This window comes from Paroedura picta, chromosome 3, assembly GCF_049243985.1.
Source record: "Paroedura picta isolate Pp20150507F chromosome 3, Ppicta_v3.0, whole genome shotgun sequence".
NCBI classification, from domain to species: Eukaryota; Metazoa; Chordata; class Lepidosauria; order Squamata; family Gekkonidae; genus Paroedura; species Paroedura picta.
In genome coordinates, this window is record NC_135371.1 from 44,451,465 (window position 1) to 44,669,747 (window position 218,283).

At 40.8% G+C, this 218,283-nt stretch overlaps 2 protein-coding genes and 2 long non-coding RNA genes across 12 annotated transcripts; 3 read left to right on the top strand and 1 right to left on the bottom strand.

Annotated features, from left to right (window-relative positions):
* The first annotated feature begins 2,443 nt into the window (after positions 1-2,443).
* Positions 2,444-7,724, top strand: LOC143831920 (uncharacterized). Its single transcript, XR_013229013.1, has 2 exons — positions 2,444-2,855; positions 3,096-7,724. It is a non-coding gene; the product is annotated as an uncharacterized LOC143831920 (long non-coding RNA).
* A 10,146-nt stretch (positions 7,725-17,870) lies between these two features.
* On the top strand, positions 17,871-151,267 carry ARHGEF3 (Rho guanine nucleotide exchange factor 3). Of its 6 annotated transcripts, none has more exons than XM_077325504.1 (13): positions 17,871-18,109; positions 30,512-30,605; positions 53,994-54,060; positions 74,658-74,720; positions 128,910-129,017; positions 134,072-134,242; positions 139,544-139,606; positions 139,737-139,833; positions 141,232-141,308; positions 142,111-142,368; positions 144,682-144,852; positions 145,788-145,974; positions 148,824-151,267. In XM_077325504.1, exons 1-13 carry the CDS (start codon positions 18,064-18,066, stop codon positions 149,171-149,173), a joined length of 1,752 nt encoding a protein of 583 aa, XP_077181619.1. In that variant the 5' UTR covers positions 17,871-18,063; the 3' UTR covers positions 149,174-151,267. The 6 variants fall into 6 exon arrangements, with proteins under 6 accessions (XP_077181619.1, XP_077181620.1, XP_077181622.1 ...); XM_077325505.1 differs by lacking the exon at positions 17,871-18,109 and adding an exon at positions 18,551-18,619; XM_077325507.1 differs by lacking the exons at positions 17,871-18,109; positions 30,512-30,605 and adding an exon at positions 110,414-110,550 and having other exon boundaries at positions 54,025-54,060.
* LOC143831930 (uncharacterized) lies at positions 132,611-162,336 on the bottom strand. Its single transcript, XR_013229018.1, has 3 exons — positions 162,274-162,336; positions 159,808-159,882; positions 132,611-132,964 (listed from the first exon to the last, which is right to left on the bottom strand). It is a non-coding gene; the product is annotated as an uncharacterized LOC143831930 (long non-coding RNA).
* A 123-nt stretch (positions 162,337-162,459) lies between these two features.
* Positions 162,460-217,193, top strand: TASOR (transcription activation suppressor). 4 transcript variants are annotated; one of them, XM_077325495.1, is made up of 24 exons: positions 162,460-163,009; positions 170,242-170,387; positions 172,797-172,889; positions 175,037-175,109; positions 177,068-177,159; positions 179,556-179,714; positions 180,364-180,485; positions 186,697-186,725; positions 190,699-190,804; positions 191,185-191,288; positions 191,381-191,484; positions 193,184-193,256; positions 193,351-193,425; positions 194,445-195,128; positions 198,516-198,910; positions 201,355-201,502; positions 203,065-203,121; positions 210,887-211,836; positions 212,701-212,823; positions 213,033-213,192; positions 214,068-214,176; positions 215,413-215,597; positions 215,686-215,844; positions 216,442-217,193. In XM_077325495.1, the coding sequence occupies exons 1-24, from the start codon at positions 162,625-162,627 to the stop codon at positions 216,999-217,001; spliced, it is 5,091 nt and encodes a 1,696-aa protein (XP_077181610.1). In that variant the 5' UTR covers positions 162,460-162,624; the 3' UTR covers positions 217,002-217,193. The 4 variants fall into 4 exon arrangements, with proteins under 4 accessions (XP_077181610.1, XP_077181613.1, XP_077181612.1 ...); XM_077325498.1 differs by having other exon boundaries at positions 216,420-216,595; XM_077325497.1 differs by having other exon boundaries at positions 216,165-216,472.
* Positions 217,194-218,283: the final 1,090 nt, after the last annotated feature.

The following is a 218,283-nucleotide window of genomic DNA, read 5'->3' on the forward strand; positions in this document are numbered from 1 at the left end:
ATACTATTTGCCACAGTTCTACAAGACCCATTCTGGATCAGTCCAAAAAGGATTTTAAAGTCTAGTAAACACCTAGTTCTTAGAATACTCCTCTTGGTCAAAATCATTTCATTAGGCCTGATTTATAGTGACTGTCAAACTGGCAACAATATTTTGCTGTCCATACTTGCAGTTTTGTTGGGCAGATGATAATGGCTAAAACAAATTTCTTAAATTACTGGAAAAGAGTGCCAAGACTGTTTTTAATATAAAACTGCATTTCTGCTTGGATGTGATTTGCAAAATATTTGATCTTCACAGACATTATAGAACCTTCTATAACATGAAGAGTTCCATAAGCAGTACAAACATTTTATACTGTGACAGAAAACAGAACCTATCCCGGGCTATATTAAACAATTCCACAATAAATACAAATAAACGTTTCTTATCTCTTCTTGTAAATTTATGTGTATAAGCACAACCAGAACGGCCTCTAGATTAAACCGTTTTCAATTTTGTTTTCCTCAGTGGTTATCCTTCTAAAATACAAAAGCATACAATTAATACAGGCTTATCAACCATTTTTACAAAACAGAAGAGAACATATTTAACTGAACATAGTCATTATTCTAGTCTACAATAGTACATACCTCCTATAATTTTTATAAACATACAGTCATTGTTACTTTAATATATATATAAATCAAAAGCCAGCTTTTTGGCTATTATCGTAAAACTTATAAAAATTATAAAGATTATACTAAAGGGCCAAATCTTACCTTTAAATTATATTATATATATGTGGCCTTTGGCTCTTAGGTTTGGGGAGGTCTGTTCAAAAGACTCATCCCACTGGGTTGTAGACTGCCTCTGGTAATTATACTCTAGCTGAGAAACTTACTCCATGCCACACCTATACCAATTAAAGCTGCAGTCTCATCTAAAAGCAAAGAGTTCCAAACATATGTAAAAAATATATTTTAAGGGCTCTAAATTCTCCCAATTGGCCATGAAGCCTATCAGTTAGGATTTAAATTATAATAAACTTTCTTCCAAGGTACCCCTATAGAGGCTATTGATCTTAAGTTTAAGAAATTACAGCATCATTTTGCAGTCCTTGTGTTTGCAGGTGCTACCTCACAGGAAGCAAGAAAGTTCCAAATTTGTGTTTAAGCCTTTAGGGCTCATGGTTTCCAGTGAGTAAATGTAAAAACTTTCACGTTGTCTCAAGATCTTATTGATGTCCATCTTGTGGTGTCCAACAGTTGAGATTTGTTCAAGTCCAAAGAATAGTAAATCTTCTGGTTTGTGTCCTTTTTCCATGAAGTGAGTCACCATCGGAGCATCTGTTATCTGGTGTCTAAGTCTGGACTGGTGTTCCTGGATCCGGACCCTAATTGGACGGCTGGTGATACCAATGTACAATTGCGCACATGGACATATAATACAGTATACCAAGTTTTTACTTGAACAGTTAATAAAACGATTGATCCTCACATAGAAGCCATTACCTGTTGCTCTGTATTCCTTGATAGGTAACAAATACTTACAAACCCCACATGTACCACATTTGTAATTGCCTTTAGGAAAGTTACTTGCTGATGTTTCAGTATTACATTGTTTTTTATTAATTAGTTCACCTATAGTGTGGTTGCGCCTCCATGCTAATCTTAACCCATTTTCACATCCAGGTAAGTCCCTGATTAAATGCCAATGTTTAAATAATATTTTTCTGATATTTGTGGCAAAATATGAATAATCAAAAGCACAGGTCAATTTCTGATCTTTTACTCTCTTATTGTACTGTAATAAATCATGTCTCTCCTTGGCATCTACCCTAGTTTTAGCCTGCTTGATAATAGATGGTGGGTAGCCACGATGTTCAAGGGCTTTACCTAATTCCTTACTGGCATTTTCATAAGAAGAGGAGTAATAGTTAATACGTTTATGTCTCAAAAATTGCCCATAGGGTAAATTTCTTATAAGGTGGGGAGGATGAAAGCTATTGAAATGAAGGAGTGTGTTACGATCTGTTGGTTTTTTGTATGATGTGGTGGTCAATCTACCATCTGGTTTTAAAGTGACCAAAGTGTCTAAAAATGGTACGTATTTGTTACCTATCAAGGAATACAGAGCAACAGGTAATGGCTTCTATGTGAGGATCAATCGTTTTATTAACTGTTCAAGTAAAAACTTGGTATACTGTATTATATGTCCATGTGCGCAATTGTACATTGGTATCACCAGCCGTCCAATTAGGGTCCGGATCCAGGAACACCAGTCCAGACTTAGACACCAGATAACAGATGCTCCGATGGTGACTCACTTCATGGAAAAAGGACACAAACCAGAAGAGTTACTATTCTTTGGACTTGAACAAATCTCAACTGTTGGACACCACAAGATGGACATCAATAAGATCTTGAGACAACGTGAAATTTTTTACATTTACTCACTGGAAACCATGAGCCCTAAAGGCTTAAACACAAATTTGGAACTTTCTTGCTTCCTGTGAGGTAGCACCTGCAAACACAAGGACTGCAAAATGATGCTGTAATTTCTTAAACTTAAGATCAATAGCCTCTATAGGGGTACCTTGGAAGAAAGTTTATTATAATTTAAATCCTAACTGATAGGCTTCATGGCCAATTGGGAGAATTTAGAGCCCTTAAAATATATTTTTTACATATGTTTGGAACTCTTTGCTTTTAGATGAGACTGCAGCTTTAATTGGTATAGGTGTGGCATGGAGTAAGTTTCTCAGCTAGAGTATAATTACCAGAGGCAGTCTACAACCCAGTGGGATGAGTCTTTTGAACAGACCTCCCCAAACCTAAGAGCCAAAGGCCACATATATATAATATAATTTAAAGGTAAGATTTAGCCCTTTAGTATAATCTTTATAATTTTTATAAGTTTTACGATAATAGCCAAAAAGCTGGCTTTTGATTTATATATATATTAAAGTAACAATGACTGTATGTTTATAAAAATTATAGGAGGTATGTACTATTGTAGACTAGAATAATGACTATATTCAGTTAAATATGTTCTCTTCTGTTTTGTAAAAATGGTTGATAAGCCTGTATTAATTGTATGCTTTTGTATTTTAGAAGGACAACCACTGAGGAAAACAAAATTGAAAACGGTTTAATCTAGAGGCCGTTCTGGTTGTGCTTATACACATAAATTTACAAGAAGAGATAAGAAACGTTTATTTGTATTTATTGTGGAATTGTTTAATATAGCCCGGGATAGGTTCTGTTTTCTGTCACAATAATTTTGAACCGTCCCTTTCTTTTCGTGGCAAACATTTTATACTGGCATTATCAAAACATATGCTCGATAAATGTATCTGATTGGACCATAGGTAGTGCACTGAACAGCATTGAGAAGACATATTTCCTCTCTTCTTAATAGCTTGAACCACCTACTAAACTTATATGATGGCAATCACTTGTCTTGAATCAAAGGGTCTACCATCAGAAAAATAAATAATCTGGACACTGCATTTTTATAGGTAGTGGATAGTATTGTTATGTTCAATGACTTTATTTTTGTCTATCTCCCATTGTTTTTACTATATCTTTTATTTCCATTTCTCCAGTGTCACTGACATTAATTCCCTTTTTCTCATGTAATGGATATTTATCACACTGCCCACCACTAGCTTTATTGACTATCAATATCTTGTATTCTTGAAGGAATGGTATTGCTTTCCTTTTAATATTGTGTGTGACTACACAATTACAAAACTACATAATGCTTCCTTTGCCTGATAAGATGATAATCATATTTGTTTCAGCCATCATTCTGAATTCATTTTGGTTACACACAAGAAGATTGCCACTGCTCTTTTTCAGCTCAAACATCTGGGAAAAGGCATCAGCTGTAAGAGGAACCTGGCAGCACTTTTTAGTTAATGACGTATCTCACCATGGAGTCTTACTTAATGTACAGAGTTTTTTTGTCAAGTTCAAGTTTTGTTGTGAGTATTTAATAAATACAGAGTTCTGTAGTAGAATACATTCAAAGTCCACTAGTGACTTAATTCATGTATTTAAAGTATCTTGAGAAACATTGGATGAGTACATATTATTTCAAGAATAATATTAAAATGACATGTTAAGTGCAAGTAGAAACTTCACAGAGGCTTTGTGGTAGTATTAATGTAACATTCTTTATACATTACCTGTATACCAATATTTAGTTCCATAACTAACAATTGTGTCTTATGTGATCAATCTATTATGTTATCAATCTATTAGATTGCTATCTAAATGCTCATTGGAAAGAGTGCCAATTGGTCAATCAAGCCTCCCTGAGCAGATAAGATTTGTTCATTTTGACAAGAAACCTGTTTTAATTTTGGGCCCTTTCCCATGTGAAATTTGTAAAAGTACAGGCCCTATGTGAGATCTATCCTACCTCATTACACATGCTTACTTAGCTACTTCAGTTGAGCTTTATTCCAAGTATAAGTTTTTAGTTTTCTTGCAGATTTGACCTGCAGCATGTCTGGTGAAATTACAGGAGTTGTATGTAGGGTCATTCATAGGTGCCTTCCCCCACAAATTGTTGAGGATTGAGAAATGATGGTAAAGCAGTATAGTAATATGCTAGCAAAAGCAGTAAGTATTGTTCTCACCCTTTTCTTTAACCTGTTCCTTGAGTTTGCCAAGTTCCACCCACCTAGTCATATCTTGGTACTAAGTTGATTAAATAAAAATTTAGCAATGTTCCTGGTAATCGTGAATGAGACTGCTACAGCAACAGCATAGGAAAAACACTGGAGATATATACAAGATCCTATATGTAAAGTTTATGAGATAGTAGCCATGATACAAAGGCTTTTAAGAGTTCTCAAAATGATTCTCAAAATGGCCTCTGCTTAATGACCATGTGCACCACCAAAGTGGAGAGAGTTGGTAAATGTTAGTAAAACTTCTGAAAATGAATGTATATTTCCTTGGGTAGTTTAAAAGGGGAGAAACTGAATAATTGCAGTAAATTGTGATACTTCCACATGTACTAAATGTGCTAATTATTTTTAAATTTCCTGTTGACTTCCTTGGGTGTATTCTGCTGATCACCTGGAACTTTAGTCTGAGTATCCTAGCTCATAGATCATAGTACTTCCCTTGTGTGATGCAGTTTGGTCTATTTTGGCACCCTTTGTCTCATTTAAAAGAATCAAATTTGCCATGTAAATGTTCAAAAAGTTAAAAGCTGTTACCAAAAAACACGAAGCTATATCCAAAAATTGTGCTTGTGCTGCCATAGTGGCAGTAGTACTGGTGAAATGACATTTTTTGTGGTAGTGGTAGATGGTGATTTCATCAATTTCCTCATTCCCATTGCAGATAAATACTGGGAAAAGTGAATAAATTCACAGTGCATATAGCCACTGTTCTTTCTGTCAACTCCAGAAGTCTTATCTGCTAATGCTATCCAAACTAAATAATTTCTCCAAGAGAAGCGGGTGATTACATAGCCATTGTCATTCTTTTTGTTTTGTGTTGGCTTTTGTATATGATGAGTTGCTAATTGTATCCCATAATCTGAGGTACATGTCATATTTTTATTCAGCCTTTCCCATGGTACACATGTTTCACAACCTACCATCTTCCACTTTAGCTTCACACAACCATGAGGGAGGTTAGCCTGAGAGAGCGTGACCAGGCCAAGATCACTTAGTAATGTGATCAGAGTGGGGGTTTAAACCTGGGTATCCCAGCTGTTGTTAGATACTCTTCAATGACTGCACCACATTGGCTCTTACCTAAAGGCAATCACAAAGTATGAAAGCTAGTAGAAACTTTACATGATAGGAAACAGATCGCACAGTGCAACTACAGTAGCACTTAAAACGTCCCCTGCAGGCTGTCGGCCTAGATGATGACAAAGTGCATTATTTCTTATAGTACTTTAAAGGGTGAGAGTATTTAACTTTTTCCTCACCAACTGCTCCTCTCTCAACACATTTTTCTTCCTGTACTGTTCTAGTTCCACATTTATTAGGATAAAAATACCACTGGAACCCCCTTCCCCAAGCAACTTTTTCTGTAACAAAGGCAACCATTGTAAAAGTTGTTTGGGTGTTCATTGCAAGCATTTGCATGTAATATTCAACTCCTTGAAGTCTAGGATTGGCCCATTTTAACTAATGGTTCATAATATGCAAAATCATCCCCTTGGTTTGCCCTGAACAAGAATAACAAAATGCATGCCAAATTTGTACATTGTCTACTGATTCAGTGTAGCATGTATCTTAATTTGGGTATGCCTCAAGAATTTGCAAGGTGGAAAAGTAAACTAAGAATGACAAAGTAGCTATTTTTAATATATTGTGCTCAGCATTAACTGTTCTGCAGTTCCTGCACTTGCAATGGCCCTTGCCTTATTTGTGTCATATAATGCCAAGAATTCAGGAACTGCTGGTAAACCAGAATTTACTTGTGCATGGGCAGTAAGCTATTTTCTCACTTATCATGAGTAAACATACTTGAAGCAAACTAAGTACAATTGCTGATTGATACACTGGTCATATGAAACAATTGCAATTCAGAAGAATTTGATGGCATACTACCACAGGCTCCAAATCGGCACATTACTTCGCTGCTTAATAGGATATTTTCCTGACAATACTTTGAAGCAGATTTGTGCAAGGTTAAGGGCACTGAAGTAAGGTGGCAAATGGCAGGTGTAGTAATCCAAAACAGCCATGTGTGTTGTGGATGCCTACTCATCTTATTTTTCTTTATATGTTGACTTTTACACATGGGAGATGTTCTGAGTGGTTGAATGATTCTGTACATTGATCTTTCCTAGCAAGTAGCTTTTACACAGACTGTGTATATAATTTACCCTTAAACAAATAGTAAAAGTTCCATTTGTTTTCAGCAAGCAAAAGCTACATCTTCACTTGTTAATGATATTTTTTAAACGATAGATTATGAAAACATTCTACAAAGAGCCAGTTCTATGGGATTGGTGGTATAAAAGTCAAATAAATTAAAGCATTGTTCCATACTTTTAGATTACTCAAACATGTGTACATGCGCATGCTCTGGTGCAAACGTCTGGGAAGGAGACAACAAATTCTGGTTGACTTGGGTGAACTTTTGACATAGTATGTAATCTACCAGCAGTATGGAAAGACTGTTGAAATGTGTGTCCCTAGACAAATCCCATGTAGTTCCAGGGAGGCCTTTACTGGAAATACCCATGGTAAATATTGATAGTTAAACACACAACAGTGATATAGTATGCTAAAATTATTAAAAGTCCCACTAATTTTAGTGGAAGAGATCACAAGTTAAACTTAGTGGATCTTTAGTGTTTAACTTTGGTTTGACTGGGGTACAAGTTTATATTTGGGTTACAAAATTTTGAAGCATTTGCTTTTCCTTCGCCCATCCCAAGACAAACAACCTAGTGTATGAAAGCCAAAAAAATATGTTCATATACATTTTTAGGGTTTAATTACTATTACTTCAGTAGTATTAATGGAACATACTTTGAAATGGTAATGTAGTTGTGTCACTGTTATGCTACACAAATGAGGAAATCCAGTAACTTTTACCATGTTTAAAGCTGTTTATGGCTAAATGGCATTTTCTATGTTTATGTAAATTATATTAACTTGTGACAATAGCGAATATTTGGAAAAAAATAGTTTTTACTGTTGCCATAATCTAGAAATTAACATCAGAATAAAAGATCATAACATTTCATCTTAATTTTGGTTTCAATTTTTTTTTTGAATTCTTGGTAAATTATTCTTAAAATATTACAGATAAATTCTTTTTTAGCAGCACAACACAAGCTACTTACAGAAGTGTATGATAACAGAAGAAAGAACCTACCCTAGGCTATAATAAACAATTTAACAATAAATATAAATAGAAATGTCTTATGTCTTCTTTTAATTGTCATAGAAAAACCAAAACGACCTCCAGATTTAAACCGTTTTCAAAGGTATTTTCATCAGTGGTTGTTATCAGTGGTTGTTTTTCCAGCCTAGTATTTGCTGGTGAAGTCCTTCACTAGGATCTATTCTTCACAGAATTTAAACAATGTATATATTGGCCTTTGGCTCACAGGTATGGAGACGTTTTAGTACAAAGACTGTTCAAAACTTACAGAAATATATGCAAAATAAACTCTACATTCTTTTCATACTATTTAATGGCAAGTCTTTTCAAATACAACTTCTGTAATAGGTGGTGTCAAAATATGGACTTGTCCCAAAAATGGGTTAAAACATTAAACATTCCATATCTTCAAGGCTGGTCAGGTTCATGCTGGCAATCACTGCTAAGCCTGGTTCAATTTACTTCAGACTGCAAATTAAAAAGCAAGCGTATTTCAGGTAAATGGAGATGGCATCTGAATTGCAGCAGATCTCTGCATAGAAGGTGTCTGGTGGCCCAGACATGTTTTGTAAAACATTTTCAGAGAGAATTCAAGGTCAAATCATGAAATCCAATTACTTGACTGCCTGTGTAAAGATAGATCTGGGTTCAGGAACCTAGATTACTACTGAAGTGCTGCATAGTGTAGTATAATTGAAATGCTACTAAGAGGCAACCGCTACAATCCTTATGCAATGAGGGGAGAAAAGTTGCTTGCCATTATTATCCCCTCTGATAAATTAATGTTACTATCCTTAATATAATTCATTGATCTATCAAGCACATAGTTAATATCTGTCCATAATAAATCAGTCACTAAATCAATAATGACTTTCCTTAAGTTATGTTACTTTAAAAAATCACTACAGAACAATATGACAAATTATTGCCTACTCCTTTATCTGCCCTTATTGGGCAAGATGAATTAGAGTAGAGATCATGATGCCTGCGGTTGCTGTGATGCCTGGGCCTGACAAATATTTTTAGAAAGCAGAAGGGATTGAGTAGGGGTTTTGCCCAGCAGCATTTCTGATTGGGTATTAGAGATCTGACTGGCTGTGCACACTTTTAGAAATGTTGCTTTGGCAACACATAACAGCACAAAGATCATTACTGTGATTGAATATCAGCATTGCATATGTTTTGTGTTTCTTGTATTGTTTCCACTGGATCATTTTACCGTTGGGTTGTTGGGTGCAGTCATATTGAATAGGAGACATATGCGGTTTGTTTTAAATTGTGTTATATATGTACTGTTGTGATTGCTTTTAAGACTGTGTATTGAATTGTATTTCACTTTGATGTAAGCTACCCCAACAGAATGGTCAACAGAATGATTGGGTATGAATTTGATAAATACATTGAAAGAAACTTACTCCCCAAAATAAATTGGACCTTTTAAAAACAAAATATTGTATATCAAACTCATGAACTAGCTAGGAATCTCATTCTTTAAATCTTGCCTTACCTATAAAGGTCTTTGGTAAGCTAGTGTTCTCTAAGCCTTTCCTGCCCTCCCTCCCCATATCTACTTTATTAGGATTACAATGGTGACCTCTTAAACATGTTCTAAGCATTATAAAAATAACAGGAAGCTGTTTGAAATCTCTAAAGCTAGGATACCCAACCAGGGGTCTATAGACCCCCGGGGACCGAGGGAGTTCCAGAGTTTGTGGACTGAGCTGCAAGCTAGGGAGTCAGCTGCTTCCATGGCTCTCTTTCCACTGCTCCCAAGCGTGAATTAATTCTGTTGTGATTTCTGTGCCTGGGGGGGGGGGGTGGCACCTCCATGCCTGATCCCACTTTAAACTACTTCCTGTCTCCCCCCTCAGTCCTCCTTGAGCCTGCCTGTTAATGTGAGTGGTGATGTCACTTCTGGTGACATGTCACTTGGGGAATGCAGCAGGAGGCGTGGCCAGCTGACATAATTTCCAGGGCTTGAAGCCTGAAAAATTATTTCAGGGGCTCCTCTATAATCAAAAGGTTGAAAAAAGTTGATCTAAAGAGCTCCATAAAAGGGTATTCAGAACTAGCTTTGCTGTGAATTCTTCCTTGGTCATTTGTTTATTTAAACATTTATATCTCATCTTTCCCTTTGGTTCAAGAGGACATAATAATACATGACATAATTACAGGGGTGCTGCAATTTTAAGCATGCTTACCTGGAAAAGTATTCTACTGAAGTTAGTGGGAGTTACCTAGGATTGTCAACCTCCAGGTGGCACTGGGAGATCTTCTGCTATTACAATTGATCTCCAGATGACCAAGAGCAGTTCCCCTGGAGAACATGAATGCTTTGGAGTGTGGATTCTATGGCATTATACCCTACTGAGTTCTCTTCCTTCTCCAAACACAATCCTCCTCAGGCTCCGCTCCCAAAATCTTCAGATATTGCTCAACCCAGATCTGGCAGCCCTACCTTCATATAAAGAGAGACAAGATTTTAAATAGGATAGTTCCTTTGCCTCACATTGGCTTGGCTTGAGGATAGATGACTATGAAATCTTTTTAGCTACACACATACTTCGTTCCTACTACGGATATTTTGTGTTTATTTTTACTTTTTCTGTTACACTGTGGGTAAACGTACTGTAAGCATTTGGTACAGTGTTAACAAGATAGCCCTCTGCATATTTACTGAAATTACTGACATTTCTGAGGCAAGATGTGTGAGATCGTGATGTATGTTAGAAGCCAGTAGCCAAAACCTGTATGGTTAGAGTAATTAATAACATTTCGGCCACCCCATACACTGTCTTGATTTCCAGGTCTATCCTTAAACTCAATACTAAAAGTTTTTTTTAATCCTTGCTTACCTCTGTTCTTCTGGGGTCTTGTTCCTTGCCACTTAAACATATCTTCTACTTCCGTTGAAGAATCTGGACTCCTTCATTAATTGGATTATACTCTGACTAGCATAAAAACCTGTTATATAAAAAATACAACAGGCTTTAGCCTCCAACCCCCAACCACCCACCCACCCTGGCAGCTCCAGCAAGGGCTTGTCAGGGCGTGGTGAGGGTAGCTGGGGTAGAGCCAAGGTCTGGTGGGCATTCTCCACCTCTCCACCCACCGAGGCAGCCCCGCTGAGGCCTTGTCAGGCTGTGGCGAGGCTGGTCAGGGTGAGGGCGAGCTTGGGTGGGCGCTCCTTGCCTCCCTCCCCACCTACCCAGGCAGCCCCTTGCCTCCCTCCCAACCAAGGCCTGGCGAGGCTGCGGCAGGAAAGCTCAGGCTGGGGCTGCCTTGCCTGACAACCACCTCTTTGTGCAGCGGGAAGGCAGAGGGGGGGGGGCAGTTGGGGATGGCATTTCCCCTACCTGGGGTGGGGGGTGAGTGCCCTTCCCGAGGGCCAATCAGGGAGGTGGAGGCAGTTAGGGGCAGGCTATCCCCTGCCTGATGGGTGCTCTGGTGTGAGTGACTCCCCAGGGGCCCAATCAAGTTGGTGATGTCCCAGATCCTCCCACCATTCATATCCAGCTGTATTTATGGTTCAGATTTTTCTCTCTGTGGAGAACTAAAGTGGCTTCGAACATCATTCTCCTCTCCTCCTACTAATGCTAATGCATTTATATTATATACTTAAAATATTCATAAACATTCCAGCCTATTACAGGCAATAGAAGGGATGAAGGGTGTTCATAGCTCTTTTTCAGCTTGCTTCATTCCAGAGTTTATTTTGACAGATATAAATGCACCTAATGTTGCATCTGACCTGTCACTTCAGCTTTATAATTATACTCTAGGACATTTAAATCATTCAGATGGGAAAAAAGTAAGGAAATTGGATAGCCTTACATTATGGAATTTAAAGTGAATTTAAATCATCAGATAACTGGGGGAAAAGAAGTGTTGTGGCACTTTAAGGACTAGCAGATTTATTGTAGCATAAGCTTTCCTGGTGGACTAGAGCCATTTATCAGATGCTTAAAACAGCATATAGATACAAACACACACATAAATTACAAAAGTTAAAACACTGTAAAATGCAAGATGTACATTTTTTGACAGTGACTATTTTGCATTTGATAAGGATGAGCTCTTTCTCTGGAAGCAGCCAGAAACACTTGTTGAATCTCAGAAGCATCCACTGTAACAGCTTGAGATAGTCAGAAGAAGAAGAAGAAAAAGAGTTGGTTCTTATATGCCACTTTTCCCTACCCGAAGGAGGCTCAAAGCGGCTTACAGTTGCCTTCCCATTCCTCTCCCCACAACAGACACCCTGTGGGGTGGGTGAGGCTGAGAGGGCCCTGATATCGCTGCAGTTTTATCAGTGCCGTGGCGAGCCCAAGGTCACCCAGCTGGTTGCATGTGGGGGAGCGCAGAATCGAACCTGACATGCCAGATTAGAAGTCAGAACGTCTGATCGATTCTTTCTATTTCCATTTGTAATTTAGATCAAAGGCTGTGCAACTGTTTGCCAGGCATACATTAGGGAGTATTTTCCAAATTATTATCATGCAAATGTCTGATGTGGCAGAGCTAAAATGTACAGTAGAATAAAACCATTATACAGCTGCTTTTAGAAAAAGACAAGGGGGAACCTGCAAGGACTTCTGGGAGGCATCTCATTTCCTCTCCCCCACCATTTCTGCTTCCTCTTTCCTGAAAGCCTCATAGCTTCTCTTTTCCTTCTAGTATTGCCAACCTACAGTTGGGTCCTGGAGAGCTTCTAGAATTACAACAGATCTCCCGGCTAGAGAGATCAGTTCCCATTTAGGGTTTCAGCTCCAGGTTGTAAAGTTCCTGCAGACTCAGAAAAGTGAGGACTGGGAGGAAAGCAATTTCAGCAGGGTATACATAATGCCATACAGTCAATCTAACCTCCAAAACAGCCATTTTATCCAGGGGGAGTTATCTCTGTCATCTGGAGAGCAGATGTAATTCTGAGGGATCTCCAGTCTCTACCTGGAGGTTTGAACCCTAGTTCCCCTGGAGGAAATTGTTGTTTTGGAGGGTAGAATCTATGGCTTTATAATCCTTTGAGGTCCCTCTCTTCCTCAAACCCTACCATCCCAGGCTCCACTCCCCAAATCACTAGGAATCTCCTAACCCTTTTTATCTACACAACAGCCATGTGGTAGTTCTTTATACTGTAGGTGATTAGAATTTGGAATTCGCTGCCAGAGCATGTAGTGATTGCCAGAGGAATAAACAGCTTTAAAAGGGGATTAGGAAGATTCAAAGAGGACAGATCTATCAGTGCCTACTAGCCAAGGTGATTATGGGGAACCTCTGACAATTTCCACACGTGCAAAATGTAGCTGGATAGTTTCCGAATGTTGGTCACATATTCATGCCCCTCAACATGACGTTGCCTACATCCAGAGGCTGCCCAGCAGCCGCCTTGCGATTTAACTATTTTTAATGCGGTAAATCCAGGATAGTGGATTTACCACCATAAAATGTCCAAGCCACTGGTGAGCAACCAGCAAGCAATCAGGGAAAAGAACATCAAAAGGAGGAAAGATGTGATAGCCTCAGCTTGTCCTGCCCCCTCCATTTCCTGCATAGTGAGGGAGGCAGATTCCCACCTCAGTTCAACCTCCATTAAGTCTCTCTGGAGTGGTTTTTTACTAAGTGCCTCCTTCCCTTCCTCCTCTCAGTTATCAGACCCCCGCCCCTTCTTCTCTTCCCCCCCCACCCCACTGGTACACCCACCTGCCACTCAGCCATCCCCTTCCACAATTGCCGAGGACTCCTGCCTTCCCTCTCCCTCCCTGAGCACTTCTGAAGTGGGGCTCTGCCTCCACACTGCCTGTGCTGCCATCTGTGCTGCCTCCAATGGAGAGGAATGGGAAGGCGACTGTAAGCCGCTTTGAGCCTCCTTCGGGTAGGGAAAAGCGGCATATAAGAACCAACTCTTCTTCTTCTTCTTCTTCTTCATCATCATCATGCCACTGCCATGCTGCATGAGCTGCCGCCACTGTGGCACCACTGCTGCCACCCAAGAAGGAAGGGAAGGATGCACTTAGTTAAAAAAAAAACACTACAGAGAGACTTAATGGGAGTTGAACTGATGGGGGGGAGGAACTGCCTCACCATGCCTTCCACTGGCCGGCTGTGTTTGGTTTTTTTGGGGGGGGGGCTTTACCTTCCATGGCAACGTGTATGCATGGCAACGAATATGCATTATCATGTGTAAGTTTCAATTAAAAAAAAGTTAGACCAACAAGCCTCTGATTGGTTGCCTCCATTGATTAACAGGTCAAGGAGCGGTGAGTGAATGAGTGTGTTGCTCTCTCTCTCTTGCTTTTTGCACAGGATTTCAGGAGGGGAAAAGGGCAGACATGGTGGCGTGAAGGCTTTAAAGTGTGGAGGGAAGAAATAGCGTGATTTACTATCCCAGGGGCTTTCCGCACCGGGATCCTTGTAGCAAATTGTTTGCTGAACGTAAAATCGCCATTTAAAATAGTGCAATTCGTCATTATGCATACCTGACTTTGTAGTGGAATCCAGTTGCGTTTCTATCGTTTCCCACAAGCTTCCGGTCTCAGCAAAAATCGCTAGAAAGGAAGCGCTATTGCCGAGCTCGTCCCACCCCTGGCCGTCAAGCAGCCAATGGGCAGCCGTTAGCATGCTCCCAAACAGCCCCTTTCCCTTTAAGAAAGGTTTTTTTTTTAAAAAAAACACCCATTGCAACGAATATGTGTTGATTCGTTGCAACGGAGAGACCCATCAGCTGGCAGGTGTGTTTGAGCTGTCGTTTCATCGTTGCCACGCTCCCCCCAAGTGAAAAAAAAATCCCCCCCCCTCACGGGCCTGATTTTCGGCCGAAAACAGTGTAAAAAATAAAGGGAAAATACATCAGCAAACGGGCTTCTCTGTTGTTTGTGCTTAGTGACTAAACAGCTCTGGGGAGGGACTGAAGCCGGGGAAGCCTCTAAACAGGCTTGCTGGTGGGTTGAACTCCGCTCGCTCGGGGGGGGAAAAATGGCGATCGCTTCGCCGGAAGATCAGAGGAGAGAGCCAGGGGGAGGGACTTTGTAGAAACCACAACAATGGTAACGCACAGAACTTTCCCGCTAGTGTTGCAGATTGGTTGCAGGAGTGTAGCGCTTTCCGGAGGGTGAATCCACTTTTGGGGATTTCCCTGAAAGCGCTACAAGGAAGCGCTTTTTGCGGATCGGTTTCAGGTGTGTGGCAGATTGTCAACGACGTTGTGCATAATGGCAAATCAGTAGCGTTTTCAATTGGCAACCATTGTGCGATTTTGAAGGCGTGCGAAAAGCCCCCCACTATTGTGGGTAGGAGTCATTGCGTGATTTGATCCTCTGTGAGGTGATGGCCTCTATGTTCAAAGGCACTAAAGCTCTAAATTGCAGTGCCAGGAGGCAACATCAGGGGAAGGTCTCAACCTCTATGTCCTGCTGTTGGCCCTCCAGATACACCGGTTGGCCATTGTGTGAGACAGGATGCTGCACTAGATGAACAATTGATCTAATCCAGCAGGTCTCTTCTTATATTCAGATGAGGTAAATTATGCTGATAGTATGTAACTTGCCCAAAATCACCGCGTGATCCTCCACAGGAAGATGGGGATTTTAACCTGGGTTTTCCAGACCGTATTCTGAAGCTGTAATTGGCTTTTGTAGAGTGGCTGCAATTGAACAGGACCAAACAGCTAGGCCTAGTTGAATCATAGAAGTTGGGTGGTATCAAGTCAACTACAGGTTGCTTCTGGGCCGACGATTGTCAACCAACTAGGTGGGACCTGAAGATGTCCCAGAATTACAACTGAACTCCAAAGGACAAAGATCTGTCCCCCTGGAAAGAATAACTGATTTGGAGTGTAAACTCTGTGGCATTATATTCAGGGAGGCCTCCCCCCTCCCCAAACCTGCCCTGAAACTGGCAGCTCTAGGCAGGTCTGGCCCCCATGAAAAGAAAGGCTTCCTTAAACAGCTTTCAATATGCATGCCATTAGATTTACAGCATACAGGCAGAGGCATAACCAAGAGTGACCATATATAAGGAGAGGTGGGGGAAAGACCAGCTAATGCCTTTATCTGATAACCAGTGGAATAAGCTCCATAAAAGTATGAGGAATCTTTTAGCAAATGTAGGAATAAGAGGAAATTTAAACTTAATTTAAAAGTTTGGTGGTATTTGACATTAGACAGGTTAACAAAAATAATATCTTCCACATCCAATATATGTTGGAGAGATAAGAGACATATTGGCTCATTAATTCAAATTAGGGTCGAATAACTGAAGTTCTGGGAATAAATAATTTAGATGCAAGTGGGTAGCCATGTTGGTCTGAAGCAACATAACAAATTTAGAGTCCAATGGGACCTTTAAGATCAACAAAGTTTTATTAAAGTTATGAGCTTTCTGAGGAAGTGTGCATACACACGAAAGTTCATATACCTTGAATAAAATTTTGTTGGTGTTAAAGGTGCCACTGGACTTTAAATTTGTTCTGGTATTTGTTCTGGTGAGAGAAATTCTGTATATATAAATACAAAAATATTCTGTATATATAAATACAAAAATATTCTGGTGTACCTCTTTTAAACATTATGCCCATTATGCCCAAGGGATTTCAGTTAACAAGATGTGGGTAATAGGAGGATCACCACAGCCAGAATATGAATAGCTGCGACAGGGGAGCGGGAAAAAAAGATACGGAAAAATGGCTAAGGAAAGTTGTTGTTGTTATGTGCGAAGTTGTGTCTGACCCATCGTGACCCCATGGACAATGATCCTCCAGGCCTTCCTGTCCTCTACCATTCCCCGGAGTCCATTTAAGTTTGCACCTACTGCTTCAGTGACTCCATCCAGCCACCTCATTCTCTGTCGTCCCCTTCTTCTTTTGCCCTCGATCGCTCCCAGCATTAGGCTCTTCTCCAGGGAGTCCTTCCTTCTCATGAGGTGGCCAAAGTATTTGAGTTTCATCTTCAGGATCTGGCCTTCTAAAGAGCAGTCAGGGCTGATCTCCTCTAGGACTGACCGGTTTGTTCGCCTTGCAGTCCAAGGGATTCGCAAGAGTCTTCTCCAGCACCAGAGTTCAAAAGCCTCAATTCTTTGATGCTCGGCCTTTTTTATGGTCCAACTTTCACAGCCATACATTGTAACTGGGAAGACCATAGCCTTGACTAAATGCACTTTTGTTGGCAGGGTGATGTCTCTGCTTTTTAGGATGCTGTCTAGATTTGCCATAGCTTTCCTCCCCAGGAGCAAGCGTCTTTTAATTTCTTTTTTTGCAGTCCCCATCTGCAGTGATCTTGGAGTCCAGGAAAATAAAATATCTCACTATCTCAATTTCTTCCCCATCTATTTGCCAGGAAGGAAAGTATACCATGTTAACATGGAAAATATTTGCATGCAGGTAACTGGGATGGAAACAGATACAGGCAGAGTGAATTTGTACTAGTCTGGCCTCCCATCATAACGCTTTGTTTAGATTGTGATTGTCAAATCTTACCTCAAGGGTATAGTATTACACACTATATATATTATGTAGTCTCATATTAAATATGATGAAATTAAAAATTATCTCTTTATTTCATCATATTTAATATGAGACTACAGAATATATAATATTTTTAAAATGCCACCAGTCTTTTGTAGTTGCTTCTGCTACAGTCTACTAGGACTTCCCACTCTGGAGTTTTTCATGAGTTGGTTTCTTTCGTTTTGAAGATGATTTTTTAAAAGACGCGTGGATGTCAAAAAGGAACAATACCGAAGAAAGAGGCCCTGCCGAGCAGCTTTGACGAAGGAGGCCATTCGTTGCGGGTGGGCCGGCTCCCATAGCATAGAGCGCTTCTACGTGACGGGGCGCGCCTGGAACTCTCCCCGGGGCTAGCGCCTTACCGGCGGCCCCTGTCCCTGCGCTTTCAAAAGTGAGGCGGGCGTTGGGAGACGAGCGAAGCCAAGGGGCGGGCTTTGTTCTGGAGCCGAGGAAGCAACGCTGGATGAGGCAGAAGTGCTCCCCCCCCCCACACACACACACACGGGTTTTGTTTTTTTTTGTTCTCCTGCGGGGCGCCTCTTTGCTCCGCATCGAAGAGGTGCAGGCAGCGGCGGGACTTTTGCTACTATTCAGCTCCCCGGATTTCTCCTTCCTTTCTGGGCTGGTGCAGCAGCTGCCGTCCACACCAGCTCCGAGGCGCTCTGCGGGGAGAGAAAGGGCGAGTCGCTTGGCCTCGTCCCGCTTCATATGCAGCTTGCGCGCCGGGGCCCGAGAAGGAGCCGGGCAGCCCCAGGTAAGGCGTCCGCGCTGCGGGATGTCACGACGCTGGCATCGATCTTGCGGCGGTCTGACCGGAGGGGAAAGGCTTTGCTCGAGGCTGGGGCGGGGCCGAGGCTGCCTGCCTGCCTGTCAAGCGAAAACGAAGACGGGGACTGGCTTTTCTCTCCCGAGTCCGAGGAGGGAAGTTTTACAGCGATTGGAAAGCGGCTGTTTTCGAAGAAAGGCAAACGCTTCCCGAAACTGGCCAACTGCTGCCCACAGAGGCTGCCATTGTGCTCTCCGGAAAGCCCCCCCAATCATGTGCTGGCCCGAGGAAAGTTTGAAAGATTCACACCAGCTCTCTCCGCCCGGGCTGCGAGGAAGGGAGGGAGGGAGGGAGGGAGGGGTGTTCGCTTTGCCTTTTGTTGTGTACGTAGAAAACGTCTGCCAGGCTTCCCCCGGGAGGGCTCTGCTTACTGACTAGCTGCTGAGGCGGAAAGGGCACCTGCCTCACGAAGGGCTGCGGTTCAGAGCACCGGCCAAGGTAACCCAGCGCCAGTCTTCCAAAAGAGCAACCGCAGCGCGGTGAAGAAGGGCCCTTTTCCTCCTGTGGGCAGAGAAAGCCGCATCAATGCATTAGGGTTGTCTTCTAGGATGCAGAGGCCCTCCTTGTGGGTTTGTCTCGTCCCTGCAGCCGGCTTTTGGACGGGAGGAAAGGAAAGGAAAGGCCACTGGGGTGTCTTAAGGCAGAGGTAGTCAACCTGTGGTCCTCCAGATGTTCATGGACTACAATTCCCATGAGCCCCTGCCAGCAACCGCTGCCAGCTCATGGGAATTGTAGTCCATGAACATCTGGAGGACCATAGGTTGACTACCCCTCTCTTAAGGGACCCCCTGACTAGTAGAACCACAGCAGTGCTAAGCATCATTACCCCGGAATAAGCTCGACTGAGCTTGATGGAATTGGCTTCCAATAATGTTTCAGTTTTAAAAGTTTCAGTTTACCTTAGAGTTTAGGAAGCCTGATTACCACAGGGGATTTTTTGTTTTGTTTTTGGTATCCTGTCCTCAGTGGGTGGGTAGCATCTGAACAAAAACAATACATTAGTCTTTTGTTTGGATAATATTGGCTGTATCTGGCTAATTTATTGTTGTGTGTGTGTGTGTGTGTGGGGGGTTTAATGGCCCTTTGTGCAGTTCTCCAGGAACCTGTTGGTGGTAGTACAGGTTTCCAAGTAGCTGTCAACAAAAAATGATTTGAGATTTTAAAATTAGAATGTGTAGTATTGTTTGACAATTCTACCAGTTCTGTATGGTGGTTGTAGAATATTTTTCCTGTGTTTCTTTTACTTTTTATGGGCTCTTTTGTGATCTGAAATTGTGTTTTTAATTTATTGTGATTTCAATGTTTGTTTGATAGCTACTTTGTAAGGGGAAAGGTGAAATTAAAGTGTTTTAATTGGAAAGTTGTATTCATACAGCCCAATTGTATTATGAGGATGATAGCATGTCTCATAATTATGGGCCTTCAGTTACATTCTTAAATATAGCAGCAGTTGAGTTGCATCCTTAGTTCTTCATATCTGGCACAGAACCAGTGAGATGTAGTGGTTATACTGTCAGACTAGGATCCTGAAGGCCCATATTCAAATCCTCGCTCTGGAAGCATGCTGTGTGAGTGTGGGGGTGGTTGTGCACACTCAGCCTATCCTATTTTACAAGGTTGTTTTGAGAAGAAAATGGAGGTGATGTAAGCTGCTTAAAGCAAAGCAACTCATTTGTTACAAGGACCAGATCTGACATAAATGTCACTTTGTTGGGCCAGGCCATGCGTGTCATAATATGGAGATATAAACTTTATGAAGGACAGCAGTTGGTAAGAACTAAGTTGGTGTGTCCTCACCATGATACTCTAGGGGCTAGAGATAAACCCACATGGGTGGACAGGAGACCCAGTGGTGCAGTGCTGGACAGATGCCCTCACATTGCCTAGTGAGGGAACCCATTCCCCAGCCCACTCCTGTTAGTGCTGTGAACCCAGGCTCCCCCCTCCCCGCCCAAACCACCAGAGAAAGGGACAGGAAAGATGAGCTGAACTATCACCCCTGCCCACAGAAGAGGTGGCTGAACAGGCATAAGGCTGCATGCATGGCATAACCCAGGCCAAGGAAAGCCCAATCAACTGGAGATTTCTGTGTGGCAGCTGCCACCTCTGGTCAAGGCTGCAAGCAATCAAAGGGGGCCCATGCTGGGGGTTCAAGCTAGACGTTGCTGGCAGGCTGACCACCCCCACATGGCAGCAGCTGCCCCAGGCCAAAGGCCACTGGATTGTTCAATGGGGAGGCAGGCACAGTGCATACAAGGCTGCACTTGTGGTGGAGGCCCCAGTCTGCTCAGTAACCAGTGTATCCAGAGATTGCTGGCACCTTTCCATATGGTGGCAGTCACCTATGCCAGAAGAAAGGATTGGCTTCCAGTAGGCAGAAGAAACTGCTGAAGAATGCACCTCCATGGACCGAAACACAGTCACTGGATGGGAGGAGGCATGATCACAGCATTGGTGCAATTTGTCAGCAGATTCTGGCAGAGGATTGTCTGCCCCCTCCCACGGATGCAAACACCAATCCCCGTGGCTACCTGGGACAGCACCCTCAGAGCTGCAGGCTGAGTGGAGAGCATGCTACCTTGCCTTAGGACTCTGAGCCAGCATGAATGTAGCTGCACTGCCCCCAACATACCAATGAGGCTGCCACTGAAGTGAAGGGGCTCTGGTTAACTCCTGTAAATGAGATTGTTCCACCACACAAAAGCCAGGGTTGGAGTTGCTCAGTTTGTTCATCCCCCCTCATACCAGTTGCTTGTGGGCTGGATAAGAACCTTAGGCCTGAGGTTCCAGCCCGTGGGCCACATGTTTGACACCCATGGCTTAAAGGGTCCAGGTTGGGGGGAGAGCTAGGGTATAAATGAAGTAAAAAAAATTATTAATGTCAGCAGCTTTGCCTCCCATGATGCACACAAAGGTGTGTGTGCTGTTCACACAGCATGAATGCTGCAAGATCCTTGTTGGCCTTGGGGCACCCTTAAAATAAGATATGAGGAATCCTCAAATAGGTATATAAAGTAATTAAATATGAGTGTTGGATGGATTATTTCCAAGGAAACTAGTATAATTAAACTTTGTATTTGTTTTAAAGTCTCTGGAGTGTGAACGTTAAGGCATTGTGAAAGCTTTGTTTTGTTTTACCTAAAGTAATTTACTTACAACATTAGTTTGTACTGGCACATAATTCCACTTGGAAACAGGTTTAAAATTTACATCCATGCCCACGATAATTCTGTCATCTATTTTTGATAATGCAACTTGTTCTGACTAATAGTAGGTGTGCCAGGTATACTATTTCAGTGATATTAGTTGGAGGAGAGCTTTGTAACCTGATCAAGTAGGTCTGTAATGGCATGTGGAGTATTTTCTAACTGAAGTGACAAGTGTATGTTTTGGAGGACATAACTTAGTTGCCAGGATTCTTATTTGCTGCTGCTGTTATATGTACATATCCAAGAGAGAGTTTTAAATTTACAAGTATAGGTATACTCTAAGATTTGATGAAACAACATATGTTGTACAACCTTTTCAGCCCTTCTACCAATTACTTCAGGTCATATTATTGCTTTTCTAACAAAATAATTTGCAAGCTTGAATCTGTGACACATGGGTTTGTTAATTCTAAATTATAATGTTTTCAATTTATGTGTAAAATGTAGTAGCAATATTATTCTGGCATCCCTCTATTATACAATTCTAGTACACAAATCAGGAAGCCTAGAACAAGTGTATAAAAACAGATGACAATACTGCCATCAATATAGTAGTTTATTTCCAGTGATCACTTCTGGGAGATTTAGGGACACTCATGAGAAGATGATTTATGACCTAACTATAAACTCATGGCTGATATTTTACTCTTGGTTGAACTTGTTTAGTTCTTTCACATGCACCAGCACAATCAAGTGGCAGGTTCTTTCAAAGATTAACATGTGGTGGCTTCTTGTATGCTGTGAATTCTTATGAGTAGTACTGAAAGGTTACTTTTATGGTACCGGAAGCTTGAATGCTCTCCTTCTCTGTTGGTGGTAGCCAATAAGAAAAAAGGTCCTTGTAACATAAGGGGTGTTTTGTAAGAATTTGTTTGCCTGTACAATTTGCCATACTGAAAATGACTAGCAGGGGAAAAGATATGTAGACAGGTACACATATACACACATTCTTTATCTCTTTTGCATACTAGGTCTTAAAGGAAGCAAAACACAAATACATTGGCACCATTATACTCCTCTGCTGTGCAAAGCGGAGAGACCTTCTTTATAGGTAGTTTTAACCTAGTAGTTGGGGAACAATTGGGGCCTGACTTATTTGCAACATCTTTCTCAAAATAGATTCCAGGTGGATTATGAAGATATTTAAAACTGTTAAATAGCAATAAAGGATAGATTAAAACAGCACTAAAACCAACATGCTAGTTTATTATTATTAATGATTTTATACTGCCTCTCTCCCATAATGGGTTCAAGGCAGTTTACATGGTGAATAAAAAATATATAGCAGTTTAATTTATTTAATTAAATCAAAACTGTAAAATAATTAAAATTCACCATCAGCTCACTAAATTATTAACTGACTATCTTAACTACCTTCCTATCCCAGCCACCATTAATCTGTCTCCACACCTGTCTGTTGGCTATGACAGGTTATCTCTATTAGTAGGGGGGAAAAAAGTAAAATCTGACAGGTGTGGAGGGAGGTCCATTTTAGTAAATTGCTCTTGCTTCAACCATGAGCCTGGTGAAAGAGCAATCATCTTACAGGCCCTATGGAATTGTGATGGCCCCATCAGGGCCCTGGTTTCAGTTGGCAGCTCATTCCACTGGGCCAGAGCCAGGGACTACCAACAGATTTGCTCAAGATGAACAAAGTCCTCACGGGGGGACATATTGGGAGAGGTAGTCCCTCATGTCCATGGGGCCCAGACTACATAGGGCTCTAACAATCAATACCTTGAACCTGATCTGGAACTTTACTGGGAGCCAGTGCAGCTGCAGGAGGTCTGATCAAATATGTGCCCTCCGTGAGGTCCTTGTAAGCAGTGGTCACCAACCTTTTTCAGGCTGGGGACTGGTGGCAGCAGGGAGGGCGATTGCCTGGCTGTGCATTCCGAATGCGTGGCTGGGCCGCACATGTGTGCATGTGCCATGCACGGCCGAAATGATGCATGTGCGGCACTTTTGCGCATGTGCGGTCCGGCCGCGCATACACAATGCACGTGTGCGGCCCTGCTTCCCTCTCCTCCCCTTCCCATAGTAAGAAGCTTGCTGGGAGGACTCTCAAGGTTCCTTACTCAGATGAGTGGAGCTGGTGCAGAGGAGCAGAATTTGAGAGGTTATCCTGCTGATATGTGGGTCCAAGGCCTTGGAGAGTTCTATCAGTAATAGTTAGCACCTTGAATTAAAAAAGATACAATGAAGTGATCGTAACTCTTTTGTAACAATCACTTTCCCTTGCTATATGGTATAGTGGTTACAGTGTTGGACTAGGCCCTGAGAGACCCAGATTCAAATCCCTTTTCTTCTATGCTTGATGAATTACTTTGGACCAGTCACATAGTTGCAGCTTAACCTACCCGACAGGGTTATTGTGAGGGTCAAATGGTGGAGAGAATGATGTAAGCTTTTTTGGGTCTCCATCGGGGAGAAAGGCAGGATATACATGAAATAAATAAACAATCTGTGGTATTGTGTATTAGCTGAAGCTTCTGACATGTCTTCAAGGACACTACAATACTGTGTTACAATAGTTTCAAGGTTGGTATAACATGGATCATATCTGCGTAGCCAGATTGGTTGAGTCGAGTTAGGGTGCCGATAAAAATGGAAGGTATTCTTCATAGCTTAATTCACCTGTTTCTGCATTAGCTGTTCTGGTTTGGGTAAAATCCCAGACACAGCAAGATACCCCTTCAGATGTGGAGAGCACAGTCCCTTCTAGGATCTCAATGTTACCTATAAGCATCAACTCCTATCTTGCCGGGATTAAATTCCAGCATATTCATTTTTTGCAGCCTTACTATAACAACCAAATCAAGACAGGCATGTCAACATGGCTTAAACAAGGAAATAAGTAGCTGAGCGTTTTTGGTGCACAAAAATAATGACATCTTCATGGGTCTTACATATACATTTTTTAAAAACCACGGGTGACCAAACTGAACCATTTGGAACCCCATTAATAGTTCTTAATGGGACTCGTGCGCTGCCTTGGTCTGTCTAGCCCAGTGGTGCCCAACCTTTTTATCACTGGGGACCGGTCAACACTTGACAATTTTACTGAGGCCCGGGGGGGTAGTCTTTTGCTGAGGGACGTTGCCACTCCCTGAGCCAGCAGCCGGGGAGGAGGATGAGGAGGAACCACGGCCCGGTACCGACTGATCAACGGATCAGTTCCGGTCCCCGGACCGGGGGTTGGGGACAGCTGGTCTAGGCAGTCTTAGTAGTTAAGCAAGGCTTAGTTAGTATTTGGACCACAAAGGAATATCAGGGTCACGGTGCAGAGACAAGCAGAGGCAAACCACCTCTGAATGTCCCTTGACTTGAAAACCCCATGGGATAGCCATTACTCAGCTGTGACTTGATGTTTAAAAAGGCCTTCTAGTTATTTTACGCTCTGGGGACCGGTTCCGGACCATGGATCAGTCGGTACCGGGCCGCGGCTCCTCCTCGTCCTCCTCCCCAGCTGCTGCCTCGGGGGCTGCCCTGCCACTCTGCTGCCAGTTCACCTTTGGTGCTCTCCAGCGGCCAGTATGGCTGGGGCTCCCCCTCGACATGGCACTGCGCAGTTGCTGCTGGTAGTGCCCCCCAGCGGGCAGCAGGAAGTTAGGAGCGCCGGGGGGAAAACAAGTGGAGCAGGGACTCAGGTGGCAATGACATCCCTCACAAAAGACTACCCCCCTGGGCCTCAGTAAAATTGTCAAGCGTTGACTGGTCCCTGGTGATAGAAAGGTTGGGGACCACTGCTCTAAGGCATGAAAAGCCTACTTATCTGTAGAAAACTGGCTTAAATAACATATGCCTTGTGGAGTTCCTGTTTGGATCTATTTTGTACTCTTAGCCGTGGTAGAATCACAAATGAGTAAATTGTAGCCAATTGAGAGTTGGTTTTGTGGTGGTGTGGGGCAATAAAATTAAACCAAATTCACTTGTGTGAATCAACATGTAGATTAATTTAGGGGGAAAATATTTTGCTGTTTTGGTGTGTTACATTTGGGTGATTTTAGATGTCAGGTTCATAACAGGTTCTCAGGTGTATGACTGCAGATGAAGAAGTTCCAGTGGTAATTCTACTTAAAATGTTAAAATTTTACTTAATTGTTATGTCAATTGCTTTTCATAAATAACTTACTACTTTTCTTCGCGCTCCACTCCATGCACTTTCAAATAGGTTTGGGGTACTCTGAGCCTCCAACACATAACTGAACTGCTTAGGCAAGGATTTTGGAACAACAGACATATTAACAAGAAAAGAAAGTGCATGTGTCAGGGCCAAGCAGGTCAGGAAACAGCTGGTCCAATGTAAATAGTGGAAACTGTTAGTATCAGAGGCAGTGGCTTATCAATGAAATACTTGTTTGAAAAATAGCTGTGTCTAACCATTTTGTGGAAAATCCAGACAATGACTTCCCTCGTGTACTAAGCCTATCCATTTCAAGAGACTTATGCTTACGATTGCCTTTCAGTAGCCTGAAGACGCTGGTCTGATATGTTTAGGGTTGCTAACCTCCTTTTTTCGTGGTTCCACTCTTATGTCCGAAGTTCCCTTTCTTTCAGTTCTTCACTCTGTTGGGATTCTGTTCTTGGCTCTTTTTCATCTGCTTCCTTTGGCTCCTTTAGTAGACCTTTAATGTCAAGTATTATTTTCAGCTGATAGCTCATACTAGTGTCTTTTATTCCTCTCGTTTTGTGGCTGTCTGCACTACCTGCCTCTGCCTGTCTTACACCTGCCTGTTCTTTGATGTTTTCTCAGTTTTTGAAACGGAATTTATCGAAAATTGAACTTTTAGGAAGGCCACATAAAAAGCTATCACAACAATCAACCACAAACAGCTTCTTCACAGTATTAGCTGGAATAATGGCAGAAATATTTAAGAACTAGTAATTAAGCCTGCTGTAAAATGAATACAGTGGGCGCTAGCTATTCTCAAGTGCCCTGGCAGCACTGCCCAGGTGGCTGGGAAGGGCCCCTGTCCCACAGGCTGAAGCTGTTCCCAGGTGGCTGGGAGAGCGATTCCCGGCCCCTGGGAAGGGCTTTAGGCTAGGTGGGGCGGAGAAAGGCCTTCCCAGGGGCCGGGAAGAGCTTTAGGCTGGGTGGGGCGGAGAAAGGCGTTCCCAGGGGCCAGGAAGAGCTTTAGGCTGGGTGGGGCAGAGAAAGGCCTTCCCAGGGGCTGGGAAGAGCATTCTCTGGCCCCTGGGAAGGGCTTGAGGCTGGGGGGGGGTGGAGAAAGGTCTTCCCAGGGGCTGCGAAGAGCTTTAGGCTGGGTGGGGTGGAGAAAGGCCTTCCCAGGAGCCAGGAAGAGCTTTAGGCTGAGGGGGGGGGGCAGAGAAAGGCCTTCCCAGGGGCTGGGAAGAGCGCTCCCCGGCCCCTGGGGAGGGCTTTAGGCGGGGGGGGGGGCAGAGAATGGCCTTCCCAGGGGCTGGGAAGAGCGCTCCCCGGCCCCTGGGAAGGGTTTTAGGCGGGGGGGGGCAGAGAAAGGCCTTCCCAGGGGCTGGGAAGAGCACTCCCCAGCCCCTGGGAAGGGCTCTAGGATGGGGGGCGGAGAAGGGCTTCTCAGCGGGCCTACTTTCCCTCTCGGCGGCCAACATAGGAATGGCCACCATGGGGTGAAGGTTTGGCCACGTGGGGGGGTTGGGGGGGTTGGGAACCGCTCCCAACTGGTCTGTGCTGGGGCAAGGAGCCAATCAGCAGCTGCGCTTTGCGCGGCTGCTGATTGGTGATTTGGGGCTGGATTGACAAGTGGAGGGCCCAATTGGGATCCGCCCAATTGGGCCCTCCGCTTGTCAGTCCGGGGAAGGGACTAATCCTCATCCCGGACAGGGCCCACCCTGAAGGCCCTTAGTCTTTTATTTCTATCGGTCCCGCGGAGCGGTTTAAAGATTAGAAATGACAAAATTTAGCTGCAGCAGAAAATTTTTTAAAAAGATGAAACTTGTTAAGTTTGGTGGGGGGAAAATAAATAGCTTAAATAGATAGAAGAAAATAGGATATCAAAATGATTATCTTCAGCTATTTTCTATTCTGTTAAATTCTGCTACTTTGGGGGGTGGGGTGTTTTATTATTGTTTTTTTTGTCTTTGTTTTGTACAATATTGTCCATCTACATTTCAATTTAAACTTTTTTTGGGGGGGGTTAGTGTTTAAATATTTTCATGCTCTGGCTTCTTGATAAGTCCTGTCCTCTTATCCCTTTTTACTTTCATTCTAGTGGTATTAAACTTCTTGTTATATCTAAAATCTAATCTGTATGGTGTCTTCTTTTTCATGTCTGAAATGCCCCATCTTTTGATATAAGGATATTTCTGTCAATGTCCAGCAGTGTTTGAAGGCACAGTTGTTTTTCTTTTCACTGTTGCAGTGTTTCTTCTCTGTCTTTCTTCTTTGATTTATTTTCACAGTGCTTCAGGTACTGATGATAATGTCTGCATTTCAGGCTGGTGCTTGCTGTGCAAGGTAATGTTGTATAAAGCAGTGGTCCCCAACCTGCGGGCCGTGGCCCGGCGCCGGGCCGCAAAGGCCATGGCGCCGGGCCGCGGCTCCCTCTCCCCGCCCCCCCCCCCGCAGTAAAAAACTTCCCAGGCCGCAAGCTTGCGGCCCGGGAAGCTACTTACTGCGGGAGGGCGGGAAGAGGGAATCAGGGCCGGGCTGCGCCCGTGCAGGCCGTGCCCGCGCGGCCCGATCCGCGGGCGCGGCCCGATCCGCGGGCGCGGCCCGAAATGTGGGCGTGGCCCGCGCGGGCGTGGCCCGGCCCGATGCCCTGCCGGTCCCCAGCCTAATAAAGGTTGGGGACCACTGGTATAAAGAACTGGCATCCCTGCAGTGCAGTCCTGTGCACAGCTGCACCCTTCTAAGCCTCCCAGCTTCAAAAGCTTTATGCTTAGCATTGCACTTCTGTTTGCTTTACTACTGTTTCTAGTTGCATGCTTATTCTTAATAGTATATTAGAAAACAATTTCCAATTAATGTTGTGTTATGTATATTTAAGGCTGCAGAGGGTTTTGTTTTTTATTTACTGGGGGTGCCTGAGTTGAGACCAGGCTTTACTAACACAAACAATAATCACCTCCTTGATGCTTTGGCATTACAGCTTGGCAGCAATTATATCCAATAATGGTGTCTTATAAATTTCCACCTTATTTAAAAGCCTTGTATTATGGTAGTTTGCCTTTGCATTGTTAAAACTTAATGATCAAAGCCCTCTCTATTGCAGAATATAATGCTTGCCAATGTTAACTCATTGCTAAAACATTATCTCTGAATGCTGCTTTTCAGCACTGGTGCTTGTACTTAGCATAGCCTTGGGCGTAATACTGCTGCTAACACCAACTGTCCTGGCAGGCATTCAAGAGATATAAACAAAAGGTAAATTGTGTTGGTGCTGTACCAGGGGAAGGGACTAATTGACAAGAGAAAGTCTAAAATGTTGTTCAGTTTACTTAATCATCAATATAAAAACCTTGTTTCTCATTTTCTTTCTTTCAGTTCAGATACTCCATGGAAATATACTTCCGTCCAACTATTTCAATTGTGAGAAAAATCAGTGTGCATGTAGATTCAGTTTGGATGTTTTAAAAAGTTGTCTTTCACTAGGATCATTGTTTTATGTACTGAGTCAGTTTTTTCCTATGCATAGCTGATAGGCTTCTGCTGGGTTGAAATTAGGAAGGCTAGAGCAATATCACAGTACATTTGACAAAACTTATAATGGCTAAGCCTCTGCACTTTTGTTGTGACTTGTTAAAAGCAAATAGCACTTAGATTTGTAACATGCCTGCACCCAGGCAGGCTTCAGGGTCTGCAGAAAATACTTTAAGTGACCTAATATATGCCAAACTGCTGGAGAATGAAGGAGAAAGGTGTGTGTGTGTCAGTTTTGCTTTATATCAGTGGTCCCCAACCCTTGGCGCCGGGCCGCGGCTCCTTCTTCCCTCCCCCCCCGAAGCGAGAAGCTTGCCAGGCCGCGAGCAAATCGGCTGCCAAAGCGGCCGATTAGCTTGCGGCCCGGCAAGCTTCTCGCTTCGGGGGAGGGGGGGAATGAAGTTTGCCGAGCCACAAGCTAATCGGCCGCTTTAGCAGCCGATTGGCTGGCAGCCCGGAGGGGGACCCGCAGCCTCCAGCATGGTGGCGGCGCAAACGCGCTTGTGCGGACTGCCGCAAACGCGCGTTTGCGCCCCTGCCGGGCGCAAACGCGCGTGCACAGCAGTCCGCACATGCGCGCTTGCGCTGGGGCTGCCGTGCAGGCCCCCGGCCCGCCCTCTCCCCAGACTCTGAAGCAGCGGTCCGCAGCGGGCGCAAGCTTGCGGACCGCTGCTATATATGACACATAAATGTGGATCTCTTGACAGCGAAACAATTTTTCTTTTTTGCATAGAAGAGGGTAATATGAATTACTTGGCAATGCATTAACATTTGTAGAAGTGTAGAAATGTTTGTTGTTGTTATCCGTTCAGTCGTGTCCAACCCTCGGCGATTCTATAGGAAAGTCTCCGCCATGTGCCCCTGTCTCTGACTGCTTCTTTTAGTTGGTTCATGGTCATCCCTGTGTCAGCTTTGATCGTATCAAGCCAGTGGAACCTTTGGCGAACACATTTCCTTTTGTCGCTGACCATGCTGAGCATTAATGTTTTTTCTAGCGAGTTTGATCACATGATGTGTCCAAAGTAAGTGGGCCTTGGCCGTAATATCTTCCCTTCTAATGACATAGTTGGTTTGCTCCTCTCTAAAACTGTCTTGTTGATAACTTTGGCTGTCCATGGTATTCGCAGAATTCGTCTCCACCATAATTCAAAAGCATCTATTCTCCTCCTGTCTTCCTTCTTCAGGGTCCAGCTTTTGCATCCATAGATTGTTATGTGGAAGACAACAGCGTTGACTAGCCAGCACTTTTTATTACGGCTGATATCCTTACTCTTTCATATTCATTTCATGCCTAATATTGCGTTCCGGCCCAGTGTTATTCGCTGTTTGATTTCATGGCTGCATCCCACTTGAATTGATCACAGAGCCAAGAAAGATGAAATCATCAATACATTCAATGTTCTCATTGTTCTCATTTTTTTTAAAGAAATGTTTATATCTTTAAAAAAACAACTTACCACAAGTTTTTATTTTCTTTAGGAGAAATGAACACTAGCAGCCCAGGAATCCTCATAAACAACTCTACAGTGATAACCAGTTGTGCTGAAAGAGAGATGGAGGAGAACATAACATGGTAAGGCAGTTTCTCTAGTACATGTTACAAGCTTCATGAGAGAAATCATTACGAATGCGATAAATGGAAATTGTAGCTTTTGTATGAACAAAGCATGTTGAAGCTGAAAAATAATGGTAAAAAAACTTGATTTGAATCCAGTAGCACCTTTAAGACCAGCAAGTTTTCCAGGGTATTTTTGAGCTTTGATTTTTGAAACCATACCATGAAAATCTTGCTAAGCTTTAAGGACTCACATCTTGTTCTTCTACTACAGTGTGACCATTGATGCCTCACTAACATTCGAGGCACAGGTCAAACAAGTAGCTGGCCAGACATTTTTCCATCTTTCCATCCAGGCTCGGCTACTAGCATCCTATCTTTCCTCCGAACACTCAGCCGCAGTGATCCATGCGATGGTCACCTCCAGATTAGATTTCTGTAACTCGCTCTACACTGGCCTGCCTCTGGGCTTGATCCGGAAACTGCAACTGGCCCAAAATGCGGCTGCTAGGGTCCTCACAGCTACACCTTGCAGGGCACATATCCAGCCAGTGCTGAGGCAGCTGCATTGGCTACCGGTTATCTTCTGGATCAGGTTCAAGGTTTTGGTTCTGACTTTCAAGGCCATCCTTGGTCTGGACCCAGTGTACATGAGGGACCGCCTATCGCCCTATGCCCCCTTAAGCTCTGCGGGGGGCTAACCTATTGGTCATTCCCAGTCCCAAGGAAGCTTGCCTGGCCTTGACCAGGGTCAGGGCCTTTTTGGTCCTGGCCCCAACATGGTGGAATGAGCTCCCGGAAGAGCTGCGGGCCCTGCGGGAATTGTCATCATTCTGCAGGGCCTGCAAGATGGAGCTCTTCCGCCAGGCTTTTGGTTGAGGCCGGGCAGCAAGAAGATCTAGCCCCCCTCACAAATGTGACGGTTGTGTCTGTCATCTGCCCCCTCCCTTTCCCTTCTTAGAGGGGTTGTGGAATTGGGTTAGTTATATTGAATCTTGCCGCCATTCTTGTCTTAACTTTTATAATTAATTGTATTACGTTTTATTGTGCTTTTATTGTTTATGGGGATTGGTTTTATGTGACCCGCCTCGAGCCTCCGGGGGGAGGCGGGATATAAATTAAATAATGATGATGATGATGATGATGATGATAATACAGACCAGCACAGCTACCTGCCTGAAACTATATTCCTTGTAAAAGCCATACAACTTCAATTGATGTTGTTAAAATTATAAGTTGCTTTAGGATGCTTAGGGCTAATCCTGCGTTGAGCAGGGGGTTGGACTAGATGGCCTGTATGGCCCCTTCCAGCTCTATGATTCTATGATTCTATGATTCTATGTGTGAAAATTAACTCATTAATTAATTTTAGCTCTGCCAACCTTTATTTGAGTAAATTGTATTCTTTTGTTGATTAAATGTGTAGAAATAGGTCTCAAACAGGCAGTTCGTCATCTAGCTAGCACCAGAGTGCAGCTTTGAAACACTCAGGGAATGGAGATGCAATGTCTTATGTGCTTCAGAGTGGAGCCCTGTCCTGTGTGCTTTTTCCTCTAAGCTCCCCCAGTAAGTGGAGAAGAATGTCCTGCATGCTTTCTGCTGCAAGCCTAGGCTACCTCCACCTGTTTTCTTATCACAGATTTGGCCACAAGGACAAACAGGGGAATATAGAATAGAATGCGCCTCCCCTTCCTTGCGTCCTTAAGGGTCTACTGCCCTTGCCTTATTACTGTTTAGCTATATGATTTGTCTCTTAGGATATTTTATAATATCCTTACAAATATGAAATGTCTACAGTCCTATATCCCACAGGTGGGTCTTGTCTCATTGTTTAAAAATATGTATTATGTACTAATAATTTTTAAACTTTTGTACCTGCCGGAACTAAAACAATTCTGCAGGCCTGCAAAAAGGAGCTCTTCCACCAGACTTTCAGTCGAGACAAGTGAACCAACCACCAATCATACCCCAGTGGCCTTTCCTACCACCAACTGCACCTGCAAAAAAAGAACCGAACCCCACAGTGCAGTAAAAATATGATTTCCATTGTCGAACATTAAATTGTAAGCTATTCCTATTGTCATATATTCAAATCAGGTTGTTATCATATTGTACTGTACTATGAAAATTCCAGGGTAAACTGCCCTGAGCCGTAAGGAAGGGTTGTATATAAGTATAAACAAACAAACAAATATATTATGTCCTGCCAATTACTCTGTGAAAGAACTTGGGTTCCACTCTGATTGAAAGTCCACTTTTTCAGGGAAGGATATTTATGTTTATAGGTGTTCTGTTGTTGGTACTAGTAAAATGACATGGATGATTTGTGGCATGTACTTCTGGAAGGAGATGACACATTGTTTTTGCTGGTGGATGTATAGTGATCTCATTAATCTAATCTAAAGAGTCCAAGTAAGGCCTGGAAACCTGACAACTGTCTGGCTTCCAAGTCTGCTGGTTGGGAGCAGACCATATAACTTCCAATTACAAGCTATCAAAAGTACTCCGGAAAAAAACTCTGCTTGGAGCCTTGGAAGTCTTTGCAAGGTTATGCTGTATACTCAGTAAGACTGTTTATTGTACAAGGCTTTTTTGCACACTGATTTCTAGTCCGTTGTGTTATATCCATATATTGTGCTACCCCATTTTTGGTTCCTTGCTGTCAGAATTGAAAAGATGCTTGCAGGTTCAAGGTGGTTAGGGACACCTGATTTATTGCATATTGTTGAGTGAAAAGAGACCAAACAATTTTAGCTCCACACTGTAAAGGTCAGTATATTCCAGGCATCTTGGAAGAATAGCATGGTAATTCCATGCTGCATTAATTTTGCTCATTCTTGGCTGATTTCAAAAATGGCGTTGAGGCTCCTGATTGGCCCTGTGGCATCTGTGCTGTGTCATCCCTCATTATCTGTCATTATGTTTAATATGTACATGAAACTGCTGGGAGAAATTGTTAGGGAATTTTGAGTGAGGTGTCACCAATATGTTGATGCCACCATACTTTTCCTTAAGCGCTGAGTGAGATGGATCAGTGGAATTTCTGAACAGGTGCCTGGAGAAGGTAATGAGATGGATGAGGCCAATAAACTGAAGCTCACTCTAGAAGCAGACTGGGGGTGGTATTGATCAATGACAACACTGATTGAGGTCTGAGGACAATAAAATCAGAGTCCAGTAGCACCTTTAAGACCAACAAAGATGTATTCAAGGCATGAGCTTTCAAGTGCAAGCACTCTTCTTGAATAAATCTTTGTTGGTCTTAAAGGTGCTATTGGACTCTGATTTTATTGTGCTACTTCAGACCAACACGGCTACTCATTTGAGGTCTGAGGAGTTGGCTTGTCTTGGAAGCACCTGGAATCCCCTGGAAAGATTAGGTTCATTCTGGGGGATGTTGCTGGATATTGGCTTCTGTTGGAGGTTCAGATCTCAGTGACACATAGCACATTTTATCAGCTTTGGCTAAAAGGCCAGCTGCACAACAGTGTGATCTGGACACCATGATCTGTGTTGTTATTACATCCATCTTAGATTACTGGAATGTCCTCTTTGGAAAACTTATCATTTTAACTGTTTTTACTGTCTGCTTGCTGGAGATCTGTTTATAAATATTTTAATGCTGTTTGTAATGGCTTGTTTTATTTTTATACTTAATGTTTTTTTTTTTAAAAAAAACGTCTAAGCTGTCCTGGAGTAGGATGCTAGAAGGTGATATAAACATTTTTTGAATGGATGAAATATAAAAATAGTTGCTAAATCTAATAGGACTAATTAAGAAGCATTATTTCTGTCAATTTGAAGGCAGATGTTGTCCAGCAAAACAACTGATGGTGTCTTTGTGCCATAGCCAGGCAGAAGCCAGATGGAAAAGCATCAAGGGCAGATGAGTCATCCAAAAGACCCTGGAGTTGCTCTGCTACCACATGTTTAGTTACTTTCCTTGTAAAAGAAAGATTAGAAACAAACCAGTGACTGATCAGAGTCCTTTTATCCACTAAAAGTTTCTTTGTACAAATCACTGCCTCTTTTTATGAGATTCCTCCATCAAAAAAATCCTTATAATCTTACTCTACCACAATGCAAGACTGAAGTCTTACCAACAATTTCATAGTCCAGGAAAAAGCAATTCTTACCCCAAACACATACAATTTCCCTAGGGATGTTGGAGGAGGGAGTAGAATGGGAGAGGAGAAAACCTTGATCTTGTATAGATTATCAGATTTAACTGCTCTCTCTTTTTGTTATTTCTTCTGACTTTGTTTCTTGATAGCCATTGGCTGGCACATCCGCATGATAGACCATTTGTCCATCAAGGTTAGTATTGTCTAATCAGACCTGCTGTGGCTCTTCAGAGTCTCAGATTGAGGTTTTTCATATACTGCCTGATGGAGATGTTGAGAATTGAACCCGGGATCTTCTGCATGACAAGCAGATGATCTACCTCAGAGTCTTCCTGCACAGGCTAAAACCAAAGGTCAAGAGCTCTTGGGCTTGTGTCCCAAGTAACCCTTCCCTGTGGAAATTGTAGCTGGAAAAGATGCAGACAGGATGATTGATGAAAAAATCTGCTTGGCTCAGATGCTTTCAGCTTCTCCAGGCAAGCTGTGTCTTTAGTATCAGTTGTTTTCCTGAAGGTCAAACTACATTGGATGTTCATGGGATGTTCCTATTGTTTAAATATAAGTACACACTGGAGTGAGGGCAAGTTAAGATCAAGGCTGAAAGAGATTTAGTTTTTCTGTTATGATATTGGAGCAAGTCAAGAAGACAAGAAGGAGCAATTTGGAGGCTGGAGAAATGATTTGATCCACAGAGCTACTCTGGAGCTTGTGGCTGCCATTACTGAATCTCTAATACTGTTTAGGCTCTCCTAATGTCTAGTTTTGTCCTAGATATACTCTGAGACTAACACCAAGTGAGAAGACAGATAAGCAGAATGTAGCCCTCCCCAATAATGTCACTTGATTTAGTAATGACACAATTTTTGGTTTTCCATATTCTTCCATACTGAGAGCCAGTGTGGTGCAGGAGGAGCCAACTTGGTGTAGTGGTTAAGAGTGGTGACCTCTAATATGGAGAAGCAGGTTTGATTCTCCACTCCTCCATATGCAGCCAGCTGGGTGACCTTGGGCCAGTCACCATTCTCTCAGAGCTCTCTTAGCCTCACCTACCTACCTTCACACAGGGAAGGGAAGACAATTGTAAATTGCTTTGAGATTCCTTTGGGTAGTAAAAAGCAGGGTACAATAAACCAGCTCTTCAGCTTCTGAGAAATTGCCATAAATGTCCAATGAGAGTTAAAGTTAAAGAAAACCAGTGTTGTATAGTGGTTAAGGTGCTGGATTAGGCTCTGAAAAACCTGGGTTCCATCTGTCTCACTCTACATGAAGCTTTCTGGGTTGACTACAGTTCCATTGTCTACTACGGTTCCATATTACTGTTTTACTGATATCTATTGTTTGCTATTACTCTTATTCATAGCCACAGTTTTTCTGTATTGTTCCTGTTCTGGTAAGTTCTATGTAAACCACCCTGAGCCTCAGGGGAGGGTGGTATATAAATGTTAAATAAATAAATAATCAAGATGAAATAGGAAAAGAAGTATAATGTATGTCAACCTGAGGCCCTTGATGGAGGATGGGGTAAAGATGTGATAGATGACAACAATCCCAGCAGTAGGCTTTCTTAAACATGGAGTACTCAACACAAAGATTCTGTTTCCAGCAGTCCCCTATTGGCATATGCAGTGTTTTCACCAGTTTTTAGTGCTGATAATGTCTTGGTGCTGAATTGAGCATACAGAGACATCAGTGAACATATAAGAACCTCTCATTTATATAAAATGTGATATGGTGCCTGAGAGGTTCTTATATGCTCACTGATCAAGGGTTACATTTAAAACACTGCATTCATTCACCACTCCTGTAATTTGTAAGTCTTTTTGCAGTGTTTTACTGTGCGGCTTTTTGGATGGTGTTTAGTCATAAAATGTTCTGATCAGTTATATTCCAGTTCAGTTGCACCTTAGAGGCCATCAAGATTTTCAGGGTATGAGTTTTCTGGAGTCATTGCTTCTTTGTCAAGGCAAAAATTTCATTAAGTTAACATGCCACAGGTATATAAAGATTTGTAAATCATTACTTTCTGTCACAGGTTATTTGAACATCACTGAATTATAAGTTAACAATTAAAAACTGCTGCTCTTGATGATATAGGACCCATATGCTTGAAGGACCATCTAACCCCATATGTATCTACCTCACCACTCATCAGATAAGGTCGACCCGGTGGTTTCTTTTGAATGTGCCTTCTGCTCAGCAGGATTTTCTTGAGGGCTAGTCTCCCACTTTTTTTTAAAAAAAAGCTTTCATAAGATCATAGAATAATAGAGTTGGAAGGGACCATATGGGTCATCTAGTCCAATGCCCTTCACTATGCAGGACATTCACATCCCTATCACTCATCTACTGTAACCTGCCATCCCTTTGCCTTCACAGAATCAGTCTCTCCGTCAGATGGCTATCTAGCCTCTGTTTAAAAATTTCCAAAGATGGAGAACCCACCACCTCCCGAGGAAGCCTGTTCCACTGAGAAACCGCTCTAACTGTCAGGAACTTCTTCCAGATGTTTAGATAGAATTTCTTTTAGATGTTTAGATGGAATTTTGGTTTGGTACTTTTTAACATATTTATTAATGATCTAGATGAGGGGGTGGAGGGATTGCTCATTAAGTTTGCTGATGACATCAAATTGGAAGGACTGGCAAATACTCCAGAAGATAGAGACAGAGTTCAACGAGATCTGAACACAATGGAAAAATGGGCAAATGAGAACAAGATGCAATTTAATAAAGATAAGTGTAAAGTTCTACATCTGGGTCAGAAAAACGAAAAGCATGCCTACTGGATGGGGGATACGCTTCTAAGTAACACTGTGTGTGAACGAGACCTTGGGGTACTTGTGAATTGTAAGCTAAACATGAGCAGGCAGTGTGATGCAGTGGTAAAAAAGGTGAATGCCATTTTGGGCTGTAACAGGGACATCACATCAAAATCACAAGATGTCATAGTCCCATTGTATACGGCACTGGTCAGACCACACCTGGAGTACTGTGTGCAGTTCTGGAGGCCTCACTTCAAGAAGGACGTGAATAAAATTGAAAGGGTACAGAGGAAAGCGACGAGAATGATCTGGGGCCAAGGGACCAAGCCCTATGAAGATAGGTTGAGGGACTTGGGAATGTTCAGCCTGGAGAAATGGAGGTTGAGAGGGGACATGATAGCCCTCTTTAAGTATTTGAAAGGTTGTCACTTAGAGGAGAGCAGGATGCTGTTTCCGTTGGCTGCAGAGGAAAGGACGCACAGTAATAGGTTTAAACCACAAGTACAATGATATAGGCTAGATATCAGGAAAATATTTTTCACAGTCAGAGTAGTTCAGTAGTGGAATAGGCTGCCTAAGGAGGTGGTGAGCTCTCCCTCACTGGCAGTCTTCAAGCAAAGGTTGGATACACACTTTTCTTGGATGCTTTAGGATGTTTTGGGCTGATCCTGCGTTGAGCAGGGGGTTGGACTAGATGGCCTGTATGGCCCCTTCCAACTAAATGAATCTATGATTCTATTATTCTAATTAATTTCATCCCTCTGGTCTGTCCCTCTGGAGGAAGAGAGAACAATTCCTTAAGAAGCATAAAAGGTAAAGGTATCCCCTGTGCAAGCACCAAGTCATGTCTGACCCTTGGGGTGACGCCCTCTAGCGTTTTCATGGCAGACTCAATACGTGGTGGTTTGCCAGTGCCTTCTCCAGTCATTACCGTTTACCCCCTCCCCCCCCCGCAGCAAACTGGGTACTCATTTTACCGACCTCGGAAGGATGGAAGGCTGAGTCCACCTTGAGCCGGCTGCTGGGATTGAACTCCCAGCTTCATGGGCAGAGGATCAGACAGTATGTCTGCTGCTTTACCACTCTGCGCCACAAGAGGCTCTTTAAGAAGCATACTAAACTTCTTTTTGATTACATTCTGCAAACAATGTAAAGCTAGTATAGACTTTCAGGTACCATAAATATTGTGATGGTTTAAAGTTCTCTTTGGGCACATTCCACATTATAATAATGAGGTTTTGTTGTACCAAATGAAATGATCCATCTCTCCCCCCTCCTCCAGGCTTCTCCTCATTTTCACAAGAATGTCCCTGGCTTGTTTTATTTTCAAGATTTATATCTTGCCTTTGGGCCCAATCAAGGCTACCCCTTGTCTGTACACTTGAAGGTGATTCTTACATGCTACAATTGGTCAAGTGAATGGAAATTTAATGGCCTGATCCCCATGGTTTTAATTTTTGCATATCATACCTGCACACTGTAGTAATAAATAGTCTAGTTGTGGAAGTTTTTAGGTGAACTCATGTTAACTGTGCAGTTCAACAGCAACAGTAGTAAGATTAACAGACAATGTATGTAAATGAGAGAGAGTGAAATGTGCAGCTGCAGTTGTTAACCTAGCACAGATTGTTGTTCAGCCAAAGGAGGTTGGAAAACCTTGAAAACTTGAGATATACTGGTTTGGCAGCTATCAGTGTTTTTAAGTTCAGAGGGAAACTAATCTCTTGGCATTTCAGTGGCATGGGAGCTCTTTGAATTAATTTACATAGAATGAAGCAACTCGGAGGATGTGCCCAGACAGCTGAGAGAATTTAGTTGATGATAGTGCATGCCAAGTACTATTGCTTTTATTTTGGGTGGGTAGAATTTTTACCTTTCAGTTAATTGACTTTTGCCAAATGAATTGAACTTTTGAACTCTGATTAGTTTCATCTAGTGTGTCAATAGCAGTAAACCAAATAAATAGTCAGCATAAGAGTAGGAAGATCCTAGAAAAGATGCAAATAAAATAAGAACATGGATGAAACCAAAAATGAGTAGCATGTGATGTATAACTACCTTGTTGTGGGGAGAGGAATGGGAAGGCGACTGTAAGCCGCTTTGAGCCTCCTTCAGGTAGGGAAAAGCGGCATATAAGAACCAACTCTTCTTCTTCTTCTTCTTCTACCTGAGAACGGGTCTCCTACCACTTCTCTTGAGCAGAGTTTGAAGACTTTCTTCAGTAGAAGAGGTACTTGATTTGGAGGGAGATCCTTATGGTGGTGGGAGTGCCTCCAGTAGAAGGCAGGATATGTTTGTTTTAATAGCTCTTCGTTTTAATAGCTTTCCGCTTCTCTTTCCTTAGTACAGGTTGCTGTTGATCTTGTGAGTGGGCATGCTCATAACCAGGGATGCTTATCAACTGCTGTGATCTGAGTGATTTGTTTGTTTATATTAATGTTATGTTCGTCTTTCTCACTAAGGTTAAAGGTGGATCACCTCACATAATTCAGATACAGGCAACAGGATGGGGCATCCCGCAGTTTTTCTGCATTCACATTTTCCTCACATGAACATTCTGTTGCTTTGGTTAAAAAAAAAAATAGTATCAAAACCTGTTTTAAAAACAGGCTCTAGAAAGTGGCAGTGGCCGGGAGGGCTCCTGTACAGCGGGGCATCCCACAAAGCGAGCTGGGCCACCTGGGCCAGCGTGATGCCACAGAGTGCAGCGACTATCCTCCCTTGCTCTCCAGAGGGTGGGAGGGTTCCCACAGAGCGGGGCGATGCAGCCAGTGAACCGGGCTATCAGGGTGGTGCAGTGGAGTGTGGCTGGCTGTCCTCCCCCACTCTTCAGCAGGCAGGAGGCTTGGGAACACAGCGGGCCAGCCACAAGAGCTGGGCTGCCAGAGCTGCTGCTGTGCCCATGGTGGAGCATGGCCAGCCAGCTGGCCAGCCAGCCTCCTCACTCTCTTTCTGTTGGCCCTTCCCTCTCCCTGCCAAGTGCCTGGAAGGAGGATGAGGATGGGGGTGGGGAAGACCCACAATTGGCCCTCCATATGAGAGCTTCTTGTGGCGCAGAGTTGTAAGGCAGCAGACATGCAGTCAGAAAGCTCTGCCCATGAGGCTGGGAGTACAATCCCAGCAGCTGGCTCAAGGTTGACTCAGCCTTCCATCCTTCTGAGGTCGGTAAAATGAGTACCCAGCTTGCTGGGGGGTAAACGGTAATGACTGGGGAAGGCACTGGCAAACCACCACGTATTGAGTCTGCCAAGAAAACACTAGAGGGCGTCACCCCAAGGGTCAGACATGACCCGGTGCTTGCACAGGGGATACCTTTACCTTTATGGGAGTGCCCTCTTCCTACTGAGTGTATGTTTCCCCCTGTGACCAATTGGGGCGGGTTTTATCTGGTGTGGCATCTGTAGAGCTACAGATCTACAGGGACATAAATTGGTGTTATATCAAACTGGCCACTAGAGCGAGCCAAACAAGTATAGAACAGACTCTCTTCACAAAGCAATGGAGAAAATGGAAGAAAATGAAATGCAGAAAAGCCCCAGGAAACAATGCAATAGGATTTTAATTGCAGAAATCTGAAACAGAACTGAAACAAACTGATAATGAAGTTTTATTACTTAAACATATTAAACAATGCAGAAATTATATACCCTGGGAGCAAACTTAAAGTTCATAGTAGAACAGTCCACATTTCCTATCCTGTTATAATTTAATTTTCTGTACCATATTACATTACAGCTTCATTATAGTATCTGTGCAGCAAAGCTCTCCTGAACAACTTGCAGAAAGCCCAGAAGAATGGGAGCCTTCCTAACATCTCCAGGCAGTCCATACCATAAGGTGAAGGTCACAGTAGATAATGGAAGTAATACACATGCACCTCCTAGCTCCTAATATTAACTGCAGTGTTCAGTACCAGCTAGCGTCTTCCAACTAATGATGAGGGAAGACAATTTTTGCAGTCTGGGCTGCATGTTACTGTGACATGGATCCAGGTGGCCAGATTTGCTGTGTCAGGGTAGGGCCCGTCCTGCAGGTAGACTGAATTGAAAGTAAGCTGTTTTGCAGCTGCTCCAGCTTCTCCAGCACAATGTTGGATTCATTATAATCTCAAGGCTTTTAATGAAGCAAAGGCCAGCTGAGCTCCATCATAATTGTGAAATAGCTTTCAAGATGCCTGCCTCCCAAACAGCAACAGTTCTGTGTTGTATAGGTCCTGTTTCAACTTATTTGTTTTCAGCAATTTGACGACAGCAGTCAGGCAGTAGCACATGACCTCTACCACTTTCCCAGGAGATTTTGATAGACAGATGTAAAGCTAGGTACCATTTACATATTGATGACATCAGATTCTGAAGCTGTAAATAATTTGCTGTAGTGAGTTTACATTGAGATTGGATAACATGAAAGATATAAAATTGTGCCCTCTAGAACCTCACAGGACAGGTCCTACACTGAAGATAGCTCATTTGTATTGGCAACCCTATACATCCAGTACATGAGGAATGATTTAAACCAGTCCAAGAATATCCTCTGATATCTGCTTCTGCCTCCAAACTGTATCAAAGGCTGCATATGGATCCAGTAGGAGCAGCACAGAAGTATGGCCTTTATCTACACTCAGGCAAGGTCAACTGCTAAAGCCACCAGACAGTCTGGCCTGGAACCAGCATTAAAAGGTCCAGAGTGCATGTTATCGAACAAGACCTGAAGTTGGTTTGCTTTTGCACTCTCAGTTGCTTTGCCTAGAAAGAACAGAGTAGAGCCTGGGTGAAAACTGGCTGTAGGAGGAAAGCAGGGCTGGTGTGCAGTTTGGGAGAACCCTGTCTGTCTGTCTCTCCCTCCATTGCAGCAGGGGCAGCTCCCTCTGTGTGTCTCTCCCTCCGTGGCAGCAGGAGCCATAGCAGGTAATTGGGGCTCGTGCTTAGGAGGGAAGGAGGGCTGGTCAGCAGCTTGGGGCAGCTCTCACTGTGTCTCTCTCTGTCTCCCTCACAGCAGGAGTGATAGCAAAGAATGAGGAGTCGTGTTCAGTCTGGCAGGGCTCTGTGTGTCTCTATCTTTGGTGCGTCTGAGAGGAACGTGGCTAGCATCCAGAGAGGGATGGTGGGAGCTGTAGGGGCAGGGCCAAAGGGTGCAGCCAGCAATGATTGGCCCTATTCCAACCTGGACAGCCGGACCCATTCCACCCCCCAGGCTTTTTCACAAATATATAGAGGAACCATGGATAAGGATAGGCCAAGTCTGTGCATGGACCATTTTTACCTGGTTGATATTGACAGGATTCTTGAATCTGTGGAGACTACTACTCCCTTGTCAGTCCTGGCTGCTAAAATTACATAGTACAAATTGATAAGCCCTTAATCAGTCGTTAACTAACTTCCCTTGATCACTCCAGAAGCAGAAGATGACTGCATTCATCAGTCATCATCCCCAGACATCAGAACAGAGCGGGTAGAAGGCAACATAACCTGGTAGAGTTAGGTGGGACAAATGCACCATGTTATTTTCTTCCAGCTATGTCTCAGTTATGCAAGCCAGGGCAGTTTCCTTGTTCTGTAGTATCTCAGTTATGCATGCAGTTTTGGGCTTTACCAATCTGAAAGACATGGAAGGAACCATGGCCCTTATATCATCAACTCCTGGGATGTAATATCATCAACTTCTGGGATGTAATATCATCAACTCCTGGTTGTGGGGGGGAACGGGGAGAAGGACGTGTGGCCCCCGCTGCCTGCTGCTGAGGCTTTTGCGGCCAGCCCGGGGGTGGATGACCCCCAGTTTATAGCACAAACTTTATTTAAACAACTTTCCTTAACATTTTTTTTGAATCAGCATTTTACTATGGAGGCAGCATGGAATGACTTTCTGAATTTGATCAGAGTCCAGTAGCACCTTTAAGACCAACAAAGATTTAATCAAAGCGTGAGCTTTCAAGTGCAAGCACCCTTCGTCAGACTATGATCTTCTTACATGACAGGGAATATATAGCAAAAATCAGTTCACTATTATATTCCCTGTCATGTAAGATCATAGTCTGACGAAGGGTGCTTGCACTCGAAAGCTCACGCCTTGAATAAAATCTTTGTTGGTCTTAAAGGTGCTACCGGACATTGATTTTATTGTGCTACTTCAGACCAACACGGCTACTTACAGTATTTGAATCTTTCTAAATTTGGTTTGGGTTATAGAAATTTGGACCCAGAAATAGAATAGATAATAGGATAGAAAACTATCCTACAAATGTTTTTTATGAAGTAGTGATTTAGATAATGGTTCAAACGATTATATATTAGTATTGAAAACTGTATATCATATTAGATAGTTCAGTGTTTGTTTTATAAAACTCAAGCAGTTTTCTGGGGAGGCAACATGTACATTATCTAAATTAATACTATTTTAAAAAATCTTGTTTCTTTGGTATTAGAATTGTGGAGAAACTCAGTGCATGAAATGAGCTTCCTATTAGCATTTCAGATTCTGAGCAATTAATGCCTTTGTCAAATGTGTGTACTGTTAATTATTTACTCACTATTGAAAAGGCGTAACAAAACCACCTCTATCTTTCTTCCTCAAGTCCTCTTACTATAACAGACTACTTGAAAACAAAACAGCCCCACTCTTCTAAAATCTGGTTTCAAAGGTACTTTACTTGAATTTCAAAATAATTTCAGATTGCCACTTAAGTAGTTGAAGGATCCAGTGTTAAATTATTCCACCAAGGAAGGCTGGGGCTGCTATCCAGAGGAAGGCAATGGCAAACAACTTCTGTTCATCTCTTTCCTTAAACACTATGTGAATGGGGTCACTTTGAGTTGCTAGGAACTCAACAGCATGTTCTTCTGTGATTCTTGGGGCTTATAATGCTAACATACTGACTACATTGTCTTTGCGACTTCTGGATGCTAGGATGGGGCAGCAAACTGATATATTTCACAAATCTCCAAAAGATTAACCTCAAGCTTTCTGTTCTTAACACTTTAATGATGTAATTTAAACATATACCTAGCTCAGCACATCTGTAAAACAAATAGATTTCAGTTGTTACAAAGATGTCAGCTGCATGAGGACTGACATCCCAAGAATTAGTCACTTAAAGGAAATAGGAAAAAATTCCACAAAGCTGAGGTTACGTATGGAGAAGATGAGTCACATAGCATAGCAGTTGTAGTGCATGCCCAGAAATGAATATTATGCTTCCAGTGGTGGCAGTCAAAAAAGTGATCACAGTCTCCTGTATATCAGAAAAAAATGAGCTTTTAACAATAGAACAGAGCTCCAGGAGGCAAATATACATGGAAAGAACTTGTTTAATGTTCAGTGACTGCTCAGTCTTGCATGGAAAAAGAGTTGTTGCTGGAAGACAAGGTTTGTAGAAATAATTGCATTTGCTTTTTATGGTGTCGAATGCCACCATAATTTCACCAGTTTGTGCTGGTCTGGTACATTATCATCATCAGTATACAGGTGGAGGCTATTGTTGGTACTCATACCAATTGCTTCCTTGGTGTTCAGAAATCATAATTTTTAAATCATTTTGAGCAGTTTAGAGGGGTGGGGAGTACTGAGGTTTAGCTTCCTGCAAACCACTTCTTTAAAGGCCGATGTAACTACCTGAGAATGGTTTTTGTGGATAAGCTTGCATGCTGGAAACTATGGCACAGCATGCCTTGGATCCGAAGAACCATGCAATTAGTTCCATGTGCACAATGGCAGCATTCCACATCATAAGGCAGACTCCTATTAAAACTGAGTTGAGTTTTAAAAGCAGTGTGTCACATGGCATGAAGGCCTGGTGTTGAAAGAAGGGAAGAAACCAATGCATCCCAGTAGGCATATCCAGACCTTTGACAATGCATAACGTATCTTCTTGTCTCCTGGCTCGTACCATGGTCTTCCTACTGCCTCTTTCCTGCTTAGCCATTATGCAACGGTAAAGGAAGTACAATTCTTACTAGGTCATCAAATCAGTACAATGCATTCAGATAGTACATGTAGCTGTGATTAAGATAAAATGTACACAAACTCACCTTGTCAGACTTGTGTGTATCCTCTCTCTTCCCTTCCTGCACTAAGATTTATGGTTGAACATTAATCCCGATTATCCATGATTTACAAAAGCAGATGCTTGAATTAATGTGTGAACTCCCACTCCCCAAGATTTAATCTAAGATTGTATTTCCTCCCACTGGCAACAGATGAGGTGGTGGACAATAGGAACCAAGGACAAGACTAGAGTGATTAATCTCATTCAGTTTTTGTATGGTGTAGTCTCTGATGCCATCTAGTGCACTGTAATATTGTTGTCATCATGAGGATTTAACACCACTGAACAGAAGGGGGCTGTATTTGCTAAGATTTGTTGTTGCTATGTTGCTTTTCTTCCTAATTTGTAAACTACAACCCCAAAGGTACAACAATGCATCATAAATACTTATGTTTTTGATTTTTTTAAAAATATGCTGGAAATATTTTTGTTGATTTATTGTTTTCATCAATTATTTGTTCCATTGTGGATGTTAAAGTTTTTCTGTAAATTTGTGAAGAATATTTGTTCTTGGATTCTCACTCTGTAAGTTATACATTGTCCTAACATGTTCAAAGTACTATGAAAATGGCATTTTAAAAACTAGGAAAGTAGATATGTTTTTTGGTTGTATGACTGAATGTGCCTATTGTCAAAATTGGGTGTGTTAGAACTTAATGCTAATGAGCCCCTCAATAAATCTTATACAATCCCTCATCTGTAACAGCAGGCTCGCTGTTATATAATAAAACACGCTAAGGGCTAAGTGGGTGGAGGTTGGGCATGGCCTGTCAGAGGCAGGGCCCAATCGGGACGCCAAAGTTCTGACAGGGCCCGCCCACCCAGCTCAGTCAGGGGCAATCTGGAGACGTCACTACCAGTCTGCCCCTGACCACCGCAGGGAGAGGATGTTGGTAGGGCTGCTGAGGGGGATGAGAACAGAGGCTTGGACAGGGTGCGCCAGCCCTTTTCACCCCAAGGCTGTCCTGTCACATCCAACTGTAACTAGCCTCACTTTGCCTCAGAACAATGACAGAGCGGCAGGAGGCGGGTGAGTGCTCTCCCTACCCCCTCCCTTCAGGCCTGCTGTGAAGAAGCCTCTGACAGCCCCTGACTGAGGGGAGGGAGGTATTTCTGAGAGCAACGCTGGGGAGTCTGAGGGCATTCCTTTTGAGGGTGGGGAGCTTTCCCCTTCTGACAAACAGTTGGCTGACAGGGAGGCCACAGAAAACCCCCTTCTCACTTAAAATACTGCTCTGGCTGGCCTAGCTGTTAGAGGTTAGACATAGCTAAGGCATGTTTATTTCTTCTTCGCAACTCTGCAGATTTGATGAAACTGGATGTTGTTGCGGAGGTTCTTTTGTCCCCTGTTTAATCTGCACCACAACCCTGTCCAAAGTAGCCCTTTCTGCCTGGGGAGCTGATCTTTATACTCTGCAGGTGAGCGTAATTCTAGGAGCTCCCCAGGCTCCACCTGGAGGTTACCTACCCCTGGGTTGGAAATATTCCTGGAGGTTTCGAGGTGGAACTTCAAAATCGTATAATGCCTCAGAGTGGTGCGGGTGTGTCCCTCCTGGGTTATGGGCTATGACCAACAATTGTTTGTATTCTGGGGCACAGACAGACAGACCAGCATCAGTCCTGTGAGTCTGGAAAGTGCAGGAAGATCTAAATAAAAAAATATTTACAGCCTGAAACTAAATAGTAAACAAGTAAATGGCTGGAGAGACATGGGAATTGAAGTGACTTTTTTCAAGCTTGGCCTGGCAAATAAAAAAACAGTATAAAAAACCTTACTAAGGTCATGATTGCTGTGCACAGAGAGACCGCTTCTTAGGGTTGCCAGCTTCCATGTGAGGCTCTCTACCCCACCTCCCTCACAGGGAGTCTGCTATGGGGCGAGGAAGGGAAGACGACTGAAAATTGCTTTGAGACACCTGAGGCCTGCTGGGTGACTGCAGCCCATTCCCAGTTCTCTCAGACCTCTCACAGCCCCACATCCATTACAGGTTGTCTATTGTGGGGAGACGAAGGGAAAAGGTGTTTGTAAACTGCTTTGAGACTCCTTTGGGTTGTAAACAACAAGGTACAAAAATCCAGTTCTTTTTCTTTTAAGGAGCAACCATGAAAGAAGTATTGGAACCATTGCCACATTTATCCTCAAGTTTACAACTAGCTATTACAACTGATTTAACCAAGTGGCAGAGATTAGATCACCTGGAGAAAATTCTTCCTTTATTTGTTTATTTTATTTATATATTCGGCCTTGTTAGGACTCCCCCCCCTCCCACAAATATCCAGGTATTTCCAAATGCAGAGCTGGCAGCCCTATTTACAACACACGGAGTGTGCTGTGTTTCATGTTCCAGTGGCTGAAAAGGACAATTAATGACTCAAAATCCCTTCCATCTTCACTTGTTTAGATGAACTTATCATTGTCATTTTGCAGGATGATATAGAATCCCAACTTAAAATTAAATTACCATAACAAGTTACTTGAGATATCTTGGTCATCTGTCAATGAAGCTTGCCTCCTGTGTTTAAAAACGCACTCTTAGTAGACTTGCCTATTAGTGGCTCATTTCATATAACTAAAAGTATAGTGGGTAAATTATACTGGAGAAGTTTAAGCCTTTTATTAGCATGGTTGAAAAATTCCACAAAGCTTTCTATGGCTGCAGATTTACAAGAAAAATATAGAAGTTTCATTGTAGTCTGTGTTTCCAAGATAAGCAGAATCAAAAGAGCTTCTTAATATGTATGCCAACATGTGTTTCTGTCACTTTGATAATAGTAGCTAAAATGAAATGAATGTGAAATCACGTAGAGGGAGTTTATATTTGGTTCTTTGTTTTTTTTTATCCATCTACCTCCACATTGATATTCCATGTTTATTTTACTTGTAATTCATAACTCAGATTAAGAAGTCAAACCATTGTCCTTCTTAGTATATTTTTTTCTGAAACTAGGAGAACTTCTCATAAACAAGACCACATGACTTGAGCACTCTGCCCCTAAGCCAAAATCCTTTTAAAATTTAGGATTTTGGAAAATAAATTATATTTAAAAAGCAAACAATTATCCAGTTTCCTCCTTAGTCTTGATTTTATATATGTAGTATCAGCTTTAAAGTATCAATAAGTTCAGATAACTCTTCTGTGCTCATACCCTGCCACAAATTTTGTTAGTCTTTAAAGTGCATCTGGACTCTAAGTTATAAATGATGTACCTTACATTGGTAAATCAATAGAAATAGTATTAATGCATAGTGTCATGAACCCCAATTTCAATTAAGTGTTATATATATTTCATTTCCCTCCAAAATCTCCCCCTCAGGGGGAACCTCCCCATTATTTTGTGGTTTCAGAGTTTCTGGAAATTTTACATCTCTAGGCATAGCTTGAGTGATTGTTGGGCAGCAGCTACCAAGTTCTTGAATTGTGTGTGTACTTCCATTTGGTGTACTTGCATTAGAGTTAACTGAGTTGGTAAGTGATTGCCTTCTGTGTGAGCCCACCTGTATCCCTTTTCAGAGGCTATTTCTCCGGCTATGAAAAGCCCTCTTCTAACATAACACGTGGTGTCTGTCTTGATGGCAAAATGGCGCTCTTCCACCAGACATTTGAATTAGATCCAGCATTGTACCTCCAACATCTATATGGACCCCTTGCTAGCCCACACTTCCTAACCCAGATTGCTTGCCCCCATTCTGAGCAAGGTCATACAGAAGAACATCACAAACGGTGTGCCTGGTTAATTAAGATATGCTTCCAGGACAAAGTGATTATATATAGTAGTAATAATAGAAGAAGAAGAGTTGGTTCTTATATGCCACTTCTCTCTCAAGGAGTCTTAGTGGCTTACAATTGTCTTCCTTTTTCTCTCCCTACAAAAGACACCCTGTGAGGTGGGTGAGGCTGAGAGAGCCCTGATATCACTGCTCGATCAGCTTTATCAGTGCTGTGGCAAGCCCAAGGTCACCCAGCTGGCTGCATGTGGGGGAGCAGGGAATCAAACCTGGATTGCCAGATCAGAAGTTGGCGCTCCTAACCACTACACCAAGCTGTATCAGGAAATGATATAATACATTTTAGTATGAAATTCTGTTTTATATGAGTCTGAATTTGATCTGTTTTATTCATTGTCATAAGCCACCCCAGAACCACTCCGGAGAGGGGTGGCCTAAAAAAATAATAATCACACTAATAAATAAATAATACATTTCAATGCTAGTAAAAATTGTTGTTTTATTTCCCCAAGCTTTTGCTAGTGTTAAAATCTGATGGATTTTATTGCTTTGAAGCTATTAACTGAATTATTTTGAATTACCTGAATTAACTTTTTGGTGTGACCCTCCCACCCAATGTGACCTCTTTCAAACACAGAGGTACAGATAGGTTGCAGTCGCTGGTCTACCATCCATCTTGTCACTGTTTCTTGTTCCAAATATCTGGACCCTTTTAAACCCCAGAGCTCCACTCACCTTCCCAGAAAGACTGCCAGACAGTTACAGATTGAGAGGAAATAATTACAATCTCCATCTACAAGTTTTCATTTCTTGGCAGACTTTCCTCAGACAGCTCTCAAAAGCTAATCTTGTACTTTTATAAGATACAGTTGACCTGGAGTGACTGTCTAGATTTTATTCACAGTACAAAATCTTATTATCTTACAGAGAGGTTAATTTGTCATTTCACAATCCCAAATGCACCCGATTGTTCTCCAGAAAACACTTTTGAAAGCCAAGATTATTCATATTTCAGGTAATCATGTTATAGAAATGCAAGTTTGTGCTTGTTTTTAAACAAGTAGTTTGTTTTTTATGAATAATGCCAGGATTATTTAGGGAAGTCTAATATTTGAATTAGCTAGACTTTATTTATATCAAAGTTATTGCAAAATGTCAGGAATGTAATAGATGAATAGGAGCCTGGATAAATTAGCAATGGGTTTGGTTCAAACTGCCACCGTCAAGAGTACATATGGGGACGATTTCAGCTATGCAAGCAGCTCCAAGTGACTGTAAAGGGAATCTGAAAAAGACACCCTGGTTGTTTTTTGCAAGTAGAACTGTTACCTGCATTGTTATCTGCCTGAATTGTTATCTGCATTATATTTTATTATCTATAAATTTTATTAGGAAATATGTTCAAGTGTACAATCATTATCATACACATATGTTATGGAAGTTCCTATTAAAATTTTAAAAATCTTTCTCTTTTACTAATTTCTCTTTTTCTCATTTTAAATGAGAAACATGTGGGATAGTTTTTCCCCAAAAAATTAAAAAAAGAATTTTCAGATCATGAATATGAGGCTTTGAGGCATGGTAACTTGTAATATAAATATAAAAGGAGTAGGAAATGAGAGTGGTATTATTGTGGGGTCTGCTATAGACCACCAAGCCAGTCAGAGGAATTGAATGAGATACTGCTAGACCAAATTACACAGTTTTCAAAAAGGGGGGAAACAGTGGTCATGGGTGACTAAAATTACCCAGTTATCTGTTGGAGGACCAACTCTGCTAAAAATACAAACTCTGTTAAATTCTTAATTCGTCTTGCCGACAGCTTCATTTCCCAGAATGTATAAGTTCTATTATGAATTTTTTAAAAGTTAAATTACAAGAAACAAAGAGGAGGTGTTAATGGACAGTTCTCACACTGGAGGGAAATAAGCAGTGGGGTCCCACAAGGAGCCTGCATTATTTTAATTTATTCATCAATGTTCTGGAATTAGGGTTGAGTAGTGTAGTGCCCAAGTTTGCAGATGACATCAAATTATTCAGGATGATGATGGTGATGATGATGATGATGAAAAGGTGGACTGTGAAGAGCTCCAAGATGCAAACTGGGCAAGTGGGCAAATGAAGTTCAGTGTTGATAAGTGTAAAGTAATGCACATTTGGCCAAAAAAATCCCAACTTCAGGTATTGGCTAATGGGGCATGAACTTGCTGAGCTGGAGAAAGTACAGAGGAGGGCAACCTAAATGATTAGGGAGTTGGAGCACCTTCCCTTTGAAGAGACAACTAAGCAGGGACTGATAGAGGTTTATACAGTTATGCATCGGATGGAGAGAGTTAACACAGAGAAATGTTTCTCCCTCTCTCAAAATACTAGAACTTGAAGGCATCCAATGAAACTGATGGGGAGCTGGTTCAGGATGGACAAAAGGAAATACTGCCAGAGGATGTAGGGATGGCCACATGAATAAACAGCTTTAAAAGAGGATTAGATAGATTCATGGAAGATATGTCTATTCATGGCTACTACCCATGATGACTGAGAGCAACCTCCATATTCAGAGACACTAATCATCTGATCCCAGAGCCAGGAGGCAATATCAGGGAAGGTATTGGGAGGTGGGCTGATATGGTCATATTATATATATAAAAACTCCCACCCATTTGGGAAACCGTTTAAGGGCAGTCAGGAAACCCCAAGGTTTCATGAAACCCTGGTTGAGAGAGCCTGTACTGTTGGCAGCAGTACAAATAATTTTGCTTCTTGAAATACCCTTGCTGCATGATAACCTGGTGTGTAGGTGTTTTAATTACATCAATTACCTTTAAATTGGTTTGTACTTTTGGATACCTACATGCAATTTTAATGAGTTGTGGTTAAAATGTCCTTCCTCAAAGTCTGAGGTAGTTCTTGATTAACCTACAGTTTTTTCTATGTGAGTATAATATATGAATACCCTAGGATAATGGTTCTTAAGGCAAGAAGATTAGATTAGATTAGAAGAACTATAATGAGTAATAGTAATATGCTGTAGTAAACTGGTTTAATGTTAAAGCATGCTCCTCCTCCTAGGCTGCACAGCCTTAAGAATATTCACCTTAAATCTAAAGAAACGTGTCTCCTACTGTCATGGCAGTTTTCTTAATCTGTTAAAGTTTTCCTGTGAGTGCTATGTACCGGCAAGATCAACAACTGCCCATATACATGCTCTTCACCTTGTGCAATGGCTTGTCTGAAGAGGTCAAGAAGGCACCCATGCTTCTGTCCTACCACAAACTATGTAAAACAGAATTGTTCAGGAGGCCATTTCTATAAGGGTAATAGGGTATACTATAGCAGACTGATTCAGGAAGGAGCTTTGTTGCCTATAGGATACATTATCTGTTTTATTCATGTGTTATTGCATTATTTTCTACTGATATAATACTTTTTCTGCATTGGATCTGCATTCTATAATGTGTTTAATATTTCTGTAATCATAGTCCTAGTGCATTGCTTATTAGATGTCTCATCCTATTGGTCACATCAATTTATCCTGTATAATCCACCTTGAGCATCAATGATAAAATGAGACTATAAATACAATAATACTGGGCAATCCCTTGCCAGAAGACACTGTATTTGTACAAAATTAAAGCATAACTTGCTAATGATTTTTCATATTGGTAATTTTAATTACTGTAGAACAGTGGTCCCCAACCCACGGGCTGCGGCCCGATGCCGGGCCGCGAAGGCCTTGGCGCCAGGCCGCGGCTCCTTCTTCCCTCCCCCCCCGAAGCGAGAAGCTCACCAGGCCGCGAGCAAATTGGCCGCCAAAGCGGCCGATTAGCTTGCGGCCTGGCGAGCTTCTTGTTTCAGGAGGGGGGGGAAGAGAAGCTTGTCGAGCTGCAAGCTAATCGGCCGCTTTGGCCGCTTTGGCGGCTGATTTGCTCGCGGCCGGGAGGGGGAGCCGCGGCCACCGACATGGCGGCGGCACAAACGCGCGTGCGTGGCTGTCCACGCATGCGGGTTTGCGCTGGGGCTGCTGCGTGCGCGGGCCCCCGGGCTGCCCTCTCCCCCCACTCCGGAGCAGCGGTCCACAGTAGCCGAAAGGTTGCGGACCGCTGCTGTAGAAGACTTCCCAAGGTTTTTTTTTTGTTCTTCAGAGTCTTGCTAGGCTAACTTACGCAAGCATCTCAGCAGCACCATCTAGAGTCTGTTTTGAAAGCTTTTGGTGGCCACCAGTTCAGAAAACAAGGGGTGATGGCTTTTCTGTTCTGACTTTCAATTGAAGCTAAATTTTATCATAGTGGATAGAAAATTTGTTCAGGAGTCTTTATTTTAAAATGTATTACATTTATATACTGCCCTCCCCTAAGGCTCAAGGTGGTTCACATAAAAGGTAAACAAGAAGAGTACATTAAACTCAGTGATTATAATGAATGAAAGGCAACAATGACAATAATAACAATAAACAGAGAAGATAACATTCTAACAATCTAACAGACCCATGGCTGGTCAGTTCAGTCATATGGGTTCAAGGGAGGGAGGTTCGGGGTTCCAGTAGATGCTGTTTCTCTTCGATTGTCCTCAACCAAATGCCTGGTGGAGGAGCTCCCTTTTGCAAGCCCTGCAGAACTGTTTTTGTAGACAAGAAATGTAAGATGTTTTGTGTAAGCATAAGCACATGCTCGTGAGCACTCCTCTATTTTTCCAACATTGATAAGGAAAATCTGACTAAAGAACAATTAAAAAGTGCTCTTGTTTTATCTTTCAGGTCTCAGCAGCCTCAACAAAACAACTTTTCCCTGTTTCCTTCCACCAAAGGCTGGAATTTCAAAGGGGTAAGGTTTTTGCTTTTTTCCCTAGGGGATTTGTGTGAGGATTTTTCTTCTAGTGCACACACTCTTATTTCCACCTACTTCAGTGAAATTTTCAATTATAACTAACGTAATGTTCTGAAGTCATATTTTAGAAACTCATACCTTTCTCTTTCTAAAGATGCAACTTTAGAAACAATTGTTCAATTACGAAAGCTAAGTAATCATTAATCAATGTGTTCAGGGATTTGCCTTGTTGAACTGTGTTGCCCAAAGATGATTAAAACTGAAATGTTAATGCTAAGTAGCCTTTTACTTATTTTATATCTTCCATTTAAGTGGCTAATTATTTTTTACTATTTGCTAATTACACAAGCATCATTTCCTTTTCTAGTTTAAGATGGATAGAGAGTAAATCAAGAATCTCTCAGAACAAGAACTGTGATGTTAGCTTCTTGAGAACAGCAGAACAATTGTTAGAAATTAAATATTTGTGAAGCTTTGCTAAAAGCCCGTGCATGGTTTTTAAATTGCAGATTGTAGTCACATCATTGTATATCGCACCATTGAGCTATAACAATAATGCACAACTGGATTGGTTGTCCTTACAAGAGAAGCCAATTGTGACTGATGGCTACAATGTGATGAAAGCAGAATATCCAGTGATATGTTTGGCCCTAGCCTGGTGGAGCGCTCTTCTTGGAGAGATCAGGGCGGGTGGCGGGTGGGTGGCGGAATGTGTGGGTGGGTTTTTGTGTGTCGGGAAGCGGTGGTGGGTCGGGAAGGGGTCTGGGGAGGGTTTGGGGGGTTAGCAGGTGGCGGCTGGGCGTGGCAGTGTGTGCATGGGGGGTCTTTGTGTCATCGGCAGCCACAGCGGGGCGGGAATGGGGCTGGGGATGGAGGGGGGGGTAGGAGGACTTACCCGTTAGGGTGGTGTTGGGGGGTGGTCTTCGACGCGGCGTCCCTGCTCCTTTCCCGAGGGTGATGGGAAGGAGTTCCCCGGCAGTCAAGGCCGTGCCAAGCGGCCGATGGGGAGGCCCGCTTTGGCCAAGAGTGGCACTCGTTAGAGACTTTTTATCACGGACAGAGCCCGCCCTAACTCCTCCCCAATAAAGCGGGCTTTATTTAATCCGCTCTCAGGAGCGGTTAAAGATTTCTTTGTATAGCAAACTGGAAGTCTCACAATTTTTTCTTTTCTTTATCTTTTTTAATTTGTTTTTCTTCTCTCTTTTCTTGTTCTTTCTTTTTTTCCTTTCTTTCCCCCCTCTTTTTCCTCTTTTCTTTTGTCTAATAAGAATTTTATATTTACCTGTGATTGTCACAACTGTTCTTTTGAATATAAATAAACCATTGTTGCAAAAATATTTATTTACATGCTTTGGTGAGATAGAATGTTTATTAAAAATTATGGACAGTCTTACTTTTAAGGTAGCATTTATATAAGCCTTATAGTGCCACAGATATGTAATTTCAGTGATGTTTTCATTTGTGACCCATAAACACAGGGCTAATAATGACTGTAATTAAGGAAGCATCAAGTGGATTTTGCTTTCACAATAAAGTACTTTGCAGTTCTAGAAGATAATTGAGTGTCCACTTTATGTTAGTCTATAGTTTCTCTGATGTGGTACCTGAATACGAAATTTCCTATCCACACCCATTCATTTGGCATATTTATTGTTGAACTTCAAATGCCAGGTACAGATGGTTTCATTTACTTAGGCTTTCAGTGGTACCTAAAAAGCGTTTCTATCTTTATTATTTTAATTAAAGTTTGCTTGGTCTGTTTTGTTTTTGCTTAGTTTTGTGGATCAGTCATATATATAATCATTGTAATTTATTTTATTATCGTTGAGGCTGCAATTTAAAAAATTGTAAGCAAACTCAAGTATCTTGTGGAATATAAATATTTTAAGCAAATAACAATAGGGTGACATCTTACACCTAATGAGTTTAGCTGTTAAGGGGATATGAGCTGTTTGTTGACACAATTCACCTTCGGGAGGTTGTTAAATCCCCTAGAGTAAAGGTAAAGGTAAAGGTATCCCCTGTGCAAGCACTGAGTCATGTCTGACCCTTGGGGTGACGCCCTCTAGCGTTTTCATGGCAGACTCAGAACGGGGTGGTTTGCCAGTGCCTTCCCCAGTCGTTTACCCCCCAGCAAGCTGGGTACTCATTTTACCCCTAGAGTACCCCTAGAGTAGCGGTCCCCAAACCTTTTTAAGGTTGAGGACCGTCTCCGGGGGTGTTGAAGAGCCGGCGGCCCGGGCGCTGCGCATGCACATTAGCGCCCCCTGGTGGTGAAAACGCGCACGCGTGGCAGCACCTGCGTCTTTTACCCGAGCTTTCACAGCAGAAAATTAGCCATGCCGCGAATGAAGCAGATAAGTGGTCCCGCAGATAAGTGGAACCTAGACTGCTGTCCTTTAAAATTGTCCTTTTTATCCTCAAAAGCAGTCAAATCTGAATAGGCTGTGTTTTTAATGACTGAATGTGCACCTTTTGCACAAGTCCCCATAGTCCATAGTCTTTTGTTGTTTTCCTTTTTCACTGCACAGAAGTCTGCTTAGTGGATGAAGTCTGCATTAGCATTGTTTCTAAAGGGGTTTCCTGTCTGTTCTACCTTCTAACAAACTAGGAGCAGAAAACATGGCAATCGCAAACATGATCTTTTAATGGTTTGCAGAGCGTAATCAAACACTAGCTCACTAGCAACTTATTATATGAACTTCAATTATAAGTGTTGATTAAATAGTTCTCCAATGCTGAGAAATTAGAATCATAGAATCATATAGTTGGAAGGAGCCATAAAGGTCATCTAGTCCAACCCCCTGCTCAATGCAGGATCAGCTCAAAGCATCCTAAAGCATCCAAGAAAAGTGTGCATCCAACCTTTGCTTGAAGACTGCCAATGAGGGGGAGCTCACCACCTCCTTAGGCAGCCTAGTCCACTGCTGAACTACTCTGACTGTGAAATTTTTTTTCCTGATATCTAGCCTATATCATTGTACTTGTAGTTTAAACCCATTACTGCGCGTCTTTTCCTCTGCAGCCAATGGGAACAGCATCCTGCCCTCCTCCAAGTGACAACCTTTCAGAAATTAAAGAGGACTATCATGTCCCCTCTCAACCTCCTTTTCTCCAGGCTGAACATTCCTAAGTCCCTCAACCTATCTTCATAGGGCTTGGTCCCTTGGCCCTAGATCATCCTCATCGCTCTCCTCTGTACCCTTTAAATTTTATCTACGTCCTTCTTGAAGTGTGGCCTCCAGAACTGCACTCAGTACTCCATGTGTGGTCTGACCAGTGCTGTATACAGTGGGACTATGACATCTTGTGATTTTGATGTGATGCCCCTGTTGATACAGCCCAAAATAGCTTTTGCCTTTTTTACTGCTGCATCACACTGCCTGCTCATGTTTAGCTTACAATCCACAAGTACCCCAAGGTCTCATTCACACACAGTGTTACCCAGAAGCGTATCCCCCATCCAGCAGACATGCTTTTCATTTTTCTGACCCAGATGCAGAACTTTACACTTATCTTTATTAAATTGCATCTTGTTCTCATTTTCCCATTTTCCCATTGTGTTCAGATCTCGTTGAACTCTGTCTCTATCTTCTGGAGTATTTACCAGTCCTCCCAATTTGGTGTCATCAGCAAACTTGATGAGTAGTCCCTCCACCCCCGCATCTAGATCATTAATAAATATGTTAAAAAGTACCGAACCAAGCACCGAACCCTAAGGTACCCCGCTACTCACCTCCCTCCAGTCTAATGAAACACCATTGACAATAACTCTTTGAGTGCAGTTCTCTAACCAATTCCCTATCCATCCAACTATCTGAAAATCCAGATTGCAGTCCTTCAATTTATCCATCAGAACATCATGGGGAACCTTATCAAAAGCTTTACTAAAATCCAAGTAAACGACATAAAGTTGCATAATGCAAATGACAATTTTCTCTTTGTGTATATTTATATTTATATTTATATTTATATTTATATTTATATTTATATTTATATTTATATTTATATTTATATTTATATTTATATTTATATTTATATTTATATTTATATTTATATTTATATTTATATTTATATTTATATTTATATTTGGATTTGGATTTGGATTTGGATTTATGGATAAAATAACTTAACTTTAATATGGTTATTTGAATTTAGTGTAGTGACAGTATGAGTTCTGAGCAGAATCTCATTGAAGCTTTGTAGTTAATAAGTAGCTTTAGTCAGACCATTATCTCTGTCTCTCAATTTGCCAGTCTGGGCCTTTATATAAGAAAGTCCACAGAAACAACTGGTATGGACAACTGAGGACATATATGTGAAACACTCTGATCACTTACATGCTATACAAATGCTAAACAATATTTTCAGTTTATTTCAGTATGAAGAAACCTGCCTTTATGAAAGATAAGGAGAGTTCTGAATTGTTTAGGCTCAGGGTAAATCATGAAGTTATTCTAGTAGTTTAAAGATAAACTTTAACAACAAGGCATCCAGTTCCATGGTATAATAGCATTCTTGATTTTTCTTAAACAAGGCAGGTTAAAAGTCAAGTAAGTCTTTCTAGCATGCTCCTAACCAACTCTCCTAATGTTCTTTGCATGCAGCTAAAACTTCTTCTGTGAGACGGCTATGTCATTATAGGTGTGGTGGTTAAAAGTAAAAATATTCCAGCATCTGTTGTAGAACTGTCACTTCCTTGCTATTCGGCATGCAAAAAATAATTAAAAATTTAACAGCAGCATACAAAAGATAAATTAAGCTGTTACCCACTCTCTGGAACAAAGTGCCATGCTGTTAACATTACAAATTTCCCATTGTTAATTATAGTCTGGGACAGGGTGTTGCTCTGTGGTTCTGCTGCCAGTTCTTTGTTCAGCAACAGATGAACTTGACCTCTCTTCATTTTCACTCACACTGAAATGGAATGAAGGTTGGTCTATGCCTTCTTTCCTTGTTTACAGTTTCAGGGGTTCTGGATGTTCATAACATTCTGTGGTTTAGGGTTATGCCCCACACAAATGTTAGCTAGGAAGAATTTTGTGTGAATTGTTTTGTCCCATGGAGCAGCATGAGCCTACTTAGGTTTTAATTAAAAGGTTTCCACATTAATGCCAATAAAAGTGTTAGAATTTAGTCTGTGCTTTCTCCCCAGAAAATGTGTGATTGGATGTGTGTGTTTTCATATGCAGTATTGGGGCTAGAGCATTTGAGGGTAATTGAATTTCCCCCCACCTCTATAAGTTCATCTTGATCATGTTAGTAAATTTGAATTCCTCTAGGTAACTTGAAGCTATTCTTCTGCATTCTGCACAAACTAAAGCTCATTTGGAGCTTTCCTGATAAGTTTCCTGATAGGTTTCAGTACTTAGAAAGTTCTGTGCTGGTAAATTTAGACTTGACATTGATCCTCTAAAAGCCTTCTATGCAAAACAGCCCTAAGACAGTACAGTACAGATACACAGGAAGTAATATGTTGCTTATCTGTCCCTCTTAATAAAACAGTAAGGGGTGTTGGGGTGGGCTGAGTCTGGGATCAAAACTCCCAGATTGGCCCCTTGGCCCTGGACTGACAATCGTAGTCAGTCCAGGGCCAAGGGGCCAACCCAGGACAGACCAGAGTTCCATTCACCCAGCCCAGCCAGGGGCAATCTGGAAACATCACTGCCAGTCTGCTCCTGACCAGCGCAGGGAGAGGAGGTCAGTAGGGCTGCCAAGGGAGATGAGAACAGAGGCTTGGACAGGCTGTGCCAGCTCTTTTCGCCCCAAGGCTGTCCTAATTGTCATGTCCAACTGTAAATTGCCTCAGAATCCTGACAGAGCTGGCAGGAAGCTGCAGAGTGCACTCCCTCCTCCCCCTCCCTTCAGGCCTGCTGCGAAGGAGCCTCTGACAGGCCCTGACTAAGGGGAGGAAGGCATTTCCAAGAGCAACGCAGGGGAGCCTGAGGGCCTTCCTTTTGAGCGTGGGGAACTTTCCCCTTCTGCCAAACAGCTGGCTGATAGGGAGGCTACAGAAAAGCCCCTTCTCATTTAAAATACTGCTCTGGCCGGGGGTTAAACACAGCCAAGCCATGAATCTTTCCTCTTTGCAACTCTCTGCAGATTTGAGGCTACTGCACAGCATTATTCTGAAGACGAAACTGGTTCTTTTGTCTCCTGTTTCATCTGGACAACAACCCTGTGCAGTAGGCCTCAAGTCTTTCAATTCAACAACAACCTGTGTGGTAGGCCTTAAACATTTCTTCTCTATCACAACCCTGTCCAAAGTAGCTCTCCAGGCCCCACCTGGAGGTTGGCTACCCCTGGGTTGGAAATATTCCTGGAGGTTTCAAGGTGGGACTTCAAAATCATATAATGCCTCAGAGTCCAGCCTTCAAAGGAGCCATTTTTGCATGCAGAGCTGATCATTATAATCAAGAGATGAGCAGCGATTTAGATAATATGGTAGAGGCTTGCAGACTGCAGTTGGGAGGGAGTGGTGCGGGTGTGTCCCTCCTAGGCTATGGGCTATGGCCAGCAACTGTTTGTATTCTGGAGCACAGCCAGGCAGACCACCATCAGTCCTGTGAGTCTGGAAAGTGCAGGAAGTTCTAAATAAATATTTATAGCCTGAAACTGTAAATAGTGAATAAGTAAATGGCTGGAGAGGATGGGAACTGAAATGACTTGGCCTGGCAAATAAAAAATCAGTATAAAAAAACCTTACTAAGATCAAGACTGCTGTGCCCAGAGAGTCTTCCTCTTAGGGCTGCCAGCTTCCCTGTGAGGCTCTCTACCCCACCTCCCTCATGGGGAGTCTGCTATAGGGAAAGGAAGGGAAGACGATTGGAAAATGCTTTGAGACACCTGAGGCCTGCTGGGTCACTGCGGCCCATTTCCAGTTCTCTCAGAACTCTCACAGCCCCACATACCTCACAGGTTGACTATTGTGGGGAGACGAATGGAAAAGGTGTTTGTAAACCGCTTTAAGAATCCTTTGGGTAGTAAACAACAGGGTACAAAAATCCGTTCTTCTTCTAAGGAGCAACCATGAAAGAAGCATGTGGGCACGTAACATTTTATCAACAGTGAAAAAATGCAGAAGAAGGAACAGGGTGGACACCTGTGTACTGTGACTACCCCATGTGTATTAGGGCAGAGGGGCATTTCGGGGTCTGTGGCCTAATTCACACAAGCAGGGAAATGATGCAGAACTGGGAGGAATTGGTTGCCATGTAATCTTCCACTAAGAAGAGTCTCCAGTCTGATTTTCCCTTCACATATCTGAAGACATGCCTCTGGAAAGCTCATCTGTAACCATTATGCCACAATTCCCAAAGATCAGTCCTCTCCCACAATCAACGAACGTTCCACACCACAGGTTCTTGACACCCATATCTCCACACCCACGGCCTCATTTGCCACCACACCACCACAATTTCCCACACAACACACACATTCAACTCCATGCCCTTACAGACTGGACAACTTCTCCCCTTCCTCTTCCTACTGCCAAGCTCTAGCACCCGTTGCATTCTTGGATATAATGGGCTTTGCCCCTAGTTCATTATAAATTATAGTAATTCCCACCCTTGCATTTGGTGCTTTCAGAGTATTTGCTAGTGTTTTTATTGTTGACTCACCCATTTGCTTGGCTGGTACTGCTTTTTTGTCATTATGTACCTGTATGTATTGTCAAACATTTTAGTTCCATATTTGCTATGATTCTGAATATACATGAAACAGCCTTACACAGAACCACACTACTAGTCTACCAAGGGCAGATTTGCCTGATGAGACTGGCAGCAAGTCCCAGGTAGAGGTCTTTTGCGTCAAGTACTACTGGATCATTTTTACAGAAAATATAGAAGATTCAACCTGGAACCTTATGCATGAGAAGCAGATGTTATGTTGAGACATAACCTGTCTCCAGTTTTTGGGAACCATCATTAAGGCCAGTTTCAGTGAAGGGATGGACAAAGTCTTTTTCAAATAAATAATATCAGTTTTCAAATAAATAATATCAATTTTGTACTGTAAGCTCAAACAAGTGGCAGTCCATTTCTTGTCTGAATTGCTTTTCTTAATTGCTAGGAGACAGCACTTGTCCATATGGTTGTAACCAGGTAAGATATTACTTCCTCTGCATGAGTATGTCTACAGGGAAAATTTGTTTCTTGGAGGTTATTAGAATATTAGACCTCAAAAGAAATTTAATTTTTTGTTTTCAAAGGGAAAAAGCAAGAAAATAGAATTTAAAACATCTTATAACTTTCTCAGCAGCAGTAAAGTTATCTGACATATACTGTTTTATCAAGAGTCAGTTGAAGTTAGGCTATTATTTTTCTCTTTCGGTTATCTGCTTTAGGAAAGCTTGAATGCAGGTGCAATTTATCAGTCCTGTTTGTTAAAAAAGCAGCATGTAATGTTATGATAAATTACTGCTGTTTTTCATGAGAAATAGATAATATACTATTAGCTACATGCAGTCTCGATCTGCTGATATCTAAATCTTTGGATTTGGGGACACATGGATGTTGAAGAGATTTTTTTCTGCAAACGTTTGCAGAAAAATCTTTTAAAAACTCTGTATGTGGGGATTATTCCCCCAAAATTAAAGCACTTACTTCCAGTGTTTTCTAGTAGGACAGGAAAGCCTTGCTGGGTCCAGTGGCCACACAGCTTGGGAGCCCTGCTGGACGTTGTGAGTCTGGCTGGGCCTGGCATTGGCCATGTAGATTGGGAGATCTGATGGGCCTGGCAGTGGTGGCTGCTCAGCCCAGCAAAGTCCTGAGTTGTGCAGGGCCTGGAAAGAATTCCCCTCAAGTACTGTGGGCTGACACTTGAACAGGAAGACAATAATGCAGGGGGGGAAGTGTCAGTGATCTACCCAGAGTAGCTCCAGCTGTGCTGCAGAGAAGAGGGGAGAGTTGAAGGAAGCCTTGGCAGGCACCATCACACTTGTTTCACTTGTGAGAAAGTTAATTGCTGTTGCAAAACTGGGATATTTCCTCCTATGTGTTTGAAATTTGGCAAGTAGGAGGATGTCTTCGTTTAAGGAAGGATTACAATTCCTGATAATTTCATTCTAATTGAATGAAGAGACAGCATTTTGCAGCTAGAAATGCAGCTGTCAGAAAAAGCACTAGTAATCGATGGGATTGTTTTCAATAGTCTGTTTTAATTTGTTTATTCTACTGGCTTGACTTGTTTTACTGACTTTTTATATTGATTTAATTAGTTTTGTTTTATTGTTTCAGCTAAAGGGCCTCCTCAAGCAGATTTGGAGAAGTGGCATACAAATGTCCTAATTAAAAAGATAAATAATAGAATAAAGAACATAATCATGTATTACAACGGTCCCCAACCTTTTTCAGGCTGGGGGCCGGGGGGGGGGAGGGAAGACTGGGGACTGAGGGAGAGAGGGAGGCATGGGCGCTGGCATGCCAGAGCCCGCAAACCAGCAGGCATGCCTCCCCCCCCCACGGCGTGGTGCTTGCTGCATCAGGAGCTGCACTGCATAGGGGGGAGGTGCGGGCACCAGCATGCTAGTGGGCGTGAACACGCAGGCATGGATGCGGTGGCACCCACAAACGCCCGCTGGCCTCCGCACCCATGTCTCCCTCCTGCAGTGCGGTGCTTGCTGCACCGGGAGGCAGCCAATTACTCCCAGCGCAGTGAGCGCCGCGGGAGTGGGCAGGGAGGCGCACCTGCTGGCGTGCCAGTGCCCGCGCTTCCCTCCCCCCCTGCTGCGGCCCGGTACCAAGGCCCGGTGGTTGGGGAGCACCGATGTATAAGATGTATAATGAGGAAAAGGGATTTTAAAATTTTATAAACTAAAACAATTTGGTGGGCATTTCTAGCTACAACTTTATCAGCTCTGACAGACCCCCATACTCTTCCCACTCAGAATCTCTTATCCTGTGTAGTTTTCTTATAAAGATAAGTTCATTTCATCTTTAACATACGCTTTCCCATTCTGTTTCACAAGTCTGAAAGTTTGGCTTACTTTTAGAAAATAATAAGAATTATCACAGTTCTTTGGAAGGCGATTGAGGCCCTGTTTCACTTATGTCTTAGACATTTTTCTGATACAGTGTTAAACAGCTTTGAACCTTTTCTTAGTGCACAGAGGGAACGGTTCATAATATTCTGTTGAGCTCACTTGAAGAGAAGTGACAATAACTGGTGGTAAACTTCTCTGCCAAGAACATAGTGTCTTGCTAGCCTTCTCCGGATTTTTGGGCTGGTGGATAGATGCATAATGGGTTGGTGTGCTATACTAGATGAGAAAATCACAAGGTACAGATAACCGTGAATCTCTCACTTCTGATAGATGGCTTTTTGCCACTTCCTGTCATGCACTATGCCTAAGCAGGGAGGAGTTCTTGCAGAAAGAAACTGAAGGGGAAATGTAGGGCCTCGGTATGATTTACAGATCGTTGTAAAATTTTCACTTGAGTTATGTACTCTTGATACCTGAGGGCAGTGCACTCATAAAGCAGTACCTCATGGGGTGGTGCTGCTTTTTTGTGCATCAGGTAAGTGTTTTTTTTGTGACTAATTTGTGTAGTGGCTTTTGCTGTGTAGAATTTTTAAACAGGTCTTTTCTGATCACAAATGTAAGCTCCAGAATGGTCGAGATACAGGACAGTCCTCCCAGCCAAGAGAGGTGACTTTAGTGGATTTAGAATGGGGTAACCCTCCATAGGACTGCACGTTTAAATTCTTTGGTTTCTACAGACCTCACAGAAATACTAATGTGCTTTCAGATTAATGTTACTTTCTGCATCTTTATCAAAACGATTCATTTTTGTAGCCATTGTGCCATAAGGGCCATATAGTGCAGTCCCTCACAGTATTCCTAGTCATTAATTATTCTTGGTTGTGAGTACTGTCTGTGTTTGTGTAATTGTGCTACTAAGCACCACATCTTCACAGTAAGATCTGATATGTTTTTTCAGTCACTGTCTTCAGACAATTATTGAAAACTTTCTGCGAAGCCTTTTCTGGCTGTGACTCTGGTTGATTGCTATTGGTGACTGCAGTTCTGCATATTAGCAACTATATTACTCTTGCTGAGGTTTGGAATATGTGTTATTTCATATGTATACCTTTTATTTTTCACACTATTATTGTAAACTGCTTTGAGACAATTAAGGTTAGAAGTGGGCTAAAATCTCAGTAAGACTTTAAATTGAAGTCCTGTGGGAAAAGAAGCTTAATTTATTCTAGTTCTCAAGATCCCTGCATGCTACCTGACGCCGTACAAAGAGATTCTATTCAAATTCCTCAAGTCTCTGAATAAATTTTATATAAACAAGTTTCCTGGTATTTTATAACAGCTTCATTGTAGTAAAAGTGTCCTAGACTTCTCTGTGCGTGCATCTCTGCAGTTGGTTGTTTTTCATTTAAGATAGGTTTCTAAAGTGGTGCATCCTGGGAATAACATATTTAAATGACTAAAATACTAGAGTTGGATCTTGGCATGATGGAGGGATTTCTGACTGTCTCTTGACTTCTCTTGGGCTGCATTGATAACTGTTGAAAGCTGTAGTGGGAGGGGGCTTCTAGAAGTAAAGAAGCTTAGGTTTTGTGGTCTTATCAATGTTGACCAGTTGTGTAGTTTAGCAATCCCCAACCTGTGGGCTGTGGACCACATGTGGTCCTTTGACTAATTGGAGGTGGGCCCCGAAGGACGCCTTCTCCCCCCCCCCGGCCTTTACTTTATCCCCCCCAGCCCTTTACAACACACTTCATTGTTGTGGCGTGTCTGTATCTTATTTTGAAGGGATGTTTAAACATTACCATAGTGATCAGAGAGCGCTAGGGCAGTGGTTGAGAATAGAGGAGTAAACTACCCCCCCCCACCGGGCCTCAGTAAAAGGCGTTGAGTGGTCCCCGGTGAGTGGTCCCCGGCGTTGAGTGGTCCCCAGTGATAAAAAGGTTGGGGACCAGTTCTGTAGCTAGCCCAATGGATATAGCGGACAATAATGGATGGAAGAGTGGATCTGGTAGTATCCACAATATTTAAAAAGTCAAAAAGTAACAATGTATAGACAACATCATCATCATTATTACTATCAAATTTATTACCTGCCACTCCTGAACCGGCTTGTGGTGGGCTACAGACATCCAGTTTAAAACCCATTAAAACTCCTTCAAAAATGGACACAAAAATACATTAGATACAATAACCAGACAACCTGGTGGAACACCCCCACCTCCCCACCCAACCCTACCTCTAGAGGGAAGAGGGAGGAGGGACATTCTGTTCTATTTGAATGAATACTTTAATGCCAAAATGCAATGTTCAGCTAATATAACTGTGTAGTGTATCACTTCACTAAAAAGTAAACAGAAATTGTTTAGAAATTAACGATTTATAAGAATTAGTTCACAGACTGCAAGTAAATTGCTGTCCAGGTGAAAAGTGATAGAAAAAGTGGATATACTCACAGTTTCTTGGTCATTTTTGCTGTTTCCATATGCCTTTAAAGTTTATGCTTGTTGTCCTTGTAGATCTCATAATAAAATTAAAAAATGGGCATGTTTTTTTTAAATAAATCATAATACAGGATTATTATTCAGTAATGGGGAAAAAGAAAATAACCCCCCTCATGAATTCTGTCTGAAGAGTCTATTAGAAATCAGGAAACAGGTTTAACAGCTGTATCCATCTGCTATAGACCAGTACCTGTGATTTTTCTTGCCTACCAGAAAAAGGGAAGGAAGAAGGTTAAATAAAGAATCCCAGTTCTCAAACAAACTTCTCTGGGCATCCCATATGAGTACACCCATTTCCTGTTAAGATTAGATGCATTTAAGTCATCTGTTTTTCATTGTTTTAATCCAGTGTGACAAAAATTCATGTTAATTTCAAAAATGTTGTGTTCAAATCATCAAGACAAAACAGTCTATTGTTTATAGTTTGTATTAGTCTAACTAATTTAAATATTTTTGTATGACAAATAAAGTTGAATTCTTTTCCATATTCAGTTGGAAACTAAAATATTAATTAGTGTGGTTAGGGGAGTGGGTTATATATTTATTATCCGCCACCATGATATTGTGTTTTAAATACGTTTTAATGGGTTTTTATGGGATTTTATTGTTTTTATGAATTCTGTAAATTGCCATGAGATATTTGAGAGCAGCAGTATATAAATATAAAAATAAATAAAAAATAAATAAAATTTAATGCTAATTCGGTTGATAAGTTATTCCACTCCCCTATGCTTCTAGTAAATAGCCTGACTTTTAAAAAATTACTGCATTATATTTATTAGTTGTTTATTTGTTATTTTGTGCATGAATATAATTTTGCTAATTTTAGCTACTTGGTAGTTTTTAAAATTATCTTATTGTACTAACTCTTGAGTAGTACACCAGGATACACGGCATGTTAACAAGGTATCTGTTGATGTTGGTGGACTCTCTCGATTGATACCAGTTACCCAAGGGCTGCCCAGTACTGAGAGTTCTCTATCATGTAATTCATGCAATGCTGTCGTTCTGCACCGACAGATACAACTCACGTTTTTTTTGGTTCTCCGAAATTGATGCCGCTGAGCACACTCACCACTGAGCTTCACTGCTGAGCTTCAGTGCTGGGGGTCATGGCCATGTTTCAGTGCTGCCAAGCATCAGTGCCAACAGTTGTTGCCAGGCGGCACCACTGAGCATCACTGCCCAGTGTCGCCTCCAAGCATGGGGAAATTCAAGGGTTAGGCAGTTGTGTGCGCCCCTCACCCCCAGCATAGAGTTTCAGCTCTAGAAGTAAGTTTTGGCTGTATTTCCAATACCCATGCTCCGGAGCTTTATACATGCCATTGCCTGCTGCAGTCATGAGTGAATCTTTGTTGCAGTTGCTGGCAGAGTATCTGAGACTCTATCAGAACTGATTATTATAATGGCAAAGGCTCTAGATCTGTGTTAGGCTTTTGCAGAGCTTAAGAGTAGTGTCCCAATTATGGATGTTTTAATATACCTCAAATGAGTACTATAGTCTTCTTATTATAAAGGCTGTAACTAAAATTGCATCCACACCTGCATTGGCAGAAAATGGGATACATAGGCTCAGCAGGGTTATTTTAGATTATATTAAATTAAGCATCCTAGAGCCAACTCCATTATTTTGGCTGTACAACCAGCAATGGTTAGATCTGTTTGTCACACACCCCCTTGAAATGGAGGGAAGCAAAATACATTTGACCATTTAAAGCCATAAGACCTACTGATTAGGTGTCATGGACTTTCAAACTGTGAACTCACCTAGTTAGTTTTCTGGGCATAAATGGAAACATTTGTAGACTGGGACTAGGGAGTACCAGATTGGTCCCATTTTCTGTGGCAGCCAAGAAATGTTGAAATACCTTCAACTGTTGAAGAGCACTGCTTTAGCAACTCACCCACTAAAGTGGATGTTTTCCCTGCTTAACATATTCATGTTAGAGGCTTATCTGTCTTTGCTTCTCATGAGGCCAAGTAATTCTGAAAGTATTTGTGGCCTCCTGTTATAAACTGATTATTCAGTGGAATGTTTCTTTCCTTCAGTATATGTTAGTGCATATACTGTTTGAACCAGGGCAGTTCATACTTATCTTTATCTTTCATCCAGTAAATCCATTTTAATGGCCATTAATTTGGACTGAAGTGTGGGGAAAACTTCTACCTTATCCTATGGTCCTCTTTTTCTAAAAGTTCATCAGAATGGGGTGGTGTTAAAACCAAGCATGTGTTTTCTTCCCCATGTGGTGGCTAAGTAACTCATAGGTCAACACGTCTCCCTTCCAACGTCCCCCCCCCATAGCTCAGAAGCAGAGACGAGTTTGGACACAGGAGATCTTCTCAGGGACCTACCCTGAGTGGACTGGAGTGAGCTGATCTAGGCAATATAGGAATCTCTTAATTGCTTTACTGACGCGTGAAAAGGTAGAAGGGCCTCAATGCAGACATTATCATGTGGGATGGTTTTGTCCATTAAACTGGCTTAATCTCTGTCTCCCCCTTCAAGGATCGCTGCCTTGTTGTGGCAAGGGGGCTTGCGTAGTTCAGTGAAGCTATGAGCTATACCGTGCAGGGTCACCCAAGACTGACAGGTCATAGCTGAGAGCTCTGACAAAAGGTGATCCACTGGAGAAGGAAATGGCAAACCACTCCAGTATCTTTGCCATGAAAACTCTATGGACAGTTCCAATAGGCATAACGATATGACGCCGGAAGATGAGCCCCTCAGGTCGGAAGGTGTCCAATATGCTACTGGGGATGAGCAGACGGCTAGTACGAGTAGCGCCAGAATGAATGAAGCGACTGGGCCAAAGCCGAAAGGACGCTCAGTTGTGGAAGTAACTGGTGGCGAAAAGACAGTCCGATGCTGTAAAGATTTTTATTCCATAGGAACTTGGAATGTCAGATCCATGAATCAAGGCAAGCTGGACGTGGAAAAACAAGAAATGACAAGACTGAACATCGACATTTTAGGAATCAGTGAACTAAAATGGACAGGAATTGGTGAATTTAATTCAGATGACCATCAGGTATACTACTGTGGACAAGAATCTCGCAGAAGAAATGGAGTAGCCTTCATAATCAATAAGAGAGTAGGAAAAGCAGTCTTGGGATACAATCCCCAAAATGACAGAATGATCTCAGTTCGAATCCAAGGCAAACCATTCAACATCAGAGTGATTCAGGTCTATGCCCCAACCACTGCTGCTGAAGAGGATGAAGTTGATCAGTTCTATGAAGCCCTACAACACCTTCTAGAAGCAACGCCAAAAAAATGATGTGCTTATCATCATGGGGGATTGGAATGCTAAAGTAGGAAGCCAAAAGATAACCGGGATAACAGGCAAGTTTGGCCTTGGAGTACAAAATGAAGCAGCACACAGGCTGGTAGAATTTTGTCAAGAGAATACAATGGTCATAGCAAACACTCTTTCCCAACAACCCAAGAGACGACTCTACACATGGACATCACCAGACGGTCAACACAGAAATCAGATTGACTATGTGCTCTGCAGCCAAAGATGGAAAAGTTCTATCCAGTCAATAAAAACAAGACCAGGAGCTGATTGTGGTTCAGATCATGAGCTTCTTGTTGCAAAATTTAGGCTTAAATTGAAGAAAGTAGGGAAAAGCACTAGGCCACTCAGGTATGAACTAAATCATATCCCCGACAAATACACAGTAGAGGTGACAAATAGATTTAAGGAATTAGATCGGTTCGCAACATTGTACAAGAGGTAGCAACTAAAACCATCCCAAAGAAAAAGAAATGCAAGAAATCAAAATGGCTGTCTGAGGAAGCTTTACAAATAGCTAAGGAGAGAAGGGAAATGAAAGGCAAGGGAGAAAGAGAAAGATACACCCAATTGAATGCAGAATTCCAGAGAAAAGCTAGAAGAGATAAGAATGCCTTCTTAAATGAACAGTGCAAACAAATAGAAGAAAACAATAGAATGGGGAGGACCAGAGATCTTTTCAAGAAAATTGGAGATATGAAGAGAACGTTTCATGCAAAGTTGGGTATGATAAGGGACCAAAATGGTAGGGACCTCACAGAAGCAGAAGAGATTAAACAAAGGTGGCAAAATTATACAGAACAACTATACAAGAGCGAGCTTAACATCCCTGATGACCACAGTGGGGTAGTTACTGACCTGGAGCCAGACATCCTGGAATGTGAAGTCAAATGGGCCTTAGGAAGTCTGAGCAACAATAAAGCTAGTGGTGGTGACAGCATTCCAGTTGAACTATTCAAAATCTTAAAGGACGATGCAGTAAAAGTGCTACACTCAATATGCCAGCAAATTTGGAAAACTCAACAATGGCCACAGGATTGGAAAAGGTCAGTTTACATTCCAATCCCAAAGAAGGGCAATGCCAAAGAATGTTCAAAGTACCGCACCATTGCACTAATTTCTCATGCTAGCAAAGTTATGCTCAAAATCCTACAAGCTAGGCTCCAGCAATATGTGGACCGAGAACTTCCAGAAGTACAGGCAGGATTTCGAAGAGGCAGAGGAACTAGAGATCAAATTGCCAACATACGCTGGATCATGGAGAAAGCTAGGGAGTACCAGAAGAACGTCTACTTCTGCTTCAATGACTATGCTAAAGCCTTTGATTGTGTGGAGCACAACAAATTGTGGCAAGTTCTTAAAGAGATGGGAATACCAGAGCATCTTATTTGTCTCTTGAGAAATGTATATGCAGGTCAAGAAGCAACAGTGAGAACTGAACATGGAATCACTGACTGGTTCACAATTGAGAAAGGAGTTCGGCAAGGCTGTATACTGTCGCCTTGCCTATTTAACTTGTATGCAGAGCACATCATGAGAAATGCGGGATTAGAGGAGTCACAAATTGGGATCAAGATTGCAGGGAGAAATATCAACAACCTCAGATATGCAGATGATACCACTCTAATGGCAGAAAGCGAAGAGGAACTAAAGAGCCTGTTGATGTGGGTGAAGGAGGAGAGTGCAAAAGTTGGCTTGAAACTCAACATCAAGAAAACAAAGATCATGGCATCCGGCCATCTCAATTCCTGGCAAATAGATGGGGAAGAAATGGAGATAGTGACAGATTTTATTTTCCTGGGCTCCAAGATCACTGCAGATGGGGACTGCAGCAAAGAAATTAAAAGACGCTTGTTCCTGGGGAGGAAAGCTATGGCACATCTAGACAGCATCCTAAAAAGCAGAGACATCACCCTGCCAACAAAAGTGCGTTTAGTCAAGGCTATGGTCTTCCCAGTTGCAATGTATGGCTGCGAAAGTTGGACCATAAGGAAGGCCGAGCGTCAAAGAATTGAGGCTTTTGAACTCTGGTGCTGGAGAAGACTCTTGCGAGTCCCTTGGACTGCAAGGTGAACAAACCGGTCAGTCCTAGAGGAGATCAACCCTGACTGCTCTTTAGAAGGCCAGATCCTGAAGATGAAACTCAAATACTTTGGCCACCTCATGAGAAGGAAGGACTCCCTGGAGAAGAGCCTAATGCTGGGAGCGATCGAGGGCAAAAGAAGAAGGGGACGACAGAGAATGAGGTGGCTGGATGGAGTCACTGAAGCAGTAGGTGCAAACTTAAATGGACTCCGGGGAATGGTAGAGGACAGGAAGGCCTGGAGGATCATTGTCCATGGGGTCGCGATGGGTCGGACATGACTTCGCACATAACAACAACAATCTCTGTCTAAGGTATATCTGTATAACACATGTGCTCAGAGTTTTTTCTGCACCCTTCACAGCTGAATTGCTTCTGATTGACATCACCAATGGAGCGACCTGTTCAAATGAGCCATGTTGCTCTATTACTGTGCCATATATGTCAACTCCTGGAGAGAAATTGTTGTAGGTAGAGTGGTACTTCAGTCTATTTTTCCACTGTATAAGCCATTGTGAGTGGCCTTGTTATTCTCCCATGTAGGACCACACAGAATCCATGTAGATGAAAACAAGGTTGCACTTGTTATGGATAACTGTTGTTCATCAAACAGTCTTATGTGCAGGCACACATCCCTCCCTCCTTTCCTCACCTTGGGCTTATGCATATGGTTTGATACTTACCTTCCCATGGCAGTGGATAGAGAACAAATGGAGGAGGGCTTGCCCCTTCCACATTATGTGACTTTTGGGTGGGAAAGTGAACTTCCTCTGTGAGGAGAGGGGGAGGACTCCTGGGATCTAAAAATGTCATTTTAAAGCTTGCTAGCTCTTCTCCATGGCAGGTTTACAAAAGCACAATCCCATGTATGCCTGCACAGAAGACCACTTGAATAACAATTTCAGTTAAGTACAACCTTGTTTTTCTGGCTCTGGAGGCTTTATATATTTTGGGGATTCAATTTCTGTGCAGCACATGCTCCCTCCCTGAACTGAATTATTTTGGTCAAATGTGTTGTAATTACTCAGGCTTATTATTTGGTGGACTTTTAGCACACTTTTTAAGATTGGTACTTCTGAGCAAGTTTGTGATTTGGTTTAGGACTTTGACAAAAGTGAAAGCACAAGAAAACAACAGGGGTATCTGCTTGTGTTTCTGGTTGCACAAGATCTTCTGCAACTGAAAACTATATAAAGGGAGGAAATTGCTAACTGTTGCACAGGATTTGTACAAGTGCAACTGTATTCAGTCTGTTCCTGCTTGCACATGACTGTATCCAAGGAAGTTCCTTGAAATGGGAAAATCATATAAACACAGAGAGAACAGAGTATCTGGTGGGGGGTTGGAGGAATGGGTAGCTGAATCACTTTAGCCAAAGAATGGCCAGAGTCAACCTGCTAGTCCTTAGTTCAACAAAAACCCTGAAAACAACAGTTTTCAAAGTCAGTGGAAAGACCTTTCAAAGTCAGAAATGTATGACGCAGAAGCAAAATTAATATGGTAGAGTAGCAAAGCTAGCTAACTGGAGTAAGAAACAATTCTAAATGCAGACTTGTTCTGAATGTCTGTTGATTTTTGCTGCCATTGCATTTGCCAAAAACCATCCAGTAGGACTGGTGAGTTCAGTTTAGAACCCCAGTTGAGGTGAGAAATTAGACTCCAGTTTGCCTACTTCACAACACATTTGAGCTTGATTCTAACACCTGTTGTAAAATAATTTTCTGTCACACTCTGCTTGAGTGGAGAAGAGGAAGTGTACATTTGCACCTGTCATGGGAAAAAAGGTTTGTCACAATGTCTGAATATGACCTTTCTCTCTTAGCTTCTGCTTTGGAGGATGATTATTGAAGAAGTGGTCACTTTGAGCCCTCAGTTGTCTATAATCCTGCTAGTCTGTCTTCCAACCTAAGCATAGAACTATGTATGTATTGTTGCATACAGAGGTAAAAAATGTCAGAAGCATTCTGGTAGATTTGGGGTTGTTGGAGTCTAGGAGAGAATTCTTGGGTGTGTGAAAACACTCCCTGAAAACTGCACAGTACTGTAGCTGTGAAAAGGGCCTTTATCATGTTGAATGTTCTTCTTCAATGCAAAACAAATTTTAACATAATTCTTGTAAAAAAAACTGTAACCTTTCCATTTGTGCTAGATTTGCTTGGGTAGCTATAAAAATAAGGCAGAGCTGGACCAACCCTGTTCCCTAGTGCTTTTATATTGGATCCATATACAACTGTTCTTATTTCTTAGTTTTTACCCATTTATAACTGATGTTATATTTGTAATTTTATGTTTTTTACTGGCTGGTCTATGACCGTAAATAAAAAAAAAATTGAGGGTATTTAAATATTCTTCTAACTTTGCTAAAATATAATGGTTTGTGCTTCACTGTAAAGGAATGAGAAAAAGCATTTTGAAGATAGATGGTTGTTTGTCCGTGCCCATTTGGAATACTGTGTAGTTAGTTCTAAAACTACAGTTTTTTTCCAAAGGAGACTCTGTTATAACTAATAGCTTAGACTAAGCTTTCAGAATCTGAAAATCTTGGTTTCCATTCTTTTTTTTAATATACACCCTTTGTCATAAAATAAATCTAAAACTTGTCTATAAATGGGTTACAGAGCACATAGGGTTGTTTCCTTACTAGATGATGAAGAAAATAAACTGTACAGCTTTATTATTTTATTTTACTGTCTTCATCTAAATTGTTTTGTTTTCTGTGATTACAGAAAAAACGCAAGCAAAATGCCCAGGATGAAGATTCAATCAGTGTCTGCAGCTTTGACTCAAGTGTGAGTAATCATGCCATTGTTTAAACAGAATGCATAACCTGTTGTGTGGCTAAAATTGAAAGTGCTGAGGATTTCAATGTCAAACTGCTTATGCCTGGCATAAAATACCTTGTGTTTTTTGTGTTGAAATATTGCTGACATATTGACTGAAAATGCTCTACTTGTAAAGCATATTTTATGTAAAGAAAGGTGGTGTGAACAGAATAGAACCATTATTATGAGCTTCTGTTGACAGATATATATATCTCAGACCTAAAACTCTGCATGAACTCCCAAGGCATTAAGCAATGCAGAAACCATTTCCTGGGCAAGAGTTAGACTGGTGCTGTTGAATGCTTTAGGTAAAAAAGGTAAAGGTATCCCCTGTACAAGCACCGGGTCATGTCTGACCCTTGGGGTGACGCCCTCTAGCGTTTTCATGGCAGACTCAATACGGGGTGGTTTGTCAGTGCCTTCCCCAGTCTTTACCGTTTCCCCCCCAGCAAGCTGGGTACTCATTTTACCGACCTCGGAAGGATGGAAGGCTGAGTCGACCTTGAGCCGGCTGCTGGGATTGAACTCCCAACCTCATGGGCAGAGCTTTCAGACTGCATGTCTGCTGCCTTACCACTCTGCGCCACAAGAAGCTCTTGTTGAATGCTTTAGTTTGCCCTAATTCAGCATGAGTTTGGTAGAGCTGTGTTAGAGTTTCTGCTCTAGTGGATAAAGAACAGGTACTTTACTTCTTTCAAGTAGATGTTTCTAAATCTTTCACCATGTAACTAAAGGAAAATAATTTAATTCCAGAAGATAAAAAGGTATACAGTAGTTATAATGGACCCTCTTTTTATTTTGAAGAGTTGATTGATTCTCATTGAGTTTGGCAGTGATAATGCTAGATAAGACTTGCATTAAGCAAAGGTGAGGGGAGCTCTGACTCAGTGGAAGAGCCTCTGCTTGGGAAGGAAAAGGTCACGTCCAATCCCTGGCATTCCCAGTTCAAAGCACCAGTCAGTATTTGATGTGAGAATTTAGAGAACTGCTGCCAGTCTCACAAGTGGACACAGGTGAAGGTTACCTTCACATCGTGCTTGAGAAAGTGTGGCTGTACTTTGTAAAACATGGGTGGTGGAAAGTGCTATCACGTCACAGCCAATATATGATGACTGTAGTAGGTTTTCAAGGCAAGAGATGTTTAGAGGTGGTTTGTAATTGCCTACCTCTGCATAGCAGCCTTGGATGCCCTTAGTGGTCTTCAGTCCAAGAACTGACTAGATCACCTCAGCTTAGTTTTCAAGATCTGATGAGATTGGGCTAGCCTGGGCCATCCAGGTCAGAAAAATTAATTCGTATAAGTATTTTGTTTATTCCTGGGATTTGTATTCCACCCTATTTTTGTGATCTCAGGGTAGATTACATCTTATAGTAAACATACAATCCTTATAAAAGTTTTAAAATAATTTCTATAGTAAACATTTGCATTAAAATCATCTACATTAAAATAATAAATTAACCAAAAATATTGAATATTACAATTTCTCTATGGGGAGGGGGGAATCATTCAGAAACTGAAATGCAGAGTCTCAGCTTTGCAGTGGTCAGGCAGAGAGGGAGTGTGAAGGAGTGCCCAGTAGAAACCCTCCAGCTTGCCTTCTGTATCCTATGAAGTGTCTCCAATAAAGCTTTGCTAGCCCAAGGGTGCGCAGCCATCACTTCCGAGTTCTGACTCTTCTGTATGGAGTGTGCCTGAGGGACCTCATTGCCATGGGGTGTCATCCAGGCATCACGGTATATTCAGAAATCTTTCCTGTAAGAACCAATGAGGGTATAATATTCAATCTTGTGCATAGGAAAGCTCTCCAGTATCATGGGATAGTACGATAGTACATATAAGGGGGTAAAGATAGGGGGATCACTTTCAAGCTGAAGGCTTGCACAACTCTGGGAATATACTTCCTCTCCCCCCATTATGGCAAAATTATTACTTTTATTTAAAAAAATAATAATAGTAGCAGGACACCCAACATGAGTTTTTCATCTAGTTCCAAGCTGAATTATAAAGCCTGGATTAGAACTGTCCTAGAGTACTAGAAAGCGTAGTGTGTGTTGCTAAAACTTTGAAGTTGGTAATCTGTGTTTGCATTTTGTTCAAGAAGTATTTCAGCTTTAAAACTATTGTATAAAAGTATTGTAGCTAATAAGGCTGTAGACTGTTTGGTTATTAGCAGCTGTCATTTTACTTTGTCTCTTCGTCTAGTGGCATTTAAACATTAAAATTTCTTTTGTTTGACTAGTTCACCCCAAAATTTGCTTGCATATATAAGGCCATTGGCTACATCAAAGTACTTAGTGTCAGAAAGAAAGGATACTGGCTAGTCTTTTTCCCTGGTAAACAAGTCACTTTTAATGATGAAAGTTGAGGGTTTATTAATTTCTTTAAAGCTTTCTTTGTGCAGTGATGATTCCGTGTTGCAGATGGGTGGATCCATTTCCAGGTAGCATATATATCTGTCCACACTTCATGTATAAAAATAGAATTGTCACATATAATGCATTGTAGCAGTGCCAGACAGTCTAGTTTTCATAACAGTCTGTCATGAAGAGAGAGTTTCCTGTCAGTCTTCTACAGGATGCATTCAAGTGTTGTTCACGGCCCTTCTAGTTCTGAGCAATAAAGATAGTATTAAGACATCAGCATTATTTTTAAAACCATTTTTCTTAGGGTGTTTTGTACAGAGAGAATCAGAACTATTAACATGTTGGGTAAATCTTTTTGGAAATCATAGAAATGGGATATGTTTTGCAAATGGTGATTCCAAGTTTGAATATCATGGTGTCGATAATCTTGGAAGATGAACAAAATATAACATGCTATCTCTTTTTCTGATAGTGCTGATAATTCAAAACCATGATATTGATCAGATATCTTGTCATAGTCCAGTGGGTCTCAACGTCGGGGTTTTGACACCTCGAGGGGTCGTTCGGCCCTTTCCTGGGGGCCATGGTAGTACCATAGCGTTGACCTCCTGTGGCCCGCCTCAGAGCTCACGGAGGATGCGTGGAGGAGGCCAGCGCAACTGAGAGTGGCAGCAGTCATGGAACGTGTGCATGCGTGCATGCACACTCACAAATATGTGTGCATGCTGCTGCCGCCGCCCCTGCTATAGGGGTCGTAGCATTAGGGCAGTTGAAAACCGCAGTCATAGTCTCTAAAATGTTATGAAGGATATAAATACAAAGGTTATTTGTTTGTCAGTCATATTTATAGACCGCCCCTCTCAGCTGCCACTCTCAGCCCTGCCATCTTGGGGCGGTTCATAACATATACATTATAAATTTTCTATGTCCCCCACATGAAACTATCACTTCCCAGAGTATTCTAGGTCATGTTCTCCAAGGCCCATTATGCACGGAGGAGAAGGTCTGCATTCGGGGTGGAATGGCATTACCTAAAATCACCAATAATGCACGGCGCCGGCTGCAACCAGCCACAGATTCGGTGCGTGCTGCCGAAAAAGCCGCGTTAGCGAAATGCGGAGGAAAGCGGAGCTTCCGGGCGACCAGGGTGCAACCAGAAGCGGTGCAGGGGTCACCGCGTGCATAATTGATTACTCTGGGTTTTGCCGCTGTTGCGTTCCATCCTGTGCATAAGTGGTTTGCTTCGCGTCTTCCCCCTCCATGTTTTCCATGTGACCCGGAATCGCGGCCATGCATAATGGGCCCAAGGTATGCAGGATACTTAATTTTTGATTAGAACAGTAAATCTTGGTAGGTATTAAATTCAGCAAATGCCATTTCATGATGAGACAGAAAAGTCACTCTGATAAATGGTTGGACTTTTCTGTGGCTCATGGGATCCAGACAAAAATAAAACACTGGTGATTGTGGGACATTTGGTTGCATTCCATTCCCATCAGTAGTGTCCCTTGCACTACAAACTGGTCCACTAACTTCAAATAGCTAAAATAATCTACCTCATCAGCATCCCACATGAAGTAATCCATGTACTCTGAAAACCTGGTTCCCTCCCTCAACATATAAATGTTGAATATAAAATTACCCTCTTCAGTTTTATTTTCTGTTCTGGACTTTTCTACTTTGATTTAAGACACAGTTCCACTATCCTTCCACTAATTGCTCTACTCCATTGCAACTTTGCATCAAGATTCTTCCTGAACAGCTTTTCTATCTGCACAATCCCAGACTGTGCTTACACAGGTACTATAACTATCATCTTCAGTCCTCTGATATTCTCCCTGGTCTCTCACAGTTTTTTCTCTCCCTCTCTGTCTCCCTACCTCATCCTCAGTCCCAGACTGGTTCCCACACTTTCTTGTTTGTTGCTCTCCTACTTATTATCCTCTGTTCAGTCAAGTTCCCACTGGCAACCTACTGCCTTCCTATTTCTCTTTTTCTCCAGGGTTTCTTGATGCATTTCTTCCTCTTGGTAACCTGGCTAAACTTTAAGCCAAATTCTGTATCTTTGAGAGCCAGTTTGGTATAGTGGTTAAGAGTGGCTGCCTCTAATCTGAAGAGTTGGGTTTGATCCCTCACTCCACATGTAGCCAGCTGAGTGACCTTGGACCAATCATGGTTCTCTCAAGAGTTCTCTCAATGTCACCTATCTCACAGGGTGTCTGTTGTGGAGAGAGGAAGGGCAGACAATTGTGTATCGTTTTGAGACTTCTTCAGTTACTAAAAAAGCAGGGTACAAAAACCAGTTTTTCTTTCTGTGTTTCCTCTTTTTCCCAACTAAAACATACCCCCTAATACCCACAGCACCCATTTTCTCTCTCCTCAGTTTCTTTTGCTCAGGAATATCACACATACTCCTATGGGTTGGCTCCTCTTGGATTGGCTGTGGATGGACACATTAATGTGAATGCTTCAAATTTTAAAAAGTGATTGTATTCCCTAACTTGTGTGATTTAGTTGTTTTCTATTGCATTCCATGTATTATCTTCTGTCTTCTTTTCTTTTTTTATAATTCATGTTTTATTTGTATTCAGTAAAGGTCTAATTTAATTGAACTGGAAATTTCTAGTCTTTCATTTCCTTCCAAACATCTCTACAAGATTGTGCGTGTGTATAAACAAAGTGTCATGTACTCATAGCCTGGGTACATGCCTTCAGTCGAGGGGGCTCATGAGGGGTCTAGCTTTTCCAGGGGGCCTCCTAGCCTCCTTTCCCCCACTCCCTTGTTCCTTCCACCCTCTGATGTCGCACCTATTACCTTTTATGTTTGGCACTGTTTAATGTTGAAAGGAATGCAGACAACCTTGCCTGGCTCGTCGCACCTGGATGCAAAGATATTTGAAGAAAGGTTTCACTTTGTAGTTTCAATAAAGCAGCCTTTCTGTGGGAATATCTTTTGGCATGCAAATATCATGGAAGAGGGGCTGAGGACTGAGGGTATATCTGTTCTTTGTGAGTCATCTTCAGCAAGATTCCTCTGTAAGGGCAAGTCCCTGCAGTTGCTCCCCTAGAATCCCAGTAAAGCTACTTTTGAACTCCTTACTACAAAGAGCCTGTGTCTGCTTTGGTGCCTTCATGAGTGAGCATGACATGAAGGATCCCATGCTAGGGCCAGGACATGTACATGGGAAGGCCATGGATCTTTCCCACCCGTGGTTGCTCACTTCCCCAGTAACAAAAACATCAGGTTGATATTATAGCTGATAAACTTTATTTCCTGATCATGTTTCTGGTGCCACAAATTTCCGGATTGGATCATGAATAACATATTATAGCAAATTCTAAACATCAAGCATCAAGCACTCCTAATATTTTGTTACTATCTGTTGAAAAATGTTGCTGCTACTAGACATGCTAATTTTCATAATATGAATTCTGATTATGAATTATATGAATTCTGCATCTGTGATTCCATTAGCCAAAAATAGTGATCTACTAGTTCCATATATAGCTGCCATCCCTCCTTTTTCAAATCAGATTTCTCAGTTTTGCCATATGAAGCCATATTTGCACCTTTGTTGCCAATTTTGTCATCTTGGGCTGGAGGAGTGGAATAAATCTATATACTCACAGGAGCTGCAGAACACAACTTCCTTATTGTAACCCAACTCCAAATATCAGATGAACTGTAAGGGAAGGGGGAAAAAATTCAGGGAGTGGAGTTACCCTCCAGTCCTAATCAGGTTTCATTTAACTCTTTGCTATCCATTTTACTATAACGGACTGCATGAATTCATATGTATTTCACACATACTGGTTCAGTGCTTAGATTCTGAATGGCTTTTGGTAGCTGCTTCAATTTGACCATTTACTCACTGGAGGTTTCATGCCAGGCTGCAGGCTGGAGGTTTAGTTGTGGCAGGTTGACCCACCTCTTCCTGCACCCACATGGGGGAGCATTTGGCCTGGGGCACATCATCCACCCTCAATTTGTGCTCCTGCATGGGAGCTGGGGCAGTGAAGTTCTCAGTGCGTAAACGGTCTTTGAAATTATGGTGGTGTATGTGTGTACATGAGTCAATACCAGTGTAAGTATCTGAGATCAAAGAAAGGTGATCCCTAAATTCTGGTAAATTTATTATGGAAAGATGAGATGGGATTATGTGCAATTGTGTTGATTGAATTGGAGATTAAAATACATGGTTACTGTTCTTATTTGATCCAAAGGCATGGGTATGAACTTTGTGGAATCTACACTATATTTCCAAACCATGCAAGAATCTAATACTTATAATGTATTGGGGCAAGGTTTGTCTGGATCCAGAGTTTGTTACAAAGACAACATACCTAATTTATCTTATGAACAACCACATACTGCTTTTATATTATTAGTTGTGGTTTTGCTTTTATTATTAGCTGATACGCTTTTAAGAGTGAACCTAAATGTTTCCTGGGCCCAACACAGCAGCTGCAGGGAACAGCTTCTAAAAACAAACAGCCGAGAACTCAAAGGCACCAGGAGTGGCACTGTGTGGAGGAAGGGCTCTCTTCGCTCTGGACCCAACTTGTACCCCCCCCCAATCCACACAGCAGCAACAGGGAATGACTTCTTTAATAAAAATAAAGAGAGAGAGGATGAGGCCGAACAGGCTCCTGCCTCCTCCCCTAGCCATTTCCCCCCACAAAAACCAAACTGAAGGGAGTTATTTCTCTAATGTTGCTCCAGTAGAACATCTGTGAATGTAAAACAGCAAAACTGGGAAGATGACTCCCCTCCTGTTGCCGTATCCACACTGGCAGAAGCTCTTCCTCTCACTTTGGTGATGTTCTGAGCCTGTTTGGGTTTTTTTCTTTAGATGCCATTCTCTGAAACTGTGCTGTGACTTCAGGGAGCACACACTGGGTCCAGAAGGTTAAGGATGCATATTAGCACAATTAAAAAAATAGTGCAAAAAGAGGGACAAACAAATGTATGTTTTTGAGCTGTGAGTTTAATTCAAATTAAGCAAAAGCAGGGCTATGCTGGTCTCATTCACTTCTTTTCAACCATAAATAAATAGAAAATCAGCAGCATTTCAGAGTCAGAACCATTTGTACAGGTATGAAGTTGTTGTACAGGTAAATAGCATTTAGTATACAGTCAATAGTAATAGTACCTAATTAACCACAGTAATAAAGGCTTCTAATTTTAAGAACCACAGGGTAAATTCTACATAAGGTTAAGTAGTCCATCACTTTTCTTTCTCTTTTACTAATTCTTCAGTTTCAATCTTGTGTGCTTCTTTGATGTACCTATTTATTATCTGAGCCGGTGTGGTAATAAATATTTCTTTTTATCCATCCTGAATCGACCACACATTAACTTCATTAGATCCCATCAGGTTCTTGTCATTAAGGATAGGGAGGGGGGGGAGTTTGTTAACTCTCTCCACCCTTTGCATAATTTGTGAACATCTATCATGTCTCTCCCCTTAGTTGTCTCTTTTCTAAATTGAAAAGTCCTTTTTCTCATAGGAAAGGGACTCCAATCCTCTAATCATCTTGGTTTCTGTCTTCTGTACTTTCTAACATATGGAGTCCAGAACTGGTTGTGGTTTGCAGCTGAGGCAGCACCATAGATATGTAGGGGGTGTTAAAAGATTTGTTGGTTTATTCTCAATCCATTTCCTAATAATCTCGAGCACACAAATTGCCCTTTTCAACCGTGTGACATGCTGTGAATAGAGCTATCTACTCAATGAGCTATCTGCTATGACTGCAGTCTCAGCAACTTTAGACTCCATCAACATATACTTCTTTCCTCCTGCATTGAACTTCATTCACTTCTCTGTTGCCTGCCTAATCAATTTGTGGCAATTCTCCTGAAAGTCTTTACAATCAGCCATGGTTTTAACATCCTGAATAGTTTTGTGGCATCTGCATACTTGGCAGCTATAATGCCCCTCCCCCCATTCCAGATTATTTATGAACAAGCTAAATAGCACTGCCCCCTGTATCTGTCCTTTAGGGACCCTACTGTTTATTTCCCTCCATTGTAAGAACTGCCCATTTATTTCTGCTCTCTGCTTCCTGTTGTTCTACCAATTTCTATTCATAAGATGTGCTGTCCTCTTTTCCCATGTCTACTCTTTGCTTTTGAAATTTATACATAGATTTCTATCATTTCTATCATATCTACAATCTCTAGAAAATTGCATGTGCCAGATCTAAATACAGTTTGCATGGCAGCTACCTAAGCTGTTCTGGTTAATTTAAATGTAACTTACAGTCCTGATAAATAAAGAAAACAAAAGGGTTCTGGGAGTTTTTCAGTTGTTTGACATAATATTATTGTAACCAATGATTTTAAAATAAAAATGTCATGTCATTTACACCAAATGCAGTCAACCTCTTGATGACCTAGACTGTGCCATCAGTTGGCTGGGCTCCTTGCTTACAGGAGGTATAGCACAGTAATAACATCAAGATAACATGCCAGGTAAATATGTGGCTAGGATCTTGCTTCTTAGGTTACTAAATCAAGTTCAGCACTTTACTTTGATTTTCCAGAGTTTTTTCAAGAAAGTATGTTATTTTCAATAGCAAAATAATGGTATCCTCATTTGAGGATGCTGGAATCATGACATCATGGGAAGAAGTGGTACAAAAGGTAATTTTATTTATTTAGGATATTTCAATGCAGCCCCTTTAGAGTCCTGCTCAAGGTGGTTTACAATTAAAGCCACATCATGATATTAAAAATAAGTTACTAAAAACAAACCCACTGTATATAAGGAGCATAAGAACTATTCATAAAACAGATAAGATACCCCCCCACACACAAACAATCTTATAAGCCTGGGTAAAAATATATGCTTTGGCTTGACACCTAAAGAGAAAGTAAAGCAGGCACTATGCGAGCCTCAGAGGGGAAGGCATTCTAAAGATGAGGTTCACAGAAAACACTCTGTCTCTAGTTGTTACCTACCTCACTTCTGAAGGCAGAGAATAGGGCTTGAGAGGCAGATCTTAACTTGCAGGTTGGACTATATGGGGCTCAGCTTCAATTTGGAGGAAGAAGAAGAAGAAGAAGAAGAAGAAGAAGAGTTGGTTCTTATATGTCACTTTTCTCTACCTGAAGGAGACTCAAAGCGGCTTACAGTCACCTTCCCTTTCCTCTCCCCACAACAGACACCCTGTGAGGTGGGTGAGGCTGAGAGAGCCCTGATATCACTGCTTGGTCAGAACAGTTTTTATCAGTGCCAGGGCAAGCCCAAGGTCACCCAGCATGCCAGATTAGAAGTCCGCACTCCTAACCACTACCCTAAACTGGCTTTATTGGCCTTCATCAATCCCCTCATACCCATGATGTCCACAGAGTCACACAGCTTACCTGTTAAGGAGAAATAGAGCAGGGCATTATCCACGTAATAGTGACACCTCACTCCAGAATCCTGGATGACCTCTCCCAAAAGTTTCATGTAAATGTTAATTGGCATGAGGCACAAAATAGAACTCTGCATGGACCCTTTAGCATGAATGCCCCTTAGCTTAAAGGCTGAGCAGCAGTTCTTCAACACCCATTTCCGAAATTAGTTGATCAAGTAAGAACAGAAACACTGAAGCATGGTGCTACCCAGCCTAGGAAGTCATTCCAGAAGGTTACTGGGGCTGATGGGATTGAAAGCCACTATCATATACAGGAAAATCTACAGGGATGCCTTTCCTGGTCACGCTCCCAGCAAAGCTGATCAGTCAGGGTAAATAGGTCCATTCGAACAAAGTCAGGCCAGGTTGAAATGGGTGTAGATAACCTAGGTCTAACAAGACTATTTGAAGCTATAAAGCTATCTAACTTATGCACCTTGGCTTCAGGGATGTCTTCTTGAGGATGGGTATTAAAGACTGCCTCTTTCAAATTGATTGGGACTACACCTTCCTGCTGAGAGACATTTATTAATGTCCTGGACTAGTCAACCAATCATAATACTTTTAGTCATGAGGTGCAAGGGCAAGATGGAACATGATAGGCTGCACACTAATGGTGACATTAGATTAAAACGTACTGACACACTATGTATGAAATGTAACAGCTAATTATACATGTATGATATAAAAATAAAAGATGTTATTGACACCTTATACCTGTTTTACATGTAGGAACGTAGCCCATTAACTTTATGCGAACCCAGAAATGTGAGGTTTAGGGAGGGAATTGATAGCATTGTTATATTCATTTGTCAGTGTGATGCATACTGTTGTGTACCACTGTAAATCTTCCCAAAATAGGCAAACTCAGAGCTTTGGTAAAAACTCAGTAGTTTATTTCAGAAGAGAACTAACAGTATCACAGCCTTATTATTTTGGTGGACATTGAAACATTCAGGCTAAATTCTTTTGCAAGATAATGAGTTTTGAATATTCGTACTTGTAGTAAAAGGTCATTAGTACTTATGAAATGCAGAGGCAAATAAAACTCTCCAAGTATACTTTAGGACTTCAAGTATAAATGTTTTATAAATGGCAGATATTAATTTGAGGTAGCATCTAATTGAACACTAGGAGTTAACTTAGGGTTGCCAGGTCCCTCCTGGCAACCTGTGGGAGATAAGGAGGCCTAAGCAGGCATTGTAGTAACGTAAGAAAAAATGCTTACTAATATGATTAATTATAGGCTTAATTATTAAATTGATGCGATTGCCATAAAATATAAATAGCACATTGAAATATTATTATTATCATTATTATCATTATTATTATCATTATTATTATTATTAGATTTGTTACTCGCCTCTCCCTGGAGGCTCGAGGCGAGTTACAGCAATAAAAACCCCAATAAAAACCTTATACATTAAAATTACAACAACAATAAACATAATTAAACACAATAAACCAGGATGCGGCAGAAAACACATAAACCTAAACTAATCCACCCCCAATACCAATCCTGGGGGGGGGGGAAGATGAGAGTGCAGGTTGGTCTTAGCTACTGCTGCTATAGCTGCTACGGGGGGGGGGGGGAGATCAACCTTGCGGCCCAGCCTCACCCAATGACCAGGCGGAAGAGCTCCATTTTACAGGTACTGAAAGCTCCCGCAGGGCCCGCAGCTCCTCCGGTAGTTCATTCCACCAGGTTGGGACCAGGACCGAAAAAGCCTAGTTACTGGTTAAGGCCAGGTGCGCTTCTCTGAGGCCAGGAACGACCAATAGAATCATACACGCAGAGTGTAAAGCTTATAGAATGACAGGCGGTCCCTCAAATACGCTGGGTCCAGACCACGTAAGGACTTGAAGGTCAAAACTAAAATCTTGAAACGGATCCGGAAAATAACCGGTAACTAGTTCAGCTGCCTCAGCACAGGCTGGATATGGGCCCTCCAATATGATATATACAAAAGCATATTTAACAGAGACCAAAATTTTCTGTTTCATCTGTAAAAGACATGTACTTGATCTTGGGATGTATCTGAAAGCTTATCCTGCTAGTATGCAAATTCTACTAATTATAAATATATAATGTAAATATTAATTGGAATGCTTCCAGTATATATTTATAGTTTATTTGTCTATCTCTTGATTTCCTCTCCTGATACTTCTTTCTTGAAGACAGTAAATGTCAGTTTAATAATTATCTCAAAGATAACAGTTCTGTTGTATTTTTGGAAATAAAAACAAACAGCTAAGGTTAATTTCCAGTCTTAGACTGTTGGTTTCTAATATCGTTAGAGATCCACACCCTCTTCATAAAGCCAGATGTGTCAGATCTTATAGAGAAGCTTCACATAAACTTGGGAGCCAAACACAGTTCTTTTCAGTAGGCACAAAAATACATCTTGGCTTATTGGTTACTGATATAGCTAGCAGGGCCATACCCTCTTTCAAAACCTAAGTAGGTCAGATCTCACTGGGAGGTTTTGCAGAGTTAGTAGCCAAGCATACACATAAAAATATATTTATTACAAAAGCATCTTAAAGCATATAACTGCAGCCTCTGACCTGTACTCGTTTCCTTAGTGATGGTGAGAAATATTGAAATTAAAAACATATTGGAAAGGTTCCAAGACTGTTTTGTATGCATAGAGCAGTTTTGAATCCATTATTTGTGTAGTGATGAAAGAGCTGAAATAAATTCAGAAAACCAGATTTTGTTGATAAAGTATATGGAAATAAAGCATTCTCAAAGTAAAAACGTTTAATCCAATACTCTCATTAAGATCTTATTAGTTTACAGGGGTCAATGCTAAATTAATTTTTAAGTATTATCTATAAATCCAGAGCCTCTTGTGGCGCAGAGTGGTAAGGCAGCCGTCTGAAAGCTTTGCCCATAAGGCTGGGAGTTCAATCCCAGCAGCCGGCTCAAGGTTGACTCAGCCTTCCATCCTTCCGAGGTCGGTAAAATGAGTACCCAGCTTGCTGGGGGGTAAACGGTCATGACTGGGGAAGGCACTGGCAAACCACCCCGTATTGAGTCTGCCATGAAAACGCTAGAGGGCGTCACCCCAAGGGTCAGACATGACTCGGTGCTTGCACAGGGGATACCTTTACCTTTACATAAATCCAGAACTGCAAGTCATATAAATCTTTGCAATTAAGCTTGTGATTCAACTGGCCTTTGTTATGTGAACACATTTTTCAGTAAATTGATATTTTTACCATCTTCAGGCTAACAGTGATGTTTATTATGTAACTGAACGTTGAACTTCATGAAGAATTGAATTAGCGGGTCTCTGAAAAAATATATTCCTATGATATAAAAACTGCCACTCTGAATAACATATCTTAGTTTACCAAGTATTTTATGCTGCCACTGCTGGTGAAGTTTGTTATTAGCAGGTGTTTTAACTTTAATTTAAGGTTTTATTGTGTCAGGGTTTTTAATTTGTAACCTGCCATGAGCTGCTACTTCCAACAGTGGGAAATAAATCCAATAAATGAATAAAAATAAATTTTAATGGTTCTCAAAAGGTTCAAATGTAACCAAACTGATAGCCAGGTGGCCTAATCAGGGTTCAGAACAAATTTAGAGTCCAGTGGCCCCTTTAAGACCAACAAAGTTTTAATGAATAAAACTTAAAGGGGCCACTGGACTCTAAATTTGTCCTGCTGCTTCAGACCAACATGGCTATGCACTTGAATCTAACCAGGGTTCAGTCCACCATGCCATCAAAATGAAGGTGTAAAGGAAGGACTTTGAAGCTGTTTAGTCAGATGATGTAAAGAGCGAGATAAGGGTTCTACTTAGCTATCATTGAAATGATGTCAGTGAAGGTGAATCTTCAAAAACAAAACAAAACTCTGAGAAGGATTATAGATAAGCACAGTTACACCATATTCATTTCAGAGTTAGCCTGAAGGGCTTAATCAACAGCTAAGGTTGTTTGAAACACCATACCGCTTCAGTCAACTTGTGAACCTTTCTTTTAACAATGTGCCTTGAGAAACCTGATCAGATATTATCCATTTATTCTGCCACTTTGTATATTAAACTTCAGTGGAAAATATGTTCTAATTGGCTTTTTAGCTATTTGTTGATTTTTATTTGTTTTATTCTTGTTTTCCTTTTCTGTACTTCTTTAGGCATGCTTTGTTGTACAGTGCTTTAGGAATATTAGTTTTTGTTGTTTGTTTTTATTTTTAGTACCTTCTGAGCTGAAAATGTATAGTGGAGGAGGGAAATGTGACAGACTATAGAAAGCATTTGTTTCTGACCAGGAAGATAAGTAGGAAACTGGTGAGCAGGCAGTAATAACGAATAACAGGTCAGCTGATAATATGCTGTAAATTCCTTCAGCATGGACTGGATTGTCTCTTGTTATACAAAGAACAAGGACTGTAAAATCTTAATAGAACAGTTAGTCAGTGGTGGTTTATCCCTGCTGTCCTACAGCTAAGTTTTTAATACTACAAAATGCAACCTCCTTGGGTGTATTATTTTTTATGCTTGGATTAGGTATCGATATTTCATCTTCTGGTATGTGAATCAGGTCCATAGCCTGGTAGAGGGGCATTTTTTTTTGTAAGGGTGGAGAACGGTGGGGAACAGCCTATTAGTATGGTGGAGAACAGCCTATTACGTATCTGTACAGAACTGCCACGCTTATACTTCTAAATAATTAAGTCGTATAACACACAAGAAAATATAGAAGTTATCTAACCGTTGCCCAATGAGAACCTAATATGTAAGCCAGAGTTACACCTTAAAAAAATACTTTTCACAGATTGAATACAGAAGGGTGAATGGGTGGAAATGACTCCCCCCCCCCGAAACAGAAGCAATAGAACAAATTTGGAGTTCAGTCTGGCACCTTTAAGACCAACATCACTACCCACACTAACTTTGCAGTAAGCACCATTGATTGTACAGGCAAACATGCAAACATTGCATTCTTTAACATAACAAACATTGCATCTTTAACACAGAACCATGTGGCGGAACAAGCTAGGTCAAAGAAACATAAAATGAACAAAAAGGCTTGAGTCCAGTGGCACTCTAAGACCAACAAAGTTTTATTCAAGGTAGAAGCTTTAGTGTGCATGCACACTTCCTCAGATATGGGGGGAAATTGTTCACTTTGAAATTTGCAAGCAAAAAGTCATTTCTCCAGGAGCCAAATAATTTAAAACCCTTTTCAGCACAAGAGAGGTACTTTTAAATAGAGCTAAATCATCCCATTCCTTCTTTTGCTGATTCAGAAGGAAATGAATGACAAAGGCACACTTTATTCTTCAATTCTTCAATACAAACACTTGAGCATACCACTTCAGCCCCTAGATGCAATGTAGCCTTTGGTACTTACTGCTGGAATAGAGAGCAGAGAACTATGAAGGAAGTGAGATGAGACAGCAATACCTGAAGGAAGATGCTTGCTTACAAGGAGACTTCCAGACTGCTTGCTTCTGCAGCCAGAACAGAGACTGCTGGCAGCGAGGAAAGTGAGTGGAAGTCATGTGGCACTGGTATTCAAGCAGCCAACTTGGGGGCACTTATTATTACTCTCCAGGACAGTATGAATAATAAATGTGCGTGCAGGCATACTGCACTCTCTCCAAAGCAGACAGGAGCTGGGAACTGGGAAGGTGAAGGATGTAGATTGGAGGAATGAAGGCTGGTGCCATTCTGAAATCTCCTGTGCACAGTAACAATGAGGCTGAGAATCTCCCCTCCCCAGCTACCACAATCAGTCAGAACCTGAAGGTATAAGGCGGGGCAAACTGTCTTTTTGTATTGTTCCCTATCAGTCACTGTAGAAATTCGGGATTTGTAGGGATCTGATTGAAGAGAGGACAGGACATATAGGGGGAGGAGCACTAGCCAGTGCCAGCCCCCCCATGCCTCTGGTGGCATTTGGGTGGCATTCAACAAAACTACATTAAAACATAAATAAAATGTACAATATGCAATGGGAAAGGTATGAACAAACCTAAGAGATATAGTATTATGTTTGTTTTATACATGGTTTTAAGCATACATAACAGAGATATTTCATTCCCATAATGAAACTCATGCTCATACTCTAGAATGGAAAGTCACAGAAAAAAGGACATAATCAACACAACACAATGAACTTTACTGCCAAATTATAAAGTTGACTTCTAGTGATTTATATGAAGGATAGCGAACAAATTTTGATATAATGTAATGTTTTATATGTAAATTTTATGAAGTATTAAATTGGGTATTCCTGTTGTTTTAACCTGCCCTGAGACCCTAGGAAAGGGTGGGATAAAAATCTGAATATGGATAATTGCTCTGCCATTGGTCATTAGCCATAATGGCGAAGTGAAAGAAGATATGTATTCATAAACCCCTGAATAGCATTTGCTCTGGAGAGAGATGTGACGGACTGCACTTTTGAAAAGCTTAGAAGTGCTGTGTAAACAGACAAAGGACTGTGAAAGGTTATCTTCACAAAGACAGAGAGCCTTGAGTGCCACAAAGTTCCAACAGATCTGATTGGTTAAGATCAGCTGAGCAGAAAAAACACTTCTGGATGCTGAGGAGAAGTCAGTATGATTTCACCCTTTTCTGAGAAGAGTCAAGTACTGACAGTTTCAGAATTCAGCCCTGAGTGATAGCAGTTTAACACAGGAGAACTTGGGAAAGTTGGCAAAAAGACGTGGGTAGATAGGTGGAGGCTCCAATTTTAGCCAAGGAAAGGATCTTCTAAAGAGGGAAGAAAATTCCCTATACAGGCTGAACCATCTTTATATCCCACTCACAAAAGTAAGGTTTTCAGAAAAAGGCAGGAGAAAAATGTTTGAATGTGTTAGCTGTATTTTATCTTGTCTTTCCTTTCTTCAAGAACTCTTTCCCCTAACCCTTTGAATTAAGTAAGGTTGACAGTGACTAGCCAGTGAGCTTCATGGCTGAGTGTCTTTCCAGTTCCAGCTGCATAGACACTACACTGAATTTTTGGCTTATTTCAAGACCAGAAGGGAGCTTTAATAAGTGTGATAGTGACAAGACTAGCACTTGGAATGTCAAAACAAGCTATTTTCAGTCACAAGATTATGGATGAACAACATTTGCACATTGGTCAGGGTTGGTTCGGAGATTCTTCCCTTCAGTTCTCCAACATAGCTGTAGTTCATTACAGCCTTTTGATTCTGTGTATCATTTATTCTTCTTCCTGACCAACAGCAAAGGTCTCTGTATGTGAAAAAGCGTCAGTTTATCCTATAGGTTAACCATGATTACATAGGTTGGGTTTTTCATCTGTTGCTCTAGTTCAAAGGTGATATGCAAACATTAATACAATTTTTGTACGTTCTGAACAAAGTATATCTTGGCTCATACAGAAGTATAACTCCTAAAATATGAAAGCAATATAAACACAACTTTGAACACCCACGTTCTTTTCTTTATATGATCATAGGAATTTGTAAATGAATCTGGATTGCTTCATCATTCAATGCCCCAGATCACTCAACACTGAAAGTTTGTGTGCAGTATTTAGTTCAATGCTAAAGTGATTTTTTAATCTTTCAGTGTGGAGATTTTGGAAACACTGATATATACAAAATCCAATAATAAAGAACCTATAAAAACTAAACCAGAAATAAGGAACTTGGTCAAAATAAAGGAAAACATACACATGTGAGCCTTCATTGGAGGTCCATATCAAGTTCACACTAAAGCGATACAAATTCAGTGGGTTAAGTTAAACTTCTAAGAAACATTGTAGAAGCCAATGAAAGCCAGTTTAGAGCCAATGAAAGCCAGTTAAAATAAACACATTGCCAAGTACTTAGGGAATTTTAAAAACCAGATTGTACATGTTGGAAGAAAAAGAAGGAAACGTTTCTTTCTGTGCTTTCATATCCAGAGGTTCTTGTTTCTGATATCCAGTCTGAGAAGCCAAATGGGGCATTTTTGGTACCTTCCAGGCACCTGTAGGATGGAGAGGAGCCGGGCCTGCTCTTCCCTGTCCACATGGGCCTGCCACTGGACAGGTTCCCTTGGTCCCCACTTTGAAAAAGGGAATGTGGATTCATCTGCCTGTGTTCAAGCGGACAAATGAGGGCCCGATCCGCGGCAGGCTTGAGAAGGGGCCGGGCCGGCATTGTTCTCAGATCCCTGGATGGAATAGACCAGTGGTTCAGAAACACCCCCCCCCCCACACACACAGTTTTCAAAACTCATCCTCAGTGCCTATAAAAAGTATTCAGAATAGTGATTTGTATGACCCTCTAAGAAGTTAATAACAATAACCATAACATTTGCACATTTATTCAAAACCAAATTAAAATGTTTAGTTTAATGTATTCAACACTGTATTCAATGTATTCAAAACTGATGAACTTGATCCAGTGATACCAGCTTTTAAAAATTTGATAGTCATTTAACAAGCATCTTAGATATAACATTTAGTAACTGTTTAAAGGTAAAGGTAAAGGTATCCCCTGTGCAAGCACCGAGTCATGTCTGACCCTTGGGGTGACGCCCTCTAGCGTTTTCATGGCAGACTCAATACAGGGTGGTTTGCCAGTGCCTTCCCCAGTCATTACCGTTTACCCCCCAGCATGCTGGGTACTCATTTTACCGACCTCGGAAGGATGGAAGGCTGAGTCAACCTTGAGCCGGCTGCTGGGATTGAACTCCCAGCCTCATGGGCAAAGCTTTCAGACGGCTGCCTTACCACTCTGTGCCACAAGAGGCTCATAGTAACTGTTTAACAGTTCATTAAATTTGTAATGTGTTGAATGGGCTTGATGAAATGATATCAGTTTCCCAATTTCTGGTTTAAATCCACCCAGCAGGAGTCTTAAGCCACCATGTTCAATGATCTGGTGTTAATTTCTTTGCTTGGAGAGAAATTGGGTGACCACACTAAATCCATGCTTCACCACATGTGGTGTTGGAAATGCAACAAGAAGCTTCTATACCACTATCCATAATGCTGGATAGTGATCAGAAATTTATTTCTGTAACCAAAATTCTGTGTATAATTTTTTAAACATTGGCTTTAGCTCAATATCCTTTTCAGCTCAATTAGTTCTTCCTCCACTACCCGAACTTCCTCAGCATATGAAAACAGATTTACCACTCAAGCTGAAATTTCCATCAAAAGAAAATTCTCAAATTGCTCAGATGTTTCTTCATGCAGTGATCACAAAAAACTTGCAGATAAATCATCTTGTATCCTACCTTTCCCTTCTAACTCCGTCTCAGAAATTAGCCTATATTGCATTTGAATAAAGTTTTGAAACATTGTGGTTGAATAGAGTTAGCTTTGAAATCTAGAGATGATAGATCTAGCCTTAATAAGTTTGAGCTATTTCCTTCTAACTGGGAATTCATTTATTTGAACTTTGCAAATAGTTCTGATGAATAAACAGTGTCATGCCTCATCTTGTTGAGTTCATAACAGAGCAAAGTATTTCTCTTCAGAAAACTCCACAACAGTGTTAAAAAAGTCACAAAAGTGCCTCTTGATAGCCAATGAACTTCACTATGGAGCAGCAAACATTCAGAATGCTTAGTCATTCTCAACACAGAGCTTCTAAAATCATCAATCATTGAGAGTATGGACTTTAATTTCATTCACTGCAGTAATGACGGAATGTAATGACTTGTACAGGCAATCACTGAGGTTTTTTTTGCAACCAGATATTGGGCAATGAAAGGCACTATGAATGGTGAAGACATTTGGCACTGCTTTTTTAAAGGGGCGTGCTCACAATCGCAAACAGTTATTGATGGTACTCCATCCATTGCACAAGCATGTTAGTAAACATAATTCTCTAGTTTTTGATGAACCATTCAATGACACAAAATATCAATTCCTCTTTAGCATCTTTGTTTAGGTACCTTTTAAATAAGAACTCCTGAGCCAAACTAGTGTCACATTAGAAAGAAATGACCAATGAAATTCTTCAGGTCTTCTTGCCTGGTTTGAAACCAGTGTGTAACATTTGAAAAGTTTTCACCCAAAAACCATTAGTCATGAAAAAAAAAAAAGATTGCCAAGTTTATACACCTTTTACATGTAACTCAAAGTAATAAAAAAGCAAATATAACCTAAGTATAACCTAAGGGATCAGTAAGGCTAAATACTTCAACAACATAATCCATAACATATTCATATAGGACACAAAACTTCCTCTTTAACATTTTCTTCTGGTTTAAATGCATTCCAATATGTAACAAGTGGCTGCCAAATCTTAATGAAGTTATCTTGTGCATTCCTCTTCCCATCCCATATCTCCCTAATTGCATTTCTCTTATTCATCATCAAGACAAGATAAATGAAGCTTTGCACACCCAGACTATAGCCTGGAGAAATATGTCTTTTCCCCAATTTTGTGCCAAGTCCATTCATGCCACTACTGATAAGTTCTTAACTAAATTTCTTGTTCCTGGTTCTAACTGTCTAGGCAGATGTCCTGAAGTTTCTACTGATAGTTTTTCTTTTATAATGTCCTTTAATAGTTTCAATACATTCAGACAATATTCTTTTGCTACAGGACCTTGTCACTACACATGAAAAGGGAAGTGGTTTTACTGTTGTATGTCCAGCATCCCTTAGAGCAGTGGTCCCCAACCTTTTTATCACCGGGGAACGGTCAACGCTTGACAATTTTACTGAGGCCCGGGGGGGGTAGCCTTTGCTGAGGGACGTTGCCGCCGCCTGAGCCCCTGCTTCACTTGCTTTCCCACCGGCGCCCCTGATGTCCTGCCACCCGCTGGGGGGTGCTGACAGCAGCAGCTGCACAGTGCCATGCCGAGGGGGAGCCCCACCAATGGCGGCCACTGGAAAGCACCAAAGGCGAGCCAGAGGCAGAGTGGCAGGGTAGCCCCCGAGGCAGCAGCCAGGGAGGAGGACGAGGAGGAACCACGGCCCAGTACTGACTGATTTCCGGATCGGTACTGGTCCCCGGACCGGGGGTTGGGGACCGCTGCCTTAGAGGTATTATTTCCTATTTTGCATTTTTGCCTGGTGTTAAATACCATTAGTCATTTTTGAAAGGATTGCTTAAAGTTATATAAGCACCATGCTGAATCCTTGAACACTGATATCATTTGCAGATTAGTAAGTATAGCAAAAACTAAAGCACTTCAATAAGTATGTAAATATGATTCGCTATTAGTGTATGACTTTCACATATTTATTTCAATAACAACAGAAAATATATTCATGATTTACAGATGCAGATACCGTGATTTCCATGGCATCCATGCAATTAAAAACAAATACTTCAGATTTCTGCAATAAGTCAGGTCAGAATTGTCAAAAGAACCATGGAGTGAAATAACACAAAATATATAACATAGTAAAAGGTAAAGGTGAAGGTATCCCCTGTGCCAGCACTGGGTCATGTCTGACCCTTGGGGTGACGCCCTCCAGCGTTTTCATGGCAGACTCAATACGGGGTGGTTTGCCAGTGATTTCCCCAGTCATTACCGTTTACCCCCCAGCAAGCTGGGTACTCATTTTACCGACCTCGGAAGGATGGAAAGCTGAGTCGACCTTGAGCCGGTTGCTGGGATCGAACTCCCAACCTCATGGGCAGACAGCTTCAGACAGCATTTCTGCTGCCTTACCACTCTGCGCCACAAGAGGCTCTTGTATATAACATAGTACAACTATTCAGAAACAGAACATCCTATATGCAACATCATTTTAAGACGGTATCATAAGGCTGAGTATCATAAGAACTAGTTTTCCTCCAAAGGAACTCCTAAGTCGGAATGCAGTATGAAGTTACTGTTCATTAACAACTTTTCACCCCTCTGTCTTAACAGGGATTTAGGATTCCTCATTTGATATAAGTGCAATATATTTCACATTCCACTACTTAACAGTTTCAATTAGTTCAGCTTCTCATTATACCTGTTTTTTGTCCATCAGATTCTATGTCTATCAAAAGCTGGGAGCAGTTCTCGCCTACTCTGTGAGCTGACTAGTCTTGTTTTAAACTGGTCTCTCAACTAACATCTTCCTGCCCTGACACTTTCTGTTCTGAATATAAAATATGTACTACCTAATGTATGTACACTTCTATGCCTCTGACCAAGTAAACTCTGACTCATAAAAGCTAATGTTGGAATACATTTTGATAGACTTCAAGGTGCCTTTGAACTCCTATTTATTTTTAAGTCAGTGTAAATACTTATAGATTAACTGAAAGCACAGCTTGTAAATTCTGAAATCACAAGATTTTAAAAATGCATACAATATTAAATACATCTTATTTTTAAAATATGCATGCTGATAGCTTCAGCCCAAATAAATGTCTCATTGCTTTCGTGGAAGAGGTAATGGCTCAGGTATAAATACATAGTAATTTTTGCAATTAAATACTACCTGTGTATCTGTCTATCTGTCACATTTTTATTCCGCCCTTTATTCAAGGAGCTCAGGATGGTGCTTGTGGCTTTCCCCCTCTTCCATTCCATCCTCATAAAAACCTGTGAGAAAAGATTAGACTGTGGTAGAGTGACTGGCTGAGTGAGCTTTACTGCATAATGGGTGTGTCACCCTCAGTTTCCCCCACCCTGTCTCAACCACTATACCACACTGGCCTCTGAATTCTTAATTTTGTCCATGTCTTTTTTGAAGTTAGGCCTCCAGAACTGCACACAGTACTCCAGGTGGGATCTGACCAATGCAGTATACAGTTGGACAGTGACATCTTGTGATTTTGATGTGAAGCATCCGTTGATACAGTCCAGGACTGCATTTGCTTTCTTTACTGCTGCCTCACACTGTCTGCTCATATTTAGTTTAAAGTCCACAAGTACATCAAGATCACACATTTGCACACATTGCTACCCAGAAGTATATCCCCATCCAGCATACCTGCTTCTCATTTTTGTGACAGAAGCACTGTAGGAGAACATGAAAACACTATAGCAAAGCAAAAGAAACAATGAATCGTGTGGCCAACTATCTCTTAGGAACGCAATGAAGAAAGGGTGAAAATAAAGTCTCTTTATTATGTTTCCTTTGAACAAATATGAAATAGTAACGATCTAATGCACAGATGCACTACAGGTTGCAGTACCTCAGTCTGATCACTCAGTAAGTATTGGTAACATACAAAATAGTTATTTTGGTTAATCTCTACTCATATTATTTCCCTCCATTTTTAATTAGAGCAAGAAAAGCTATAAAAGCCACTTTGAGCTTGGTTTCTTCTTAGAGCTGTTTTCTATGCTGTATAGGGTAATCATTGATTAATCATTGATTAATTGTCCCTTCTTGGAAATTATTACTTGGGAGTTACATTTTGTATTGTTTATATTTATTAGCTTATTTCTCATTTTTAGCTTTTACTGCTGATGAAATACAATTGAAACAAGGATATACTGGAAACTTGTTCATAATTGGTCAAAAGAAACACAATAAACTTTATTGTCACCCTTTCTTCATTGAGCTCCTAAGATATAGTTGGCCACATGATTCGTTGTCTCTTTTGCTTTGCTCTCATTTTTGTGATCCAGATGTAGAACTCTTAACTTCTTATTATTGAATTGTATCTTGTTCTCATTTTTGCCCACTTTTCCAGTGTGTTCAGATTTCCTTGAATTCTTCTTTCTAACTTCTGCTACGCCTAACAATTTGATTTCTAGCTTCCTAATTCACCCTTGTCACAATCAGGAGCTCATGCCTTTCCTGGATTTCCATGCTCATGTAGAATCTAGCACAAAATATAGCAACCTGATAATTAGTGTTTTAAATAAATTAATATTTTTCATAATCAAATTCATTGTCAAAATGTATATCCTGCTTTTCAGTGAGAAGTATGAAGGCATGGGTTTTTTCATTTTGTAAAACCAAAAAAGGAACAAAACCCAACCTTAACAGGTATGAACTCAAAAGTTGAGCTGAACAATAAAAATAATGTAAAACTTGTCAATTATTTATTATGGTGCACAATTAAAAACAGAATAAAAACTTCTTAAAAACTATACCGATCTAACAGCACATAGAACCAAGGACCCAACGCGTTTTGACCCTTCCGGGTCTTCCTCAGTGGTCAAGATTATGATAGTACACTCTATATATAAATATACCTATATAGAACTCTCTATAATGTGTAGCTAAATGGTTCAGTAGGATCCTGAAAGATCAATAAATATTGGAAAATATCAGAATGAGCATAATTAAAAGAAGAGTCTAATATGTAAATCATTCAAAAATAAGTGGTGACTTACTGTAATGTGTAAATTTTATCCTTTTTGGAGACCAAAAATAATTTTTTCTTTCAAAAGAAGTCTCTTATTTTTACAGAGTGGTGACTTTAGGGAGATAACATAGGAATAGAGTGTACTATCATAAACTTGACCACTGAAGACCCAGAAGGGTCAAAACGCGTTTGGTCCTTGGTTCTATGTGCTGTTAGTTCGGTATAGTTTTAAAGAAGTTTTTATTCTATTTTTTCATTTTGCAGCCATGCAGACAAAATCTTGAAAATATGTGCGAAAATACACAGTGGAATCTCAAAAGCCAGAAGCAGAGGACAGAACAAGATTTGTGAGTGATCATGAGGCTAGGCTTTGTTATCCTTTCGTTTCTTGTTCTTTTCCTCATGATGATTATTTTCTGCAAAATACATACATTTTCTTCCCTCTGTTCTTGCTGTGAAAATTCCAAACACTTTGAAAATCTGTTATTGGGCTCAATATCTTTGTAAAATGCTCTGTATAGAGAAACTACAGGAATGCGAGCACATGGAGGAAATAACATCTGAGCTGGCACATTAACAGATAACAGCTGCTACTTCCTGGCAGCAGTTTATAATTTGTGGGGGATGGGCACTAGAATCTGCTGTGGTTGTGCTCTGAATCTCAGGGCATCCAGCTGCCAAAAGCATCAATGCAGGAGGACTGAAGAAAGGAAGTTAAAACAAGCCTTTGTGTGTGACAGAAGATAAGCCTGGAAATGAGCCATACACCTGGCCTAAGTTGGTACCAGGCATTGTAGGTATGATCACAAGTATGGCTGTGATTAAAACTGAGCAGGAAAAAGAAAAGGATGTGGTTTCTTGACTACATTGATTGACCGAACTTTCATCTAAGGATTGTGCCACCAAGGCAGAAAGGTTCTCTGTTTGCCACATGAGAGGCATTTGAAACTCAGCCTTATGATACCGTCTTGAATTGATGTTGTGTATAGGATGTTCTGTTTCTGAATAGGAGTTGTACTATGTTATATATTTTACGTTATTTCATCCATGGTTCTTTTGACAATTCTGACCTGACAGTAGTAGCCTTTTCCCCAAATAAATTGAACCAAGATGCTTTGTTCATCGCCTGCCTTCTGAGATTTTTCTAGATAAGCAGACATTATTACTCTAACTCTGAATGTGGAGATCTGATGGTGTTTGCTTATATTTTAACAAATGCCAGACCCATTGCATGTAGTTTAACAGGACGCGGCCCTTCTTTAAGATGATAAGCAAGTTTCAGCTTGTGATAGAACAGATTGATTCTGATTCTTTTTTGCTGAACAAAGGGAATGAATTAATTACTTAGGCCAGTGAACAGCCATGCTAGCATGACAATTATTAAGATCAGCTTTAATGATCTCTGTATAGGCAAAAAACTCATAGGTTGAATCCCATTACTTGTAGATATAAGGATTATGGATCTTTCCCAGATTTTTCTCCCCACAGTAGCAATTTTTCCTGGTTGAGGAAGTTTTATTTCTGCTGTTCTGGGACCTGAATTTTCTAATAGTCACGCTGGTAGGGAGGCTGCAGTGGAGAATGGAAAAGGGTTTAAATCACCCTTTCTGCCTCTTCTATCAGTATGGCTTCCCTGACAGGAAGAGAGGGGAGAACTGATAGTCAACCTTCTGGGATTGGATAGGATTGCTCCAGGGAGGGAAACGTGGGAAAGGTTTGTGGCTGTGGGTCACAGGATTCAACAACTACTTAGGTATGGTAATTTATAAATCATAGTTATGTGGAGCAATAGCTGGCATATTTCCAGTACTGTTGGGATTCAGCCGAGATCCATTGCGTATTAATTGCAACATATATGCACATGTTTTGTAAAGGTGTTTCCTGTCAGAGAGGTCAGGATAGCTGATATCAGTCCTACCTTCTGCACTCTCGGGCCTACCTTGAGCGATCAAAAATGTGAGATTGTATTAGTGCATTGGGATCTGACAGTAAACTGGGCAGCGCTAATGAACAGTAGTAGCTGTAGCAACCTTACAGGATCAGGCTCTGATGGAAAAGAGCTCTTGATTATAGTTTTCATACACTAGTGATAAATGAATTAATGCTGGTCCTTAAACACACTGTCCAAATCACCTTCCAGGAAATAGAATCTCAAAAATAACTTATATGCCTAGAAATGGTTGCTCTTAAAGATCAAAAAAGAGTGGGTATAGGGAGGGTGAGAAGACAGACATCTGCGGAGACTGGGATCATAGACATGTTCTTATATGCCATTTCTAGCTGTATCTGAAGAGGTGATCAGCAACTCATGAAAGCTTATATGAAAGAGCAGCTCAGACACTCTTGGACTATGCAATCCTTTGGAAAATTCATGGCATTCTTCAGAAATGATGAATACTATGTATATGTGTAGGAGTCTGTACATATGACACATCTGTATAATCTCTACCATTCTTTGAAGTATTGTTTTTTGATAGAGTAAGTGGATGAAACAGATCAAAATGACAGAAGCTATCTTTGCGGCTTTCTAAGAGGTTCCATAAATTGATCTCAGGAGTAGTTTTAGTTATTGAGTGATGAAGAGATATGATGTTACCAGAAAAACTGGTCAAATAATCACCCTCTGATCTTTCCTGGTACTAAGTGTGATGCTTACATCATTTCTGTGTGGTATTGAGTTCAAAGGGTTCTGTATCTGACTTGACTAAAAGTTTGTTTCAGGCTTTTCATTTTTGCTGTCAACCTCATGCTGACCTATGGCAGCCTCATAGGGTTTTCAAGGCAAGAGATGTTCAGAGGTGGGAACTGAAGATGGCGCCATAAAGAAAGCTGGACTTCTGTTCAGCTCTTAAGCCATGCCGAGGGTCAGGGGCTTCTGCACCTGGCTGACCTGAACAGATACGCAAATCTGCTCACCGGTCGCCCCAGGAACCGGGAACGGCATCCTGAGGGTCCTACAGATCCGTGGGGAGATAGGAAGACCTCCCTGGATTAATAGCGGCTTGTGCTCAAGGTCATGATGGCGTCTTTGTCGCAAACAACTTTACAAGCTTGAAACGACCAGCCGACCTTACATTCTTCCCAGACCATCATTTACCAGATCGACAGGAGTAGAAGCTGATAGAAGCTGGAATCTGCAACAGTAAGAATTGAAAGCTTTCTGGCTTTTCTCTCTCTTCTCCCACAAGCTCTTCCCTCCCCCCCCCCTCAACCAATTCACAAGAAAGAATTCCTTCTTTCGCCGAGTGAGAGACTCCCAGCTAATTATACCCATTAACCAAACAAAGAGAGTGCTTTGAAGATTTATGGGTGAAAGTTCAGTGGGGGAATTTGACTTGATACGGAGATCGACAAACTGATAATTTGGGATCGCTCGTGCTCCCGCGAGACCTCACGAGACTTTCTGTTTATAGTTTGTGACTGCCTAGAACTACGGAAGAATTAACTAAGGCACAGCTTTTCCATTTGTTATGCAAAGGAAACTCAGAGATACTGAAAGCAGTCAATAAGCTGGAAAAGGAAATTCATGGGACTAAGGGGGAGCTTTTGGATGGAGCCCAAGGTCCGGAGAGACCAGCTGATGACGTAGCTCAGCTAACAGTAAATCAAGTGAAACTTCAATGTCTGGAAGTTAATCAACTGGAGGGAGAGAGTGCCAGAGATGTAAAAACCCAAAGTATCTTTAAAGAACCTGGGAAAACAGATTCACGGAAGGAAAGTACCAAAAACCTGGAAGTCTATTCAGAGCAGGAAATGACTTGGATCAGCAAAATAAAAAGAGTCTATTCAAAAGCGACAGCAACTAGGAAGCTATCAGGAGATATTTCTGTGCGACCAGAGGAAGAGATCCAGATTGACAAAGGATTCAGAGCCCCCTCAAAGGCGATTACAAGCAAGAATCAAGTAAGAGATTTCTTTGGCCCTGACAGAAGGACAATCAGAAACACTCTACTATGGAAAAAAACACAATTTCATTTTCTGCGACCACCTGAAAGATGAGCTGAACAATGGAGTATTCTCCTGGCTTCCTGTGAGAAAAATAGCAGTAGCAACCTTTAGGACAGGTCCAATATATGAAGGGAACTGACTTTATATCATTTAAGACAATAATAGAATATATCCTTATAAAAGATTATACCCTCCTATGTATCAACAACTACTTTGTTAAGAAAGATGGTAATAACTCCTAGATCAGGATTAATATGCAATGGGAATTGAATATGTATGTTAATTTGTATGCCAAAAGAGGATGACAAATCATATTTTATAGGCATTAACAAGACGACAGTAGTAATTCTTGGGTCAGGGCCAATTTATGAAGGAGACTGACCTAATATCATTTAAGATAATAACAGAATGTATTCCTATAACAGATCATACTCTCATATGTATTAACAATCACTTGGCTAAGAAAAATGGTAAAAACTTCTAGACTAGGAATAATATGTGATGGGAACTAAATATCTATGTTAAAAGAGATGGCAAACCATATCAACTGGTCGCTTTTTCTTTACAACTTCTCTGTAAATGCTTTATATAATAATAAACAATAAAATTATTATAAAAAAAAGAGATGTTCAGAGGTGGTTTGCTAGAGCCTGCCTCCATGTCACAACCCTGATATTCCTTGGAGGTCTCCCATCCAAATACTAGCCAAGGCTGACCTTGCTATGCTTCTGATGAGATTGGACTAGTCTGGTCCATTCAGGTCTGGGTGTTTTACCTTTAGATTTGTCTAAAGGTGTTACTTGCTTGGAAATATGATCCTAAACATGTTTCTGTGTAAAAAAGTCACACTGAGCTGGAGGAGAAAGTGGGTCATGGAGGGAAGGATGTAGATTTGATAGGCAGCATGGAATTCTCTGGGACAAGTTAATCTTGGAGAGAGAAAGAGGGAGCAAAGCAGGAAAATAAGAGAGGCTATGGGATCTACCAGGGAAAGGAAAAGGAAATAGTGGAGATGAGCTAAAAGTCCCATAAAGTCGTGGGTTCCCTTCTTGTGTGTGTGGGGGTGTAAAGAGGTTTGAAACTAACCATCAGACAAAAGTTTCTGGGGGTTGGAGAGTCAGTCTCTCTGGTCTTGGATGATTCATGAGGTAAATGCTCAAGGTAATATTGTTGGTAGAGCTTAAATGTAGGCCATGTAAATGATGGCCATATAAAGAGGCCAAAGGGTCACAGAGAATGAGGATACTAGTAGGTTGGAACTCCAGCACTTGGTGCTAAATGACAGCACAGATATAGTGGGTGTTTTAGAAACCTGATCAAATTAGTAAGAGCAGAAGATAGTGCTTAACACTAATAGAAATGCTAGAGACAATACAGGAAAGAATGTTGGGGATGTTACTCTTAATATTCATGAAGACATTCATGAAGACATAAGTTAGAAAACATAAGTGAAAAATTCCCTTACAGAATTGCTAAGGGTAGATAAACTGGATTCTAATGTTAACAAAGATGGGGGTGCACTGTTGTCCACCTGTCCAAACCTGTGAGGATGATGGGATCACACAACAGAGAACCAAATAAGGGAGAAAATGTTGTAATCAGTGATCTCAACTATCCTTGTATTGGCTGGGTAAATGTGTGTTCAAGTTATGTCATAGAGGGGAGGTTTCTGAACATAAGTCACTGTGCACTGGGACAGTTCATCACGGAATCAACTAGAGTGGTTCTGAACAAAGTTCAGGAGAAAAAGAGGTAGTTGCAGTGACTATAAAAGTGGTCACAGTTCAGTATTTATGTCAATGGAAATTTGCCCCAATACCTAAAATGATCAGATCAGATTTTAAAATAAGTCTTTACAAAAATGAGAAGATTATTTGGAAGGAAGACACAAATCAAGACTGTCAAATCCCTGGATCCTGTTTAAAACCATATTCATGTAAGCCCAGAAAGAAAGAAAGCCTCATGTCTGGAAAGGTACCACCAAGTAACAATGTAAACTGCTATAAAGCACGTTTTTGGATCAAAGCAACCAAAAAGCAACATGCATGTGTTAGAAAAACAAGTGCAAGTTAACACTTAAGGGTAGCAAACTAAGAATTTGAGGATTTCTAAAAACATCAACACAAGCAATAAGCATTTCTCTATTTAATTATTTACTTTATGCGCAGTCTGCCTTTCTCACTGAAACTGAAAGAGGATTTTGTGTGTATGAGTCTGAGATAAGTGCAGTCAAGTTGCTTCTGACATGGCAATCCTGTGAACTAATGACTTCCCAAACAACCTATCATTAACAGCCTTGCCCAAGTCTTTCAACTTGATTGAGCCTAACCCACCTCACAGAGTTCCTGTGATGATAAAATGGAAGAAAGGACGATAGTGTAAACTAGTTTGGGTCCCCATTGGGAAGAAGGTTGGGATACAAAAGAAATAAATGATTGATTCAATCTGTTTCATGTTGAGTCATTTTCTTTTCCTGCTACACTCAACTTTTCCCAACTTTATTGCCTTTTCCACTGAGTCTTATCTTCTCATCATATGATCAAAGTACGATAGCCTCAGTTTAGTAATTTCAGCTTCTAGGGAGATTATGGGCTTGATTTGATCTAGAACCCTCTTATTTGTCCATGGTATCTGTAAAATTCTCCTCCAGCACCACATTTCAAATGAATCTCTCATGTTTCTTATTACATTTTGTCTGAGGAAGTGTGGCTCATGCCTTGAATAAATCTTAATGAGTCTTAATAAGACTTAAAGGTGCTATTGGACTCAATTTTTGTTGGGCAACTTTCTTCCTGTTAGCTTTCTCCATTGTCCAATTTTCACACCCACAGGTAGCGATAAGGAATGCTATAGAATAAATCATCTCGATCTTGGTTGCTAACAATTCACCTTACACTGCAGTAGAACTACCAATTCAAGTCCAGAAGCATATTAGAAACCAACAGGATCTTCAGGTATAAACTTTTAAGAGTCATAGCTCCAATTTCTGACAAAGCAAGCTTCGGCTTTCAAAAACAAACACACATAAATCTAGCTATGAATCTAGCTATGTTTATGCTTAAAGATCTTTTCAAGCTCCTTCAGGCTGCCCTTCCCAATGTCAGTCTCCTGATTTCTTAGTTGTAGTTTCCCTTTTGATTGATGATGGAGCCAAAAAATAGAAAATCTTTAACAATTTCATTTTATTTATCATCAGCCTGAAAGTTGTGTAATTCATCAGTAGTCATTACTTTAGTCTTCTTGATGTTCAGTTGTAATCCTGCTTTGGCACTTTCTGCTTTAACCTTTATCAGCAATCATTTCAAGTTTTTACTAACTTCTGATAGAAATGTGGTGTTATTTCCATATCTCAAATTGTTAATGTTCTTTCTCCCAGTTTTTACTCCATCTTAACTTAGAGCTAATCCATCTTAATGATATGTTCTACGTTCATATTGAAGAGATACATAGATAAAGTACATCTTTGTCTGATATCTTTGCTATTTGGACACCATTCTGTTCCTCCATATCCTGTCCTAACAGTGGCCTCTTGTCCAGAATATAGGTTTTGCATCAAAACAATAATATATTGTGGCACACCCAATTCTTTTAAAACCAGCCATAGGTTTTTATTATCCACATAGACAATAGCTTTATGGTAATTATTAAATATATGCTGATTTTCTCCTAAAATTCTTATATGCCCCTGTAACCAATGTAAATTTTTAACATGGTCTGTAGTGTATCTTCCTTTTCTGAATCTAGATGGAACAGCTGGCATTTCTTGTTCCATATACAGTAACAAGTCTTTGTTGTGAGATTTTGAGCATCATTTTACATGCATGAAAAATTAATGTGATAGTCCAATAGTTGCTGCACTCTTTGATGTCTCCTTTTAAAAAATTTGGATGTAGTTAAATCATTTCCAGTCTGTGAGACATAGTTGTGTTTTCCCATGTTTATTGGCACTTTCTTGTTAAGATTTTGATGGACTTGAAATAGTGCTACTGTGGCTTGAAGTAGTCCTATTGATATCTCATCTACTCCTTGTGATTTGTTTCCCCCACTTGTTTTGAGTGCCATTTTCACTTCATGTTCTAAAACTGTAGCTGTTTCTCCAAAAGATTCTTCTTGGAAGGAATAAGGTGTAAATCAAATACAGTCAAGAGGATGGGACATCCTCTTGCTGGTAGGATTTGGACGGCAGACATCTGAAAACAGGCAGAAAGCTGAAATAGATTAAACAAACCTGAAAGAAAATGCAGTAGCATAGTCCACAATCCATAGTCCTTTATCAAAGCATCTTTCTGAACTGTTTCTTTATAGCACAATTGGTGAAAATAAGCGAGGCAAAAACAAACAGTGTGATGATTGATGTCTGCTACCGACCGCCTGACCAACAAGAAGATGTGGATGCTGCACTTTGTGAGCAGCTTGGGGAAATATCCAGGCAGCAGGACCTTGTAATCATAGGCGACTTCAATTTCCCAGATGTGTGCTGGGAAACAAACTCTGTGAAGCGTCCTCAGTTATGCAACTTTCTGACCTGCCTGGCTGATAATTTCATTTATCAAATGGTAGATGAACCCACAGAGGTTCAGCCATACTGGACTTAATACTGACAAACAGGCAAGAATTGGTGGATGGGGTGAAAGAGCTGGGGACCCTAGGGGGAAGTGATCATGTCCTCAAAGAATTCCTTTTGAGATGGGGAGGGGGGGCAAGGAAGCTTGTAGCCAGACATAGATGTTGGAATTTCGTAGGGCAAACTTTAATAAACTCAGAGACATTATGAGTGTCATACCATGGACAAGAATGCTGGAAGGGAAGGGAGCATGTGACGGGTGGGCGCTACTCAAACAAGAGCTATTGCATGCTCAATCCATTACTATCCCACGAAGATGAAAACACTGCAGGAGCTCTAAGAAGCCTATTTAGATGAACAGAGAACTTCAAGGGGAACTAAACAAGAAAAGGGAAATGTTCAGGAAATGGAGGGAAGGACAGAGCTCTAAAGATGAGTACTTACAGGTTACTAGGCACTGTAGGTCAATCATCAGAAAGGCCAAAGCTGAGAGTGAGCTAAGATTGGCCAGGGAAGCCCACTGTAACAAGAAAAGCTTTTTCAGTTATGTGAGGAGCAAACGTAAAGTAAAGAAGGCAATAGGCCCACTGTTGGGTGCAGATGGACAAACTCTAATGGAGGATGCAGAGAAAGCAGAAAGGCTCAGTGCCTATTTTACATCTGTTTTTTCCCACAGGTCAAAGGGTTTAGCCACATCTAGTGATGGCAGTAGCCAAGGGATAGTGTCTGGGTGGCAGGTTGACATGGACAGAGAGGTTGTCGAGAGGCATTTAGCTGCACTGGATGTGTTCCCTGGGCCGGACGAATCCCCTGGGCCGGATGAAATGCACCCGAGAGTGCTCAAAGACCTTTCCGGAGAACCTGCAGAACCCATGTCCATCCTCTTCGGGACCTCTTTAAGGACTGGAGATGTCCCGGAGGACTGGAAGAGAGCAAACGTTATTCCTATCTTCAAAAAAGGGAGGAAGGATGACCTGGGAAACTACAGACCAGTGAGTCTGACCTCTGTTGTGGGGAAGATAATGGAGCAGATATTAAAGGGAGCGATCTGCAAACATCTGGAGGGCAATTTGGTGATCCAAGGAAGTCAGCATGGATTTGTCTCCAACAGGTCCTGTCAGACTACCTGGTTTCCTTTTTTGACCAAGTAACAGGTTTGCTGGATCGTGGAAATTCGGTTGATGTCGGTTACTTGGATTTTAGTAAAGCTTTTGATAAGGTTCCCCATGATATTCTGATGGATAAATTGAAGGTCTGCAATCTGGATTTTCAGATAGTTAGGTGGATAGGAAATTGGTTAGAGAACCGCACTCAAAGAGTTATTGTCAATGGTGTTTCATCAGACTGGAGGGAGGTGAGTAGCGGGGTACCTCAGGGCTCGGTGCTTGGTCCGGTACTTTTTAACATATTTATTAATGATCTAGATGAAGGGGTGGAGGGACTACTTACCAAGTTTGCAGATGACACCAAATTGGGAGGACTGGCAAATACTCCGGAAGATAGAGACAGAGTTCAACGAGATCTGAACACAATGGGAAAATGGGAAAATGAGAACAACATGCAATTTAATAAAGAAGTGTAAAGTTCTACATCTGGGTCCGAAAAATGAGAGAGCGCTGATATCACTGCCCGGTCAGAACAGTTTTATCAGTGCTGGGCCAGCCCAAGGTCACCCAGCTGGTTGCATGTGGGGGAGCGCAGAATCGAACCCAGCTTGCCAGATTAGAAGTCCACACTCCTAACCACTACACCAAACTGGCTCCCAAACTTACAAGTATGGGCCATGGATCCAGAACAATCAGAGTTCTTACTCACTGTTAGAGGATGTTGTTATAGCTTTAAGAGGGGATTGAACAGATCACAGACAATAGATCTATCAGGAGCTATTAGCAGTAATATGTAAAGGGAACCTCCACATCCAGAAGCAGTAAACCTTTGAAAACCAGTGCTAAGGCCTTCATTTCTGTGCTTTATTAATCTTCCAGGGCAACTGCCTGGCCAGTGTTAAAGAGGTTGCTAGACAAGATGGACCACTGGTCTGATCTCATTTATTCTGCACCAGCACTATTAAATGTATTTGCCTAAAATAATTGACAAAACAAATGCTGTTATGGTAATCTACCATGTGTGTTTTCCAATGAGGATAATATTGTTCTGCTGGTACACTGATTCCAAATCTACTTTAAATCAAATTATATATCTAAGTATGGAAATTTTCTACCATTTTATTATTCTGAAAGGACACTCCCATCCATAGTTAGTATGACTAGCCAATGTGTATATGCAAGTAAAATCTGTATGGTTATTCCCTTATGATGGAAATGTCACATTTTATGGAGTTTATAAGAAGGCCTGCAGAAAAATCCCCCCCGATTTTTTTTTAAAGGTATAATTCAAAATATCATAGAACTGCACAATCTTTTGAATTCTCCAAAAAGCATAATGAGGCTCACTGTTAAAAACAAGAGGATAGGAAGGGGAAAAACAGTTTCAGGCTGTGATGTAATGTGTATTACAATATCTCTACTATGCATTTATTTTAATAGTAAATGCCAGTATGCATTGTTCATAGGTATTGTATTAGCTAACATATTATGGGATATGAATTCTTCAGAATCAGGTGTACAGTGCACTGGTAGGTGAAATACAGCATGTCGACAATTGTTCTGTTATCAACTGTGAAGACCATTTAATTAAAATTAAGAAAAGAATAACCACCTAAACGATGCTTTTCCTTTATACGGGTTATGTGATAATGTCACGCTTATACTGTGATTTTGAGGACAGGGAGCCAGCAAGCATTGAATTTTGTAGAGACTGATATGTATTTTTTAAAAGCATACTGCCCATAGTCAGGTGCTTTACAAGTTTCTCGGTGAATTTTCAGTGATTCGCTGTGTTCAGTGGAAATCAGCAGAAGTATCTTAGCCGCTCTCCTCCCCATTTTGTGTCAGTGGGCGGGTCTCAGTAATGAGCAGTGTTTGGTTACACTTGCTCAACACACTCAAGAGGCTGTCTGCTTCCCTGTTCAGTGGAGCTCAAGGGCTGTCTTTGATCATGCTGTCAGAAGTCTAGCGCAGCAGGAGGAGAACACGGATCACTTGCCCAGCTCTGAATGCTGGGTAAGCTGCAGGGGAAAGACTTAGTTTTGCCTTCACATTTTGTGCACCAACAGAATCAGCTGTGACCTCCGAGACTTCTACACCTTCAGCCACAATGGTGGCAAAGGATTATCCATTTTATCTCACCGTCAAGAGAGCAAACTGTGGCTTGGAAGTAGAGACAACGAGCATATCAACCAGAGAAACAGAGGTATGATCGGCAGATAGATTTCAGTACAAAGAATCTGCATTCGTTGGCGCAGAATAAGTATTTTGAGCCTGTTGTCGGATTTGAGCCTATTGTTGGATTTTTCCAAAGAATCTGCATTTATCGGGACAGAGTAAATATTTTGAGCCTATTGTTTGTTTTCATGGGCATAGATTGTACTAAAAAAGGGACCTGCTATTAAATAGAACAAAAGCAAACCCTAACATCCACTAATACAACTAAAACCAAGAATTCTGAACTGCATGATGGAATGCTATAAAGACAAAGCAACTAGGAATCACTTAATGCCTTGTAATTTTAGTTTCATAATGATTGTGAACCAAGTGTGCTGTCACGAAGGGAATGCTAATTATGGGAGTGCTGCTTAAAATAATAACGAATTAGCATGTTTCTCATCACTTCACCACCCTTTTTTAAAGTAGGGATTGGCATGTAAGTAAACAAAGTAGCTGCAAGAGCCCTGTGTATTTTTGCCTGTAGTAGTAGCTTTAGGACCAAAATACTCGCTGTCTATACAGCAGTTAAATCACTGTAAAAGGGAATTGCTTTTCAGTTGCTAAAGGTTTTATGAAGCTTTTAATCTGTTAGGCAGATGAAGTTGCTTAAATATTGATGTTTTTGTACTAAATATTATCATTTATTAGGCAGGATTACTTTTCAATGTGTTTGGATAAGTAGTCAATTTGTACCTCTCGAGTTCTAATGTATAGTACTAAATGTTACACTACAACTTGAGAGGTACAAATTGACTGCTTATCCAAACATAATGAAGAGTACTCTTGCCTAACCTATGTCAAAACCAAGTCTACAGGCATATATTGTAGCCACAGATACTCTGTGCTGGCTCAAGTTCCTGTGGCTCTTAGTGCATCTGTTATCACAAGGTCCATGTATTTGTTCCTGTTGCCATGCATCTCTCACTTCTCACAATCTTAACATGAGTTGTAGTGCAAGCAAAACTGATGTGGCTTTTGAAAGGAGGTAGCCCGATGATGGAGGGAGAGTTTCTGAACAGAGGCTGCAAGTACCAAGGAGCTGTAAATTGTGAATGGCCACAACCATGTTGAAGTTAAGAACATTTTAATTTTGGGTGGAATGTTTGACTTTCAGGTTTTGTAATAATATATTTAGTGGGGCATTTTGATTGGAATGACTTCCAATAGGGGCTTGAGAGCCAAAACTGAATGATGTGGGTGTTTGTGATATGACATCTGTATTAGGTTTGCACCTCAAATCTGCAACTTCTAGAACATTCTTTTGCATTTTTTCCTGGATCTAAATTGCTTTCCACAAAATTTTTGCTTGTGTCATTGGGAAAAATAGGTGGGTAACTTTATCATTGTTCCCCATTGTTGAGGCAATTTAGAACAGGGAAGATGCTGAACTGCCCTTCCTTCAGTTCTGCCATACTTTTCTACATTGCCCAGTGGCTATTTTTAAGTGTTAAGTAAAACATCAGGTGATGTTATCACTGATGTCCTCCAGTATCATCGTTAGACCATAATATTTCTCCTGAAGGATGGCCACCCTGATTTACCCCCAGAGGCATTAGCTGGATGTCTGGAAGCAGTGATGGGTTGGCTCAAATAGAGTTGTCTGAAACTCAGTCTTTGAAAGACAGAAGTCCTGTGGTTCGGTAGGAGGGGACCCAGTGAGGAAGTGTGACTGCCCTACCTGGATGGGTACAACTATCAGTAGCACACTCAGCCAGGAATCTGGGCATGATTTTTGACACCTCCCTCTCCATGGAGGAGCAGGTCACAATAGTAGCACAACTAGCATTGTTCCACCTCCAGCAAGCTAAACTACTAGCATCCTACCTGGCCCCATAAAACCTAGCCACAGTGATCCAGGTGAAAGTCACCTCTAGGCTAGATTTCTGTAACTTGTTCTACACAGGCCTACCCTTATCCTGATCTAGAAACTACAACTGGTGTAGAACGCACTAGCCAGGATTCTCATGGGAACACCTTGGAGAGCCCATATTTGGCCCATGATCCAACAGATGTACTGGTTACCATTTGACTACCTAATCAGGGTTTAAGGTTCTGGTAATCACCTTCAAGGCCATTTGGGTCTGTGCCTTGAGTACCTGAGGCTCATCTGGCCAGGGCTTTTTTGGTCCTGGCCCACACTTGGTGGAATGAGCTCCCAGAAGAGATCAGGGTCATTCCAGAGATTAAACAAATCCACAGGGCCTGTAAAATGGAGCTCTTCCATGAGGTCTTTAGTTGAGACCAATAAGACAGCCACCTAGAGCAACCTTTTTCAACCTTTTAACCATGGAGGAGCCCCTGAAATAATTTTTCTGATTTCAAGGAGCCCAGGAAGTTATGTCAGCAGGCCACACCCCCTGCCACACTCCCAGAAGACAGAATCAGGATACAGGATGGTCTTGACAGGCTGGAAAACTGGGCTAAAATTAATAAAATGTATTTTAATAGAGAAAAATGTAAAGTTCTGCATTTAGGTAGGAAAAATCAAATCCATCACTACAGGATGGGTGAGACTTGTCTTGGCAGTAGTATGTGTGAAAAGGATCTGGGGGTAGTACACCAGGGGTAGTCAACCTATGGTCCTCCAGATGTCCATGCCATCGTTTGTTGGCAGGGGCTCATGGGAATTGTAGTCCATGAACATCTGGAGGACCACAGGTTGAGTAGACCATACACTGAACATGAGTCAGCAGTGTGCCTTGGTAGCTTAAAAAGCAAACAGGATTTTGGGCTGTATTACAAGAAGTATAAGGTCCGGATCACGTGAGGTGATGTTAGTATTCTCCACTGCTTTGGTTAGACCTCACTTGGAGTACTGTGTTCAGTTTTGGGCACCACAACTGAAGAATGATGTAGAGAAACTGCAGCATGTCCAGAGGAGAGCTATAAAGATGGTGAGAAGTTTGGAGACCAAGTCGTATGAGGAAAGGTTGAGGGAGCTTGGTCTGTTTAGTCTGGAGAGAAGACAACTGAGAGGTGATATGATAGCTCTCTTCAAATACTTGAAAGGCTGTCACATAGAAGATGGCGCAGAGTTGTTTTTTGTTGCCACAGAAGGTCAGACCAGAACCAGTGGGTTTAAATTAATTCAAAAGAATTTTCAGCTAAACATCCAGAAGAAGTTCCTGACAGAGCAGTTCCTCAGTGGAACAGGCTTCCTTGGGTGGTGGTGAGTTTTCCTTCTGTGGAAGCTTTTAAGCAGAGACTAGATAGTCATCTGACAGAAATGCTGATTTTATGGATTTAGGGAGATTGTGAGTGGGTGGGCGGGAAGGGATGTGCCAGTGTTTGTCTCTTGTGGCCCTTCCTTGCATACCCAGGAATTGCTAATTGCTTTTGTGGGATGGTAGGTGAATTTCCTCCAGGTCAGGCTGGATTCTGGAGATTGTTGGTGTTGGTGCATGAAATTGTGCATAAAATTGGGGTCACTGTGGGTAGGCAGGTAGTTGTGAGTTCCTGCATTGTGCAGGGGGTTGGACTAGTTGACCTTGGAGGTCCCTTACAACTCTATGATTCTGTGATTCTAAGTGACATCAGTACCCACATCCTTAGCCCTCCTTTTTCTCCCTCTTCCCACTTTTACTACTACTCTGCCTCATGTAGGCTGGAAAAATAGTAGAAGCTGAAAAGACAGCCCAGACCACCCCCATACCACACCACATCACAGCTCCTGTGGACCCCCTTCAGAGCTGCCAAGGACCCCAGAGATCCACAGACGCCTGGTTGGGAATTCCTGAACTAGAGACCCAGAGGCCCCTCCCTCTACCAGCTGAGCCCAACAGAGATACAGGGTGACTCCTAACCTGAAAATATTCCCATTAAGAACTGAAAAACAGTTGTAAAGTTATAAAAGTTATACATTTTATAAGTTCCACTATTAGAACTGTTATTGGTTCATAATGCTTTTCTTTGTATTATACTATGAATCTTTCATTGTGAACCGCTCTGAGCCACAAGGAATGCTGGTATATAAGTGCAATAAAATAAATAATTGACACTAGACATACTTCATGAAGTACTTAAAGGAAAAAGGATATAGGTAGAGGTAAATGAAACAATAATATAGTCTGACAAGTAAACCTTTCATAAATCTCAAATGCAATGTTTATCTTGTCTCTTGATAAGCAGGCAAACAGGATACATGCAAGACAGCTTCCTTGGCAGATATTTGTTTCACATATGACAAAAAAAATCATTTCTATTTTTGAAGTTCAGCTTCTGTTTCAATAGATTTAAAAACAAACATCCTCATTGTTAAAACATGCAATTAATGTTTAAATCATTAATTAAAAGTTAGTATTTCAAAATATATTTCTTCAAAGGATAACAATTAGGAAGATGTAATATCATCCAATATAAAAATTTAGAGCGTCCTCATGAGCAGGGATCTTGGTCAAATGTTCCACTTCGCATAAGAATTAAACATCAGATATTCGGAGGAATTCAGGGAAATGATTTTCTTAGCATTATTTGTAGTTGTATCGGTGGACAGTAGTTGCCAGTGCTTTTAAAACCAAGGGGAACTGATAGCTTTTTACAGACATCAAATAAGTCTTGCAGAACTGGTTGAATACATTCCTTTTTGTGTCCTGCTATGGTCCCTGGCCAAACTGTTGTGGGATTATTTGTTGAACTTCTATACACTGGAAAAGCTAGACCTTGCTTCTGTTGCTGTGATAGACATTTATGCATTTGGTGAGCTTGAGATGTCTCTCATGTAAGTGAATGCATGCATACTGCACTTATCCCATCTGTAACAATTTTAGAACAGCAGAACAAAGTTTAAGTCCAGTCGCACCTTTATATCAACAGAGTTTTATTCAAGGTATAAGATTTCCTGTGCGTGGACACTTATTCAGGTATCTGCTTCAGACCAATACAGTTATCCACCTGAATATAATTTTGGAACAGGTTAAAAAACAAAACATGAAGAATGACTATCCTGTAGCCCTAAAAGAAACAAGAAAGCAGTGTATAATTTCCTATATTAATTAAATTGGCTACATAGGGCTTTCGGCTTTGAAAGCCCTATGTAGCCAATTTAATGACGTGGCTGGATGGAGAATGAGATGGCTGGATGGAGTCACTGAAACAGTTGGTGCAAATTTAAATGGACTTTGCACCTTAAAGGGAATGATAAAGGACAGGAAGGCCTGGAGGATCATTGTCCATGGGGTCGCGATGGGTCGGACATGACTTTGCACCTAACAACATAGGGCTACTTGTGCTCCTTTCTTGTTTACCATTTCATGGCCTTGTATGGTACTGGGTGAAAGTGCTGCAGACAAAATTAAGAAAACAAAACAAACACAGTGAGGCACCCCTTCTTCTCTTGTGCATTACTTATGGAGCTATCAATGAGGGTTCGGGGCTAGTGTGATAATCTGCTCTACATTATCATGACTGTATATCACACACTTGTAGAAACTTCAGCCATTGTCCCTCCCAATATACCTAAGGATATGAAATATGGGGCTGAATAAAAATGTCTTTCATCATAAGATCAACACCATTACTGATTCTTCCAAACAAACTCATTTATAGTCCATCTTTCTTGCTTAAACTTCAGGTAGATACATTATAGATACATTATAGATACAGTGTAATCAGACAGCATTAGACAACCATTTAACAATGTAATATCAGGAGGATTACAGAACTGGAGCAGTGCAAATAACACTGTCAAAGATATAAATAGTATAGAAAGCAGGTGATAATAATGGCAGTAGACTACAACTGATTCCATTATAAAAATGCCTTATTGGCCTGTTCCATTCTACTACACCTTTAAACTCTTTTAAAAATGCTTGTTTGAACATTACTGTTTTGCCTATTCTGCAGAATTATAGGTGTGGGAACCTTCTTGACCTTGGGCAGCTGTTTGGTGTTGTGGGAGCCACCATCGAGAATGTCAGTTCCATTGCGCAAACTAAGATCTAAACTGCAAAATATCTATAGCTGTCCTCCTATAAACAGCCACATTATATACTACAACGAGCAAGAAAGCCCATTGCAACCAGGAATGCAATGGGCGCTAGGACCCAGGGGACACTGGCAGGTGGAGACATCTCTCTCTCTCTCTCTCTCTCTCTCTCTCTCGCTCGCCCGCTTGCTCGCTCGCTCTCTCGCGCAGCAAAAGCCAGAGGACTCCTTCGTGACAGGGAAGCAAGGTTCATTCGCAGTTTGGGGCTCGTTTGCAGTTTGTCTCTGTCTGTCTGTTTGTCTCTCTCCCTTGTAGCAGGTGCCATAGCAGGTAATCAGGGGTCGTTTGCAGTTTGGCAGGGCTCTCTGTGTGTGTGTCTCAGGCGTCTGAGAGCAAAGTGGCTAGCATCCCGGGAAGGAGGGCGGGAGCTGGAGAGGGAGGGCCAATCAGGGTGCGGCCAGTGAGCTGACCATCTTGGACAGCCAGGGCACTCTCCACCCCCAGGGCTGTTTCACAAATATTAAGAGGAACAATGGATGAGATTTATAGCTTGTTTTGCTTCAAAAGATTATATAGTTGGAAAACATAAGATCCAAAAGTAGTAAATTGCTGAAAGGAATCTAATGCTAAATTGGATTTTTTAAAAGTCCTGTGTCCCATGACCTAATGTGGCATTTCAGTGATTTCATCATCAGCTATTTCTAAATTCCTCAAATAATACAGACTTGTAAAGGAGCTTAATAGCAAAGGATATTTTCTTAGCACATGAGTATCTGCCATATTCACTTAGAACCTGTGAGAATGCTAAAGCCATGATTTGGGGATGCTAAAGCACTCATAAAACCCTGTGTGGATGACTAAAGCTTGATTTGGGAAACTTTGTCTCATTGCCTGTGGCAGCTATAAATAATAAGAAAGCTGGTAGCAGAAAGCAAGTAATGAGCAGAAAGAGACTGAAGGAAACATAGGAGGAAGTTGGGGAGAGTGAGAAAGCAGGATATCTTAGTCTTTTGACCATTAATTCTTCAGGCTATTTTGATGAAGAAAGGTAACATTTTGAACTATTATGTTAAACAGCTGGTAGTGAATTAGATTATATCTAAATAAGGATGGGAAGAAGGAGAATACATGTTTTCTCACATTAGGTCAACTGCCTGAAAAAATGGGGAAGAGGAAAGGAGAAATAATAATTGAATTTGAATATCCTGCTGTTTTTGCAAAACATGCTTATTAGTGATAGGGTTATAGTTCATACATTATACTGAGGTTTGAAACTCTCTTGATTTTTTTCCTGCATCAGAGCAGTTGAACCATAGTCCCCCTTCATGGAGTCATAAAAAATGGGGGAACCTGCAAGGATTTGTGAGTGCATCTGATTTTCTTCTGTACCTTCCTCCACTATTTCCTTTTTCCCATTTCCTGTATCCTTCTCCCCTTTTCAATCATCAAACCTTTTGTCTGCCTTCATCTTTAGTTATATTCTATCATTCTCCACAGTGGGAACTCAAAGCAGTTTATATTATTCTCCTATCCTCCTTTTTATCCTTGCAACAACTCTGTGAGGTAGATTATGTAAGTTTCCATGGCTGAGTGGATTGGAACCTGTCTTCCATATCCAAACAACACTAGCTTCTCTGAAGTAGATGCTGTTGAACAGTAGCAAGCAGGTTTGGGTGAGTTATACAAGTTGTGTGGCAGCAAATCACCTAGTGGTTGCTGCTAGGTCTGGTCCCATAAATGTCCTGGAAAGGGCCCTGCCTCCCCCCCCCCAATCTTTTACTGACAGAAACCAAGATTGGTAACTCTGTTGCCTAGCAAACCTCCAAAACGGCCACTGTAGAGGCCACCTTTTCCCCTTACTCCTGGATGGTGCCAGCTGGTATGTAACTGCTGTTACCAGCAGATCAGGGAATATTTCATGCTGGATAGATTTGCACATCCAGCATTCCACACCCATGTTGACATTTAAAAGGTATCACTTAGTTTCCTCATTTCCTGTTTTGTTCCTACAAGCTAGTGTTGGAGCAATCTATTGGACTTTCATAATTTCAAGCTATCATGTTTAATAGATAGTGAACATTCTTGCTACTTCTCATTAGCACTGTTTTTATTTATTTATTTATTTAGATTTTTATACCAACGTTCCCTATTGCTGTGGGCGGTTTACATAAAACATTTTAGAATGTTTACATAGAACAAGATCAATATCAATATAACAATAACAATAACATTTCAACAACAATAACAGACACTCCCTCGGTAGGTTTGACCTCTCCGTGTGTGTGTGTGGGGGGGACCTGTAGATGTTTTGGGTCAGTTGACCTCAAGCAAATGCCTGGTGGAAGAACTGCCTTTTGCAGGCCCTGCGGAATTGTGGAAGTTCAGGCAGGGCCCTGATCTCTTCAGGGAGCTTGTTCCACCAGGTGGGGGTCAGAACAGAAAGGCGCTGGCCCTTGTTGAGGTCTGACATGCCTCTTTAGGGTCAGGGATCAGCCTGGTGGTGGAGCATAGAGCTCTTCTGGGGGTATAGGCACGGAGGTGGTCTGTCAGATACGCTGGGCCCTGACCGGGTATGGCCTTAAAGGTGATTACCAGAACCTTAAGATTAATCTGGAATTCAACTGGGAGCCAGTCGAGTTCTTGGAGTACTGGCCAGAAGTGAGATCTCCATGATGTCTTAGTGAGAATCCTCACAACAGGCATGCTGTGTTTCAGAAATCAGGCTCAGAGTATTCAAAGTAGATGTGAACGTTTAAGAAACGTCATTACTTCTAGCTGGAAGTCCTTAGCAGCTTGCCCCTCAGCCTCACTCTGTTCAAGTTTGGCCTGTGCCGGGCTATTGCTACTCAATTCCTCCTTTGAGGAGTTCCTACAAGTCTGAGGCCTACTCATGACTCTTAGGAGTCCTCACTGATCTGAGGCTGGCTCATGACAATCCTAGGAATTAATAATCTGTACTTTGAAAGACTGTCCCCTCCTGGGGCATTGTTCTAATTTCAAGAAGAACAGAGAATTATTTTACCATTTGTGTACTTTTTCAAATAATGGGGGCCATAAGAAATATGGATGTATAGTCTGGGTTCCTGTGGCTGCAGGAAAATCATAGCCAAATGTATTTCATTCAGTGAAATATCCTTTCAGTGTATTTTATCAGTATATTTTATTGTTCATGATATATGCGGTGGTTTGTGTCTTGAGGTGTTGTGGTCTTTGGCATGTGAATTAATACGTCTATTCATTGATTGTACATAGTAAATGTTTTAGAAAATGTAGGGTGAGAGGAATATATGTTTTTACCTTTTCTTTGTATCCTTGCTCATCTACTTATACAGACCATGTATACGTATAATAACTCGTTTGCATATAAAGCATTCCTAATATAACAAAATGAATATTTTTTGTGAAGCCTACATAAAGATTAGTTGCATGAATCATCTTAGAGGGTAAGAGGGTAAGAATGTGTGACTTGATAATACTAAAAATTAGTGGGGTTCTTCTAAGCAATAAAATATTGTGTGTTGCATTTAAATACCTTTTTTTTTAACTGTAACGATTAACAAGTTTTCATCAGTAAAAGAACTGGCTTTGTGAAACTATAAATACAATGAAGCAAAGATTCAAGTCATACTGGAATTAATATCTTCAGATAAATTTTCTTTCATAAAATGTATGCATTTGAACAGTATACAACATATTATGCAAATTACAAAATGCAAAATCTGATTATTTAATATTTTTAAAGAAGAGTAACTTTTTATATCTTGTAATTATGGAACACGCAGGAAATTAATTGGTTGTACATAGTAGATGTTTTAGTACTTTCGGAGGTGATATTTTTTCCTGGTACTTTGAAATTTTGACTTTTTAGGTAGACCATTTTATGCTGATAAGATAAGATTTTGAATGTAGAAAGATAAATGTTAATTTAACAGAGCTATAAGGAATTTTAATAACAATATTAATCTTTGGCTTTTCTGGAGTCCTGACATCTATGATGTTCCCACTGCCCTGTCACTAGCTTTTTAGATCAACTCAGTGTACTGCATAAGAACTTGAATTAGCCACACTGTATGTCAAGGTGTTTTAGCCCATATCCTCTTGCTAATCATCTAAGGTTATCATCAGGTCACTACTTGCTTGTCAGGAGTCTGAACACCCACCCTGTTATTTATACTGAAGGTACACAAAACAGCATCATTTAGACTTCAATATTTATTCATGTTGACTGTATATATCTCAAATTAAATAAAAAAACAGAAATAAGTAAAATCTAATAAGTATACAATAGTGAAGTATTTGTTGTGTGTGTGTGTGTATTTTAGTATATCTTTAGTTCTGGATTCTAATTTGCTTTATACAATTTTTAGTTGTTAAGATACTGGTGGTCCTGACTAGACTGAAAAGATATAAATCTTCTAAATAAATGAATCTTGGGGTTTTTCATACTTTGGTTAAATCTGTCATTCAAGAATAGCTATATAATCATGACCCGACATAAAACAGACAGAAGATTCACCTGGCAAAATTTACATTTATTCTTGGGTTTGTGGAAAGCAGATTCTACAAATATTCTAAAGTTCCTTTAAAAAATAGAATAATTCTGTTTTAAGTTTCCTCTGAGAAATAGTTATTCTGTTTGATGCCAATGGAAAACTTCCAACTAGTCTTCTGCTTCGAAACACAAGCAACATTAAAGTAGGTAACTTTGTTCCAAATGAGCTAACCCGGTGAGCTAGTTTTCCAGGTGTATAGATGAGATTAAGCTAAATATTTAAATCCGTATTACCTACCTTTAATTACCTTTAATCCATATAGGCTTCAGATTCTCACTGTCCCTTTCTTGCGTGCCAGAAAATACTGCTGATAATGCATAACACAATTTGCTTGTTTCAAAGAAGCCCCCCTAAATTGTATTGGGTTTACTTCAAAGCAAAACTGCTTTACCTTTAACAAATTTAGCCTTCCAAAAATAACCCCTGTCCATATTAACATTAAAAAAATAACCTGACCACTGCTAAGTATTAATAATAACATCCTGTGGAAAAGAGCATGCATGTGGTTTGCCTGCAACTGGATCTCACTAAAGCTGAGTGCTTGGGTTTGTTTTATGAACATTGTTTTAGCCAGTGCCAGTAACAAGCTAATACAAGTAATAATTTTTGGGCTTTCTGCCACCGCAAATGTTGACATATCCTTACAGTACTAACCAAACTAGAAATTTTGAAAGTACAGGAATATGCTGCTAAGGGTGAGGTGTTTGAAACCAACAGGTCCTGCTTTCTTTCATTAGTAAACCTGGTGCTCTGAGAGACTTCTGTGCAGTGCAGACTTGTTTTCCCAGATCATATCCTTGTTTGTTTTTGGTTTAGTCTCATTTGAAAAATTGGATTAAAAATAAATTTCACTATCCATGCTGAAGATTCTATTTTATGGCTTCTTGAACGGAAGACATTTGAGAGGTGAAGAATCTCTGATAACTATGGACTTTTGCTATTCCCAGTTAACTGATTATTTCATGCCGTCTGTGGCTGCGATTCTGACAATATGTTATGACATACTACCTGGCATACCTATTGGCATAATTGTTTTAAAAATCTACATGATACATTACCTTTTAGGATTCAGCTGCTAGCTTGTAGAACTCTACTGTTGATTTTATGAAAGATATTAAAGTTAAGGCAATTTATAAATCAATTCTGTGCACCATATCTGGCAGCATACCAAGAGTAACTAGTCAGCATGTTATACTTTTCCATTAAGTTTTTTTTAAGTTTGTTTCCAAGGAATTCAGAACAAGAAATTACACTAGTGGCCATCATCCACAAATCATTTGATTTATTTTTATTTATTCATATTTATATGCCCTTCCTGAAGGCTAAGGGCGGTTTACATAGAACTGAAAAAATTATACAGGAAACATTACATATAACATATAACTAACTATAACATTAATATTATTAACTAACTAGTTTCAAAGCCCCTTTATAAAAAAGGGTTTTGAAAGGGGAGAAGGCAGTGAAGCGCCTCTCGCCGCGTCAGACCGGCAGGGAGGGAACCCCCAGCAGCCGCGCTTCGCGCGACTGCTGGGGGTTCCCTCGGGCGGCGGTCTGACGCGGTGAGAGGCGCTTCGCGCCTCTCGCCGCGTCAGTCCGGGAGCAACTGTGAGCCGCGCTGTGCGCGGCTCGCAGTTGCTCAGGCTGGGAATCGGAGGGACCAATCGGCAGGCGCTTCGCGCCTGCCAATTGGTCCCTCCGATTGTCTGTCGTGAGGAAGGGTCCAACCCGGACCCTTCCTCATCACGGACAAAGCCCACCTCTAGGGGGCTTAACGAATTATTTAGTCCGTGGCGCCCGTGGCGCCACGGGCTGTTTAAAGATAGTAACAGCGTAACCATATAACACTATTAATAATAATACAAACAGGTTCAGGAATCTTGGTAGGTATCTGGTGGGAAGGAGAGGGGGGCCAGGGGCCCTGTTGATGCTGTTGACTGATGGTGCCTGGGCTCAGTCAAATGCCTGGTGGAGGAGCTCCCTCCATCATGAAATGGCATACCAATGATGCCTTGTATCTCAACCATCTGTGGCAGCTTTTCTAAAAAAATTTACCGTTAAGAAACCCTGAAACATTCTTCAGGATTTGAGAAACCCCAGAAGTGGTGGGATTGTGCAAAATTTGGTTGGGAAGCATAGCTGTCTACATGCCTACCTAGGCCTCCTACGTCCCCTCCAGGCCCATCATTGGCCATTAGGGGGGTCAGCATGACCATATTTAGTCATATCACCCAATAAGTGTTTTAACATATTAAAAAAATTAACTCCCACCCATTCAGGAAACCCTTCCATGGCCATTCTCCTTGCAAATAAGGCCAAATTCCTGCTTCTGCGTGACGTCGGAGCCCATCTGGGGCTGTCCCAGGCCTGGCCCGACTCAGGCCCTCATTTGTCCTGCTGCATTTATCTGCATTCCCTTTTTTGCCCTAGGTATCAATGGGGCCTTATGCTGGGCCCAGGCCATGCAGCTGCAGAGGAATTGGGCTGTCCTAGCCCAGCTCCTCTCCACTCATGCCCAAGTACTGGTCAGGACATTTTGTTTATTTTTAAGAACGTGGTATTGCATTGGAATACAATACTACAGTCTTAAAAATAAAAATATGGCCCATGCCGCCCCACAGCGCAGCAGAACCTTGCCACCTCGGTTGACATGGGGGAACACTAATCCGGGGCAGACAGGCTGCAGCACGCCAAATTCTCCCCTGTGCTTGAGTAGGAAGACACCGAGCAATCTGCCCTGGCTCAGTCACCAGGCAGCAGCCTAGCGCAGTGTCCTCCGGATGGTAAAGGTCCCTGTGAAGATTCTTGTGCTGTAGTGGCAGTTATTGCTGAATAACTTTTTAAAATCCACGCAGCCAATCAGATTTCCAATGGCCAGTAAGATTCCCTGTTGTTCAAAAGCCCCATCTGGCTCTCCCCACTCTAAAAACACCGGGCAGATGCTTTTATGCCCAGGGGGCAGCAGACTCCTGTCACATAACATATCCATGTTGTGGAGCCAGCGATGCAGGTGTCAGTTTTGGGGGAAAGTAATGTAGTCATTGGGCCAGTACTTATTGATGCTTTGTAGTGAGTTGTGTTTGAACTCTACAGTTTGGGCTGCTCCATGGGACAAAAAGTGTCTGGCCAAAAGTAGAGGTGCTTGGAAAGTCTTGCAGACAGCCAGATAAGTGGCCGAACTTCCTATTTCCATCACTTGGACCTAAGGTTACACTAGCATGACACTGTTCCAATATAACATTCATGATCTGATAGCATTCTGTAGTATTAGGACATAACTTGTGTGAGAAGAACTGCTAGCATCTCTTGAGGGAAGGAATGGTTATTGAGCCAACACTTATTAATTTGAGAATTTGTATGCCGCCTCTCCAGGAACCTGCCTGAGGCAATTGACAAAATGAAAATAATAGAAACAATATTAAAGGATACTAATTACATTTCTGCATTAAACAGCTCCAGTAAATAGTGCACACATGTTGCAGGGCTGAGGATGACAAATATGTATCAGCTTTAAAGACAGAGAATCCACTTCCCTTGCTTATCTGTGTGGCATGTATTCTCCTTGAATCTCCAGAAGAATATTGTCTTGAAATACACTATCTCTAAGGGTTCTGAACACAGCAGTGTTAGCAATATGCCATAACAATGTTTTCCTCCTTGGATGTTTGTGCATCCCTTTTTGGGCACTGTCCCTTCCTCAGGTGTGTGTTAGAAAATGTAGTCCATCACATGAACCATCATCTGAAATTTGGCTAACTGGTGTTATATAGTTCTTAAAGGAACTGTGACTTGCTTTGGAGTTAGTATCTTAAGTTGTTCGGCGAGACATGGCAAGAAGCAATAGGGGGAGCATTTATTCAAATCCCATTGTGTTCAATGCAAATGATTCCTCTTAAACTAGCTTTTTCTTTCTTTCTTTTTTCTTTTTTCTTTTTGCTTGCTGACATTGTTGTACTTGGCTGAGGGGACTTAAGATAATGACTAAGTCCCAGACACCTAACACAACCCATTTCCAGACTCTGCAAGTTATACCATAGCCATGTTTCTGCCAACACACTGCTAGCCTAAGCCCTAGGATGTAGCCCTAGGATCCCACCTTAAATGGCTACTGATTTATGTAGATTTGTCGATATTTTGATTTTATAAAGGACACACGAAGAGCCAAAGGAATACCCTGTTATATTAAGGGAACCAGATTGTCCCACTTTTGGGGGGACATCTGGGGGTACCTGGCAAATTGTACTTATGTTGAAATTTAAAAATATATATTACAATACTATTTTTGCATTCTGTGTGTTCTGTGAAACTTTTTGTTGCTCTGTATAGACCAAAATTTTAATCAAGAATCCCTCGGTCAATAGTGTCCCACTTTACCAATGTTAAAATCTGGTCACCTTATGTTATATGCAGGACAATGGGGCAGTGTCTGACAGATGTTAAGCAATTGTCAAAGGTATAGCAGAGAGCCTCAAAGAGTAATTCTGAAGACACATTTCTTGGTATTTTTTGTAGATTTTCTCTAACATGAGCTGCATGAAAAAAAATCTCTTTTATATCCACATGCATGCTGTTTTTGTTAGGAAAACAACCTAATTTACAGGAGTATGATAAACATGGGTTCAAAATAAGCTTAAATATGATGCTTAGTCCAATCAATGCTGTTGCTTTCTAGCATGTTATCCAAAGAAGTGCCTTAATCAATAAACAATATGATCCCCTCTCTCTCTTTCTCGTTAAGAAAACTTAAATGGCATTTGTGAGGTTCCCTGCAGCCTTAATTTAAACAAGGCTGAACTATGGCCAAACTGAGCTTTTCTGAAAGTACTTTTCAGAATAATGCAAACTACATGTTGCTTGTGCGTATGTGTGTGAGAGAGAACCAGTTCTTGATCTGTCAGTTTCACAATACAGACCTGTATGATGGGGTCCTACATTTGTGTCTAGATTAGGGGTTCCCAAGATAGGCAGTATGCCTAAAGTGACCAGATTGTAACACTGGTAAAGCGGGACACTATTGACTGAGGGATTCTTGATTAAAATTTTGGTCTATACAGAGCAACAAAAAGTTAAATTTTAAATTGACCGGGGGGGGGGTCTTGATTAAAAATGTGGTCTATATGGAGCAACAAAAAGTTTCATAGAATGCATAGAACACAAAATACTATTGTAATATATATATTTTAAATTTCAACATAAGTACAATTTGCCAGGTGCCCCCTCCAAAAGTGGGACAATCTGGTCACCTTAGCCCCCACTTCCAGAGTCAGTGGAAAGATCCAGGGGGGCAGTGAGGAATTTTGGGGCAGTAGGAAGGTGGTGAGGAATTTTGGAGTAGTAGGAGAGCAGTTGTATGATTCTTCTTGCTGCAGCTGCATTTTCCTAGTGTGAGACATTCCATGGTGGTATGCCATTGCCTGTCTCTGGTTAGTAGCAACCCTGAACCTCCTTGGTGGTCTCCCATCGCAGTGCTGACCAGGGCCAACCTTGCTTAGCTTCCTGAAGAAAACAATAGCTTCAGAAGGTGGGCTGAATGGGATTACATTCCTGCTGAGCTTTTTCCCCACCTCAGAATCTGTCCTTCCCAGGCTCTACCCTTGATCTCCAGGGATTTCTTAATGCAGGGTTGGCAGCCCTTCCCCAAAAGTCTCCCATCTTTAGGAGGCGAGAAAAGCCTTCTCCTGCTTACTTCTGGCCATGGGATTTTCCATTGCTTGCTTCTCTCTCTCTCTTTCTTTCCCTCTCAGTCTTTCTTCCCAGTGAGGACCCCAAGTGGCTTTTACAAATGACTTTTAGAAAGGACTTACATATTTTTTCCCCTGAACTCAAACATGGTGACTGCACAGCGACCAAAAAAGAAGTGTAGGCCTTCTAGTGTGTTTTGAATTTGCAGTAGAACTAACACCAGGAAATGTGTGTGCTCTTGGGGTGCACGAGGGATATGGCCTGGTAACCAAGTGGACGGGAGCCCAAAAGAGTTTGGGAACCACTGGTATAGATCATTTAAACATTCTTTTTGCTGTGAAGGAGCTGCTGACAAGCAGTCTACTGGGAAAACATGGAAAAGGCACTTTATTTACATGAGGAACCAGAGGCTGAGGTGAACTGTGAGTCAGCTTCTCCAGCAATAATAGGACTGTCTGTCATTTTCCTCTGTCATTAAGAGACAAGAGGAAGTTTGTTGTGTGGTGGGTGAAGAACACTGACCTTCAGGCAACCTTTAAGCATTAATTGTGCAGCCAAGTTATGTGTTGGTAGTTTTAAGTAGCTTGATTAAGCTTGTTTCTAGAGGTGCAAGATTTATTAACTCAGCCTAATTTTAATCAGTACAGTGGGACCAGTGTCTTCAGATTTGCCATGCAATATGATAGATGAGAAGGTCTCTGCCACAGACAAAACTGTGGTACAGCAGCATTGGCATGCTAAATAAGAAACAGCTGATGGCGCCATGTAGAGGAGAAATACAGTGAATGCTCAAATACTTTGCTGGGATGTTCAGTATTCCAGTGGTGCTGCTGTAGCATACAAATAAAATGTATCTTTAAAAAAGCTAAGCCAAGTAACTGCTGCTGAAGGGGAAAGAAACAGAATACATCTTTGCTGAAAGATTACTGTGCAACTTGCCTTTCTCCCCAGGATCCATAAATAGATACATTATTTATTTTGGACTTTTTAGTATTTTGGTGCCGTGTTGTTGGATTTCAGCTTTATTTATGGAGAAATATATACTTGGCTGGTTTTTTTTTAAGTTATCCTGTGTGTAGCTGTGTTTTTAATAACACATAATTGCTGAAGCTACTACTGCTCTGATTTTTTTTGCCCCCTAAGAAGACTTGCTAAGATGAATTTGTTAACATTAGAAGGATCGTAGTAAGATTATTTCCAATGATTTTTTTAAAAGGAGAACTGCGGTTATATGGAACAAAGAAAAACTTTATGGAAATGGCTGAAAAGGAGAGATGAACAAGCTTAGGATGTACTTGAAATATGAACTTTGATCAGTTTTTTTTCATATTGCCTGGAAGGATTGGCTTTTCTCTGATAAAACCTTGTAGTTTACATGTGCTGTCTGTGATTCCTTCAGTGGCGGATGGAGATTAGAAGAGCAAGGGTAATGATAAATTCTAAAAAAATTATTGCTAGTCTTTTCTACATATTGTATTCGTTTTGTTTATAATTTTCAGGCATTATTACTTCAATAGTTCCTGGAAAAATATTAAACAGTATGCAAAATATTCCTTGTAAACCTGAATTGAATTGCTGCTTAATGAAAGATACTTACTAAGCTTTAAAAAAAAACCACAGGTTCAGTTAATAATTCAGTTAATGCAACCAAATTTGTGTTGCATAATACAGACTGCAATAAATTGGAGATATGTATGCACAATGGAATGTAGAAATGACTTCTTATAAATGTAATAATATCTAGCTTGCTAATTTTTGCCTTGGAATAGAATGTATTGATTAAATGCAGAAATCTGTCTTGATTGTCAGAGATAAAACTATTTGGGGCTAAAGGCATAACAAATATTATTGATGACCTTCATTGGCAAGGTCATTATAATAAGTCTAGATGCTAAACATTTTACATTATCAGAAAGGGTAGGATGTTTTTCTTGTAAGTGATTAAATGTATAATCAGGGATGTTTGTAACAAGTGTGTATGTGGAGGAAGGGAACTTGGATACATCTGTGGTATATCACTAACCCCACAACCCACCCTACCCCATCACAACACTTTTTTCCTATACTGTATCATAATTGCAAGATCTGTTTGTATCAAGCAAAAGAATATGTCTTTGTCAGCATCAGAATATATTACAGAATCATTGTATTATGACTCTAACATGGAGTTATTTGCCTCAAATGTAGGAACCTAGCAACAAACGGGTCAGGCCTCTTTCTAGAGTTACTTCACTAGCAAGCTTAATTCCTCCTGTCCGGGCAACTCCTCTGAAGCGGTTTGGTCAAACGCTACAGGTATAATTTTACTTTTTTTTACACAACCAGCTACCTCATTCCTTTTTTCTTGTATTATATGTACAGTATTTCTCTCTGGTTGACATTGCAATTCTGCGGGTCACCTGCACCACGGTGGCTGGCTGCTGGTCTAATCATGATGCTGCTAGTTTGTTCCCTAAAGGGTTGTGGCAGAAACCCCAGGAGGCAGGCAAAAGGCCAAGAAGCAGGATCACAGAGAGTGCAACTACATCAGTGTTCTCAGCAACCGTGCTGTGGGAAGGGGCAATGCCACAGACCGTGGGAGCACACTATCCACTCCTTAAAGCAGCATTTCTCAACATTTTGATTGTGGAGTAACCCCTAAAATATTCTTCAGGCTTTAAGTAACACCGGAAGTGATACCAGCTGGCCATGCCTCTCTGCCACACCCCTAGAAGTCACATGTTTACAGTGTTTATGGCATCACTTCACTAATAAAATAAAATGCTAATTAAATATAAAATGCTAGTTAAATAAGTTAGTTTCATTTTTGTGCGTGCTGTGCCTTGCCTGGGCAAAACAAGAAAGTATTCATCTCAGCTGTCATAAAGCCCACAATGCAAAGTAGCTCCTTAGGGGTAATGATCTATATGATTTGGAAATCACTTGTAATGCCAGCCACCAGCTGGAACCTGGGGATCCTCTAGAATTACAACTCAACTCCAAACTGCAGAGATCAGTTTTCCTGGAGAAAATGGCTGCTTTGAAGGGTAGACTCTGTGGCATTGGAAGACGCTCTGAGAGGGGAAATGGGAGAAGCCAATGGGGGGAGTGCAGACCAGACATATGTGCAGAAAGCCACTCTGTCCTCCTGACTCTTCCGCAAGTTAGTTAATTATGTATGTGTGTGTGTGTAGGTATATATAAAAATTAAATCTCCCCAACTGGAGATTTAATCACCAGGAAAAGGGACATGGGGAGATGACATAGAGAGTGCACCCAATCATGGTTGGCTGCTGCTCACTAGCAAGGATGCCTCCCAGCAGCCTGGCCACACTACTTTTGACTAATCACACTATTGGCTTTTACATTCCAGAATAGTGAGTGTTTGATTTCTGCAGTTTAACTATTTATTTATGCAGAATTCTTAATTGTTTCCTTGTGGAATATATCAGTGTTAAATATTAAACAGCTTTGTCTGTAAACATATGCAGTCAACTTTTTAAAAAATACAGATTGAAGTCTTTTGTACAAATTAACATCTTAACTCTTATTGAAGAAATAGATTGGAACTATTTTGCCTAAAATAACTTTTCTAGAATAACTTGAAAATATTCTACAATCATAGCCTGAAAATGCATTCTTGCTGGAGGCAATCATTAGTGACCCAGCCTATTTTAAAAATTCACATTCCAACTCTCAGTGAGCAATTTTCTTAAATGCTGCTCTTATGCTGAATGCAGATTAATCTCAAAGCATTTTGCTGTCTGAGGCAGAAAAACCAAATATACAAGGCATTTGCCTGAAGGCAGAAATACATATTAGCAAATCAGAGAATTGACAATTTGCTATCCTTTTTATTGGTACCCTAAACGTTTCTGCCTGAGACTGAGTGCTAAATGGCACAAGTGTCTTCACTGTTGCTGTTTCAGATCATGTATTTAATTTCTGCTATTGTCTGGTTTTAGACCTCTTAAGTATAGAAGGTTAAGTTTTTCCTTTGTTCTTTTGTCTAGTCTTTTTTATTTTATCATAGAATCATAGAGTTGGAAGGGACCTCATAGGTCATCTAGTCCAACCCTCTGCTGTATGCAGGACACTCACATCCCTATTGCTCATCTACTGTAACCTGCCACCCCTTTGCCTTCACAGAATCAGCCTCTCTGTCAGATGGCTATCTAGCCTCTGTTTAAAAATTTCCAAAGATGGAGAACCCACCACCTCCCGAGGAAGCCTGTTTCACCGAGAAACCACTCTAATTGTCAGGAACTTCTTCCAGATATTTGGATAGAATTTCTTTTGAATTAATTTCATCCCATTCATTCTGGTCTGTTCCTCTGGGGCAAGAGAGAACAATTCTGCTCCATCCTCCATATGGCACCGTTTTAAATACTTGAAGATGTATCAGTCATCTCCTATCTAGGCTAAACAGACTAAGGTCCTCCAACCTTTCTTCATATGTCTTGGTCTCCAAACCCCTCACCATCTTTGTTACCCTCCTTAGACACGTTCCACTTTGTCAACATCCGTCTTCTACTGGGGTGCCCAAAACTGAACACAGTACTCCAAGTGAGGCCAAACCATAGTAAAATGGAATCATCACCTCCCGTGATCTGGACATAATACTCCGTTTGATAAAGCCCCCAATCCCATTTGCCTTTTTAGTCACTGAGTCACACTGCTGACTCATGTTCAATGTATGGTCTACTAAGACTCCTAGATCCTTTTTGCACATGCTACTGCCAAGACAAGCCTCCCCCATCTTATATTGGTGTATTTGGTTATTCCTACCTAAATGCAGAACTTTACATTTGTCCCTATTGAACTTCATTTTATTCAGTTTAAAATGTATTTTATCCCTGAGTATGCTATGGGCTGGGAATCTTCCTTTAAAAAGCAATTTCAAGTGTACATCAGCAGGAAATTGAAAATGTGTATCTTGAAGATGGCTGGTTAGTCCAAAGCAGTAATTTAGCTCCCATCCTCACCCAGGTCATAATGTTGTAGTGACATTAGAAAGCAGAACTCACAGGGCTCCCCTTTTAGGTACAGGCCCTTTTGCAGGCTGTATGCCATTGACTAAAGGATGCCTGCTGACTTCCTGGGTAAGCCCTCCAAACCTTCCAGGCTTGCCTACTTCCTTCCTGCCAGAAAGTCTCCTTGTTTCTAGGAGACTTTGCGTGAGGTTTGGCATTCATCCTAATTTCTACTTGGATCCTCCTCTCTTCAACTCCATGTCTCAACCATGCACTCTTCATAATCTGCATCTCCCCTCCCCAGCTCCTCACTGCTTACCTTCATTTTGGTTGGAATCCCTAGGTCCATCACCCTTCCCTCAGACTGTCCCAACAGTATACAGTCCTTCTGGGCTATAAGCACTTATGAGGCTTCCTTCACAGCCCTTTGTGACTGCCTCTCCTGTGAATAATCTGAGCACTCAGAATGCTGTCATTAGTGCAGACAATGGTTGGTTCAAATGTAATGTCAAACTTTTTGTTTTTTAATGATGAACAAGCCTGATGATCATGTTCTGCTCTATCCTTTATTTCCCTGTCCCAGGGCATATGACATAGGCATCCAGACATGATTCTTTGACCTCTGTACTGCTGTAAAAATCTGCTATTGAATCAGGGAAGCTCCTAATAGCCAACTCTTTTTCAGTGATAGCAGGAAAAGGGTGTAATTGTGGCTCCATAAGCATCCCTGCTTGAGAAAGCTATAATAGAATTATCAGCATTTCTGAATAGGGAGAGTATCAGAAGTGTCAGGTGGAGCTAGCCTCTATGTGTTCATATACAGAGGCTACTGAAATATTTGGTCCAATGCCTTTTGGAATACTTCCTTGGTAAGAATAGTGGCAGGTGGGTGTTTTAAATGAAGTGTCAGAACAAATTTAGAGTCCATTTGGCACCTTTAAGACCAACACATTTTTATTTGAGGTATGAGCTTTCCTCAGATAAAATATGATGAAATGGAAGTAATCAGTTTATACTTATAGGCAAGTATGAAGGTAAATTAACATACAGCATAATGAAAATGGTTAACAGATAGGAAAAACAGCAGTTTGTGTTCACTTGAGATTGAATTGCATGGGAAATGTCTTGGGTTCAATAAATATGTTTCCATTAAGAAAATAAGGGCAAATAGATAATTGCTGACAGCAGTTAGCTGAGATCTTGCCCTTCTGCCCCCCGCCTGTCCTCTCAAGCATGGAAGCATCTTACGGCAACTTCTTTGAGGTAGAGTATTTGGCTGTTCCTGTTCACCTACCAGAGAAGATCATATATATAGTATTACAAACTACATTCCGTTATACTAGTCATAGTTACATACAATCTACTTCTTCAAATCAATTATTCCAATTAAGAGATAAATTAAAATACAGAAGACATATGGCCTTTCTGACAGGGTGCTGAGAATGTTAGCGTATGTAGTGAGGTTAAGAAACCAACACTTTGAATCGATCTTAAATGAAGTGTGAATGCTTTCACACTTGTGTGCTTCAGTTATACTCTGCATTTGACCCAAACTGTCTTATATCAGTTCTTACCCCCTCATTCTTTGCTTTTCTCTGTTAATCTTTATTTTGTTTAAATTTTTGCAGACCAATGGCACAAGTGTATTATTTCCCTCATGACCCTAACTGATAACAAAGTACAGTTCAGTTCTAAACCCGATCATAAGACATCAGTCTTCAATGAAACAGAACAGCAGTTAAGGGAAATTTCTTACATTTTCCCCCATTACTGGGCTTGTGCCAACTCGCTATGGAAATTGGTGAAATCTAGTTTTCTAAAGCAGTGGTCCCCAACCTTTTTATCACCGGGGACCACTCAATGCTTGACAATTTTACTGAGGCCCGGTGGGGGGGGTAGTTTACTCCTCTACTCTCAACCACTGCCCTAACGCTCTCTGATCGCTATGGTAATGTTTAAACATCCCTTCAAAATAAGATACAGACACGCCACAACAATGAACATAAGGAACATTTTATTTTCATGGAAATTTTAACTCATGACAATGACAAATCAATGGGAACCCTGAGCTTGTTTCTCTGCAACGAGATAGTCCCATCTGGGAATGATGGGAGACAATGACACCCGAAGTGTGTTGTAAAGGGCCGGGGTGGGGGGGAGAAGGTGTCCTTCGCAGCCCACCTCCAATTAGTCGACGGACCACATGTGGTCCGTGGCCCACAGGTTGGGGATCACTATTCTAAAGTAGTTTCTGAAAACAGAACTCAGGGACAAAAACACAATTCCACTGTGTGTGTCTGACATATATCTGCAAACTATTTTGAACCAAGCCATCTATATTAAAATAAATGTAAACCAAGGAGAAACAACCTAAACTTCTTTTTTCCTGTTGTTCAGCGGTCCATCAGTTTCCGCAATGACAGTCGGCCTGATCTGCTTGCCCCGCGACCGTGGTCTAGAAATGGGCCTCCTCCTAGCACCAAACGAAGAGACAGTAAACTCTGGAGTGAAACATTTGATGTTTGTGTCAATCAGATGCTCACATCCAAGGAAATCAAGCGCCAAGAGGTTTGTTCCCTGTCATTTTCTTTTTGTCTTAAATTGACAATTGAATACATGTGCAAGCATTTATAAATGTGCAAGCATTTATAAAGCCTTTATAAATACTCTTTTCCTTTATAATTTCCTGTATACTTCCCTATCTTAACACAGCCCGCGGCGGTGTGGGCGCCGCGGACTAAATAAAAGGGTAAGGGCTTGGGAGGCGGGATGTGTCCGTGATGAGGAAGGGTGCCGATTGGCCCCTTCCTCTGGACAGACTACTGGAGGGACCAATCCGAGTCTCCTACAGTAGCACTAATTCCTGGCAGAATCCAGAACCATACAAGTAACCCTGTTTAAAAGAAAAAACAAAGGAAGAGTCATCCCTAGGTCTTGGATCTCAATACTCTTCTTTGCTACTCATAGTAAGCACTTCTACTTCTGGATGTGGGGGGGGGGGGAGTGAATTTTGTCAATTTCTGTCTCTCCAATTCCTTTTCCTCACTTTATCACCGTTGATGTTCCTGGAGTTCTGCTGACCCACAAGGGCACAATCTGGGCATAATTTGTTTCTTACCTTCAACTATTATTTGTTTCTGCCTCTCAGTTGGTTAAAATTAAGATATATGTGCTATGGCAACATAGGGTGCAGTAGTTTGCAACTTTCTCATATAGTAGGCATACTTGCAATTTTTCTTATAGAGAATGAAGACATATTTTTAGGTTCCATAAAATATGAAAATAGTGATTTTTTAAGCTAACAAAGTTATAAATTATTCATTTTATTTTATTAAATCTGTAAAAGGTATTAAATTTTATAGAAAAAGTAAGTACTGCATATATTTAAAATTTCCCCTGTTAATGTAGAAGAGCCATCTTTGATTTCACTCTAGCAGCAGTAGGAAGCCGTACAGATCATAGTTTTAAAACTATTGCTGGACAGTTCAAAATCATGATGATCTGTTAGGCTTCAGATGGAATGGAGTAGTGTTGTAGTGGTACATCTTTCCATAAGGTAGGCACTGGATCAGTCTGTTTGCTCCCTGGGAAGATAGTGCTTGGCTCTAGGATGGGTTGCTAGAAGCAGGGAACCTACATAGCTGGGCAGGCTGGGGCTTGCTTCTTCCCTTAGTCCTGATTTATGAGTGGGACTGAAGCGATAGAGGGAACCTGAGAAGCTAGCAAAGCAGGAAGTAGTAATGTCTTCTACATTTAAAATGCTGTTGCCATAACAGCATACCCTTGTTATTTAAAGGTTAACCTATTAATTTCCAGGGCAAAGAAACCACCCTTTACTATAACATTTGCAATCTCTCAGTGGCACCTTTAAGACAACAAAATTTTATTCAAGGTTCATGTTCAAGCTTTCGAGTGCAAGCACTCTTCCTCAGAGCTTGCACTTGAAAGCTTACGCCTTGAATAAATCTTTGTTGGTCTTAAAGGGGCTACTGGACTCTGATTTTATTGTGCTACTTCAGACCAAGACGGCTACCCACTTGAATCCACACTTCTTCAGATCAACATGGCTACACATTTTGGGGTCTCTCTACCAGCTAGCTCTTGACTGTGACCCTGGTAGTGTCTATTTATGCTGACCTGTGATGCCTGTCCTGACTATAGGACAATAGCCAGATGTCTGGCTGATGGTTTTAGTCAACTGGTGATTCTACAGAGTTCTTGAACCAGTGCCTTACTACTGTGGTTAACTGGTTAATAAGTTGAGACTGAATCCGTAAGAGACACCTCTCTCTTTTGATGGAGTCCAGCTAACACTCTGATTCAGTTAAGTCCCTAGGGGTTATACTGAACCGAGCATTACTACTGGAAAAGCAAACAGCTGCAAATAAAAAATATTCTATCCATTTCACTTTGTCTGACAGTTGACCTCCAATGTGGCCAATCTGACGTGTGGATCCATGCATGACATTGTATCTGAGGAAGAGTGCATGCACACGAAAGTTCATAACCTTGAATAAAAATGTGTTGGTCTTAAAGGTACCACTGAACTCTAAATTTATTCTGCTGGTTCAGACCAACAACCCACATGAATCTATATCCATGTCATGGTTACCTTGAGTCAAGATTAATGTAATGCACTGTTGGGTCTTTTCTTGAAGTTAACTTGGAAACTCCAGTTGGTATAAAATGTGGCAGCCCAATTACTAGGGGGTACCAAGCAGAGCATGCATGTCATATGCATCCTGTAAACAGTTAGTTGGCTACTGATCAGCTGCCAGGTTCAATTCAAGGTACTGGTTATCACCTAAAAGGTCTTGGTATCCTAAAAGGTATCCAAAGGTTAGTTAAGAAAGGTTGGCTAGACTTAAAGCAGCTCTGTGGGGAAAAGCTTTGGGAGCCCCAGGACTGAATTTGGACAAATGCCTAGGCATAGAAAAATATCAAAGCTTGATACCAAAGTTCTTAATGCCATAGCCAGCCAAAAAATTAACCATTACTCAATCAGCCTCAGAGCCTCCAGCAAAGAATTTGAAGAAAAAGGCAAAACATATGCATCGTGCCTCATTGCATTATTCAGGCCTATTATGCACGGAGGGGAAGGTCCGCATTTGGGGTGGAATGGCGTCGCCTAAAATCACCGATAACACACGGTGCCGGCCACAACCGGCTGCAGATTCGGTGCTGAAAAAGCCGTGTTAGTGAAACGCGGAAGAAAGCGGAGTTTCCGGGAGACCAGGGCGCAACCAAAAGCGGCGCCAGGGGCGCTGTGTGCATAATCGGTTACTCTGAGTTTTGCCGCTGTTGCATCCCGTCCTGTACGTAAGCGGTTTGCTTCGCATCTTCCCCCTCCGCGTTTTCCATGTGACCCGAAATCACCGTTTCGGCGGCCGTGCATAATGGGCCTCAATGTTACTTCACTACCAACTGTTGCCATGGCACCAATAATCCCTGTTGCCAGAGGTTGAACTTCACTTTCACCTTGGGGTCAACACAAGTCATCAGGTTGTCATTGGTCATGAGTGGAGTCTCAGAACAGTGCATCATCACCGACTGATCATGCTTCGATGTTGCCTCAATATCAGTTGTCACCAATACTGATCAATATTGACCTCTCCCTAAGGACATAATTTCCATTTCCTTCAGGGCAATGCCACCCATCTCTGAGGCTTTTTGGATCAGGAAACCTTTGAGATCCCTATCCTGGCAGCACCTCCAGTGCAATGTGGATGACAAGAATCGGGGGCTGCTACAAAATATGCCGTTTCCCTTTTTTACCAGTGTTTCCCCGCACAGTTTCCTCCATGGTATCCACTGTCTCAATCTTCTAAGTTCAGTAGCAAGAAACATGTTATGGTCAACCAATGTTCCACCATCAATCAGACAAAGAAGAGGACATTGATCAATGTTCAGAACCCAAATCAGAAGATGTATTGATACCTTCACCAGATGACAAGGTGAATGACCTGTTAGCTCCACTGCCCATAGATGATTTAAACATTTATGCTGAGCAAATAAACTTCTAAATCTATTAATACCTCTCTATGGAGCACCAGTCTATGGACCTAATGAAAGTCTTATGTGATCCAGAATCTGGCCCTGTAACTCTACCATTTTTGCAAGGCATACAAGTTATTAGTATGACTGCTTAGTCCAAATAAGTATCCAATGCAACTTCGGCAAGGAAACTTGAAATATTGTACAAGGTGAAAGAAGAAGGTTGTGCCTACCTCTTTCATCACCCAAGAGAACTCCCTGCTCTCCAAGGTCCTTTGAACTAGAGGATGGCTGGGTGACCCAATCTGTACTGGTGGAAAAAGAAGGCTGCAGACGTGGCCTCTTAGGCTGGAAGGTCTACTTATCAGGGGCAATGGGACTGTGGGTGACAAATTTTACAGCCAGATATCAGATCCTGCCATGAGAAAAGTTGTCTCAATTCATGGACTTAATCTTGGATGATGAACTTTTAACTCAAGTTTTCATCTTAGAGGGCCAAAAGCTGGGAAAGCAGCAACTAAATGCAGCTCACAGTAGGGCTATGGCTTCAGCTGTCGAAGAAAAAGGCACGTCTCCCAGTATTTCCCCCATAGGATACTCTGCTCAAATGAGAAAAATCTGCTAAGGGTCCTTAGCCTTAAGGAAATTAAACTGGCCTTCTTGGTCCTGGCCCCAGCCTGGTGGAATGCTCTGCTGGATAACATCAGAGCTCTGCAGGACCTTTGATAGTTCCACAGGGCTTGCAACACAGCTGTTCTGCTGGGCCTATGGTTGAAGCCAGAAGTAACATTTAATTCTCTTAGCCACTCTGCCTAACCCCTGCACTAAACCGAGTCTCTGTACTTTAGCTTCTGAATGATCTCCACCCTTTCACCCCCATAGAGACAATGCTTTGATTGATTTTGATACTTAATATTCGTTGTTAAGATATGGTATGAGATTTTATTACAAACATTTTATTCTTATTGTATTAATTTGAATTAATTTGAAATTTTATTCAGGGATTGTATGTAGATTATAAAATATAATCCACCCTGAGTTCCCCAAGATAGGTCTGACTATAAATCCCAGAATAAATAAATAAATTTTGCCTTAACATGCCATTCACTGTCTTGACTCTGTCTTGACACTGTATTCCTGACTGAGATCCTCCCATTAGACACCAGGGCCAAAATTGAAGGCCTCCTCTTTGAGGGTAGGGAGTTCTTCAGTGAAGAGAAGGATGAAATCCTAAATAGTATCCAAATGTATAAGATTACAGCGATGTTATTGGGTGCAGCGATGTTACAGCGATGTCACTACCAGTGTAGTGACTGGCAGTATAAGTGGAGGTGTATTAGTCCAGAATGATAGAATCATAGAGTCTGAAGGGACCATACAGGCCATCTAGTCCAACCCCTTGCTGAATGCAATATCAGAAACCCCAAAGGTTTCAGTACTCCAGGACATTTAGGTACTCTGAGTATAGGTACCAAGCCTCTCTGTCCTCTAACAATCCTTTAGACTTCCATCCTCCCAACAGTCCCAGGGTAGGAGACATAATAGAAACAGAAATAAACAACCTTTCCAGTCCCCTGGGGATCAACAACCTAGAATGTTGGGAATGCCCTCACTAGTGTGCGAGAACTTCTTTCTGGACATATTGTCCGTGTTTTCTGGGTTTTGGTCAACAGTTACCAAAAAGCAGCAGCAGGACTAGAATTTCAAAAGTGTAATAACACAGAATAAATTTGGGGATGCTATTTAGGCAATTGATTTCTACCCTGCTCACCCTTTCCATTAGGACACCTATGATCCAATATATATCTTTATCTCTTGTTCATTAAAAGGTATTTGGGAAACATCAATTTATCAGGGGTATGTTTTGTATTATAGGCAATCTTTGAACTTTCCCAAGGTGAAGAGGACTTGATAGAAGACTTGAAACTAGCAAAAAAGGTATTACTGTCTTAAATATGTTGTCCTACTGCTCACTTCATTCTGCAATAAATTCTTTAGGTACAAAATGCCAAGGTTAAAAATGATTTCCAATGTATAATCGTTTTATGGTTTCTTTATCATTGTGCAGGCTTACCATGATCCCATGCTTAAACTCTCCATAATGACAGAAGAAGAATTAAACCAAATTTTTGGAACCCTAGATTCTTTAATTCCTCTGCATGAAGGTATGATTCTTTTTGTTCTAGATATGACAGCTAAGGAACACAAAACAAATCAGAGTAACTACTACATACAATTTTAAGCAATTTCCATCCTCCCAACAGTTTCAGGGTAGGGGGGAGAATAACACAAATAACCCTTGATGGAACCTCTAAAATATCAGAGTGAAAGCAGGGCATATATGTAAATAAATGGAACTAGAAATATCACAAAGGAATTGAAGTAAAAGCTGAGTTGGCAGACGTCTAATCTAGTTTTGAACTTTTCTTCAGTATCTGGGGATTGCATTTTTTAAATTTGATTTATATCCCGCCACTCCCATACAAAGGAGTGTTCCCATACATGTAGTATATTGAAACAGAGATATGAAGAACACCTAACACTTAAAACATTCAAACATACTTTCTCTGGAGATGGTTCACCTTTTTCACAGTAGGCTTCTGGAAGAGAGAATGGCAAAATGCTTGTTTCTTGATAGCCCATATTTTAAGGATTCCCTCAAAATCAGGGAGTTACTCTTGGTACATTCATTAAAAGGAGTGCTAATACAAATTTCTTGCCAAAGGAGGATCAGGCTAATAGCCTGTTTTCCTCAAATCATTGGAGACCTAATAATTATAGTGTAGAATTAAAGGAAATGGGTGGGGAGTAGAAGGGAATTAGTGAGTGACAGACCACAGGAAGTTCTTCATTGATTCCCCCAAGGGGTGGCATTTGACAGGCTGCTGTGCCTGATGGGAAGGTGTGGCATCTGTATGCTGATTCCCAATATCTGGGATGTTTTTGTGCTTTGTACATCTTGGTATAATGGAACTTGTTGTTCAACTGATATCTTACTCAGGATGTGGCTTGTAGTTTCAACCCAAAATATAATGATAACCTGGTCTCTTATTGTCTGTAAGTTTTAATCGTCAATTCTGTGCTACTGCCAACATTTAGTATCAGTACTGACACATATCTTAAAATTGGTTTTGGTGCCTCCAGAAATTATGTTTGCACTGATCACTCTTCACTACTTTACTTAAAATTTCCCAATAAAACCTATGTAGCAAAAAGTGTAGAGATTGATAGAATGGAAAAATTATTTTTGATGTAAGAAGCATTTTTGGAGGCATATTATAAGCCATTAAAAAAACAACAACAACTTTATCTATAAGAGACTTAGATGATTAAGGCATTATTAACAAAGCCTTTGGTAGCTCATTGCTTTGTAAAATGAGAATCATGTCAATTTGGCAGAAGTTTATGGTTATGAGGTGATAATTCACAAGCAGTAAGTTTTGCTAGTCAGCAGCTGACAAAGTTGAATTGTGAGTACTCTCAATATTTCTTTACGGTTTCTTATCTTTGAATGTGTTTATATTTTTAAATAACATTTTTAATGTTTCTTGGGTTTTCATCAGATCTTCTCAGGCGGCTGAAAGACATTAGAAAGCCAGATGGATCTACTGACTGTGTTGGTCACATCCTTGTGGGCTGGGTATGGATGCTCTTTCTCTCTGTATGTGTGTGTGTGTATTTGTAGAGAAAGTTGGTTATCATAGCAAGCAATATGGCAGCTAGTAAAATGGTGCAAAGAATGGGTGGTGTAAACAGTCCAGCCATTTAATATCATCTAGTCACAGTGGTTTATATCTTTTTTCTTGAGAGGGCTAAGCTAGGGATAGGCACAAACTGACCCATGAAGCAAAATGTCATTATCAAAGCCATGTTTGATTTTAAAAGCATTACTGGACAATATTTTTGGCAGTGATGAAACAAGTTTTGAGCCACTTGTAATGGTCTGGGCCAGAAATCAAGAGTGTTGATTCATATTAGGAGTGGCATGCCCAGCTTCTCTTAATAGAGCTGGCTCTTGCTTTTTATGCTGCATAAGAGTTTAGCATATTTGCAGAACAGTGCATTTGATAGTGTTCACTGTTCCTGGCATAGTGATAATGTTGTACAAATGCATTGGCCCAAATTTCCACAAAGAATTGTGTGTTGCTGCACTGATTCAGTCATGAATGCTTGTTGTTGGATTTCAAGTTACTTAATTAAAAAAATCAGAAAAACCAATTTTACATCAGTCACAATATAGTTGAATAACTGGTATTTAATCATCTGTGGTCAACATATATTTGCTTTACTTTTTTAATCATTCAAAACCATTGTCCAAACAATTACTGTTTAAAACTGTGGAGGAAATACATTAAGTTAGTAATAAAATTGTGCGAGAACAGAAATGTGTAAAGAAGAAAATTCAAGAATGATTAAACTATTCATTTTTCTTTTGTCCTCAGTTGCCTTGCTTGAATTCCTATGATAGCTATTGCAGCAACCAAGTAGCTGCCAAAGCTTTGCTGGATCACAAAAAGCAGGACCATCGGGTACAAGACTTTCTCCAGCGTTGCTTAGAATCCCCTTTCAGCCGGAAACTGGACTTATGGAATTTCCTTGATATCCCCAGGAGCCGCCTAGTGAAGTATCCATTGCTACTCAGAGAGATTCTGAGACACACACCAAATGATCACCCAGACCAACAGCATCTTGAAGAAGCTGTATGTATTTTATTTAATTTTTATATCACCACTTTTAGCATTGCTAGCCTGTGGTGGCTCACAATAATTGATAAAATACAACCAACAAGTATAAAACATACAACTGACCCCCCCCCCCCCCAGATTAGTTACTGGGCAGTTACTAGAAGACGGAAACCCAATTTACAGTGCCAGTGGTGAAGTTTCTTGCTATAGCATGTAAAACTCGGCTATTATTTTAGATTTTTATCCTAAACAGAGATTTATATTTCTCTAATACTGTGATCTAGATCATTGAGTGTTGAAGGTTATGATTTTCAGGTCTTTTATTCCATCTGTCTGTCCGCATCCCGGTGGAGATGTAGTCTAGGGCAGGATACCAGAGGAGGGGCCAGATCTTTTTCACCAGGCCTCAACCAAACACCTGGCGTAAGGGCTCCATCTTGCAGGTCCTGCAGAACTGGAAAAGTTCTGTCAGAGCCTTCAGCTCTTCTGGGAGCTCATTCTACCAGACAGGGCCAGGGCCAAAAATGCCCTGGCCCTGGTTGATGTCAGGCAAACTTCACGAGGGCTGGGATCTCCAATCGGTTTGTACCCACAGAGCGCAAGGCCCCGCGAGGAGCATAAGGGGTTAACGGTCCCTCAAATACATTAGGCCTAGACCATGGATGGCCTTGAAGGTCATAACCAGAACCTTGAACATGACCCAGTAATAAATAGGACTTTCTAAATCAATGTTTAAAATATTGTCCTGACCAGTTCAAAGATCTGGCATAGAAAAGTGTTATGTGCTTGAAATGCTGAAATTTCTAATTTTCTTATATAATTACAAGAATTATATTTTAAAAACACTACTCGCCCTGCCCACTTACACTTTGGAAGCACTGTGTAAGCTAAAAATATATTTGTTGTTGTTAGGTGCGAAGTTGTGTCTGACCCATCGTGACCCCATGGACAATGATCCTCCAGGCCTTCCTATCCTCTACCATTCCCCGGAGTCCATTTAAGTTTGAAAAATATATAAAGAGATACAAATAGTTACATTGTCTGTAGTAAAACTTGGCATTTCTCAAATAACATTAATTGACAAATCTTATGAAGAAAATTACCAATTTATACCTCTTTTTGTCATCTCATTAAAATTGGCATTGACCATTACATGAAGTGGGTATTATGTAGAAAATGACTTAAGTGATTTGAATTTATTATCTAAATTACAAATTATGTTAAAATGTTCTGTATGGTTTATTCTATAGAATATGGGATTGACAGTGACATCAGTACAAATATAGCCTTATGCAGAAGGTGTCTAGCTCACAGGGATGTATTTTAATCTAGTGCTAGAATGTTGTGCAAGAAAAGTAAACCCCAAAGACATATTTCTGGTTATGTAAGAGCTTCCACAAGCAGACTCAAGAGAACTGCTATAGAACCTACTTATTATAGCACTGCATAAACACAAACAAATAGTATTGTTCCAAGATGAGGTATGGTTCTGATCCTGGACTCACAGGTTTAGCCTTATACCCCTTCCTGACTGACTTACTTTCTCAGTTGTGCAGTTTTAGCTGAATAGTGTGAAATGCGGAGTCCATGCACTTAATGTAGTGATTAGCTGTGTTATACCAGTATGTTATACTGTGCATCCTGCACTGCTTTAGGATTCCTACTTAGCAAATTTATTTTCAACTCCCAAATTTCAAACTATTTCTCATCCAATATGACTATTTTAGGGTAGTGGTAATTTAAATGAAGTGCCTCTTGTGGCGCTGAGTGGTAAGGCAGCAGACATGAACTCTGCCCATGAGGCTGGGAGTTCAATTCCAGCTGCCAACTCAAGGTTAACTCAGCCTTCCATCCTTCAGAGGTTGGTAAAATGAGTACCCAGCTTGCTGGGGGGTAAATGGTAATGACTGGGGAAGGCACAGGCAACCCCTCCCCCTGTATTGAGTCTGCCATGAAAACGCTAGAGGGTGTCACCCCAAGGGTCAGACATGACCCAGTGCTTGCACAGGACCGTTTATGCACTGAGAACTTCACTGCCCCAGCTCCTGTACAGGAGCACAAATCGAGAGCAGATGAGGTGCACCAGACCAAATGCTCCCCCACATGGGTACAGGAAGAGGTGGGGCAACCTGCCACGACTAAAGCTCCAGTCTGCAGCCTGGCATGAAACCTCCAGCGCATAAACTGTCTAGGGGATACCTTTACCTTTAATTTAAATGAGTACTTACAATGGAATATTTACACTGTATTGTAGTTTATTTTTACAACTAAAAGGAGGACAAGGTAAAATTTCCTTGATTATGATTTATTCTATTCTCTCTTTTATAGATTAATATCATCCAAGGCATAGCAGCAGAAATCAATAAAAAGACAGGTGAATCAGAATGCCAGTACTATAAAGAGAGGCTAATATATCTTGATGAAAACCAAAAGGACTCCTTGATAGATAATTCACGTGTTGTGTGTTGTCATGGTGAACTCAAGAACAGCAGGGGAGCTGTAAGTAATTAATACTTTAAAAAACAGAAATTCTAGATTATTTCAGTTTGGTAAGATTTTATGTACAGCGTATAGTCATGTATTGATGTTCTATATCAAGATTTTAAATATTGTTTTCCTGTGGGGATCCTGGGAAACCAGCATCAGGCCTCATAAATATAAGAGGACAGCTGCAGATGCTTTGGTTTAAGAAACAGGTCTGAACATTGTTGAGACCCAGGCACCTACAAGGACCTATCATGTGTCTTCCTGGTATTGTGCATAAAGGCTACTCTCAAGGATCGGATACAGGGACTATATCACTGTGGTGCCGAAAGATCTGCATGGGATGCCCATCAATTTCCATACACAATTCAACATGGTGGTTCTTAGGGACAAAGTGTTTATTCTTTCAAAATTGTTTTAGTTTATTTCTAGCTGGAGAATTGTTTTAAGTGCTAAATGTTATATGCTTTTACATTCTTGATAGGGTTTTAATGGTAGGTTTTAGGTCTTTTATATTATCTCATATCTGTGTTAGGTTTCATTTTGTAACTTGGAATGGGCAGGTTCCCTGAAGAGGCAGCATAGCCATAACAGAAAAAAATAAGGGGGGAAATGTTATTTACAATTGTTGATTTGCATACAATTGTTCGATAAATTCCTCTCTCATATTCCTGTTAATTGCAGGAATTTCTGTCTATATCTGCATGAAATTAGGTGCAAGGTGTTCTTTTTGGTAGTACTAAAATGACATGAGTGAGGTGCTCCCTTCATATCTTTCGGCTACTTGCTTTTTTAGCAGTATCCTGGCAATTTTTTCTGATTCAGCTACTTGCTTTTTAGCAGTATCCTGGCAATCTGATTTTATTGGGGGATGTGGAAGTCTCAGTACTCACTGATCAATTTGCTAATAAATGTAAAAACAACAGCTTACTTTTTCCCTTTACTATCAGAAACTACATGTCTTTCTCTTTGAAGAAGTGCTGGTAATCACTAGAACAGTTACACATAATGAGCAGCTTTGCTACCAACTGTATCGGCAACCCATCCCTATAAAGGACCTTGTCGTAGAAGACTTGCAAGATGGAGAAGTACGATTGGGTGGATCCATACGTGGGGCATTTAGCTACACTGAGAGAAGTAAGAGCATGCTAAATTATCTAAGAGTTATGTCACGCTGAAATTTCAGAATTGCCTCTTTCTGCTCAAAATGCTGTCATTTCACTGTTTTATTCAGAATAATAACATGACTTTTCTTTCAAGCATCTCTTGTTGAGATAGCCAAACATAGCTTACAGTGCTATTGTGAGGATAAAAGAAGAATCGTGTGTGCTGCTCTGATCAAGCCTTTTAGGAAACTAAAGGGAAAAACTGACATCCCAATAACAAAAGGATTTCCTGGAATCTCATAGATCTTCCTGGAAGCCATGCAGACCCTTCAACTGGCAGTATTGCCCAGATATGATGGGTCTTCTACTCTATCCGTCATACTTTTTAATTCACTACTAAGCAGACACTCTGAGTGTATTGGCCCTTCTGAATCTCTAGTCATTCTTGCAACTCTGATGACATTTCATTGTCAGAAAATGAAGAAGCCTTATACTGAGTTGGACCGCTGGTCTATCAAGGTTAATATTGTTTAGTCTGATAGTGGCTCACCAATCTTTCAAGCCATCTTTCTACTTGACCCATCTTTTCACCGGAGATTCCAGTGGTCTAATCTGGGACTCTGCGTCCAAAGCATATGCTCTGTTACAGGGGCCCCTACCCAAATATACAGCAACTCTTTCCATCTGATATATTTGCTGATAGTACTACCTTAGAAAGTGTGAGAGCTTGGCTTGCCTTCTCCCTGTCCTGTCCAGCTAACTTGTGGAGAAGAGAACTTTTAAAATGAAGAACTAGGCCCTAGATCTGGCTCATGTTCCTCCCCTCACCCCAGGACTTCAGTTAGCCTTGAGGCCTCTGATTTGTCTGCTGTTGATATTTCATCTTTAGCTTTTCTCTTCCTAAGTTCAGCAGACCAGGAAAGGCTTTCCACTTGGTTAGGATAGATGGCTAGTAGTTTGCTGGTGGCCTGTTCAGTAGTGGAGTTAAATAGCTAACTAGGCCAACAAGTGTTCATGTGAATCTTCCTGCACTCATAGTGCCAATCACTGACAGTCTTATTTGTAAATCTGACTTACATCTTTTGTAGGGGGTATGGAAGCAACCATTGTTGAATGGTTGCTGCAGATAATAGTTACCAGTTTTTGCCAAATGCTTGTAATTTCACAAATATAATGGAATAAAAGATTGTAAAAATTTCTCTATTAAATGATGTATGTTGTACATATAATATACAAGGTTGCAATCAGCCAGTCTGAATCTTTCTCCGATAAATAGCTGAAAATTCCACAACCCACTGCTATTTTAAGGATCTTATTGGCTAATAAATATTGAATCTCCTCTGCAGTTGGATCATTTTGGGCTTGCAAGATGGGTCCAATTAACTGGGACTGCTGCTTGCAAACTAATGACAGCTTAGTAATGTTTGTGATTGTTTCTGGTTCGCCAGGATGGCAGGCATTTATCCTTTGATTATGGCTGATGGAAAGATAGTCGTCCCAGCTATCATGAATGCACAACAGTGGGTTGGATTTAGTAGATCTGAAAAATACTGGACCATAGAATTCAGAGTAGAAGAAAGGTCAAAGAAGCAGGGACAGCATATGTGATTTCATCCCCACTTCAATGAGTTTTTTCTCAGTATCCCATATCTTTCTTTTTTCATCTGGAGAATATAACTCTCCCCTGAATTAACCAGGAAGTTGATGTTTATCCCAAGAATATTAATTTTATTAAGGATATATTGAAACTATTTAAAGCAGTACGGGTCAGCAAGCAAATCAGCTGTTAGACTGGTATGTTATGACCAAAAATGAAGGCATAGCCGGTATCTAAATGTAGTGATCCATGTTCCGCATTCTAGCAGGTGCAATCCTATCAGCACACACCTAGTATACGGTGCAAAAAAAAAAAGCACTGATTTGATCAATCTTTTATTGAAGCTTGAATCTGCACAAGAATCCCATTTCGTTATTGTGGTATCACCTTAGCCTGAAATGTCTGAATTGCAAATGGAACATATTGGATTTGGATAGCGACAACGAGAAGGGGCTAATACTTGGGGTTTTTTCTTCTGATGTCACAGCATGCTCCCGATGCAAAAAACAATTTAATTTGTAATGGAAAAGAATGTCTAAACATCTAAAGGTTTTAACCAATTCAATCATTTCCCCTCCAACCTTCCATTGCATAAATTTCCAAGATTTTGAAGAAACCAGTATTTCTGTATTCTCATAATTAAAGAATTCCAATTGTACTAAGATGTGAAAGATGTTAAAAGATGTTTTAATCTTAGGGAGACAGGAAGTAATCTTATATATAAAATGCGCTTCATACTTCTGACTGAAGGTTCCAAAGATGTTACCGAGTTACCCCTCCAAAGCAGACTTTTGTCTGAGGAGCTGATATTTATAGTCTGGAGATGAGCAGCAATTCCAGGAGATCTCCAGGCCCCACCTGGAGGTTGGCTGACCCTGGTCTGGAAATATTCCTTAAGGTTTGGAAATGGGGCAAAAGTATATAATGCCTCCGCAGCAACCTAACCAGTCACATAGCACCTCCTGACTTATTTCAGGTCAAGAACACATTGCAGAGAGCAGGTAAAATTGACAGATTGGTGTAGGTTCATGATCTGGAATCTCATACTACCTAGGTGTGTATAAACCTGACTAGGGTCAAGACTGCTGTGCACAGAGAGACCACATCTTAGGGTTGCCAACTTCCAAGTGAGACACTAAACCCACATCAAACCATGAGTTAGCACCTGTTGCAATATAAGCTTCACTACTAGTATTGCATAAAGAGAGATGCTGTTGGCTTAGCTATTGGGGAGAGATGCTGTTGACATTAGCGTGTGTACTAACACAGCTGATTTCTTTCAGTTAAACATTTTTTTAGAATCAGCTTCAAAAATGGATCTCAGAGCCAGTCCCACTCTTTACAAGCAAATGATACCTTCAACAAACAACAGTGGCTCAACTGCATCCGTCAAGCCAAAGAATCAGTTTTATGTGCCTCAGGTGAAGGTGGAATACTGGATTTCCAAGGAGAATTCCTAGCCTCATCAAATAGAAGCAGAGAATCTCTACGAGAATCAAAGCTTGAGCAAATGGACCAATTGGACAGTGGGTCTGACTGCAGTATGGACACCAGTGAAATCAGCATTAACTGTGACCACATGGAGCAAACAGACTCTTGGGACAATGACAAAGACTTAGAGAGCAACGTCTGATGAACTACATACAGGTCTTCTGAGTCTTACCTGTACAGTATTTACATTCCACAAGTGGAGCAAAAAAGCACTTTTAATATTTTTTGTGGCATCAGCTCAGTCTGTTACATTTGTACCCTTCAATCACAGTAGTGTCACTGCCTCTATGTGTAATTTGAAATGTATGATAAATATAATCCTGTGATTGTCTGTAAATGTCTCAGTGTTCGAGACAGGTACTTGACCAATAATTTCTACAGTCCTGCTGGTATATACAATCTGTAAACTTTATAAACAGACAGCCATTATGTAACATGAGTAAAACTGTCCTATTTTGCCCCTCATATGGCACTTGTACATAAGGCAACTGCCAGAGCCAAAAAAATTTTCCACACATGTTCTCAAAGTTTAAAAGGCTTCAAATTAAGTAACCAGTCATTACTTGATGTTGTTGAGTCAGGAAGTGATAAGAAGCTGAGTGATGAACAAGAATTGTGAACCAGTCTTATACCACAAGATAAGCTAACGTAGTTTATGGATGTTGGGTTGACCACAGAACTATTTTTAAAAATTCCATAACTTGGATTGATGCATTAAACCTTATTTACCTTCTCTGTAAGGTCCATGGGTTTAGTGACAGTTGTATGACCAGTGCACTGATGTAAAATAAATAGCAGAAAATAATGGATGGCATCAGTACTGAAGCTTCACATGAAAGTCAGATTTTACAATTATACTTCAGATAGGGTGGTGGTTATATATAACAGCTATATTCCATTTGTAATAAATCATTAAAACAGCAATGCACTGCCAGAAAAAAATATGGCATCCCAATAACTAAGCAATACATTTCTTATTTTACCTCAAGTAGTCCTACTTATGCCCATATAGCTATAAAGATTGTATGTAAAATTGTGCTCTACAAAATTCCTTGCCCCATACTTTTTAAAATTTTAGCTGCATCCAATGTCATATTGTTTTTCAGACCATTGTTATATAACATCTACAAATATGTTTACCTGCCCCTCATTATCTTCATAACTTGCATTCATAATGTGTGGCTTCATAGCTATGGACACTTTGGGGGGCTAGACTATGTTTACTTCAGGGCCAAGACTGAGAATTAAGGCTACAGATTGGGCTATTCAACAAGGCTGATCTTGCAGGTACTTCTGGAATTTTAACACCACAACATTGCTGGGAATGGATGGGTGTGTGTGTGTGGTAGGACTGACTCTTAGCTATTGGGGAGAGATGCTGTTGGCTTACGTTTTCAAAGAAATTGGATGGTACCTGCGTAACTGCAGGGAGAGGTTGTTAAACCCAGAGATGTAAGGGATGTAAGTGAATCTGGTTATGCCTGCATGCTGTGAACACAGGTCTTTGCTTAATTGGTCAGCTGGCCCAAAGCTTCTCCCTCAAGTTCCACTCAAGTACTGTGGGGTTTTATCCCAAGGAACATCAGCAAGTGCCATATTGAAGATTTCTGAGGTAGGTTGAGACCTGTAGAAAACTGTTCAAACTGCTGTAAAAAACCAGAGTAGAAATTTAGCATGAACAAACAAGGACTATTTTTCAGTTACTGTCTAAGGATAACTGTATGACTACATGTTCAATTAAGATTTTAATTGTCTTATTTCTTTATAAAAAAATTAAGCTGACTGCACATTCCATTTAAAAGTGTAACACAATTGGGAAGGTGGGCATTACTGTAAATTCACAAGCAGTCCAAAGACAAACACTTTGCTCACCCTTGCATTCATGATAGGATAAACAATAGAACTGGTACCTGGATCAAATCTTCATTTGAAATGAAATGAAAGTTTCAACAATAAGATTTAATTTGATATACCTCTAAAATGGGCTTACTATTTGATGCACTGAAATGATTTGATACCACTATTTCTTTATTTTCTCCACAGTGCAGACACCAATCTCTGCACAAGCAGTAATATTTACTAATATTACCTAAATGCTGGCAAAAAGTGTGCTCTATATGTTGTACATGTTTACAGAAAAAACAATAAATGTCAATTTTTGTTTTGCTGTATGTTAAATGAATAATTGTCTTGAGATAATCAAAATAAACACAGGCTATTCTATTGTATTTTAAAATGTTATGGGCTAATTTTACTTACTGGGACATATTTCTATATTTATAGGTTTTAAACATGATGATTTTTATTTTAGACTTGTAATTTATTTCAGCTGTTTCATTTTGGAAATTGACCATTCATGAATCATCGGAGGCTGAACAAGAAAGAAGCATTTATTAAAAACAAGTAGGAAATCTTATTAGGATGTGAGCTACTGAAATGACAAGTACTTGTCAGAATTTCTGAGAAACTGTGTAGGGTCTTGAATGATTAAAAATAATTTTGTATTAATGAGATTTTTGCATAATAGCTTCACACTATTCTCCAATCATTTCAAATAAATTACACTGAACTGTATTTTTTCAAATGTTCTTTCCTAATATTTAAGGAGACGAGACTAGATGACTCTTTTCTACAACTTATATGATTTAAATGTGCATCAGTAAAGTTAATATTCGATCTAGCTAAGTTTAAGATTGTTGTTGTTAGGTGTGAAGTTGTGTCCGACCCATCGCGACCCCATGGACAATGATCCTCCAGGCCTTCCTGTCCTCTACCATTCCCCGGAGTCCATTTAAGTTTGCACCTACTGCTTCAGTGACTCCATCCAGCCACCTCATTCTCTGTCAATCGCTCCCAGCATTAGGCTCTTCTGCAGGGAGTCCTTCCTTTTCATGAAGTGGCCAAAATATTTGAGTTTCATCTTCAGGATCTGGCCTTCTAAGGAGCAGGCAGGGCTGATCTCCTCTAGGACTGACCGGTTTGTTTGCCTTGCAGTCCAAGGGACTCGCAAGAGTCCTCTCCAGCACCAGAGTTCAAAAGCCTCAATTCTTTGACGCTCGGCCTTCCTTATGGTCCAACTTTCAAAGCCATACATTGCAACTGGAAATACCATAGCCTTGACTAGACCACTTTTGTTGGCAGGGTGATGTCTCTGCTTTTTAGGATGCTGTTTAGATTTGCCATAGCTTTCCTCCCCAGGAGCAAGCGTCTTTTAATTTCTTTGCTGCAGTCCCCATCCGCAGTGATCTTGGAGCCCAAGAAAATAAAATCTGTCACTACCTCTATTTCTTCCCCATCTATTTGCCAGGATTTGAGAGGGCCGTATGCCATGATATTTGTTTTCTTGATGTCGAGTTTCAAGCCAACTTTTGCACTCTCCTCCTTCACCCGCATCAACAGGCTCTTTAGTTCCTCTTCACTTTCTGCCATTAGAGTGTTATCATCTGCATATCTGAGGTTGTTGATATTTATCCCTGAAATCTTGATCCCAATCCCACATTTCTCACGATGTGCTCCACATACAAGTTAAATAGGCAAGGCAACGGTATACAGCCTTGCCAAACTCCTTTCTCAATTTTGAACCAATCAGTGATTCCATGCCCGGTTCTCACTGTTGCTTCTTGACCTGCATATAGGTTTCTCAAGAGACAAATAAGATGCTCTGGTATTCCCATCTCTTTAAGAACTTGCCACAATTTGTTGTGCTCCACAAAATCAAAGGCTTTAGCATAGTCAATGAAGCAGAAGTAGATGTTCTTCTGGAACTCCCTAACTTTCTCCATGATCCAGCGTATGTTGGCATTTGATCTCTACTTCCTCTGCCTCTTTGAAATCCGGCCTGTACTTCTGGAAGTTCTCAGTCCACATATTGCTGGAGCCTAGCTTGTAGAATTTTGAAAGAGCCAAATATAAAGCACCTAAAATATAATCAAAATCACTATCACTGGCATTTAGCAACTCCAAATACAGAATACTTGTTACATATTTTCATACATATGGTGCAATTCACAATGAACTGTGAATGATACAGCTCAACTAAAATTGTTAGCAACAAAATGACTATTTCTTCTGAGTAGTGGTTTCCTTTTAAGAGCTGCTGTAGAGCTACCATGTGTAACTTTTCCTGGGCAGGAAATGTGCTTGCTTGCTTCCAGTGTCAGGCTGTGGCTTTTCTACAATCAATTAAACTTATTTTCCTTCCTTTGGGATATGAATGTTAATATGGACATGAATACATTTATATCAGTTAATGTAAAAAAACCTTTTCTTAGGTAGAGAAAAGTGGCATATAAGAACCTGAAATAGCCAAAGAAACAGCAAAATTTCCTTCAGACTACAGAAAAATAAAATTAAATAGATTATAAAAATGTTTGCATGACCAATTATGCATAGGGAGGAAAGGCCAGGCCAGTGCTTGCATGGCAGCAGGGCTAATCTCCTCTTATGCATGACGTCGGTGCTGGCACAGCTCCCTCTCAGCCCTGGCCCGCTTTAGGGCCTCTGATGACCTGCGGCAAGGGAATAAAACTCCGCAACATCAAGAGAACATCATGGTTAAGTAGGTTCAATGTAAATAAAATTCTGCTGCCATGAAGTGGAAGTGAAGAATCAATTTCAACTATCAGACACAACCGAGAAGACAACAGCTGTCATCTGGTGGAATTAATCTTAACATCTACTGTGATAGCTATGGGGTGAAGTCTCTGAGGCCACTGACTTCTAGACTGAACAATGTCCAGTTGTCCATTGCGGCATCTCATTTAAATTTTTTTACCTCAACCATTCATGACTGAATACAAAGTGGGACACTTTGATTAAGGGAATGGTAGTGTGTAAGCTATGTGTTCCCCAATCTAAAACCTGTTAGATTGAGGCTGTATTTAACTTGTGAGGTAATTAGAATTAACCTATTCCTCGAAATTTGACAAGATAAGCCACAAAGGGAGATGATCCACAAAGATTTATTTAAAGTACTTAATAGTCATATGTTATGTATGGATGGCTTCAACATCACCTTCAAAGGTTACAAACTTAAACCCATGTTACAGTAGCAACCCTCCAGCTAGGCATCAAGTATCAAGTAAAGTACAGTAAATAAACCCTGAAGGGAGTTTTTATTCTCCTTTCTCCAAACAGGTAACCTCAACAGATTCATGGCTGCTCTTTTCCCTCTCAGAGCTCCTTTCCACAGAATGCCTTAAGAACATGCAGATATTCAAATGGCTACTCATTTGTTACTGGGTTCATTTAAGACAATGATTCCCAATTAGGGTCCACACACTCCAGGGGGTCCCCAAATAATCTGTAAGAGGTCCCTGGCTTTTCTCCTTCTCCCGTATTGTATTTATTTATTAGATTTTTATACCGCCCTCCCATATGGCTTAGGGCAGCTTACATATAACGCCACGGGGTGATACATGGAACGACCTAAACATATAAACAATTGGTATGGAAGTTTGGGCTGGGTTGTCATCAATATGCCGATGATACCCAGCTCTTCCTCCTGATGGATCCCCAGAAGCATTAGCCAGCTGCCTGGAAGCAGTGACGAGATGGCTGAAGCAGAGTCGCCTGAAACTCAATCTTTCAAAGATGGAGGTCCTGTGGCTGGGTAGGAAGGGCCCATGTGAGGAAGCACACCTGCCTGCCCTGGATGGTGTGCAGCTCTCTACGGCTCACTCTGCCAGGAACCTAGGTGTGATTCAGGACGCTTCCCTTACAATGGAAGCCCAGATCACAAAGGTAGCGTGGCTGGCATTTTACCACCTCTACCAAGCCAAGCTACTAGTGCCCTACCTGGCCCCGGAACACCTAGCCACAGTGATCCATGCAACGGTCACGTCTAGGCTGGACTTCTGTAACTCGCTCTACGCAGGCTTGCCCTTAGCCTTGTCCTGGAAACTACAGCTGGTCCAAAACGCAGCGACCAGGATCCTCACAGCGACACCGTGGAGATCCCACATCCGGCCCATTTTCCACCAACTGCCGTGGTTGCCAATTGAATTCCGGATCAGACTAAAGGTTCTGACAATTACCTTCAAGGCCATGCGCAGTCAGGGCCCAATGTACCTGAGGGACTGCCTCCTTGCCTATGCCCCCCAAAGAGCTCTGCCCTCCACCGTTAGCAACCGGCTAATGATCCTTGGCCCTAAAGACGTCTGCCTGGCCTCAACCAGGGCCAGAGCATTCTCTGTTCTGGCCCCCACCAGGTGGAATGACCTTCCGGAGGAGATCAGGGCCCTGACGGAGCTTAAACAGTTACACAGGGCCTGCAAAAAGGAGCTCTTTTAAATTGTCCTTAAAAATATTCCCATTTATTAAAACATTCCCAATTAAAACATTCCCATTTATGCAGGTGCTGTGATACTGTGTTGATTTCCCACTAGCTATTTTGCACCTTAAAACTTCCAACAGTAACTCTGGAAGGGCGAACTTCCGCCTATGTTCATCAGTGTCACCTGACCACCACTCTGGCACATGCTGCCAGAGGTTCTCATGGAAATTGTAATTCATGGACCAAGAGACCTAACAAGAAATTTCCGTGGGAACAAACATGCTTTTGCCTTTCAGACAGCTGATGAGCCATGCAAGGTGGCACAGGGAAGACCCCTCTGCTTTGTCAGCCTGATAAACTATCAAACAACAGCCCCGCTCCTGCCATGTTCACATGTTCACTGACATTGAGGAGGCAGAAATCAGCAGCAGGACTCTCGAGCTCCCATTAGTGGATGAGAGATAGAGAGCAGAAAAAGGGAGAAGACCAAAAACACACTAACATTTAAGCATCAAAAAAAGACCATCCTCAGTGCCATCACAGAAGAAAAGTCATCATAAAGTTTCAGAAGCATCGCTGAAAAAATGCTGATGGAACTGTGGGCAGCGTTTGCAATGCAAAAACAAAAACAACACAATAGATTTCATGCTTCAAAAAAGGTGCCAAGTTAAGAATTAAAAAAAAAAATTTGGCAGTCTTTTGGGGAGTTTTCCGTGCTGCATAATACACCCAACTGTGCTCACCAGCTTAATTCAAGATCTCACACATTTCGTCAGGTGAAGACTTTGCATCCATGGAAAAACTGCAGAATTGGGATATGTTCCTGCTACAAGCAGTACTCAGCACTGTTCTGCTTCTAAAATACACTATTACTTATGAAGGTGTCAGTTTCTTATCAAAACTGCTCAATGAATTTCCACAATTTTAGACATGCATTGTGGGATACTGACAGACATATATCATCATCACTAATAATAAAGCTAAATAAAATAGTTTTACTATTTCCAGATCTATTTCCTAGAAAAGTGTTTGTGTGTATCTAGAGAATTGAGATTTCTCTTACAAATTCCATTTATGCCTCCAATTTTTCTGCATAGCCAAGCTCCAGTATCAGAACTAAGCTCCAAAATGACAAAATGACTGGAATAGAGACTGCAGGTTGGAAGGATTCTTCATCCAGACTGTGCTTGGGTCTAAAGTGGTCTAAATCCATGAAAAACAGCATACAGGTTTACTATTATCTAGTTTGTCCTTCAGAAAAGCTCTTCAAGGAAAGTTGGAGTTGAATTCTCTAGGAGAAAACCTAATTAACTAAATAATGGAAATTGGTACCTCCCTAGATAATTTAAATTTTTTATAATTAAGTAAATATGTCTAGTATTACAGTTTTGTTATTTAGTAGATTAGTGCTTCAGTCTAATCATCCTGTTTAAACATAATTGTGTCCCTACAGACATCAAAATAGTTAACGGATAATAATGATTTTATATGCTCTTGGAAAGCCCCAAAGGATCATCTGAAATCTGATTTCTCTTGCCCACATGGAAAATACAAAATAAGAGCACAAGCAGATTTGTGGGAAGATATTTCAAGACTGCCGTTTATGTAAGGATAATGAAGATCTTAAATCATATTTCCTAGACATAGGTCCTCTGGCTGGGCTGACACGTGCAGGGGTGGGTGATGTAGCTTCCAGCATTTGATGGGGTACAATTAACACTGGTACCTACTGTATTGATGCGACGAAGGGGCGAACCAGCCTATTGCAGAGGCACGACGATGGGTCTGGTACCTACTGTTAAAAAGTTGGGCATGATTTTTGACCCTTTATTAATTATGGAGTCTGAAGTCACAAAGACAGCCTGTCTGGGTTTTTTTCCATCTGCGCCAGGCAAGGCAGCTTCTCGGAGCCAGACCTAGCTAGTGTGACCCATGAGACGGTCACCTCCAGACTAGACTTCTGCAACTTGCAGTATGCAGGGCTGCCCTTGAAGGTGCTCCAAAAACTCTAAGTGGTCTAAATGCAGCTGCACAAGTCTGGACAGGGACCCAATATAGAGTGCATATAACACTGGTACTTGCTCAGCTGCATTGGCTCCAAACTGGACCTTGAATCAGGTTCAAAATACTGTTTTTAACCTTTAAAGCCCTAAACGATCTGGGGCTAGCATATCACCTTTTACCTTATATTCCCCCAAGAGCACTGAGATCCTCAGAACAACATCTGCTCAGGGTCTCTGGCCTGAAAGAAGTGAAGTTAGCCTCAACCAGGGCCAGGGCCTTTTCAGCCCTGGCCCCAGCCTGGTGGAAAGAGCTCCCAGAAGAGAACAGGACCTAAGCCAGTTCTGCAGGGCCTGTAAAATGGAGCTGTTCTACCCAGCTTATGTTTGAGGTCAAAAATAACATCTATCATAGAAGGCTTGCCTCTCTGCTAATTAAGGAATGGAGAAGGAATGTTGAAAGCCAGCTCCTGCCAAAAACTTTCCCTGTTTCTAATTGAATTCTAATTGGGTGCAAAAATTAGAGATATTTGTTCTCAGACGCCTCAGTGCCTGGATCCAGCAGCAGGTGAGAGGGCCCTGGGTAAAGGGTCATGGTGGAAGGCTTGCTAACGAGGGCCTCCTGACTGCATGCTAAGGAGCTCTATCAGCCCCGCTAGCGAGCTGCCCAACCCCTGTCCCACTTGATATGGCTACGAGCTGCGGCCCAAAGCCATGTTAAGCTGCCTGCCCAGGGGCCAGGGGAGAGGACGCTTTCAGGGCCCGTTTTTAGGGACGGGCTTTGAAGTTTGTCCATAACATTTCTGAAACCAGCCTCGGGGGGTGGAGTGATTCCGGGGTGTCCGAATTGAAATAGGCCCAATCAGATTGCAGGAGGCAAGGCTCACCGCACTCTGATTGGCCCCGCCCCGCCCCAGCCTTCCCTTCTTAGCTACCCGCTGCCTACCCGCCTACCTTAGCTACCCGCTGCCTAGATATGCCCGCTTCTACCTTCAGTCCCTCCAACATCTGCTGCACTCAACACGGCTGCCACTGGCCGCCAGGACACATTGGCAACTACAGCTGTGAGAACACTGCGCCTCACCTCTAGCCCGCGCACCCTGAGCCTGACTGAAGCTGTCAAAGCCCACAAGGATTACGCCATGGAAGTGGCACCTATGGACACCGCAACAATGGCCGCAGTGACAAACCTGCGCCTCCACCAGCCACCTCCCCCTGCCATCTGCGCCCCAGATTCTCCCCCCCCATGAGGAGCTGCTTACAGCGCCGCGCTCCACAAGGTGAGGCTCCAACAAGGAAGCCGCGCCGCCCATGCGCACACGTGCATGGCCCACCCCACAGATATGATGTCACATATGGTACGCCTTTCCCCACTGTTTCCATCCTGTGCCCTCAGACTCCCCCACGACTGCCCCTCCTTCACGGTAAGCATGCCCCTATGCACCCTTCTTCACTGCTGCCTCCCCCCTTTCCTGCTAACTCCCACAGCTGTTCTACCTGGTGCGGGCTTCCTCCTAGGTATCAGAATAATTTTGTGACACTGTTCATATTACTAATTGCTCTACTGCTATCCAGGAAAAGGCACTTTACAAAGTCTGAATCTACACCCCAACAGGATGGAGGTAATGCAGTTGGGAAGGCCAGGGTACTGAAGGACACTGTGCTTTCCAACTCTGATGGGGTTCAGTTGATCCTTGATTAGGTTATCAGCCTAGAATTTGAATACAGCATCAATACGGGAAAAAACATGGAAATACAGGAGCCAAACAAACAAACACATAACCTTTCTTCCAACTTTACTCAAAGATGAGTCCCTACCTTGATTCACTGGACTATTGTAATGCAGTGTACATGGGGCTGCCCTCAAAGACTCCAATTTGACCAGAAAAATCACAGAATGGTTATTATTGGGAACTAGCTGGAACATACATATCCCATCCATTCTACAGTTACCTGTACAAAACTCTTCATGGTTATTTATAGTAGCGATCCCCAACCTGTGGGCCACGGACCACATGTGGTCCTTCGACTAATTGGAGGTGGGTCCCGAAGGACACCTTCTCCCCCCCTAGCCCTTTAATTCATCCCCCCTGGCCCTTTACAACCCACTTTGGGTGTCATTGTCTCCCATCACTCCCAGATGGGACTATCTCATTGCAGAGAAACAAGCTCAGGGTTCCCATTGATTTGTCATTATCATGAGTTAAAATTTCCATGAAAATAAAATGTTCCTTATGTTCATTGTTGTGGCGTGTCTGTATCTTATTTTGAAGGGATGTTTAAACATCACCATAGCTATCAGAGAGCATTAGGGCAGTGGTTGAGAGTAGAGGAGTAAACTACACCCCCCCCCCACCGGGCCTCAGTAAAAGGCGTTGAGTGGTCCCCGGTGATAAAAAGGTTGGGGACCACTGATTTATAGGACTGCTTGTTCCACTATGCTCTACCATAACATCTTCTTTAGATGACACTGGGACCAGATCAATCACCATCCATACATACGCATTTTGTTGTGGCCCCAACCCTGTGGAAAGGCCAGTTTAAAGTAGTCAGGAAGTCACCCATAATTCTGTCATTCTGCGAACAACATAAACCAGTAAAAATTGAGTCCAATATTATCATTAAGACCAACAAATATTTATTCAAAGGGATATAACTCTATAGGATGCAACTCTTCAAAGCACCTATTTCCTCCACAAAAATTAGGGTCATCAACCTCCAGGAGAAGGCTAAACATCACCAGAAAATAATCACATCTCTAAATGTCAGAGACCAGTTCTCCTGGAGAAAATATATAAATGTGAATAAATAAATAAATAAAATTAAAAAATGGCTTCTTTGGACAGCAGACTCCCCGGAGAGTAGTAGGTCTGGGAGATCCTAGTTTAAATCATCTGTCTCCCATGAAAATGATGTTGTGCCCATCGAACAATATCAATCTATCCTACCTTATAGTTATTGTAAGGATAGAAAGTTTTGGCAGAGTTTGAATTTGCAGAGAAAACAAGCACCAGACTGCTTAAAGAATAAAATAGCTCTTATTAAGAGAAACAACTTTGTATATAGATCACTATTTAACTGCCCTGTACTGCAAGTGTGCACAAGGGAGCAGGAAGTCTACTAATTAGTCAATCTGGACATAGGAGGAGCTTATTTGACAAATATCAGGAAGTTCCTATGCAAAATACACCTCTCCTTCAATGTCCCATGTACGATATTCTTCATATCCTTTGGAATCATGCACACTACAGATCCTGAATATTTCAACAGAAGAGAAGTATAAATGAAGTAAATAAATAATAAATACAGCTGAAGATGAGGGGCTGCTACAAGGTAAGCTGGTGAATGGTTGAGGGCAAGGAAAGGGCAGAGCATATGGGGGTTGCCAGGAGGAAAGGGGGGATGCAGAGCAAAGTGATGTGCTCCAGTTCAGGATTCTCACCATGCAAGTGAACTGTGCCCAGAAATCAGCAAATTACAAATGAACTAATTTTCGGAGGCAGATGCTGCTGGGGAGAAGAAACTGAAAACAGATGGGCAGTTAAAGGAAGGTTGGCTTTTGAATGGGAAGAAGAGAATGAACAGGATAAGGAGAGGTGCTATGGCTTTCATGGAGGAGAAAGAATAGTGGGGGAGAAGAAAATTAAGTTGCCCTCTCCTACAAACTGCTGCAAGTTCTCATTTGTACCCTTGCAAGTTAACACTCTAGAATAAACACAAAAGACTGGTGAAGAAAAATTTATTTGTAAAGACCATATCAGTTATTTGTCAACAAGGCTTATAATAATTCTAGCTTTAATTATACTTTTCACTCAACTTAACTTGAAGGTAGGCTAATGGGTCTAATTTCTAATCTCCTCTTGAATCTCTTTCTAATGACAAATATTACCCCCTTCTTTTAAATATTCCTATAGAAATTGTTTTAAATGAAAAGTGCATCTTAATTAAAGGTGCAACCTATTGCAGCACTTATGTCGACATACTTTGTGCACTTAAGATATAACAAACTACCTTACAATTTTATTGTAATAATGTGACAAAAATAAGATACCAAGGATGATTTACTGCTTTTGAAATCCTTCGGAGAGTGCCATCTTCCTGCTTGGCTCCTCTTTCCTGCCACCACTCATGCAGCTGACAGGAAACAATGTAAACATTTTAAAGAAAACCTGTTGGGCAACAGCAGGACCTCACTTTCAGGTGCCTTCTCCAGAAGTGACAGCAATGTGTTGCTTGACAGCACCTCCCACAACTGGCAAGGGAACCTATGCTGCATTTTCCACTATCCCCTAAAATAACCAGAATAGGCTATACTTCTAAATGCTCTTTTACTTCTATTTACTGTTTCCAGCCTGTGACAACCAACTGCTCTGGTTTGTCACATATGCATAAGCCTCTAGATGAGACCTGGGGACCCCCTAGATGCCCAGAGCATAAGGAAGAATTTTTTGGGTCATATTGGAACCGCCATCTTGTGTTCTGTTTGGGTTTGATTTCAAATTGCTATTATTATGTATGTTTTTATGGGGGGGTATGATATGGCCCAGTTCTGTAAAGGGCGCTGACTAACCCCCCCCCCCAAAAAAAAACCCCACTGCTCCGTAGGCAAGGATGGCCGCTGGAGGATAACCCAACAAGCCTTGTTCATTAGCTCATAAAGAAAAAATAGAGCAGTGGCTAAAAGCAGAATCACATAGGGATTTAGTTTTTGTTACAGACCATGAAATGTGCAAGACAAGACGCTAGGGGAGAAAGGTAGAGCTTTATACCAGACTTCCAACAACCACATTGCAATAAGAAGAGGACACGTGTACCACAGCCTTCGGGGTTCTTTTGCAGAGCACTAAAAACGACTTAAAAAAAAACAGCTTTGTATTCCACCCTCAAAACGTCTAACTCCCACGCCGCACTGCAAGCAGAAGAATATGGGCCTTCTATTCCCCCTAAAAGAAAAGAGTTGAGCCAAACCTGCTCTCCCTCACGCCCGCCCACGGCCCAGGCTCCCTCAAGCCCCGCGCCAGCCGCCTTCGACCGTTCTGGGGACACGCGGTCGCCTCGCCTTCTCTTGTTTATAAGTAGCGCTGGGTACTGATTGGGCGACGGGAGAGGGACTGAGGCTCCTCCTTTCTCTTGACGCCCCGCCGCCATGTTACAGAGGAAGCGGGGCGAGAGAAAGGGAGAGGAGTGGTTGTCTGTTATGTCGTGGGCGGCTGGAGTCGCTCTGGTGACGCGCTGCATGGCTCTGAGGAAAGGGTGGCTTGTTTGGGGGGCGAAAGCCTAGAGGCGCGGCGCGGCTGTTTCCTTTGTTATTCGGGTTCAATGGCGGACGCGGCGGCGAGCGGGGATGAGAAAGTGCAAGAGCCGATTCATCGGGCGGAAAATAGCAGCGGTTGCACGGGCGGCAGCGGCCCCTCGGGTGAGGCAAGCAGAGCTGCAGGAGCCGAAGCGGAAGATTCTGCACAAAATGGCGGCCGCTGTGAGAGAATCCGAAGTGACGGGGAGCCGCTCCCGGGGGCGGCTGTCGAGGACAGGGGCTCCCCTGGTCGCGGCCTCCACAAGATTATCGCCTCTGCGGCCCACGAGCAGCAGCAGCAGCAGCTGCAGCAGCTTAACGATGGGCTAGGAGTCTCGCCTCCGAAAGCCCCTGAAGACCTGCCGCCTAAGAGGAACTTTCAGATCCCCAGGAAGAGCAAAGAAAAGAAAGGTGGTTCGCTCGTGTCGTTTCCCTTCCGCCTCCCCCTCTCTTTCTCCCCCTCCTTTTCGGACTCCACGAAGTACCGCCTCACACAGCTGCATGCAGAACCGTGCCGGGCGCAGAGGAAACGGCGGCTGTGCTTTGGCCAGATGATTCCTGAGGAGTGAGGCTAGTGGAAATCACGACCGGCTTGGCTTTGAAACGGCTGCGTTAGGAGTGGGATGGATGCGATCTGAGGGGAGTGCGAGTTGGTTTAACGCCCCTCCCTCCCTCTCGCCCGCCCGCCGTACGTTCGAGCTCGCTAGCACAGAAAATGGTTGTCTGTGGAGCGGGCGAAGATGGTTCGCCTCCTCTCCTTTAAGCAGTAAAAGAGCATCCTGCCCCAGGGTTGGCTAGTTCAGTTCTGTGATGCTTCAGAAGGATAGCCCCTCAGTTGCTGTAGAAAGGCATTTGTATCCTCCTCCTGTTTTGGGAGGGAAATGGATCACAGCATCATGTGTCTTCAGAGGAAGCTCCAGTTCCCTAGCTGATCTTCGTTCCCTTAGTTTTCCTCCAAACTTTGGCTTTTTTATTATCATCATTCACTCACTTTTGTCTGCTTTAAGTTAATGTTCTGTGAGGTCTTTTCAAAATTGACGTAATTCTAAACATTAGGAAAAAGAGAATGGTCACCAACACTCAGGTGACTGCCCCTGTTATACTTAGATGCTCTTCATCCTTTAAGAAAAATTTCTACAGCATAAGGGAGAAAGTAGAATGTTGCTTTTATTAGTCTTTCTGACACTTTCTGAAGCTACCAGTAATTTGTGTTCTACGTATTATGATAGATAAACCGGGTCTTCGGTAGATGAAGTCTACTATCACTTGGTAAGGGTGAAAAAAAGTCAGAAGGAACTCTTGGCTTCATCTCTATCACTTGTTTTAAGGAATGTTATGTAATCTTAGGCCAATCAATCTCATACTCTTACATGCATGCCCAGAATTTGCTCCCATATAATAATAATAATAATAATAATAATAATAATAATAATAATAATAAAAAACAAGATTTAAGACATAAAAACTCACATTGGTCCAGGTACTTCTTGCTGTACAGTAATACTTTGAATACGGTAGAAGATAACTCTAGCAATACAGCATTGGTTGTTGCTTGAAGTAGCAAATTTACTCATTTAAGTTACATCAGAACTTAACATTCTATAAATGTACAAGTCCAGCTACAGTTTCTAAATTTTTTTACAGAATCACATTATTACAATATTATTGAAATCTATTGAAACTTTGAGATAGTTCGTTCTCATCTTTAATACTCTTATTGTCTTCAGTGCTTGACAGCAGGGCTTCTAGTAAAGGTGTTGGTGTCTTTCCATTAAAGTAAGTTTCAGCTCTGTATTGGTAAACCTGCTGTAAACCTCCAGGATACTTTTGAGAGGTACTTCTTGTTAAGTAATGGAGCCTCTACAGGATGGTGGAAGGAGTACATGATCCAATTTATAATAATTCAGATGAAAATTCATATATGAACATGGTAAAAAATACTTCTTGTGTAAATTTCACTTATAAGTGCCGTCCTTTGCAGCATGCTTCAGATGAAAATCCCGCCTGCTTCCATTGCTGTATCTGTATGCTCAGGAAAGCTAATATCTTCATAAATGTTTAAAATTTATTAGATTTGAATTCCTGTTCCATTAATATCTTTATCTTATCGAGTGCAAACCGCGGCTTTTAGATAATTGATATCTAACTTTCTATCCCTGTTCCACTGGATCTGCTAATTTTCAGAAGTGGAAGGTCACAGCTATCTTAAGACTGCCCAAATAGTTATCTTTCTATTTATTCCACTTGTTCCCTCTCATTTCTATAATACTATAAAACTTGCAATTATTTGCAGGCATTCTTATTTAAGAGACAATTTAAAATGCCAGTGTAATCTGGAAAATAGAAGTGATACTACAGGAAAATATCTTAGATTTTAGTGTTGTCTGTGCAGTGATACATTCTAATCAACAGGAGATGAAACACAATACTGTGAGAGCAACACTATCCAGAGAATTTTAGAACATCTTTGGCGTTAAAAGCACAAAGACGCTAATAGGGGGATTATATAATTGCTTTCCCCCCAGAGATTATTTGTGGTGAGTTGCAACTCTTTGGGGACCTTTCTTTCAAAATGCCAGTAAGTGATAGGGAAATCTGTCTTATTTCAGAACAAGTAAACAGGTTTTGAATTGAATGTAAGACTTTTTTAAAAAGTTAAGATCCCTTGAGGCTATTTATCACAGTCAATTAAACTTTGTCAAGAGGGGTAGCACTACTTGGCATATTTTTTAACGAGAAGTGCTGTCTCAAGTTTCTTGGTCAAATCTTGGAGAAGAACTTCTATTGTTACTCAGTATCCAATCTGTTTCCCCTAATGTTTTAAAACTCTTGTGGTAGATCAGTGGTTTTTAATGAAGTCTGCTGACTAGCTTTCTTTTAACTGCCAGAATTAATAATATGTATAGGAAGGATATTGTGTCACAAATTGTTCTCTGATTAGCCTGATCATTATGAGAATTCATTTTTCTATGAAAACCAATAACATTGAAGAACTTTGTGACAATGAAGAAAACTGGAATTGTAAGTTAGGTGTTTCAGGTAGACTGCTGAATAATATACAAAACAAGGGATTTAAATAGTTTCTTAATGTAATCCAATGATTTTTTTGCCATCAAATTGCAGTTGATTTTTGGCAACCCCACGGATTTTTAAAGCAAAAGAGGTTGAGAAGTGGTTTGCCATTGTCGTGACCTTCAGTGGTCACCCATCCATATACAGACAAGGGCCACCCCTGCTTAGAGCAGATGAGATTGAGCTAGTTTGGGCTGTCCAACTCAGGAACCCATAATAATTTGTATGATATTCACTTGCTGTTCTCTGTTTTAAGAATACTGTAGCGTTCACTTACACGGTTACATTTTCCTGATTGATATATACAGTTTCTGATTAACATTTTCTATACCATCTTACACTTGCCCTACAGTTACTAAGCAAACCCCTAAACATTTAAGTCAGTTCAACTGAATATGGAAAATTTGTATTTGGTCAAATTCTGGTTTTTTTTCTCTCCTGCAGTTTCTGCCAGGTTTTTTGGCGTGTTCCTTTACCATGCTTAAAAATTAAATTTCCACAATTAATGCTGGCTTTTGCTAAGGCATTGATGAAGCCTAAAAATTATTATGTACTTCAAAAAGGGGAAGCTGCTTCTAATGGTTGTATCTTATTTGTGTGTGTGTGAGCCAAGTCTTCTGCATTGAAGCAAACTACAGTGTACAGAAAAAAGTGTCATGTTAAAGAGCATGAATCAGTGCTCATATTGTGAAGAACAGCAATTTGCTTAAAAATTTCAGTACTTTGTATTACTCTTTTTCTGGCAAAGGTTAAGAATTTGAAACATTTAGCATAATTTAACCTTTTCGATGTATCACCTGGATTCAAGGAAACAAAACATGGTTGCCATAGACTGTATTAGATTATCAAACTCAGAAGTATGGTAGTGGTTAAGAGTAGTGGCTTCTAATCTGGTGAGCTGGTTTTGATTCCCTGCTCCTCCACATGTAGCCAGCTGGGTGACCTTGGGCTTGTCACAGCCCTGATAGGTCTGTTCTGACCAAGCAATGCTGTCAGAGCTCAGCATCATCTACCTCACAGGGTGTCTGTTGGGAGAGGAAGGGGAGGCGATTGTAAGTCACTTTGAGACTCCTTCAGGCAGTGAAAAGTGGAGTATAAAACCAACTCTACTTCTGTCCCTACTTTAACATGTACATAACATACCAGGTTTGCATTGTGCAAAAACAATGACATGACAATTGCGTCAAAGACTAAATATGTTACAGAACTTGTCTGTTGAAATGCAAACAGTAATATGGTTGTGTAGGTAGCAGTTCTATAGGAATCTCTTCTAAAAGTAGAATTAGGCTATATTTTCAGTTTCAGGCACAAAGTTCTGGCATTTGACTCTCCTTTGTTATATTTCTAGGCTTCCTTTAAAACATACATGAAACTGCAGTATATGGAATCAAACTCTTTGTCCATCAAGGTCACTATTGATACTGAGATTGGCAGCCGCTCTCCTGGGTCTCAGGCAGGGGTCTTTCACATCATCTACTACTTGATCCTTTTAACTGGAGAGGGTGGGGGAATAAACCTGCTACCTTCTGTGTGCCAAGCAGATGCTATACCACTGAGCTACAGCCCCACAAAACAGAGTTCCCCAGATCCTGTCTGATCTAGGAAGTATTTCTCTTCCAAGATCTTCATGAATTCCAAAGTATGGAAGTTTGCAGCAGGTTGAAATTTAGTGAGAATGGTATTTCTTCTGCAGAAATCTGCTGAGAATAAAATAAGATGCATTCCCCAACCCGGGATCCTGCTAAATGTAGAAGGCTTGGTTGAGACATAAGAGTGCACTTCAGCTTCTGTATAGCTTGAGAAAAAACAGGAAGCCGATTCTTTGCACTTGGGAAGAAGGGAAGGAGAGGCCATTTCTTGTCATCTTTGAAGTTGTTTAGAAGATGAAATGGACCATGCCTCCTCCTTTGAGGTTCTAAGGATGGGGATGAGCCCTGTTTCGTTTAAAATAGGGCTTCTGTAAGAAAACTTCAATGATGCTTCAGTCTTGAGCAGAAATGCTGTCTGATGTCTAATAGCAGATGCACGCAACTTGAAGGAAGGCCACTGAAGACCATGTGACTGACTAGTATGCCCACCCAAACATTTTTTGGCACTTTGTGCCAAAAAAGGAAAAAGCTGTATGCACAGAATGATAGTGTATCTATGTGTACAGTTTAATGAAATGGTAAGAAAAGTAATACCTCTTCAGATTGCTGAAGAAGGATTGTGTTTTTGAATGCCCCCTGCATAGAACTTGATGTGAAACAAAGCTAGATGTAATCAGAAGATTTCTCCCTGTACCCTTCCTATTTTATGGAGATGACCACTTTATTTTTTATTCATTTTAATTACAGTATTTGCTGGCGTATAAGACTACTTTTCCCCCCTGAAAAATATGACTCCAAGTGGGGAGTCGTCCTATACGCCGGGTACACTTCAGTTGGGATAGACATAGCTGCCCATAGTGGCCCATAGTACTGTAATGTAATGTAACAAATTATATTTTGAGTGGAAATGCTGGGGGGTCGTCTTATATGCTGGCAAATAGGGTATTATTTAATTTAATTTCTAGGCCACCACTCCCACAAGCAGCACTTCACTTTAAATGTGATTCTTAATATTCATTTTGTATTGAGGCACTTCACTTGACTTTCTCATTTTGTTGTATGTATGGATGTAGTCACCTGACAGGTAATATTGAAAAACAACTTGTAACAAATTCATTGTTGCTAAATGTCCCTTGCTCTTCCAGTTAGCATACTCTGATGAGAATTTTGCACAGAGGGGTAACTGGATAAGCTATAGCATCTTGTATTCACAAGCAACTTTATTCTTCTTACATGTTGAAGGGACAGTATGAACTTCCTTACAGTTATTTACAATGCCATCTTTGACATTGTATAGAATATAAATAAATACCAAGCAGTATATAAATTAGAAGACAAAGTACTCAGAAGTAGTGTGATAAAAGAGTATTGGTTTGCTTCTGAAAGACTGCTTTTTTGAGAGAGGAAGATTTATATAGAGTTCATTATATACAATTGAAACGTGGCTTAAGCAAATTTAGCTTCAATAAAAATTAACATATATAATGGCATCAGTCCACCGGTAAGATTTTGAACAAACTTTATGTTTAAGAGCCACTGCAGGAAAGAGTCTTATTTGGTAAGAAGATCTGTGCTGTAAATATGCATGCTTTAGATTTTAGCTTCAGCATCTAGAGGTGCAGAGGTTCTCTTGGTCGAGCATATTAACTAGTGTAAACCACTGGGAAGTAGCAAGAAGTTTAATGTAATGACTGGAATTATATATAGAATTATATATAGAAATATTTCCTTTTGATAAATACAGTTTGTCCTGGTGTCAATACCGTCTGTTAAAGTGGATAACAAAACCATAATTATAGGTAGCAGTATTGTAGGAATCTTCCAGGCAAGTTGTATATAATAATGCTGACAATTTTAAAATGTATTTTATATTTTATTTAAAATCCATCTTTTCTCTGAGATTCAAGGTAGATTCATATTGTGAAGAACAGCAATTTGCTTAAAAATTAAGAAAAGCATAATTAGATATGTTAAACAATCCTACCCCAGTTTTACAATCCTATCCCAGTTTTACAAGTGCACTGAGCAAAGTTTATTTGGGGAGGGACTCTGGCTATGGTAAAGCATCTGCTTGGAATGCAGAAGGTCCCACATTTTGCTAAAAGGTTTAGATGATTGGCTGATGTGGAAGACCTCCACTGGAGACGCTGGAAAGCTGCTGCAAGTTTTATAAAGCAATACTAATGATGGACCAATGTTCTGAGTCATTATAAGGCAGCTTGGTGATTTATTTTGTCTTTCATTTTGGCTCAAGTTTGAAACTTTCCTTCAGTTTTTGCTTGGATCCTTTACCTTGTTTCTGCTTGCATAGCATGGTCCTTCACTGCAGAATGCATGTATCTGATCCTAGATTGGTGCCATTCATATGAGGCCATTATCTTTTGATGACCAGAAAGAACCTAATGCTAGAGGAATGCACCCTGCAGCTGCAAGCCACCTCCCCAACTAACAGACAGTAGCAAAAGTTAGGTTTAGGGTCTTAGCCAGTATAACTGAGCTTAGGACCCCCCCCCCCCCTTAAAATCTAAGTTAAATGTGGGGATCTTGAAAATGTCAGGGTCTGGAAAAGCTGCAGACAAAAATCACTGAAAATATTATTTAAATATTTTGTTTAAGTACTGTATGTACCCCAAAAGAAAACTCTTTTTTCTATTGTACTGACAAAAAGAGTTTTCCATTTACATACAAGTTATGAGTGTAGTAATAAAAAAAATCTTAAGTATAACACTTTTTAGAGGTGGTATTTTACATCCAGGGTTGTCTTGCTTTTCGGCAAACATGGTAGTAGGATTTCCCAAGCGTCAATTATTTGTATTCTTTTTGAAGATTATTTTCTAAACTGTATTGTCTGATCAACAGAAAGCCTTTCTAAGAATACTAAATTATTAAAATTGTATATACTTTGTAGAGTTATGACTGATGGGACTGTCTTCAGAATAGATGAATGCAATCCTGAATGTTAATATTTTTCTTTCTCATTAGCTCTTTTCCAGCCAATAATTGCGGGATCTCGTGAATTTGACGACGTTGTGAACGTTTTGCATTCAGCTTACTTGGACTGTAATTCAAAAGGCAATTTTTCTTACAAAAAAGCCAGTTTAGTACACAGTGAACTGTTGGAAAAAGAGGTAAGTAACTGTGATTCATTTGTAATGAAATAATCTAAAAGTTTGTATATACAAAATCTGTAGTGTTTGGCTTGCTTTGATTTATGATTATATCCAGAAGTGTTTGTGTTTGTGCCCTTGTTTGAAGAGAAGTTTGACAGAGAATTCTGATGAACTGTTTACTCAAGTTGAAGGTATCCAGTCATATTTATTTATTATTTAGTATTGCATTTCTTACCTGCCACTCTTGGGAACCAACTCGTGGTGAGTTACAACTTAAAAACCCCACAACAATAAAATCCTATTAGAATCCCATTAAAACAATACAAAACATTAACATCAGAAAACAACCTGGCGGAAGAACCAAATCCAGCCCATATGGTACTCCTGCCACCAGCACATCTTAATAAACTGGCAATATAGTTTAAAATAAGCAGTTCTATACAAATTAGTATGCATTCAACCATGAGTTACTAAAAGCTTCATTGTGCTTAATCTTTCCAAAGAGGCAGTGATTTTTGCTGAAGACTGCTGCCACTCACTTTATTTGATGGTGCTCTTCAGGGTCCGCTGATCCACAAAATCTCAGGGTGCCTTATTGATTATAGTTTAAGGAGGACACCAGAAAATCCCAGTTTGCAGGTGATAGGATACACTGTACTGAGGAAATTTTTAATGAATTTGGTTACAAAAGTAGTCTTCTTGGAGCTTGGGTTCCTTGTAACGGTATTCAGATTTCTTTAAAAAGCAGTGGCTTTGATCTTAAACTGCACAAGCAGAGATATGGTAGAGGATGGCAAATTTCCCACCTTCCTTCCCTTCTGTGTGCTCCATAGAAATAATTTTCTACCAGTTCACTGACTAAATAGTAACAAACAATGTGAGGGAGAAAATTGTGAGTCTACAGCAGGAAGTCCTGTAGACAAGAAATGCTGTTAGGTTACTCTGTACCAGTGGAATAGCACCTTGGGCTTCTTAACATCCTTATGCACCCTCTGGCTCAGCTGGTGCAGAGGTTTGGGATGGGTTGTCACCAATATTCAGATGACACCCAGCTCCTTCTTCTGATGGATGACCACCCTGACTCTCCCCCAGAATCCTTAACCAGATGCCTGGAAGCAGTGATGAAATGGATTAAGCAAAATCATCTGAAGCTCAACCCTGCAAAGACAGAGGTCCTGTGGCTTGGTAGGAGGGGACCAAGTGAGGAAGCGGGTCTGCTCATCCTGGACGGTGTGCAGCTCTCAGTGACTCATTCCGCCAGGAACCTGGGTGTGATCTTGGACACTTCCCTTACAATGGATGGAAGCCCAGGTCACAAAGGTAGCGTGGCAGGCATTTTACCACCTCTGCCAAGCCAAGCTACTAGCGCCCTACCTGGCCCCAGAACACCTAGCCACAGTGATCCATGCAATGGTCACCTCTAGACTGGACTTCTGCAACTCACTCTCCGCAGGCCTACCCTTATCCTTGATCCTGAAACTATAATTGGTGCACAATGCTGCGGCCAGGATTCTCACTCAGACATCATGGAGATCCCACATCCGGTTGGCACGCCAACAACTTGGCTGCCTCCCTGTTGAATTCTGGATTAAGCTTAAGGTTTTGGTAATCACCTTCAAGGCCATACACGGTCTGGGCCCAGTGTAACTGAGAGGCCGCCTCCCTGCCTATACCCCCAAAATAGCCTTATGCTCCACCACCTGCAACTGGCTGCAAATCCCTCGCCCCAAAGAAGCACGTCAGGCCTCAACAAGGGCTAGAGCCTTTCTGCTCCTGGACCCCACGTGGTGGAACGAGCTCCTGAAGAGATCAGGGCCCTGCCCGAACTTCCACAATTCCACAGGGCCTGCAAAAGGGAACTCCTCCACCAGGCAATTTGCATGAGGCCAACCGACTCAAACATCTGCTGGTCTCCCCCCCCCCCCTGATGCCCTTCCTTGACTGAAAACTCTGACCTGCCCAGGGATTGTCATTGTTGTTCTGTTAAAAATCACTTTCAACTGTTAAAAACACCATTGTGGTTTTTATGTTATGGTTATGATTATGTTATGCCATGTTATGTTATGATTGTTATTTATTGTATTATATTATAATATTCCATGTAAGTATTTCACAACGTTTAATGTTAAACCACCTAGAGCAGTAGGGAAGGGTGGTATAGAAATCTAAAGAAAGAAAGAAAGAAAGAAAGAAAGAAAGAAAGAAAGAAAGAAAGAAAGAAAGAAAGAAAGAAAGAAAGAAAGAAAGAAAGAAAGAAAGAAAGAAAGAAAGAAAGAAAGAAAGAAAGAAAGAAAGAAAGAAAGAAAGAAAGAAAGAAAGAAAGAAAGAAAGAAAGAAAGAAAGAAAGAAAGATATAGAATGTATAACTCATAATTATCAAATGTGTTTGGATTTCTTGTATATATTAATACCTTGTTATCTTGGAAGTTCATAGAGAAACGGCGGGAATTAAAACGAGATGGCCGATCAGAAAAAGAGCTTGTTGAAAGTTATGCATTTCTGAAGATTGATCGTGCTCTGGTAAGAATGTCATTTTAATGCATGGAAAAATTCAAATGTGGTTGTGTTGACATTACACACAATTTCTGTTGACCCAATTCTGCTTGATGGAGTTAAGAGACTTGGAAGTATTTGTGATGGAGGACCAGGTGATTTTGGATTCTCTGCATGTGATGCGATTCCTCCTTCATTCCTAGCACTGACTGACTGCTAGACTGTGAAAAATCGCATGATTATTGCATGAGGGAGCAAATAGAATCATAGAATAAGAGTGGGGAGGGGCCTCCTGGTTCCTCTAGTCCAGTGGTTCTCAACCTTCCTAATGCTGCAACCCTTTAATTGAGTTCCTCATGTTGTGGTGACCCCAACCATAAAATTATGCAAGTGTTCTTTCACAGAAATTAAACCGAAACTTCCCGAGGAAGCCTGTTCCACTGAGAAACCGCTCTGCCAGGAACTTCTTCCTGATGTTTAGATGGAATTTCTTTTGAATTAATTTCATCCCGTTGGTTCTGGTCTGTCCCTCCGGGACAAGAGAGAACAATTCTGTTCCATCCTCTATATGGCAACCTTTTAAATACTTGAAGATGGTTATCAGATCCCCTCTCAGTCGTCTCCTCTCCAGGCTAAACAGACCAAGCTCCCCCAACCTTTCCTCATAAGTCTTGGTCTCCAAACCCCTCTTTATTGACCTCTTCTGGACATACTCCAGTTTGTCTACATCCCTCTTCATCCCTCCCCCCAAAACTGAACACGGTGCTCCAAGTGAGGCCGAATCAGAGTAAAGTGGTACCATCACTTCCCATGATCTGGATATGATATTCCTTATGATACAGCCCAAAATCCCATTTGCCTTTTTAGCCTTTTTAGCCTCCGAGTCACACTGCTGACTCATGTTCAATGTATGGTCTACTAAGACTCCTAGATCCTTTTCACACATACTGCCAAGACAATTCTCCCCCATCCTATATTAGTATAGATGGTTTTTCCTACCTAAATGCAGAACATTACATTTGTTTAAGGGTTTAACATCATTAAGTGTTCAGTTAGAACAAACATTTTGGAAATGGTGGAATATTAATAGTGTAGATTACTACTTAAGCCAAAATACATTTGAGGGGACATGTAATGTATTATAGATGGAAGAAAGCAAGCTGTGCTACCTACATAGTATGGGAGGCATCAAAGATTACTCCCAAATTCTTGGCTGTGTTCGCAGCCATAAGTTGTACACCGTCCAGGCAGGTTCCTTGCGTAGGCCTGTCTTATCCAGCCACAGGACCCCTGTCTTTGAAGGGCTGACTCTGCATGAGCTAATGACTCTGGGGGTGAGCCTTGGCGTCCATCCATCGGGAGATAGGAGATCAGCCACTGTTGCACTTATCCCCAGGTCGACAAGGCATCGAGCCTCCCAGACCTTAAGCAGTCAGTGGTCCATTTTTCTTTCCTTTCCACATCTTTTCTGACCTTTTTTTCAAACTTCCTAATCTATCTGTCATCTCAACTATTTGGCTCTGGTTTCTGCCTTGTAGATTCCCTGTGTTCTGGGACTTTTTTTCATTCATCCACCTGCTCTGGAAATTTACTTCTGCCATTTGGGCCTGTCTGAAGTTTTAACCCCAGCCAAACTTTCAGCATTCCCCATTTTCAAAGAAACTGCGCTACATGCAGTATGGCAGCTGAGTTTCCTAAGCAATCAGAATGTTCCATGCTATAGAATTCAGATTAATCCTCACAAATTCAATAGATTTGAAGGACCACTTTCCCCCATATTGTTCAGCCCATCAGTGTCACAAACCATACTGTCTGTGCCTCACTGTTTCAGGTGTAGTGGGTGGTAATGAGAGACAGGGCTTTGCAGTATAGGCACATTGGCAGTGGAATGGTCCTCTCATTTATGTCTGCCTACATAACTCTTTTAGAGACCAGATCCAAATATTTGTGGAAACTGATAGTCATTCTAACTGCCTAATTATTTGTTTTTATGCTCTGGTTGTTTTATGTCCAATTAAGAATTTTTAATGTATTCTGTTTTAATTGGGTTTTATTTTGCAAGCGAGCTTGGACAGTTTTCCCCTCAGAAGTGGGAATAACTAAATAAATGTAAATGCAGCTAAATGCTGGTTTGTATGTCTGTTGCAAAACATTGATATAACATTTAATTTCAGGTGCAAAACATTTGTGAAAATGGCTTGCAGGTGGGCCATTCCAAAATGACGGTTCTTGGTAATCCTTCTATGGGTAATTATCTGTTTTCTTTGTCACTTGAGTGTTATTATAGAAATAATAGAATGCTGACTCATTTTTTTTGTCAGTTTACTGACTAAAAAGTCAGCTGTCATCAGAAATTCAGCCCCTTTCTACCAGCATTGTACAGCCTCTACTCCTTATAGGTGGTTACATTTCTCTGTAGCATATTGTCAGGACCTAGGATTTGCCCCAGCATAGGGAGAAGCCAGGTCTGCCCTTAGAGTCCTCTGGTAGCCCTTTTTAGGCTTATGTTCATTTAATGTAATTTTGTATTGTTATTTGTAAACCAGGATTAGCTTGTCTGTGAGAGTCCGGCTAGATCCAAGGCTGCCCCAGGTCTTAACAGTGTTTTCAGAGCTTGGCCCAACTCCCAGCAAGCCTAGTGCAGGAGGCTTCCCTCAGCCCTATACTCCTCCTGCATTCTCACAGCAAAAAGGATATATTGGAGAAATGTGATTTCTTTGCCTTATGGCCCAGTGTTTTTGTTTTGTCCTTGGGAATGTTAAAAGCTGTAAAATGTTATCTGCTCTGGAGACAGCAGTTTTGCCTTTTGATATTTTTGTGTTGCTGCTCACAGAGCCTTAAAGCTTTGGTTGGCTCTATAAGGTTTGAATAAACAAGAATAGTTTATGCATTTTAAAATGCTGTTGTTAAGTGAATCATGTATTTTTAATATGCCTAAGTTAGGTGTGCTTTCATAAAGTTGATAAGAGGATTGGTTAATTAGGTATTCATTGTAATGAATTTTTTCAATGGGGTTCAAAGTTTGAGGTTGTATTTGCAGATTTTACTATAAGCAGGCTTCTCTGTAAGAGGATGGAACATGTATTTAGTTTAAGAAATGCTGCTGCCTTTTGCCTTCAGAGTATGTAGAGGTTTTGGTGAGAGTTATGGAGTTGCCTTAAGCTTTAGAACAGTTTGGTTATTATGTTCCTATTGTTTAATTATGCCTTAATGAGGTCTGGTACTTAATCTGGCTATTTTTGAATACATACCTTGAGAGTCCTTGAGATATCTGAATTTCAATTAAAAAGCTATTGAGTTTGGTTAGGGATTATTACAGTGTATTCCTGAAATTTTAATTTTTTTTTTCTATTGCTAATGCTTGTTTTAAGAATTTGCAATATAATTTGTGCTTTAGCCCAACTGCACTGATAGCTGCAACAGTCATTTTCCTCTAAACATTTTTAAAGTGAACCACCAGAATAGGCTGTTTTGTCTATATTTGGTTGGAAACCCATTAAGCTTTTTTGCACCTGGACAGGGGTCAAGATGTTTTAATTAATTGAGAATTGTTTTAGGATTGCATATTGAGAGATGTTTCTGTGATGTATGCACCTGTCAAATGATGGGTGGGATATGTACCCTATATCAATGCATGTATGTTTACATTTGATTTTCTTTGTCAGTCTCTTTCACTAGTAATCTCTGCTCTTTGTGCCACATATTTAATAAACCTCTGAATGGTTCTGTATAGCTAAATTGTTGTTTGAGCTAGGTTATCAAGTGAACTTGATACATAGCTGCACTTCTGATACCCCTTCTACAACTGCCCTGATTGGCACGATTATGCAATAGATATGCAACTAAACAGACAACAGCTGTCACATATGTCTGCATCAGCCATTTCATATCTTAAGTGTAATATGATTTGACTTTGAAATTTATAGTTATTGCTTTGTGTTCCAAAAATATTGAATTCTTAAACTTTTGAGTGTTTCTGTAAAAGTAAAGATTGATTTTTGACTTCAGTTCTTGTATTTGTAATGCCTTTTATGATTGGGAGAGGGGTCAGTAGTTTTAATGGGAATGTGTAAAATTTTGAAAACACTTTTTTATGGCATTGGGTATCTTATGGTAGTATTTTTTATTTTCCACCTAGTTTTGCACTTAGTTTTGATGTCTGAATACTTATGTTAAATGCTGTTTGTTCTCTTCAAATACTCCAGGCATATATCTTTCTAGGTTTGCTGATTTGTTGCAAGCCAATACGCTAGATCCTAGAGCAACTGGTGATGTGATTATTTTTAAAGTCATAAAGGTAAACTTGTATTTTTGAATCCATTTGTATTTTTGTTCTCACTTGATATTTTATTCCTTTTTCTTATTGCAAAAAATAATGTATGTTAATATACCAATTCAGCCTGATATGAGGCACTTCTAGGAGATCTGTTTCCATGTAAATAATTGAAATTGCAGTGAATTAATACCTAAATTTTTACTAAGATGTACTTAGACATAGTATATGAGAACAGCTATTTGCATAGGCACAGTTCATTGTTCCATTTTCTACAGTGGCCAACCAGATATTTTTGAGAAACCAACAAGCATTGGGCAAAGGGCATAACTTGCCCCCGAGTAAAGTGGTATTCTGCAGCACCTAGCCTTTGCATATGGCAGTTACATTCCAATCTTTCACCATCTTCTTCATTATTCCCTATAATCTCAAGATTCTAAGAATTGGAATCTTCTCGACTTATTTTACTTTGATAATTATGTAACAAATAATTATCAATCAATATGCATATTCATCGAAGACAGACATACCATCTACTGTATGACATGGAAAATACTGTTTCCAGGGTCAGGTCTTTGTTTCCAAAGTGCAGGTCAAAGTCTTGCCTCAAATCAAACACTGAAGTTGGTTCTTCTAGGAGCCACTCCACACTTTATGAATTACCTACATTGATACTATTCTTCATAGGCAAATGTGTCTACCTCTCATTTGTAGTCAAATATCATGTTTTCCTTACTGAGGTAGCACGATTGGTTACATTAATCACACATGGCAACATATATTCTTTTATCTACCAAGCTGAAATATCAGTGCACATAAATCGCATTATAAAATGCCCCAGTATTTCACCTCAGTACAGTTCAAGGGGCTTAGGAAATTGACATGGTTCTTTCTGACCTTTTGGAGCAAACCACCATACATGGAAGGGTAGATGCTACTCAACAACTATTTGCTCAAAAGTGTGAGAAAGTGAGCATTATATCACCTTAATGACCAAAATAGGGAAAGTATGCTCGAGCCTCTGTAGGGTAAAAAATGCAAAATTAAATATTAATGTTTATTAACATTAAAAACCTGAAGCTTGAAATATAGCCTCATTAAAATCCAAATATACATCCATGCTAATACTGCTACTGACCAGACGCGTTTTGGCAAACCTGCCTTTATCAGTGGTCAGGCATAAATAAATCAAACAGCATACATAAAATACAAGACCAGCTATGTTAAACATACAGTTGGCTCCTTTACATACAGTGATTTAATATGTTAAATATGTAGGACACTAAGAACCTTAATTGATTTTATGGACCAGATGGCCAGATAAAATTCTTTGAGGTCTCTTATGTTTCTAAAGCAGGCCCTGGTCCAGATGAGCACTTCCAGTGTCCAATGAGTGTCCTGTAGGAGCCGGCTTTTCTCCAAAGTATGCTGAGGTCACCTTAATGATCTACATAGTGGTTGAAGTATAGACTTCTATCAGTACCTGCACTGTGATTAGAGGAAAGATTTAACTGGCATATTGTTGATTGTTTGAGAAGGGAAATTATAGTAACCAAGTCCATCCATAAACATGTCACTCCTGGGAGAGCAGGTGTTATAACAAAGAGTGTATTCATCCAAGTGGAGAGCTCAGAAGGCTTCTCCTGAGGTGAAATACCTGAGAAGCTGATCAAGAGGTTATGCTGCTGAAGGAACAGCACCAAGATGAAGCTTTTGTGTGCACATGTCTCTTTCTCCTCATTTTTCCATGCATTAAGCAGCTTGTGCCAACTCTCCAGTTTTTCTCCCTTCCTTCCAGCTACTAGTGTAAAATTACTAGTTACCAGACAGATTTTTCTTTCTCGTTGCAAAAGAGGTGAAAGGTAAATGTGTGAAGTTGATGAGGATAAGGCAAGAAAGAATGATGCAAAGAGCCAGCTTGGTATAGTGGTTAGGAGTGCGGATTTCTAATCTGGTGAGTCAGGTTTGATTCCGCACTCTCTTACATGCAATCAGCTGGGTGACATTGGACTTGCCACAGCACTGATAAAGCTGTTCCAACCCAGCAGTAATATCAGGGCTCTCTCAGCCTCACCTACCTCACAGAGTGTCTGTTGTAGGGAGAGGAAAGGGAAGGCGAATATAAGCCACTTTGAGACTCCTTTGGGTAGAGAAAAGCAGCATATAAGAACCAATTCTTCTTCCACAAAGAGTAGAAGGGCCTTTGTGGAGGGCTGGCCAGTGACCTACTTTCAGAGATTTTGTAACCTTCTGAGTCCTGACCCACAGGATGAGAATCTGGAATTGGTAAAGTTTACAAGCTTTGGAGTTTGTTGGGGGAAAGAGATGGCATGAGTTGGGTTGTGTTATTTTTGGGGGGTGGGGGAGGGGGTCGTGTATTGTACCAGTTTCTTTCCTAATTGTACTTCTTTGCCATTTAGGGAAAAATGAAAAGCATATGTGATACCCTGGGAGTAAAACCAATGGACTCAATTTCTAAAAGTGCATTAGATCCAACACCCAAACATGAATGCCATGTTTTAAAGAATTCAAATAAAATTAATTCTTTACTATCTTATAGAGCATATGAGCGTTTACAGGTAAGAGTGTTATTGAACACAAATGCACATAAGTATTGTCAAACAATTTGTCAGCTCTTTTAGTTTGTATGTAGTATAAGTGAAAAGGCTATAATATGGCCTTTAAAGAGCCTCTTGTAGCGCAGGGTGGTAAGGCAGCCAACATGCTGTCTGAAGCTCTGACCATGAGGCTGGGAGTTTGATCCCAGCAGCTGGCTCAAGGTTGACTCAGCCTTCCATCCTTCCAAGGTCGGTGAAATGAGTACCCAGCTTGCTGAAGGGTAAAACAGTAATGACTGGGGAAGGGCACTGGCAAACCACACCGCATTGAGTCTGCCAAGAAAACGCTAGAGGGCATCACTCCAAGGGTCAGACATGACTCGGTGCTTGCACAGGGGATACCTTTACGTTTACCTTTACCTTTATGGCCTTTAAATCTGAATCGCTGAATTATCCTTAACATGAATGGCACATGTTCATAATTGTTTTTATAAATATTTGTCTTGAAACTTGCTCTTTGAGCCTTAGCATTGTTTTTCATGTATAAAATTCTAATGCCATTTGGCAAAGTTGTAGTGTGTTTATATCGTAATTTCAAGTGGAGAATTTCTGAATATTTGTGATAGAAGCCGTTGAACTTTTACTGAGTTTATTCTGAATTTGTTTCTAGTATTATTTCTATGAATATGGGTTTGATGAGATCCGGCAAAGACCAAGGCATGTATGTCCGTATGCTGTTGTTTCATTTTCTTACAAGGATGAAAAGATTCCAAAGTATTTGCCTCCATCAAGGTAAGCTAAGAATATTGGATACATCTTTAAAAGTGGTATTTAAAACTTCAGTTCTAAAATTGTCTCTTACTTGTTAGTCATGTTCCTGTGTGCATAGTACTCCTAAAGAATTAGAAATGGAAGTGTCCCTTAGAAGTTGTTTCTCGTTCTGTAGAATAGTTTGTCAAGCCTGTACTTTTATATATCGTTTTATCCATATACTGCCACATGCACTAATTTTTCTTAGTTATAACCTGGATATACTGTGCAGCTTACCAGTTATTTCACATCAAATTGATGACATAGCTGTTAAGTATAGTGTTACTGAAAGGTACATTAAAGTATCTTGTGCTCTTGTGTTTTGTTTCTTTTATGACTCACCTGGGTTTTTTTGGGGGGGGAGGTTCATTTTTTTACTTTGGTTAGTATTGCTTATGTATTTCAAATATCTGTGCCACTGGCTTCCTAAATAGCCTTGGGAAAGACATTATTTTAACTTTGGTTATCTTTATGAACATTATTATTTTAGCCTTGGTTTCCATTCTGCAGTGTAAGAATAGTGCCTGCATTTGGTCTTCAGATAATAGGTTGCATTCTTCAGCTGTATAAGCTTCCATGAGTCAAAGTTCACTCTACCAGATGCAAATAGGTCAGCATGCCTCAAGAGCCACCTCCTTGCATATGAACCTACCACCTTACCACTCTGATAATCTTCAGAGGTCCTGCTTAGAGTGAGCAACCCTAGAAAGAACCTTCTTGGTCATGAAGCCAAGACTTTGGTACTTCTTTCCCAGGGATATTCACCTGTTTCCCTCTATTGTTGTTTTCTACTAGTGGGTGAGTGGGTGAAGACTTTTTTTGCTTTGTTTGACATCCCCTCATTAACTTTTTAAGCAGCCTATAATGTATTTGTATTTTATGTTTTATTTAATTGTTTAAATTATATATACACAATACAATATTTTATTGTTCTAAGTGTTTTAATGTTTGCTGCCTTGGGGGCCCTGAATTGCATGTAAAGGAGTCTTAGAAACATTTATTTAAAGTAAATAATTACATAAATGTGATACTTGGAACTGGTTTTCATAAATAGGAATGCAAATTTTGTTTAATAAACACTTAAGCATTAACAAATTCATGATCTAGCCCACATATACTTTTCCATATTATTAGTTCTGTTTCTAATTTTTGTTAAGAAAAATTAAAATATCATATTCTGGTGTCTTGAGGTTAGACAATTAACAATAGAACAAGCTTTGGAACATGCACACTGTAGGTACATGTTGCAGGAATTAGTATTTTTGCTAGTTTTCAAGTAGAAGGCAACAATAATTGGACTGTGGATCGTAAATCAGACTAGCAATAATGCATGTTGTGTGAAAAAATACAACAGGTTCTAGAAAATTGGTGTGAAGTGCGGGGGGAGGGAATCAATCTAGACAAAGACATCAGAACATGATTCTGCTCTGGTGATTGTCTCCTCACACACACTCACCCTTACCCATACACACAAATATGTGCACACAAAAGAAAGGCACAAAATCTATGACCACCGTTTCTGGAGAAGCGAAAGCTGCCACTGAGGATAGGTGGGAAAATACCTGGGAGTGGCAGGTCTGCCACCAGCTTGGTGGCCAAAGCTCCAGTTCAGGGTGGAGAAGAAGGCAGGCAGGCAATGGCAGGGCTTCTGGTGTTACGAGGACCGAACCTTTTGTGTCCTGCTCTTGACTGCGCCCCATGGCAGGGGTTGGGGAGAGAAGATTCCCAAGGGAGATACAGACATGAAGGTGGAAGGGATGGAGATGGAGAAAGTTGAGCGTGCATGCGCCTTTTCAATGAATAAGTCATCAAGCAACATAACTGTGGAAGGTGTACAGAGGAAGGATACTTTCAGGTGCCTCTGTTCCCTCCTTGTTCCCTCTGTCATGGCTACTGTAGGTCTTAATGATTTAGGGAGGAGGGGAGGGAGTGCCAGGGGGCCCAGGCAAGTCAGGAAGATGGGGGGAGGGACCAGGGTGATTGCAGTCCATTCATGTGCTTCTCCAACTGTCCTTGGATGGCCATGTGGGCTGGTGTGAAGGGACTTCTTTCCAGAGAAAACCCTTGTGGAGTCTCCCCATATGCATGCTAGGAGTATGACCTCCTGCCTGGAGGGAAAACAGGCTGGGTCCCTTCGCTGTCATTACTGCAGGAGGAGTTATTGCAGGAGTTCCACTAAGGGGCCTGTCTGCCCATAGCCTGTCACTGGAGTGGCTGCCCAAGGTCTGCCTGAGGTGTCACTGCTACAGCTGGTCTCTCTTGGTGCTCCCTCTGATGAAGGGATTGCCCTCAAGGCTGGACTTGGGAGCCAGGATGCAGCCTTGCATGGCCTCCAAATAGGACTCAGGGACAGTGCCGCCGCTGCTGCATAGCCCTCTTTCAGAATGGGGGATAGGAAAAAGGCAGTCTGATTTTGTCAGCAGTTGGTAGGAAGATTCCCCAGATTGGTTTTTCCTATTGATTTAGTATCCCCCAGTCATGGCCAGTAATCTCCTGTTTTAAGAAGTGAGCCATCGGGTAATATGCCTGGGGTTTTTATTATATAGTATATTATGATGATGGTGATGATGATATATGATATACTAGGACAGCAGATGGCTGCAGAATACTTTTTGGCTTCCATATTTAAAGAGCTGACAACTAGTTTAATTCTTGTTTTAATACTTTGTATTTATTTTAAATCTCTATTTTGTATATAATTTTATATGTTTTAACCTATTATAATTTGCCCGGAGTCTTATGAAGTAAGGTAAAAAATAATTGTAATAACAGTAATACTGTGAGCACATTTTCTGGTTTAACGGTTTGCATTATCTATATATTTACTTCCAATATTTATGTCCCACCTTTATGCCCAATGATGACCACCAAGGCAGTATTTTGTTTGTCATTTCTTTTGTAGACTCATCCAACCTTGGTATGGTAATTAATCTATAGCTTTGTCACTTCATAGTTTAATTAGTATGGTGTGCTGTATGTTGGGTTGACCTTGAATACAAAACAGAAAATCCAGCTGGTTCAGAATGTGACAGTCAGAGACTAGCCAAATAGGGGCACATCTTGCCTGTTTTAAAATAAGTATTGGCTGTCTGCTTGTTTCTAGTTTCAATTCAAGGTTCAGATCATGACTTTTAAAGTCATTGCTGGCATAGAAGGCATGTAACTAAACTTTACCACTCCCTTTTTAAACTTGTGCTTTTTGTTTACATTGAGCCAAAATAATTTGTTGTGCTAATACTTGTTGTTCTAACAATGTAAGATTAAAAATTCTGCTCTGTTACTCTTACTAGCCTTGCTAGCTCATCCTTCAGAATGGGCTTCCATCTCCAGAAGTTTCTAAGAAGCCTTGATCATCTTATTCACTGTCCGCATCAACTAGAGCCTGTGCTGTTTATTAGTTAGCTCCTTTCTTCTCACTCAAATTGTCTTCTGTTCTCGATTTGGTAGTAAATCACATAAGCTGTGCTATAAATTTTTAAAATCAAGATCAGGATGAAAGGATTTCTGTGGAGCTGTTTTTGAACAAGGGTCAAGATGATGATGATGTTAGCCATTCAGTCGAGTCTGACTCTTGGTGATCTATGGCACAACTGCTGCCACAATTTCCGATCTTGCACCTCTTCTTTTAGTTGTGTATTGTACTGACCACTGTCCATTTTGATAGTCTCTAACTGTTGTGTTCTTTGTCGACCTGGTTTCCTTTTTCCTCTGACCAATCATAGCATAATTGCTTTCTCCAATAAGTTGGATGGCATGATAAGGCAAAAGTAAGTGAGCTGGAATTTTGTGATTTGGCCTACCAGTGATATATAAGGCTTTTAAGTGCTATAGTATTTTCTTTGTGACTTTTGCCATCCATGGAACCCACAAAAGCCTTCTCCAACACTATAGTTCAAAGGAGTCAATTCTTCTTGTCTCATTTTTTTCATTGTCCAAGTTTTGCAACTATAAGTAGCTATTGGAAATATGACAGCTCTAACTAATCTGCATTTGGTAGTTATGCCCTTGGTTTTGTCCTTGGTTTTCCATGTTTGGTTCAAGCTCATCATTCCTGAGTGACTCAGAGCAATCTGACGTTTTAACAAGGGCACTTGCCACTCGGGTACTTGAGTCTCTTATAGCCAGAGATGGTAGTTCTGCATATCAGCAAATTAAAGTCTTCACCAAGAATGTTGTTGAATGCATTATGTTACTAAAGTGTAAATGTGTGGCACCTTTGTCCTACACAGTTTAAAAAACAGAGAAAAGAGAACCAATAGATATTTTCACTTTGGGACTATAGCTCCTGCATGTTCAGATTTACATCTGTGATTAAGAATGCTGATTGCCAATTAAAAACTGAATTGGATGATTTAGTGTGATCTAGATTGCATTATTGTAGCATGTGTGGGTGCAGTTGGTTGGAAAGTGTTTGGAAACTGAAAATGGTCCAACATGTGGCTGGCAGTCTCTTGGCTGGATTAGGTTCCATAGACTATATCATGCCTCAATTAAGGTATATTGGGTTGTTTCTTTGGTTGAATTCTTATTTATTTATTTAGAATACTTATTTTCTTCCTCTTTGATGTGGCTTACAATTTTAAAAAAAACATAGTATACGAGAGCCAGTAAAAACAAGCTATTAAAAATTTAGCTAACTTTCCTAATTAATAACCTAAATAAAATTTGTGAGGGCACAGGGAACTGGGCATGGGAAATAGATCTTAGCTGGTGGTCTGGACTGTGTGGGAGCAGGCAGTCTTTCTGGTACCCTGTCCTCAAGTTGTTTGGGACCTTAAAGGTAAGAACCAGCACTTTGAATTGGGCTTAGAAAGTGCTTTAAAACTCTAAATACTCCTCATATGATCTTTACCAGCAGATAATTCCAAATTAGAATGTTACTACAGGAGTGTTTATCAGGGATCCTGTTAGATGTTATAGGATCATTGGCTCCAACCAAAGGCTTGGTGGAAGAGCTCCATCTTGTAGGTCCTGCGGAACTGAATCATTTCCATCAGGGCCCGGATCTCCTCCATGAGCTCATTCAATCAAGTGGGGGTCAGGACTGAAAACATCCTGGTCCTGGTTGAGGCCAGACATAGTTCTTTGGGGGCAGGTTGGTAATTGCAGGGTGAAGTGCTCTTTGGGGGACATGGGCAGAGAGGCAGTCTCTCAGGTATGCCTGGCCCATACCATGTATCTTCTTGAAGGTAATTACCAATACCTCAAGCCTGATCCAGAATTTAACTGGAAGCCAGTGAAGCTGCCAGAGCAGAGGCCAAATATGAGTCCCGGGCAGCTGCATTCTAGACTAGTCACAGTTTCTGGGTCAAGGATAAGGGTAGGAAAGCGTAGAGCGAGTTCCAGTCTAGAGATGACTGTCACGTTGATCATTGTGGCTAGATCCTCTGGGGTAGCGATCCCCAACCTGTGGGCTGCAGACCACATGTGGTCCCTCGACTAATTGGAGGTGGGCCCCGAAGGATGCCTTCTCCCCCCCCCGGCCCTTTACTTCATCCCCCCCAGCCCTTTACAACACACTTCATTGTTGCGGCGTGTCTGTATGTTACTTTGAAGGGATGTTTAAACATTACCATAGCGACCAGAGAGCGTTAGGGGAGTGGTTGAGAGTAGAGGAGTAAACTACCCCGCCCCCCGGGCCTCAGTAAAAGGCGTTGAGTGGTCCCCGGTGATAAAAAGGTTGGGGACCACTGCTCTGGGGCACAGTAGAGTCCTAGTTGGCTTGTTGAAGATGGAAGAATGCCAGCCATGCTACTCTCATGATCTGAGCCTCCATAGTAAGGGAAGCATCGAAGATCACTCCCAGATTACTGTCTGTATGCGTAGCTGTAGGCTGTGTACTATCCCAGCAGGGTAAGAGCCCTCATTTCCTTCAAATGGCAAATCGTCTGTTCTGTAAAGTATTTGGGTTGTTTTTGGGTTTTGCTCCTTATTTTGATTGACCTTTTTGTATTTCTCGGGTCTGTTATTTTCTTTGATTCCGATTTTTCTGGTGTCTTTTTATTAGCTTTGAGTGTTTGCTGTTTTATAAATGTAAGCCACCTTGCAGCCATTATTGTTGTTTTGTAAATATAGCCCATCTTGCAGCTTTGATGAGATGTAAATACTCCACCTATAAAGACCATATAACCGTAACCTATACAAGAAAACTACTTCTAGCTTCTGATTTTAACTGTACCCATTTCTCTTGTAGATCAAAGATTTCTAGCCTGGATAAAATAGGTAAGAACACAGCAAATAATTGTAGTATATTATAAGAGAGTATGTATTTGAGCTATTTGAGAACAATTGGTGTTTGACACTGCGTACCTATAGAATTGAATATATTTCAACTATATGTGCATGTACCTAGGAGCTTAGGACTGTTGAACCATGAGCCTTCTATGTATGCCTAATTTTTGCTACAGGCTTAGTTTCCTTGGCTTTTAAATGTTATGGTATCAAGAAACATTTCATTATATATAGCTACCTCATCAAATAAGCATACCATTGTAAAATGCATAGTTGCATTTAAAGGATAACATAGTAGGAGCTTATTTATTTATGTAATTTATAGCCCGTTGCTCTCAGATAATCTGAGTCATGGTGGGTAACACAATAAACCTTCAATTCCAAATCTGTTCTTGTTTGACCGGATAAAAGCTGAGATCCAAAGGACTACTTGTGTGAGTGGAGGGTGTTATACTACCAACTTCATAATGCTAGAAACACTGATTTTGTTATCATTAAATGCATAGCATATTAATTATTACAATCGTTATTTACATTTAAACACAATCTTCAATATGTTGTACATTATATATAGGAAATATTATTATTTAATGCTGTGGACTATGTTTCATATTACATAGTTTAGCAAAATAGTTTCTTTCAGTCATAACAGTTTTGCCCAAATGCGAATATGCCCTTGGTGATGTGCTGGGATCACTTCTGAGCACTAGGGTAATGATATCAGTGCTTCAGTGGCAAAATCATTATGTTGCCAATAAGGGCCCTCACTGCTGTTATATCCCCCACTAGTGTCCTGCAGGAAAACCTATATCGGAAGTTTAAATCTCAAAATTGTCATTATTTTATTCTACACTGCTTTTATAGGTTTTTAAAAGTGTTTTACCAGTTGGAATGACAGAAATTTTATACTAACATGAATTACTGTTGAAAACCTGTTTCCGTTAAGTGTATAAGGCTCTGAATCTAACAAAGTGGGCTCAAGGTGACAGGTCTTGGAGATTTTTCTCCAGGAAATTTTCTCAATAAGGGCAGCCTATTAGGAACTACTTTTGAACCGCCTGCCTATTTCTTTGATCAGATACGAGTTAACTTTAAAATCACATCCAATTGAGTGAAAAGGGAGCATATCCATCTTTTTGTGTTTTGACCTGGCACTCTTCTGGGTCACAACTTCAGAGAGGTGTAAAGAATGCCTTGTTATCTGTTGATCATATTATCATATTTTCAGTAACATTTATGCTGCCTTGTGTGTTAAGTGCTGTCAAGTCATTCCCAGTTTACGGTGACCATATTGTCCTATCATTAATAACCTTGCCAACCAAGAGCAGTGGCTTCCTTTATTGAGCCCATCCATCTCATGTTGGGTCTTACTTTGGTACTGGTGCTATTAAGCTTACAACACTCCCCTCCCGTGATTTGGATTTGTTAAGCTGGCGTTGCTACAGTAGCACTGATTCTGCAAAACACTTCCCACCTTCACTTTCTACTGCAGAGTCTGCCTTTTTGTGATTTTCCCCTCCATTGAAGATGGAGGCCGCTCTTTTTGGGGCCTATAGATTTGGACCCCCTTGCCCAATATTTTTGAAACTTGGTGGGTCTTTTGAGCAGAGGCACCAGAAGCTATGCTAAATATTTGTTGCCTCTACCTCACAAAACAGCCCCCTTCCAGTTTAACCGGTAGTTTTTCTGGTTTATGTTCACATGAACTTAGTAATGCAAATCTGTTCTTTAGCCAAAGAAGTCATGGCCTACAATCAGTACAGGTCTGTTCTTTATATAGCCGGCAAAAACTTCAGGAATGTTGTTTAGATTATATTTTGGCACTATGACTATTTCGGTGTTTTTGTCAGCTTTATTCTGATTTTCAGTATTAATAAATAGAGGTTCTCAGTGAACAAGTTATAATTTTCACAGAATGTTATGAGTCAGTCTCTTGCTTTATTTTGTGTTTCTAGCCCAAATGGTCCAACCATATTTGGTTCTACTTTGTTTCCTAATCATCTATGATTATTAGTCCATCTTGTTGGGTATGTGATCAGTTTCTTTGTGGACACTTGCATAAAAGCTTTCGGTTTCTTTTTAATAATCTATATTTGGGCATAAATTTGAGTGACCGTTATGTTGATGGGCTTCCCTTTAAGTCTGATATCTGGTCAGATTTTGCATTCTGGCCCTTGATTGATTGGGCTACATTTTGTTTCACCATTATGGCAACCCCGTTTCTTCTGCATTGCTTCCTGAGTAAAACCTTTTTGTAATTTTCTGATTGAAAAATGCCCTAGTCCGGTCCACTTTAGTTCACTCACTTACAGGATGCAAAGTTTAAACATTCCATTTCTTGTTTTATGATTTCATGCTTATTTTGAGCATGCTTCTCATGTTCCATGTATCTGTTATATGTATTGAATAGCTTTGGACTTTCTTTTTCCATCCGTTGACATCAACAACTAGACATCCTTTTGGCTTTAATGCAGTTGCATTGTTAAGAATTGTGCTACTTGTACTTATCCACTGCTCTTCCCCAATAGCTGATTGATAGTATCCAGTCTTCAGCAGTATATATATATATATTTACATTTTGGATTGTGTCATCATGGTGTTCCAAGGTATGAGATGATCATTGTCACCGCTTTCTGTGCAGTACTAAGAAGGGTTAGCTGAAGTGCTATTGCCATTTTCTATGACAAATCCTCCACCAATGTCACCTTCCACTATTACTGCTGCTACCAAGTAGCTACCCTTCAAGGATTCTTCCACATATACTCCCTATCACCATGGATCTGTCCTTCTAAATCCGCTGATGTGGCCATTCATTCCTTAAGGGGTAAATGCATCTTAGTCTGGTGTCTCAGCTGTGACCATTCTGCCGTGAATGACTCTGCTGCACCTTACATTATTGCTCTCAGCTTCACTATCACATAGTGAAATCTTCACCATCTTAATGTGTGATTTTTTAATGTTTTGCCTTATGTGTCTCCACATTTTTTGCTGCAGGTTGCTACTTCCAGAACTTGTATTTTTACTTTTCTTTGGTACATCTTTCTGCCTAATAAGAAAGATGAAATCTCCTATTAAATATAATAGAAAATTTATGCGACATTCATTCCTGTCTTCCACTCATTAAGGCTGCACTCAAATCTTACATTAAATGGGCATTACAATTAATATGGTACATAAATATACTTGTTCATGTCCTTGTTTACATCACTACCATCTTATTGAGGTGAATGTTTCCTGCAATAATAATTATAGAGTTCACGTACCTGATGCATACAAATTCAGCTTCCTAGGTTAATCCAAGTTAGAATTTTAGCTTGTATAAAAAAAAAGTAAATCCATTCTTAGAGTTCAAAAGAGTTTAGGGGGTGGGAGGAATGACTAACTCTAGTTAACCCGGACATGTGCATTTTTATGTTGTGGGAACTGAAGTTGGTTTAATCCAGGATTGCTCCACCATGTTCTGGATAAGAAAAGAGGAGGTAAGGGGGAAATGTGAGCAAGATAAACTGAGGTTATGAAATTGCTGACATATTGTGATGTGTGAATGCAGTTTTGTGTACATGTGTACCACAATGATTTAAGAAGTCTGTGATACAAGTTTATTGAAATGCTAATTATAACTTACTGGAATCTGTTGCAATAGTCTAAAGAGAAGCAGTAAAATACCATTTTAAACTCAAAAGTGTTGTGAATTTCTGGGACAGAGATATCCAAAACCCTTCAGGTTTTGTCCATCAATTTTAATTTGATCTAGAATAAAATTGCATTTTAACTTTGAAGATGATTACTCACCCTTCAAAATTTCCGTTCAAGAACACGATTGACATATAATAGCTTGTCTGTATGATGTTCTAATAAACCAGGACTTGGGGACTATATTCATCCAATCAGTCCTTTTTTTTTTGTATTCCCCTATCTATTTGAGAGCACATTCTTTAGTCAGATGTTTTTGTTCTTGACACAGATAAAGCAAGTTATACCTTGTGGAAGGGGCAGCTTTTAAACAGAGGGACACTTGTATGCCATGTCGCTTTGAAGTCAGAAACACGCCCTCTGCTTCCCTGCAAACTGTAAGTATCATAATTTTATAACTAGAACTCTGAATGTTAGGCCAGATCATGCTGGCTTCAGAAGATCCAAAATGGGGGTAAACCGGTAATGACTGGGGAAGGTACTGGCAAAACCACCCTGTATTGAGTGTGCCATGAAAACGCTGGAAGGCGTCACCCCAAGGGTCAGACATGACTCGGTGCTTGCACAGGGGGATACCTTTACCTTTATACATTAGAGAAACAGATTTGTGTACTGCTGGCAATAAATTTTTGTATAGTTGCAAAACTATGTATAGTTGCAAACACTAGTTATAGTTGCAAAAATAAGTTTTCAGCTTAAAGATTTTAATATCTTGAACAAGAAACATCTTAAATGTCTTTTATTGTTTGATTTCTAGTCCTGAAAAACTTGATGTTGACATGGTTATGAGTATTGAACATTTGACAAGGAAGATCTCACCAAAAGTATTCTATAAAGAAACCTATTCAGGAGAAAAGGAAGGTAAGATTTTTTTATAGCCTTGAGTACATATTCATTAATTTGTATCATAGTATGGAAAACAGTTTAATTGATTGTAATGCTTTTTTCCTCAGAATTCAGGAGTGGACTGTACTGTAGTCTTTATGAAGTTGTGGAGAAGACTAGATCGGGGAGTAATTTGGAAGGTTTGCTTCAGAAGCTAGAGAAAGATAAACTAGTGAGTAGCTGTTCTCTTGGAATTTTTTATTACTAAGTTTTAAAAGCCATATGTAAAATAGCTCATAAGCCAAGATGTAGTCAGTACAAGTACTGTACTGTAGTCAGTACAGTACAAGTTAACAATTTTTTTACATGATTCTTACAAGCTTAATAAATAATAATGGTATTATTATATTCAAAATTCATAAATCAAATAAAAGCTTGCTATGAATGACAATATTTTTATAACTCTTAAACGTTTCATAAATGAGTTTAGTCAGTTGCTACCATTTCGTTTTTGGCATCTCAGGATTTTTGCAGTTTTAAATTTCCCCAGCGTTTTGTGATGAATCAGTTGGATCTTTCTTCCTAAGTAATTTAGCAGACTGAGTTGAGAGACCTGCTGAAACCATGCACAGTATTTTTCCAAAAGGTTTGAATCACTTTGTAGTTTTTTTACTTTAATTTTTATTCCCAAATGAAATTACTCTAAATATAACTTAAAAATAACTTCAAAGGTGCCACTGACTTTAAAAAAAATTGAATTAGTCAGAATTATTTCTCAAAGTGGCCATCCCTGTTGGATTTGTCACACTGTGATTCTGCCCAATTGTATTTTCTTTGTTTTCATTCTGCTGTTCTTCCAAACAGCTCAAAGCAAACCAGTCCTCTTTCCTCCATTTTATCCTCTCAGAAATCCTTCAAAGTAGGCTAAACTGAGAGTGGGTGATTGGGTCAAGGTTGCCCTGCAAGCTTCATGGTACAGTAGTTTTTTCAACCTGGTTTTCCAGATCCTAGTTCCCTTACCACCAATAACTTATGCAAGAACATTTTCAACCCATTCCATTGTTGTTTGGATAGGTTTTGCTTAGTAAATGGTGAGTTAGATTTCTAACCATCTAAAGCCAAATAGAAATACTTGATCATGGTGAATACATGAAGTTGCCTTGTTCTGAATCCATCAGGGTAGTTACTATCTACTCAGAATGGCAGTGGCACTACAGCAGGGGTAGTCAAACTGCGGCCCTCCAGATGTCCATGGACTACAATTCCCACGAACCCCTGCCAGCAAATGCTGGCAGGGGCTTATGGGAATTGTAGTCCATGGACACCTGGAGGGCCGCAGTTTGACTACCCCTGCTCTACAGTTTCAAGTGGATATCCATGATATCACCTACTACCTGATCCTTTTAATTGGGAGATGCTGTGGATTGAACCTGGGGCTATCTGTGTACACAGCAGCTATTCTACTAAGCCATTGCCCTCCCCAGTGTTTATGATAACATAAAGAGATGAAATAGGTACTCTAGTCTAAATTATTTGCCAAGTGGAGTAGGAATGCATTCCTAAGCAGAGCTAGTCTACTTAGAAATTTATAGCTGCTTAGGAATATACGGTTAATATATTCCATTTGTTTTTAAATAATATTGTAAAAATGTGCTTCAGTTGAAAAGAGCAGTATAGATATTTCGACAGCAAAACTCTCTAACTAAAAATTCCAAAGAATAATTTAGTCAAATTTTGTTTGGATGACTATACTACCAAAAGTGCATTCTGTTTGAGAGGAGCCAACTTGAAATCCTCAGGCTTGCATGGCTATGGATCTCAAATTAAAGGCTTCATAGTTTGATCGGTCTTCTTTCTTAACCGCCATTTGTCTAAAATCTAATTTATAACTTGGAAGCACATTTTTAATAGTCACAACTTCCTTTTCGCAGGTTATTGTTAAACCTCTTGTAGATGGAGGATACCTGTTGCTGCTTTCTCCTTGTCAGATGGCTTCACCATATGGTATGCAGTTCTTAAATTTCTACATTGGCTGCTTAGATTACTTAGTGAGCAACCTCGTTTTTCTTACTGTGTTTTTCCCCCTCCCTCCCCCCAGACAATCAGACAGGAAGACCTCGCACTCTCCAAGCACTGTTTCTGTTCCGGAATCATAGAGGTTTAGGGACATCAAGTAAGGTTTTTCTTTTTGTTAGCTGTGTAATGTCGTGAATACTGTGAATTCTCCCTGTTGGTTTAGTCTTGGTTAGTGAGGTAATAATAGTAATATACCAAGCCTTGTAAGTGGAAATGAAGTTTACCATTTAAATGGTAGATAGTAAATGGTAAACATTAAATGCATAATGTTCTTTGGAATGTTGCTGTGCCTTTGACACACCACAGTCCAATATGAAACATCTTTGTTTATAAACCAAGTTTTAGAGTGATTAGCACTGTAGGCTTGATTTTCTGGGTATATCTAATCAAAGTTCTGATGCCGTGTCCATATAGTACAGCTTCTCTTCACTCAACTGGAAGAGAAGCTGTACTGTTGCAGAGAAGCCTGCCTAGAACAAGTGATATATTAATACTGATAAACAAAGAGGTTCTATTTATTTAGAGAGAAGGTGGTTGTCTACTGGGAAGTGTGAAAAGTGTAGTGGCTAAGGCTGCACTCACACTGCAGTGGCAAAACACAGCTTGTTCTAGCCTGAGTCGGTTTGAAAATTTTAGGATTTGCGTGATCAAAGACTTCATGGTTTAGGAGGTCTTCAGTATGTTTCAACATCCCAGTCTAGGCATTGTAATATATGGGCTTTGCTTATTGAACAGGAACTGAGATTCTTTAATGAATTAAGCTGGGCATGAGGGGAAAAAAGGAAGGCACTTCTGGAATTCTTAATAGTAGTTTTTTGTAGTTTGAATAGTATGCTAAACTCCATTCAGAAGGGTGGGTTACTAACAGTGAAGACTTGGAGGCAGATTGTGGATTTCATGCTTAAATGCTTAGTAGGGCAGCAGAAAATTCTTTCTCAGAACAGTTTTGCTGAAAAACTGTTTCATTTCCTGCTAATAGGGAGAAGAGAGATGTTTCTACTGAATTTTTGTTTTAAGCCAATACTGTAGGTAATGAGTAAGTCATATCTTTCCACATGCATTAAGTGTTGTTTATTTAAACAGTTGATCTTTGCCTTTTTTTTCTTTTGAATACAGCACAAAAGCATGACCAGAAAAATGCTAGTACTTCAGTACGGCAAGATATGGATATGGTTATGCCAGACCTTACAAGATTTATACAGTCACTGCACTATGCGTACCTGCATTCTCGTAAAGACCCTAAATCTGATTTAAATGTTGCAGTGGGAAAGTATATATATGACTACCTGAATCGGTATAGTAAGTTTAAACAGTTCTTTTTGTATGAGTATAAACCATCCTTGGATGAGAAAAGATTTTTACATGCTGGTCCAAAAAACAAATCCAATCTTGATAGCGCCTTACGTACATACATTTTTGGTTCTGAAGCCTACCAGATTCCTATTTCCAAAGCCAAAAAAATGATGGATGGGAGTCGAAAGCATCAGCAGTTCAGCCCTGTATCAGACTATGAAGCCCCAGAAGAAGAATCAGACTGTTCAAAGAGAACTGGAAAAAGAAATGATTCTAAAGGTGAAATGACAGCTGCCCAAAAAAAGCGCTCTCAGCCTGGGGATTATGATGATCGTATGCAAGAGCTGATTAACTTAATTCAGTGTAAGAAAAAAAATGTAGATAGAGAATCTGACTCCGAGGACAATCGAAGCAAGAGCAGATCAAAACGAAAGATTGAAAGCCGTATGGAAAGCCCACAAAAACGCTTTAAAAAAAGTACTTCTGAAAAGGATTGTCACTATGATGGTAAGTACATTAGTACTATTGTTCTTGGTTTTTTTTTAAACATCTTAATTTTCTTTTAATCTGTTTGTTCATGTGTTTGTGTCTGGAAGACTGTACTTCTGCGCCTGTGCTATGTGTCATCTTCTCACCATCGAACCAAGAGAAGAATATAATAGGGACAAAATAGCCTTGTATAACGGATAGGAACCTTTAATTTCTTTAATTTTGTGCCATTTGATGCTTTTTGAGTAGTGTTTAGTTTTTTCCAAATGATCTTTTGATTTTTTACTGCATGACCAGCTTAGTGGTCATTTGGATAGCCGGGTTTGATTCCTCACTCCTCCACATGCAGCCAGCTGGATGACATTGGGCTAGTCACAGCTCTGTTAGAGGTGTTCTCACAGAACTGAGCTCTCTCAGCCTCACTCTCACAGGGTGTCTGTTGTGGGGAGGGGAATGTGTTTGTAAGCTGCTTTGAGACTCCTTTAAGTAGTGAAAAACGTACTTTTCTATATCTTGACCCCTTATTCGATAGTTTTCAGGGAACTCTGGGATTATCCAAGAGATCCCCAGAGTTTATGCGGCCTTTCCCAGAAGTTTGGATAGCCGCTAATATCACTAGACATCACTGGATCATACTTCTCTTGTTGCTCTACAGAGTCTGCACATCCTTTGTTTATTCCATTGTCAATCCTGTTGAATTCAGATCGCTTTGAACTCGGATCTCCCCCCCCCCCAATTGAAACAGGAAAGTGTTCTGCACGTGGTTAGGGTAGTTCAGAAGGGGGGGGAGCCAAGCCTCTTTCTTTTCTTGGAGGGGAGAGGGAGAGGAGCCTCTTTCTTTTCTTGGAGGGGGGAGGGAGAGGATAAAAAAAGGCAGAGAAGGGAGAAAAAAATCCAGGACCAACAGAAATTGAGAGAAATTAGGGGCTTCTCCTTTAAGGCAAGTTTGTCACATGACCACCTGTGGCCAATCACGGGTCCTCTACCACGGAGGAGAGCCCAGATTCAAAACAGTATTTAAATATTGAGCATTAAAAGCACTCTAAGATATCGCACAATAAAGGTAGGGTCACTGCGGATCAATCCTTACTGCAGAAGGAAATTTTAAATCACCCCAAATCTAAACGGAAATCGCATTCTGTGTAGAGGGCAGGGACTGAATTGATCTGGGGTTGGAATATAAGCTCCGTGCAGTTTACACGCTAGTCTTTGTCTCCATAATGGAAATGGTAAATGATTGATTGGCTATCTTTCTTCTGCACCCACTTCTCTGAAGGAGCATGTGATGACTTCCCAGGTTCCTTGAAGCCTGAAAAATATTTAAAGGGTTTCTCTATGATCAAAAAGGTTGAAAAGGGCTGCTCTTAAAAACTAAATATTTAACTATATCTTCAAGTTGCATTTTGTCTACACAACTGTAGATAAAAGCCCTAATTTCTGTGTTCATGTACATCTCTGTGCAAGTTTGAGTGGGCTGGAGCCTCACAGATGAACTGTGTCATTCGTAAAAACAAAAATGAATAATCATCCTTAGAGATGTGAGCTTTCCATAAATTTTGAAGCTATGTGAAATTGTATTTTCCTCAGGCTTTTCTTTGGAGGGGGGAGGAAATATTGGGCAAAATTTGAACATTTGAAGTACATGCCTGTCCTGTGAAACCTGAACTAATTGTACTGCTTTAACAACATAACATGCATCATAATAACTTACTTAGCATATACAATTGCAATATTTGATATATTTAAGGAATTTAAAAGTTATAAATGTGTTACTGTTGTTCAACTAAGATTTCAAGTATATTACTTGAGAGAAAAGTGCAAGCTGATGCTGTTTTAGCACATGGACCTTAAGGTTAGAGCAGGGATTCCCAACCAAGGTTCCGTGGACCCCCCCCCCCAGGCATCCACTGGAGCCCCAGAGGGGGTCTGTAGCCTTTTCTGTCCTGTCTTAATGGACTCAGCCACAAGCTAGGGAACTGGCTGCTTCCATTGCTTCCCCCTCCCTCCTGAGCACATGAGAGTTCTCGTGTGGTTTCTGCTCCTGGGAGAGGGTGCAGCCTGCACAACTACTCCCGCCTTAAACTAACTCATCTCCTCCCACTTCAGTCCTCCCCAAGCCTACCTGTTAACACAGGTGGTGATGTCACTGTCGGTGACATGTCACTTCTTGGGTTGTGGCAGGTAGGGGTGATCAGCCGACATCACTTCATGGGCTCCTTGAAGCCTGAAAAATTATTTCAGGGGCTCCTCCAATTTGCACAATTTTCCTCTCATGCTTAATTGCGGGTTCTCCCCCACCTTTTTCTGACCGCCCCCCCCCGCCAGCAACTTAGGGAAGCTGCTTTTTACCCAGACTGTGGGTATATGTATCTCAGTGGTTTGTGGAACAGTGGAAGGTCAACCACAGGTCAAGTTAGGAGGACCAGCAAAGAAGGAAGAAAAAACTTAACTCAAAAACCATGAATTGAGAACCCAAGGGTTAAAGCAATAAAAATATAAGGGCCTAATGATGATTCAAATTATCTACATAAAATGTTAAAATAAATTAAATGAAAAAGTGTATATTAAAACAATTTGTAGGTTCAGATGCTAGCCTCAAAACAGAATAAAAATGTACAATATTCTCAAAACAGGGTCCATATGCAATCCTGTCCATACGTGTTTTGGCCAAATGGCTTTCTTCAGTGGTTAAACATGCACATTGCACAATGGCTCCAGATTTTGATTAATCAACAGTTTCTAAAAGCTGGACTCAGTTGAAACTGCTTTAAATTCAACAATTGCAACTTAGGGCAAATAAATAATGTAGAGGCTTCTTTCTAAATAACCTTGTGCCCTGGTTGGGTACGCAGTTCATTCGTTCGTTCGTTCAGTCACACACACACATGTTCAGTCACACACGTTCAGTCACACACACACACACAAACTCTGTCTCTTTGTTCTCCGTTGTGGCTCAGCGGTTTACAAGGAATGTGAATTGTGTAACAGTACAATAAAAATTCGGTAACTACATTAACAAGGCAGTATCACCAACAGTAATAATAACCATAAAGTTAGCAACAATAAACTGCGTTCTCTCTCATTGAAGATTAGATATATTTCCAAATGCAGAAATACATATTGGATTCTAGATATGTGTACTGCATGCCCACCTTGCCTTTAAAAGCTTTTAACTCATTCTAAAAGATGAAACGTTTCACTGGGTTCTTTTTCAGTACTGTGGCAAATTTTTTTTTTAAAAAGGTCTTCACTTCTGTAGCCGTTTGTGGTAGTAAGCTTTTTTCCTTGAACACAGATTTAAACTGGAAAGTATTTTGCCATCCTTGATGCATTTTCTGCAGCACATAAACACAGGTTGTAGAGAACTTCTAGTGTAACTTCCTTCCTTTCCTTCTCTGTTTTTAGGGGAAAGAGCATCTGAATCGCTGTCTGCAATTATAGCTGATCTTGGTGGACGCGATACTGATCTGAGACAGCAAAGTGTTTCTGATCATCCTGTTACTGAGAGTGTAGTCCTCAAAAACCTTTTAGGTGCATTGTTGGCTGATCCAAGCTGTCTGTCGGCAAGACTTCTTAATCATGGTTTAGCAGAAAATAATACAAAGCAAGTTCCTGAATATGAATCCATTCCAGGACAGGTTAAAGAAGAACCCGAACTCTCTGATGCTGCACATGTTGAAAATGAACAGCTTAAGGGTTATCAGAGCTCCGTCATGTTTGAAACTACTGCACCATGTTTACCTTATTCTGTTGATGCGTCTACTAATGAAGCAGGCATGGACAATATGCTGCATTTAAAAGTAAGACCGTTTAAAATAATTTTAAAACTCCTTACTATATTGCATTGTGAATGCATTTTTTGCATCCAGTGGCATTTCTGGTTTGTAGCGTAGAAAGAAGGTGTAAGAATGATACAAGGAATTTAAAACCTTTACAGTAAAGGTTTACTCAAGTAAACAATTACATATTTTCCTGTCAGTCTGTGTGTATGTGTGTATTTACCATAGCATATTTTTCAAAGTTGGTTGCTCACAGATGGAGGGATGTTTTGAGTCTTTTTCCAGCAATTCTTGATCAGGCAGTAGGACTTCTCTAATCTTTCAAAATATGAAAGAAACTAAACATAGAAGTGGATGAGCTGCGCCATGGTATTGGGGGGCGGAATGCTCTCTGGAGATGCGTATTCTTAAGAACATGTTTGGGTGGTTCTACATTCGTCTCTTGGGTAAACCACATAGAGGAAAAATCCATTTCCCAAAACCAGATAGTTATCTTGCCTTCCAGTACTCTTGGACATGGCTCACTGAGCTTTAAAGTAGCTTCTGAAGTCGTCATAATACCCTGGGTTTCTCTGCAGTCCCCAACATTAGTTTGATTTTAGACTAGATACCTTGTATTGTAGCCACCTGGGATTCAGTCTCTAATTTCATTGGTCATTATGTGGTGGATGTTTTTGCTTCTGTATAATCCATATTCAGGCTAAATTCCTTGGGTGGATTGTTGTATCCTAGTTCCCAACCAGGTTCTGGAGAACTGCAGCATCCAGCTTTAGTGAAGGAGAGCACAGGATAGCGTCCCATACCTGCCTTGTTTATCTGCTGGATATGAAGTATCCGTGTCTCATTCAGGTGGCTTGTTATCACTTTGAGTGACCTGTCAGCTTTATACCTTTTTAGTGGTTAGTTGAAAGTTTTCTTCCTTAGGCAGCATCAAAAGGCCAAGTCAAAGTTTTTAATGGGTTAGTTTCTTTTACCAGAAGGAAAAAAGAGACTAGATTGCCATTTTCTCCAGAGTCCACGAAAGAGACTATCCTTCCAACTATAAAGAAGGAATGCTTATGCGTTAAGACCAATATACTATACTCCGCAACCTACTAAATATACAAGAAAATAGTAGTCCACTAGTTTAAGAACTGCTTCCTCAGCTGGCTGTTTGAAGATGATTATTTAGTCACCATAAAGCTAAATTTGTGAGAGCAACGTAGAATACTTTATAAATGACTTGCCGTGCAAACATAAGTGTGTTTGAAAGTAAACCCCATTGAGGTCTTAATCATCAGCACACTTTCTACATATTGCGTTGATGGGAGGGGTTCATGTTGCCTTACTTCGCACAGTTCTGTTTGTCCTCTGGATACTCAACTTTCAGGGATTCAGATGGTAATTAACTAGAGCAAGAGCCTCTTCTACGTGAACACTGATTTTGGAGCTCAATCCCTAGGATGGTTTATTTTTCCTATTCATATAAGGATTTAACAGCAAGTAACATAAGATGTGTTTTTGATCTGTTTTATTTACCGTATTTGCCGGCGTATAAGATAACTGGGCGTATAAGACGACCCCCCAACATTTCCACTCAAAATATAGAGTTTGTTACATTACATTACAGTACTATGGGCCACTATGGGTAGCTATGTCTATCCCAACAGAAGTGTACCCGGCATATAGGACGACCCCCCACTTGGAGGCATGTTTTTCAGGGGGGAAAAGTAGTCTTATACGCCAGCAAATACTGTAAATAGACTGTTTGAGTTGCCTCTAATGCAGGGAAGAGCAGAATTTGTTTATGGGAGCTGTTTAATACTCCCTCCCCCTACCCATTTTTAGAAGCTGTCAGTTACAAAATGGCAACCAAGGCAACATAATGACAACTTGAACAAGAACTGCAGCATTTCAGAGTAGGTCTGCTTTCCATTACTTTTTTTCCAAAGCAATCTATCACACACACACACCCCACCCCCAAATTGTATCTTGCCCTACAAGGGGGGTGGATTTTGTTACCACTGTTTTTCCCTGCAAGAGGCAAATAGCAACTTTGATCGGGCAAAGAGTCTGTACCTTGCTCCAGAACCATAGTATATGTATAGGAGGAGAGATTAATGAGAAGATTTTAATGAGAAAGGGAACTGATTTTATTGTTCTCCCATCCAAAGATGTTTGCATGCATGTGCTGCCTCCTCACTTGCACAAATTACAAAGAGAGAAGCTGCTGCAGTACATTTAAAATTAAGAAAGTGATTAAGGCATTGAGGATTTCATAACAGCAAGGCTTGGTATATATTCTATGCATAAATAAAGCTCTAAAAGGCTTGAATGTCAAGCCCTCTGCTTAAGCTGTGGATTGATACAAAATCAAAAGTAATTTTAGAGATTCTTAATTATTTTATATCACAATGGCAAAAGAATAATGGCTTTGAATTGTGACTGAAAAATCATCGTAAACTGATTACCGTGTATTTATTTAGGAAACAAGCACTGGAAGTGTGAGTAGTTTTGATGGCTGCAGTAGCCCATGTCCTAGCACACCCATTGAACAGAAATATCACAGGCAACATTCCAACTCAAATAACACTGGGGAGACAGCAATGAACTGGAAATTAATTCCTATCACAGGTAAGTAACATAACATTTTGAATATATCTCATATCTAAATCTTCCAGAAACATTGTTTTGATTAAGATAGAGGGATGAGGGTGTCTAATTATGCTGTACTTCCCTAAGTTCTGTGTAAACAGGACCGGAAGGGAGGGCAGTATAGAAATATAAGAAGTAAAATAAATAAATGCATATTCCTCAGTTTGTTCTTATCCTGAGGTTATTATTTTTTTTTATGGAACATTTTGAACTTTTTGTTCGGCAAATGCACTCATGTCAGGTTTTACTTAAACACCTGCACACTAACTGTTCAGGTTATGTCTGCTAAATTGCTCGAGTAGTTTTCATATTCATTTCATCTGACTTGGAAGTAGGTGCACTGAAATCTGAATAAAGTTGGTGCTATCTAGCAGAGGGCTACTGCAGTCACAGAACTCAGAAAAGTTGGTTCATTGCATAAGAAATTATTTTACTTTAATAGATGTATAAAGTGTGTAAGCTCTCAACATTTGAAGATGTTTCTTTTCTTTATGATTGAAGTTGGGCAAAAGTTTTATTGCACCTTGATTATAATTTGGTAGTGAAATTGCTGCTGAGACTATATTCCATCCGAGACCTGCCAGTTGGACATTCCTATTCAGGGGGACCCTATTCAGGGGGACCCCATACATACTCAGTCTTTACCTTTTAAAGATCTCAAACTAAGATATTACACAACTTCTCTGAGCTATCTCTGTGATTAAAAAGCTCAGTAAATAATACAATAAATCTTGTTGAGTAAATAGTGTCAGTATAACTATCTTACTAGGAGTACTGAATATAAAAAAAACTAAGAACAAAGCACTTCACCTTTCTGTCAGTGATCCTCTTGAGTCCTTCAGTAGTTTGGGTTTTTTTTTAAAGCTCCAGACTTCTGTGGGAGCATTTTGGGAAGAATGCTTGATAGGGAGTGGTAATTCTTCTGAGGCTAGTTCCTGTAGAATTCATTTTACTGTGGCTTGTCCAATAGTATGTCTCTTACTGATGCTTTTCATTAATTCATTTGATTCCTGCTGGTCTTCAAAATGTTAATGTTTGGAGATAGAGTTGTTGTATTAAACAGCAATCCAACCATTTCTTGACCTGCATGATTTTTATGGTGATTTTCATATTCATCTGTATGGACTTTTGAGGAAGGTGGTGCTATCTGTGTCATACTTGCTTTATGGTGTGTATGTGTGTGCATTTTTCCCCCTTTGGGGAATATGAAGTCCTTGACACAACATTTGTGTGGAAGCAGCAGTGGCAGGGTTAGGTAGCTCAACTCTTAAAACACCAACAACATTTAATGTGGGATTTCCCAATCTGCTCCCTTTTGCAGTTTTAATATTCTTAGTGAACCTGGAATCATAATTGCCTCTTGAATCAAAAGGAGATTCTGTAATATCCAGATTTACCTGATAATAATAGCGATTTTTAATTTTATACACTTTATAGAGGGCTATCAATTTTTAAATTGGTGTTGTAACACAATAGCGTGAGAAGATTTTAATTATACATACTAAGAGAATCTAAACTTGCTAACTGCTGCTCTCCCTCAGGAGGGGCAGGAAGAGTTCCTGAGGAGCAACTGAGAGAACATGGAGATAACCAAACAGGTGAGAAGGGTGGCCTTTATTGCCTATGCTACTGCTATCCAGATAGCTGAGAAGACATATTCTTCTGGCAAGAGACTAGGCACTAGATAGCCGTTTGCCATATAGTTCTGGGAATTTATCCACTGAAGCAAGTTAGGCCAAGACGTGAGACATAAAGCTCCATTTATGAGACCCTGTATAATAGCATGTCAGTTTTAAAAGTAAATTCCATGTTCATAGGCCATATTATGAAAAGCATCTGAAGACAGGGGAAGCTGGCTATTCCAAATACACAAGAATCCCATTACATCAGTCTAATGAAGTATTTCCCTATCTTAGTGGGTATTCACTGTATTTCAAAAAAGTATTGCTTGAATGCCCATGGCCATTCATGAAGTGTGTTTGTGTATACACAATCAAATATTGTAGTATGAATGCACATTTCATGTGGTGTACATATCAAATTTTGTGAAACCAGAGTCTAAATCATAGCATCTCTTGAAACTTTACAAGAAAATTGACTCAAATTCATAGTGGTATGTAAACACAAACTTTCCCTCATTCTATGTCTAGGGACAACTTGGAAACAGTTGATACAATTCTCATCTGGTCCTGAGTGTTGCCCCAGGTTATGGCTTTACTTGCAAGTCCTAATACCACTGCACTGTTGTCTTCTGTGCTGTTTTAAAATCATTGATAGGGTAGACTGGGACACATACTTGCAAGTAGATCAACTGCTAGACTGGTATTTCATTTACGATTTAGTTTGGGAGCTGGTCTGCTTGAGTAGTTTGATGTGGTAAACTACCTCACTGCACACAAGCAGTGGAATGCCCCACCTTAATGTGATCAAAGGGATGAATGACAGACAAGAAGACATATAGTAGCATGGTGAGCCTAGTATTGTTATAAAATGAATTACTAGCATATTAGTGGTTATAAATGCAGGTTATCATATGACATATTTCTGAGACTCCTTCCAAATGGCAACGCTATTGTTACCATCCTTATCCTAATTTTATTTGACATCGTAGGATGGGCTAAGAGCCAAACGTCTGCATAATAATTTGTATTTATTATTGGAGAAATGACAAATCTTCAGTTACAAACTGTTCAAGGATGTTTCATCACTCTAGTGACTTTCAAACCATATGAAGAGTAACAGATTGTGAAAAGATTTTAACACCCTTACTTATTACATCCTCAATAGGTTCCTATTTCCGTTTTACAAATAGGTAGCTGAGCTGAAATATAACAACTCATCCAAGGCTTACTAGGAAAGCCAAAATTCGAATCATAGAATTGGAAGGGATCATATAGGCTTTCTACTCCAACCCTGTGCTCAATCTAGGATCACCCTAAAGCATCCATTATAAGTATCTGTCCAGCCTCTGCTTAAAGACCGTCAGTGAAGGGGAGCTCACCGCCTCTCTCAGATCTTATTTCAACATTAACTCACATCTGTGCTTGTAATGAAATATCTCACAGAGAACTTTATTTTTGTTCCTAAGTGCATGTGTCATTGTGCTTAGAACTTTGTCTAAGTTATGCTTTTGATTTGGTATTTTTCTAGGGTTGGGTTTTTTTGTTGTTGTTTTGAGATTCATAGCATAACAGCCTTATTGTACTGTATTTTTCCTACTTACCTTTTTTGACAGTTGTGCTAAGGTTTGCCATCCAGTGTAGACATTAGGCAGCACCAGTTGAAGATGGATACAGATCTTTTCCATATTCCTTTAGCAGCTGCCTTTGGGGGCATTGAAAAGGTGATACTAGGGGTTGAGTGAGCCAGTGGACTAAAAGCTGGGCAAAATCAATGGTATATTGAGGAAGAAGATGCAGTCAAAGTGTCATTCCTGCCTATTTAATCTACAAAGATTCTACTCCTAGCAGAGATTCTTGTTCATGAAGAAAGGAAGTAGACACAGGCAACTCAATCTTTAATTGAACACTTAGATTTTTAGCCTGCCACACCCAGAGGGTTTATGGCAGGTTACAATAATTCATTATAATCCTCAGTAAAACCCCACATAAAATCCAGCATTCAATACAAATAACAGGCAGCCAATGTTACCCCCCCCCGATCTTCCACCAGACAGCACCCGTCATGGGGGATAGGAGTTTGACTGATGGACCGACGTAACCTGAGGAGAGGCTTCTGATCTTACTGCCCTGGCCTCAACCAAAGACCTGGCGGAAAAGCTCTGTCTTACAGAACCGTGATAGCTCTATCAGGGCCCTTGGCTCACCTAGGACCTCATTGCACTAGGTCGGGGTCAGGACTAAAAAGGCCCTGGCCCAGGTTGAGGACAGGGGAACTTCTCTTGGACCAGGAACCACCAATAGATAAGCTCCCACAGAGCAAAGTGATTTGGGGGGGGGGGGTCGGGTGCATGAAGAGGTAAGCAGTTCCTGAAATAAGTGGGGCCCAAGTTGCAGATGACCTTGAAGGTTAATATCAGCACCTTGAACCTGCTCCAAACCTCAACAGGCAACCAATGCAGCTGCCTCATCACAGGCTGGATCCTCCAAGTTGTACCAGTGAGGACCCTAGCAATTGCATTCTGCACCAGCGTCAATTTCCGGTTTAGGGACAAGGATAGGCCCAAGTAGTTACAGACATCCAAGCTGGAGGTGTTTCATGAATCACTGTAGTCAAGTAGTCTGTAGACCGGAGAAGATGGTAAAATGCAAACCGAGCTTCTCCCCTGACCTGGGCCTCCATTGAAGGGAGGAATCCAGGATCATGCCCAGATTCCTGGCAGAGCACAAGATATTAAGTTGCATTCCAGCCAAAGTGGGGAGATGAGCTTCCTAATCTTCCGCCTACCTGCCCAGCCACAGGACCTCCGTCTTGGAGAGGTTAAGCCTCAGGCGACTGCTCTTAACCACCCAGCTACAGCTTCCAAACATCTGGAAAATATATTTGGGGAGAGTCAAGGCAGCCGTCTGTCAGGAGATAGAGCTGTGTGTTATCCACATATTGATGACAACTGAGCCCCTAGCTCCGGACCAGTTGGGCCACAGGATGCATAAAGATGTTAAACAATTTAGGGGATAGTATCGCCCGCTGTGGCACCCTACAGGGGAGTTGATAGGGGCATGACAACTCCTCCCCTACTGCTACTCTCTGTGTCTGATTCTGGAAAAAGGAACACAGCCACTGAAGGGCTGTCCCTCAGACCCTCCTGGCTCTGGCTAGGCGGGGAGCCAATATCTTGTGGTCAGCCATGTCAGATGCGGCCAACAGATTGAGCATCACGAGTATGGCAAGCCATCCCTATCCAGCTGGCACCGGAGATCATCCATCAAGGCAACTAGCACCTCCACCCCGTGACCAGGATGGAAGCCTGGTATGGATCGAGCAGTTAGAATGTGTATGTTTGGTTGTTTTGAGGATAAAGGTTACTGGAAGTGCCCAACATTTTAATTTACTTTTCTTCTAGATATGTGAAATCCAGCAATGAATTTGTGTAGCCAGATGAATAAATAGTATGCAGTCTGTAAATTTTCATGCACAACTCTTTTAGGATTCTGCAGTAAAAAAAGAGAGTGTTTATTTGGTTAATGCATATATCTGTTACTAGGGGCAAAACCCATTCCACCGAAGAATGCACCAGGTGCTAGGACGCCGGCTTGCTCTGTGTACTTCCTGGGTAACATGCCCTCCCCTCGTGCTCAATCTTGAGGTCCAATATGGTGAAGTGTGCCCCTTTGGGCTGAGGACCTTCTAGGCCCCCTAGACCCAGTTGGGTGCTACTGAGCCCTGTGCAGGCTGCAGTTGGCCCCCTTGGGCTAGGAGCAGGTGTTTGCAGGTCCTGCCTGCCCCTTGAACGGCTGGCACCGTGGCCTGTGCAGGCGACGGTGGGTGAGTTCAGGTCAGGGACAGGCATTTGTGGATCCTTCTTGGCTCCCCCAGACCTGGATGGGCAATGCCAAGGCCTGCGGGGTCCGCAGAGGGCCAATTCGAGCTGGGATGGGCATTTGTGGGGACTTCTTACTTCTGCTGCCAAAGTCAGATGGGCCATGCAGAGTCCTCTTTAGGCTGCAGTGTTCCCCAACCAGCTGGCGGGGTTTACATTTTCTGGCCTCTGGCCCCTACCCTTGGTTCTTGGGTTGGCGGTCTTAGAGGCTGCACTAGCCTCCTTGGGGCTGGCATGCAGCCCAGCCTCTTCCTCCTTCCCTCCTAGCCACCCATCCCTGGCTGGCTTACCTTTCTGAGGTGATTCTTCTTCCAGGTGGAAGGAGGAGGAGGGGGAAACGGCTGAGGCTGGGGCAGACCTGTCATTGGCTCTCTTTGGTGGAGTTAATGCCTCCTATTAGGTGCCCATGCCAAAGGGGGCCATTCAGGTAGCTGGTGAGTTTTCTTTATGCACCTTGGAAATTACAATGTTGAGTGAATGACAATGTCTCATGTATAAAAGTTTTATGTCAACTAGAATAGACAGTGTAGAATATTATATTCCTCTAGTATAAACTGAGGTGATGCTGTGACTTAGTGGTAGAACGTCTGCTTTGCATGTAGAAGCCCCATGTTCTTCCTATAATTACCATTTAAAAGTATGTTGGTAGATGATGTGAGAAATGTCTTTCTGAGATCCTAGAGAATCACAGTCAGTGTTGTTAACAATGTTTTGTACTAATTATTGGATTCAATGTAGGGCAGTTTCATGTGTTCAAATTTTAACATGTTGTATGTTACTCATTAAACCAGTGTTTTCTAATATGTAATGTGTTTTGGAGACCACTTACTGCTTGACTGTTGAGATAAAATCCAAAAGGGTCTTCAGTGGATAGGGGTTATGGAAACAGGAAAGTTTGGTCGGTTCCCTGCCAGCTTACAGATTACTCAAGTACTGAGCTCATCTTGGGAAACCATATCAAATCTGTACTCCCCTGACATTTGCCCATAGACAGACATTCTTGTTTCTGGCCTTGGAAACTTATACATTTGCCTATAAAGGGAATCAACCCTCCAGTTACTTAAGAAATTGAAATGAAGAAGCATTTTTTCCCCATAGCAAATCCCAGCTTTTCTCTGCCTCTTCTACTTTAGAAGACAACAAGAGATACCACCATAGGAAGTACCCATTCAGAAGCAGTGTCCTCCACTGTAAGAAGATGAATGGCTTGAAAACTCCCAGCACCTTGTGATTCACCATGCTTCTTGGGCAGCTATTTCATGATGCTAGCTAGAATACTCATGGTGTTCGATAGAAATTGATGGTTTTAGATTCTGAAAATAGCATTACATTACAGAAGATATTGTAAAACCTGTACTGTTCTGAAGGAATGTTTTCACAATGTCATTACATTAGAGCATTGTTTCTCAAGTTTTTAACCATTGAGAAACTCCTGAATCATTCTTCAGGCTTCAAGAAACCCCAGAAGTGTTGTGATTGTGCAGACTATGGTTGGAAAGCATAGCTGTGTACATACCCACCCAGAGTCCCTCCTCTTCCCACCTTCTCCAAGCCTATTATTGGCCATTTTGGGGGCAATATTGGCCAGGGCTGTCAAGAAACCCTTGTTGAGAAAGCCTGCACTAGAGTGACAAGATCTCTAAGAAAAATGTTTTTGATATTGAGACAGTGGCTTGGATCCAACAAAGTGTTTGAATAGATGGAAAGATTTTTATCATCAGAGAGAGAGTCTCACATACCACTGCAGTCCAGCCGCCCTCCTCCAAGCAAGCATGGTATAGTAGTTACAGAGTTTCAGACTAGGATCTGGAAGACCCAGGTTCAGATCCTGACTTGCAATGGAAACTTCCTGGGGGGCATTGGGACCACTCATTCTCAGCCTAACTTGCCTTACTGGGTAGTTTTTAATGATAAAATGGACATGATGGGCAGTGCTGTAAGTTGCTTTAGTTACCCATAAATAAATAACATCTTGTTTTGTAAGCAGAAATCTTGCCATCTTTAAAAGTGCTTTATTCTGCTATCTTGTTCAGTAAAAAATTACTGGTATTGAAGCTAATTCACAACATGGCTAAAACCAATTTAAGTCGAAAGTGAGATGCTTTGAAAGCTGCATTAGATAGTATGTTTCAAGCCAGGATGTGTTCTTGAATACATTTTATCACATTCTTACTTCAGGCTTTCCTCCAAAGAGGGTGATGCCCAGGCTTCTCTTCTCCCACATCTGCTTAGCCATTCTGTGAGAAGGTTAAGCTGTGAGAGACTGATCCAAGATCACTTTAGCAAGCTTTGTTACTAAGGTGGGGGTTTGAATCAGTTCTACTCATTTATTGTTATCTCTTGAACCACTATACCATGCTGTTATGTGCTCTTATTCATGTATCCTATTCATTTGTCTAAGGCAAATGAGTGTTTCAAAACTAAATATAGATCTTGAAATTAAAAGTTGTTCCAGCAAATTTGCATTCAAGGTGTCACAATAACAAACTTGCCAATAATAACTTTGTTGAATGAGGCAAGTAAGAATTGCTTGCAGGCAAGAATGTAAGTTTATTTTGTGCTGAGTCTTGTGTAGTGGGTTCTTCCCCTGCAAGAACTTCTTTCACCCTAAGGAGGCTTTCTTCAACAATGGAAGAACTACTTAGGTTGGAAGAAGGGTTTCACACCCTTGAAAGTATATTATCTAATAATACATACTAGGATTTGTTAAAATCTCCTGATTGGAGACATTTACAGAATGGCTGCAGGTGGAGCATAGGTGGTCAGTGAAACCAAAAGATGAAAAAAATAAGGGCCTCAAGTCTGCATCTTCCTTCTCTACAATTATGAACAATTTCTCCTTGATATTTTAAAATGCCCCAAAATAAAACCAACTCTAGTTAGGGTCTCCCTTGTTAAAAGACATTTGAAAAGTTTTCTGTTGTGATTTCCTCTTCAGTACCACTCATGATGGGTACAAGTGAGTTTTGAGTGTTTCATATGAGATTCTGGTGTTCAGATTAGAATTTTGCCAAAAGTGTGTATACACATGAAATAAGCCTTTGGTTTTATAAAACTGTGACTTGTATGTTTTCTTTGCACTCCAATATTAACCACCATTATCAATTGAGCATGTTGTCTAGGCACTGCATAGTTAGTGTTAAAGCATGTAAAAGAGAAACCTCTTGATCAAGATTTTCTTAAGTCTAACATAGTTGTGATCAGGTATGAGTAATTTGTAGTTAGTATCAGTTCATTTCCCTTGTTTCATGTAGCTTGTGTTTCATGTAGCTTGAGTTTTTTCCTAGTCTGTCAATTTAATCTGAAAACATGGCAATGGCATTGTAATCCACATAAGAACACATGACAGTACGAATGTATAACCCACATAAAAAAGGAAATGATATGATGAAACTTGCACAACCACTTCCAATAAACTCCCCCAATGGTTTGTGTCATAGCATCTATGGCTGGTGGTGCAAAGCCATGCAGTCCTCCTTACCATAATGAATATTATTATTATTATTATTATTATTATTATTATTATTATTATTATTATTATTATTATTATTTGAGTACTAAAGAGCAATTTTACTACTAAAGAGCAAATTGCCTGCTTGGTTCCAAGGCAGTTCAAATAGACACTAGAGTGCTTGATATGAGGACGTAGTCTTTCCTCCACTGTCATTGTCATATCTTAAAAATCAAGACGTTTTAGGAGTGTTGTAGTGGTATTACGCTGGGTCCAAACACTAGTCTAATAACAGTGAAGTGCTATTCTGTCAACGTTGTTCATTTGACCTCAGAAAACGATAATGTTCAATATGAACTGTGAACTTTTGAAAGCATTTGAAGGTCATTCAATATTGATTCTTTCTGTTTAGGTCTAAAGTCTCCTGAAGAGCTACTGGCTTATTCGCCACCAAAGGATGCTTCTCAAGATGATCCCCGAGTAATAAACAGGCAAAAAATTTATCCATTTACTGAAAGCTCAGCGTATGACATACAGAAAGGAATAGAAGATGAAGTATATCCAGGTCAAGAGGAGAAACTTGAAGATCAACATGGTTTTGCAACAAATCACTGTTCAGCAAGTAAGCACTATATAAGTGAAATAATAGAAAAGGCAATATTAGATGAATACAAACACTTCACCAGCAAGATTCAGGAGACTTTGCAACAGAAGAATATTATGTATGTAAGTGGAATATCCAAGCCTGTCTTTTCAGCCAAGGAAAGAATAATGAGACTTTCACAATACATATGTTTGCAGGCATCAGACATTGCTGTCCAAGAATATATAGAAGGACTGAGTGAAAAGCTCAACAAGGTTGCTTTATCTTCATACGGCAACCTTCGTGCACCATATTCTTGCAATTCCAGACCAGCAAATGATTTGTTTACCAACACTGCATTGACTATGTCTCCAGAAGAGCCTGTGGTACCAGTACCTGCTGCAGATGATTTTGATATGGGCCTGTTATCCGGTAGTTCTTGTGACAATGCAGAGGAAGATTCCAGCATTAATGAACAAAAGCCATTGGTGGCCTTGGACACTGGAAGAGAACAGAGTCCGGTGAAAATCACTGTAGAGACAAAACTGACAGCTGATGGAAATCTATCTAGCTCTGACCCTTTGCAGCAGCTGGATAAACTACAAAAGCCTGCAGATAATGTAAACATTACAACTCAGCCAGCGCTGGCTGACATAATAACCCAAATGAAACCTGAAATGTTTAATAGCATTGTCCAAATCATTCAAGATGTAAAAAAAAACACTGTGAAATTCTACATCCATGAAGAACAAGAGAGTACATTATGTAAAGAAATAAAGGTATGCTTTCATTATTTAATTTATTAACTATGATATTTCTGGAGATTTTTTATTTTGAGCATAAATTTTAAATTTTGAGCATAACTTTAAACACTTAAACAATTATCTGTTTCACTTAATATTTCTGGTAAGGCCTAGGAGGAGGAGTTGGTCTTATGGCTTAAGTGCCACTCAGCACTTAACACCCACTCAGTGCAGCTTTCCCACCCCTGAATGCCTCCTCCCTCCAACTGGCTTGTCTGTCTGTCCAGCAGCCAGCCAATCACCTTCCATTCCCCACCCCTGACCACCCCCTCCTCCTTCCACTTCCCTCAGAGGCTGCAGATCCCTGCTGTGTGAGAGCTGCCCCTGCCTGCAGCCTTTCCAGGTCCTGGGGGGAGGGAGAGGCCATCCACAGAGTTCTTCCACACCACCCCAATCTAGCACCTATTGTATTCCTGAATGCAACAGGCTTTGTCCGTAGTATCATGATAATAAGCTGCATAATGACTCAAGCTAGTAGTACTCTGTTGTGCTGTCATTGTATCAAGGAAGAAATAGTTCTTAAATGTTTTATCCGTTTGTGGTATGTTTAAAGCCAGCCAATACGTCAACATTCCTCTTCTGCAGATTTATTAATGAATTACAATGCAAAAATTCCTCTTAAGACTAGAAAAAGTGCTTGTTCCTTTAAAAGTCAATATGAATTCACAATCAGAGTGCAGTAATTAAGACATGCTATTGTACATGTATATACCCTTGTATATTATGTTACGTGATTTTGTTCCTGCATTATAATGTGTTTTCATATTTCTTTATGTGTAAACAAAATCATATGGTTTATTAACTTTTTTGTTGCTTTAACCTTTTGGGTACTTTGTTTAGGAATATCTTATTAAACTAGGCAATACAGAGTGGCATCCTGAACAGTTTTTAAGAAGAAGGGCTAACTTGGATAAACTGCTTATAATTATCCAAAATGAAGATATTGCTAGTCAGATTCATAAGGTATGTGAAATTTGTAGCTGACATTCATGTGCAGTTTGGTGACATTGTTAATTGATTTATTCCAGATACATAACACTCAGATGCTTTCATGATTAGGTTATCATGCATAAAAGCCAGTGGTGTGACTTAATTCAGTAACTGATATACAGTCTGCCCTAATTAATTCTTGTTCTACTGATTGATTTTAACAACATATTCTCTTCAATTAGATACCATGTTTAGTAACTCTGAAGAGGCTGTCCTGCGTCAGTTTTGCTGGTGTTGATAGCCTGGATGATGTGAAAAATCATACTTACAATGAATTATTTGTTTCTGGTGGCTTCATTGTCTCTGATGAATCTGTTCTTAATCCGGAATTCGTTACAGTTGGTAAGATTTTTTTGGTTCTTAATGTACAAGTGTACCTTCAGGATTCTTAGGGAGCCAAGCACATTTAATTATTAGTTTTTTAAAAGTCAGTGGAATTTGCTGTCGAATACAGGGATTGCTTGTCACTATAGTGGCAGTAAAAGTAGTATAGTGATTCAGTTGTATCAGTTACAAAGCACCTCACATACAAATTCTGTACAAAAATGAAAAGCAATACTCATAGGTATACCATCATATTGGTCTTTATGATGATCATTTTGGACTAAAGTCATTGAGCTGGATCTCTTCTGCTTCAACTGTTTGTTTGACCCAGCTAGAGTAGTGGCCCCCAACCTTTTTAAGGCTGGGGACCGGCCTGCAGGCGTGGGGGGAGAGTGAGGCCCAGGCGCTGCATGGAACTGCTGCATTTGCATGGAATTGCCGCACATGCCCGTTTGCGTGTGCTGGCAGCCGCGCCTCCCTCTTCCCCCCTCCTCGTAGTGCGGCACTCGCTGGGCCACAAGCAAATCGGCTGCCGAAGCAGCCGATTCACTCAAGGCCCAGCAAGCTTCTCACTATTGGGGGGGGGGGTGCGGTTGCTGGTGGCCTGATGCCAAGGCTTTCGCAGCCTGGTACTGGGCCGCCGTGCGGGGGTTAATGGCCCCCGAGCTAGAGTATAACATCTGTCTTAGTGCTAACCAGAGCTAGCAGTAACCAGGTTTTCTCATAGCCTGGAATTTATGAGCCTATTTCATCTTCAGGTCAATGTTTATAATTTATGTTGCAGAAAATTCAGTTTCTTTGAATTGGATATACTGCTTAACTTGACAGAAAAATAAGTTTAGGTTAAAAAAAGTCTAAAAGACGCACATTGTACTTTCTGCTTTGAAAACCAGATCAGCTTGACAGATTTCTAAAGTTCCTTGAAGAGATGAGTACGCCAGATGGAAAGTGGCAATGGAAAGTTCATTGTAAAATGCAAAAAAAATTGAAAGAACTTGGAAGGTAGGTGGTATTCCATGCACATTTAAATATTAAAAACTGAGCAGAATGGATGTCAGAGAATTTAGAAATTGTCTGTTGACCTGTGGTAGACCTTTTTTGCAACTGCGCCTATTTGTATTTGTTACTAGCTTTAAATATAGATGTAAACCTTCTAGAAATTGAAGACTTCCTGATTGTGAAGAACTGTGGCTTGTTTTATCTTGTTACTTAAGTACATATTGTTTTTACCATTTTAGAAATAGGAAAAATCAGTTGCAAATAGAAACCATGTATAGTAAATAAAAGGAGATATAGTATGCAGACTTAGCAACCAGTCTTCACATGTTCACAGCATGGAACACAGTGCTGCTAGATTTGAAAACTGAATTAAACTTCACATTGAACTATTTAAAAAGGTAAAGGTATCCCCTGTGCAAGCACCGAGTCATGTCTGACCCTTGGGATGACGCCCTCTAGCGTTTTCATGGCAGACACAAGCATCTAGGAAAATGTCTGTAAATAGGAATTGTCATCAAAGCAGTATCTTTCTCTTGATTATGTTCATTTAAAAAAGAAATATGGCTTAAATATGTGTTTGCTTATGCTGTCCTTGAGCACCTCCAGGTGCTTTTGTGTAGAGAAAACAGGTTGGCAGTTATTTGAATAACAATGCCATAATTTGTTTATTGGGCAAATATCATATTACAAGTACTTGAAAGCATTTTGAGTAAGTAGAGTCTTGTCTGTCTTAAAGCATTGCACGCATTTCCAAAGAGAAAGTATTTCAGTCTTTCCAGTGGCAAAAAAATCAAAACATGATTCTTGGGTAGGGGGGAATGTGTCCTCTCCCTTGCTTGGGGGGCTTTAATCTCTAGTTCTGATTTATGTTTAATAGCTTGCTTTGTCTGGGCCAACTTTCTCATACGTCCCTTGAATTAAAAGAAATCCTCCCAAGAGTACATAATTTTCTATAGAATTTCCTGTATCAGTAAGATTTGCTGTCGTTTTCTGCCTGTTCTCTCCAAGGCTCAGGATTGTGAGTCTCAGGATATTGTGAGTCTCAGGATATACCATGCAAGATCTCTGCTTTCATTTAAAGCAGCAATCGTGCAACACCCAGAGGGTGTTGCTTTTTCCCTAAGTAGTAAAAGCCTATTTAAGTTGGTCAAAATGTTTGTATTAAGGTGTGCTTTGGCCTCATACAGATATTGCCTCCAATTTTTTAAAAGAGTAGACTCCTTGCTCTTTTTTTTCCAGAATAAATGCAAATGCAAATGCAAATGCCTTGCTGTCACTTCTGAATACTTACCAAAAGAAGCACATGGTTGAGATTCTGTCATACCATAACTGTGATTCTCAGACTCGAAATGCTCCAGAATTAGACTGTCTTATAAATCTTCAGGCTCAGAATTTGCAACAAAGGCACATTGTCTTCCTTACAGGTAGGAAGCATTATTGGGAGTGCCCTTCTTTAAATTTTTGTTGTTGTTGTTGCTATATACCAAAGAATCTTTTGTTTTCTTCACTTAGAAAAGAATGTTCAAACATTTGGAACTTACACTGAAAATGGGATAGTGGTCACTACAGTTGATAATTTGATGCATAACTTTAAAAGCCTTGTTGGCTACCATCACTCAGTTACTGAAGAAAACAACGTTCCTCCATCTGTTGATCATGACATACAATCAGGTACTACATGTTTTGTTTAATTTGCTCACATACAGATAGCTAGAAGTAGAAAAAACTTAGTGTGTCCATTTGATAAAGATAAACACTAGATGAAGAAACAGACCATAATTTAAATAAAGGGAAGAGGGAAACTGCTTTGTAGTTTCTTAGAAATATAGAAGTGGTCTAATTGAGGTATTCAAGAAGTTTCCATCAGTTATAAGGGGTTAATTATAAATATACTGGAGATAAGATTTGAAAGTCTTTAGCAGTGAGTGAGGGTGTCAGTAATTGTATTCAGTAATTTTCATATCAAATACTGACCTCCTGTATAACTTTAGATGCTGTTTTGACATTAACTCCTTTGGAGCTGGAAGTTGGGGTTTCCCAACAGTAAGCATGAACCCATTTCGCAGAAGCTTTTAGCATCGGAATATCTGGACGTTCACACAGAATGTTAAATGTGTGTTGAGTAAGTGAACAAAAATGGCAGAAGACCGAGCCCCTAAGTGATATGCGACTTTCAAACCTGAAGCCTAACGCTGTGTGAGTAGTGCGTAGTATTTTTAAACAAGCTTTTTATTTCAATAGAGTAGGATTTCTCTCTTCTTAATGTAGTTCTTGTAGAAAACGATGGGAAGGATGAGGAGGACATGTCTTTGGATTCAGGGGATGAAGCATCACAAATAGAAGTTTGCAATGATGTCTCAAAGCATGATTCCCATTTGCAAGCTTTGCGGACAGAGACCAAAGGATCACGGGGAGCAGACTGCCATCAGAACCCTCAGCTTGATATGCAACCGTCTGCTGAGGGACACGTCCTTGTGACAGAAAATACTTCTAAAATGGATGTGAAAGATATACAACCAGTTACTCCAGTGTCTACAACATGCTCTACTGAAGGAGAAAAAAACAATGCAGCTGAACAAGTTCCTTTCAATAACTTTCAGATTTATAACAGACAATTAAGTGTGCCCCATCAGTTCAGTCACTTTAATGTTCTCACTCACCAGACATTTCTAGGAGCAACATATCCAATAACTACAAATCGAAACCAAGAAAGTGGAAATTACTTCCTGACTGCTTACAGCCAGAACCTGGATATGGACCAATCTTCATCTCCCAGTAACTGGGATGTCAGTTGTGATTCTTCCAGGCCATATTCAAAACAGAAATAAGCAACATTAATAATTTTTTATAAGTTGTTAATGAATTTTCTGTTACTAAAAATGGTGATCTAACCGTTTCTAGTCTCTCATCAAAACATTTCTTCTTTTGTCAATTGGTTGTTCTGTCTTATTTAAATCATGATGGCCTGTATCAGTTGAAGCTCCTGGAGTTTGAAATAAATATATATTTTTTAACATTTATTGTACTTGAATGAACTTGTTTGTTGGCACTTCTGAGTTTTTACATTTTGTATTTGACCTGTAATTGAGACTTCTGTTAGAAGTCTATTTTAATGTAAACAATATTGGCCTGAAGCATATGTGAAATGCCAAGACTGTTTTGATGGCAAAATGTAACAGGAAAGCCAAACCACTTTTTCTTCATCAAAGCTGTTATGTATATATTGACAGTTTTGTATCAAAAGCTTTACATAGTTATACAGACAATTTTAGTTTATTTAGTAAATATTCTGGATTTTTGGCAGTATACCTCAGTTAGAACAACCAATGGATGGTACAGTTCCATTTTGAAAATAAAATTATCATCTAAACAGGGCACGGTAGCAAGTTGCATTTTGTCCTGCCTTCTGTTTCCAAGAAAGACCAGCAGCTAAAAGCTTTTCCTTTGCCATTGTTACTGTATGTTAAATGACTTTTCAGCTAGGTTTGCAGTCACAGAAAGCATGACCCATGTAGGACTACTAGGGATGTGTAAAAAAAAAAAACCATCCAAAAACACGTTATTTTTCAGGTTTGAGTGTATTGAGTATTTCCTGATATTCCAGTATGGTATTTTGATTCAGAAATATTTGGGAATGCCATTTTTTTCATTTATAGCCTGTGGGGAGTATTATAGTCAGTGGTTCCCATAAGTTATAATGGAGAATTTATCTGAAGCATGGATTGTTTTTTGAGGTAGAGGCACCAAAATTGAAGTATAGCTGCTGGTGCTCCTCCTCAACTCCTCTCAAGTCCAATTCTGTGAGTCCTCAAAGAAAGTGCCCCTGTTGTTTCCAATGGCAGGGGGGAAGGCATTTGAGCTTTAATGGGAATGTGAACACTTTGACCGTTTATGCACTGGGCACTTCACTGCCCCAGCTCCCGTGCATGAGCACAAATCAGGGGTGGATGAGGCCCACCGGGCCAAAGGCTTTCCTGTGTGGATGCAGGAAAAGGTGGGGCAACCTGCCACGATTAAAACTCCAGCCTGCAGCCTGGCATGAAACCTCCAGTGTGTAAATGGTCTTTAACATTTAAATGTCTTTGCATGCTTCAGCAGCAACAGAAGTAG

Excerpts from the sequence above, each read along its gene's own strand:
- ARHGEF3 (XM_077325504.1), top strand. The coding sequence starts at position 18,064 with ATGCAGCTTGCGCGCCGGGGCCCGAGAAGGAGCCGGGCAGCCCCAG. Across the intron at positions 30,606-53,993 it reads ATGGAGGAGAACATAACATG|GTCTCAGCAGCCTCAACAAA; the intron begins GTAAGGCAGTTT and ends TTTATCTTTCAG. Across the intron at positions 139,607-139,736 it reads ACTTGAAACTAGCAAAAAAG|GCTTACCATGATCCCATGCT; the intron begins GTATTACTGTCT and ends ATCATTGTGCAG.
- TASOR (XM_077325495.1), top strand. The coding sequence starts at position 162,625 with ATGGCGGACGCGGCGGCGAGCGGGGATGAGAAAGTGCAAGAGCCGATT. Across the intron at positions 175,110-177,067 it reads TCTTGGTAATCCTTCTATGG|GCATATATCTTTCTAGGTTT; the intron begins GTAATTATCTGT and ends CAAATACTCCAG. Across the intron at positions 203,122-210,886 it reads ACATGGAGATAACCAAACAG|GTCTAAAGTCTCCTGAAGAG; the intron begins GTGAGAAGGGTG and ends CTTTCTGTTTAG.